Source organism: Lutra lutra, chromosome 10 (assembly GCF_902655055.1).
Source record: "Lutra lutra chromosome 10, mLutLut1.2, whole genome shotgun sequence".
Taxonomy (NCBI): Eukaryota; Metazoa; Chordata; class Mammalia; order Carnivora; family Mustelidae; genus Lutra; species Lutra lutra.
In genome coordinates this window covers 67,523,821-67,812,178 of record NC_062287.1, presented here as the reverse complement: position 1 = coordinate 67,812,178, position 288,358 = coordinate 67,523,821, and the positions used below count along the sequence as shown (strand labels likewise).

At 43.9% G+C, this 288,358-nt stretch overlaps 1 protein-coding gene across 1 annotated transcript; it reads right to left on the bottom strand.

Moving 5' to 3' along the window:
- Positions 1–110,547: 110,547 nt before the first annotated feature.
- On the bottom strand, positions 110,548–283,323 carry PARVA (parvin alpha). The gene is made up of 13 exons (XM_047690596.1): positions 283,066–283,323; positions 181,140–181,229; positions 180,988–181,058; positions 178,624–178,726; positions 140,337–140,477; positions 133,140–133,255; positions 129,790–129,848; positions 127,517–127,536; positions 126,126–126,187; positions 125,346–125,414; positions 122,591–122,692; positions 121,775–121,847; positions 110,548–112,567 (listed from the first exon to the last, which is right to left on the bottom strand). The coding sequence occupies exons 1-13, from the start codon at positions 283,199–283,201 to the stop codon at positions 112,491–112,493; spliced, it is 1,119 nt and encodes a 372-aa protein (XP_047546552.1). The 5' UTR covers positions 283,202–283,323; the 3' UTR covers positions 110,548–112,490.
- Between the last annotated feature and the right edge of the window lie 5,035 nt (positions 283,324–288,358).

The following is a 288,358-nucleotide window of genomic DNA, read 5'->3' as shown; positions in this document are numbered from 1 at the left end:
CAGATTTCTGTATTTTTCTTCATGTGTAAAATTCAGGACCAGTTTTACAATATATCCTTTAGCTTCATGTAAGTTAGTAAGCCCTATTACTGTAAACTCCAAGTTTTAAAAAATATAGCTAAAAACAACCAATGAAAAGTAAAAAATTTACATTTGATTATGACTGAGAATATAGCAAAATTTTTAAAAGATTTTATTTATTTATTTGACAGAGATTGAGTACAAGCAAGGGAAGGTATAGGAGAGGGAAAAGCAGACTCCCCACTTAGCCCAGAGTCTGATGTGGGGTTTGATCCCAGGACCCTGAGATCATGACCTGAGCCAAATCAGGTTCTTACCTGACTGGCCAACCCAGACAACCTGAATGTAGCAAATGTTTAAATAAATTAAGTTTTTAAAGTATTTTATTATTTATTTATTTATTTGACAGAGATCACAAGTAGACAGAAAGGCAGGCAGAGGGTGGGGGAGGAAGCAGGCTCCCCACTGAGCAGAGAGCCCGATGCGGGGCTCGATCCCAGGACCCTGGGATCATGACCTGAGCTGAAGGCAGAGGCTTTAACTCACTGAGCCACCCAGGCGCCCCTAAAGTATTTTAAATCACAATAAAATGTACAGAGAAAAATGTATAGATCTTATATATATAATTAAATAAATTTTATGCTCACATATCTGGTACCCTAATTAAGATTTAAGGTATTTTTATGTCTCCCCAAAACTTTATTTCTCCTGCTTTCAATCACTACACATGTTGCATAGGCAACCATTTTTCTAATTTCTGTCATGGTTTTAGTTTTATAATTTCATACACATGGAATTGTAAAGCATGTATTCTTTTATGCTGGGCTTATTTGCTCAGCAAAATATTTTCACTATGCCACAAATACTATAAATTTTTATTTATTCTCCTATTTGATGAGCACTTAAGCTGTTTCTAGTTTGGGCATATTATAAATAAAGCTGTTATCAGCGTTTCCACACAAGTTCTTTTGTGAAATTAGTTTTAGTTTCTGTTGAGATAATACCTAGTACAGAACTGTTGTAAGTCTATGTTTAAATTTATAAGAAACTTCAAAACAGTTTATCATAGTGGTGGTGCTGTTTTCCATTACCACTAGCAATATATGATTTCCAAATGTTTCATATCCTCAACAACATTTGGTGTCCATCTTTTTAAATTTAGCTTTCTTTTTTTTTCTTTTTCTCTTTCTCCCTTTCTCTCTTTTCCTTCCTTCCTTTCTTCTTCTTCTTCTTTCTTGTAATAACCTCTTCATCTGATTATGGAGGTTCTCTTCTATTTTTGTAAAATTGTATCATTTATAGGTATTAATTTTTTTAAAACACTTTTTATTTTTAATTTTTTTATTATTTTTTTAAAAAGATTTTATTTATTTATTTGACAGAGAGAGAGAGATCACAAGCAGGCAGAGAGGCAGGCAGAGAGAGGGGAGGAAGCAGGCTCCCTGCTGAGCAGAGAGCCCGATGCGGGGCTCGATCCCAGGACCCTGAGATCATGACCTGAGCCGAAGGCAGCGGCTTAACCACTGAGCCACCCAGGCACCCCTAAAACACTTTTAAAAAAATTGGGTATAGTTGACACATAGTGTTGGATTACTTTCAGGGTACAACACAGTGATTCAACAAGTCTACATTATGCTATGCTCACTACAAGCGTAGCTACTGTCTGTCCCATACAGCACCTTTAAAATACTACTGACTACATTCCCTATTCTGTTGTAAATGTTAAATTACTGATTTTGTCTATCTGAGAAAGAGAAGGAGGGAGAGAGTGGGGGAGGGGTAGAGGGGGAAGGAGAGGGACAAGCAGACTTCGCTCAGAGAGCAGAGCTCTACTCAGGCTGATCTCAGGACCCTGAGATACGACCTGAGCAAAAACCAAAAATCCGATGCTCAACCCACTTTGCTACCATAGGTGTTAAATTCTATCAAATACTTTTGCTGCATCTATTGAAACACAGATAATTTTTCTCATTTTTTCGTTAATGTGGCGAATTACATTGCTTGTGTGTTAACAAATTTATCGAAGCCCAATTTACATACCTAAATTCATCAGTTTTGGGGGTGCCTGGGGGGCTCAATGGGTTAAGCATCTGCCTTCCACACAGGTCGTGATCCCAGGGTCCTGGGATCGAGTCCTAGTCGGCTCCCCGCTCAGCCAGGAGCCTGCTTCTCCTTCTCCCTCTGCTGCTCCTGTGCTTGTGCTTGCTCTCTGTCAAATAAATAAATAAATAAATAAACAAATAAATAAATATCTTTTAAAAAATTCATCAATTTTAAAAATTCAGTTTGAGTTCTAAAAAATGTACACCCTTGTGCAACCACTATCACAAACTGTTGCCCAGAAAGTTTCCTTGTTCCCCTTTGCAGTTCATTTTGTTCTGATTCTGGACTCGAGGTAACCTTTGACATACTTTCTGTGTGTACAATTTTGTTATTTCTAGAAATCCTATATAAATGAAATCATAAAACAGCGGCCTTCTGTGTCCTTTCTCACATGGCAAAGAACTGAGGCCTCCTGCCAACAACCATGTAAGTAAATCATATTCAAAACAGATTATCTGGTCTCTGTCCCTTCCAGGTGACTATACCTCAGCTGACATCTTGATTACAACCTCACGAGAGATTCCACAAGAGCCAAATCTATGCATTTGAGCAACTCTCAAACTCCTAATCCAGAGTAACTATGAAATAATAACTATTTTTGTTTCAATCATTAAGTATTGAGGTAATTTGTGGTACAGATAGAACACATTCATTCCTAGAACACGCTCATTATTCTCTTTACATATCCCTGTCCTCAATTTGTTATTATTTTATATAGAATCATTGTGTTTAGTTTCCTGAGAGAGCGTGAACTACAATTTTCCTTTCTTGTAATGTCCTTTTTAGGTTTTGAGATCAAGATTATGCAGACAAGGGGCGCCTGGGTGGCTCAGTGGGTTAAAGCCTCTGCCTTCGGCTCAGGTCATGATCCCAGGGTCCTGGGATCGAGCCCTGCATCGGGCTCTCTGCTCTGCAGGGAGCCTGCTTCCTCCTCTCTCTCTCTCTCTCTCTGCCTGCCTCTCTGCCTACTTGTGGTCTCTGTCTGTCAAATAAATAAATAAAATCTTAAAAAAAAAAAGATTATGCAGACTCAAAATTAGTTGGGAAGTGTGCTCACATTTTCATGATCTCAAAGAGTTTTTTTTTTTTTTACAAAATTGGTAATATTTATGTATATGGAAGGATTTGAGAGTAAAAACACTTAAACCTAGAGCTTCCTCTGGAGAAAGTTTTAAAACTAAAAATAGAATTAAAAAAATTGATATGGAACTATTCAAAATTTCTATTTCTTATTTCAATTTTGCTATTTTTTCTGCAAGAATTTATCCAATTTATTATAATTGTCAAATTAATTTCTGGTATCCTCTTATCTTTGTGTCATAGGATCTGAAGAATTCTTGGAATTCATAATTTGTAGTCCCTTTTGTCTATCAGCTTTTCTGTGGATTTATTGATTTTAATAATCTTTCCAAAGAAACCTAGAACTTGTTATGTCTCTCTATTATGTGCTTACTTCCCGTTTTATTGATTTCTGCTTTTATCTTTATGATTGCCTTCTTTCTACTTTATTTGGGTTGAACTCCTGTTCTTTTCCTAACATCAAATGTTGGAAGCTTTCATAATTTATTTTCAACCTTTCTTTTTTTTGGGTAAATCACACATTTAACATTTTAAATTTCTCTCTAAGCACTGTTTCATTGTTTCCTAAAAGTTCTTTTATGTAGTATTTTGTCGTTATTATTCTGTTTATTTATTTTTTCCTCTCTTTTTTTCCTCATTTTTTAATTAACATATAATGTATTATTTGCCCCAAGGGTACAGGTCTGTGAATCATCAGGCTTACCCATTTCATAGCACTCACCATAGCACATACCATCTCCAATGTCCATAACCCAGTCACCTATCCCTACCCCCCCTACCCCGCAGCAACCCTTAATTTGTTTCATGAGATTATGGTTTGTCTCCCTCCAGATGCCATCTTGTTTCATTTTTTCCCTCCAACCCCCTACAACTCCCCCTACCGCCTCTCAAATTCCTCATATCAGAGAGATCATATGATAATTGTCTTTATCTGATTGACTTATTTCACTTAGCATAATACCCTCTAGTTCCATCCATGTCATTGCAAATGGCAAGATTTCTTTTCTTGATGGCTGCATAGTGTGTGTGTGTGTACACACACACACACACACACACCCACACACCCACCCCACATCTTCTTTATCCATTCATCTGTTGATGGACATCTAGGCTCTTCCCATAGTTTGGCTATTGTGGACATTGCTGCCATAAACATTGGGGTGCACGTGCGCCTTTGGATCACTACATTTGTATCTTGGGGTAAATATCCAGTAATGCAATTGTTGGGTCATAGGGAAGCTCCATTTTCAACTTTTTGAGGAACCTCCATACTGTTTTCCAGAGTGGCTGCACCAGCTTGCATTCCCACCAACACTGTAGGAGGGTTCCCCTTTCTCCGCATCCTCGCCAGCATCTGTCATTTCCTGACTTGTTAATTTTAGCCATTTTGTCTGGTGTGAGGTGCTATCTCACTGTGGTTTTGATTTGTATTTCTGTGATGCTGAGCGATGTTGAGCACTTTTTCACGTGTCTGTCGACTATTTGGATGTCTTCTTTGCAGAAATGTCTATTCATGTCCTCTGCCCATTTCTTGATTGGATTTTTTGTCCTTTGGGTGTTGAGTTTGATAAGTCCTTTATAGATTTCAGATACTAGCCCTTTATCTGATATGTCATTTGCAAATATCTTCTCCCATTCTGTCAGTCGTCTTTTGGTTTTGCTGACTATTTCCTTCGCTGTGCAAAAGCTTTTTATCTTGACGAAGTCCCAATAGTTCATTTTTGCCCTTGCTTCCCTTGCTTTTGGTGATGTTTCTAGGAAGAAGTTGCTGCAGCTGAGGTTGAAGAAGTTGCTGCGGCTGAGGTTGAAGAAGTTGCTACCTGTGTTCTCCTCAAGGATTTTGGTGGATTCCTGTCTCACATTGAGGTCTTTCATCCATTTTGAGTCTATTTTTCTGTGTGGTGTAAGGAAATGTAAGGAATTTTGTGTGTGGTGTAAGGAAATAGTCCAGTTTCATTCTTCTGCATGTGGCTGTCCAGTTTTCCCAACACCATTTGTTGAAGAGACTGTTTTTTTTCCATTGGACATTCTTTCCTGCTTTGTCAAAGATTAGTTGACCATAGAGTTGAGGGTCTATTTCTGGGCTCTCTATTCTCTTCTATTGATCTATATGTCTGTTTTTGTGCCAGTACCATACTGTCTTGATGATGACAGCTTTGAAATAGCGCTTGGAGTCTGGAATTGTGATGCCACCAACTTTGGTTTTCTTTTTCAACATTCCTCTGGCTATTTGGTGTCTTTTCTGAGTCCATATAAATTTTAGGATTTTTTGTTTCATTTTTTTGAAAAAAATTGATGGTATTTTGATAGGGATTGCATTAAATGTGTAGATTGCTTTAGGTAGTATAGACATTTTCACAATATTTGTTCTTCCAATACATGAGCATGGAACATTTTTTCATTTCTTTGAGTCTTCCTCATCTCTTTCATGAGTACCTTATAGTTTTCTAAGTACGGATTCTTTGCCTCTTTGGTTAGGTTTGTTTCTAGATATCTCATGGGTTTGGGTGCAATTGTAAGTGGGATCAACTCCTTAATTTCTCTTTCTTCTGTCTTGCTGTTGGTGTATAGAAACCCAGCTGATTTCTGTGCATTGATTTTATATACTGACACTTTACTGAATTCTGTATGAGTTCTAGCAGTTTTGGAGTGGAGTCTTTTGGGTTTTCCACATAAAGTATCATATCAAATGTGCAAAGAGTAAGAGTTTTACTTCTTCTTTGCTGATCCGGATGCCTTTTATTTCTTTTTGTTCTCTGATTGCTGAAGCTAAGACTTCTAATACTATGTTGAATAGCAGTGGTAATAGTGGACATCCCTGCCATGTTCCTGACCTTAGGGGAAAAGCTCTCAGTTTTTCCCCATTGAGAATGATATTCACTGTGGGTTTTTCATAGATGGCTTTGATGATATTGAGGTATGTACCTTATCCCTACACTGTGAAGAGTTTTGATCAAGAAAGGATGCTGTACTTTGTCAAATGCTTTTTCAGCATCTATTGAAAGTATCATATGGTTCTTGTTCTTTCTTTTATTAATGTATTGTATCACATTGATTGATTTGAGGATGTTGAACCAAACTTACAGCCCAGGAATTAATCCCACTTGGTCATGGTGAATAATCCTTTTAATGTACTGTTGGATCCTATTGGCAAGTATTTTGGTGAGAATTTTTGCATCTGTGTTCATCAAGGATATTGGTCTGTAATTCTCCTTAAGAAATTAAAAATAGAGTTTCCTTATGACCCTGCAATTGCACTACTGGGTATTTACCCCAAAGATACAGATGTAGTGAAAAGAAGGGTCATCTGTACCCGAATGTTTATAGCAGCAATGGCCACGGTCGCCAAACTGTGGAAAGAACCAAGATGCCCTTCAACGGATGAATGGATAAAGAAGATGTGGTCCATATACATTATGGAGTATTATGCCTCCATCAGAAAGGATGAATACCAACTTTTGTATCAACATGGATGGGACTGGAAGAGATCATGCTGAGTGAAATAAGTCAAGCAGAGAGAGTCAATTATCATATGGTTTCACTTATTTGTGGAGCATAACAAATAACATGGAGGACATGTGGAGATGGAGAGGAGAAGGGAGTTGAGGGAAATTGGAAGGGGAGATGAACCATGAGAGACTATGGGCTCTGAAAAACAATCTGAGGGTTTTAAAGGGGCAGGGGGTGGGAGGTTGGGGGAGCCAGGTGATGGGTCTTACGGAGGGTACGTATTTCATGGAGCACTGGGTGTGGTATAAACAATGAATTCTGTTACGCTGAAAAGATATAAAAATAAAATAAAATAAAATAAAATGGAGTCTTTGTCTGGTTTTGGAATCAAGGTAATGCTGGCCTCATAAAATGAGTTTGGAAGTTTTCTTTACATTTCTATTTTTTTGGAACAGTTTCAGGAGAATAGGTATTAATTCTTCTTTAAATGTTTGGTAGAATTCCTCTGGGAAACCATCTGGCCCTGGGCTCTTGTTTGTTGGGACATTTTTGATGACTGCTTCAATCTCCTTACTGGTTATGGTCTGTTTAGGTTTTCTGTTTCTTCCTGGTTCAGTTTTGGTGGTTTATATGTCTCTAGGAATGCATCCATTTCTTCCAGATTGTCAAATTTGCTGGTGTAGAGTTGCTCATAATATGTTCTTATAATTGTTTGCATTTCTTTGGTGTTGATTGTGATCTCTCCTCTTTCATTCATGATTTTATTAATTTGGGTCCTTTCTCTTTTCTTTTTGTTAAGTCTGGCCAGGGGTTTATCAATCTTATTAATTGATATTAATATAAATTGATAAATTATTAAGAACCAGCTCCTAGTTTTATTGATTTGTTCTACTGATCTTTTGGTTTCTATATCATTGATTTCTGCTCAGATCTTTATTATTTCTCTTCTCCTGCTGGGTTTAGGCATTTATTTATTTATTTATTTATTTATTTTGCTGTTCTTTCTCCCTCTCCTTAAGGTGTAGGGTTAGGTTGTGTACTTGAGAGCTTTCTTTTTTCTTGAGAAAGGCTTGTATTGCTATATACTTTCCTCTCAGGACTGCCTTTGCTGTTTCCCAAAGATTTTGAACAGTTGTGTTTTCATTTTCATTTCTTTTCATGAATTTTTAAAATTCTTCTTTAATTTCCTGGGTGACTCATTCATTCTTTAGTAGGATACTCTTTAGCCTTGATGTATTTGAGTTCTTTCCAACACTCCTTTTGTGATTGAGTTCTAGTTTCAAAGCACTGTGGTCTGAGAATAAGCAGGGAATGATCCCAATCTTTTGGTACCAGGTGAGACCTGATTTGTGACCCAGGATGTGATCTATTCTGGAGAATGTCCCATATGCACTAGAGAAGAATGTGTATTCTGTTGCTTTGGGATGGAATGTTCTGAATATATCTGTGAAGTCCATCTGGTCCAGTGTGTCATTTAAAGCCTTTATTTCCTTGTTAATCTTTTGCTTAGATGATCTGTTCATTTCAGTGAGGGGGATGTTAAAGTCCCCTACTATTATTATATTATTGTTGATGTGTTTTTTTGATTTTGTTATTAATTGGTTTAATAATTGGCCGCTCCCATGTTAGGGGCATAGATATTTAAAACTGTTAGATCTTCTTGTTGGACAGACTCTTTAAATATGATATAGTGTCCTTCCTCATCTCTTATTATAGTCTTTGGCTTAAAATCTAATTTACTTGATATAAGGATTGCCACCCAGCTTTCTTTTTGTGTGCATTAGCACGGTAAATTGTTTTCTACCCCCTCACTTTAAATCAGGAGGTGTCTTTGGGTCTAAGATGAGTTTCTTGTAGACAGCATGTCGATGGGTCTTGTTTTTTTTATTCTTGTTTTTATTTTATTCATTCTGATACCCTATGTCTTTTGATTGGGGCAGTTAGCCCATTTACATTCAGGCTTCCTATTGAAAGATATGAATTTAGTGCCATTGTATTGCTTGTAAGGTGACTGTTACTGTATATTGTCTCTGTTGCTTTCTGGTCTGTTACTTTTAGGCTCTCTCTTTGCTTAGAGGACCCCTTTCAATATTTCCTGTAGGGTTGGTTTGGTGTTTTGCAAATTCTTTTAGGTTTTGTTTGTCCTGGAAGCTTTTCATTTCTCCTTCTATTTTCAGTGACAGCCTAGCTGGATATAGTATTCTTGGCTGCATATTTTTCTTGTTTATTGCTCTGAATATATCATGCCAGTCCTTTCACGCCTTCCAGGTCTCTGTGAATAGGTCTGCTGCCAATCTAATACTTCTACTGTTTTATGTTACAGACCTCTTGTCCTGAGCTGCTTTAAGGATTTCCTCTTTGTTACTGAGACTTTTAAGTTTTACTATTAAATGATGGGGTGTGGACCTATTTTTTATTGATTTTGAGGGGGGTTCTCTGTGCCTCCTGGATTTGATGCTTGTTCCCTTCACCAAATTAGGGAAATTCTCTGCTATAATTTGCTCTAATATACCTTCTACCCCCCTCTCTCTTTCTTCTTTTTCTGGGATCCCAATTATTCTAATATTGTTTCTTCTTATGGTATTACCTATCTCTTGAATTCTCCCCTCATGGTCCAGTAGTTGTTTGTCTCTCTTTTGCTCAACTTCTTTATTCTCCATTATTTAGTCTTCTATCTCACTAATTCCCTCCTCTGCTTCATTTATCCTAGCAGTAAGAGCCTCCATTTTTTAAAAAAAGATTTTATTTATTTATTTGACAGAGAAAGATCACAAGTAGGCAGAGAGGCAGGCAGAGAGAGAGGGGGAAGCAGGCTCCCTACTGAGCAGAGAGCCCTATGCGGGGCTCGATCCCAGGACGCTAGGATCATGACCTGAGCTGAAGGCAGAGGCCCAACCCACTGAGCCACCCAGGTGCCCCAAGAGCCTCTGTTTTTATTGTTCCTAATTAATAGCTTTTTAAATTTCATCTTCATTAGATTTTAGTTCTTTTATTTCTCCATAAATGGATTCTCTAGTATTATCCATGCTTTTTTTTTTTTTTTTTTTGGTGCCCAGCTAGCACCCTGATAATCATCATTCTGAACTCTAGTTCTGACATATTACTAATGTCTGTAGTGATTAGGTCCCTAGCCATCAGTATGGCCACTTGTTCTTTTGTATGGTGAGTTTTTCTGCCTTGTCATTTTATCCAGATAAGAATAGATGAATGAGAGAACAAAATACTAAAAGGGTGGAAACGAGCCCAGAAAAATATACACTAACCAAATCAGAAGAGACCTGAAATGGGGGGAGAAGAAAGGGCTAAAAAAGAAAAAAAGAAAAAAATATATATTTGACTGGTGGATACAACAGAGCCACACACTTTATTTTGGGTGCATCTTGATCTGTTAGAAGAAACTACCTCCCAAAATTTTAAAGAAAGGACAACTTTATATATATATATATATATATATATATATATATATATACACACACACACACAAAATTAAGAGTAAGCACAATGAAGGGATGGAATATGATTGTAAAGATGAAAATTTAAAAAGGTTTTAAAAAAGGAACTGATAGGATAAGAAGTTGGTTGAAAAAAGGAAAAAAAGGAGGAAAGAAGGTGATCAGGCTGGAGAGTAGAACAAAGCCATGTACTAGATTTAGGGTGTATTTTGATCTATTAGAAGAAACTGTATCCCAAAATTTTAAAGGAGAAAAAAAAAAAAAACCCTACATGTATGCAAAATATAAGGTTAAATACAACGAAGGGATAAAATATGACTATAATAATGAAAATTAAAGATTTTTAAAAAAGGTATTGATAAGACAAAATAGTTAAAAATCATTAAAATAAAAAAGAGGAAAAATTTAAAAATAGAATAAGAAAACAGTAAAATTTAAAAAATTCAACTTTGAAAGACTAAAGAATCATGGGGAAAAGCCATGAATTCTATGTGTTGCTTTCCCCTCACTCCAGAGTTCCGCAGTCCTCATTGATTCGTGAACTTGGTCTTGCCTGGATGTTCTTGCTACTTTTTGGGGGAAACAGCCTATTGCAGTGATTCTGAAATGTCTTTGCCCAAGGTGGATTTGCACTGCGCTTGCCTGGGGCCAGGCTGAGCAATCTGGGCGGTTTTGTTCTCGGGAGCTTTTGTTCCCTGAACACTTTCTGTAGAGCTTTGGAGGACGAGAATGAAAATGGCAGCCTCCCATTCTCTGGCCTGGAAGAGCTGAGAGCTTGAGGCCTCACTCCTCGGTGCACCCTCAGAGAAAAGCAGTCAATTTCTCCCATCTCCCTAGTCTCTGGCCGTGCTCCAAGCTCACCAGCCTGTGACCCAGCATTTCTATCTGTGGTGCATGGCCCCGTTTGGACCCCAAACCCAGAAGATTCCTGTAGAGCATTCCCGCACTGCTACTCCTGGTGGAGAAAGGTGAGTCTCCCCAGATCTGCCTCTTGTGGGGTCCCTGGCCAAAGAGTAGCAGCCCGATTCTGCCTTGGATCATGATTTAAGGTAACCCCGAGCTGAAAGCACACTCTCCAGCTCTATCTCTGCAGTCGACTTCCCCGCTCTGATACCTGGGAGCTCTTCCGCACTCAGACACCCTGGGTCTTTCTGTGATCCCTCAGGTACTGAGATCACACTGTCCCCACCAGGGTTCCACCCCCACTTAGCCTCTGGAGCAATGTCCCTCAGTGCAGCAGACTTCTAAATGTTCTGATTTTATTCTCTGCTGTTCTCTTACTTTTACTTGCCAAGAACTGGCCCCTCCACTGTGGTCTCTCTTCCCATCGCCTCAGATTCACTTCTCCTCTTATCCTATCTTCTGGGAAGTGGTTGATTTTTTGTTCCTAGAATTGCTACTCTTCTCTTCTCTCTCCTGTTGAGTTTGTAGCTTTTCAGACTGGTTTGATAGATATCTAGCTGAACTCCTGGGACCTGGTGATATTTAGGTCTCCAACTCCTCTGCCATCTTGCTCCTCCCCTATTATTCTGTTTAAAATATTTTCTTATATGCATTATGATCTTTTTTTCTCATCCATGAGCTATTCAAAAGCAAGTGCTTAAATTGAAATCTCTAGGAATTGTCTAATAATCTTCTACAAAATTGATTTGCAGTTTAAATTAACTGTGATCAGATTTTATAGTCTATATTCTTACTAGTCAAAGTTTGATTTATAAGCCTAATAACACCAGTATCATTTGGGAGCTTATTGGAAATCCAAAATCTATATTTGGTCAAAATCGTAACTGATGTCTATTCTGATATCTAAAGTTTGTGAAGCACTACTCCATATTACCTCAATTCTTTGAAATGTGTTGAAATATATTTGATGATATAGTCTTTTTTGGTGTATATTATGCTTGTGATTGAAAATGTACATTGTACAGTTCAGTTTGCTGTTCCATAAATGTCTTTTAAGTCAGGGTGATTAATCATGCATATCAAATCTCTTATATCCTTACCATGTTTTTGTCTGCTTGTTTTATCAATTCTTGAATGAAGCTTGTTAAAATTTCCAACTGTAATTGTAGATTTGTGTAGTTCTGCTTTTAGTTTTATTAACTTTTGCTTTATAGATTTTGAAACTACGCTATTTGATGCACACCTGTTTAGAGTTTTCAATCATTCTGTTTTTCTTTTTATCATATGAAATTTCCTTTTTAAACTTTACTAGTATTTTTCCTTAGAGTCTTATTATATATGTGTGTGTGTGTGTGCGTGTGCGCGCGCGTGTGTGTGTGTATAGGAAAAAAATCTATATCTATATCTATCTATCTATCTATATATATATCTTAGCTTTTTGGGGTTAGGTTGGTACTTGCATCTTATTTCTTTTTTCTTCTTTTTCTCTCACTCTATCTTAACTTTATATTTAAAAGTATTTTGTGTAAATAGCTTGTGATGGGGCATCTGGGTGGCTAAGTCCATTAAACATCTGTCTTTGGTTCAGGTCATGATCCCAGGATCCTGGGATCAAGTCCCACATGGGTTTCCCTGCTCAACAGGAAGTCTGCTTCTCCCTCTGCCTTCTGCCCTTCCCCCTCCTTGTGTTCTCTCTCTCAAATAAATAGATAACATCTTTTTAAAAATAGCTTATGAGGGATGCCTGGGTGGCTCAGTCGGTTAAGCCACTACCTTTGGCTCAGGTCATGATCCCAGGGTCCTGGGATCGAGTCCCACATTGGGCTCCTTGTCCAGCAGGGAGCCTGCTTCTCTCTCTGCCTCTGTCTGCCACTCTGCCTGCTTATGCTCTCTCTCTCTATCTCTGACAGATAAATAAATAAAATCTTAAAAAAAAATAAAAATAAAAAAAGCTTATGATTAGCCTTTTAAATGTCTTTAGTATTTATATTTTAATTGCAGTTTTTTTATCCACTTATAGTTAATGTATATATTTAGTAATATAATTGAGTTTAATACTGATGTCCTTTTATTTTCCATTTGTTCACTCTGCTTATTTGTTTCCTCATTACATTTGGATTAACAAGATATTATCTTGTTCATTATATTTTTGATTAACAAGATATTTTTATTTTTACTTTTCTTCCTCTATTAGCATTTGAGTCATAATTCTTTATTCATTTAGTGTTTACAGGCTCAATGACAATATGTCCCTTGATTTATTAAAGTCTACCTTAAATTAATACTTTTACTACTTCCTGAATAATGAAGCAATTTGCAACAGTTTAATTCCATTTACCTCCTTCTTATCTTTTATGTTGTTATAATATATATTTATAACCACCTATGTTTAAATCCCCACATGACATTATTATTTCTCTAAGCATCAACATTCATTTATATTATCTACATTTTATTCTTTCCAAAGGTATTTATTTATTTATTTATTTTTCAGTTCCATGCATCAACTTGGGGTCATTTTTTATTCAGGCTAAAGAACTCTTTTGGGTCTTTCTTGTAGTACAAGTTCCATGACCTTCTGAGTAAGCCAGCTAGGCACCCCTTTTTATCTTCTTTTAAAGGATTATATAAAAGAAGATTATGTCTCTTTTTTAAAGTTTTCATAAACTTTACTCCCAACATATACTGCTTTCTGTGGGAGAGATATTTGGCCATTAATTCAATTCCTATTGGTCTGTCAGTTTTTTCAGGTTGGCCTTCTTAGGTTTTCTATTTCTTTTGGAGTCAATCTTGGTAGATTGCTAGATTGTTCATTTTATTTGGATTCTATTAGCATAAAACATTTTATTAGCATATTCTTGTTCACTGTATTCTCATATGATTAAAAGAAATATCTACTGAAACAAGCAATCTTCTGGTTATTGTAAGTATCCAATCAGGTTCTAGAGTTCCACAATAATTTATTCAAGCAGCTCTTTTCAGTTCATATATTGCTTTGGTGAAAAAGACCAATTCTTAGAACTTCCTGTTCCACCCTTTTGCATGTCACTCTGATCTGGGCTGGCCTCGCCTTTAAGAAAAGCTGAAGCCAGGAGCAAAACTGATGGTCAGTTTTCTTCTTTTTTACTTTCTCATTAATACTTCTTGTAAGACATATCTACTAATGATGAATATTCTTAACTTTTTTCGTATGAGAATGTTTACCTCACCTTCATTTTTGAAAAACAGTGTTTTTGTTATATTTCATTAACAAGTGCTTTTATTTAGAAAAAGTTTTTTAGGACTCTGAATATGTCATTTCATTGTGTTGTGGCCTTTATTGTTTCTGATACAAAGTCAACAGTTAATCTTATTGGTGTTGCCTAGTACCGTTAACCCTTGAATAACTAGGGGGTTGGGCTGCTGTCTCTCCCCTCCACAGTCCAAAATCCATGTATATATATATCTTCTTTTATTGAAGTATAATTGACATACAATGCTCTATTAGTTTCAGGTATACAACATATTGGTTCAATAATTTGATACATTATTAATTCTCACCATGATAAGTGTAATCACCATGTGTTACCATATGATGTTATGACAATATTATTTACTATATTGCCTATACCATACTTTTCATCCCTGTGACTTATTTTATAACTGGGAGTTTGTATCTCTTAATCTCTTTCTTCCATTTTGCCTGTCTCCCCCCTACTGCATTGCCCCTGCCAACCACCAGTTTGTTCTCTGTATTTAAGAGTCTGTTTGAAAGACAGAAACAGAATTGTGAAAAATATATAAAGCTGTTATTGTGATAACCATAGTTAATGGTGAATATAGTGAATAATATTATATTGTACATTTAAAATTGGCTGAGACAATAGATCTTAAAAGTTCTTTTCACAAGACAAAAACATATACCTGTGTGGTGATGAATGATAACTACATTTAGTGTGGTGATCATTTCACAATATATACACATACCACTGTGTTGTACACCTAATACTGATAGAATGTTATAGGTCAATTATATCTCAATTTTTTTAAAAAAGATTTTATTTATTTATTTATTTGAAGGAGACAGACAGAGATAGCTAGAGAGAGCACTAGTGGAGAGGAGAGGGAGAAGCAGCACCCCACTGAGCAGGGAGCCCAGCACAGGGCTCAATCCCAGCACCCAGGGCTTATGACCTGAGCTGAAGGTGAACACTTAACCAATTGAGCCACCCAGCTACTCCAATTATATCTTAATTAAGTAATTAATTAATTGTTAAAGATTTTATTATTTTGACAGAGGGAGAGAGAGCACAGCAGTGGGAGTGGTAGAGGGAGAGGGAAAAGCAGGCTCCCTGCTGAGCAGGGAGCAGGATGCTGGACTGAATACAGGGCTCTATCCCTGGCCTCTATCCCAAGACCCTGGGATCATGACCCAAGCGAAAGGCAGATGCCACCCAGATGCCCCCTATTTCTCAATTTTTAAAAATAAATGAGTATTTATATGTGTGCGTGTGTTTGTATAAAATAGTTGAACTGAACCTCAGAGGTAAAAAAACAAAAAAGATATTTGAATCACATTGTCAGATGTTTACACCTTGCTATAAATTAAAAAAAAAAATTGTTGCTAACTAGAAATATTTGAGGTCATTTAAGCAGTTAAAAAACACAATTCAGAACTTCATCGCACAAACGATATTCTAAAATTTGTTTTTAATTATGCTAAATCTGTTTGAGATACTACAAAAATAGAGTGAAGGAGAAAGGAACTAAGATTCTAAGTGAAAACTGTGTATTTAGTTCTTTCAATGTCTTTGCCACCTCATTTAATCTTCCCAAGAACTCCAAAGGTCAGTTGAGCTGTCACTTCAAGGATATCAAGCGGCTAGAGACATGGAAGTGATTCAAGTTCAAGTCAATTTGACTCCAAGGCCTCCCATCCAGCCCTTATTTTCTATACCCAGGAAGATGGAGTTTTATTACAAGTTCCTAGAGGATCTGACAGATAAATCTACATTTAGAGATTTCCAAACGCCCCCAAGTAAAGAGTAGCCTTTTCTACGTTCCATTTTCCAAGTATCATGTTGGTACTTTGACATATCTCATTTAAGTCTTTTAATGATCCAATGGGTTAAACATCATTATCATCACCATTGTGTAGATGAAAAGAGGTAGGTTCATAATGAAACAAACTCTGTGTTCATTCTAAACAAGTCACTGCCTACTTTCATAACTGATCCTCAGTAGATATAGGGTCTGTAATTTTCTATTAGAACCAGCAGACAGCGGTTTCTATGACTATGAGTCAAACACTTAAAAAAAAAATAAATGAATAAGCAGAACAAAATACCTGATCTTAAGTTTGTTGTTTGTTTTTTAGATTCTACATATAAGTGAAATGGTATTTGTCTTTCTCTGACTTATTTCACTTAGGATAATATCCTCTAGGTCCACCCATGTTGTCACAAATGTTAAGGTTTCATTCTTTTTAATAACAGAGTAATAATTCATTACAATACACATATATACATACATATATCACCTCTTTATCTAGTCATCTGTCAGTGGACACGGGTTGTTTCCATATATTTGTTACTATATCTAATGCTGCAATAATGTAGAGGGCATATATATATTTTTGAAATAGTGGTTTTGGCTTTTTGGGTAAATACCCAGTAGTAGAGTTACTGATCATGTAGTATTTCTATTTTTAATTTTTTAAGGAGTCTCCATACTGTTTTTCACAATGGCTGCATGAATTTATATCCCCACAAGTAGTGCACAAGGATTTCTTTTCTTCCACATCCACTCCAAAGCTTGTTATCTCTTATCTTTTTTTATTTTAGTCATTCTAACAGGTGTGAGGTGATATCTCATTGTGGTTTTGATTTGCATTTCCCCAGTGATGAATGATGTTAGCATTTTTCATCTGATTATTCATTTTTTTGATGTTGAGTTGTTTAAGTTCTTCATATATTTTGGATAGTAACCCCTTTTTTGATATATCATTTCATCAATATCTTATCATCATATATCTTATCATATATTTTGATATATCATATCATCAATATCTTCTCCCATTCACTGGGTTGTTTTGTTTTGTTAATGGTTTTCTTTGTTATACAAAAGCTTTTCATTTGATGTAGTCCCAATAGTTTGTGTTTTTTTGCCTTGTTTGAGAAGACATTATCTGTAAATATGTGGATGAGGCCAATATCTAAGAGATGGCTGCTTATGTTTTCTTTTGGCAGTTTTATAGTTTCAGGGTTCATGTTTAGGCCTTTAATCCATTTTGAGTTTATTTTTGTGTATGGTGTAGAAAGTGGTTCCATTTTATTTTTTTGTAAGCAACTGTTCTGTTTTCCCAACACCATTTATTGAAGAAGCTGTCTTTTTTCCCACTGTATATTCTTGTCTCCTTTTTTTTGTAGATTAATTGACTATATAGGGGTGGATTAATTTCTGGGCCTTATATTGTTCTGTTGATCTATGTGTCTGTTTTTGTGCCAATACCATACTGTTTTGATTACTATAAGTTTGTAGTATATCTTGAAGTCTGGGGTTATAATACCTCCAGATTTGTTCTTTGAAAGATTGCTTTGGTTATTTGAGGTCTTTTATGGTTCTATATTAATTTTAGTATTATTTGCCATAGTTTTATGAAAAATCCTGTTGGTATTTTGATAGGGATTGTATTAAATCTATAGATTGCTTTAGTTAGGATGGACATTTTAATGACACTGATTTTTCCAATCTACAAGCATGGTATATCTTCTATGTGTGTGTGTGTGTGTGTGTGTGTGTGCGTGTGTGTGAGATCTTCAGTTTTTTTCATCAGTGTCTTATAGTTTTCTGGGTATAGGTCTTTCACCTCCTTAATTAAATTTATTCCTAAGTATTTTACTCTGTTTAGTGTAACTGTAAATGAGATTGTTTTCTTAATTTCTCTTTCTGGTAGTTCATTATTAGTGCTTGGAAATGTAGTGCCTTTAAAAATTTTTTTTTTTAAGATTTATTCATTTGAGAGAGAGAAAGAGAGATGAGTGGGAGAGGGGCAGAAGGAGCAGGAGAAGCAGACTCCCCTCTGACCAGGCGCCCAATGTGGGGCTCAGTTCCAGCACCCCAGGATCATGACCTGAGCCAAAGGCAGATACTTAAAGAACTGAGCCCCAAGGTTCCCCAAAATGCAATGACTTTTTGAATATTGATTTTGTATCCTGCAACTTTACTGAATTCATTAATTAGTCCAAATACGTTTTGGTGGCGTCTTTAGGGTTTTCTATATATAGTACCATGTCATCTGCAAATAGTGACCATTTTACTTCTTCCTTACCAATTTTGTTGCTTTTTACTTATTTTTCTTGTCTGATTGCTGTGGCTGACTTCTAGCACTACGTTGAACAAAAAGGGTGAGAGTAGACATCCTTGTCTTATTCCTGATTTTGAGCTTCTCACCATTGAGTATAATTTTAGCTGTGGGTTTAGTACATAGGCCTTTATTATATTGACATATGCTCTCTTTTTACCAACTTTGTTGAGAGATTTTACCACAAATAGATGTTGAATTTTTCAAATGTATTTTCTGCATCTATGAAGATGATCATATGGTTTTTATCCTTCCCCTTCTTAATGGAATGTATCATAGAGCTTGATTTTCAAATACTGAACTGCACGTGTGTAACTAGAATAAATCCTTCTTGATTGCGGTGAATGATCTTTCTAATACATTGTTGAATTCAGTTTGCTAATATTTTGTTAAGGATTTTTGCATCTCTGTGCATCAAAGATATTGACCTATAGTTTTCTTTTTTTGTAGTATATTTGTCTCATTTTGATATCAGAATAATTCTGGCTTTAGAGAATAAGTTTGGAAGCTTTCCTGTTCTGGAATAGTTTGAGAAGGACAGGTATTAACTCTTATTGGAGTTTTTTGATTACTGACTCAATTTTGTTACTAGTAATTGGTCTGTTCAGATTTTCTATTTCTTCCAGATATAGTTTTGGAAGATTATATGTTTCTATGAACTTATCCATTCTTTCTAGGTTGTCCAATTTGTCAGCATATATAATCTTACAATTCTTTTATTTCTGTGTTGTTGATTATTATTTCTCCTCCTCAATTTTTGATTTTATTTATTTGGGTCCTCTCTCTTTTTTTCTTGGCAAATCTGGCTAAAAGTTATCAACTTTAACTTTTCAAAGAATCATATCTTCACTTCATTGATCTTTTCTATTTTTTTTCTTAGTCTCTCATTTATTTCCACTCTTATCTTTATTATTTCCTTCTTTCTACTAACTTTGGGTTTTGTTTGTTTTTCTCTGTCTAGTTCCTCCTAGATACAAGGTTAGATTGTCCTTTTGAGATTTTTCTTGTTTCTTGAGTTGGGCCCACAGCATCATAAGCACCATAAATTTCCTTCTTAGAACTGCTTTGGCTGCATCCCAAAGATTTGAGACTATTATATTTTCATTTTTGTTTGTCTCCATGTATTTTTTTATTTTTTAATTTCATCTTTGATTTCTCTATTGACCCTTTGGTTATTTAGCCACATGTAACTTTTGAGTCCCACAAAACTTAACAATGAATAGTCCACTGTTGACTGCAAGCCTTACTAATAACACAAATAACACATATGCTTATGTTATATGTATTATGTATTGTATTTTTACAATAAAGTAAGCTGGAGAAAAGAAAATGTTATTAAGAAAATCATAAGGCAGGGACTCCTGGGTGGCTCAGTTGGTTAAGTGGCTGCCTTCCGTTCAGGTCATGATCCTAGTGTCCTGGGATCGAGTCCCACATTGGGCTCTTTGCTCGGCAGGGAGCCTGCTTCTCCCTCTGCCTCTACTGCCACTCTGCCTGCCTGTGCTCTCTCTCTCTCTCTCTCTGACAAATAAATAAATAAAATCTTTAAAAAAAAGACAGAGAAAATACATTTATAGTATGGTACTATATTTACTGAAAAAAAATCTGTGATTATGTAGGCCCATGCAGTTCCAGTTCATGTTGTTTAAGGGTCAACTGTACATGCCCAGTATATTTTCTCTTCCTGATTTCAGGATTTTCTCTTTGTCTTAACCTTTGACTATGATGTTCCTGAATGAGTATCTCTTTGTGTTTATCTTACTGGAGTTTGCTGAGCTTCTTGGATGTGTGGGTTAATTTTTGTCAGCAAAGTTTGGAAAATTTTTTTTTTAAAGATTTTATTTATTTATTTGACAGAGAGATCACAAGCAGGCAGAGAGGCAGGCAGAGAGAGAGGAGGAAGCAGGCTCCCTGCTGAGCAGAGAGCCTGATGCGGGGCTCGATCCCAGGACTCTGAGATCATGACCCGAGCCGAAGGCAGAGGCCCAACCCTCTGAGCCACACAGGCGCCCCAGTTTGGAAAATTTTTGCCATTAATTTTCTGAGTAATTTTTTGGTCCCTTTCTTTCCCTCCTCTCTGATACTTTTATTACATATATGATAGTGCACTTAATGATGTCCCACATTTCTCTGAGACTGTTAATTTTCTTCCCTTTTCTTGTTCTTCAAATTACATAATTTCTTTTTCTATTATTATTATTTTAAAGAGGGAGAAGGGGCAGAGGGAGAAGAAGAGAAAGAATCTCAGAGGGACTCCCTGCTGAGTATGAAGCCTGATGCAGGGCTGGATCTCATGACCCTAAGATCATGACCTGAGCCAGAATCAAGAGTCAGATGCTCAACTGACTGAGCAACCCAGGTGCCCCCAGATTTTATCATTTCTATTAATGTATCTGCCAATTGGTCAATTTTTTCTTCTACCAGTTCAAATCTACTATTGGGGTACTCTAGTGAATTCTTCACTTTTGTTATTGTTACTTAAAGTGTTACTTCTCAACTCCAGAATTCCATTGATTCTTTTTTTTAAGATTTTATTTACTTATTTGACACACACAGAGAGAGACAGAGAGATCACAAGTAGGCAGAGAGGCAGGCAGAGAGAGAGGGGGGAAGCAGGCTCCCCACTGAGCAGAGAGCCCGATGTGGGCCTTAATCCCAGGACCCTGGGATCATGACCTGAGCCCAAAGGCTCAAACCCACTGTGCCACCCAGGCACCCTCCATTGATTCTTTGAATAATTTCTTTATTGATATTCTTTTTTTGATGAGACATTGTCATCATACTTTCCTTTAATTCTTTAATTGTGGTTTCCTTTAGTTCTTGGAACATGTTTGTAATAACTGCTTTGAAGTTTTCTGTGCTAATTCTACCATCTGTTTCTCTTTGAATGACAGATTTTATTGCCAGCACTTTTTCCTATATATGGGGTGACATTTTCCTGTTTCTTTTCACATGTTATAGTTTTTCATTGAAAACTAGACATTTTAGGTACTATATCATAGCAATTTAGGGACTTATTTTCCCCTTCCCAGGGAGTTGTTGTTTATTTTTCTTTGCTTGTTGGTTTATTTCTTTAGTGAGTTGGCTGAACTAATTGTGCAAAATTTATATTTCCCTGTACAGTGCAGCCTCTAATTTACTTACTCAGGTTCCCCCACACCCCCACCCCTGTTTTTATCTTTTAGCCTGGATTTCTAAGAATCACTTCTTGGCCACCATAAGTCACTTACTGGTCAAAGGTTGTGCTTTATTTCTTAGCCACTTAGATTTTTTTAAAAAAGATTTTATTCATTTATTTGACAGAAAAAGATCACAAGTAGGCAGAGAGGCAGGCAGAGAGAGGGGGAAGCAGGCTCCCTGTTGAGCAGAGAGCCCAATGTGGGGTTCAATCCCAGGACTTTGAGATCATGACCTGAGCCAAAGGCAGAGGCTTAACCAACTGAGTCACCCAGGTGCCCCTAGATTTTTTTTTTTTTAATCTTTTTACTAATAGACATGTGTGGTTTGTTATCTGCTATCACAATTTGGGTAGTTTATATTTTTCCACCACATTCATCCAGGGCCAGGGAACTTTGAATTTCCTTCTCTGATCACTCCTGGTGTGGTGTTATGTGCACCACACATTCTTCCAGATTGCCAGGAGTGAGTGTCATTTTATTTTTAAGCTTGGCTTCTTAGGAGTTGTCTCTGGGGTAGAGCAGTTTATTGTTCAGTCAGTGCTTGGTCAAATGTTTTATTCACTCCCCTTGTTCCATGGAAGCTTCACCTTGTGTCGATGGGTCTAAGTGTGGCTTGGGGAATGCTTTCAGGTCTGCCACATGTCTACTTTCAATTGTTCCTGCAGGCGTGTGATGGTGCCCATGCATATAGCCTTCCCAACGCCAGAGTCAATTATGATTCCAGAGGCCTCTTTGTGGCTATCTCTCTCCCTGGCCCTCCCTTTTAAACCTCTGTCTCCTCTGCTTTTTGGCTTGTATAATAGAGCTACCAGCTTCCTCTTCATTTTTCTCCACCTGATCTTCATGATTTTCAACAACCTTCTTAGACATGGCATCCTCCACTCAGTTCCCTTAAGCAGACCTGCGGAGTTCTTCATCTCATAGCCTACCTCTTCCTCTGGGCATAACCCCTGTGCCACTGAGCTGGAATTGGGGATAGAGATGAACATTTATTTTGGTGACACCCTGTTGTACAGGCGATACGAGGGCCGAGGGTGGGGAAGTCTCATTCCCTTGTCTTCATATCTTGACCCTCCAGACATGGAAATTATGCTTATTGAGTACATGTAGTTGGGTGAATGTGAGAAGTGAATGGAGCCCCAGCATTCTCAGCCTTTCATGCTTGGGGTAGAATTTCTATTCTGTGAGTGGGTGCTGGTTAGAAAAAGAGAGTCTGGTCCTCTTGGCTATGCCTGCCTGGAATAGAGCTTCTGAAATGCAGGGTTGGTGGTAGGCAAGAACAGTGTTGGTGGAGGAGAAACTGCAGCAGCATGCCCTTACTAGGTTGAATAAATCCCAGACTGGGAAGTGCAGGGAGAGGGATTCCTCACTTTCCTGACTGCTTCTTGACAGGTGTTTCTGTATGAGTTTGAAAACCAGGAGAAGAGCTTATATATCATGGTGCTGGGAGTGAATAAAAGAGTGAATGGTGACTCACTATTTTTACCAAGATTTAATAGACTTTCTTAAATGAATGTTTCTCCATTTGTGGCATGTATTTAGGACAATTTCCAGAGACTTTAAATTGTTGTTTTCTTAAAATAATTTTCTCCAGTTAAATTGTTGTTTTGTGGGCACCTGGGTGGCTCAGTGGGTTAAAGCCTCTGCCTTTGGCTCAGGTCAAGGTCCCAGGGTCCTGGGATCGAGCCCCACATTGGGCTCTCTGCTAGGCGGGGAGCCTGCTTCCCTTCCTCTCTCTCTGCCTCTCTCTCTGCCTACTTGTGATCTCTCTCTCTCTCTCTCTCTCTCTCTGTCAAATAAATAAACAAAATCTTTTAAAAAAAATTATTGTTTTGCTGGGGAGAGGGTCCACTGAGCTACTTGTCGTTCTAGAAGTTCCACCCCCAAAATGATCTTTTCAAAATGGAAACCTGTCAATGATTTTCCTGCTCTAAAACTACTCCTTCTCTCTAACTTAAAGCAGTTTAATGAGTTTATTGATTTTTTTCATTGCGTTTAGAAAAAAATCTAAAACTCTTAATTTGACCAACCTATGTGATCTAGCCTATCTTTCTAACCTCAGTTTGAGCCAATTCTGTCCCACTGGTCACAAGGTCTCTCCCAGTTCCTCAAATGTGTCAAGGTCTCTTCTGCCTTAAGACCTACCCATATACCTTTCATGTGCTTGGAAATCTGTGTCTGTCTGTCTGTCTTCCTTCCTCCCTCCCTCCCTTCCTTCCTCCCTCTCTTCTTCCTCCCATACCCCTTCCTCCCTCTCTCCTTTCTTTCTTTTTTCCTTTCTTCTTTCCTCCATCTCCCTTCCTTCCTTCCTCCTTTCCTTCTTTTTCCTTCTTTCCTCCCTCTCCCTCCCTCCCTCCTTCCCTTCCCTTCCTTCCTTCATTAAAATTTTAATTCCAGTATAGTTAACATACAGTTTTATTTATCTTTATTTTTCTATTATGTTATGCTAGTCAACATACAGTACATCATTAGTTTTTGATGTAGTTTTCCATGATTCATTGTTTGTGTATAACCAGTGCTCCATGCAATCTGTGCCTTCCTTAATACCTATCACTGGAATAACCCATTCCCCCACCCACCTCCCCTCTAAAACCTTCAGTTTATTTCTTGGAGTCCATAGTCTCTCATGGTTCATCTCCCCCCTCTGATTACCCCCCTTCAGTTTTCCCTTCCTTCTCCTAATGTCCTCCGTGCTATTCCGTATGTTCCACAAATAAGCGAAACCATATGATAATTGACTCTCTGCTTGACTTATTTCATTCACCATAATTCCCTCCAGTCCCATCCATAACATGCAGTTTTTTTTTGTGTTTTTTTTTTTTAAAGATTTTATTTATTTGACACAGAGAGAGATCAGAAGTAGGCAGAGAGGCAGGCAGAGATAGAGGAGGAAGCAGGCTCCCTGCTGAGCAGAGAGCCCGATGCGGGGCTCGATCCCAGGACTCCGAGATCATGACCTGAGCCGAAGGCAGCTGCTTAACCCACTGAGCCACCCAGGCGCCCCCATAACATGCAGTTTTAAAAAGTAGTTTCAGGGGGTGCCTGGGTGGCTCAGTTGGTTAAGGATCCAACTCTTGATTTTGGTTCAGGTTGTGACCTTAGGGTTGTGAGATCAAGGCCCATTCAGGGGTTCTCACTTATCACGGAGTCTACTTGAGATTCTCTCTCTCCCTCTCCCTCTGCCTTACCCCCCAAAATAAATAAACAAAATCCTAAAAAGAAAGTAAAGTAGTTTCAGGTGTACAATACAGTGATTCATCAATTCTATCTATATATTACTCTTTGCTCATCAAGGTAAGTGTACTCTTAATCCCCTTAATTTATTTTACCAATCCCCCCACCATTGCCTCTCTGATAGCCATCAGTTTGTTCTCAAATATATATTTAAGAGTTTTTTCTTTGTCTCTTTTTTTTCCTTTGTTCATTTCTTTTGTTTCTTAAATTCCACCTATGAGTGAAATCATATAGTATTTGTCTTTCTCTGACTTATTTCATGTAGCGTTATACTCTCTAGCTCCATCCATATTGTTGCAAATAGCAGGATTTCACTTTTTATGATTAAATAACATTCCACTATCTCTGTATATAGCATCTTTATCTATTCATCTATCAATGGACATGTAGGCTATTTCCATAATTTGACTATTATAAATAAAGCTGCAATAAACATAGGGATGCATATATCCTTTCAAATTAGTGGGGGTTTTGCGGGGGAGGGGATAAATGCCCAGTAGTGTGACAACTGGATTGTAGGGTAGATGTATTTCTTAATTTTTTTGTGGAACCTCCATACTCTTTTTCACAGTGGGTATACCAGTTTGCATTCCCACCAACAATGTACAAAGTTTGTTTTTCTCCACACCCTTGTCAACACTTGTGTTTTTGATTTTAGCTATTCTGAGAGGTGTGAGGTGGTATTTCATTGTGGTTTTGACTTGTATTTCCCTGATAATAAGTGGTGTTGAGCATCTCTTCATATGTCTGTTGGTCACCTGTATGCCTTCTTTGGAGAAATATCTGTTCAGGTCTTCTGCCTATTTTTATTTTATTTTTTTAAAAGATTTCATTTTTTTATTTACCGGGGGTGGGGGGAAGAGGAAAAAATCTCCAGGAAACTCTGCACTGAGTTCAGAGCCTGATCTTGTGACCCTGAGATCATGACCTGAACTGAAATCAAGAGTCAGGCACTTAACCAACAAGCCACCCATGCACCCTGCTTCTGCCCATTTGTTAATTGGATTATTGTTTTGGGGGTGTTGAGTTGTATAAGTTTTTTTTTTTTTTTAAGATTTTATTTATTTGTTTGACAGAGAGAGAGCACAAGCGAGTGCACAAGCAGGGGGAGCAGCAGACAGAGGGAGAGGGAGAAGCAGGCTCCTTACTGAGTGGGGAGCCTGATGCAGGGCTCAATCCCAGGACCCTGGGACCATGAGCCTAGCCAAACACAGATGTTTAAGTGAGCCACCCGAGCCACCCAGGATGCCCCATTGAGTTGTATAAGTTCTCTATATATTTTGGATACTAACTTTTTATTGGAAATGTTGTCTTCTTCCATTTAGTAGATTGTTTTTTAGATCCTTTGGTTTCCTTCACTGTGAAAAAGTTTTTTATTTTAATGTAGTCCCAATAGTTTATTTTTGCTTTTGTTTCCCTTTTCTCAAGAGACATCTAGAAAATTGTTGTTATAGCTGATGTCAGAGAAATTACTGTCTGTGCCCTCTTCTAGAATTTTTATGGTTTCAGAGCTTTTATTTTGGTCTTTAAAACATTTTGAGTTTATTTTTGTGTACAGTGTAAGAAAGTGAGTCTGTTTCATTCTTTTGCATGTAGCTGTCTAGTTTTCCGAGCACCATTTTCTCAAGAGACGATCTTTTTCCCATTAGATATTGTTTCTTGCTTTGTTGAAGACTAATTCACCATAATAAACCCAATCATGGGTTTATTTCTGGGCTTTCCATTCTGTTCTTTTGCTCTATGTGCCTATTCTTGTGCCACTACCATACTGTTTTGATTACTACAGCTTTGTGCTATAACTTGAAATCTGGGACTGTGATACCTCCAGCACATTGCTTTTCTTCTCCAAGATTGCTTTGGCTTTTTTGTGTGTGTGTTTTTGGTGTGTGTGTGTGTGGTTCCATACACACTTTGGTATTACTTATTCCAGTTCTGTGAAAAATGCTATTGATATTTGAATAGAAATTGCATTAAGTCTATAATTGTTTGGGGTCGTATGGACATTTTATTTTTTTTTAAAGATTTGTAATTATTTATTTATTTGACAGAGATCACACGTAGGCAGAGAGGCTGGCAGAGAGAGAGGAAGGGAAGCAGGCTCCCCGCCGAGCAGAGAGCCTGATGTGGGGCTTGATCCCAGGACCCCAGGATCATGACCTGAGCTGAAGGCAGAGGCTTTAACCCACTGAACCACCCAGGTGCCCCATATGGACATTTTAACAATATTTGTTCTTCCAATCCATGAGCATGGTATACCTTTCCATTTGCTTGTGTTGTCTTCAATTTCTTTTATCAGTGTTTTATACTTTTCAGAGTACAGGTCTTTCACCTCCTTAGTTAAGTTTATTCCCAAATATTGCATTATTTTTGGTGAGATGCCATTGGGATTCTTTTCTTAGTTTCTCTTTCTGTTGCTTCATTATTAGTATATGGAAATGCAATGGATTTCTGTACATTTATTTTGTATCCTGCAACTTTACTGAATTGATCACTTCTAGTAGTTTTTTGGTGGAATCCCCAGGGTTTTCTATATACAGTATCATGTCATCTACAGTTAGTGGAAGTTTCACTACTTTACCAATTTGGATGCCTTTTATTCCTTTTTTCTTGACTGATTGCTGTGGCAGGGTGTATCACCCTTTCTTTACTCAGCTAATTTCTATTCATTGTGGAGAACCCAGCCAAAGCCACCACACTTCAGCAAAGGACTCTCTTTGTGTCGTGACATGAATAAGTCTAATGCTCCACCTGAACCTAGAACTTCCCTTCCCGTACCTGTAATATTTTAATTTGTTGTTATGAGTTGTTTATTATTCAATAACTTTTCCTTCTCTATTTGATTGTTTGTAAACAATTTGAGGAATTGTTTTCTCTTGTGCATTCCCAAAAACCTCAAAAAAGACTTGACTGATAAACTGAGCAATGTACCACAGAGCCTTTTAACATAGAGAACAACGCTAGAGTATCCTGTAGTATGAAGTGGGTGAAGAATACAATGGTTACTAATATTTATTTTTTACTTTTCATCTCTTCACTATTTACGCAGTTATTCTAGGGTAATTATGTTTTGGTCAGGGCACATAGAGTCTTTTGGAGTTTGGGTGCCCAGTTCAGGCACCCTTAAGTCAATGAGGCAGCAATAGGATGCTGCTTCTAGTAACTCCAAGACAAACAGGGAACTTTCCACTTCCCTTTTTTCCTCTGGTCTCTGTCTGAAATCAAACACATCCTGGCTGAGAGAAGCTTGTGGAGGCCAACACAGGGAATATGCTGACTCATGTCTCCTCCCCTCCCCATCTTCCTTTTGTCTCATGTAGAATTATGAAAACATGTCTGCCTTGTTTATTGGCACAAGTAGATACTTAATAAATCTTTTTATTTCTTTTTCAGTACATGGATGATTGTTTTAGTCAGTTACATAGCTGTGGGCAATTAGAGTTCCTCCCATTGTTTTCTAGCTCTTTCCCAGTAATGCCTGGAAAATTCCTCAATAATAATCTTGGTTCTGTTTGACTCACAGCTCCCAAATGGCTATGCCCATGCCAGTCAGTGCCAAATATCATTGGTAGTGTACCTGTATCAAGGAAAAGAGAAACAGTACATTCAGAAGTGAAATTACTCACAACTGAAAGTAGAATAACTCTCTGAGTGCCCTGACAGTGCCCAGAAGTCCCTTTCAGACTCTGTAAACTTGGCAACATGTTTTCCTTAATCCTTTTCTAAATAAACCCCAGTAAATGATGGTTGAATGAATGAATGAATGAATGAATAAACAACACCTGCATTTCCTCAGTGGCTTGCAAAATAAGCAAGGAGAAATTTCTTCTTGAATTTTGTTGCTTTAGTTTTGTTCAACCATCATGTGTGGCCTCTTAACAGTTTTTCGGTAGGAAATGTACAGCATGTTAGTTTCAGTATGTGTTTCTCCCTTCACTAGATTTCCAGGGGTCAGGGGGGTATAACCTCTTTGTGCCATCATTTCTGCCTATGGGAGACAAGATCTGCATTCTAAACAACTGACTTATGAATAAACTTTTGGAATGCAGCTGGCTCTGAATTTCAGAACTCCTTATGTAATGCTAAGATACCAAAACAGAGTAATTTCTATAGGCTTTCTTTACCTGACCTTTTTGTTCTATTTCCATTTAAAATGATTATTTAATAAAATACAGAAGCTGAGTTGGTTAAGCGTCTGACTTGGTTTCCGCTCAGGTCAGGATCTCAGGGTCGTGATCTCAAGAGTTGTGAGATTGAGCCCTGCATCAGGCTCTGTGCTTAGCAGGAAGTCTGCTTGGGTTTCTCCCTCCCTATCTCTCTAGCTCTACTCCCCGCCCAGCATGAGTAAGTAAATCTTAAAAAAAATATAGAAATCAATGCCACTATAACAATTTCTTTTTGTCTGTCCCTCCGTGGTCCATGGTGTAGCTCAGTTGATTGTCACAGTCCTTGGCTCAGAGTAGGCAACTAGCAGATGAATGGAGGGATGGTTGGATTAATGGATGAATGGAAAAACAAATGAGTATCACACGGAGTGTAGTTGATGGAGTTGGAAACTTTAGATTGGAGAACGTTTAGATAAAATGTGATAGTTTCTCCACATATGTGAAGGTCTGAGTTTTGTTTGTTTTTGAAATTCTACAGGTTTATGAGGCAGAACCAAGACCAATGCACAAAGGTTTGTTTCAATCCAACAAGCAATTTCAGTGTTTGACCCACTGCAAATAGAATCACTAAATAGTACAATTGTGCTTTGCTGCTTTGGGGTGAGTAGGGACTTGGGGTAGTGATGAAGTTTCTAGAGAAGAAGCAATTATCATAGGAAGGGGGGACTGGGATATGTCTAGAAACTGAGTTTGCACCATTAGTTCAATTTTTTTTTTAAGATTTTATTTATTTATTTGACACAGAGAGACATCATAAGCAGGCAGAGACAGAGAGGGAAACAGGCTCCCTGTGGAGCAGAGAGCCTGATTTGGGGCTTGATCCCAGGATCCTGAGATCATGACCTGAGCTGAAGGCAGAGGCTTAACCCACTGAGCCATCCAGGCGCCCCCCATTAGTTCAATTTTGACTTAAGCTGTGTTCCTATTTGGAGTGCCCGGGAAAAAGCTGATGATGATGATGATGATGTGTGTGTATGTGTGTGTGTGTGTGTGCACGCTCACACATACGTGCTGGGGGGGTGGAGTAGAGCCACTTGTTGGCACCATCACTTAAGTTAATATTTAATGCTCTATGAATCTGTCCCTTCAAAACCTTTATTTCCCTTTTTTTAAGATTTTATTTTTAAGTCATCTCTACACCCAATGTGGTGCTTAAACTCACAACCCTGATATAAAGAGTCATGTGCTCCATCAACTGAGTTAGATACCCCCAAAACCTTTCCTCTTAAGCTGCATGGATGATTTTGCTTACTAGGAAAAGGTCAGGAAGTTTCTGGAAAGGAAGATAATAATGAGTATTTTAAGGGGCACCTGGGAGGCTCAGTCAATTAGAGCGCCCCTCTTTTGGTTTCAGCTCAGGTCATTATCTCAGGGTCCTGAGATCATACCCCACATTGGGCTCTGAGCTTGGTAGGGAGTCTGTTGGAGTCCTTGCCCTCCCTTTACCTACCTCTCCCCTTGCATATGTGTGTGTATGCATGTGTGCTCTAAGATGAATAAATAAATCTTAAAAAAAAATCAGTATTTTGATAACTTTTTTCCTATCCACATAAAGCAACTTGCTAAATAATTTCTTACCTTTAATAGAATTTCTGAAATAGTACAATCAGAAATAACCCACCTTTAAAAAAAAGAAAAGGAAAAGAAATAACCCTACTCTGTTAGGTGTCCTGACTGATTTTGTGTGGACAGTGTGGTCCCTACATGTATGGGTTTGGAAAGGGCTGGCTTAAGAGCCACTGTCTCAGGAAAGCTGAAACTTTGCTAAGGGGCCTCTGGTATGCCTTGACCCAAAGTAACCGAATTAATCTGAGGAGTGGGAAGCAGGCTGTTTTCCTACTTCTATTAATAGCCCAAGGTCCTGGGGAAGGCCCGTAATCCACCAGTTCCAAATGAGAAATGCAGGCAGGGGAACTGGAAGCTGTCATGCCAGCAAGCAACCGGCCGGCTGTGAGCCGGTGAGAATGTCCAGGACAGCCCTGAAGGGAAACATCAGATAAGAGGACAGGATTGTGGGTGTTCAGCAGTACGAGACAGGCCCTGGTGTCACATGAACTCTCTCCTGGTATGAGCCTTTCTCCAAGTACCTCCTGAGCCCTTGAGAATTCCAAACCTCCATGAAGGGGAAGCTCACAGCTTTCACGACCTGGGATTTCCCTTCAGGAGCCACTTGTCCCTCAGCCAGCAGATAAAGCCAAGGGTTCTGTCACCCTTTCATGCAGAGGAACGTCTTGCTTGTGTCCCGTGGCCTGACCTGCTGTTCCCGGTTTAGGGAGTGGAGGCCAAGGAAAGGCATGTGAAAGAAGATTTGTGTCCACAATTTCCTCACCCCACCTGGGGGCCCAAGGTCTGACAAGCAAGCGTGTGCCTGTGGGATTATGACTGGAACGTGTGCGATCAGGGCTGCCCTGGAAACCTGGCATCCATTGTGGCCAGGGCTTGGGGCAGTGAGATCCCAGCTGCGAGGGTCCTCACCGCCCTCCTGGCTGTCTTTGCTGATGCTGTCATCCACGTCGGTTCATTCTAGGTGACATTCAGATGACAGTGGGAATCTGTGACGATGTCAGAGGCCTTGAGGGGGCCCACCAAATATCATAGGGTTTTCAGTGAGGATGTTTTCTAAATGAGCGTTGGCAGTGGGAGGCCATGTTTGGTCTTTTAGATTAGCTATATATATATATTTTTTTAATTTTAATTTTTATTTTTATTTTCCCCTCCCTAAGTAGGCTCTGTGCTAGGCATGGAGCCTACCATGGGCCTTGAACTCCCAACCCTGACTGAGATCAAAACCTGAGCTGAGATCAAGGGTCACATGCTCAACCGACTGAGCCACAGTCTGGCACTCCAGTAACATAGTTTTTAAATATTTGCCCTTGTGGAAGGTAAGGTTAAGATGGGCATTGCAGGTAGGAGTGTATATTCTTGAAACTTTTATGAAAAGGAGTTTGCCAATTTGTATACAAGGAAGGAGCCTTAAAAAAAATCAGGGCAGATTTCAAGACAGCTCTGTCATACATATTTCATTTCGTGTCGCACTTGGACCCAGTAACCTCCTCTACAACAAGCTCTTCTCAGGAAATGATCAGCTGTAGGGACAAAGATCCGTGATGTTTTTGTCAGTATTGTGATTGCCAAAATATGGAAACTTACTTCAGTGTCTAATTGTAAAGGCATCGTTCAATCAGTCACATTAAACATTAAATTAGTCACATAAACTCACATATTAGGTCTTCACAACAAAACTACCTATCTAGAGAAAATACATAGCTCACAGAGAAAAAAAGTGCTGTTCCTCTTAAAAACATGAAAAGCTTCAATTCAGTGGGGGGGGAGGGAACACTTGGGAACATGAGCATCTGATGAGGAGGATCAAGGCCATCTAGGAGGCCCATGGACTCTGCAAGCAAGAGGGAAAGTTCCGCAGCCTTCTTGCAAGATGACTGGCAATTTCAACCGAATTTTAAATGTGTCAGCTTTTAGACTCAGCAATTCTACTTTTAGGATTTTATCTGCAGATACCTTTGGATTTGTATCTAAGGGTTTGTGTTTATATGACAAGAGCTGGGGGGAACCCAAGCATGTACCAGTAGAGTGTTGGGTAGATAAAGTGTGTCCACTTAGGGTGCACCTTTTAATGAAGATGAGGGAGTTCATTTAGTTCACGATTGCTGCGGAGTTATATTCTAAATATATTCGATGAAAAAAGTATGGCGTGTGTGTGTGTGTGTGTGTGTGTGTGTTTAAATTTATACACTATCTCAAGAATGACATAAAAATTTATTAACGGTTTCTTTGGGGAACAGGAAGGAAAGGAAAACTTATCATTTGTGTTAGGTTCTTTGATATTTTTCAAATTGTGTGCCATGTAGACATAGAAGCCATTTAGAAACGAATAAAAAGTAAAATAAAATTTAAAAGCAAAAAGAAACAGAAATACCTTTAAAAAAATTACTGGTAGAATGCTCATAGAACTAAAAAAAAAAAAAAGCTCATCACATGTAAGGTATAATTTCATTTTTTTTGTTTTGTTTTGTTTTGGTTTTCTTTGGGGTGGGGAGGGGCAGAGGGAGAGAGAGAGAATCCTAAGTGGGCTACGCAGGCGGGGGCTTGATTTCTTGACCCTGAGATCTTGACTTGAGCCAAATCAAGAGTCAGATGCTTAACTGACTGAGCCAATCAGGCACCCCTTGTTTTTAAAATAATGAACATAGAAAAAAGACTGAAAGGAACACACCAAAATGAGGCAGAATGATACATAAAGTTTTTTCCTTAATATTTTTGTTTCTTTTCCAGATTTTATGCAATGACTGCATGTATTATTTCTGTAATCAGAACAAAAAAAGATAGTTTATTTCTGGTTAATGAGATTAAGGGAAACTTATTTTCCCTATCATTCCTTTTGCTATTTTTTCATAATGGTGTTGTACTATTTTAAACAGGAAAAAAAAAACGATGTAAAAACTCTGATTTGGAAGCCTGTTTTCAAACATCATGTTTGGAGCTTCTGAGCAAGCGCCCTGTAAAGCGAGAGGCATCCACCCCCCCCCTTTCTACCCCCCCCCCCCCCCCCACAGTCTCTGGCTAGACTGGGCTTGGCTCCCTGGGGACTACCCACTAGTCTTAGCAGGGGAGAGAGCTCTCCCTTTCTCAGTGCTGGGTACCACTGTTTCCCAAGCAAGGACCTCAAGCAAGCAGCCACATATGCTGCTGCAAAGGGACCCTGGGAGTGAGGAGAAGCGGCATGGAGGGAGGTGGGAGGAGCCAGAAAGGCAGGGGCCAAGGAAGAAAGCCAGGCATAGAGTGGGTTTCAAGTTGCGAACATCTGGGGTGTAGTGTTCTAGGCTGCTTGGAACTCATTCTAACTCATGCTCTTTTGCTTTCCTAAGTTGTTTGAGGTTTCTTGAGTATCTCCCATTCTGGAATTCTTTACCTTCTCCATCTTCCCAGGGTTCTTCTACAGACTATGAGAGTCTACGGATGTGAAATTTCTGGCACAGAAACTTGGCCTGTTGGAATAGCTGTTTTCCTATCAAGTAGCAGCCATTTAAATGTCATGTGCTAAATTCGACAGTGTGAAAACAAAGGGCAGAGGAAAGATAATTCCTGGGTATTGATCTGAGGTGGCTGCCGTGAACTGTTGTCTAGATTGTAGACTGCCACGTCTTCCATTAATAAAGTAGACATAATTTACATATTTAGTACAGCCATTTTTTTGGCTGTAAATTGCTTAACAAAGTCAGTATATTATGACCAATTTCAGGGATATAGAAGAAAAGTGTCTTGAGAAGGGGCACATCTTTCTAGTTGGCTATTTTGGCCAGTAGCTGCCTTGTTAGCAGAGGCAGAATTTTAATTCAGGGGCCACCTCTCACCCTTGTCCACAAACCAGCTCAATCTGCTGTGAAACTCCTGGAGGTGAGCGTGGGTGACTGGACATGAGTAAAAAAGATAGTTTCAGCTGCATATTTACAAATGCTGAGAACGAGGCAGAACCATGGATCTTTTTTTGCATCTTTGAATGTTCATAGGAGAGGCTGTCCGTTCTGCCCTCACACTTGGATTTCTGGCTTCCTCGGTCATGAGAACTGCGTGCTGATGTGTGGATTTCAAAGCACTTATTGAGACCTAAGGGCTCTATGAAACAGAAATTACCCTCTGACTCGGCAAAGCTTCAGTAACTGGGCCGCTGTGGTGTTTAATCCTGACTCACGGACCCACGCGCTCCCTCCCGGACTGCAGAACACAGATTCTGCAATTGGCCACATCTGACTGCTCACATCCTTTGCACCGTGTGTGAGTATGTGTGTTTGTACAAGCATGCGTGCAAGCTCACTCGTGTGAGTATAATGAATGCCCATTGGCTTCCCTCTAAAATTTTCATCAAAACACTGACACAAATTACTTTTGGCCACATTCGGTTTCGAGGTGGGAAGAGCCAGTTTGCTCTGCTGGGATAAATACAGCTGAAACGTGTCAGCAACCTTGGGTTGCCACGTTTGGGAAGGAGTTTTAGTAATGAGGGCTCTAGGTCTGGCCTAGAATGGCCCTACAGTCTGCTACACAAGGCCTCTTTCTCTCTCTTACTTCTATCTTTGCTATCCACCTCCACAGTAAGCTCTTAGCCGAAGGAGCAGGGAGTCACCGAGATGCCTGGTTGCCCTAGTGTCCTTCTATCTCCTTTAAGGAGAGACCTGAAGCTCCTTCTCTCCCAAGCTCTTCCAGGGCTCCCACCCTGATGTTCTACCTGAGCGATCCAAAGCCCGCTTGCTGAATTCTATAGCCCCGTGTATTTTGCTGGTTGCCAAATATCTAAGAGGCAAAGAGGTATCAATTTAGTATTCTCCCAAATTGATCATATTAGCCACCTTCCTCATTTACCTCTGCCTCCTCCTCCTCCCATATTTGCTCTCTTGGTGCAGTGGCTGTGAGAGTGTGCCTAGCAGAACTCCAATCACAGGGGCTGTCATGACCAAAGTTCCAGCCTCTGCACTCTGAAATCCCCTGCCATGTGTGCGCAGTCCCTGTGCTCCCCACGGGCAGCTCCCAGGAATAACTGAGCGCAGCCAAGATATTAGGGCACAACCATTCCTGGTTGCAGAGGGACATCTCTAAGAACTGACCTGGGCTTATGGGCTCCCCAATGGCCTTGCAGAGTCTGCCATGGACTGTGGTAGTTGAGTGCTTTTGTCCAAATTTCACTCCCTCACTCCTACACATGGGAGGGGCCTCTTGCATTTCTGATCTGTTGGCTCTCCCAGGTTTTCACAGTTCCCTGTTTCCTTAAATGAAAATCTTTGCAGATTTCATTCCGTCTTGGTATCTCTTTCTCAAGGACCCAGACTAACAAAGGTAGTACTATCAGTGGGGTCATAGCACTATGGGCCCCTTTTGTCTTGGGAGGACAGGCTTCTCATCCACACAGGGGTAGATGCTTATTCTGCATGTGGATTTGCCTTCCTAGCCTTTGGATGGTGTGGTGAATGAGATGATGTGGGGCCCGCTCTCGCCAGAGGACACAGCAAGGGTCCTAGGAAGTATAGGGCATTAATATTCAAGACCCTCTTTCATCCAAAGTCACCATCAAGAAATTGAAAAAATGAAATCCACACAATGGGGAAAGATATTTATACTACATGCATCTGTATGTATGTGACTTGTGTACAAAATACATGTATGCTTACAAGGCAATAAGAGAAACAGGGATAGCTCATAGGAAAATTGGCATAGGATTTGAATAGGCACTGCACACAAGAATATCAGTGCGTCAGAAAACATTTGAAATGATGTTAAACTCCACTAGTCATTTGGAAAATGGAAATTAAGGCCTTGGTGTGATGCCATTAGAAATGGCTAAAATGAAAACACCAGAAAATACCAAATGTGCACAAGTCACTGGACTCGAGAAACCAGAACCCTCACTCTGCTGGTGGAAGCGTGTACTAGAGTAACTATTTTGGAAAACTGCTTGACAGTAGCTACTAAATTATATATACACATTTCCCATGACCAACAATTCTGTGTGTACATAAGTTCACTAAAAGAGAGTAAGAACATTCTTGGTGGCATTATTCATAATGCCGAAAGTAGTCATGATGCAAATGTATGCTGATAGAAAAATGGATTGATAAACTGTGTTTGTGCAATAGGATACAGCATTGAGGACCGATGAACGACACTGACATGCAACAGGGACCACGTTGAATAAAAGAAAGACACAAAGCGTAAGGGGTGATTCCATTTGTAAAGTGCTTACAATCCAACAAAACTTGTCCAGACTGTTGGAAATCAGGAGCCTGGTTATCCTTGGTGGATGAACAGTGACTGGACTGGCTAAGGGGGTGGCTTCTGGGGTGGTGGCAAGTTACGTTTCATGATCAGAGTGTTAATTACACAGGTGTGTTCACTTTCCCAAAAGTCATCAAGCTGTACTAGGATTGTCAACTTTTTGGTGGAATGTTTTGGTAAATATTTTGGTAAAATCTACCCAAATTTTTACTTTTCTTCTCAATAACTTCATTACTGACAATTCAGAAAAGACAGACTACAAAAAGACCATCCACTTTGAACATTTTAATGATGATTTTGACCTTTTCTGTAGATGCTCAGATGTTCTTTCCCGAGCCTCCTTCGGATAAAAACAGGACCACGTTCTAGATACTAGGTTTTTTTTTTAAGATTTTATTTATTTATTTGACAGAGATCACAAGTAGGCAGAGATACAGGCAGAGAGAGAGAGAGGGAAGCAGACATCCCGCCGAGCAGAGAGCCCGATGGGGAACTTGATCCCAGGACCCTGAGATCTTGACCTGAGCCGAAGGCAGAGGCTTAACCCACTGAGCCACCCAGGTGCCCTAGATACTGTTTTGAAACTGCTTTTTGCAACATCAATTATATGGTCAACTATATACATTGTAGCCAGCGTTCCATGTCATTGACATTCTTCCAAAGCATTTAAAGAGCTGCTAGATGCTCATCCAGTTGGACTTGCATTATCTGCATAAGAATTCATTTTTCAAGTTTAAGGTTTTCCAATCAGTATCACAAACAATAACTTGATGGTCATTCCCGTAGCTACATCTTTGCCCCTCCACGATTATGTCTTTAGACTCAAGTCTAAAAGTTGTGTGTCTGGATACAAAGGGTGAATACACTCTTGAGGTTGAGACATCCCATGGTTAATTTTTTTTTTTTTAACAACCAAGTAATAGTTTGCACAGAGAGCATGTTTTGAAATAGGTCCCTGTCCTTGTGGGATGGCTCTTGGCAACCTTAGGGCAACAACAGTGAATATAGCAACACTGTTAATAACGACCATGGTACCACCTACATCATTTATTTCCCACCCAAAGCCTGGCAAGGCAGGTGTGAACAGCGGGCTTGCACAGATGAGAAGACAGGTTCAAGTGAAGGACCTGCCTCAGGTTCTCAGAAGATCTCTGGGTTCAAAGCCAGGTCTGTCCAACACCGAAGCCCTCTCCTCTCTCAGTGCTGTTTCCCAGGCAATGGTGAGTCCCTTGGCTGAGTTGTACCAGGGAGCCCGACTGGACCCGTAATTACTGTCAGCCATAATATCAATACTTAATAATGATCGGAGTGACAGCTAATGCTCAATGTATGTTACAAGACTGAGCAGGAAAGAAGGCTTGACACTGAAAAAGAGAATGACTCCGGAAGGGTGGGTGCACGTGCGGAGGAATTCGGAGGTTGAGGGAGGTTACCAGAAGATAAAAAGTTGAAATCCTGTGTCAACCCACTTGATGACATGTCACAAGCTTGTACACGCCGCCGCAGCTACCAGAGCACCAGGCTGTTTGGTCTCATTCCCCTGTAAGATTGATAAGCACATTCCACCGAGACCAGATGTAGCTGGGAGAGGCCAGAAGCCAGTTTACGAGAAGACACAGGGAGTGGAGAGGTTTGGGCAAGCTTTTTGATTGTGTCCCACAGGTTTTATGAAAGGTCAAGCAAGTAGAAACCAGAGGGTGTTCCAGTGAAATGTTGGATTAAGCTACATCCATTTTTCCCTGACGGTGTTAGGGCCGGCTACTCAGAAATAGCAAGAAAGCTGGTGTGTGTGTGTGTGTGTGTGTGTGTGCGCGTGCGCGCGCACGTGCATCCATGAAGGATTTACTGTGATTGACACGTTTGGGGGAAATGGGATGTGCACACCTATCGATAGTTCATTCCTCATCCTTCTGTCCGCTGACCTAGGCAAGTTCAGGGAAGAGGCAACACGGAGGAGGAGAGGGGCTGGAATGCCATGTATCTCGCTTCTAATCCAAATTTAGCCCCGGCGTAGCTTCACATAAAACTAACAATAGCTAACACGTATTTCGGGATCTGTGCTAAGTGTGTCTTCTGTATCTCATTTAAATTTCCAAACCACTCCACGACAAAGGTCCTCCTGTTATCCCTGTTGTGTAGATGAGGATACTGAGGCTCGAAGGCTTAGGAAACACCCACGGGCGATCTCCTAAGATTTACTAAGAAGCAGGTTTGAGCTGAGACCCATCTACATCCCACATCCCTGGTCTCCTGAATGGCATGACTTGGAGAGAATATTGTGAGCCAGCCTCAACTTCCTCTCCTCTAAGGTGGAAATAAAAGCACCAAGCCCAGGGCATTGTCTGAGCCCTAAATTAAGTCTGGAATTTTAAAAAATATCATTTTTTAAACATTTGACAGAGAGAGACACAGTGAGAAAGGGAACACAAGCAGGGGGTGTGGGAGAGGGAGAAGCAGGCTACCTGCTGAGCAGGGATTCTGATGTGGGGTTCGATCCCAGGACCCTGGGATCATGACCTGAGCCGAAGGCAGACGCTTAACAACTGCGCCACCCAGGTGCCCCTTAAGTCTGGAATTTGACCAGACTCTGGCACATGATAGGTCCTCATTGACTCTTAGTTTTTCCTCCCTGCTCAGAACTTTGAAAGAGGGGAGAGAGTATATAAAAACCATACCAAACCAAAGCAGCTGAAAACTTCTAATGGGTCGGAAGAGGATATGTTGGCTGGGGAGCAATGTTATAAACAAGAAGAAAGGTTCAGATTCAACTAGGAGTAGGAACAGGAGATCACCGGGCTCAGCTCTGCACATCTAGTGACCTCACCACAATTTGTAGGGATGACGGGACTAATTGTCAAATGGGGGAATGATGTCCGGAAAAACCAAGGATCTCGCCCTAAGTCACGTGTCTGGGATTCCCTCCAAGGAAGGAGCGTGACTTCTAGGTTTTTATTACAATTTTTTATTGAGGAAAAATTCACGTACCATGAATTTCACCTTTTGAAGTGTACAATTCAGTGGTTTATAGTATATTCACAAAGAGGTGCAATCATCCCCACTATATAACCATCGGATTCCCCAAGTGAATAATTGACATATAAAATTATGTCAGTTTCAGATGTACAACGTAATGATTCATTATCTGTATATATTTAGAAATTATCACCATAGTAAGTCTAGTCAGCATCATTACCATACATAATTACAACTTTTTTCTTGTGATGAGAACTTTTAAGATCTACTCTTAGAAACTTCCTAATATATGATACTACGAACTGTAGTCACCATACTGTTCATGGCATCCCCGTGACGGGTTTATTTTATAACTGGAAGTTTGTACCTTTTTTCCCATCTTCACCCATTTCTCCCCTGTCCTTGCTGTATCCCCTGACTCACAGTCACCAATCTGTTTTCTGTATCTATGAGCTTGGCTTTTTTTACATTCCACAGATAAGTGAGATCATATGGTATTTGTCTTTCTCTGACTTATTTTACTTATCTAATGCCCTCAAGGTTCATTCATGTTGTCACGAATGACAAGATTTCATTTGTTTTTTATGGCTGTGTGTAACTGTATATATATATATATATATATATATATATATATATATATATATATATAAAATATTTTCTTTATCCATTTATCGATAGAAATTTTGATTATTTCCGTATCTTGGCTGTTGTAACAATGCTGCAGTGATGATGGGGGGGTACATATATCTTATAGAGTTTGTGTTTTCACTTTCCTCAGATAAATAGCCTGGAGTGAAATTGCCAGACCACAAGGTAGTTCTATTTTTAATTTTTTGAGGAACCTCCATACTGTCTTCCATAGTGGCTGCACCAATTTACCTTACCACCAAGAGTCCATGTGGGTTCCTTTTTCTCCACATCCTCTCCAGTACCTGTTGTTTCTTGTCTCTTTGATAACAGTCATTCTAAGAGGCATAAGGTGATATCTCATTGTGGTTTTAATTTGCTTTCTCTGATGATTAGTGATATTAAGCACCGTTTCATGTATCTATTGGCCATCTGTATGTCTTTGGAAAAATGTCTCTTCAGATCTTATGCCCATTTTTAAATCAGATTTTTTTTTTGCTATTGAGTTGTACATTTTTTGTTTTGTTTTGTTTTTTAAGAGAGGGAAAGAGAGGGAGAATGGGAAGGGCAGAAGGAGTGAGAGAATCCTAAGCAGGCTCCAAGGCCAGCACAGAACCTCACATGGGGCTCAATCTCATGACCCTGAGATCATGACCTGAGCCAAGATCAAGAGCCAGACACTTAACCAACTGAACCATCCAGGCATCATGTATGCATTATTTATATATTTTGGATATTAACTCCTTATCAGGTATATGATTTGCCAATATCTTCTCCCATTCATTTTGCTGTTGGTTTCCTTTGTTGTCCAGAAGCTTTTTAGTTTGATGTAGTCCCCACTTACTTACTTTTTCTTTTGTTGCTTTTGCTTTTGATGTTACATTAAACATCAGGAAGGGAATGTGCTATGGGGAGTGCTGTGAATTGTGTAAGACTGATGAATCACAGCTCTGTACCCCTGAAACAAATAATACATTATATGTTCATTTACATTATATGTTCATGTACATTGACAATAAAACCATTGTCAAGACCAATGTCAGGGAGCTTACTGCCTATATTTTTTCTTCAAGGAGTTTTATGGTTCAGGCCTTATATTCAAGTCTTTAATCCAGCTGAGTTAATTTTTGTGTGTGGTGTAAGATAGTGGTTCAGTTTCATTCTTTTGCATCAGCTTTCCCAGCACCATTTATTGATGAGACTATCCTTTGCCCATTGTATATTCTCAACTCCTTTGTTGTAATTTACCATATATGTGTGGGTTTATTTCTGGGCTCCCTATTCGGTTCCAATATGATGACTTTTCTGGCTTTCTCTTGCCTTGTGCCTTGATAAGCTCCTCTATGACAATGCTGACTGAGTAGGAGAGGTGAGACAGACGTCCTGGTCTTGTTCCTGAACTTAGAGGCAAATAGTCAGTCTTTGTGCATTCGCTATCATGTTAACCGTGAGTTTTTTTTTTGTTTTTTTTTTTTTTAACCGTGAGTTTTTTATAGATGTCTTTAATCAGGTTAAGGAAGTTCCCTCTATTTCTGCTTTGTTCTTATCATGAGATGGTGTTGGATTTTGCTACTGCTTTCCCTGCATCTGTCGAAATGATAATGTGGTTTTGACTAACATCAATATGATGTATTACATTGATTAATTTTCATAGGTTGAACCAACCTTGAATTCCTGGCATTCATTCTGTCATAATGTATGCTGCTGAATTTGGTTTGCTTGTATCTTGTTTGGGATTTTTGCATCTATATTCATGGAGGATATAGTTTTCTTTCTTGTGATTGGTTTGGTTTTGCTATCTGGATAATGCTAGGCTCAAAGAATGAGTTAGGAAGTGCTCCTTCTTCTATTATTGTTGAATTATCTATTTTGACTTTCAAATCTGTCAGTTTTTATTTCATGTATTTTGGGGATCCAGTAATTGATTAAAAATAGAACTTAATTTTAGGCATGACGGGGCAATACATGGAATTTAACTGGCACCCAAGTGTTTATACTTGTAGATCAGGAATCCCAAGTGCCAAAGAAGATGCCATCATAACGTAGAGTAGGCAAACTGAGTACAGAGCTAAGCCCATATAGACAATGTATGTTTAGCCTGGTTTAGACGGAAAACCCATCTTGTCACCATTACTTATAAAGGAATCCCCAAGTATAATTTCTTCCTATCTGCAGACTGTCTTTGAAACTTCCAACTGGAACTATATCTCGTTTCTTGGTTGATCCTGGTGGATTCTCTTGGCTAAGGATCACTGAGCTTGTTTTTCTATTTCTCCCGCTTTGAGTCAACACATACCTTTCTTCTTTGTGATTGTTTCTAGTCTGATTGTCTCTCTTCAACCAAAGCATATGGAAATGGCTCAAGGAACTCACCTTCTAGTTATTTCTTGCCCCACAGATGTCCTCTTTCAGGAAGCTTTTCAGGGAAGTCCACATCTACAATGTCTGTGGAGAGTGCAGATAATTTGATGGGCATTACATAAGAGGAAAGTGAGTTGTGCTGAATCACACTGTGTGATTTCATGGACCAGACACAGAATTGAGTTGAGCCTTGCAGTATAAGGAAGACTCTCCTGCAGAGGAAAGGAGGGGTCATTCCAGCTTCAGGAAACAGGGTAAGAGGTTCCCAGACCTAAGTTTAGATATATATTGCATATGTATAGCATTGAAGAGGTACCCTTAGTGAAGGTGTGTATGGAAAATTTAGGGAACCATGCAGAGCATCTTTAGAACTTGGAATGGGTTTAGGATTCTGTTCCATCATTCCCTGAACTACTTTTCTTAGTACACTTGTATCCCACAACGTCTCCCAATTTAAAAAAATTAAGAACTATGGTCAAATCCACATAATGAATACTGTTCACCAAATCTTTATGGAGGGATTATCTTGAAGTCTTCATTAAGCAAATACGCATTATAAATCTCTGAAGGGAGATGCAGTATCCAATATTTCTCTACCTTATTTGACCACAGAGTCCTGTTTTCAAGAAGATTCAAGCAACATAGTCAAGATAGAAGGTTCCATAAAGTACAGATGGTAAAATGTTGATCTAATCCAACTTTCTTCCTTTTCAAATGTGGCCTGAGGGAAAGAAGTACATCCTTGGAGCACCTGGCTGGCTCAGCTGGTTAAGCATCTGCCTTCGGCTCAGGTCATGATACTGGGCCTTGGGTTCGAGCCCCACATAGGGCTCCTTGAGCCGTGGGGAGTCTGCTTCTCCTTCACCCTCTGCTCCTCCCCTGCTTGTGCTCTCTCTCAAATAAAAAGTAAAATCTTCTTAAAAAAAAAAAAAAAAAGAAGTGCATCCTTAAGATCCTAGATTAAGTCAGAGTCTGTGCTGGTACTAGAATCCAGGTCTCCAGACTCTGGATGAAGATAAATTGTGGTGGGTCTTGTTTACCATATATATTAGTTGGGGAAAACTTTAGGTACTATAACAAACAACACTGAAATTTCAGTGTGTTAGCTCAACAGAAGTACAGCATGGGAGTTTGTGGTCATGGCATAGTTTGCTTCCCTGTGGCTAATCAGGAACTCAGGATCCAAAAAGAAATGGTATGGCTCTATTATCCCCTGGGGTCGCAGACTACACAGAGAAGTCCCACCTGCTTTTTAAAGGCCTAGCCCAAGAGGAAAGATAATGTAGTAGTTAAGAGTATGGACTCTGGAATTAATTTCCAAGGCTGGAATCCCATCTCCGACTTACTGGCAGTTTCCGTTGGTATTATTCAGCTATTCAGACCCTCAGTTTCTTCATCTGTAAAATGGAAACAATAAAAGAACTTACCTTATAGGGTTGTTATGTGCAGTAATGAGTTAGTGTTTGTCAAACATTTATATCTTGCACATGGTATGTGATTATAAGTGTTTTCTTTTCCATTTCTAAAAGAAATCTATTTACTTATTTATTTAGAAAGAGAGAGAGAGCGAGAGAGAGTGAGAATGAGTTGGGGGGGACAGAGGGGAAGAATCTTTCAAGCACACTCCCCACTGAGTGAGAATCCAGATGTAGGGCTCTATCCCGCAACCCTTGAGATCATGACCTAGGCCAAAACCCAGAGTCAGACACTTAACTGACTGAGCCACCCAGGTGCCCCTGCTTATAAGTGTTTTTTAAATAATATAAACAATACCAACAATCATAATATCAAAAAAAAAAAAAAAAACCTCCTGTTCTATACTTGGCTATGAAGAGAGCTAGGCAGATATTTCCTATTGGCGACTCTACACTCCTGAAGGGAAAAGAGGATTTTTAAAATATTTGATAGAGAGCTAGTCACCTTTGCCAATCCAAAGATTAGAATTTATTTATTTATTTATTTATTTTTAAAGATTTTATTTATTTATTTGACAGACAGAGATCACAAGTAGGCAGAGAGAGAAGGGGAAGCAGTCTCCCCGCTGAGCAGAGAGCCCGATTTGGGGCTCCATCCCAAGACCCTGGGATAATGAACTGAGCCGAAGGCAGACGCTTTAACCCACTGAGTCACCCAGGTGCTCCCAAAGATTAGAATTTAAATCTGAACAGACAGGTGATGGAAATTTTAAAGGTTTTGAGTAGACAGGTGAAATAATAAATCACTCCAGATATTTCCTTCCTATCTCAAATATCTACCTTATTTAGTAAAATTTGAGTTGATAAAGATAAAATTATATATATTATTCTAGACTATAAATATGTCTGATTGAGAATATGTGAATCTTCAACTCTTACAAGGAGTTAAAAATAAAACAAGGGGCACCTGGGTGACTCAGTCACTTAAGGGACTAGCTCTTGGTTTCAGCTTAGGTCAAGATCTAGGGATTTGGGATAAAGCCCCCCACCCCCATGCTCAGTGGGGAGTCTGCTTCCCTTCTCCCTCTCCCTTTGCCCCTCCCTCACCAGCTCACAGTCTTTCTATCTCTAAAATAAATAAATAAATCTTAAAAAATAGAAAAAATAAAATAGGACAGCTGGCTGGAATGACAAATAGCAAAAAAACACACACAAAAAACAAAAAAAAACAAAAAAACCTTTGTACATGCATTTTTTGGTGTAATTTATATACTGTATATTTCATATACACTATGTATATATAAATTTTATATTGTATATTTCACATATGATATACTAAGCAAAATGAATATACAGCTGGCACTGAAACCATTGAAGAGAGAAATTTTAAATTTTCCAGAGAGAAAGCCATGATAATAAGGAATTCATTGTACAGAATCTTTATTGCTAATTTAATATGTATTTAAAAGCTAATGCTATTTGGTGCACTGAAATAATTGTAAGTTTAAAATATTTACGAGATATTTCAGTGGTCTTATTCTACTTTTCCTGTAAGGTTGTACTTCTTTTATTTAAATTCTACATGTAGGGGGCCCCTGGGTGGCTCAGTGGGTTAAGCCTCTGCCTTTGGCTCGGGTCACGATCTCAGGGTCCTGGGATCGAGCCCCGCATCGGGCTCTCCGTTCAGTGGGGAGCCTGCTTCCCCCTGTCTCTCTGCCTGCCTCTCTGCCTACTTGTAATCTCTCTCTCTCTCTCTCTCTGTAAAAAAAAAAAAAAAAAAAATTCTCCATGTAGAAACAGCAATTATTTGTTCTGTTCACAGTATTCTATCTCTCTCCACAGGCACATGGTAGGATAGCATTTCCCTGCCTCCTTTTGAAGTTAGACCTGGCTGTGTGACTTGCCTTGGCCAAAGCAACATGAATGGCCATGATGTATGTCACTCCCAGGAAGATTCAAATGTAATTTACCAAATTCCCTTCCTTCCTTCATCTGTGGGGATCATGACCCATTACAGCCTTCCTCCATCTGAGCCCAAGTGTCTACAGAGAATACATCCCCGCTCCCAACCAGCAGTGCACATGCCACATAAGCAAGGAATATACTTTTGTTACATGAAGCCACTAAGACCCACAGGTGTTCCCTGCTGTATAATAACCTAACCAGTCCTAATAGATGCAAGGAATATCAAGTTAGCAAAGGATGGCTCTAGGCATTTTTAGATGATTTGATTGTGGCGTGCAGCATAGATGGGTAGAGGCACAGCCTGGAGATAGGAACATGTTTCTATCACAGATACTCAGTCTGTGTCCCACCCCTCTAATTTACATGTTGAAACCTAGAGCCTAATGTGATGGTATTGGGAGGTGGGGCCTTTGGGAGGTATTTAGGTCATGAGGGTGCTATACTAGGACACATATGTTAAATGGCAAGGACCTGAACTGCACTTACTACAGTGGGAACAAAGGACAGTCAAAAGTAAAAACATTACCTACACTGTGTTCTTAAACATCAAGCTCTCTTTCACACCTCAGTCAGCCTTAGAAACAGAGGTGACTTACAGCTCTGCTTGGCAATCATAACATCTTCCCAGGGGAAGACTTGACTTTGCCTCTGAATATTTTTTAAAAATCTAAAGCTAATTATGTTTAATGTACTGGGACAATTCAGTTATGGGTTTATTGGATATTATCTAATTGATAGGATTTCTTCCGATTTTGTAGACTGAAATCTCTTTAACATGATAATTACTACTGGACAATACAGTATTCAATTTATTCTGCAGGTAATCATGCTGTAATATTAGGCATTGCTTTTTGCAATCAATGGAGACTATTTTTTTCATTATAACAGAAAGATACTAATTTTAGGAGCCACAATAGAAAGATAATGTCCAATGGAGCCATTATTGGTTTAGGCAGCTGATTTCACATCTCTAGCTAGTACTGTTTACCGGGTCACAACAGAGAGAGGTGCCAAGGCCATTTGTGTATATAAAGGTACTGATGTAAAATACACACGTAACCTGGAGGAATTACTGAATGAGCCATGTGCTTTCCATATATCAGCTGAAATACAGAATTGGTCCTGCTGTCTTCTTTTTTTTTTTTTTTTAAGATTTTATTTATTTATTTGACAGAGAGAGATCACAAGTAGATGGGAGAGGCAGGCAGAGAGAGAGAGGGGGAAGCAGGCTCCCTGCTGAGTAGAGAGCCTGATGCGGGACTCGATCCCAGGACCCTGAGATCATGACCTGAGCCGAAGGCAGCGGCTTAACCCACTGAGCCACCCAGGTGCCCCAAGTCCTGCTGTCTTCTTGGTCTATAGAAAACTGGATTGGGAAAAAGTCTTCATAGACTCATCTGATTCCAATATGCGGTATCTAAGTTTACTATACGATCACTTATCATGTCCCCAGATCACTAGTGGACACATATGGGAAGGTGTTAGTCCTTTTTTTGATATGATATTTATTATTTTAACAATTGCAAAGAGAACTGGGTTATGAGAGTCAATTCAGCGAATATTTTCTGAACAGCTACTTTTTCTGCTTATTTTTTTTAATTTTTAAAAATTTATTTTTTTATTTTTAAATTGATTTAATATTTGAAAATCCGATTTTATTATTTATTTTTTTTAATTTTTTATATCCAAATGAAAGAAGTATATTTTTTACTGTGTTTACCAAATTCTGATTTTTCTGCTTATTAATAGCAAAAGTCCTCACTACAATGGATGGGCTTCCCCTGGAAAGTGAGGGGCAGTGAGTGAGAAAGATAGGTATGCCTATCAGGACCCTCCACACGCATTAAAGTTTTAAAAATGCTTCTTTACAATTCAGTTGCATTATGAATGTATTTATATCTTTAGCTTTTAATTGACATCTAGTTGTCTAATTCCTCCAACATTGTTCTTTTTTTTTTCAAGTTTATCTTGGCTCTTCTCAGTTTTTGCTTTTTTCTATACATCTTAGAAATGGCCTCTGTCAGTTCCCCCTAATAAAAACTTGCTGACATCTTGATCAGGATTAGATGCAATTTACAGATCAATTTGGAGAATATCGATGTCATTAAAATGTTATGTTCTCCCTTCATGAAAATGATACAACCTTCCATTTATTTAGATTTATTTTCATCTCTCCCCAAAACATTTTTGTGGTCTTTGGTATAGAGGTCTTACAGACCTTTTATTATATTTATTACTAGATACTTGATGTACTTTGGTAGGTTGAAAAATAGTCTCCCAGGGATGTGAGGTCTTAACCCCTAAAACCTATAGATATGACCTTATTTGGAAAAAAGTCTTCATAGATGTGATTAGGTTAAGGATCTTGAGGTAAGGAGATTGTTCTGGATGGACCAGAAATGCCATCACAGGTATCATTATAGGAGAGGGAGAGGGAGGTTTGATGAGGCACACAGAAAGAGAGGTCATAGGAAGATGGGACTGAGAAAGATCTTAAGATGTGGGCCTTAAACTTGGAAGTCATGTCAACATGCCAAAAATGGCAACGGCCTCCATCAGCTGGAAGGGGGAGGACAGATTCTTTTCTAGAGCCTCTGGAAGGAATGCAGCCCTGCTGACATCTTGATTTTGTCCTAGTGAAATGGAATTCGGACTTCTGGCCCCAGAACTGTGAGAGAATGAACCTTTGTTGTTTTAAGACATTTCTTCTGGAGTTGGTGTCTGTAGGTTAAAGAGGCCCCAAGTTCCTTGTTACCTCTGTGTTTCTGTCCTCTCCTCCATCTTGGTCCAGCAGTTCTTGGTTCTTCACAATCTAAGTAGGTTTAAAATTTTTACAAATCCAGGGGCACCTGGATGGCTCAGTCAGTTAAGTGTCTGAGTCTTGATTTCAGCTAGAGGCTATTATGATCTGAGCGTTGTGAGATCAAGCCCCTCATCAGGCTCATGCTGGCATGGAACCTGTTCAAAGATGTTCTCTCTCCTTCTCCCTCTGCCCCCTCCCCCCACCCTTTCATGCACTCACTCCCCCAAAAAAAAAAAATTTTTTTTTGTTTGCAAATCCAGCTTTTATAGATGTTCTCAGCAGAAGTGTGGTTTTATTATCTAGTCCCACACTGCTTAATTTAACCTCACCTGCCATTTTCTTGGGTGTTTTACAAATTTTAAGAATTTATTCATTTCTTGAATTGTTTCTAACTTCTCTGCATTACTCTCTTTCTCTTCCTTTGTTCTTCCTCCTGTTTCTCTGTTTTATCACAGGCTGTTATGTTAAAACATAAACTTCTTCCAAATATCTGGTGGGCTTTGTTTTTTAAAAAATATGTATTTTTAAAACAAGGCCCTAAATGCAGTGGAGATGTGCATGTGAGAGAGAGAGAGAGAGATTGTTAGTAGACTTTACCACCGATCAGGGGTAACCTGGCCATTTCCTTGCCGGGACATCAGAATGTCAGTCTATGTAGTTCCTTCCCCTTGAGCAGGGGTACACTCTGGCTTCCAATGTCCTGGGAAGTCTCACCATTCAGTTTAATGAATTTTCACTTATTTATTCCATATTCAGTCCAGTGCTTCCCCACTTTCTTGAGTTGTTCCTGAGTTTAGATCATCTGTACCAGGGGGTAGAGTCTGACCAGCTCAATTTTAGGTGTCCATTTCTGGTTCAATCAGCTGTGATGGGGGACCAGGTCACAGATCGTCTAGGGTTGCCACTTTGCACTGAGCCTGCTATACATAAGGCACATCTTTACATCTTGGCTTGCTTTCCTTGGAACCATTTTCTAAAGTTCTGAAATCTTTTGTTTCCAGAGAAACCACTCCTCTTTTTAAAAATTTTTTATTTTCTATTGTATTTATTCTTATTTATTTATTTATTTGGTGTCTAAACCCTTTTTAAAAAATTAACATATAATGTATTATTTGCCCCAGGGGTACAGGTCTGTGAATCATCAGGCTTACACATTTCACAGCACTCACCATAGCACCCACCCTCCCCAACGTCCATAACCCAGCCACCCCATCCCTTCCCCACCAGCACCCAGCAACCCTCAGTTTGTGTCGTGAGATTAAGAGTCTCTTATGGTTTGTCTCCCTCCATATCCTATCTTGTTTCATTTTTCCCTCCCTACCCACCACAACCCCCCACCCTGCCTCTCAAATTCCTCATATCAGAGAGATCATATGATAACTGTCTTCCTCTGACTGACTTATTTTGCTCAGTATAATAGCCTCTAGTTCCATCCACATTGTTGCAAATGGCAAGAATTCCCTTTTTGATGGCTGTATAGTATTCCATTGTATATAAATACCACATCTTCTTTATCCATTCGTCTGTTGATGGACATCTAGGCTCTTTCCATAGTTTGTCTATTGTGGACATTGCTGCTATAAAACTTTGCATGCATGTGCCCCTTTGGATCACTACATTTGTATCTTTAGGGTAAATACCCAGTAGTGCAATTGCTGGTTTGTAGGATAGCTCTATTTTCAACTTTTTGAGGAACCTCCATGCTGTTTTCCAGAGTGGCTGCACCAGCTTGCAGTCCCATCAACAGCGTAGAAGGGTTCCCCTTTCTCCACATCCTCGCCAGCATCTGTCGTTTCCTAACTTGTTAATTTTAGTCATTCTGACTGGTGTGAGGTGGTGTCTCACTGTGGTTTTTTTTTTTTTAAAGATTTTTTTTTTAATTTATTTGACAGATCACAAGTAGGCAGAGAGGCAGGCAGAGAGAGAGGAGGAGGAGGCAGGCTCCCTGCTGAGCAGAGAGCCCGATGTGGGACTCGATCCCAGGACCTTGAGATCATGACCTGAGCCGAAGGCAGAGGATTTAACCACTGAGCCACCCAGGTGCCCCTCACTGTGGTTTTGATTTGTATTTCCCTGGTGCCAAGTGATGCTGAGCACTTAGAAACCACTCCTCTTCACTTGGGAGAGTGAGGAAATAAGCTTTTTTGCATCATCCACTTCTTTTCTTCACAGACTTAAAAGTTTTCATAAGGCCAACCCTGGACACGTTCCAGGTGAGGGGATGTCCATCTGCTCACGGTGGTTGGTACCTGGGCTCTCTCAAAGCAACATCATATGTGGGGTCGGCAGGGGCAATAAGGTTAGGGTAGAAACTTCCTTCATTCTTTGGGTGAATTCTGTTCCAGGTTTCCGGGAGGGGACTTGGGGATAAGCAGGTTCCTGCTCTTTGTGCATACTCTTTGGTAGCAACTTGGTGGAGTTGAATAAGAAGGAATATACTTTGATCCAAGAAACTTCGGTTTGAAATGGAGCCACTCACTGGCTGTTTGACCTTGGAGTTTCAGTTTCTCCCTTTCTTTAAAAGCGGGAATAAGGGACGCCTGGGTGGCTCAGTTGGTTAAGCAGCTGCCTTCGGCTCGGGTCATGATCCCAGCGTCCTGGGATCAAGTCCCACATCAGGCTCCTTGCTTGGCGGGGAGCCTGCTTCTCCCTCTGCCTCTGCCTGCCATTCTGTCTGCCTGTGCTCGCTCGCTCTCCTCTCTCTCTGACAAATAAATAAAATCTTTAAAAAAAAAAAAGCGGGAATAATAAAGAAGCTTCGTTCTGCTCATCTGCTGTGAAGACCGTAGCAGGGTCAAGCACCTGTTATTCCTTACGCTCTCCTCTTACAGAATTCCAGTGACTTGAAGGCATCTTGCACTTTTCACCCTAGCGGGAGACCTGGCTTGGTTCTGCATCCCGTTCTGCCCAGGACATTGCTAAGGGACCCTTGGGCCCTGAAACCTGGGTCAGTGTTGAAGTATCATTCATAAAAGAGCTGAAATGGATGGTCACAGAGGAGGGCTAGAGAGATAGCATCTTACAGGAAAAGCGAATTAAAAGCTAGGCAGCTGATCTGTTAATTCAAAGGAGCTGAGTCAAAGGTAAGAAACTCGGCTGTGTACAAACTCGACTAAAACTTGAAAAATCAACCATGAGTGAAACTTTGAAGTGGCCTGGGGAGGCAGAGTCTGGAGTAATTCCCAGAACTAGGAGATCTGGGTCCTCTGCTCCAAGCAGGGAGCAGTTTAAGGACTGGAAGCCCAGGCCCCGAAAGAAGACAGCCTTGTGATTTTTATTTTTACTATTTATTTTAGTGAAAAATCTAACATCTACATAAGCCTAGGGAGTGAAAGGTAAAAGCCCAGATCTCTTTTCCCCCTTTTGAATCCTATTTCTATGCATTTACACATCTATACAAAATATTTTTTACATGAATGAGATCAACCTCTGCATAGCATTATTTTTGTATTGAATAATATTCAAGAATTCAACAAATATTAATTGTGCAGTATTATAGGTGACAGAGATGTAGACTAAAACAGAAATCCATTTTTCCATATTGATACGTGTCCTTTAACATTAGCAAAATTATTCTACTGTTTAAGGGATATTTATTGTTTTCCTTCAATCTGAGTTTTGCCTTTTCATTTCAAATGGTGTCTTTCAAACAACAGCTTTTAACTTTGATTAAGCTCAAGCTGTGATATTTTTCCTTTTATGATTACTGCTTTTTTTGGTGTTTTAAGGAAACATTTCCCTATTCCAAGGCTGTAAAGATTTTATCATGTTATCTTTTAGAATTGTAATGGTCTAGGCTTTATGTTATATCTTTCTCTGTTTAAGACTTGCCCTAGTCTGAGTCACAGAGATTGGTCCAGAAATGGGCAGCCACAGCTCAAACTATTGCACAAGAGACTCCTTACCTTCTGAGCGAGCTGCTGTTGGCTGTCTTTGCTGCCTGAGAAGGAAGCCTATGTGGAAGAAAGTAGCGACAAGACATGGGAAGAGGCAGGTCCCTGATAACATTGTTTGAATACCTGGATCCCACTGTTCCTGAAGCCATATATCCTTGCATCAGCTACTGGATAAGCCTGTATTTTGACCTCAGGCAGTTTGAGTTGTATTTATTTCAACTACATTTGAATTTCTGGAGACTAGTCTAACAAAGTAAGGATAACTAATCTAATCAGTCCTTTATGGATGGACATTTAGGCTGCTTCACATTTTAGCTATTCTAAGCCTCTCATGTTCTGGGGCCAAGGGGAGAAGGAGAATGGATGAAGAATTTACATAAATGGAAGACCTTTGTTTTGAGGGAGATGTGGTGAATTTCAAAAGAAGAACAAAGTCAGCAATGGGCTACTTTGAGCCTATAGAGCTGAGCCAAGGAGACGGAACTGTTTCATTAGACTCTCCATTACAGGACTTCAGTCCTCTGCCTGGGGTAGAGGAATGGCCTGGAAGAGAAGGGTCCTCCTGCCTCAGCACCAGTGCCATGGGAAGGGAGAAGGCAGGGGCAAATGGCTGCTGTCATTATGAGCGCTCCTGTGCTGGGCTCTGATCCAGCCAACGCCGTACTCGTGATCATAGTCCTGGTTTCCGCCCTCTCCACAGATTAATTCCTATCCACACTGCCCTCTCTGGAGGGGACCGTTAGGCCCTGAAACCTGGGGTCTTTCTGTGACCTTAATACAATCTTAATTTTTTTTTTAAGATTCTATTTTTTAAAGCAATCTCTGCACCCAACATGGGGCTTGAACCCACAACCCTGAGATCAAGAGTTGCATGCTCTACTGACTGAGCCAGCCTGGTGCCCCTCCCTCTATATAATCTTGAATATAAATAATCATTTGAATTACTTTCAAATTTGCAAGGCAAAATATGTGACAAAGGCATCATCATCATTACCAAGGCTTATTTGAAAAGTGAGAATACATCGGAGATAGGAAAATATTCCAGCATAAACTTTTGAGTCAGAATGACCTCAATGACTCTCCTGGATGAAAACCTCGGGCAAGTTGCTTTCTATGCTTCAGTTTCTTAATCTATAAAATGGGGATAGTAAACCATTCCTTCATATACTGTAAGGATTTAATGAGATAATTTTTGGCAGCGTGACACATGGAACAGAGCCAGTGGATGGTAACAGTCATTATTGATAAACAAAGGCTCAGAAAAGTAGAGACATGCCCGAGTTCTCCTATGTAGGGAGAGTCCTGAACAGTCCGGAATCCATGACCTCTACCTCTTGCCTTTCCACTGCACTACACAGCTTCTGAAATGACTCTTAAAAAAAAAAAAAACAAAACAAAACACGGGTAAGACACAGTATAGTTTCTCAGCCAGTGAGGGGAGATTGTGGAGATAACAGGATGTTCCCTAATTCTTTTTACTTCAGCATTGGACAATTTTCCTTTCTCAAACCGCCGGCCACCTCAAGTTTCCCATTGGAAGATGTCTCCGGAGTGGTCCAGCTTCCCGGAGCTCCCGGCCCGGGCTCCCCCTAGCGGCCGCTGCGGGACGGACCCAGTCCTCATTGGGCCAGGAGGCCTTGGGGTCCATGGAGGAGAGGGGTGTTCTCTAAGCTCAACACCCTTCACAGAACATACCCAGCTGTGGTGCAGTGTTTCCCCAGGGGAAGGATACACTCCCCTTCTGCTCTGGGATTCCAAGGCTAAGGGGATGAACAGTGATAGGGGACTGAGCTGAGGTCTTCCTGGAGACACACCGCTGAGGACCGGGGTGAAGGAGGGCAAAGCCTTCATGACCCTTCCAAATCTTACATAGCTCACTCATGTTGTCAGGGTCTCTGTGTCTCACCAATTGGCTTAAGGGATGTTCTCATCCAATCTGGACCTGCTCCAGAGCCCTGTGCTATGCCTGTGGTCAGCATTCAAGCAAACTCCTATCTTTGAGAACCACGTCTCTAATTGATTTGGGGGGAATGTTGTGCTATTTAGTCTCTGAGGACACCTCTGTGAGCTTGATTCTTCCATTATCCTTGTCTTCGAGGTGAGGAGACTGTGATTCAGAAGCCCTCCTTCTCCTGCCAAGGATCATATACCTGGGGAATGGAAAAGCTGGCATTTGAGCCCAGCGCTGAGAACTTCAAAGGCTGTTTTCTTTCCACCAGGCTACCCTGCACTGAACACAGTAATTATTTGTACCTACAGTAATTATTTGTTACCTACAGACACTATCAATCTTAGAACTGAATAAAAAACTTGGAATCGCAGTAGAGGGGAAAAGCCTTATTAGCCACAGTTCTACTTGTATCTCCTTTCCGTCTCCTACCCATCGTCCTCCCTCTCTCTGGTTTGTTCTTTTTGTCTAAGAACTGCTGCCAAGCCACAATTTCCTGTGTTTTGTCTTGTTATCCAGGGAGGAAAGTAGTGTCTGCTGGCCTGATCTGTGACTTGGGGCCATAATTACTTCTAGACTGTTTGGGTCCAAGGGGCTTGCTAAACATCTCAAAGAAATACCACAACCTTCCAGTTCTTTCATCTCTACGGTGGAAGTTAAATAGAAGAGGATTAACATTATTGGAACACTGTTAAGTATCCTATTTTGAGGGGAAAAAAATATATATATATATATTTATTTCTCATCACAGCTATCGGTTCTTCCGCTGGTACAGACGAGAAAACTGAGGATCTTAGAGGTAAAATGGTCTGTCCAAGGTCACATTTCTGGGATATCAAGAGCTGAGATTTGAATCCAATCTGTCTGACTACATCTGTCTATAATCTATCTCTTAGAACCACACCTCCTTCTTGTTAAAATATATTTTTTTTCCTTTTAAGTCAGTTCCAGTTAAATGTAATTAACTTAGGATAAAATGCCCTCATTTTAAGGTATACTTCAGTATACCTTAAAATATCTTATACAGTTTGATGAGTTTTGACAAATGGATACAACTTGTAACTGCTACCATAATCAAAAAACCATAATCATTTTGGCAAATCAATACACCTTGTAACTGCTACCATGATCAAAATATATAATATTCCCATTATCCCAAAACATTCCCTTATGCCCCACTGTGGTCACTTCCACCCCAACACAGGTGACCAAGAGCCTGCTTTCTGTCACCACAGATGAGATTTGTCTTTTCTAGAACTTCATATAAGTGGAATCATATAACATGTACACTTCAACACATGAATTTCAGGAGGGCATAGACTGTTCATAGCAGTGTTTGGTTATCAATTAATTTTTTCAAAAATAGGATATAGGTTTATTCAAAATTTCTATTTCTTCTTGGGTCAGTTTTGGTAAGTTGCTTTCTTTTAGGGAATTTGTCCACTTTATTTAAGTGGTCAAATTTGTTGATATTATGTTGTTCATAATCTTTCCTTATTATCTTTTTGATATTTGCACTATCTGTAGTGATGTTCCCTTCTTTCATTTCTGAATTGGCACTTTGTGTCCACTCTCTTTTACTCTTGGGAAGTCTAGCTAGAGTATTTTCAATTCTATTGATCATTTCAGAGAACCGGTTATTATTTTCATTGGTTTTGTTTGTCGTTTATCTGTTCCACATTTTAGTATTTTCTGATCTTGGTTTTACTGTTTCTTTCCTTATGCATATTTTGGGCTTAATTTACTCTTCTTTTTCTAGCTTCTTAAGGTGGAGGCTTAGATCATTGATCCCATTCTCTGCCTATTGATTCTGAGTTTACATTCGGTCTGCTTGATCTTTCATCTCCAGTACTGTGTAAATATTTTCCCCACTATTGCTCATTCTTCTATTCTTTTGGAACATGTCTGGTTTTGTCTACTCTAATATCTGTTTTGATGGATTTAATAGATGGAACCATACTTTCTTCTTTGCATCCTGCACAAATATTAATGTAATGTTCTGTATGTAGTAGGTACTTAATAAATATTTATCGAAATAAAAAATATTTCAGTGTGTTTCCAAGGACCAGATTTTTAAAAAATGGGTGGAGAACAAGGTACGTAAGAGGATTTGGGCTTAATATTCCTGTTTGGTCATCAAAAGTCAGCTCAGACATCTCTTCTTGGAAGGAGACTCTATTGGTAGAGAGTATCACTCTCTCATTCAGTTTTATCTTGCATATACTCCTATCATTGCACTTGTGTTGTATCATAATATTTAAAAAGTTAGTTTATAGGTCTGTCTCCTATTCTAGTCTTACTTTTTGACAGCAGGGGCCCTGTCTTGTTCCTCAGGGCCTAGCACAATGCCTGAATATAGAAATCATTCAATAAGTGTTTATTGGGTAAATGAGAGAACAAAAGGCCTTCCTCTGCCTCCAGAGTCTGATGAAACATTCAGAACATATGTAACAATCTGTGTATTCTGCTGTGCTCTGTTTCAGAGGATAAGCATGCAGGCTTATTGTATTTTTGAAATGAATTTTATTTATGGTTTTTAAAGATTTTATTTATTTATTTGACAGACAGAGATCACATGTAGGCAGAGAGGCAGGCAGAGAGAGAGAGAGGAGGAAGCAGGCTCTCCACTGAGCAGAGAGCCCGATGCGGGGCTCGATCCCAGGACCCTGAGATCATGACCTGAGCCGAAGGCAGAGGCTTTAACCCACTGAGCCACCCAGGCACCCCGAAATGCATTTTAAATGGAGAAACATTCAGCATGTGTTGTAAGTTACTGCTGTCACTCAGAGCAGGGTCCAGAATCAGTCAATGCTGGGGACCCAACAGCAAGTGGACACCACCACCACCCCCCTTTCGTTTGTCTGGAAGGAAAGTAACTGGCTTACACCAAATGAAGCTCTCTGAGAACTGTTTCATGAAGACAGGAGGGTCTGCATCTTCATTGTCTCAGAAGTACTGAATGCAGAGCGATTGCGTAATAGGAGACGCCCCTCAACTCCAGATCAATGTGCTCCCCTCCTAGGGCAGCTGTCACAGTGCCCTTGCTGAAGCTCTCCACTTCATAATCTCACACGTGCTTAGTTCTTGTTTTCCAAGCTCCTTCCTACCCGTTGCCTTCTCCAGCCATCACAACAGCTGCTCTGTGTTCTGGAGGGCACTGAATAAAGGAAAAAGGTCCAGCAGGAGCCAGACAGTGCTGATTGAGCTTCAGCTCCTCCACTTGCTGGTGGGTGGTGGTGGGTTAATATCTTTATCTCATCAAGCCTCGATTTTCTCACTTGTGAAATGGGGGTGATAACACTTACCTCACAGGCTTCTTGTGGTGCTTGGAGCTAATTTGTACAACCCATATGTTTGGTGCCTGTTAGGTGCTTGGTGGATGGTATTTATTATTTTCCTGTTTGGAAATGTTGTAATTATTTTGGCTTTTTGTGGCAATTCAGGGCGAGATGACACTAAGTGCAGTAAAGCAATGCAAATGGACATCGTATTGTGGCCAGTTTACTGCCTCCCAGAACAACTTCTATGAGCAAGCATAGAAGGAACTTAAACAAACAAAACCAAAAACCTTCCTCCAAATTACATGGAATGGAGGGAGGCCCTGTAACTTAAATAATGCTGGAGGGTACCTCAGTCCATCCTGGAATCCATGTAGACCTTGTATTTAAAGTGATCACTTTGGATAACTTGGTATTAATCTGTTTCTATGATTATTATTTTTTAAAAATATATTATTTATTTATTTGAGAGAGAGCAGAAGCAGTGGAAGCACCAGAGGGAGCAACAGAAAGAGAGGGAGAAGCAGGGAGCCTGATGTGGGTTGATACCAGGACCCTGGGATCATGACCTGAGCTGAAGGTGGACTGACTGGGCCACCCAGGTGCCCTTCTGTGAGTATCATTTAACAAAAATTGAACTGGCACCTCCTCTGTGCTAGATGCTATGGTTAGAGGGATAAATGAATGAATAAATCAGTAACTGAATGAACCTTCACTCTCCAACAGAAGGCCGTCCAAAGAGCACAGAGGATGGACTCACTAACTTTGTCCAGGAGAGTTGGGGAAGGGTCTACAGAAGAGTTTTGAAGGACAGGTGGGTTTTCTTCAGATGATGCTACCACTGAGCCTTAATGGCCTGATGAGATTTAACGAAGGTCAGCTATGGGGAACAATGAAGTCGCAGAGATTAGCTTGGCATGATAGTGGCACGTTTGCCCTGGATTAAACAGAACTGAGTGAGAATGCACGCTCTGTCATGGATGAGCTGGGAAACCTTGGACAAGTTGGCTCAGTGCTTATGTTTACTCAGCTTAAACCAGAGATACTAGTAATATCTACTTTGGGGGATTTTAAGAGATTAATAATTTCCCATCTTTCCCATATAGGGTTGAACTCACTCAAAGGGCAGATATTAGATAGACAAATATCAAATACTGCTTTATACCGATAAAACCGTATTCAAAAACTTGGATGTTTAGAAATGAAGGGCTTCCAAATACTGTGCCCCAACATTAAACATATTCACTAGGCATAGGCAGAAAAAGAAACACCAGCCCCTCTCCTGTGACATATCGGCTCCGCTAAGCTTACTCGGAAGCTTCCCAAGCAGACCCAAATCCATCCTTTCTTTCGGCAGGCAGATCGAAGTGTGGTCTTGAATGTGACCGAACCACGTGTGTCTAGTTCCTTTTTCCCCAACATGCCAACAGGATGAGTGACTCTCCCTAGGGAGAGGAGGGAGTGAGCAAGAGGCCATGAGTTTTATTCTAGTGGAGATCCTTCCACATGAAAACATGAAGCCACAAAAGGGGAGGCTGCCTCCAACACCTGTGGTAAAGAGTTATTGTGAGGATGAACATGACATAATATATACGAAATACTAAGCACGACACCTGACACACAGTAAGCACTCAACAAATGTTAGCCTTTATGATTGTTGTGATAGTAGCAGATTAGCAGGGTCAAATATATTTTCTAATAACCTTCCACTAAAATACCCATGGAGATATGCAAAATGCAAACATTAGAAACTAAAGAGAAGACCATATGCCAATATTTGAGGGGGAATTTTTTCCAGTTGTACTGTTCATAAAGTTACACATCCTGGACTTGACTCTCCTTGAGAAATCATGGAACCCTCTTTTGGGAAGGAGTCTAAGCTATCCCCAAATATCAACAAACCTACGCACCTACATCCATTCTGCATTTGGAGATTATCTTCTGAACTTGATAGACATGGTCCTATTCTCTCATTTCCATAAATTCCACTCCACATATATCTCAAAGCTACAATTCTCAGGATGTGCGATATATTTCTTCCTAGAATGAGTAGTTATCCAAGAAAAAACATTCTGGTAGAAATGGTAGATTTTGGGGAACAGTGCTGTAGGTAGGGATGGGGTAGTAGTGGAGGAAAAGGCAAGAAAAAAGATGTGGTCTCTTATGCTCTGACAAAAGAACTAAACATCAGGGAGAGAGGAGAGCTCACCTCAGTCTTGCTCAGTCAATGAGATGCTCACCTCCCCAGCCCTGGACTGGGGGCTGTGTACATCCATTCCTGTTCTAAGTCTGGATCATGAAGGGGAATACTCTAGCACTCAAGTGTATAGGGAGAGAAACCATGGAGATTCTGTGGTTCCCACCTGTTGGCAAAGTTTAGACATGGTTTAAGGATAAGGCAACAGTAAAAAAGGAATGCTATACAAATTATTATAGCATAAAAGAAATGGAAAATTATTCTTGAGGCACAGACAAAAATCATTACTCTAAAATTACTTACTATAGGAATTAGAAGAGGTTTTGAAAGACATCTCCTTATCATTTTTCAATAAGATCCAAGAAATCATGGTCTCTCTGAAAAGGGATAGTAAGGTTTATCAGCAATGGTTTGAGGTAAAAAGAGAGCTTGCAAGCCAACTCCAAAATGTAAGACTAAGAATAATATCAGTGTTTGGGGCGCCTGGATGGCTCAGTCATTAAGCGTCTGCCGGCTCAGTCATGATCCCTGTGTCTGAGGGATCCTGGGACTGAGCCTGGCATCGGGTTCCCCAATCAGCAGGAGGCCTGCTTCTCCTTGTCCCATTCCCCGTGCTTTTGTTCCCTCTCTCGCTGTATCTCTCTCTGGCAAATAAATAGATAAAATCTTTAAAAGAAAAAAAAAAAGAACAATATCAGTGTTGGACATAATTATAAAATTGAATTGTTTCTGAAGATGAGAACAAATGAAACAAAAATAAGAATCTAACTTTTAATAAAAGAAGCTCTTCTTCAGTGGGAAAAAAGGCATGTGATTGGAGATCGATATGGTTTGGTATGTTCCAAGTGACATTAGTATACATTCCTGGCGATATGTTTTGAATTTTAAGGGAAACAAACAAACAAAAAATCCATAAGAATGCAGGCAAAATAAACAAATAAAACAAAACTCCAGATTATCTACAAAGAAACCAAAATCAGATTTCTCTTTGGTGGCACTGATTAACTTAAGAAAATTGAGCAATGTCTGCATAGTTTTAAAGAGAAAAATGTTAACCACGTTTTTGTCAGAGAAACCAAGTGAGAGACGAATACAAAATAATCCAAGAGTGTTAAATTGTTGGACAGTAGGATAGGTGGTAAGCATTAAAAACAAACTTGAACATAAAACACTGAACATACAAACTTGACTGTGTCAGTTAGGGTCCTGTCAAGAAGTAGTAACCATCTAGGCATTTCAAACAGAGGGAATTTAATACAGGTGATTTGTTTCTTAGGGGATGGTCTTCTTGAAGGCACAAATCGGCCATTATTTCTCAAATTTTAATGTGTATTCAAATCACCGGGGTCTTTTCCAATGTAAATTCAAATTCAGTAGGTTTGGAGTAGAGCCTGAGACACCACATTTTAAAGAAGTTCCCAAACAAAGCCAATACTGGTGATCCATACCATGTTTTGACTAGCAGGGAAACAGAGGAACTTAAGGCAACCAGAGATTAGGACAAGCAGGAAGATGTTATTTTCCTTAGAACTGAAAGAATAAAAGAAGGAGACATTGCTTCCAAAGCCTAGAACTTGGTACCATCAAGGGGTAGCTAGCAACATGGTCAGGCTTTCCTGATGGGAGCTGGGACCAAGGTGGAGGGACTGTCTGGCAGCGTCTGAAGTTACAGTGGAAATGCTGTTGTTGCCAAGACCCAGCTGGAGGCAGAGAGTTAGGGAGTAAATACCCTGTGTTCTGCCTTCCTTCTAGCCTCTGATCTTCTGCAAGCTTTTTCTACTAGCTAGAAATACCTTCCCCAATACAGCATGCAGCCTCACTGGCTCTCAGCTTCTCCCTCTGGGTCACTCTTCAATTTCCTATTCCTTTAATGTGATGAACAATTAAGTTTGATTTCAACTTGGTTCCAAATTCTACCTCCAAACTGTTACAAGTCAAACAAAGCACAAAGGATTCTTTAAGGCATAGAATCTACCATCTTAGAAAGAACTGGAGAGGTGGTGTAGGAAATGAGTGTGGGGGTATAGCAAATACAGTTGTTGTTAATAACAAATGTCATTTTTCTTTTATGTTTCTTTTTTTAATTATTATTTTTTAAAAAAAATTTTAAAAAGATTTTATTTATTTATTTGACAGAGAGAGATCACAAGTAGGCAGAGCAGCAGGCAAAGGGAGAGGGGGAAGCAGGCTCCCCACCGAGCAGAGAACCTGACGCAAGGCTTGAACCCAGGACCCTGAGATCATGACCCAAGCCAAAGGCAGAGGCTCAACCTACTGAGCCACCCAGGCATCCCTCTTTTGTGCTTCTTATACTATGTGGTTCCTATCCTTTAGGGCCTTGAACACACCAAACTCTCTCCCACTTCAGGGTTTATTGTAAAGGCTGATCCCTTACCATGGAATGCTTTTCTCCATCTGTGGCTGGTTAACTCTTGCTCACCATTAGATCTTAGCTCAAAAGTCTCTTATTAACAGAAAGCTCCCTAACACTCCAGACTAGGTAAGATAGTCCTAAAGTAATTCCTCATAACATCTTTTCCTTGCTCTTCAATTTCAGCATGATATTCTAAATTTCTGTGATTATAATCTGTGTCCCTGTCCCACTAGGCCATAAGTTTCACATGGGCAAAACTTGTCAACATTGTTAAATGCTGTATTTTCCATGCCTGGAAAACTAGACTAGATAAATGGATGTACCTTTCCATTGCATTTCTATGAAAAAGCAAGTTTGGTGTTCTGGTGGCTGAAGACCATATTCTTGCTTTTAATATTTGCACATGAATATTGAAATGATGTTAAAAAAAAAGAAACAATGATTTTTGGAAGGCATTTTGCCTTGGTAATGAGCTAGTTAATTAGGAGCTGATATTCTAAACTTTCATGTGTTGCGTCGTAAGTGTACATACCTAAAGCTGGTGGATAATAGCAGTGGATAATTGTGATTTGGATAATGGAGAAAATGGATAATAGCAACTTACCATTGGAACACTTACACAAAGCCACACACTGTGCTGTTTTGTAGACATTATCTCAATTAATCTTCACAGCCTCCTGTGATGTTGTAACTACTCCCATTTCACTAATGAGGATACCGAAACTCAGGAGGTTGAATGATATCCCATAACCTTTAAGTAGCAGAATAAGGATTAAGACCCATGTCTTTTTGTATTAATCAACCAATATAATTAACTTTTACAACTTCTATATAACTAGTTTTAGGCTTAATTTACTAGGCACATTTCTCCCTTTTTCTAACTCAGGGGAAAAAAAGGGAAATGACCTAAGTTGTGAATATAATATAGTCTTCAGGGAATGTTATTGCTTGAATGAGAAAGGTAAGTGATGCAGGCACCTGTTTGGGTGAGTGTGGCAGCCCCCAAGGAATTCAGCGTGGAGCATATAGTTTTCCCACCTGCAAAAAAGTCAAGAGAAATCTTGGGAGGTTAAGTTCAAATTGAAACCATGAAAAAGCTTGGCAGATTGAATTCAATGGTGTGCCAGTATAAGAACTGACTTTTAAATTTTCAGGAATTTCGTGACCTGATTATTAGCTGTAGCCATTATTAGAAATTAAATTTTATAAAGTTATAATTTGAAATTATATTATCAATGAAGAGAATATAAACTTGAAACTCATCACTTCCCAATTATTTTACTACAATTTTCTATTATGTATGCTTTTGAGTTATTTATATCTATTGAAACTGAACAGTAAAAATACACGTAGTGGTGTGCCCCTCTGCATCTCTTCCTAACTCTGTGTTCGGTGATACTATGCAGGTCTCTCGAAGTGGTCCATTGTGGAGTATTTACACAATGGAAGTCAGCAAATGGGACAAAGCTTCTGCACTCTTAGAATCTGGTTGTTAAACATTTATCAGGACACTATTGGTTTAATCCCTGGGAAAAGGGCAAGGTTCAAAGCCAATGTCAAAAGCAAAAGAACAGTAATGATTAAAGCTGCAGTTGCCTGGAAAAAGAAATCAAGAAAGCAATCCCATTTATAATTGCACCAAAAATAACGAAGTACTTAGGAATATACTAAACCAAGAAGGTAAAAGACCTGCTCTGAAAACTATCAAACACTGATGAAAGAAAATGAAGAAGACACAAACAAGTGGAAAGGTAATCTATGCTCATGGATTGGGAGAAAAAAATGTTGTTAAAATGTCCATATTACCATAAACAGTCTACAGATTTAATGCAATTTCTTGTCAAGTTCAATAGCATTTTTCACAGAATTAGAACAAATAATCCTAAAATTTATATGGAACCACAAAAGGCCCCAAAGAGTCAAAACAATCTTGAAAAAGAACAAACCTGCGAGTATCAAAATTACAGATTTCAAGATATACTACAAAGCTGTAGTAATCAAAACAGTATGGTACTGGCACAAAAAAAGATACGTAGATCAAAGGAACAGAATTGAAAGCCCAGAAATAAACCCACAATTATATGGTCAAATAATCTTTGACAAAGGAGGCAAGACTATCCAATGGGAAAAAGGCAGTCTTTTCAACAAACGGTTTTTGGAAAACTGGACAGCTACATGCCAAACAATGAAACTGGACCACTTTCTAACACCATTCACACAAATAAGCTCAAAATGGATTAAAGACCTACATGTGAGGCCTGAAACCATACACATCCTACAAGAGAGCACAGGCAGTAATTTCTCTGACATCGGCCATAGCAACACTTTTCTAGATATGTCTTCTAAGGCAAGGGAAACAGAAACAAAGATAAACTGTTAGGGCCACATAAAAATAAGATCTTTCACAGCAAAGAAAACCACCAACAAAACAAAAAGGCAGCCTACTGAATGGAAGAGGATATTTGCAAATGATATGTTGGTTAAAGGGTTAATACACAAAATACATAAACTTGTATACAACGCAACACCAATAAAACAAATAATCCAATTAAAAATGGACAAAAGACATGAACAGGCATTTCTCCAAAGGAGACATCCAGATGGCCAACAGTCACATGAAAAGATGCTCAACATCACTCATCAGCAGGGAAATGCAAATCAAAAGGACTATATGAGCTATCACCTCACACCTGTCAGAATGGCTAAAATAAAAGATAAGCAACAAGTATCAGCAAAGATGTGCAGAAAAAGGAACCGCCATGCACTCTTGGTCAGTCACTGTGGAAAACAGTTAAAAAATTAAATATAGTATTAAAATGTGATCCAGTAATTCCACTACTGGGTATTTACTCAAATAACACAAAAACACTAATTCAAAAGGATATACGCACCTCTATGTTTATTGTAGCACTGTTTGCAATAGCAAATTATGGAAACAGCCCAAGTGTCCATCAACAGATGAACAGATAAAGAAAGTGGTGTACACACACACACATACACACACGCATGCACACATACACACACGCACACACGCAGTGGAATATGACTCAGCCATAAAAAAAGTATGAAAGCTTGCCATTTTCAACAACATGGATGGATCTAGAGGGTATAATGCTAAGTGAGATAGGTCAGTTAAAGACAAATGTATGATTTCATTCATATGTGGAATTTAAGAAATAAAACAAATGAACAAAGAAAAAAAGAAACAAAAATCCAGATTCTTAACTATAGACAACAGACTGGTGTTTACCAGAGGGGAGATGGTGGGGAGTGGATGGGTGAAACAGGTGAAGGGGTTTAAGAGCACACTTAATCGCTGAATCACTGTACTCTAGTTACAACTCATATGGCACCGTAGGTTCATTATATGGAGTTAAAAAAGAAACAAACAAAACTGCAGTTGCCTGTGGTTGTTCTGTCTGTTATTTGGAATAACTAACCCTCAGGAGGCCGAGGAATGGGTTTTTTAGTATTTTACCAACAGAAATCTTTGGTATAGGTGTCCTGATGAGAATGTAGTTATGAAGTAGAAAGTACACACTATTAATATAAACTCAATTGGTAAAAAAAAAAAAATTTTAGGGGCTAGAGAAATCTCATATTAAGTACTTACAGATGGGATGATGGGGTTCTTTTTTTATGAGACCTGATTCAACTTGGAGGTAACGTGCGATGTTTAATCGGTGTTTATAAATTCTACCCTTGTCACGTCCTGCCACTATCCTGCTACTGTCCTGTCGTCCATGACTGAGAAAGCTCTCAGATGCTCGCGTTTATCCTCCCGCATCTTGTCTTTTACTAGTCAACGTTGACCCCACTGGGAGTTCACTTTCCCTCACTCCTGGGTTGCATTATCAGGCTTTTTGGCTACTGTGGGTAGTCAGATCCCATACCCTGTGGAGCGGCATTTCATCCAAGTCTGCAGGTTGTGGGAAGAGCCATAGACTTCAGGGAAGTGGCTGGCCAGCCTCAAGCCTCAGAACCACAAGGTCTGCATGAAGTTCTTTGGCTGGGGTCATGAGTGAAGCAGAGCAAATGTCTGGTAGCCCAGGAGATAGGTGAGACTGAGATACCATAAAGATGTACAAAAAATAGGTCAGCTTATAGGCTACTACTATTATCTACATCATTACTAGTTGTAAAATGCTTAGCAAAGTGCCTGGTATGAAGTGAGGTCTCAGATTCTATTCGCTGAAATGCGATCTAATTTATCATCTTTCTCTCCATAGACACTGATCTTTGTGAAATGCTCAGAGAAGTCCTCTCCACTCAGCTATGATAAAAATAGCATCCATCTGGATTTTATTTTGGCACATGAAGTGAGGTCAGAATCATGCTTTATGTTTTTCCAAATGACTTGACACCAGTCCAAACACCATGCGTTGAATATTCCGTATTTCTCCCTTTGCTTTGAAATTTGATTTATAATATATTAAACTTGTATATATATTTGTTAATTTCCTAACTTTTTCAATTTTGTCCTATTGATGCATCTATACATTCTGTTGTACTATTTTAAGGATTGTAGCTTTATGATAATGTATTGTAGGATGTGATCTCATTTCTGCTCTTCTTTTTTTAAAAAGGATTTTCCCAGCTATTTTCAGATGTTTATAATTTTAGATGAAGTTAAGAATCATGTTTTCAAATTCCTTCTTCCAAAAAAATCCTGCTGGGATTTTGATTGTGAATACATTGCATTTATGGTTTAAGTTAGGAAAAATTTATGATGATAAAATTTACTTTAAAGAAACCAAAATATTGCTCTCCATGTATCCCAGACATAATGTTTCTTAGTAGAATCTTGTGGTTTCTTATAAATCCCAAATGTTTTTTATTACATTATTCCTGGATAATTTATAATTTTCTGTAGTTGTGAATAGAATGTTTTCTTCTATCATATATTTAACTTGATTAGTGTTTGCATATCAGAAATCTGTTAGCTTTTAGTTATTGGTTTTTAAGCAGACTTGCCAAGCTAAGTTCTATTATGTTGTTGAATTCACCTATTTCAAGTGTGCATTTCATTGCTAAGTGATGTCACTGTCACCATAAATTATATACTTTCCTTTCTCCAATAAGATCTCACCTGCCAATTCACAGTTAATCCCAGCTCCCATCCTTAGTCCCAGGTGAATAGTAATCTACTTTGTGGCTTTATAAGTTTTCTGGATAATTCATGTAAATGGAAATACGTAGTTTCTTGTGTCTGGCTTTCTTTCATTTAGCATAATTTTTTTCAAGTTTCCTTTATGATATTGCCTGTGTTAGTCTTTTTTTTTTTAAACTGCTAAATAGTATTCCATTTTATATTTACATCACATTTTCTCTATCCACCATCAACAATGGATATTTAGGTTGTTTTCAGTTTTGTGCTGTTATGAATAATGCTACTATGAACATTTGCATGAAGTCTTTGTCTGGCCATATGTTTTTATTTATTTTAGGTGGATATGTAGGAGTGGAATTGTTGGGTTATATGGTAATTTCATGTTTAATTTTTTGAAAAACTGCCAAACCGTTTTCCAAAGTGACTACACTATTTTATATTCTCACTAGCAATGTATGAACATTTTCTATTGACTTTAAAATATTTATCTTGTATGTGACTACCTTATTGAATAATCTTTTACTTCCTAATAGTTTTTTCCTTGGTATTTGTATTAATATATACTCTCAATTGCAAGTGACAGCATTCCAACTCAAACTAGCTTAAGGGAAAAAAATGTATTGGTTTATGTAAATAAGGACAAATGAAGTGATCATACACAATTAGAATTCAGAGACTTAAAAGATAATCAAAAGATCTCTCTCTCCCCTCTAAGCTTTTTAATATTTATCAGTCTTGAATATCTTGATGGATGCTGAATGACAATGCAGTTTTCCTCCTTTGATTTCTTTCTAATGGATTATGTTTTTTTTTTTTTTTTTTTTTTTTTAATTATTTTTTTATTTTTTTCAGCATAACAGTATTCATTATTTTTTCTAATGGATTATGTTAATCAAGCTCTTGCTAGCATACTGTCCTTGATTCTCCAGAAGCAACCCTAACTGATCAGATTGTATTATTTTATATATTGCTTCATTTTATTTGCTGATACTTTGTTTAGAATTTTTCTTTTTAAATAAATGGACAATCTTGATCTTCTTTGTTTTCTACTCTCTTTAACTAATTTGGTTATTACAATGCTTCCTAATAAGATGAGTTGGAGAGTTCTCTATATATTTATGTGGCTTGAAATAATTTGAATTAAAACAATTAATAATTTGAATAGAATTGTTGTAACTTGTGCTACAGCTTATATGAAGCTTGGTTCTAAACCCATTTGGACTTAGTGCCATTTTCAATTGATAGATTTCTTGTTATTTTTCAACTGCTTTTAAAATTTATCATTTGAAACTGAATTTACAGTCTGAATCTCACCAGATTTACTGCCAAAATCAATCTTCTACAGGGGATTTTAATAGTACCCAGAGTTTCACAGTACTATATTAAATTGCCCAGGATTTAATCCTAAATTACTCAACGTACAAAGTACCAGATAAATGTGGTCAATTATTAAGAGAAAAGGCAACAACAGATGCTAATCCCAACATGTTTAAGCAGCTATTATAACTATGCTACATTTGGCAAAAGTAAACATTCTTGAATAGAAAGGTAAATCGAATATTCATTCTTTTTTTAAAAAAATATTTTATTTATTTATTGACAGGGAGAGCACAAGCAGAGGGAGCAGCAGTGGGAGAAGCAGGCTCGCCACTGAGCAGGGAGCCTGACATGGGGCAGATCTCAGGACCCTGTGATCATGACCTGAACCGAAGGCAGTCGCTCAAGGGACTGAGCCACCAAGGTGCCTTTTGCATATTCATTCTTGAAATGAACAGAAAGGTAAAAGTCTCAGACAGAAAAAGAAACTGTAAGAAGGACCAGTTGGGAGGTTTAAAACTGAAAAGTATAATATCTAAAATAAAAAATCCACTGGATGAGAAAATGAAAGAGAGAAGAGTGTGAATATGAAGATGGAGCAAAAGAAATGATCCAATTTAAAAAACAGGAAAAAAATTGACAAAAAGCAAAATAGAACTTTGGGCACCTGTGGGAGGATATCAAAAGGTCTAATATTTATGTCATTGGAGTTGTAGAGAGGAGAAACAGTGGGTTCAGAAAAAGTGTTTGCGGAGATAATGATGAAAAACTATGTAGGCTTTATTTTTATATTTCAAGAAGATCATCAAGGGGTGCCTGTGTGGCTCAGTCAGTTAAGCATCTGCCTTTGGCTCAGGTTAAGAGTCCAGGGCCCTGGGATCGAGCCCCTTGTTGGGTTCCCTGCTCAGCCTGGGGTCAGGCACCACTCCCAGCTATAAGTGAGCACTGGCTACTGTCATTTCTAAATCTTTTAAGAAGTTCTTTCCCCAGCCATGGCTAGTTTTGTCGCAAAGGTGTGCTTATCCTCAGCTGAAACCTTGGTGGATCCTGCGGTTCTCTTTCTGTGATGCCCCATTTTCTCTTTACTCCGTCCCACAAATGCAAGTCACCTTCATTTCTCCGGGCTCTCAGCCAAATCTTCTTAACACAAGGATTATTTCTTTTTGATGAACTGACACTTTTAGTCCCCCTTCATCCATGGCAATAGCCTTTGTTCTCAATCTTGATGTCATACTGATATATCGTCAATGCCTTTGAGTTGTGAGGGTCTTCATGCTGACTGGCAGGAAAATGAACTATTCCTGGCTTTCTGTGAGCTTTGGGGATTGATCTCTCTGCTCTTTTTGGTTGATTCTTTCCCCAGTTTTTGGGGTAGGTTCCTCACAAGCACAAATGTACTCAGCTGAAGACCCAAGAGGCTCTGATGATCTCTGGAGCTCACTCTTGGTGTATCTTTCTCTTCTCTGGTTCCTTGTTCTGTATGCTCTAGCCACTCAGCCCTCCCTTTCTCCCAGCTCTTTTCCAACTAACAGAGTCTGCAAACCTCCACCTCAATTCTGCCTTCCTCTGTTGTGGCCTGGAAATTCCCTCCAAGCAGCAATCTCTGGCAACCGTTGGGATCATTTTCTGTGTTCCCCTTCTCTCAGGTGTCACTGCCCAGAGCTAATGTCCAATGTCTGAAAACTATTGTTAAATATATTTTGTCCTTTTTTTGTTGTTGTTGTTTCAAATGTAAGGGCAAATCCATTTTTTTGTTACTCCATATTGTTTCTAAGTGGAAATTTTAACTTTAATAACTTTAGAAGTATCTGTTTTATGGATACACTGTATCTAAGGTTTTTGTATTCTAGGTGGTACATACTGTTGTTCAGTCATAATGATTTATGTTTTTGAGTGTTTAATATTGTTATTTTTTTTATTATTATGAGCTTCATCTTCAGTTGTGTTTCTTCTTTTTCTTTTTTTCCTTTTTTTTTTTTTTTTTTTTGGTCAGAATCTTGAGCAGCCTGCATAGAGAGCTTCTCCCTCCAGGTAGTTTTGTGTTTCCTTCTACCAGATTATGTTACGAGATTATGTTAATTTCTCAGCTGCACAGAGTTCCCACAGATGAAAACCCCTTAAAGATGGACTCACAAAATATGTAAAATAATCATTTTTAGACATTGGACATCACTGGTGTCCTCAGGTCACATGGAGAATGTAAAGTCAAAGTCCAAAGCCATGTACGGTGTGAGCCCACATTTTTGCATTGCCAAGAGAGACTTTTTCTTTTTTCCAATCTAGAGCCTAAGAAAACACAGACAACTTCCTTATGATCTTTGTATGCTGATTTTTTTTTTTTTTTTGCCAGAATGTGGTATTTCATTTCTAACTCCTAGCATTAATGGGGCTTTTCTGTCCTCAGAGAGTGTTAAAAAACCAAATCCCTAGATTACTAAAAATAGCATCTCTTTCCTTCCTTTAAAACCTTTGCATAGTTAGTTCTCATATTTATTATTCTGATTTTCAGTTTCCTAAGCTGTCAAAATTGCTCTTTATTTCTTGTAGTGTTAATTATTTTAAAAATATACATTTTAAAGTATTTGATGGTGTTAACTACACACACACACACACACACACACACACACACACACTTTCTAGATAACTATATATTTTCTTTTGACTGCTAGGTAGTGGCAAAACTTATTGAGGCATCCAGCCTTCAATAATTTGAAGTTAAAAAATAATTATCTAAATTACAGGTAAGAGAAAGGATATTAATAAAGATATTGTCAGTAATTAAGGGAAATGATGGTTGGGTATGGTACCAGAGAATGAAAAAAGCACGAAGAGAAGAATGGGGTCAGGCAGATGAGAATAGGTGTAGTAAACCTAATAATCACCATATTTGGGGTGCTGACTACATGCACGGTACTGTACATGTGGTATCTCACTGGCCCTTCTTTTAGGGAAGGTAATAGTAACCCCAGGGTCCAGAGAAGGGAGTTGGAGCCCAGGGAACCAGAATGTAAGAGAGGTGATTTTAATTGGATCTATCTGCTTTTTCTATTAAACTATGCTTCCTCTCAGGTGTGTAGAGCACCTTGGATTCTTGTGAGAAAGAAGAATAAAGCTAAGATTATTATATTCTCTTTGAATGAATATTTTGTTCCTAATCTTACCATTATTTTGTCATAAGAGTATGCTACTATACATAATACACATACATACACAGTTGACCCTTGAACAGCACAAGTTTAAACTGCGTGGGTCCACTTATATGCAGATTTTTTTTGATAAATACGGTACCATAAATATATTTTTTCTTCCTTAAGATCTTCTTAATAACAGTTTCCTTTTCCTAGCTTACTTCAAGAATACAGTATATAATCCATATACAAAATATGTGTCAACTGATAGTTTATGTTCTTGGTAAGGCTTCAGTCAACAGTAGGCTGTTAATAGTTAAGTTTGGGGGTGTTAAAAGTGACACGCAGATTTTTGACTGTGTGGGGGTCAGCACCCTTAACCCTGGCATTATTCAAGAGTCAACTCTAAATATATATATGTATATACATATTCACATACATATATACTTACAATTCATACAATAATAATGATAATTTTATCTGTATCTATATTTATATATCTCCAAAGCAGGATTTTTCATGGTGATCCGGACAATATTGTGCTAACATGTCTGTCTGATTTTGTTAGTGGGAATCAGCTGGATGCCAGGCCTGAGCACTCTTGATTAGGGCTGAGCAGAATTTTTAAAGCGCTAGACAGTAAATATTTTTGGATTGGTTCACCATGTGTTCTTTTGTCACAGCTACTCAATTCCGTGGTAGCATGGAAGTAGCTATAAACAATAGCTAGATGAATGGGTGTGGTCATCTTCCAATTATATTTTATTTACAAATCAGGCCATGGGCCAGATTTAGGTCTATGGACCCTAGTTTGCTGACCCTTGCTCTCAAGTTTATTCCATGAGGAGATGTCCTAATCACAGAAATGCATTAATAGATCAAGGCTTATGTTGTACATATGAAACTCTCAGAGGCTGAGTCAGGTAGAGAGAATCTGGATGGCAACTCTTGGAACTCCAGGAGAGTTGAGAGAAATGAGATGGAACTCTGGCACACCAGAGTCGTCGTCTTATCACAGCCTGACTGTAGAAAGAAGGTGAACAAGGTTGGTGTTAGCCAGGGAGCTTTTCATAAAGATAATGATATTATTCCATAAACTTTTGAAATCATCCTTGTCAACCCAGAGCCAGGTGGGGCTGGTAGAACGACAAAGTGAGATTATAGTTAATATTTATCATATGTTAGAAAAGTGTGTACATTTTAAAGAAAGTCTTTTTAATAGTTAGACTTAGTTTTAATTTTAATAGTTAGCTTAGTAATTTTGTAAAAAGACAGGATGGCTGGGCCAAATAATGATTTTCTAGTTATGATAAATTCACTCTTGAATGTCACTGATCTTAGTTTCATCAAGGGTGTAACAGGCTGGGCTGAATTCAAATTAGGACATACTGACCTGACTTGGTTGCTCAAGAATCTAGGACTCTGAGAAGAGATGGGTCCAGAATCATCTTATTCTAAGCAACAACATTAAATGGAGTCACTGTGCATACAGTATACCATTTAAAGAGAGCAGTGCGAATTTTAGTTTGCTCCCAGTTTGGACCTGGGCTTTGAACCCACAAATAAAAGATCAGGAATTCTAAAACAATCCCCTTCCCACTTCATTCTCGTATTTGCTCAGTTCCCACAATAGGTAGCTACTTTTATTAGTTTCTTAATAATCCTTTCATTGAATTTTTCTTTGTATGTAAGTTGGAGCACCTAATCATTTTTTTTCCTTTTTCTCTTTTTTACACAAGGGACAACATAAATTTTTCTATATCTTATTCTTCACTTAATAGTATATCTTGGCGATCCTTTTGTGTTAATCCATAAAGAGCTTTATCATGTGTTTTTACAGCTGTAAAGTTTTTCCGTTGTATAAATAATCACGATATATTTAATTCTCATTTTATGACATTTTAATCTTTGGCTAATGCTGACAATGTTGCAGTGAATAGCCCTATTTGTTAGTCATTTTACATGTGCCTAAGCATATGATAAATTCCTAAGAGTGAGTTTCTGGATCAAAGGTTATATCCATTTGAATTAAGTGAGAAATAGTATCTAAGTATAGGTTTAGTATACATTCCTTTTATTACGAATCAAATTGAGCATCCTGTGTTTTGTGAACTGCTTATGTATTTTTTTCTGTGAATTTTTATGTCTCTTAAATTTTTTTTTTTTATTAGAGTTTAGCCTCTTTCTTGTCTATGTCTGGACATTTTATATTCTAGGGAGATTAGCCTTCTGCTCTCATGAATTGCAAATATTTTCCTGATTTGTCATTTATCTTTTTTTAATTAAAATTTGATTAGCCAACATATAGTACATCATTTGTTTCAAATGTAGTGTTCAATAACTTATCAGTTGTGTATAACACCCAGTGCTCATCACATCATGTGTCCTCTTTGATACCCATCATCTAGTTGCCCCATTCCCCCACCCATGTCCCCTTCCACAGCTCTGTTTTTTTCCCAGAGTCTCTCATGATTTGTCTCCCTCTCTGATTTCTTCCCATTCAATTTTCCCTCCCTTACCCTATGATCCTGTGCATTATTTCTTATATTCCACATATGAGTGAAACCGTCTGATAATTGTCTTTCTCTGGTAGACTTATTTCACTAAGCATAATACCCTCCAGTTCCATCCGTGTTGATGTGAATGGTAGGCATTCATCCTTTCTGACAGCTGAGTAATATTTCATTGTATATATAAATTATATGTTCATCCATTCATCTGTTCAAAGACATTTCAGCTCCTTCCACAGTTTGGCTTATTGTGGACATTGCTGCTATTAGGGTGCAGGTGGCCCTTTGTTTCACTACATCTGTATCTTCAGGGTAAATACCCCGTAGTGCAATTGCTGGTTCACAGGATAGCTCTATTTTTAACTTCTTGAGGATCCTCCATACTATTTTCCAGAGTGGCTGTACCAGCTTGCATTCCGACCAACAGTGTAAGAGGGTTCCCCTTCTCCACATCCTCGCCAATATTTGTTGTTTCCTAACTTGTTAATTTTAGTCATTCTAACTAGTGTAAGGTGATAATCTCATTGTGGTTTTGATTTGTATATCCCTGATGCTGAGCACTTTTTCATGTGTCTGAGGTCATTTGTATGTCTTCTTTGGAGAAACGTCTGTTCATCTCTCCTGCCCATTTCTTGACTGGATTGTTTTTTTATGTATTGAATTTGATAAGTTCTTTAAAGATCTTGGATACCAGCCCTTTATCTGATATGTCATTTGAAAATATCTTCTCACATACTATAGGTTGCTTTTTAGTTTTGTTGACTGTTTCCTTTGCTGTGCAGAAGCTTTTATCTTGATGAAGTCCCAATAGTTCATTTTTGCTTTTGTTTCCTTCGCCTTTAGAGACATGTCTTGCAAGAAGTTGCTGTGGCCAATGGGTTCCTGTCTCACATTTAGATCTTTCATCCATTTTGAGTTTATCTTTGTGTTTGGTGTAAGAGAATGGTCCAGTTTCATTCTTCAGCATGTGGCTGTCCAATTTTCCCAGCACCCCGTTTATTGAAGAGACTATCTTTTTTCCACTGGATATTCTTTGCTGCTTTGTTGAAGATTAGTTGACCTTAGAGTTGAGGGTCCATTTCTGGATTCTCTATTCTTTTTTTTTTTTTTTTTAAAGATTTTATTTATTTATTTAACAGAGAGAGATCACAAGCAGACGGAGAGGCAGGCAGAGAGAGAGAGAGAGAGGGAAGCAGGCTCCCTGCTGAGCAGAGAGCCCGATGCGGGCCTCGATCCCAGGACCCTGAGATCATGACCTGAGCCGAAGGCAGCGGCTTAACCCACTGAGCCACCCAGGTGCCCTGGATTCTCTATTCTGTTCCTTTGATCTGTGTGTCTGTTTTTGTGCCAGTACTATGATGTCTTGATGATCATAGCTTTGTAATATAGCTTGAAGTCAGGGATTGTGATGCCCCCAGCTGTGGTTTTCTTTTTCAACATTCCTCTAGCTATTCAGGGTCTTTTCTGGTTCAATATAAATTTTATTTGTTCCAGCTCTGTGAAAAATGTCAATGGTATTCTGGTAGGGATTGCATTGAGTGTGTAGATTGCTCCACGTAGCACAGACATTTTAACAGTATTTATTCTTCCAATCCATGAGCATGGAATGTTTTTCCATCCCTTTGTGTCTTCCTCAATTTCTTTCATAAGTGATCTGTAATTTTTAGAGTACAGATCCTTTACCTCTTTGGTTAGGTTTATTCCTAGGTATCTTCTGGTTTTTGGTACAATTGTAAGTGTGATTGATTCCTTAATTTCTCTTTCTTCCATCACATTGTTAGTGTATAAAAATGCAACTGATTTTTGTGCATTGATTTTATATCCTGCCATGTTGCTGAATTACTGTATGAGTTCTAGCAATTTTGGGGTGGAGTCTTTTGGGTTTTCCACATAAAATATCATGTCATCTACAAAGAGTGAGAGTTTGAGTTCTTCTTTGCTAATTTGAATGCCTTTTATTTTTCTTTGTTGTTTGATTGCTGAGGCTAGGACTTCTAGCACTCTGTTGAACAACAGTCTGCCCACAGAGTGGGCATCTCTGTCATGTTCCTGACCTTTGAATAAAAGCTCTTAGGTTTTCCCCATTGAGACTGATACTTGCTGTGGGATTTTCATAGAAGTTTTTTATGATACTGAGGTATGTATCCTCTATCCCTACCTATGAAGAGTTTTAATCAAGAAAGGGTGCTGTATTTTGTCAAATGCTTTTTCTGCATTAATTGAGAAGATCATATAGTTCTTGTCTTTTCTCTTATTAATGTGATATGTCACATGGATTAATTTGCAAATGTTGAACAACCCTTGCATCCCAGGAATAAATCCCACTTTGTTGTGGTGAATAATCTTTTTAATGTACGGTTGGATCCTGTTGGCTAGGATCTTGGTGAGTATTTTGGCATCCATGTTCATCAGGGTTATTGGTCTGTAATTTTCCTTTTTGATGGAGTCTCTGTCTGGTTTTGGGATCAAGGTAATGGCCTCATAGAACGAGTTTGGAAGTTTCCCTTCCATTTCAATTTTTAAAAACAGCCTCATCAAAATAGGTATTATTTCTTTTTAAATCTTTGTTAGAATTCTCCTGGAAAGCTATCTGGCCCTGGACTCTTGGTTTTTTGGGAGGTTTTTGATTACTACTTCAATTTCCTTGCTGGTTACTGGTCTGTTCAGATTTTCTATTTCTTCCTGTTTCAGTTTTGGTAGTTTCTATGTTTCCAGGAATGGATCCATTTCTTCCAGACTGCCTAATTTGTTGACATATAATTGCTCATAATATGTTAAAATTGTGTGTTATTTCCTTGGTGTTGGTCATGATCTCTCCCTTTTCATTCATGATTTTATTAATTTGGGTCCTTTCTCTTTTCTTTTTTGATAAGTCTGGCTAGAGTCAAAGAACCAGTTTCCAGTTTTTGTTGGATCTGTTCTACTGTTCTTCTGGTTTCTATTTCATTTATTTCTGCTCTCATTTTTACTATTTCTCTTCTCCTCCTTGGTTTTGGCTTTATTTGCTGTTCTTTCTCCAGCTCCTTTAGGTGTAAGATTAGCTTGTGTATTTGAGATTTCTCTAATTTTTTGCAATGTACTTCCCTCTTAGGACTGCCTTTGCTTTATCCCAAAGGTTTTGAACAGATGTGCTTTCATTCTCATTAGTTTCCATGAATTTTAGAAATTCTTCCTTAATTTCCTGGTTGACCCACTCATTCTTTAGTAGGATGCTCTTTAACCTCCAAGTGTTTGAGTTCCTTCCAAATTTCTTCTTTCGATGAGTTTAAGTTTCACAGAATTGTGGTCTAAAAATATGCAAGGAATAGTGGCACTCTTTTGATATTGGTTGAGACATGATTTGTGACCCAGTATGTCATCTACTCTGGAGAAACTTCTATGTGCTCTCAAGAATAATGAGTATTCTGTTGTTTTAGGATGGGATGTTCTGTATATATCTGTGAAGTCCATCTGGTCCAGTGTGTCATTCAAGCCCCTGTTTCTTTGTTGATCTTCTGCTTAGATGATTTGTCCTTTGCTGTGAGTGGGGTGTTGAAGTCCCCTACTGTTAATGTATTATTATCAATGCGTTTCTTGGGTTATTAATTGGTTTGTATAATTGGCTACTCTCGTTGGGGGCATAAATATTTAAAATTGTTAGATCTTCTTGTTGGATAGACCCTTTAAGTATGATATAGTGTCCCTCTTCTTTTCTTACTATAGTCTTTGGTTTAAAATCTAATTTATTTGTTATAAGGATTGCTAACCCAGCTTTCTTTTGAGGTCTATTAGCATGGTAAATTGTTCTCCACTCCCTCACTTTCAGTGTGGAGGTGACCTAACGTCTAAATGTCTAAACGTCTAAAACGAGTCTCTTGTAGACAGCATATGGGTGAGTCTTGCTTTTTTACCCAATCTGATATCCTGTGTCTTTTGATTGGAGCCTTTAGCCCATTTATATTCAGAGTAACTATTGAAAGATAGGAATTCAGTGTCATTGTACTGCCTGTAAACTCTCTGTTTCTGTAGCTTGTACCTGTTTCTTTCTGGTCTATGTTACTCTTGGGCTCTCTCTTCACTTACAAGATTCCCCCTAATATTTCTTGCAGGGCTGACTTGTTGGGGGAGGATCACAAATTCTTTCAGTTTTTTGTCTGTCCTGGAAGCTCTTTACTTCTCCTTCCATTCTTAATGACAGCCTTGTTGGATAAAGTATTTTTGGCCTCATGTTCTTCTCATTTAGTACCCTGAATATATCATGCCAGACTTTTCTAGCCAGCCAGTTTTCTGTGGATAGGTCTGATGTTAGTCTGAAGTTCCTCCATCTGTAGGTTAGATACCACTTGTCTTGAGCTGCTTTCAGGATTTTCTCTTTGTCTCTGAAATTTGCAAGCTTCACTACTATATGTCAGGATGTTGATCTATTTTTATTGATTTTGGCAGGGGTCCTCTCTACCTTTGGATTTGAATGCTTGTTTCCTTCCCTAGATTAGGGATGTTCTCAGCTATGATTTGCTCAAGTACACCTTCCCGCCCTCTCTCTCTTCACCTTCAGGCACCCCAATAATTCTGGTGTTGGTATGTTTCATGGCATCACTGATTTCTTGAAGCCTCTCTTCATGGGCTATTAGTTGTTTTTCTCTCTTTTCTTCAGCTTCCTTCCTTTCCATCAACCTCTCTCTCTTTTGCCTCATTCACCCTAGCTGTTGGAGCATCCAATTTAGACTGCATCTCAGTTATAGCATTTTAAATTTTGGCCTGATTAGATCTCATTTCTGCACTAAGAGATTCTCTAGTACCTTTTATGCTTTTTTTTCAAGCCCAGCTATTATCTTTATAATTGCTATCATGAATTCCATCTCTGACATTTTACTTATGCCCATATTGATTAGATCTGTAGCAGAGAACATTACCTCTGGTTCTTTCTTTTCTTGCGAATTCCTCCTTCTAGTCATTTTGCACAGAGAAGGATGAATGAGTGAGTGAACAGAATAAAAAATATCAGCCACAACCCAAACAAAATACACAGTAGACAAATCCAAAGAAGTCAGAAAACGAAACAGAAAAGCAAACGAAAACAAAACAAAACAAAAATGTGTGTGTGTTAGCGGGAGAGAATATAATCTCAGATCATGGACAAAACAGGGTGATCCACTTGTTCCTGAGTGAATTTTGGTCTCTGTGTTAGAAGATGCTAAATCCCAAAACTGCAAAGAAAGGAAAATTTATATATATATATATATATATATATATATATATATATATATATATATTTGAATAGAGTGAAAGGAGGCCAAAAATGAAGCATATATCTATAAAATGGCAGATGTAAAAAATAAACGTTAAAAGCAACTTAAAAATAAATAGTTGATAAAATAAGAAACTAGTTGAAAAGGGAAAAAAAGAAATGGAAAATTTTAGACTGAAATATAAACAAATCATGAGAAAAAACCTTGAATTCTATATATTACTTTTCCCTAGCCCTGGAGCTTTACAGTTTTGTGGGATCCATAAACTTGTACACGTGTTCTAGTTGGTCTTCTGGGGGAGGGGCCTCCTGTGCTGCTTCTCAAGTGTCTTTGCCTGGGCGGAGTTGCAACACCCCTTGCCAGGGGGCTGGGCTCTGTGTAAATGGTCCTCTCGGTGGCTTTTGTTCCCTGAAGTCTTTCCACACCTCTTTAGAGGATCAAAATTAAAATGGCTGGCCATGTCCCGATCTCCAGCCCCCGAGCTAAAAAATTGCAGTCCCCTATCTTCAGGAAACCCTCTAGGACAAACGGTCTTCACTTTTGTGTGTGCCAAACTCTTTAGACTTCTGTGGTGCATGCCCACAGTGACCCTCCTGAGAAGAGTCCAAGAATCCTGCATTACTACCCTTTCTAGAGCCTTGGCATTGAGAGCAGTTGCGGGGTGGTATGCATATCTGCTCTGCCACTCCCAGGGGATGGGAGACGTTCCTCCCATTCCAGTTTGCTGCTAGATGTTCAGGCAGAGAATGGTCACCAAGATCTGGCCAGGCTCATGGTTTATGGCGACCCAACCTGAGAGCTTCTTGCTGGTATAACCAGTTTCTTCACTCTACTGCTTGGGCACTCTACCAGCTCAGACACCCCTGTTATCCTGTTATATTTATGACTCCTGGGCCCTGAGACCACACTGACCCTCCATTTGTCTGTTCATTTCATTCCCTTTCAGACAGGGATGTCTCTCACTGGAGCAGATTTCTAAGGGTTCTGATTTTACCCTTCAGGGCTATATCACTTTCCAGTGGCCAGCTTATGGAGGATCCCTCCCCCCTCCATTTATCTTCTGATATCTCCCCTCAGATTCACTCCTCTGCACATCCTACCTTGCAAAAAACAATTGCTTTTCTACCTGTAGAGGTCTAGATTTTTTTTTTTTTTTTTTTCACATCTCAGGCTGAATTCAGAGGTGTTCAGAATGGTTTGATAGTTATCTAGCTAAATTTAAGAGACTAAGTGAAATAAGGTCTCCTACTCTTCTGCCATCTTGTCCTTGTCATTTATCTTTTGCTATTTTGATTATTTAGTCAGTTAAATTTGACTTTGGTTATAGTAATTCTTTTTTGCTTTAGAGTAGTTTATTGTTGTTGTTTGTTAGTTTTTACTGGAGTCAAATTTAACAATCTTTATTTGTGGCTTTTAGATTTTATGCTTTAGAGAGGCCTTCCCCATTCCAAGATTCTTAAAAAAAGTCACAATTCTTTCCCACTACTTTATGATTATTTTATTAACTGATCTTTTGGATTTTACTCTAGAATACAGTGTGAGATATTGATCTAAGTATAGTCTATTCTTATTATTCACAGATACAGTATACACAATCACTTCCTTGCTAAAATTCATTTGTAACCCCAAATTAATACTTGCAGTGCCTTTGCTGCCATTTGCTGACACACAAAGATTGTAAACAATCTGAGTTTCCTGACACATACATTTTCCCAGCTGCGACTGAACAAGTTGACACTCTGCCTTCATGTTTCAGCTCTTGAACTATGAACAAGTGTCCTTTTTGTGATCTGTTTAGTGCCACAGAGCTTTGTTCAGGCAAGAGCTACTGTGCTGTTGGCCGTAAGGTCATGAGTAGACACTGTGTACTAACAAAGTGTCTTTGAACAGAGACACCTAAAACAAAGGTGTGTATTGATCAGCTGATGAACATGTTGTGACCAGAGGCTTGCAGAAACCCAACCTTTTATTTCTCCCAGTGAACATGTTTCAGTATTCACTAATTTAGTTTCTGCAGTGTCTTTACGGAATATCACTATTGCTAATGAGAATTAACCATATGTGGATTTTCCAGATGACTACTAACTGCCCCAACACCTCCACTGGACAGTTCACTTTTCCTCACTGGTTTGATATGTCACCTTTATTGTATATCAGAGGTTCATTTCTTGCTCTGTTCTATTGGTCAGCCTGTGAGTTCATTTCCAAGACCACATTAGGCTTTGTTAAAAAGCTAGCATCGTTCCCTCATTTCTTTTCCAGGATATGTTTGTTTCTGTCTTTCACATAAACTTTTAAGGTCTCTTTATCTGATTCTCAAAATCGTATTGGAAGTTTTGTTGGGTTAATTTACAAGTTAACTCAGGGGTGATTGACATCTTTATGATATTGAGTCTTGCCATCCACACGGGCAAATCTTATATTTCCTTCAGGAGATTTGAAAAGCTTTCTTCATACAAGCATTACACATCTCATTATTATTACTTTTATTTTTCCTACTGTTTTTTCCCTGAGGTTGTCGATCTCAGAGACCTATGGAAGATGGGAAAAAATATGTTCTGAGCGTGGTTGCTATATTTAAATATTTTTACATAATAATTTAAAGAGAGAGAAATGTAAATAACAAATCAATTTTGGAATGATGTGGGGAGATTAATGAAAGTGTAGGAAAGACTTTCTAGATTATTTTACTTATTTTAGCAAATACTTCTACATTAGCATTCTTCTGTATTATATATTAGCAAATACAGGCTTTACTATATGCATCAAGTGCTGTTTCTGAGTACTTTAGGATTACTAATTCATGGAGTCTCACAACAGCTCCATAGAACGGGTATATTGTCATTATCACCCTCATTTTCAAATGAGGAAACTAAGGTAGACAGAAGCTTGAGGTTGAGCTGGTTGAGAGGGGCAGCTGGGTTCAGGCACAGCCAACTGACCTGCAGGACCATGCTCTTCAGCAGATGCTTTACTACATTATATGGAGGAACAGCTGGAATGGGGACTGGATTATTATGTCCCCAAATATTGAAATACCAAAGTATAGAGGTAACTTACAGAACAAATTTGATATAATTTTTCAGAACTTGAGAAGGACCTCATGGTATCATTGACATTTTGGAGATTAGAATATGGTGGGAGAAGAGTCACCTTGATTTGATTTCAAGAGACAGCCCTATGAGAAGGGGCTGGGATGGAATGTGGGTCACCTGAGTGACAATCAGTGAACCTGGGGGCTGGTGAGGATACCTGTGGGAATCTGTGGCAGGCCACATGGCCATGGGGAGACATTGAATGACACCATTTGACCCAACCAACAGAAGGGACACAAGTGGCACATGTAGCCTAGATAGTGAGGGAATCACTTTTTTGCATCCTGTCCCAGAACCTCACATTCAGCTGCCAGCAGGATAACTGACAAGAAGATTTGTGAATGATTTCATCTCCAAGAACTCTAAGAAGAAATTCAACTGTTTCTTCTTCTCATCAGTGAGTAGAGATTGGTTGGCTTAATGGGACTGGGAGGAAGCTATGTTATATATAGCTATAAGGCTATAAAAATGATTTGGTCAAACGACCACATTATCTCCCTTCATCAGAGATTAGGGTAGTCACATGTGTACCCTAAAATTCAGGGTCAAAGATTCTAAATAGGTAAAAAGCAGCATAGGCATGAATGTATAAATTGCAACTGTGAAAAAGAAAAAAATTGTGGGGAAGTTAAGAAGAGATGAAGAAGATAGTTGATGTTAATTATGTGCCAACTGTGCCTGTCTGCTTTACACACATGTTGTGGCTTGGGAATAGACCATTAAGACAATGAAGCATAATAGAAAGTCTAGAAACAGATTCTTGTATTTATGGAAATTTAATTTATGACAAACATAGCACATCAGAGAATAGTGATAGGAACACTGGGTCTCCACTTAAAAAGTTAGAGCCCAAGTTACATCCTAAAATAGGTTCCAGATGGACTATAGAGTTAAACATAAAAATAAAATGTTAGGAGAAAAGAATAAGAGTATTTTATCATTGTGAGTAGGAAAGAACACAAAATTCAGAAGCCATATGTAGAAAGAAACGGATGGATTTGATTATATCAAATTTTAAAAACTTTTGAGTAACAAAATATATCCTATCAAAAAAATAGCCTACATGAAACTTTTTGTCACATTTCTAATAATATTTAGTGTTCTAAAAATCAATAACTAAAAGAGAACACAACACAAAACACTGGGCAGAGAAATGGAGCAGGTGATTCATAGAAAAATGCAAATGGCCAGTAATCAATGGATAGAAGTGCAATGTCTCAGTAGACCAGGAAGTATGAATTAAGTGAATGATGAAATATTAATTGTTTAAATGACTTATATGTTTAAATGACTTAAAAACTCTTGGGGAGCAGGTACTTTCAAATGATGATAGAGTGAATTAAATTGATACAAAATTTTTGGGGTGAGATGTTCTTTCTCTCAGACATAACAATTCAACCTTAGAATATTCATCCAAACAGAGAAGCTCAGTGATATGAGTCTGGCTTTGCCTTTGGGAGCAAGATTGCCTGGGGGTTAAATCATTGCCTGTTTGCTAATTCTCTGCTGAGTTTTTTGGCAAGTCACTCAATGTCTTTCTCAGTTTTGTTGTCTGAAAAATGGGAATGATAACAAGAGCACCAACCTCAAATGGCTGTGGTGGATATGACCTCAGTTAATGCATATAAAGTGCTTCTATTAGCATAGTGTGGCCCTAATTGTGGGTAACTATTGCTGTTACATAAACACAATGGAGCCACGATGTTCACAGCACTATTATTTGTAAAGGTTAAAAAAGTTGGAAGTAACCAAAATGGTTGCTTCAACAAGGCAGAATAAATACTAGTGAAGGCCTGTAGGCAATAGAAGAGCAAGGGAAGCTGGTTATTCAGTAGCTGAATCTTTATTGAGTTCTTACTTATGTGACAGGTACCGCTCCAGCATTGGAGATCCAGTAGTGGATGGAACAGAGTCTTTGGCTGGAAAGGAAAATGCTCTGGGAAGGGTTGTTCAGAAGGCAGCTGCAGAACCGTGCGCTTAGAATGGATCTATTCATGATCAAAATTAATAACCATACAAACACTGACAGATATGTGGAATACTCAGAAAATATTTGGAAAGACGCTCAACACACTGCCGTATCTGATTCCATCTTTTCGCATCTCCAAAATGGGGCTGTGTCTTAAAATTGACAGCATTTCAGCGAGCATAAAACACAGCATGAGCAAGGGTTATCCTGGAGGTAGGACCCAAGGCTGGGGGGTTATGAGGAGAGACTTCTGTACTTATTCTATATCCTTTTATATTGTTTGACACCTTCCTGAGAGAGAGTGATTGTGACTTCCTTGCATCAGAAAGCAGCAAGAACAAACCAGTTGGGGTATGAGGAGGGCCGTCCAGACCAGGTGAAGTGGGACAGTCCCATCCTGACGCTCAGGTAAACAGCCTTACTTTGCAAATCTTAACCTGAGCTCCTTCTCTTCCTACCTTGGCCTGGGGAACTTCTTGCGCTTCTGCTCTAGGCAATGTTCTTCTGGTTATAAGTAATACAAACTCACGCATATTAGCTGAACCAAAGAAAACAGGGGAAGGGATTATTAGAAGAATAGGTGGAGAATCCAATCCTTGATGAATTCAAGGATGTGACTTGGCTTGAACAAAGATGGCTTCAGGGTCTTTCGGGGTTCTCTCTCTCTCTCTTTCTGTTCACCTGGTCAGCTCATCCCCCTCCTTCTCTCTTCAGGCTTTTCCATCTGCAGGATAAAAGATGACTTCCCCACTGTGGCCAAATTATATCTCTTCGATTCAAGCGATGAACTGCTACATCTAGCATCTCCGGGCCCCAGATCTAAACTTCTATGAGAGAGAATCTGATTATTCCCTCTGGGTCAGGTGTCCATTTATGATTAGTTATCTCAGGGGTAAGGGGCAAGGCCTATGTTCAGATAATGCTATGGCCAAGGGCTACTTTGTGGCCGAAGGCATGCAGCTTCTCTGGAAGGCAGATTGTGGGCAGAGCAGGACTTCTTCATTCTAGCTCATTGATGTCATTGCCATGCCATGTTATTTTCTTGATTCTTTCTGTTCTGGTCCTAAAAGGCTTGTAAGGTTTTGGTGCCCTGTGGTATCAACAAAGTCAGGATGCACTTTCCCTCCCTAGATACTACTGTTTCTCCCCAAAATGGTCCCTTCCTTGTAAGCTTCTTAGTCTGGCTCCCTGGCTTTGGGAGAGACTGCTAGTTTTGCTTTCAGCGGGCTTCATCAGGTAAGACTTCACCAACCAAGCCAGTGCCCTATTGGTTTATCTCTTAGCCTTTGGATATGGAATGGAATGGAATGGAATGGAATGGAATGGAATGGAAGCAAACAGCTTCCAATGTGTCCATTCCTTCCATATGTCCATTCCTTCCCAGCCTAATGGTGCTGGGATAACAAAAAGTCTTTTCTCAACAGCCCAAGTCACTACACAAAAAGGCTGTTCAAGTGTACCAATGCCACCGAGGAGTGGGGGTAGGGGGTGGAAATCAGGACATAGGGCTCCTTCCTCAGAGTTAGAGAATTTCTCCAGATGACTGGTACCAGAGAGATATTTTGGTGTACACACAGAAGTCTCTAGGCTTGAGCTTCCTTTTTAATGTGCTGTTAAGAAATTTTCTAGTGACCTGCTCTTTGAGGATGACTGAGAACATTCTAGGTTTCTAATTTTAAATGGATAGTTCAGCTTCCATCATCATCATCATCATTGATCAGATGTAGCCTTTCTAAAAGCCTGAGTGAGTTGTAATGTGGAATTTTAGTGACTCGCCTGGTGTCTGGAGTGTGTGTTAAAAGATACCAGGAAGTCCTTGAGGAAAATGAAAATGCATTGGGTTTGAGTCCTTAGGGACAGCTGCAGGGTGGGGCAGGGGAAAGGAGGAGTGGAGGGGGGGGCAGGATGGAGTTGGGCCAATTCCCCTCAAGTCATTTTCTTTGGAAAATAGGAAGTAGAACCGAATCTAAAGATCAGCTGAAGAAGTGAGACTCCTTGATGAGATTCTTTTAATGAACTCATATCCGCAGCAGGGCTGGAAGGGGCCTGTGCCATTCAAGGCCTGGGCAGCTGTAGGAAAGAACTGGACAGGCCAGTTCCTGTCTCTATTTTCAATTGGAGCAAAGGCGGAGACTTTGCTGGTCCTCTGCAAAGCATCCTTGGACCAATGGCGCTCCATGCATTTTTCTGAGACTTTGGATCATTTGCAGTTTGCTCCACAACTCCCACACATTTGCCTCTTCGTGTCCCAAAGCTCTCACTGCTGCAACGTTCCCATAGGAATGTGGCCCCCTGCCAAGCGACCTCATGAACATTCCATTCATCTCCTTGGCTGGGAGGCAGCAAGGAAGCCAAATTGGCTGGTTGTTTAACCGTTTGGGTCCCGAACTCACCCTGAAATGAATGGTCAAGCTTGTTGGCCGTTTCCAATAACCATAAAGAAACACAGAAGATAAAACAAAAGAGATGTATTTATTTATTCATATGATCCCATCCGAAAAAAAACAGCTATTTTTAAAGGTAGCCTAATGAAAACCACATTCTCTGGTTCTCCTTGTTGTGAAATCATCTTCTACCAGAAAGGCATTTTGAAGTAATGAGGCTTTGTGAGGTGTGACTAAAAACAATGTGACTAAATTTTTTTTTTTTTTAAAGCAAACACAGCCGAATAGAGCCATCTAAATAAAGGTTGTTGCCTTCCAAGTAATCTCAATGGGACGTTATCCTGCCATTCCAAGATGCTCAAACATGTATAAAATTCCTTTTAGGGAATTACTGGCTGGGTCTTGCTCTCACTGTTTGGCTTTCTGTTTATCATTTGTTCAGCATGTATTAGATACCTCCTGTGTGCCAAGCACTCTACCAGACCCTGGGCACAGAGTGATGAGATGCACTCTCATTGAGTATTTGATAGGAGAAGGTCCTCAGGGACCAGTGGAAAAGGTTAGCCCCACCTGGGTTTGAATCCCAGGTTAGCCTGGTGCGGGTTGTGTAACCTCAAGCAACTTTCCTAAACTCATTGCATCAGTGTCCTTGTTTCTTTTCTTCTTCCTTTTTAAAAAAAAAAAAAAGATTTTATTTATTTATTTGACAGACAGAGATCACAAGTAGGCAGAGAGGCAGGGAGAGAGAGCAAGAGAAAGAGAGAGGAAGCAGGCTCCCTGCTGAGCAGAAAGCCCAATGCGGGGCTCGATCCCAAGACCCTGAGATCATGACCTGAGCCAAAGGCAGAGGCTTTAACCCACTGAGGCACCCAGGTGCCCCTATTTTTTTTTTTTTTAGTGTCCTTTTTTCTAAAATGAAGATGGATGATAGAATCTACTTCATAGGATTGCTCTGAAGGGAAGATCAGATGAAACGTCTAAGTAGCGATAAAACGAGGCTGATACAGAGTAATTGCTCAGCAAATGAGAGCTCTTGTGATTTTAACTGTTTGAATGATAGAGCTGGTTGGACCATCTTTCTTCAGGCTAGACCCTGAATACAGTTTTTGAAAAACCAACCATTTTATCATCGTGTTTCTGGGTAACACAAGGTATAAATCTCAAGAGTGTACAAAAATGACAAAAACTTCTTCCTCTTGAGCCTCTGTCCCTGGTTCTTCTCCCAGAGATGATCAATATGACCAGGATCTTGTGTATTTCCTGATTTAACTATTAACTATATTTCTTGGGGATTATTTCATAATAACATTTATTAGATTTTCTTGGTGAATCACTTAAAAATTATTTTTATTTTTATTGTTGGGTTTTTTTTTCAATTAATTAACATGTAATGTATTATTGGTTTCAGAGGTAGAGGTCAGTGATTCATCAGTCTTATATAACACACAGTGCTCATTCCATCACATGTTCTTAATGTTAATGTCCATCACCCTATTACCTCATCTCTCCACCCTCTCCCCTCCAGCAACCCTCAGTTTGTTTCCTGATTAAGAGTCTCTTTTGGTTTGTCTCCCTCTCTGATTTCTCATTTTATTTTTTCTTCTCTTCCCCTATGATCCTCTGTTTTGTTTCTTAAATTCCACATATCAGTGAGATCATATGATAATTGTCTTTCTCTGATTGGCTTATTTCATTTAGCATAATACCCTCTAGTTCCAGGGGCGCCTGGGTGGCTCAGTGGGTTAAAGACTCTGCCTTCGACTCAGTTCATGATCCCAGGGTCCTGGGATTGAGCCCCGAATCAGGCTCTCTGCTCGGCAGGGAGCCTGCTTCCCTTCCTCTCTCTCTGCCTGCCTCTCTGCCTACTTGTGATCTCTGTCTGTCAAATAAATAAAATAAAGAATCTTTTTAGGGGCGCCTGGGTGGCTCAGTGGGTTAGAGCCTCTGCCTTCAGTTCAGGTCATGATCCTAGGGTCCTGGGATTGAGCCCCGCATTGGGCTCTCTGCTCAGCAGGGAGCCTGCTTCTCCCTCTCTCTCTGCCTGCCTCTTTACCTACTTGTAATCTGTGTCTGTCAAATAAATAAATAAAATCTTTAAAAAAAATACCTTCTAGTTCCATCCATGTTGTTGCAAATGGCAAGATTTCTTTTTTGATGGCTGTATAATATTCCTGTGTGTGTGTGTGTGTGTGTGTGTGTGTGTGTGTGTGTGTGTATCCACATCTTCTTTATCCATTCCCCTGTTAATGGACATCTGGGTTATTTCCACAGTTTGGCTATTGTGGACATTGCTGCTATAAATATTGGGTTGCAGTTGCCCCTTTGGATCATCACTTTTTTTATTTTAATGATCATATGCCATTTTATTGACTGGACATATCATAATTGATTTAGCCAGTCCCCTATCAATGAACATTTGTTTCTAATCTTTGGCTATGGCCACAATGCAACCAAGACCATCCATGTGCCTACCTTTGACTATCCATGCAATGGATATCTAAGGCAGTATCATCAGAATAAAGTGTCTGGTTAAAGCAGATAGTGCTGATCTGATGGGACACATTCTGAATTGTTTTCTCAAAAAAACTCACAATTTTAATTCCTAGAATATTTATACCACTCCCTAAATGCTACCTGTTTTTGAAAATGAAGAGTCTTCACAATAATATTATTAAGAATGGTGGCATTTTAGTTCAGATGGGATTGTCCTAAAGCCCCACCAAGATACATACTACACAGACAAGGTTTTCGTTGGTTGGCACCAATGGGTCAAGGATACAGAGATTCCAGACAGCCACTCTAGGAGCAGCTGTTAGGAAGATTCACACTCTAAATTTGCTGCTACAGCTTGAGACAGTGAAATGTATTAAAATGTGCCACATCGGTTAACATGGCTTCAGTGGGATGAAGGCTGCCAATTTGGAAGAAGGGCCAGTGTTCTCTGGCGGCCATCTTTGCTGATGCTCAGGCCCACACAGGCTGTGTGTAGAGTTGAATCAGAGAGAACATATATGTGAGGTTCTGGCACAATCCATGCATAAGTAAGACTCAGGGATTAGCTTTCCTGGATGGGTGATTATTTCTGAATCATGAGAGAGGCACATGTGGAAAGGAGGCAGGGAAATGGAAGTCTTTCTAAGAAGTCTCCACCGTCAGAGGCGCGGATCCTCAAATGAGCTCCATGCAAATGAAAACCGGTCCCAGTGGCATCCTGAGCCAAAGAAAATTCTTGGTTGGGGTTGAAAAAAATGTCAGATAAATAGTTTTTCCTTGCTTCTCAGTAGGCCTCAGCTATCACTGCAATCCAGATCTGGCCTCTGAGTGGTTCTGGCAGGTTTATCTTGGACCAGCTGCTGTGATGAAATCGCAGTAATTCCAGGTTTCCCTCAAATCCAGACTGAGCCAAAAGCAATCCAGGCTTCTAGCATCCGGCTTACTTCATTTGCCCTCTTTCCAGTCCCTCCTCCACTTTCGAGCTTCTGATTTTTTTTTTAAATTTTTAATTTCTTAAAAAAAATTTAAAGTAATCTCTACAACCAATGTGGGGCTTGAACCCACAACCCCAAGAACAAGAGTCCATGCTCTACCAGCTGTGCCAGCCAGGTGCCCTGCTTCTAATTTTTTTTTTTTTAAACCAAGATAAGTGTGGTAGGGAAACCCTTCCAGGGCAGCCTGGAAATCTAGAAAATGTTTATTTCAGATTAATTCCAGAAACCACTATGGAGCACTGGTGAGTCTCCTTAGGTGGGTTATGTGGTACGGTGCTGAGCGCTGTGGATTGTGTATCTGACAATACCCCAGGCTTCCTATGTGAAAGATCCCACTTAATCTACTGACAGCACTATGAACTAGGAGCTATTATCCCTATTTTACTAAAGAGAAAATTGGGTCTTAGAAAGGTCGAGTCTCTTCCCTCAGGACTCACAGCTGGTGAATAGAAGTGTCTGAGTTTGAATCTGCCTCTGGCCCGAATAGGCTTCTGCTGATTCTTGCTAGGTTATAGCACTGGCCATGGGCAAGAAGGCCTTATTTAGAGTCCAGGAAAAGAGACTGGGACAAGGAAAAACTAAGGTGAACAAAGGGAGGAAACCAAGACCCAGATGAGAGAAGGCCGAGGTAGATGGATACAGTATGTGGACAAAGTGACAGGCTTAGGGAGGGCTGCTTACTGAATTTCTTTTTCTTTCTTTCTTTCTTTAATTTTCTTTATCTGTTTGAGAGAGATAGCAAGAGAGAGCACAAGCAGGGGGGAGAGGGAGAAGCAGGCTCCCCACTGAGCAGGGAGCCTGACACAGGCCTCAATCCCACGACCTGAGCTGAAGGCAGATGCTTAATTGACTGAGCCACCCAGGTGCCCCTTTATTGAATTTCTTGTAATTTCTTTAAAACAGCCTTCCTGGGCTAGATGGGTGGTTCACTGCCTGACCCCCAAATTCTGGGTTCCCAGGAGAATGGCCACAGATCTGGCTTAGGGCATAAAGCATCCTCAACCCAGACAGGGAAATGGACTCTGACTAGAGCCCACATCACAACATCCAGCAGCTCATGTTGGAGAGAAAGAGGAGGATGGACTCAGAGTGGAGCTGTGGGATCCTGAAGCATGTGATGTTTAAGGAAGAACCCTTCTGAGCAAAGCTGGCTGACAAAAATGTCTTTTATTTTCACCTGTGGTATCTTCAAACATGTTCTTTGGGTCATCCTTAGGTATATCTGGAGGGCTGCTGGTAACAAAGGTCTAACAGTCAAAATGGAGGAAATGCTGGATTCCAGAAATGACTCATCAATGATTCTGACCTGAGGAAAATTCATTATCTAAAAAGTAAAGAGAGAAGCAGTATCCCACTTCCTTGACAGTGGTTTCTTCCTGGCAAACTCTCCAGCCAAGGGAGAGGAGACATTTTAATCTCTTGACTATTTTGTTGGAAACGTAATGTGAGGTATCAGAAGTCAGAAGAAAATAACAAAATTGCCCAATTTTGCATGTCCTAGTAGGGAAAGGGCAATCTCCATGGAGTAGAGCAAAAAAGACAAGGAGAGGGTTGTCTGGGTGGCTCAGTTGGTTAAGCAGCTGCCTTTGGCTCAGGTCATGATATTGAGGTCCTGGGTTTGAGTCCCGCATCAGACCCCTTGCTCAGCGGGGAGCCTGCTTCTCTTTCTGCTTCTGCCTGCCACACTGCCTGCTTGTGCTCTCTTTCTCTGACAAATAAATAAGTAAAATCTTAAAAAAAAAAAAAAAAGGACAAGGACAGACAAACAAAAATTGGTCTTATGATAACTTTGGGGACCTACATATCCATATACTGGCTTAACATTTTTTTGTTGTTGTTTTGTTCTTTTTTGTTTTTTTTTATTGGTAAGCTAGAGCATTTAGTAGGTTGAGAGGCACAGAGAATACAGTTGGCAGAAAGAAGATGGTCTCTGACTTAGGTACACCTGAATTTGTTCTTGGGTCTGACACCCAGGAGCTGTGAGACTTTGGGCAAGTAAATCCTTGTCCCTAAGCATTCCTATCTGCCAAACAGGATACAAAAATTATCCCAAGCCCTGGCATGAATGTTCTATATTTCCAAAATGTCTAGCATATTATATGAGTGGAGTAAATGTTGATTGAAAATAACAAGAGTAGCACTATTTATTTTTTTAAAAGATTTTATTTATTTATTTGATAGACTGAGATCACAAGTAGGCAGAGAGGCAGGCAGAGAGAGAGGAGAAAGCAGGATCCCCGCTGAGCAGACAGCCCGACTCAGGGCTCGATCCCAGGACCCTGAGATCATGACCTGAGCCGAAGGCAGAGGCTTTAACCCACTGAGCCAGCCAGGCGACCCAAGAGTAGCACTGTTTAATAATGATGTTGATGATGATGATGATAACTACAAGGTACCAGATGGTAAGCTCAGGGGTAGAGGCCCTTTGTTGGTCATCTTTGTATCTCCAGCACACTATGCACTGCTAGGCAGGTAGGAGGAACCCCCTATGTGTTTGTTGCATTAAAAGTGAACTGGCTGGCTGAGCACCAACTACACCTTTGGTTTTGGATCCTCTAGGGATTATAGCAGCGAGCGAGATGCAGGGCAAAGCCCAAAAGACAAGCGATCAAGTCTCGGAGTTCTCAGTCTCAGTGGTCTTCACTCGCAAGCTCGAGAGAACAGCATCTCCCAGGGTCAGAGAGAGTTGGTCAGCTCCCCCAAGCCACTTTCTCCCTTTTCCTTGCAGACGGAACCCTGTTTGTACTTAGGGTTCCGGGCCTCCTCTCCATGATTTGGGGAAGGGCAATCCTCACACTTCAAGCCAGGCTTTCTGGTGATCTCATTCCGTTTGCCTGTGAGTGGCTTCTGGGTGGCCATGAGGTTCTGTCCTGGCCAAGGAGACACGAGGAAGGAACGTCACTAAAGGATGCCCACTGGATAAACAAACATCTCCCCCATTCCCCACCCCCCCCAAAAAAACACCAAAAAACCTGTCCGCTGTCCACTGACTATTGCTGAGGCTGCCTCTGAAGCCTGGACCTGAAGCAGCCATCGGAAGCCCGTGTGGAGAAGCCCTGACCCCCCTGACTGGGGCCGAGCTGAACGTGGGAAAGAACCCGGGTCCCCGATGACATCATGGAGCCACTGAATTCACCGGCGCTGGACTTCTTGTCACATAGATGAGTTTTCCTCATGGTTAGTGCAGGCAGGTCAGAACTTGTGCTTTTTTGTGGGTGAATGCTACCTAGATAATACACTCCTTCCTGTCCTTGTTAATGTTGGTTCCCCTCACTTCCTCTTCCGGGAAACAGGACGTGACTCCGCCAGGAATACTGTAGGAGGGGTTCCTGCCTCGTGTGGGAAATGCAGCAGGTCCTTTCCAAGCCTGGAATTCTCTGCTCCTGTGCTCTGCGGAGAGGAGCTCTGCACTGCCGCTGGAGGGGGTTCCTCGGGGCCCTGGCAGGCAGTGAGGGGCAGTAGGAGTGCAGGGCTTGGAGGCAGACAACCCGAGAGGCATCCTGGTGATTCCATTACTGGTCCTGCCACTCTGGCTGCATCACGTCAGCTCTCAGAAACTTAGTTTTCTTACCTGCAAGATGGGAATAAAGGTAGCCTCTACCCCAGGATGAGGATTAAATGAGAAAACCATCCAAGTGCCTTTGCATGTGAACTCCTATTTATAATCACTTTCAAGAAAAATCCAAAGCAAAGAGCAGAAACAAAAGGATTTAGTTACTTTACTGGAAACATAGAAAAGAAATATAAAGTCATTTGTTGGAAATTTGGGGAAAGCGGCGGTCTTCTCCAGGCAAGATTTCATGCTCTTTCCCTCACCAGCTTTTCTAACAAACATCACTCTTTCTAAGTGCGTCTAAAGAGCAGCCCAGCTGGGAGCAGAGGAGAAAGAGGAGTCCCTTGGACTGTGGCCTGCAGCCCCAGTGCCACTAGCTATTAATAGCCTATAAACCCTTGGAGTGGAGCCCCGGCCCCTCCCACTCCCTCACCTCCCCACCCCCAGGACAGCAGAGGGGTCAGAGCACTGCCTGATATGGTCTCAGAATACTGGTGATCCCTAGAATTCTCCCAGTTAGGGAACTTTTCTCCTGCTGGGCTGGGCCTGGCTGGGCTTCCTTGTGCTGAGACCCCAGCCTGAACTGCTCGTCAGGTTCACATTCAGTGAGCATGTATTGACCTCTTTCTGGGTCCCCAGACCACACACTACCTACCTTGAGACACATGATCTCATTGTACCCTCCCAGCAATGAGCACGGCTATCCTACGGAAACGGAACCCAGCTCAGAGAGGGGTCACGGACGGTTCAAGGTCATTCAGAGAGGAAATTTGGGTTCTAAAACCCAAGTCACAGGTTTCCAAGCCAGTGCTCTAACATTTGTATTACATTGTGAAGTCTAGGGGACCTCTGGGTCTCCCACAAGACCACCCAGATCCCCTGGTCATGCTGGCCAGGAGGGTGAGGGCCTGGGGGTAAAGGGGGTCAGAGAGCGAGGGCAAAGCCAGCCTGACCCCTGGACACTGGCCCGGAGAAGCTGACCTGGAGCAGCTCCCCTGGGTAGGGAGCTATGGGCTCCTTTTCGGCACAGGCACCTGATCCTATCCCTTCCTTGCTTAGACAACCTCAGAGACCCTCTCTGGCCCCTGAATGGGGCACCAGGATAGTCCCTTAGCTTGACACTTGGGGTCCTTCATGACCGAACTCCTGCTCCTCTTTCAACATTTACTCTGATTCTGTACCTTCTATTCCCGTCCACACCCACTGACAGGTGCCAGGATAGCATTTTGAGGGCAAGGATCGAATCTTGGGCCTTTTTGGACCCCAGATCCTGGCCCAGCCTCCAGAGCAGGTGTGATGCTCAGGAACTGCAGGGAGAGCTGGGTCCAGAGAGCTGGGCCAGGAGGGGTGTGGCATAGGATGTGGGGCAAGGAGGCCACACACAGAGGAAGGCCCAGACTGCCCCTTCTGACTCCGGGGCTGAGTCCAAGAGATCCTGGGCCTGGGGTGTTTGGTCGTCTCTCCTTTAAGAGTAAGTGCTAGTGTCTGGAACTTTGGGGCTGTCGAGGGGATTAGGTCCAGGCTGCTTCCAGAAGGAGTTCTTCTCCAGAGTTGGGCACAAATATTAGACTGTGAGCATCTGTCTTCCTGGGTGCGGATGCCAGGACATCCTACGGAGAAATGACAGCACAAGCATTTCCTGAGTGCTGACAAGGTGCCAGGAGTTGTTCTGGGAGCGGGTGGCCCGAGAAGCCCACCCAGAGAGGAACCGATCTAACTCAGATGTCATTTTTCCCAACAAAGAGTAGGAAGGGGTGTCTTTTCTTTCCATGACCATAGCTTTCAGAGTCTGGGGCCTGGAGGTTTGTGTTCTCAGTTCCAATCCTGTGTGCTGCCTCCTGTTCCAGGTTGGGCAAGAGTTAGGTCTTCGCTGGGGCCTCTGATAGAAGTGATTTTTTTCCACCGTGGTTTCTCTGCCGCAGTGAGTGCAGCGAGCGAGAGAGGGCGCAGCTGTTGGATCATGCCGCACCCTGGGGGGAGGGGGCATACTCTCTTCCATGTTCCCTGTGCTCTCCCTGAGTCCCCTAGGAGGCTATCATCTCTCTTATTCTGCAGATGAGAGGAGACAGATGGAGACTCAGGGAGAAGCTGGAGCTGAATCTGGAAATGCGGGTTCTGTCCAGAGTTGCTGCTTTGGTACCCACATCCCTCATTCAACTCGTGCGGGGCCGGCCCCTCAGCCAGGGGACAGCACATGCTCCAGGCTTTGCCCTCCGTGTCTGTCCCAACCGCCAGGGTACCAGGAAGCCACAGGATGCCCTTTAAAGGAGCACATGGTCACTGAGACCTGATGAGCCAGCCACCAGGGGACCTGGGGCTTGAGCTGGTACGTGCTTTGGACCACGGACAGTCCTGTCCCACCCCAGGCTGAGTCATCCGTGGACAGGCACATCGGGTCACTCTATAGTCTCGTGTTACTTGTTTTACAGCATTTCTGGGGTTCTTGCAGACCTTTCCAAACCTCCTTTGGGGGACTGGTTTCATAGGCACCCCATATTGAGCTCACGTGCTTTCTCACTTTTATTGCCCCTGCTTCTCATCACAGCTGTGCTGTTTCCTCCCATGGCCTGTGTCCCTAAGAAAGGAAAGAGCTCCTATTTCAGGAAAATACCCCGTATGCCAGGCATGGTGACATATCATCTCTTTGACTTTAATCCTTATAACAAGCCTCTGAGAGTTTATTTCCATTTTTACAGTTCAGAATGCTAAGACGGAAGGGTTTAGTACCTTTCCTTATACGGCTAGTAAAGGGCAAAGCCAGAATTTGAACCTGGCCTTCTAACCACACCTATATTTTCCCATACACCCAGGGTCTCCTAAGGAGCTTGCTGCTACTCTGGTGGCTCCTCAAGGTCAAACTCAAGTTCAACCCCTGCGATGGCTCCCGACTGGCTCTACAGAGCCGCTCTAGACTCTCCTGTCCCAGGTGCTCTGCTCAGTCCTTCTTCTTAGTGATTTTATTTGCTGAGAATCCTAGGCTCTGAGAGCCGAATGGGCCTTCGGAAGTCGCCCAGTTCCCCTCCCCTGGACCCTGAGCCTCCTGCCCGATCCTCACAGCTTTCTTGGAGGTAAGCAGGACGTGTAGTGTTTCCTCTTTTTCTGGATAAGAAAATGTTTTCAGAGAGGGCATGTGGATATTCTCCATTTACCCCTGCAGGCCTGCTTTCGAACTTTCTGTACCCTTCTCTGTGCCCCAGGAGTCTGCAACAGCTGGGCTCCCTTGGCTTCTGGGCAGGAGGCTGGAAGGCTGGAGTAGAAAGGAGGGTGTGAGTGCTCTTCTGCTTCCTCCCTGCCTGGCTGGCCTCAGTTTGGCGGTGGTAAGTAGGTTCCTTTATCGAAAGCCACAGCTCCTGTTCAGCGGTCTCTTCCTTGCAGCTGTAGGTCTTACTGGGTCTCCACAAGACCCCTGTGCCCCTGGCCCTGGCATGGTGCTGGCTGCCCAATACTGCTGGTCTCCAGCATATCACCACCCCTCAGCCCTGCTCCCAACCTTGAAAAATCATTCCTTCATTTAATTTCCATGAACCTTCCCATTGTTAATCTTGCTCACTCCTTTGGAGTGGTCCATCCGTTTCCAGGAGAGACTCACCTGAGACAGAGGGGAAGTGACTCACCTAAGGTCTTTTGGCCACTGAGAGGTGCAGCTGGATTTTGAACATGGGGTTCAGGACTCCTTGTACCTGGGTCAGTCGTGCTCTCCAGTCTTAACCTTCTGCCCAAGACTGAGCACAGGTCTCCTGCGTGCATTCCCGGGGCACCATTGCCTACTCTGGGTTACTTTTGGGGGACTTATTACCCGTGGCTCTTCTCAGGTCAATATTACTAAATGCCTGAATACCCCTGAGTCAAGACCCTTCATTTTTCCCCCTGGCTGCCCCCTCCCTTCTCAAAGGCTATCATTGCTGACCCCAGATGCAGTTCAGTCATTCAGCCTAGGAGTCAGAGCCCCATCCTTGAGGGCCTTTCCTGGCCTGGGGCTCAGCCCTGAACTTTAGGGATTTCCCTGAAGCTTTGAACCAGCCAAGCTCCTGGTCACTAGCTAAGCAGGGGGCCAGAACCGTCCCTCTCTGCCTGATGTTGGGTATTAGCCACCATGACTGCCCACAGGATTGTCTCTTCCCAGGTCCACTCCCCCTGCCCCCGCCAGTCTTGTCTGAACTTTTGAAGCCACAGTGATTGCTGCCTCTGACCACCCTTCATAGTTAGGCTCCTGATCGCAGAGCTCTGCCATCATCCACAGCGGCAAAGTTCTAGGAACTCTCTCTCCTTGAAGAGGACCCCAAGCAATGGCCAGATTTTGGAGCAGAGATACTGACATCCCTTACTCCCGACCCCTAGTGGAGGGAGCCCGGTCTGGGCACGCTGTCAGAATCTGTCAGGCAGCGTGGACTCATCATCAGTAACAATTTCATGGGGAAACAAGAATGCCAGGAAGGGAAACTGAGGCAGAACTTGGTGGTGTGTTGTGATGGGGGAATGGTGATAGGCCACTGCTCAGACCCACAGCCTCTTAGGTGGCGGCCCCTAGGCCTGAGTAAAGTAATGTCACTGGGACACTGAGGGTCCCCCCTGTGGGCCCTGGGGCCCACAGGATGCTGAGCGTGTGGGTGTAGGCCTCCTTGTCCAGGGTGCACACAGTCCAGTGGTGCGTGTGCACACACGGGGGCAGAGCGGGAGCCCACAGGGACTGTTGCGCCCGCCCTCCTGGTTTTCTGCCCATTTCTCTTGTTCACCTATGCAGGGCTAATCCCTCCCTTCTCTCTCCCTGCTGGTCTATCATGAGTCTTTTGAAAAAAATTCATTAAGTTATGTATATAAGTCCCCAACATGGGGCTCAAACTCACGATCCTGAGATCAGGACTGAGCTAAATTCAAGAGTCAGACACTGAACCGACAGAGCCCCTCAGGTGCCCCTAGCAATGGGGTTTTTATGTTCATATCTCCACCACCATATGTTATCTTAGAAGGATCCTACTGTCTCCTCATCAAGCCCCATCTTAAGCTGCAATAATTTTTACTTAGTCTAGTAGATAGAGCATCAGTGTGACCTATTTCTGTCCCCTTTGGGGACATCCCCAACTGGCGAGTATTTGGTTTAAATCCTGACTCTGCAAACCCCCGGCTCCCCGGGGCTGGAATGGCAGCTGGCAGGGGCGAGAACTTGACCTGCAGAAGGAGTGACTCTGTCCATGAACCACATTTGGGCCGGGACCCACGTGAGTCTCGCATGTGTCATGAACGAGCCAATGACTCCACTTTCCTATAAGAGGTAGAAGCAGTGTGGCTTGTGCAAAGCACACGGGCTAGAGAGTGGCGTGGACCTAGGTTTCTACCACTTCTGAGCTGTGAAACCAGGGGCAACTCCTTGCCGACACCTGCCAAATGTGACGCTAATTACCCTCCCTTATGGGCTTGTGAAGATGAGCAGAGATGCTTATAGATAGAGTGGGTGTCAAGCAAATTAGCCACCTGAATACCATCCTGCAAAAGTAGAGGTTTTTTTCTGTGAGGTCGGAGGTCCCTGGGGCTGGCTTAGCCCAGCCACCACGCGGCTCTGTGGCCCTGGGCGGGCTGTCCTCCTGCGAGATGGCAGGGCCGGGTGCCGTGATCTCTTGGTGCCCCAGTGACAGCGGTCCAGGGTCCTGGGTGGTGGGCTTGGAGATTGGGGGTGATTGCATGAGGCCAACGGGGGCGCGATAGCAGGAACACCTGTGAGCAAATGAGATATATACCTGTCGGGAGCACAGATCATAGGACCTACAGCTGTGAGGGACAGCCCCTGTGAGGAGGCAGCTGTGGTGAGCCAGGCGCCAGCTAGGCGGACTCAACTCTCTCACCAGAATACCGAGACACCCTGGATGGATGGAAGCAAGGTACCGGTCCTTGTGTCCCTAGGGTGCGGAGGCTTCCCTGGCTGAGGCCGCTGGTGCAGTGGGAGTGCCTGGGGGAGGTCGGGGAGAAGGGGGAATCAGTGCCAGGTCCTGAGGAGGATCTGCGTGGGTGCCCTAGTACCCCAGCAACAGCCCTTCCCTCCTCTGGACACTTCTAGAGGAGAGATCTGGTGTGTTGGCTCCCTGGTGTCAGGGCTGGCCTGGCCTGGCCTCCCCCAGCAGAGGAGAATCCGTGTCTGTCCGTGAATACTCGCCCTCTGCACGGGGCGGCCAGAAGTTCTGGAGGCAAAAGCTGAGGAATTTGAAGCATTTATGACTTAGCGGGATTGTTCCCAAACTGCAGGCTTCTCTAAAGAGCCTTCTGGATTTCATTGTGGTTGCTTCTCAGCTCTTAGATCCTGGCTGAGGGCGCCCTGGGTCTCAGTATTCACTATAGCCTCTGGCTCTAGGGTCTGGGCCTCTGTGAGGCTGGCTGAGTAAATGCATGGGTGCTTGCAAACCTTGCTGCCTGCCCCAAGGTAAAAAGCACAGAAACTGAAGTTGGCAATTCTAGCCCTTTCTACGGGGTCATCTTGGCCACACCACTTAACATCTCTGGGTTTTTTGCTCATCTCTCACATGGCGTGGTACTGCTGAGAACCTAGGGGTCGTGGCTTTTCTAGGGGAGAAAAATCTGAGTAGAATAATGTGCTTTCTTCTAGTGGCTGTTTCTCTTGAATTTGAATGGTAGCTACTATCTTCTTACAGATTCTGCCTCTTGCCCTTATCCCCAGTTGTAGCTAATTGGCCCAAGGGTGAGCATGTGACCCAAACGGGGCCAGAGATAAGCATTCAGGCACTTATCCGGAGCCCCGCGTTGGTATCCTAAGCTATAAATTTTGTGCACCATGGCCATTAGCTTTCCTTTCTACTTCTGGCTTCCCTCCCCCTCCACTGCAGACATCACTGGCCAGGGAGAGTGCTGGATCTGCTGGATTGATTAGTAATGTCTGTCATAAGTGTGTGAGGAGCATAGTGAGCATGAGGCCATTTGCTGACTCGGGTCCTGTGCTTGGAGCAATAACAAGCAGTAAGAATTCATACCTGACACCACCTCTCAGCTTCACCCAGTGTCCACAGCAACACTCCTGTTCAGTGCCCTCGACAAGCCCTAGGTCATACAATGGTTTTGCTCAGGCTGGAACGGTCACTGTTTGAGTTGGAGCACAGCTTCTAGCCCAGAGAGAGCGACGGGGGGGAAGGAGCCCCAGAGTCAGGCAAGCCCAACCAAGCCCCATACTTAACATGTGACAGCCCCCCCTTAGATCTCACTACAAAGAAAGAGGCTCAGAGAGGTAAAGTGACTTGCCCATTAACACACAGCTAGTAAGTGCTAGGCCATGAGCCCAGGTGCTGTGCTCTGAAGTTCCCAGGGCTTCTGGCTGTACCTAAAATGTGTGCTTGTGCACTCTTGGCCTCATCGTTCCTGGGTCACTTGATTCCCTTATACTTCGGGGAAAATGTCAAAGATGATGGCTGCTTGGTGGCTTTGGTGGCTTTTCCCTGGAATTCCATTTTGAAATATCTCATGGAGTGATCGTAAATATGCGTCATCGTGGCACCTTCAGCTTACAACCAGCATTCATGCAGAGGCCCGTGGGAATAATCCTGATTGTGAGTGGAGGAAGCAGGGACTTTCAGTGGGGGGGGTGGGGTCACAGGCCAGGCCCACAGAACTGTGTGTTTTCTGCAGGGTGGCTGAGCCCATCTGGGACTGGGAACCAGGATGGCTGTCACCATGCTGCTTGGGTTCCCTGCTACGGGGTCCACACACATTCCCTGAAGCAGATGTAGGAGCCACCTCCTGACCACAGGGTGAGGACAGGGAGGGGAGGGTGATTGGAAAGGGTGGAGGGAGGGCTCACGGGAAGCAACTTGGTGGCCCTGGATAGGCTTGGTTGCTAAAGACCCAGAGTCCAGCTGAGCACCTGGGCACTTTGAAGCACCCTCCTCCCGGGCTCTTTTGCCCAGCTCACAGGCTGAGCTCCTGCCTCAGCCTTGCCCTGCATATTCCCCTGCCCCACACCCCCACCACCATGGGGCTCCCAGGCCAGCTGGTCAGTTCCCTCTGTGAATGATGTCCCTTCCTTCTGATCTCAAGCCTTGCTTACTGCCCGGGCTCAGCCCTACCTGCTGTAGTCCTCCTGCCTGAACCCTGTCCAGCCTGTGGGAGCCTCACCCGTGAGACATCAGTGGCTCTGGCTGCTCTCCTGGGCACAGCGGTGCTCAGCTCTCCCATCCCCCAGCCCCCTTCCCTCCCTCCAGACACGAGCCTCATGCTCAGCTTGTCTCCTGCTTTCTGTCCAAGCCTGGGCAGCACCCCAAATCCCCTCTCCCAGGAAAGGCAGGCCACTTCTTTGCTGGAGAGAAAGTGAGGCTCCCCCAGCCACTAACACCTACGCCCCTTCCCAGAGCACCCCAGATAACCAAGTGTTTGGCAAGAAAAGACACAGAACAGACCTTTATTTTTTTTTTTAATTTTTATTTTGTCCCATTTATTTGTCCCATTGTCTAATGGGACAAATAAAACATCATTAGGTTTTGATGTAGTGGTCCATGATTCATTACAGAACGGACCTTCAAAGGAACACCTTCGGAGTTTTAAATCTTTCTTCATTCAGAGTTTCTACAGTTAGTTAAGGAACGCTGCTCCATTACCCCTCTGCCAACCAACTAACTAGATAAATACATAAAACAAAGTCAAGCGGAAACCCAGTATTTGAGATGTGAAAAGTTGGAATCAAACCCCACTGATCTTGCTCTCAACCCTCGGCTCTAGCCTGTGTGGCCCCAGAAATCTAGGGTGCTGGGCATGTGGAGGCAGCAGGGAATTGTGGGAAGAATAAAGACTTCACAGTCAGAACCAGGTTTGAGTCCCAGCTGGTGAACTTCTGTTTTCTCTTCTGTAAAACAGGGATAACAGTTGCCCCTCCCTGAGAGGTTTCTTGCCCAGTTGTCCACCAAAGCCGATGCTGGGCCTGACACAAGGTGGTAACCCAAGAGTTTGTCTCCAGTCTCGGCTTGACCTCTGGAGCCCATCTCTGACTCATGGCCTCCTGGCCACAAGGGGCTGGAGCTGAGCTTTCCTGAGAGGGAGCATCTGTCCCCTGGCAACACCCTCCACTTTGTACATGGCAAGCCAAGGGGGTCTGAACCCCCTAACTCCCTAGCAGGAGCCTAGCAGGGACTGTGGCCAGGCGGGGTCACGTGAAGCAGAAACCTGGGAGGAGATGCAGCCTGGTTCCATGTGGGGTCTGAATCGGGGGTCAGAGGACAGTAGCCAGGCTTGGAAGTCACTCGACTGTAGGCACATGGGGATGAGGCCATGCCTGTTTTGTTCTCTGCACGGTGTCTGGCAGCGCGGGCAATACTTAAATCCTTATTGAACAAGTGAATAAATGAATGACAGCCTTATCAGTCAGAGCCTGGTTGCCTCAGGAATTTCTTCTAAAAACAAGGCAAAGGAGAACAGCTGCTGGCAGGAAACAGAGGTCCTCTGGCAAACAGACGGGTCTGTCTGGATGCAAAGACTTAGTGATTGGTCAGGCAGCATAGAAGTGAATTCTGGAGGCCTTGCGCAGGCAAAGGAACTCTGGTCTACAGATGGGCAAACCGCCAAGGGGACTGAGTTCAAGAGGTTAGAACCTGACTGCTAGAGCCTGGCTGTCTGGGCTCAATGCCCAGCTCCATCACCCGTGAGGCACAGGACCTGTATCCTGGGACTTTGTTTCTTCCCTTGTATGTACCTCACAGTCTTGTAGAGGGGACTCGATGGGATTATTTGTAGAAAGTCCACACTGCAAGTACGCAGCAAGTACCCCTGTTAGTATTAGTGGAGAGGGGGCAGAGATGATCTGAGCTGCGTTTCAAGATGTGGAGAAAGGGAACAGGTGCAGGATGGATTAGCCCAGTGGGAGACCGGTTAAGAGGTCATTGCAATACCCAGGCATGAGGGAATGAGGCCTAAATTAAGGGAATACTTGGGGCATGAAGAGGAGAGCCGTGCAGATCGTGTGGGTCACGAAGAAGTAATCAGGAGAACGGATTGGCTACGGTGGAGGGGAAACAGAAAGTTCAGAACTCCTCTGTGCATCTGAGAGCACCTGGGAAGAGACAAAAGAGCACCTAGGAGAGACAAAAAGCCGGTTTGGGGAGGATAAAATTTAAGGTGGGTGTGCTTGGTTGTGCTAAGGGGAGATGTGAGGCTGGAAATGCCCAACCAGCTGGGTGACGTATCGGGGTGGGGAAGGAGACAGGCCGTAGTGCAAGCCAGGCAGAGAAATAAATATGGAAGACACTTGTAGGCAGCATTCACATATGGGGGCTGGGGTGGTGGAAAAAAGCCCACCTAGGGTCAAAAGCACAGCAGCCAGAGAGCAGGAGAGAAGCAGCAGAGTGTGTGTGTGACCTTTGTAGCAGAGTTTCTGGAAGGAGGTGAAGGACGGTAATGTCAGATCTGCAGAGCCAGGAGAAGATGGGTCGGGGTGTGCCCCCATGCTGACCATGCAGAGAGCCATTTCAGCTGCTGAAAAACTAGTAGCATGCTCTAGGGGTTCATCAAAGAAAGGGGCAAGGGAGGAGGCAGAACCAGCATGGAACTGTATCTTTCCAAGAGAGTGTCCCAGAGAAAAGCAGTAAGTGATGCTTTCAGGGCAGACGGTGGAATTGCCTGGAGAACAGGCTCAAGGGCAAGCTGTTTTTCATCATGGGAGTCTGCGTGGTTTGGCGCGAAAGCCAAGATGCTGGAAGAGAAGGGAGCTGGTCCTGGCGGAGGGGCTGCCTGGGAACGGGGGCGGGAAGATGTGAGAGGCAGTGAGATGTTGGGATGCTATGGGAAACACAGGAAGCGAAGAGCTTCGATGTCTTGGTAAAGGAAGAGGGGAAGACCTAGTGCAGGGAGGAAGTAGGCGGAGGGGTCTGGGGAGAATGCGGGGAGCAGGAGTTTGGGGGAGGTGAAGGGAATCCATGAAAGAGGACAGAGGACTCAGCAAAGGCAAGGAGCACTGAATGGAAATTGAGTAGTCCATGGTACGTGTCTGTTCTGTGATTTCCTGCAGCAATTCCATGCTGGGGAACAAGAATAAAAATGTCCACTAGTGGGGCTGACCAGAGGCTGATTTGGAGAGGCAAGGAAGCTTCGAGTGCAAGGACAGAGTTCAAATGACTGGCAATGGACCGGGTCTGGATTTTGGGGGACTGCCAGGCTGTTTGCCGAATAAAGACCGTGATTTCTCAGCAACAAGTATGACTTTAGACAAATGACCCTAAATCTCCATTTCGCTTTAGGGTTGAATTGTGTGTTTTCTTGGAGAGGCAAATCTGTAAGGAATGTGAAATCACTGGTCCTGGGGGCAGGTATCCCTGAAGATTACATGGCAGCTGGGGCTGGGTCATTTGCTGGGAGAATCTACCTAGGGGTACTCTGGTCCTATCTTGTCATGTCACTGAATTATTTTAAATGAGCTGTATCTGTTGCCCACCTCCCCTGGTGGGAATGGAGGAATCTATGTGGGAGGGGACCCTGTATTTTCTGATCCCATTTTATGCATGGAAAGGGACCGAACTCAGAACAAGAATCCCACAAATCTTCCCTGACTTGATTGCATTCTGATCGTGTACAATTTGGGGCCTGGCCCACGGAGTTGACTGGGATTCCTGTTGTCTTGTAGAGTTTGGTGTCCCACTCATCAATACCAGGGCACACTCATTGTGTGGGGCTGGGAATCCTCGTGAAAAGAACGGGAGAGAAAGTTCTGTATCTTATTGATATAGAGCACCCAAGGCATGCAGGTCAGGAAGCCATTTGATCTGGATGGGTGAATTTTATGAAGGATAGAAATTGGGAAGGTCTCCTGCTCAAGGTGGTTGCTGGTGAGCTTGGTCTCTCACAGGCGATGACTGACCTGGTCATGGGTCTGGACAACAAGTAATTCCAAAGCTTGAGAGAGTGGGGGCATTATGGGGAGAGAACCAAAGTTGCAGGAAGTCAAGTCTCAGGGACGGCACACAGAATGCCACCACCCACGAGCCTACAGTCTGACCACAGACTGCAAGCGTGGACAAGATGAGGGCATCGTGGCCTCAGAAACCAAGCTTAGCGCATGCTCACTGGTCACCATTGTTATTGTCCATTATTTTAAGGCAACCGCCCCTAGTTCCACAAGTGTTTGTATTCTCCAGTATCATGATGAATGAGGAAAGATGGTGTAACCTCTGAAGCTGGAGCAGAAAAAGGCTTCCAGAAGCTGCTTTTCAGAAACACTGGCAAGTGTTTGCCAAAGGCGGACCCTGTGTTTCTGTGGGCAGCTGGCAAGGCCATTGTCAGGGTTTCCGGGAAGACGTGTGAGAGCCTCTGAGTCGTGCGGTCCCAACCCCGTCTCCCATACCAAGCCAATGTGTAACCGATTAAATATCTATCTATTGTCCTGTCTGCCTCAATAAAACATGGCACTCTTTAAAAACGGTGGCCTTCATGACATTTGTGTGTTTTGGAATGTGGCCCTGGGCTAGCAAATCGCATCTGAAGATGTGAAAACATGAAAATCGATAACAAGAAATGAAAAGGCTGTTTCACTGATAAAACCTCATTTATCTTAATCTGAGGGGCTTCTCAGAATTTCCTAAGTGCCCTTTGAAATGCCAGCATCAAAGCCAGGGCCCACGTGCCCTGCGCGCAGAAGGCCCAGGGGAGCTGAGGCGGAGGCCTGGATCGCTCAGGCCTCGAAGCCTCCTGAGAAGCATCCTTCTGGGGCAGGCACCCTTGGAACTGGTTTCCCACCCAACTGCTCCCCAGCAGGGGTTTCTGGGTTTGCTGAGATTTCAAAACTCCCAGTGAAGTTAATGTACCATGGGAGTGAAAGGTATTCCACAAGACCCTAACCGTGAAGCCTAAGTGACCCACTTCTGGTAGGCTTTATACAATGTGGGAGGCGTGCTAACGGTAATTCACGCTGACTAATGTGAACTGGGGAAATGAAATTATCATTCCACCTCCAGAAAGCCTATACCTAGTCCTGTCCCCAGGCTGGATGACCACATTCCTGCCACCGCCCCTCCCCCCACACTTGTCACTGAATCCACACAGGGACCCAAGGGCAACAGTCCTCTGTGATGACAAGTTTGGGAGCACTGGGCCCCAGGGATCAGCTTTCTGGCTGTCCGTCCTTCCCTTGGCTTCATGCACATAACCCCATCCTGTTTTCTGATCCCCTTACCCAAGAGGGTAAGGGACTTGACTTTGATCAAGAGGACCAAAATGCAGGAGGGTCGGAGATGGCTTGGGACCTCCTATCCTGCCAGCAGCCCCAGGGAGATGGAGAATGAGGCTATCCTAAGCACACCCAGGCTTCCAGCTCAGGCTTGAGACCAGCTTGGGGCTGGGCAGGGGCTCCATCTCCTCTCCTGGTCTCCTTTGTTCTCCAGCTGTCACCCTGGTTTGCAGATGGAAGGCCAGTCTCAGAACCCCTTACAGCAGACTGCTTTCTTCAGTTTTCCCACGCAGTGGCCAGAAGGCTTTTATATGTACATGGCTTGCCATTTTTCTGATAAAATCCACAGGCCTCTGCTACCTCCAATCTGGTACCCCTTCTCTCTGCCTCCCTCCTTGTCCTCTGTCCGTCCTGGCTTTCTGCAGTTTCCTCCAGGGAGCCAAGTCTTCTTGTGGCTTGGGATCCTCATCTGAACCGTTCCCTTGAATGGCAAGTTCCTCCCATGAGTAGGTGTCCCTTCGAAACCTCACTTTCTTGGTGACTTCTCTTGACCTCACAGCCTAAGTGAGATTTCTTTCGTAGTTTTTTGTATTTGTCCTCAGCAGCCATCCCCATGATCAGAGAGGATTTTTTGTGTATCTTCCTGAGTGAGCTCTACAGGGAGTCTCCTTCGCCACTGGACAGGGCACAACTAAGACTTCACAGACGCTCAGCATGACTCGTTGACTCTCTAGCCAACTGGCTACATGACCCGATGAGTTCCACAGAGCACTTATTCTGCAAATTTCTCAGGGGAGGAATAGGTCCCTTGGTCAGATGCAACCCGGACACGCCCTAGTCTGTTTCCCTGTAGGGGGTCATCATACACCTCCGTGCAGGAAACTCTGAGATGCACTCATGTTCGGACGCAAAAAAAAAAAAAAAAAAAAAAAAAATTAAATAAATAAAAAAAACCAAAGCTGTAGAATGTATTTGACTGTGACTTTTTTTTTTTTCTTAACATCTACTATCATCCTGCAAATGTACTTTAAGACACCCTAGCAAAGCAAGGGGCAGGAGAACGTTTTGGAGCTAGCCTGGGTTTAGATATTCCAGGAAAAAGAGAAGAAATAACAGTTGAAATTCACTATTTGCAGATATAATTTCGCGTTTGCAGATATAATCTTCGTAGCAGTGAGCAACTTGCACGTACGAACTTGTCTTTTGCTGAGACTTAAATCTGCAGGTGTTGGGAGGCTCGTGGGTGGACACAGGTCCCTTAGTGGCTGAGCAAGTCTACCTCCTAAATGGCATTTCATTTCAATGCAGTTCTTCTGTTCTTAGTATTCTCTTGAATTTTCCAATAGAGCTAAGTTAATTTTATGAGCATGGAGGTGGTGGGGGAGGGGGTTGCATGCCATATTAGCATGAGCTAAGTTCTCAGGACCTATCACTCTTGAATAGCTAGGATATTTTATGTAGGTAGGGTTCCTGAGGTGGAGTTAAGGTAGATGCAGTGGGTCTCAAATTATTTCTGATCAGCCCCTACTTAGGGCAAAACTGCTTGACCTACGGACTCCACCTAGTCTCATTTTGCAGTGGAAAAATAAATTAGTGATAATTTGGGGGAAGTGGATGATGTATACATTTGCTTTAGCGCTGGAGTATGGACAATTCCTATTTGGACCACAATGTATACATGTCTTAGAGTCTGGCTATTGGAAAATTACAGTTCCAGAAGACTTTTGATGCAAATAAACTTCAGAATGCTATGTAGGGTTAACCAAGCAGCCCACAACAAAATAAACTGATAATGATAAAGCTAAGCGAACAGTAATTCGTAATTAGAAAGGACCGACTGTAACCCTTGCAAATTGCAACCAGCTCAAGGCAGCCCTGATGATGGGTTGATAGAGTCTTCTCCTAGATTTTGGGAACGTCCGCTCTGGGCCTGCACGTGGGAAACGGGGGTTTTCTGCTAGAACAGATGAGCATTGCTAGGCTTGTAGCAGAATCCACATGGTACTTAGTAACCATTAGTAACTTCTTAGTAGATTACAAATGAGTAGTCATAGTAATATGAACAAATGAAAACTTAAACTGTACACATTCACCCTAATAAGCTAAGGGAGGCCTTTCAAAAAAAAAAAAAATTTCAGTATAGGTCACCTGAGAAGGTCTCTGGTAACTTACCCCTGACCCCCAAGACACTAGATCTCCGTTTCAGCTTTGGAAATCGCTGTCTAGGCAGCACGCCCTCCTTCCCAGGGAGGGTTTTTACTTCCTAGCTCAGGCAGACCAGAGATGTGCATTTGCATTCATGAAGCATTCATAGTTTCACTTGGAAAAGTTTTAACGTCCAGTGTAAATCTCCAAGATACCACATTAAGTGAAAAAAGCCATGTGCATGGCAGTGTGTATAATACGCTATTGATGTAAAAAAAAAATGATTTTATATGTGTGTTAATGCTTTATATGTCCCGAGAATCTCCGGAAAGGAATATGCAGAACAGATCCAAACAGTTGCTTCTGGGGAAGGTTACTGGCTGCTGGGGGAGGGAAGGAGGCAGACTTGGGTTTTTTCCTAGATACCCATTCATCCTTTTTGAATTTGTACCATTTCTATATGAACTATTAAAAATATCAATGAATGTGAAAAATAATAAAAATACCAATGAATGTAGAAGAAAAAAGGCACAATAACAACAACAAAAAAACCCAGTAAGCCCAAAGAGACTGGATTCTTGGTTTCTTTCTTTTTTCTTTTTCTTTTTCTTAAGAGGTAAATTCCAATTTGATTTATTTATTGTTCTGATACTTTTCTCTACCTTCAAAAAACTGTTGTGTATTAAGCAGGAGATTCTAGAATCTAAAGGAAAACCTCCAGGTGAGGGGAGCTGACAGACCCAGGCCCTAGGCTTCTAGACTGAGGGAGAGACCGCCATCTTGAGAATGGTTCTTTAAAACCTTCCCCATGTTCTGAGGTGTTTCTATTACCACATAAACACAAAACACAAAAAGGGTGCTCTTAACAAGGTCCCTTGTACTTTGTACATTTGCAGCTTGAATATAAAGAAAAAAGGACAACAAAGGAGACAATTTGTACAGCAAAGCATGTTTAAATGAATGCATTCCTCTTATTTCGTCCCACTTTCGGACTGCTCAAGTAGACAAAGCAATGGTTTATCTTGATTTGTTATCAGGAATTTAAATGAGCACAAACAAATATTACACTATTTAGTGTGTCCTAATGAAAAATGCAGTATTTCGTTAATCATGTAAAAAGAATTGTATTCTTTTACATAAATTGGCACCAGAGGATGTATTGCCTTTCTCTCTTAAAAGCTCCTTATGCTGAGTAATAAGTATTTCCTAAAGCAAAATATCCACAGAAGTATGTGGGGTATCTAGCTTTTATGGGTTCTGAGTTATGGCAGGTAGAGAGCAAGAAATGTTTCGAAGCTGGAAGGAAATGTTTTAGACAATATGGGAGGCCTAACTCGGGGCAGGGGGTGGTGATGGAGACCGAGATCAAAATTAATTCCTCAAACTAGAGGTGGGCTTTGGGCAATGAGCTGAAAATAGTGACAAAACAGGCAGAGACTTTGGGTGGGTATCCAGGCTGGGGTCCATCTGGCATAGTTAGGAAAATTCTATAATGAAGACATAACAGTAGAATGAGTTTTTACTTACCCCAAGGTCTTAGTCAATTTAAGGGCAGATGTTAAGTACCATAAGCCCCATCTCTCTACGTGGGGGTATTCCCAGCCTATGTCAAGTATGCAAAGGCTTCCCCACGTTTCCTGTCCTTCTGGTCACTCCCACTTCAGCCCCTTTCCTATGCCTACAGAACGCAGCAGCCTGGGACAAGCAGAGTCCTGTATTTCAAAGTTAGGTTCACGGAGAGGGGACACAACTAATCGCAAACCCACGAGGAAACCCACGCAAGGAGACAGCTCAGCTTGGGTCTAAATGACTTACATTTTTCCTCGCCTGAATTAGCCGGTAACTGCTATGTGGGCAGACTTAGCCAGAAATGGTCTAAATGATCAATTAGAAGGCAAAAAGGAGTTCCTTTCTTTAAAGTTCAAGGGTCCCTGTTGAAGAGCCCTACTTCCTAAGCCCTGCTCACATGGGCCTGCGCCCAGCTCTCTGTGGTGCCTGAGTATATTGTACATTTGCCTAACGATAATGAATTGAGTACTTATTTTGCAGGAAAATATAGGGCACTTCCATTACATGCAATCAAGCAAAAAGGCTGCAGAATGCACCACTCCATTAATTTTAAACAGAATTCTTCCCAAATGTCACCCTGAAACCCGAGTATGGGGTTATTACCAATCTGAAGGAATTAAGAGTAATTTTCATTTGTACAAAGTAGTTGAGGGACATGACTCCTGCCACACACACACACACAATTAATTGAGTTAAATTGGATTAGCCGTTGCCAGTGTGAATCACTGAGCCCTGACCCAGCCTGCCTAGTGGTGAGATGGTGGAGGGAGGCGGGGGCTCTTCCGTCATTGAGCATGCAGGTGCACATCCCCTCCCCCAACTACAGGGCGTGCAGTATACTGTGATGTGCCAATTATTAACAAACACGTTCAAGGAAGAAAAACAAAAGCCAGGCTCTGGCAAGTCACTGAACCTCTCTGAGCCTCAGTTTCCTTGTCTGTCAAAGGGGATGATAATATTTGCTTCAGTGGGAATCATAAGTATGTCGGAGCACTTAGCATGGTGCCCAGCACATAGTTTGCAAATGGTAACTATTACCTTTATCTTCTCTTCTGAGGGGAGTCTCTTGTGCCTAAACTGGTTCCCAAATCACACTGAGGAAATCCAGACCAGGCCCCAGGATGGGGACAATGGCCAGTCAGTCCCCAGGGTCTGAGAGGTGTGAGTCAGCCCACTGAGTTACTGACCCTTTCCTTCCTAACTTCAGCCCTGCTATCCCTGGGTGGGAGCTGGACTAATGGGAGAGCAACGAGCTGGACACGGGAACAAGCAGGCGAAGATGGCTGGAGAGGGGGCCAGCATGCCCCTCACTCCACGTTCCGGTACTTGGTGAAGAGGTTGTACAACACTCGAAGTGTGGATTTCAGGTCACAGTTGACAATGTCTGCGTGGAAAACAAAAACACACGTGGCTTTGGTGGGGCCACAGAGCCCACAGCAGGCATCCTTGTCCCCTTCCTTCTACCACCCACCTTATGTGTCCAGCATGGTCCTGGGGTGCGTCTCCTGCACACACCATCCCCCTCCCCCAGGATACCATCTGGTGCTCCTGAAGAGCTCCCAGTCCTGCTGGGAGAGAAAAAGCCTCCCCACCAGCCAACCAGAGGCGTGATGACGAGGGGCAGAGCTGCTGGGCGTGAGGGTCTCGCCTCTCACTGAAATAAAGCAGACCCCAGAGCCTACAGGTTTTGTTCTGCAAACAACATCACCAGATGAGAGGCCCCTGGCCTGCCTCCCGAGTCTCACTTGTGCCCCGGGCTTCTCTGCCTTTAGCTTCTGTCTCAGAGCCAGCTCGGAGTGGTGGGGAGGAGCGGGGGTCCTGGGGCTATAGTGGGGGGGCCAGGTGGGGAGTTATAACAGAGCTGCCTCTTCCTGAGGGAGGGAGGGTCCCAGAGGGCACAGAAGCCCACCTGGCAGTGAGTACTCAGTAAACAGGTGTCAGGGGGTGACATCAGACTGCTCCTGGTGGAGGACAGAGCAACGCAGCTGGGTTTGAGGCTGGGAGTTTGTGTTTTCAGGAGAGTTCTGCCATGGGCTCCCCAGGTTTTATACAATCATTTCCTCCCTCCCTCCCTCACCTTCTTCTCTAGTTGCCCCCTGAGCTCCCTGCCAGCCCCTCTGCCCCTAGAAGGCCTCCTCCCTGGTCTTGTCTTCTCTGCACTCACTCCCTTGGAGACCCGGCCTTTGAAGAGCTGGAGGTGAGAGAACATAAAAAAAGAATCCTGCCTACTATTTAGAAGGGCATATTTAGGTAAAAATTAAGAAAAAGTGAAAAAAAAAAAAAAAAAAAGCGAAAGCCCAATGACTCTAAGAGCCAGGACAGTGGTTACATTTAGGAAGAAGGCTGAGGATCACATAGCGTGAAGGAGTGCCTGGGACCTGGGTGCTGGTTACACAGTGGCTTCGGGGCTGATGCGTCACAGACCCGTACATTGATGTCTTACCTACCTTTCTGTATATGTGATGTCTTGCACAGTAAGAATGATTTTTAAAAATCTAACTTTGCAGAAGTTCAGATGAAGTAAATGATGTAAATGAAAATAGTAAATGCGGGCACCTGGGTGGCTCAGTGGGTTAAGCCTCTGCCTTTGGCTCATGTCATGATCCCAGGGTCCTGGGATCGAGCCCCGCATCGGGCTCTCTGCTCAGCAGGGAACTTGCTTCCCCCTCTCTCTGCCTGCCTCTCTGCCTACTTGTGATCTCTCTATCAAATAAATAAATAAAAATCTTAAAAAAAAAAAAAGAAAAGAAAAGAAAATAGTAAATGCCCTGGGATTTGAAGCTGGGAAAGCTCCCGCTGAGCCACTGGGAATGAAGGGACTGGGGAAGATGTCGGAAGTCTAGTCACGTCCTGGTCCATAGGAACAGGGACTCTTGGAGATCAGGCAGAGCTGGAGGCTGTGGCTCTGACAGGCTGGGTTGTGGCCCCCAGGTTCAAGCCAGGCACGCTCGGGCCCCGGGGCCCAGGCTCTAAAAGATGGACAATGACTGGGCCACAAGCTGAGGCCCAGGGCCTAGGATTCCTCTGTCTGACCCCCCCCAAGCCTCATTCCAGCTGAAACCTATCCTCTTCTACCCCAGATGGGCTCAGACCCTGCTCCAAGTTCTCCAGCTGATGGATGTGTTCATGGCCTTTCTGGGACCACTTGGGAGGTCTGGAGCTCAGCTTCCTTTCCTACTCCCATGTCGGTTCAGGCGCAATTATATTTTTTTCAGGCACATATTGAGCCTCCGTTGACGCAAGACCCTATTTGTTGGCTCAGCTCTGCCACCTTGCCCTGCCCATCCAACGTACTCTCTGTTGGCAGGAGTCCTATGCCCTGTAGGCTGACTGCTACTTTTTCCTGATTGCTTGCTGTTGAGTAGCTCTTAAATTCCCTCAAGTCAAATGTCGAGAAGTTTGGGAAGGAATTGCTGGAGAGCAGAGAGGGACAGAGCTGAGCTTAGCAAGGGAGTGGGCATGAATGGGAAGGTAGGGTGGCACTGGGACCACAGCAACAGGGTCCTAACTGGGCTCCTCAAAGCCTCTTGCCCTCTCTAATCCACGCAACCCACCGTAGGTAGACTATTTAGTCTCTGGGTATGGTCGTTCAGAATGTACACTGCACAACGTTAGGGTGTATCATTCACATTCCCAGGGCATCATTACCACAGATCATAACATAAATGGTGCCCTTGAAGTTGTACAGCTCACAACTTATATGGCCAAATAACGATTTCACTTAAGGTCCAAAATCCTAAACAATGACTTTGCAAGGCATGATGTGAACCTTGCCCACCTTTCCAGTCTCACGTCTTGCCACACTTTCCCTCGTTCACTCTGCACAGGTCACATGGACTTCCTTTCACTCCTTCCCAATGGCTGCACTCCTCCAACTTCTTGGCCTCTGTACACAGTGACTGCCTAGATTACCTCTTCCAGGTGGCTGACTTCCCATCTTTCCGCAGACCTTCGCTCAAAGCACCACCTCCTGAGGGAAGCCTTCCTGACACGTGGCCTGGTGAAGGTACCCTGCTTTATGGTCTCAAAATCCCCCTGCTCTTCCTTCTTGGCCCTCCAGTGCAAAATCGGTGATTTGTGTGCTCATTTGATTTAGTCTGCCTCTTCCCTGGATGGCGTGGGACTTGACCCCAGACAGTCTTCCTTGCTCTAGCACCTAGCCTAGTAACTGGCGTGCACAGACCTCAAGAGTTATGACTAGATAGCTAGATGAATAAATGATTGCCCTGTGTTGTGAGAGTCAAGGAAGAAAATTCTGGGAAGATGAGATAGCCAATAGGGCTACATGCTCCTAAGAGGGTCAGACTGGAAAGAATCCCAGGGACATGGCTTCCACTGGTGGTATGGGAGGGAGCAAAGCCAAGTGTTGGGGGAGGCAAAGTATTACCGAGATGAGGAATGAAGGCAGTGGGCCTGGGCACAAAGGAGGAACTTGGGGGCCTGATGGAGGACAGACAAGGCTGGAGGCAGGAGGACTTCTTTTCCTCTTTTAAGGCCATGCGAGTTCTGAGGTTTCTGGAGAAGGAAGATGTCCATTTCCTCACTGGTAAAATTGGGTTTTATGAAAAACATCTAGAACACATTAAGGGCTCCCTAAGCGGTCGTTCCCTTCCCCGTCTTTGCCTGTTAATAGAGCTGTGGTGCACACCTGTGCAGTCTGTGTACTGCACAACTCTGGGAGTGGGGTGCCATTCACATAGAGTAGGCCCTAGGAAACGTGACTTCCTTCTTCCTACAGGCGATCGTCTTACTAAGAAAGCCAACTGTCACACAGTTCCAAGCAGGTCAGTAGATGGGCCATCTCAGCCAGGAGAGGGGCTCTGGATTCCTGGGAATGAACTGTGACTCCACGCTGTGTAACAGAGCCTCCTGAAAGCCCTGGCCTAATAAGCTGTGTGAGGAGTAATTCAGTCCTGCCCTGACGGCCTCTGCGGGCTGGACCAGGGCCCCTGTCTGGAAGCAGTCTGGACAGTGGGGCTCCTATTTAGAAGCAACCAGAACAGAGGCTGGCTGGCTCACTGTGAGCAGGGGAGAGACAGATCAGACCCCAGGCTACTCCAGGGAGAAAACAGCCTCCAACCAAGGGGAAAATGCCCCATGTTTGCTCCCCTCTCCTGGTGGCATGAGTGCCTCTTCCTGTTCATTAGATGACCAACCAAAATGAGCTCATGGCTCTCTAACTGATGCAGAAGTCCAGGAAGGGGAAGGCAACTCTTCACCATGGAAACTCACTTTCTACCCAGAAGGACAGGGCCCTCTACGGCCATGTCCTCCATGGACCTGCTTGTGCCCACAGTGTCCCTCATCCCAGTCTGGGGCAGTCGCTGAGCGCCTTTCTCTGAAGCTTCCCTGCTGGGTCCTCAGATCCCTTGAGCAAGGTGGGAAGACAGCTGGTGGCTCAGTGCCACCAGGTGGTGGGGGCTGGAATAAGTTGGGCAGTCACAGGCCCACTCCTGGTGGAGAGTCTGGCCCCATCCCCCTCCCGATGGAGCTGGCTGATCCTGGACTCTGCCTGCTTACTCTGATGCTCCCTATTCCCCACTGGGCTAGGACCCATCCTCTAGAGATGGCTTGTATTGGTGTGGGCCTGCTACTCTATCTGGGGATCTTGATATTTTCTATACATATTAAAAAAAAAAAAAATCAAAAAGAGACAAACATCCAGAAAAGCTCATGGAACATATGTGGGCAGTTTTAAATGCTTGAAAGAGAACCCTGAGGTAACCGGCACCCATGGCAGAAGCACAATGTTGTCAGTACCCTTGAAATGCCCCCTCTCCACATCCTGATCACAAACCTCTCGTACCCCACAAAGATAACAACTATCTGGACTTCTTATTTTATTTTTAAAAGATTTTATTTATTTGACAGAGAAAAGAGAAAGAGCACAAGCAGAGGGAGCAGCAGGCAGAGGGAGAAGCAGGCTTCCCACTGAGCAGGGAGCCTGATATGGGACTTGATCCCAGGACACTGGGATCATGATCCGAGCCAAAAGCAGATGCTTAACCGACTGAGCCACCCAGGCGTCCCAACATAAGTACCTTTGAAGAGCAGATTTTAGTTTTGCCTGTTTTTATGCTTTGCATGAGCGGAATTGTGCTATGTATATACTTTTGTGATTTTCTTTTTCTTAAAATTATGTTTATAGGACTTACCCATGTTGTGTGAGCTGTTCAGTTTTGTGAATAATTTTGAGGTGTCATTGGTTTTATTGAGATAGAACTATAATTATCCAGCCCTAATTATCTAGTTCTGCAGGAAAAGCGTTTCTCCATTTGTTGTGGTTTGCGGTCGTTTTCAGTGCCTTGAAGTGGTCATGTTGGATCCTTGTGTCCAGTTTTATATTCGCTCTTTTTGCAGAGAAGAATCACTGATGTCCTCGTGCTGCAGTACCTAGAAGTCCTTCCCCTGATTTCTCGGTTCATGTTTTGTCCTTGCTGGATATTAATCCATGGTCTGACTATACCCCAGTGCATCTAGTGTGTTAGGACGTGCAGTCCCATCTCAGCTACCATGATGGTCTTGGGCTAGTTTCCTGGTGTATGGACACACATACCTGTAAATGCGGTTACTGCACCAGACGGTGTATTCGTCTCCTATTGCTGCTGTTAACAAATTATCATGGGTTTGGTGGCTTAAAACAACCCCAATCTGTTATCGTACAGTTCTAAAGGTCACAGGCTAAAGTGCGTGGCACTGGGATAAAAAATCAAGGCCTCCGCAGGGCTGCTATCTCTTCTGGAAACTTCAGGGAGCATCAATTCTCTTGCCTTTTCTAGCTGCTAGGGGCTAGCTTCTAGAAGCCTGTTCTTTGGCTTGTAACCCCTTCTGTCCTCAAAGCCAGCGATGGCTGTTTGAGTCCTTCTCGTACTGCATCACGCCAACGCTGAGTCTTGTGCTTCCTTTGTGATTATGCCAGAACTTTCCAGAAGCTCCAAGATCCTCAACTTAATCACACCTGCAAAGTCCCTTTTGCCATGGAGGGTGACATATTATCACACCCTGGGGATGAGGGTGTGAGCATTTTGGGGGCCATCCTTCTGCCTACCATAGAAGGTCATGCAAAACTTCAGCTGTTACATAAAGACAAACTAGTGTTCTAAACGGTTGTGTTTATTTTCACGCGAGCAGTTTCTGTGGATGCCCACCCTTGCTAACACTTGAAATGCTCAGTTTCACATTTTTGCCACTGTCTGGTCTGCATGCTTGTCTCCGGGAATGGGAAGAGAACTAAAACTGGAACTACTTTCCTTATTTCCAGTCACTAACCAAGGCCTTCCCCAAACAAATTGATTCCTTGGAACTCAGCTTCTTATCACCTGCCTGGAATTTTCAGCATTGTTTGAAGTCTGGCCCCAACTTTTCAACTCTTTAAATTGTAGATATTCCATCAGCCTGCTGGCTGACCGACAGCTGTCATTCCTAGCGAGTACTAGATTCCTTCTGTGTCCCCACTTGGCTCTAATGCTAGAGTCTTAACCATATCCAGCGAGGAATCCGCTTGCATAATAATGGGGCAGGCGTGTGCACTGGAAGACAGGTGGTGTGATGTCCTAAATAAAAAGCCACCAGCTTTATGCAGGGATTTCCACTGTGTCCTTGGCTGTGATCCTGGTGCTAACACTTGGGCTACTAAAAGTTGACGAAGGCTGGGCAGCAAAACTTTTCTGGGATGCACACCTAGTTCCCAGGAGATTTCAAGGTTCGACGGAACTTTGAATGTCAAACAGCACGGCAGAGAATGCATTTCCCTGAGCTTAAAACCTTTGGCATAAAAAATGCCTCCACCATAGCCCATGTGATTTCAGAGACACCCTCCAAGAATCTCCCACGTGGGCACCTTTTGTAAAGTCTGCAGCATGTACTCTTGAATCTCACTTTCCAGGTAGAGGGGCAGAAACAGAGGGAATGCTGGAGTAGAGACCTCTTCCAAAGTACAATTTCACAACATGCCGGTTCAATTCTCCTTTACGCACTGGAAATTTTCAGCATGGGCACGATGCCCAGTGTAACAACAAATAAAACAGATGTGTTTTCCCATTGCCATGGGTCAGGAAGTCTCATATTAGGCAGTTCAGTCTGTAATTGTACAAGAAATGTCCTCTAAATGCAGAAATATCCCTATAGGTTAATTGATACTGGGAAAACTAACTGTTTCGAGGGAAATGAACGCCTGACAATGGACGTGTGGGGGTGGGTGGGGGAGTCCTGCTGATCCGTGACCAGGAAGTTTCCTATTAAGCGGCTTAAGAACATGGAAACAGAAATGCTGGCCAGAGCTCTCCCGCCGTCTTTCTCGCTCTGAAGCCGGGTGTTCGTCATCTGGCTGCGGGGCTCAAAGTCCATTCCTAATGGCATCATGACAGCCAGAGGGACCTTGGCCTGAGGGATGCAAGAAGGACACCTACCTTGCTAGAGGCCCTAGGCAGTGACTAGGCACTTAGAACAGGTGACACTAAGTGAGAATAATGGATTGACTTTTGTTGGCTAGAGCTGAGTTTGCGAGGTCTGTGACGAGGCATGACATGGGGACGCAGCCCGTGTCTTCACAGTCCACCTCTCTCCTCTAGTTTCCTGCTTTCCCCTCTGGCTTCAAGTAAAGGCATTCCCACAAGATACTGTCTTGAACCTTTTTCTTTTCTCTGCATGCTTTCCTGCTGTTGAGCTTCCACTAAGTGGAAGACTTCTAATTACATAACCGCAGCCCTGATCTTTTCCCCCAACTCCAGTTCTGCTTGGCTGATGCCTCGGCTTCCTAGAGCTGACATCCTAATGTCCCCTACCAAGCTTGCTTTTCTTCCAGGGCTCCCCAATGCTGCCAACGGTGCCCCACAGCTACACATCTGTTTTTCACACTGCCTTCCGAAGGATCTCCCTGGAACAGAGTTCTGATCACGTCACCTGCCTGCTTAAGAACCTTCCATGTGGGGACGCCTGGGTGGCTCAGTCGTTTAAGCACCGCCTTCGGCTCAGGTCATGATCCCAGAGTCCTGGGATCAAGGCCCACATTGGGCTCCCTGCTCAGCGGGGAGCCTGCTTCTCTCTGCCCTCCGCTCCCTCCCCCCTCCCCCACTCACGCTTTCTCACTCTCTCAAATAAATAAATAAATAAATAACATCTTTAAAAAAAAAAAAAAAAGAAGAAGCTTCCATGTCTCCCACTGCCTACAGAATGAAGTCCAAACCTTCTGCCTTGGCGTCAAGTCCCTCTAGGACCTAACCCAGCTTGCTTCATCTTCACCAACCATCACTCGATTCTACTCTTCCTGTTCCAGCCCAGTAGGTAGCTGCTTACGTTCGCTATCAGGTGCCAGGTGCTCTGCGTCAGACACCATCATGCTGAACCCTGACAGGGGCAAGTCTTACGGAGCTCCATTTTTATGGACGTGAAAAGTAGGCTCAGAGATGGTAGGTGAGTTGCCCAAGGCCACACAGCTGGCATGCTCTGCTCTTTCACAGACAGAGCCCCTCCCCCTTCCCCAGGCAGGACTTGGGCTCACACTGTCCTCCCATCTGGGATGCTGGCTCCTTTCTCCTGTTCTCCAAACACAAAAGCCCTGTCTGATCTTCCCGGGTTATCCCCGCTGCCACCATCTCCATCAAACCGTCCTCTGCCCAGACTGAAGTGATGTCCCCTCCTCCATTCTCTCGCTCTTAGTGGTACCTCTTTCAACAGCAGTTGTCACCATTGTCATTCTGTTGTGGTTACCGGGGGCATCTTTTCCCTCCCCTGAGGACGGCAAGTGCCTTGAGGTCAGGAACAGCCCACCGCTCTGGGCATAGCACCATCGATGGGGCGGTGCGCCCCTAGACAGAGCCTGCCTCCCTTGATGTGGAGGCTTGGGAGGAGGACTGAGTGCGGCAATGGAGAGGGAACGCCCCATCCCTACTTGTCCACTTTCCTTTAAACAGCTAGGAAAGTGCAAGCAAAAGGACCCATGGATAGAAAACAGAAAATTATCTGCAACACAGTGTTGACTCACCAGCACTGATAAAATGGAATATTTCAGTCAGTAAGTCAATAATCATCCGTACCAAGAAGACTCCCAGGAGAGACGAGCCTCCATATGCACAAATGCACACAGCTCCAAGTGTGAGCACGGGAGGGCTGCTAGAGCAGTCTGCTCCTTCTGCATTTTTAATCTGTCTTAGATTTGCAATCCGAACCCAGCAAATCAGGCCTCCTCTCTGGGTGGAGTTGGAGTGAGTCAAGAACAGGGGAGGCAATTCTGCTGCGAGCAGAGGACTCCGGTATCTGCCCCTGCCCGGCCGGGATTAGCTGTGTGACAGGTCAGCACCCCGTCCAGGGACAGAAGAACCTGGAAACTGGCCACAGGGCAGTTCTGGTGGTCCCTCTGCTCAGGCCTTCCTTTGCAGTCCCATGCGTGGGATCTTTATTTGCAGTTCACAAAGGATCTCCAGAACTGAGCAGCTACACCCTGTCCCACCTCCCCTGACACATGGCAAAGAAGACTTCAGAGAAGAACCCGTTTCCCTGATGTCAAATATGAGGCTTGTCCAGTGCCCTGAACACTCATGTGCAGGGACAGGGTCTCTCAGTCCCGTCACCAACCCAGGGAAGAGCTAAGTACCTTCTGGCCGTGGCTTTGGCTTTTCCAATCCTCCGTCTTGCATGAGCTCAAAGGCAAAGGAGACATTCAAGACCTGCAAAGAGAGATGCGGTGTTTGTGTCATTGTGCCCGGATTCCTGGACTGTTGGGGGCTCGGAAGCAAAGGAGCCAGAAGTATAGCCGGAAGGCAGAGGCCAGGTAGAAATGGGGTCCTAATGTGAAGGAGAAATGAAGCTACCAAGATGGGCAGGCTGTGCGGAGTGCAGGCTGGCCGGTCCCAGCTGGCTGTTGGGGAAATGTTCCTGGACAAGTTCAAGCTCTCCTTCCTGTCCTAGTGTGTTCCCGTGTCAATGGCCAGGACTTTGAACTTAGGGATATGAGTGTGAAAGGATCAGATGGCAAGACATGTTTGAGAGGCAGAGAGTGGTTTCTGCTTTGGACCAAATGTCCTCTGTCTAGCAGGCAGGTGGGGCAGCCTGTGGGGGCATCAGAACCAGGCCGACTGTGAGCCTCAGGTCTGGCCAGCCTTACGGCCACCATTCCTGTTCTGTCTGGGGGGAGATGAGTCTGGGCTGTGCACTCAGCAGGGGCGTACAGCTAGGGGGCCAGGGCTAGACCACAAAGGGAAGGGAGAGCTGTTCACGATGTTCAGGGGTCTGCAAAAAGCTCTTTCCCAGCTCAGCTGTTCATCAGAATGGGCCCCACATCCCACTGCCAAAGACTCTGGGCAGATGTGAAGCCGCAGCCTTTTCCTCCACATGGCCCCAGCAGGGGTGCGGGTGGGTGAGTTGGTGGGACACACGAGCTGGGGCCTCCCTTAATGTCCCCTCCCCTTACCTTCTGCTCAAAGCTGTCCGGGGTCAGGAAGAAGCTGTGCAGGGGTACAAAGTAGCCCTCCAGGAGCCCCATGAGCAGCACCAGGTACACCCCATCTGCAAACTGCAGGGAGAAGGCCAGGTGAAGTCACTGAAGCCCTGAGCCCCCCGGCAAGCCCCATCCTAGGGGCTGGTCAGTCGCCATGTCAGCGCCCCAAAGGCTACGTCCCCAGGCAGGCTGCTGGCCGGGGGTGAGGGGCAGCAGACCCGCCCCACGTCTGGCTGGTCCCACATGGGAGCCACCGCCCACAGTCCTGGTTTTCAGCATTTATCGAGCACTGACCATGCACCCAGCCCTGATCTGGTACGGGCACTACAGAGAGAGGTCAGGTGTGGCCCCTGTCCTTGAGGAGCTCTAGTCAAGTGGGGAGACGATGGGGAGGAAAGGCAACAGCTGCTGTGATGGAGGGAAGCACGCTGGCCTGTGTGACAGTGACAGACGTCCTTCACCCCCCACTGAAGATGACAAGGAAGGCTTCTGGAGGTGGCTGTGCCTGAATGGAGAGCTGAGGGATGAGCAGGAGTAGCTGGGGAAGTTGGGGGGGGGAGGGGGGCAGAGGGAGGCAGGAAAGGGGGTCCAAGGGCCACGGCAGGGTGACTTCTCTTTGTCAGTAGGGAAAGATGTCTAGCGTCCTAGAGGCCTGGGCATTCTCCTGTCTCGCCTCGTTCTTGATTACTGTGCGAGAGGCAGCAGGGTGTAGCTGTTGCAAACGTGGGCTCTGGAGCCAGGCCTCCGGCTATCCTCCTTACTAGCTGTGTGACTTGAGAAAGTCATGTAACTTCTCTGTGCCTCATGTTTCTCATCTGTGAAGTGGGGACGATGACAGGGATAATACTTACTTTGTAAGATTATTGGGAGGATGAACCAATGAATATTTGTAGAGTGCTAGAACACTGTTTGGCATGTACTCAACACTTCCTAAATCTCAACTATTGCTATTACTCTCTGGGAAGACAGCAAAGCAATGGGGATCAACTCCCTGGCTCTTGTTGGCAAAGCACGACTGTGTGCTGAGGGCCACAGCGAGAGGCTGAGGGCCTGGTCCCTTCCATCAAGGGCAGTTGGGAACCTGGTCTGAGGGACAGAAGACTCCTGGGCTAAGTGGGAGGTACAGGTCTTCTGCTGACAGGGCGGCAAGGAGAATGTGCACTGGGCAATTGGGGTGGGCTTTGTGGAGGCAGTGGGGACCTGGGCGATGGGGGACATCTGGGATGAGTAGGTATTGCCGCAGGTGGGGGATGGCCTGAACAAAGATCTAGAGATCAGATGCATACTTGAAATTAGAGAATCTTTTAAAGGAGGTGGGCCCCCCAAACCTTTGTGAACATCAATCCCAGTTGGTAAAGAGTTCTTAAGAAGTCAGAGTTCTTGGAATCATCTCAAGGAACTTAAAACTAGACAGAATTGCCTGGAACGTGGGCTGGACCCTCTGTCTGAACTTTGCTGGGTGAGCCGGTGGTGGCTCTGTGACTCAGCCTTCATGATGGGCGTATTGCCTGGCTTTGAACTTGACCTGGGAGCAGCTTCCTCCCTGCATCCATCCAGCTGGCCTTCAATTCCAATGGGGAAGGCCCAAACATGACTCATCCCAGGCCATACCAGGGCAGACAGTGGAAGAGCAGACCCCAGCATCTGTGTCAGAATCAGAGCCCTTCCCCGAAACAAGTTAACTCCCTCTCAAGGGAGCATCACTTTTCTAGAAGGTTCCCTGACTCCCAAAAGAGTAGATAAAGGTCACTTTATTGAATACAGACACCATACAGCCAGGGAGAGCTCAGTGACAGACCTGGGAATTGCCTTAAACATAAGAGGAGGTGCCCACATCCTCAAAAGAAAACCATACTTAAGAAGTTCGTCACAGATGAAAGGGGGTTGGGAAACACGGCGCATTATACAGTCTTAGAGTATCTCCTGATAATGATTCATTTTAAGGGCAGGGGAAGCTTTACAGTGGAGAAATCTGGTAGAGACTAACCAAGTGACCAAAGTTACTGTCACCAGGAATGGGCCTAAATGACATAGTGCCTCAGAAGAGCACAGTGTTACCAGGGTTGGAACCGTTACTGAAAATGCAGAGCCTGAGTCTAATAATGAGGGGAAAAAATTGAGAGATGGTCTATGTATGGATCCAATGGCCTGCATTCTTCAAAAATGTCCATGTCACACCAAAAAACAAAACAAAACAAAACAAAACAAAACCCCCAAACTGAGGATTTGTTCTATATTAAAAAGAGACTAAAGAGATGGCCATTGAAAGCAGCCTGAGAATATCAAGACACCTGTGTTTCTTTGACTCTGATGATATTGTCAAAAGCAGTCAAATACTCACAACTTCACATGGTTCGATGTAAATAGATTAACATCTTGACGTTACAGTTGCTTGAATCGGATAATTGCAATGTGATTATTTAAGAGGATACTTGTTCTTAGAGATGTCTGCTGAAGTATTTAGGGGTAGAGGCAGAGAACTAAACCCTGAATGTGGCCAGATGCGGACAACTGGTGTACATAGGTGAAGAGTATGCGGGTATTCACGAAAATATCCTTGCAACTTTTCAAAAGAAAAATTAGAAAAAAAAATCAGCATTCCATGCAGTTCACCCCTCTGAGCGGAACAGGATGCCCCTCCCTCAGGGGAAGGCTTCAGGATCAGTATGGAAAGCCGTCCCAGCTGGCTGTGCGGGGGTGGGGCACTCGGAACAGGGCTGTCACCCACCTGGGTTTCCAGTTCTGTGACCTCCAGGTTCAGTTTATTCAGGTGCTTGTTCACAAAAGTGATGAGTGTCTAAAAGAGAAGCACACGCCGGTAATGAAGATGGAGACTCCTGCCAGGGTCAGACCCTGGAGGCCACTTCTGTGATTCTACCCTAAGGACAAGGACCAGTGTGATCACACAGGACAAGGCCCAGCTGAGGGTGCCAGCCAGGGATCACTGCTGCCCTGAGTGAGAACGAGCCGCCTATGAGGCTCTTCTGCCAAGCTCCTCAAGTTCACAGGAAAGGACGGCCCCCCGTGTTTGTGGTCCCATGCTCTATGTGATTCAAATAGCCAGTTTCAGGGCTGTGAAAGGGGCAGAAAATCCTGAGGGCAGAATGACAGGTGCAGTCCTAGCCCAGGCTGGGGAGGGGGGCCAGAGAAGAAACCACCTCACTGGGTCCCTCCTTCCAGACCTTCCTTGTGGCAAGTCCCTGTGCCCTGGGGGGTACAGAGGTCTGAGGGAGGAGGCCTGGTTGGCTAAGGGTTCCTTGTGGATGGGAAGGCAGGGCGCTCGTCATCTCAGAACCCCCAGGAGACACTATCCTCCTGAGGGGAGAAAGGAGTGGATAAGGTATCCAGTGGGAACAAGAATGTAAAGCGTACCTCACTTACTCGGGGTGGGGAAGCCAGAGAGCTGGCGAGGACACCAGGGTCGGGCAGCTGGCAAGCTACGGGTGTGGGCTCTAACGTTTGGCTGCAGCTCGTTCCCCTCCCTCCCTCCCAGGCACCTCCAGCTCACCTTTTTCACTACATTGAGTTTGTCTGGTGCGTGGTCAAACAAGGTGTCAAAGGCGTCACGTTCTGGAAAAATAGGAAAAGGTAGAGTGGAGCAAAGACCTGCCTCCTGGTGGGGAAGCCCAGCCAAGATGGCCGTACGGTCAGCGACAGGCAGGAATTCTTTGGTGTGGGACCCAGTGCCAGAACTCTGGAAGCGGGGTGGGGGCAGACATTCTGGGTTGATTCATAGCTTAGGGACTTTCTCTGTGTCCACTTTCTACATCAACCCTCTCTTGGGCTGGGGTTGGGGGGTTCTGTCAGGCCGTCTGAATTGCGACTGGTCATGTCTCTTCTCTATTTATATCTGTTACATCATGATTCAGTCACAGGCCTAAAGAATTTCTGAAGTTTTTTGGAGGCCGAATGTTCTCCAAACATCAAACCACCTCACCCCCTAATTTTCAAAACCAGGATGGCCACGGCAAGCCTCGTGGTGGAGTGCACAGATGGTTGGCACGGGAGCCCCGGGGGCCCGGGATGGAAGGTGTGCTCCTGCTCTTGAAGTCCGTCATTTCAGACCTCGTGCCTCAGTTTCTTCGTCTGTAAAATGGCATTTGAAAACAAAACCTCCCCCAGGAGTGTGATGAGGATGAAAGACAAGAACGTGTGTGCATGTGTTCTGGAAACTTGGAAGTGTCTGCTGATCGGAGTTTATTAGCGTATTTCAAACATCATCCACCATAAATGTGGAATTGTCGAAAGCAGCAAAGCCATGCCCCCTGCCCCCTCCTCCCCGTGCTGGAGCCCTCACGCTCTCTGAATGCAGAGCGGAAACAGTGGGTAGGACTGGAAGCAGGCAATGAGAAGAATGTCCAGGAGGGACCTGGGGTTGGGAAGCTTCACGGTCCTGGGGCCTGCCTTTTCCTGCTCTTGCACCGATGAGTAAATCTGGGACTGCCAGAGGGGTGACTGAGGCCTCGAACATTCGCAGACTATATAAACAAACGCGGAGTTCTGGGAAACAGGAGCAGTATGACGTGTGATAAGGAAAGAGGGACAAGACGGCTTCTAGAAGGCCCGGACTGAGGGGGAGAGTGGACTGTCCCGAGTGTGTACGTCTGCCTCTTTACTTCCACAACACACTTGGAACACAACTGCCCCGCCGATGCCAGGGCCCGTCCCGAGCCCAGCAATGCCAGTGGTCTGGTTACTGATGAGAGGACTGTGCCGCTGTGGCCAGGTTTCCTCTTCCCACCAGTGAGCTGACCCTCCCTACTAAGCCGCCCTGTCACCAGGCTGATGCAGACACACATGCAGGAAGCAGGCCAAGTGCCTGTTCCTCCCAGCTGCTCCAGAATTAACGAGACCCCCGTGGCAGCCACCAGCACCAGAGGGTAAGCCTCTGCAACTCACCATGCCTTCCAGAGAGCGCCCTGCAGGAAAAGGAGAAAGAAAATAGTATGAGTCTTCTGTCTCTGCCCTTCACTGAAGAGCCCACAAAGCTTCCTTCCTTGGCATTTTATTCTGCACTGTCTCCAATTGTCGGTCACCTTTCTCTCATGTCCACCTGTTTCTTCCCTCTGTTCCACAGATACTCTGGTGGTCGCACAAAGCCTGGTGTAAATGACACTTGCACAACTCTTTCTTCCCCCCTAAAATCCCACTGTTGCTTAACAGCTGAGAAGGGATATCGGACTCGAGGTTGCAACATTCCCAGCCACTGCACTGTCCGGGCTGCTGTGGGCATCTGCCAGGGGGCATCGCCTCCGTCTTTCTCCTGGTCATTCTGTGATTCCCGCCAAAACTGCACCTGCCATTGACTCCAAACCAGTCTCTCGAAGAGGGCAGGGATTGGAACCATACTAATCCCGGCGAAGCGGCAAAGTGCTAACAGCACAAGCATTAGAACAGACTACTTAGGTTTAAATCCCACAGAGCCACTTGCTTGCTGTGGGACCTTGGGCAAGCTACAGAACCTCTCTGGGCGCCAGGTCTCTTAGCTCTAAAACAAGGATGATGATGAGAAACACCTCAGCAGGATGTTGTGAGCATTATATAAGCTAATCTGTAGAAAGACTCTACAGTAATTCTCAGTATATAGTGAGTGTTCAATACATTTTTTTCTCTGTATGTTTTTGGTTCTTATCATATTGGTTTATTCCAACTGTGCATCTATCCCCTACTAAATGATGACTTAGGGGTAGTGTACTGGAAAGAATAACAAACTTGGAGTTCACTGTTGGATAGACCAAAGACAACTGCTTCTCCACCTTTGGGATGTGGGGTCTTAGAAGGTATAGGCATTGCTTTGTGTATTTATTATGAATATCAATAGATATAAAAGTGCTTTATAAACTGTTGTGTGCTGCCCTTGTTAGGAGATGACTTCCACCATCATGTCGTGTGGCAAGATGGCAGAGGGAGACCACAGGAAGCATGGCAGGCAGCTGACGGATTACTCTGCAAACCCAAACCTCATGTCCCCTGGTTCAGGAGCTTCTCCAGAATGTGAAACAGGAGGTGTAGACAAGCCCAGCAAAGAGTGAGGGGTGTGGGGGGGGCAGGTCTGAGCCAGAGGACATGAAGGACATGTCACAGGACCCAGGCTAGGGGAGCAGTGTGCCTTGTGGATCAGCCGTTCTCTTGACTTCCAAGAAGAGCCCCCAGAGTGACATGCAGGCTGCCTGACAGGCTCTCCGCGGGCCATGAACTGGGCACCCTGGGAAGGGCCACTGCCCATCTCTGCCCTCCCCTGGTCCTGTTGAAGCCACAAGCACAGTGTGGTTCAGACAGGCAGCACCGGGGCCCTCCCTCAGCCACCACTGGGGAAGCAAGCTGCCTAGAGACTGGGCAAGGCTTGGAAGGCAGGGGTCAGCTGCGGCGGAACAGCCCCGCTCTTACCACAGCGAGTCCTCACCACCTCTCTGGGTAGGCAAATGCTCCCCACTTCAGAGATACAGAAACCAAGGTCCAAGCAAGTGGCAGAGTCTGGATTTGAACTCAAGTCAGCCTGGTTTAGAGGTCCCTGCTCTTTCCATTTCACTCTTGTTCAAGGGAACATAGAGGAAATTTGGCGCAGCAGGGAATGCTGAAAATGGACTTTGCCTGTGGCTCAGGCTTGCCCCGCGATCTTGAGAACCCCTGCCTGCCGCATCCTGCTTTTTCTACCTCAGAATAAACTTCGCTTCCCCCCGGCCAACCTCTTCCATATTCTGAGATTCCAAGTGCTTAACGGAAATGAAAAAACACAAAACACCAGGCTACCACTCTGAGGTAGAAAAGGCCTTTCTGGGTCATGGCACGTGACCAAATACATCAGAGGCAGACAAGGAAGGAAAAACGTCCCTTTGAAGGTTCACACTTTAAATTCGACCCCACGTTTATGGCATGACGATTTCATGCCAGTTGGCTTTTTCGGGGGTACACTTTTTTCCCGGAGTGCCACAAAATTAGAATTTTTCAATCACAGCTAATTCCCTCTCCCCGCGTCCCCACCCAAGTTTGTATCTTAAGCATTGAGAGGCATGTTTTGAATGCACGGAAAAGGCTAAACTATGATCATTGGCTGAAGTCTAATCCCTCCTGCGATCCCAATAAATGAAAACTAAATATCAGCAAATGGATGAATTTCGGAGAAACATCTGTGTTCCATTAGAGGATCGCTGGCAACAATGGTGTTGACATACTCTGTGTTACCAGTTATTTCCTCTTGGATTTGCCGAGACTGGAGGATTCCTTCTCGTTTCTGAAACGGGGGCGGGGGGGGGGAGGAGGGGAGAAAAATATGCTTTAGAAAAATACAAAAAAAAAAAACTGATTAGCATTCCTGATACTGAGAAAGTTACTGGTGTTTAAGAAATGAAACCCAGAGAGGAGATAGTGCCAGAAGCAAAACGAGGCCCCGGATTTCCTGGGACTGGACCATACCATTCATGCTTAGGCGCAATTAGTGTTTATTCCAAACAAGTTGTCTGTTTCTTGGACGGTGAATCTTTTTCTTTCTTTATTGGAAGACATTTTGCTGGAAGCAAACTGTTTGCCTCCTGGAGTAATCCGCATAAACCGAATGGAAATGAAGGCCAGGGTGTGTCTGCCCTCCAGCTGGGGCCACAGAGGGAAGCGAAGAAACACATTCAGCGGCGGGGCTGGGGGGAGAGGACGGAGGCCAACTGGGAGAATTTAAACAGAGGGAGAGTTTTTCGGTTTTGTTTTTGTTTTTAATGGATAAATAGGGGGGTTTTCTGTGAGCTGTACAGCCCTCAGGTAACTGGCATTTTCTCTGAGAAAAGGGTAATAAGCACTCTGGAGGCCCTCAACGCCCACCCACCCACTCATCCGCTCATCCGTCTGTCTGTCCATCTGTCATCTGTCCATCTCCTCCCAGCAATTTATCTTTCCTTTCTTTCTTTCTTTCTTTCTTTTTTTTTCTTTCTTTCTTCCTTCCTTCCTTCCTTCCTTCCTTCTTTCCTTCCCTTTTCCTTTCTTCCTTCCTTCCTCTCTCTCTCTCTCTCTCTCTTTCTTTCATGAGTCAGTGTCTTTCCTGTACAAGAATCTATGTTGGGACTGGGAGCAAATACTATGGAACGTCTGACCTAACTTCTGACCTTGAGGAATTTAGAGTAAAACAGGGTAGATGAAACAGGTATGTGAGAAAGATTTCCAAGAAAGAGTCTGGGTTTATGCCTGATGGCGCAGCTCCATTATTCTAGCAGGATCTCCCTTCACTCTCAAAAGCGTCGTGCGTCAATTACACAGTAGTCCCAGGCAGACAGGAAGGGCTGAATGAGGGACAGGAGCAGGCACTTTTAGTGGGGATGGTCAGGGACCCCTTGCAAGGGGAGGGCATCCTTGAGCTGGAATTTAACAGGATACAGAGGATTTGGCCAGACACGGGAGAGAGCATTCCAACAGAAGGGATGGCCTGAGTGAAAAGGCAGGTCAGGAGAGCATAAATGGGTCTGGGAGGCTGTCTGGAGGGCTGGCGGCTGCCATTACTCGGTGGAGAGTCAACTGCGAGCCGGTCTGGAGTTTAAACCTCATTGTGTGGGGATGGGAGCTAGTGAAAGGAGTGTTGGGGCTCAGGAAGACCCTCTGATAGGTGTGGGGAGGGAGATCCATTTCATCGGGTCTCTAAAGTCGTTCCCAGACACGTAGATGACAGCAGTTTGGGGATGGCAAATGGTTGTCAGGGCAAGTTCATCTACAAAGGCAGAGAACAGTGTCCAGAAGGAGCCTCCAAGTGTTAGCATGTCAGCTGAAACCTGCCTTCTTGCCCTCTTACCCAAACTTCTAGAACCTTCTCTTCTATTCCCACTAGCCACAGAAATGAGTGTCCTTGCAAAATGCTTTTATGGAAGGAAAGGTAGAGCTGGATAAAGGCCAAGAGCATATCCACACTAGGTAGGAAGAACAGATTATCAAAGTAAAACAGGAAGTAAACAAGAAAAATAAGGATATCATTTAAAAGGGATCCAGTAAGGATAAATCAAGACTTTTTCCCAATTCAGCTTCAACGTGTATATGATTTTTACACGGGGCTACTGGTATTTGTGTCCTTGTCTTGTGAGATTCTTTAGAGACATAAAAACTCATCTTCAACTTCATGCAGAATTCACTGCTTTTGTACAGAATGGAAAGGAATAACCCCTCACGCAGCTCCTGGATTCACCTTAACCTATTAATTGTGTCTCGAGAAGTCTCTCTGGGGTTCAGTCAGTGTCTTCTGGCTAATTCTGAGTCCTGCTTTTGTGCCTATTTAGGTCGACAAAGCACGACACCCTATACAAGCTGACACACATGGGTACCATTCTGTGCTACCCTGTCCTCTTATAAGACCAGTTCGATCCTTTTAGCTGCACTTAGCCTTGGAATCACACATTCTCATCTACTCTGACCCTCTGGTCACCCTCTCTCTGCTCCATAGGTATAATCTTGTCTCCTGGCAGACAGGGCCAAAGATGACTGTTTCTATTATATCCCCCTGATGTTTAGCAAGTTAGGTCCTCAGAAGGTGTAGAAGAAATCCTTTATCACCAGGGCATGGCCCAGCAGCTGACCGAGGACAGCTCTCACAACCTCCTTCCTTCTGCTAACTTCTGATCCCTGAAAAAGCTCAGCTTTTGTCCCGGAGACATGGCCTGGCACCGTCAGGCCAAGCCTACCAGCCCTCAGGGCTCTTCCTCACCAAGGGACGTCAGAGCCACCATACTGTTCTCTTCTCCAGAACCCTGGCTAACCAGAGAGCTGCTTATTAAGGGCGTTCTCCCTCGCAGCATGTTTACTTGAAAAGAACAGAAACAAGCAAACAGAATGCTGACCTTTCCTAAATGGCCATAAAGTTGGAAAATGAAATTGAATTTGGGTATGTAATGGGGTTAGGAGCAGAGTGAGAGAGTTACAGGGAAAGAGCACACCCTCATTGTGGAAATTAGACAGCCATATGTGAATGGAAATTCCATCCAACAATCTGGGGAAGATGACCTGAGATCCCAGCCGTGCTTCTGTGGGCAGGTGAAAAGCAGCAGCGCCCTGAATACAGGCAAGGCCAGTCAGGGGCTCTCTCTCAAACACACACACACACACACACACACACACACACACACACACCCCTTCATACACATAGGTGTCTGTCTCTTCCCAATGCCTGTGCCTCATCTGTTTAACCAAAACATGATTCTCCATGGCTTATAGGGTCTAAACACAAGGCATACATCTTTTCTCCTGACCCTACGGCACACACCTCACCCTCTCCAATACACAGTACACGGACACCCTCCTGACAACAACAGGTAAACCCCAGGCACGTGCCCCACACAAGGCTAACCCATACTCAAGCCCAATAGTTATTGCACGATAACTGATCGCTGCCACACACATTGGACACTGCGCTCACATCCCTTCCCGCAGACAGCACAACAAGGACACTCAGCATGCATTCTACTATCCTTGTAATAAGCTCCCCAGGCCGCCTTAGCTCCCACACGAAGTCAGCCTCTATCCCCCTTTAAGGGCGCAGATGTTTGTCGTGCTGTCTTACCTGGACCACGACCACTTGGATGGAGACATGATCTGGGAGTCGGATTGGTGCCCGGAAATACTGGGACAGAGCAACCAGCAGATGCAAGATGGCTACCAGGCTCTTGGCATGAACAGCTGAAATAAAATAGGATTTTAAAATTAGAGAAGCTTCTTCCAGATCCTAGGCAAATATAAGCAGATATTCAAAATGTAGCAGTACCGTACCCAGTGCACCTTCTATCCTCCCATCCCCGCCACGAAGGATCTCACGGGCCTCCCCTTTTAGGCCCCCTCAGTCTTGGCCAAGTCCCATGGAGCTGCTGCTTGGATCATGTTACTTTTGGATTTCCCATATAGTGCCTCTCCACTCTAATCCAAGTTTCCAGTAGGGACCCTGACAACTGCTGAATTTTGAGATCAGATCAGCCCTCTGCCATCCCCATGTTTTTGCTCATTCTATTCTAATAACCACGAGCGTGTCTGCTCTGCCTGCTCTCTCCCTTCCCCCTTGACGGTGAACTCTTTGGGTTATCACTACTCCCCGTGTCTCAGGGTTCTACCCCAAGCACATCCCCAATAAATTGAGCACTGAGTCAGGAACACTGGGGATCCTTTCCTTTGTTCAGGGCTTAGAGTCCCTCGAGGAAGGCACGACACATCTAAAGGGCTTTGTTGGTCTTCTGAACACTGTGTATGGTCTGTGTAGGCAGGGCCCCTTAGGGAAGGGCTGGGAGATGATGTTTATGACCCAAATAGCTTCTGTAGCTACAGAGCAATGGGCTGGATGTGAAACCACTTGTACTAGGGAAGGGTAAGCCACCACTGAATTGTAGTTTTTGCAGCAGCCGAGAGGAGAAAATGTTATGAAAACGCTGTGACATAATGGGTACACACGGGGTCAGTTCTCTAGAGCTTCAGTTCTCGCTTGATAAGCTCTGTATTGTTTTGTTTTTTTTTTTTTTTAAGATTTATTTATTTATTTATTTGACAGAGATCACAGGTAGGCAGAGAGGCAGGCAGAGAGAGAGAGAGAGGAGAAAGCAGGCTCCCTGCCAAGCGGAGAGCCCGATTCGGGGCTCGATCCCAGGACGCTGGGATCATGATCTGAGCTGAAGGCAGAGGCTTTAACCCACTGAGCCACCCAGGCACCCCTCTGTATTGGTTTTCTGCCTGCACAACCATTGGGTAGGCCTCTGGAGCCTCAATCCGCTCATCTTCGCAAATGGGGATAACAGTATCTATGCAGAAATACAAGTTGTAAGAATTTCCAGAGATAATGTAGGCAAAGCTTTCAGCACGTAGCAGGTTGTGCTATGGAATGGTTGGAAGGGCTGATGTGTGTGTGTGTATATATATATATATTTTTTTTTTATTATAACTCAGGAGAAAATACCTGGCACCTAGGCAATTAAGTCATGTCAACGATCTCCTCGTTCTTTCGCCTAAAAGGAAAGATTCACCAGATACCTTACCTGCCTTCACAGTCCTACCAGCCTCGTGGGTTTCTCTTTATAGGGGGGCACTTAAGGGAAGAACCAAACATGCTCATTTTGTGTACTTAGCCCACACTGGATCCATTACCAGGGTGTCATTCTCTCTGCCCTGGGACTGAGGAACCTGCTTCAGCAGAAGTCTTAAGAAATCGCCAAGAAAAGGAAATGACTCAGACATTCCTTGGGCACTCATTAGTGTTGCTTGTTATCACTGCTGTTTCAAAGAAGGCTCTCCACTGAGAGCAGCAGCCCCACACCCACACACAGCAGACAATCTGCTCCTAACTCAGCCCTCCAGAAGACATTTTTCAGTTCTGGGCTTTTGGGCATCGACCACAATTTCATCCACAGTGACAGCCTCAAAAAAGGCTCCCAGTATGGGAGTGGCCTACTGTCAAGGAGGGCTTGCTGCTGGGGTGAGGCATCACCGGGTTTGCCTGTGTGATCAGAACTGTCATATCCCTGGCCCGTCACGGAGGGCTGTAAGGACATTGGCTAACTCTGCTAGAGGAGGTGTGGTCTCAAAGCTGGCTCTTATACACGGGTGACCTGTACTTCATCTTGACCATCTCACTAAGCAGCACAGAGCTGTTTCATAAGCACCATACAGATGTCAGTCTCTTCTGATGAGGGTTCTGTCCCCCGGGGAGTTTTTTCAAAAGAAGTAATTATAGTTTCTCTCTGCCTCTTTCTCCCCTCACCCCTACACACACACTACATGTGCAGATATGTTAATTATTATGTAATATATCATCATTAAAGAATTCTGGAAAACACCAAGTATAATAACCAGAGGATAGTTTAGACCAGTGGTTTTCAAAAAACAATTTTTTTTATTAAGCAGAGAAACCCCTTGTTTAAAAGCCATTAGGCAAAACAGATGAGAAAAAAAAGTACAAATGCTCCCGTCCCCAAGTCCTAACTGCAGCCCACCCATGGCTGGCGCTCTCCTCCCTGATGCCTGAGTTCCTCCTGGCCGATCATGAGGTTGGCCAAGCATGGTTTAATAATCACGGCTTTAACAAATTATGGTATATCCACACAATGGAATAGTTTCCATGCGCTGAAGATCACTGTTGAAACAATGTAACTATAAATATTAATAATGTAATGTTAAACAGGAACAATAGAAATAATGGAAATATACACACTTATGGATATACAGATTTATTTTTTTAAAAAAGATTTTATTTATTTATTTGACAGAGATCACAAGTAGGCAGAGAGGCAGGCAGAGAGAGAGGGAGAAGCAGGCTCCCTGCCGAGCAAAGAGCCTGATGCGGGGCTCGACCCCAGGACCCTGAGATCATGACCTGCACCGAAGGCAGAGGCTTAACCCACTGAGCCACCCAGGCGCCCCTGGATATACAGATTTAAGCACATATACACACACATATGCACACGCATACACATACACGCTTGTGGCCAAGACTTAGAAAGGAATATTAAAAAAATGAAAACATGGTAGTTTCCTATTTCAAAGTTTTCTTTAGGCTAAAGATATGTCATCTTTTTCCATTAGGACAAATCATAACAACCTTTGCATATTTGGGTGCCCGCCTCATTGCCACCTCTGAGCAGGTCTCCTGGTCTCTCCCTGACACTAGACAGAATCTAGAGCCACCGTGATCTGGCGCTCAAGTCAGGAAGGCAATGTACAGATTTAGAGCAGGGCCAAGGCTCTGCTGTATAAACTGGGCACTCAGCCACTGTACCAAGAGCTGAAAAATTTCCAAGAAGCTGCTGAGCTAGAAACAGTCCTTCAAATAGGAGCTGTGGCGGAAATATAAACCCGTGCCATTTTTCGGAAGGCAATTTGACAATACGTATTATGACCTTAGAAATGTACATATAGGGGCGCCTGGGTGGCTCAGTGGGTTGAGCCGCTGCCTTCGGCTCGGGTCATGGTCCCAGGTCCTGGGTTCAAGCCCCGCGTCGGGCTTTCTGCTCAGCAGGGAGCCTGCTTCCTCCTCTCTCTCTGCCTGCCTCTCTGCTTACTTGTGATTTTCTCTGTCAAATAAATAAATAAAATCTAAAAAAAAAAAAAAAAAAGAAATGTACATATACTTTGGCCCTAAAATCCCATTCCAAGCTTTTAGCCTAAAGAAGTAACTGTGGCTATGAGCAGAGAAAACTCATCAGGCTGTTTTTAAGGGTGAAAAAATGAACCTCAAAATCCATCATTAATTAAACTGCTTATGATATACCCATGCAATGTCCTGTTACATAATGTTAAAAGTGACAGAATATTTAATGATTTGTCAAGATTTACATCTTCTAAACATATACAGACTGAGCTCATCTTTATAAAAATAAACTCTATTTACAAAAGTATACATTTATTTTCCTCTTTCTTACGCCACTGTGTAAGACTTGATGGAGCACACCACCGGGATGATGGTCCCTATCTCTGGGTGGGCGGCTTAGAGGAACAGTATGTGCAGGCTTAGTGCGCAGGTGCCAGACTCTCTGGCTCTCATTCCCGGCTCCGCCACTTACCACCCATGTGACCTTGGACGATGATACTCCTTTAGCATATATTACTGTGCTTAGTAATCACCAGTCACTCTTCTAGATTTTGGGGACTCAGTAGTGAACAGACAAAAATCCCTGACCTCATAAAGCTTACATAAATTGTTTCTTAACTTCTCTCTGACTCTATTTTCCCATCTGTAAAATGGGCATAATAGAATTCTTATCTGAGATGAGTGAGGATTACAAGGATCAAAAGATGTAAACTGCGTAGAATAGTATAAAGCATACAGAAAGCACCATAAATATGTTAGATGTTTATATTTAAATGTCTTTTATCTTTGTAAATTTTTAATAACAAAAATTGTTGTAAAAAAAACAGAAAAGGAAGATTTTCCTAAAGCCCTAGATGAAATGCCTTGGTAACTCATAGCTGTCCCTGCCACCTTTATCCTGACGGAAAAGGCGATACAATGTCAAACAGCCAGAGAGGAGAACAGGAGGGACGGAACTTGCCTCTAGGAGTGGGGCCCAGCACATTCCTTACGGAAGAAGCCAGTGCTGCTTGTAAACAGGCATCACAGGGAGCTGGCCACTGAGATAATTATCTCTCTGACCTAGTAATTCAGCTCCCTTTTGGAAATCTATCTGACAGGAATAATTTGAGAGAAGCAAAAAGAGACACAACTTAAGACATTTGACTTGGCCTTATCTGATAGCAGCCATAGGCCAGCAAACATCTTGATAGGATCAACGTCAACACAGGGTTTAAATTTACTATGGGATTATCTACCCCATGAAATAGAAGCAAAAGTAAGTACAAAGACCCCATGGGAATATAGGAAATATGATCTAATATTAAGAGAGAGCAAAGGGGCGCCTGGGTGGCTCAGTGGGTTAAGCCTCTGCCTTCAGCTCAGGTCATGGTCTCAGGGTCCTGGGATCGAGCCCCACATGGGGCTCTCTGCTCAGCAGGGAGCCTGCTTCCCTTCCTCTCTCTCTCTCTGCCTGCCTCTCTGCCTACTTGTGATCTCTGTCCGTCAAATAACTAAATAAAATCTTTAGAGGAAAAAAAAAAAGAGCAAAATATCAGACTGTATGTGACTTCATCAAGGAAAAATAGGCATGGATATGGATTGTAGTGGGCAAAAAAATGGAAATAGCTAGATGAGAATGGTAATACAGGGGACTATTGTACCACACACATCTCCCTGTAAGAAATGAAGGTAAATGCGAACCAAACAAATCATTAAAAGCCACTGAACACAATGGTCTTCTGGGGCACCTGGGTAGCTCAGTCAGTTAAGTGTCCAATTCTTGGTTTCAGCTGAGGTCATGATCTCAGGGTTGTGAGACTGAGCCCCGGGTTAGGCTCTGTGCTCAGCACTGAGTCTGCTGGAAATTCTTTCCCTCTGCCTCTCCCCCCACTCATGCATGTGCTTGCTCGCTCTCTCTCTCTCTCAAATAAATAAATCTCTATTTATTATGAAGGTTTTTAAATTTATTATAAAGATTTATTTATGTGAAAGAGAGCAGAGCGAGAAAGAACACTTGGGGGGGCAGGGGCAGAGGGAGAAGCAGACTCCCCACTGAGCCAGGAGCCTAATGTGGGGCTGGATCCCAGGACCCTGCGATCATGACCTGAGCCGAAGGCAGAGGCTTAACCGACTGAGCCACCCAGGCGCCCATAGATAAAATCTTTAAGACAAAAACAAACAAAAAACCCCATTCTTCTGTCTTTCCCAAACTGGGTTCCCTAGCAAGTTAAGAGGTGTTTTGTTTTGTTTGGAGGGGTACATGGGGATGGTCCATATTCAGGGAGCAGGAAGTAGAATGAGATGAAAGGAAGTGGGGCTTTTTTTTTTTTTTCAAAGATTTTATTTATTTATTTGACAGAGAGAGATCACAAGTAGGCAGAGAGGCAGGCAGAGAGAGAGAGAGGGAAGCAGGCTCCCCGCCGAGCAGAGAGCCCGACGCGGGCCCCGATCCCAAGACCCTGAGATCATGACCCGAGCCGAAGGCAGCGGCTTAACCCACTGAGCCACCCAGGCGCCCGGAAGTGGGGCTCTTCATTGGAAGACTTTTAACGCTCGTGACTGTTGTGGAGTTCCAAAATGTAGCTGCAGCTCCTACACACGTAATCAAGGGCTCTTCCTCTCCCCCCGCACCCCCAACACTATTAGCAGACCCTGGGGCAGCATCCAGGGCCCAGCACTTGGCCTCTCCTCCTGCTCCTGGGTGTTCGTCAGGCAGCGGATGCCCCATTCCAAGCAGCGTGTGCTGTGTGAGCCAAGATGTAATTACACAGCAGGAGACACGCGGCATCTCCCCTCCAGTGTCAGATGCTAGAAACTCGCTGAAGAGGTTGTGTCTGGCAGCTACTGGGTCTCTAAGTTGAGGGGTAAAGATTTCCTTTTGTCTCCCAAGTTGGAAAGGCATGCTTTGTTTTGTTTTCTGGTCTTGGTGGGGAGGGCAGGTGTCCATTCTAAGTTTTTATAAACTGGATACAACAAGGTCTAGTACTTAACCCCTGATACTTAACAGCAGAGAACACCATCTAGATGATTTTATCAATCTGAATTTTTCTTTTCATCTATTGCAAAGAAGAAAACAACTCTGGACTCCCTCCGAGAAAGCTGTTATTGCCACTGGGTTCACCAGATTTGCTGAAGTAACGCTGATTCTGTTACGGACCTCATAGTGTCCGTAGCAGACTGGCGGGCCCTTAAGAAAAGAATAGATCTTTTACATTTTCCCAGGTCCTGGAGCTACACTGACTGTGCAGCCTGAATTTGAAAATCCCGTTCCAGGGCCTGTGATCTCAGCCAGATCTTTGACCCTTCTGGAAGATAGAGGGCTGAGAGGAAGGTCATGGGCTTAAGAACAGAATCAAGTCCTCTCCACCCTACCCTGCTCAAGAAGTAGGGATCCTCACCTCCTCCCCGCCTCTATGAGTTGGAGACACAGCTTTCTCGAAAGGTTGTGCTGGGGCTCAGGGGGAGCTCAGTCAGGAGGAGTCACCTCCTTCTCCCGGTCTCCCATGAGCTTGCTACAAACAGCCTTTCACAGAAGCGCACACCGGACTTGGTTCTTTTCCCGGCAGTGCAGAGAAGTTCTCTGAGGAAGGGCACGTCTGGCTCAATGCTAAATGGGTTTGCAGCCCCCACCGTGGGCCTGCCAGCTCCCTGGATGGCCTCTCAGGGAAACTGAGGGGTGGGGACCACAGCCCCATCCTTCTTTGTGAAACTCACAGTCCACGTTCCACTTGATGCTCCTGGGAGGAAGCTTCAGGGTTTCGTTGATCTTCTCCAGGACAGTCTGCAGCTTTTGCTTCTGAGCTATCTCGGACTGGGTGACTTCGGCAACATTTAGCTTCTCGCTCTCAAGCTTCTCTAGGGTGACAAGGGGGAGAGAGAGCAGCCATTACCTCCAGCCACAGACCACCCCAACTCACGCGTTAGCTCGCTCATTCATTCCCTCCATGTATACCTGCGCTCGCACATCTGTTCGCTCCACCAATGTATACGGAACACCCGCTATGTGAGGGACACTGCCCTCCCCTCAGCCGATGGTGGCACTGACACCAGCATGGTGAGCGCTTGTGACTCTCTTGAATCCCCACATGATAGGCTCCCGGGAACACAGAAGTGGGGCATGTAACCCAGCCTGTCATAATTGAACCCTTCTCGACCATTCTGGATTCTTCCCTCTTTTCAACGCTGCCTTCTCCAAGTGTACTCTGGGCCCCAACTAGAAAGCCTTGTGTGCCTCCCCTGGGCCTTTTGCAAATTTCTGTCCTGTGTGTATAGGTACGTGTCATGCTGAATCACATTTATCTGTTCTAAGCACCTTTTTCCTTATAAACCCACCTGGAATGTAACTTATTTGATGTGTCCTGTTTCATAAATTCTAAAGCATACTTCCCCCCCCACACACATTTTAATGCTCTGTTATGAAATCAGAGCTTCTTCAAATTAATGGCATTCTATGGTTGTGGTCTGCCAGGTGGAAGACAGGAGCTTTCACTGCTTCATGTGGGCGCCTTGGTTCTAGCTCTTCACAGTGTGGCCACTTTCTTGTCTCAATCAGCCTAGAAGAACACTTTCCAAAAGTAGGAAATAAAAATTCTAAGGAAAAAGAAAGCTTTGGGTAATAGCAATTTAAATGATTTTTCTTTCTTTGAGTGGTACTTGTAAAATGGTATATTTTAAAATCAATTGTTCTTGAATGCAATGGCATAACCCCTTAATACTTACAGACAAAACAGTCTAATCATTTCATTGGTCTGAATTTTTATCCATTAAGACAAATTTTGGATTTCCGAACGGGAAGTATTAACTGCTATTGGATTCACCTAATCTCTCCACAACTCCTTCAGGACTGATAGAACCGACACTATGAAAAAGGTTTAAAATGTCTTTTTCCTTCATTTTTAAGGACTACCCTATAAAAGAATTAAACTTTATGCCAATGGGTCCCCCCATTGCTTATATAATATCTTTTATTTTTCAGTAGTTGTAGCTTATCCAGATCAAATATCCCTCGGGTAATTCTTTGAAGATGAGATTGTCCACTGGAGAATTTCCACAGTTTTTGTGGATTTAAGAATTCTTTTGTGCACCTGGATAGAATGGGCTCAAGCTTTTCTCATTTTTGGAGGCCTGAGTGTTCTCCTTCTCTTCTCTTGGGTTGCATACGGCCATCATTCTTTATTTCTAAATGTCAGGGATGTAATAAGCCTATATTTAAATGTCTTCCTCTTGATTGTTCAAATGTGAAGAGACCATGTGTGCCTTTTCTATTTTTAGGCTGTGAATTCTTATCTTGGAATCTCTCCTACTGAAGAAATGACAAGTTGTTTGTATCTTATGTTGCAATCACAATTTTGGTAGTTTGGTAGAGGCTGTCCAAAGTGCTAGGTTAAGGAACCTTCTGAAACCTTCTCTTGGCTAAGAAGAAAAGATCACCAGGTTAGGATAGTGATGAGTGTCTTGGGAGAGCACTTGGGGTGGGGGTGGGTGAGGGTAGGAGTGGGAGCGTCAGAATCACTCTCCAGCTGGCCATGTTGTGGTACATCATGGCCTGTGATTTTTCATATTTATAACCTTCTGCTGGCATTGGACTTCCTAGGTCTCTGAGTCTGTTTTCTAGCTCACTAACTTTTTTTTGCACTGTTGTCCATTCTGTTCTCATTTTTTTAAAAATTGAATTTTAGACATTACCTACTAGAATACTCTTTTTTTCTGTTTTTGCTGTTATTTTTGTCACAATAGTAACATTATGATGCTTTCTTCTTAAAATTAAGAAAAGTTTGATTTTTAACATCTGGCATTATTCAGAAGGAGACTTTTTATGGTTTGCTTATTTCTTTTGCATTACTAATTTTGGAGAAAATGTAATTCTTCTTTACTTTTTTTTCTACTTTAGTTATGCTTTGGGGTTTTTGCTTTTAATTTTTGTGGGATATTTTATTTTAGGCACTGATATTGGTATAATGTGGATTTGAATAGATAGAATATCTTGAAGTAAACTTTGTTAATAGTTTTAGGTATATCTTTTCATGTTCACACACACAGAGTTCTCTCTCTCTCATTCTCTTTTAATGAAAGTGAGATTACAATGTATATATTTTTCTGCTACTTTTTTATTCATTCAAACATTTATTATGAGTATCTAGGTCAACATATATGGATATAATTCATTTTTTGGATACCTTTTGACCACCTTTACCTACTCTGTCCACCCCAACACCTTGCTTCTGGCAACCACCACTCTGTTCTCTTTATCTATGAGCTTTTTTTAAAAAATAAAAATTCAATATATAAGATCATATAGTATTTTACTCAGCATAGTGTTCTCAAAGTCCATCTACATTATTGTAAATAGCAAGATTTCACTCTTTTTTATGACCAAATAATACTCCACCCTATAAATATACATACACCCTGTCTTCTTTATCCATTCATCCATTGATAGACACTTAAGTTGTTTTCATATCTTGGCTCTTATAAATAATGCTCCAGTGAACATAGGGATGCACATATCTTTCAATTAGCATTTTCATTTTCTTCTTCAGACAAATAACCAGAAGTAGAATCAGTGGATCATATGGTATTTTCATTTTTTATTATTTTTTAAAGATTTTATTTATTTACTTGACAGACAGAGATCACAAGCAGGCAGAGAGGCAGGCAGAGAGAGAGTTGGAAGCAGGCTCCCTGCTGAGCAGAGAGCCTGATGCGGGGCTCGATCCCAGGACCCTGGGATTATGACCTGAGCCGAAGGCAGAGGCTTTAACCCACTGAGCCATACAGGCGCCCCAATTCATTTTTAAATTTTTAAAGAACCCCCATACTGTTTTCCACAGTGGCTGCACCAGTTTACATTCTTAGCAACAGTGCATGAAGTTTCCCTTTTCTTCACATCCTTGTCAATATTTATTATTTCTTGTCATTCTGGTACTAGCCATTCTGGTACTAGCCCTTTTGACTCATGTTAGGTATTATTGTGGTTTTGAGTTGCCTTTCTCCGATGATTACTGATGTTGTGCACCTTTTCATGTGTCTGTTAGCCATCTGAGTGTCTTCTTGGGAAAAGTGTCTGTTTAGATCTTCTGTGCATTGTTAATTTCGAATGTCTCCCTCCCCCCACCTTTTTTTTTTTTTTTCTGTTCAGTTCCATGAGTTCTTTAAAATTCGGATATTAAACCCTAGCAAATATTCCCGCCCCCCCACCACTTTGGTAGGTTGCCTTTTCATTGTGTGGATGGTATCCTTTGCTGTGCAGAAGCTTTTAATTTTGATGTGGTCCCACTTATTTTTGTTTATGTTGTCTTTGCTTTTTGTTTCAAATCCAAAAAAATGACCACTGAGACAAATGTCAAGGAGATGACTGCCTAAGTCTTCTCCAAGGAGTATTCCGGTTTCAGGTCTATGTTCAAGCTTAAAGACCCACTCTGAGTTAGTGTTTGTGTATGTTGTAAGACGGTGGTCCATTTTCATTCTTTTGCATGTGGCTGTCCAGTTTTCCCAATACCATTTACTGAAGAAACCATATATTCTTGGCTCCTTTGTCATAAATTAATTGGCCATAAATGTGCGGCTTTATTCCCAGGCTCTCTATTCTGTTCCATTAATGTATGTGTCTGTTTTTATGCCAATACCATATTGTTTTGACCACTGGTGCTTTGTAATACCATTTGAAATCAGGGAGCGTGGTGCCTCCGCTTATTCTTCTTTGTCAAGATTGTTTTGGCTATTAGAGGTCTTCTGTGGTTCCACACAAATTTTAGGATCCTTTGTTCTATTTTTTTTTCTGGACAATGTATCTTTATTTCTATCTATTTATTTATTTTCATTTGCATATAATTGGCACAAAATGTTATAATAGTTTCAGGTGTACAAAAGAGTGATTCAGGGATGCTTGGGTGGCTCAGCTGGTTAAGCGACCACCTTCAGCTCAGGTCATTATCCCAGGGTACTGGGATAGAGTTCCACATCGGGCTCCCCCTGCTCTGCAGAGAGCCTGTTTCTCCCTCTGCCTGCCACTCTGCCACTTGTGCTCTCTCTCTCTCTAATAAATAAATAAATAATAAATAAAATCTCTAAAAAAATAGTGATTCAACAAGTTTACTATGCTATGTTCACAACAAATGTGGCTACCATTTCTCTTGCTACATCTCCATTACAACATCATTGACTATATTCTTTATGCTGTGTCTTTTATTCCCATGACTTATTTCATAACTGGAAGCCAATTTCTCCCTCTCCCCTAATTCTGTGAAAACTACCATTGGAATCTCAATAGGGACAGGATTGAATCTGTAGATTGCTTCGGGTAGTACGGACATTTTAACAATATTAATTCTTCTAATCCATGAACACAGAATATCCTTCCATTTGTGATCTTCAATTTCTTTCAGGAATGTCTTACAGTTTTAAGTGCAAAGGTCTTTCACCTCCTTGGTTAAGTTTATTCCCTGGTATTTTACTCTTTTTTTTTTTTTAAGATTTTATTTATTTATTTGACAGATCACAAGCAGGCAGAGATCAGGCAGAGAGAGAGAGAAGAGGAAGCAGGCTCCCTGCCGAGCAGAGAGCTCGATGTGGGGCTCAATCCCAGGACCCTGGGATCATGACCTGAGCTGAAGGCAGAGGCTTTAACCCACTGAGCCACCCAGGAGCCCGTCTTTTTTGATGTGATTGTACAGGAGATTGTTTTCTTAATTTCTTTCTGACAGTTTCTTGGTATATAGAAATGCAACAAATTTTTATGTATTGATTTTGTATCCTGGAACTTTACTGAATTTATTTGCTAGTTCTAACAGATTTTTTGGTGGAGTCTTTGGGATTTTCTCTATACAGTATCATGTCATTTGCAAATAGTGATAGCTTTACTTCTTCCTTGCCAAATTGGATGCCTTTATTTTTCTTGTCTAACTGTTCTGGCTAGGAATTCCAATACTATTTTGAATAAAAGTGTCTAGGGTGGGCATCCTTGTCTTGTTCCTTATCTTTGAGAAAAAGCTCCAGCTTTTCACCACTGGGTATGTAGACTTGTCATATAGAGTCTTTATTATATAGAGATACATTCTCGCTATACCCACTCTGTTGAGAATTTTTATCATTAATGGATGTAGAATTTTATCAAATGCTTTTTCTACATCTGTTGAGATGATCACATGATTTTTATCCTTCATATTGTTAATGTGGCATATCACACAGATTGATTTGTGGATATGAAACCGTTCTTGCATCCTTGGAATAAATCCCATTTGATCATGTGTATGATCCTTTTAATGTATTATTGAATTCACTTTGTTAATATTTTGTTGAGGATTTTAAAATCTATGTTCATTAGGGATATTGTTGCCATTTTCTTATGGTGTCCTTGTCTGGTTTTAGGTTGGGGTAACACTGGTATTGTAAAATCAGTCTGGAAGTGTTCCCTCCTCTTCTATTTTTGGGAGGAGTTTGAGAAGGATTGGTATTAATTTTTTTTAAACGTTTGATAGAATTCAGTGAAGCCATCTGGTCCTGGATTTTTGTTCATTGGGGACTTTTTAATTACTGATTCAGTTTCCTTACTAATAATCAGTTTGTTCAGATTTTCTATTTCTTCGTGATTTAGTCTTGGTGAGTTGCATATTTCTAGGAATTTATCAATTTCTTCTAGGTTGTACAATTGTTGGTGTATAATTATTCATAGTAGTTTCTTATGATCCTTTGTATTTCTGTAGTATCAACTGTAATATCACCTCTTTCATTTCTGATTTTGCATCCTCTCTCTGTGAGTCTGACTAAATGTTTGTCAGTTCTGTTTATCTCTTAAAAAAAAAAAAAAACCCAGCTCTGGGGCACCTGGGTGGCTCAATGGGTTAAGTCTCTGCCTTCAGCTCAGGTCATGATATCAGGGTCCTGGGATTGAGCCCCGCATCAGGCTCTCTGCTTGGCAGGGAGTCTGTTTCCCCCTCTCTCTCTGCCTGCCTCTCTGCCTACTTGTGATCTCTGTCTCTGTCAAATAAATAAATAAATAAAATCTTAAAAAAAAAAAAAAACCAGCTCTTAGTTTCACTGATCTTTTCTATTATCTTTTTAGTTTCGAAACATGTCCCTATAGGATACATGTCTCATTCAAACATACGAGTATCTCTCTATGCCAGTACGTATTGATAAAACTCATTTTAAAAATCTACCTAATTATTATGGGACATAACTTATTCAACCATTCCTCTGTAGATACATAGGTTATAAGCCACTTTTTCCCCATTTGTATTAAAGTTTTAATAAATGCATGTGTGGGTGGGCATGTGTGTATGTTACCAGCTGATTATTGCTAGTTAAAAGAAAAGCTGTTGCCTTACAGATCTTCTTCCTAGAGTCATCTTACCAAATCTCCTTATTAGTTCTATTATTGTTTGAGTTTTTAGCATTCTCTGGGTATGGAAATAAGATAAAACATAGTTATCTCGATGTTGTAAGCTTATATCATTTATTTCAATTTCATGACATTTTAAAATAAAAGATTTGAGAACCTCTTCCACTATTTCTATCCCCTACTTTATTTTTAAACTTCTCAACCCCCAAAATTTAACAGATCCACTCAAATATCCTTATAGTTAAATAGTAATTGCACTCATTGTTGCTAAGTATTTACAGATAATTTCTTTCTCAAGACTCCTGGTTTTTCTCTTTTGCTCTTTATTAGGCTAATTTCAGCTTGCTACATGAAAATTTTCTACTGTTGAAATTTTATTCTCCCATGAAATTGTTTCTTTCATGTTTCTATAGTTCTGCAAATTGTTCATCATTAGTTTAACTTGTTGTAAAGTAATAGGCATGACTTTGAAGTAGGATGCTATTTAGAAAATTTTCTCAGGATTATTTTGTGAATCTTTCACTTGTTTTTGAATTTAGCATCCCAGTATGCTTTTGGAGAAATTATTTTTAGAAAACAATGAAATAGTATTCAAAAGTTTTGAAGTATCAAGACAGGGCAGAATAAACTCAATTACTCTGAATGGTAGAAGAACTGAGATGTTCCAAGAAACAGAGTTACTATATATAACATACTATATTAATGTAACTATTCTTCAGAGAATCAGAGTACATAAAATACTCTTTCCAGTATGAGTGATTCCTGAGTTATTACATTTGTACTTTCCAAATATACAGAGAGGCTTTGTTAGAAAATTTTTTTTAATTGTATCATGGCCAGAGAATTTGGTCTGTATAATAATATGTTGAGATACACTTTATGGACACATTCAAATTCTGTAAGTGTTCCATATGCAGTTTTCTGAAAAGAAAGAATAATCCAGTTTTGGTATGGCTGGTTAATTGTATTCTCCAAATCTCTATCCTTATGAACTTTTTTCTTAAAGTGTTTATTAGTAGGTATATGTTAAAAATCTAACACTGTGATGGCAATTTATGATGTCCCTATAATTCTGATTGTCATTTTTATACAGTGATACACAAAAAAATAGGTTTAAAGTGTCTGTATTTTAGGTTTAAAGTGTCTGTATTTTCCTAGTAGCTTTATTCTCCTCAATATGTAGAGACTTTCTACAGTAATTCTTTTTGCCCTAAAGTCTGTTTTGTCAGATGTTAAAATAGTTACCTCAGCTTTCTTTTAATTAGTATTAGTCTAGTGTATGCCATTATTTCCACTCTTCAAACCACCCTAATGCGGGGTTTGAACTCACCACCCTGAGATCAAGACCTGAGCTAAGATGAAGAGTCAGGTGCTTAACCTACTGAGCCACCCAGGTACCCCTAATTATTTCCACGCTTTAAACCATTCTTTGTCCTCATAAAGTAAGAGTGTCTTTTGTAAACAGCCTGTAAAAAAATGTTGGGCTATCTAGTCTGACAATCTCTGTCTTTTAAATGGATAAAGTCAGTTTATATTGAAAGGGTTCATCAATATACCTGGATTCACTTCTACCAACTTACTTTCAACTTTCTATTATTCTGCTTTTCTGGTTTTTTATCCACTCTTCCATCCTTGCTTTCTCTTGGACTAAGGTTTCTATTTTCTCATTTCATTTTTTCCCCATTGCTAGTAGGGAGGTTTACACTCTGTTTTATTATTTTAGTGGCCACCCCCCAAAAAATTTATCATGTGTATTTAATTTAATAGAAATAATACAGGCTTTCTCAGTCTGACTTATTGCACTTAGCCTGTGTACTAAATAATACGGGGCTTGAGATACTTTGACTCTAGTCATACTCTTCCTGACCTAAATGCTATTATTGGTATTTTATCTTAATTTTTAAAATCAACAAATTAGACATCATTTTGATCATTTATATTCATTTAATTATTGCTTTCATCTACCCACCATGGTGATCTTTTTTATTGTAGATATAGGTTTTTATTTCATTTTATTAAAAAAATTTTTTGAGTAGAGTTCACACAATGTTACATTAGTTTCAGATGTACAAAACAGTGACTCAACATCTCTGTATATTATGCTATGCTCTCCACAAGTGCAGCTACCATCTGTCACCATACAGCACTATTACAATATCATCAACTATATTTCCTTTACTATATATTTTATTCCCATGATTTACTCATTCCATAACTGGAAACCTGTATTTCCCATTCCCCTTTGTCCATTTTTGCCTATCCGCTACCCCTTCCTTCTGGCAAGCATGAGTTTGTTTTCTGTATTTATGGATAGGATTCTGCTTTCTGTTTATTCATTTGTTGTGTTTTTTTACATTCCACATAAGTGAAATCATATGATATTTGGCTTTCTCAGTCCGACTTATTGCACTTAGCCCAATACCCTCTGGGACCAACCATGCTGTCACAAATGGCAAGATCTCAACATTTTTTCATGGCTAATATTCCACTATATATACATATATACACACAACTTCTTTATCCATTCATCTATCAATGGGCACTTGGGTTCCATATCTTGGTTATTATAAATAATGCTGCAAAAAACACTGGGGTACATAGATCTCCAAATTGGTATTTTTGTTTTCTTTGGATAAATATGTAGTAGTGGAATTATTGGATGGTAGGGTATTTCTATTTTTAATTTTTTTGAGGAAACTCGATACTTTTTTCCACAGGGGCTGCACCAATTTACATTCCCACCAACAGTGCACAAGGGTTCCCTTTCCTTTGTATGCTCACTAACACTTGCTATTTCTTGTCTCTTTGATTTTAGCCATTTTAACTGGTTTAAAGTGATACCTCATTATGGTTTTGATTTACATTTCCCTAATGATTACCGATGTTGAACATTTTCTCATGTATCTGCAGACTGTCTATATGTCATCTTTGGAAAAATGTTCTATTCAGGTCCTCTGCCTATTTTTAATTGGGTTATTTGATTTTCTTGGTGTTAAGTTGTATAAGTTCTTTACATATTGTGTATATTAATCCCTTGAGAGATATGTCATTTTCAAATATCTTTCTCCTTTCAGTAAGTTGCTTTTTTGGACTTTTTTTCTTCACTGTGCATACGCTTTTTGTTTTGATGTAGTCACTCTAGTTTATTTTTATTTCCCATATCTTAGGAAATATATCTAGAAAAATGTTGCTATGGACAATGTCAAAGAAATTACTGCTTATGTTCTCTTTTAAGATTTTTATGGTTTCAGGTCTTACATTTAGGCCTTTAATACATTTTGAGTTTATTTTTGTATGTAGTGTAAGAAAGGGTCCAGCTTCATTCTTTTGCATGTTGCTGTCCAATTTCCCCAACACCATTTGTTGATGAGACCATCTTTTCCCTATTGTATATTCTTGCCTCCTTTGTCACACCTTAATTGACTACATAGGCATGGTTTTATTTCTGAGCTCTTTATTCTACCTACCATGTGACCTTTGCTCATCATTTTTTGTTACTTTTCAGATCTTTGAGTTCATTTTTCTTGTTCTGGAATACATCCTTTAGAGATACCTTTTAGTGAGGGTCTGTTGGAAATAAACCCTCTTAATTTATGTTTGCTTAAAATGTCTTCATTTTCTCATTTAAAAATTTTTCAAAATTAAATTCAATTAACATATAGTGTATTATTAGTTTCAGAGATAGAATTTAGTGATGCATCAGTTTCACAGAACACCCAGTACTCACTATATCAAGTGCCCTCCTTAATGCCCATCACCCAGTTACCTCATCCCCCACTTGCTTCCCCTCCAGCCACCCTCAGTCTGTTTTCTATAGTTCAGTCTCATTTTTAAAAAACAGTTTTTCTGGGTAACTTATAACTTGGCATTTTTTTTCTGAATTTTGAAGATTTCATTTCAATATGTTTTGGCTATTGTTGTTTTTGATGAAAGATAGCTTTCACTCTGTTGTTACTTTATAGGTAATCCATCTTTTCTCTCTGCTTTTAATCATTTCTTTATTTTCAGTATTCCTTACAAAGGTTTCATTATAAAGTGTGCAGGTATAGATTTATTTATCCTCTTTGGGAGTCTATGAGCTTCCTTAATCTGAAAATTCATATTATTGATCAATTCTAGAAAATTCCCATTCATATATCTTTAAATATTGCCTATTCCTCATTTTCCTTACCTTCTCCTGCTAGGATTGTAATTAGCTATATGTTGGATTTTCTTAGAAAATCTGTGTCTTTTAATTCTCTTTCTTATTTTAGGCACTATTGTCTCTCTAAATTGCCTTCTGGGTAATTTCTTCAGTGCCAACTTCCAGTTCACAAATTCTTCCTTTAGCTATGTCTAATCCATTGCATTTTCTAATGACTACTTTTTTGTTTTCATATCTAGAAGGTCTGTTTGGTTCTCTTTCACATTGACTTGTCCAATTTTGATAGCTAGTTTTTTTTTTTTCTTCTTTCAAAGATTTTATTTATTTGACAGACAGAGATCACAAGTAGGCAGAGAGGCAGGCAGAGAGAGAGGGGGAAGCAGGCTCCCTGCTGAGCAGAGAGCCCGATGCGGGGCTCGATCCCAGGACCCTGGGATCACGATCTGAGCCGAAGACAGAGGCTTTAACCCACTGAGCCACCCAGGCGCCCCTTGATAGCTAGTTTTTAAAAAAAGATTTATTTTAGAGAGCAAGTGAGCATGGGGGAGGGGTGGAGGGAGAGGGAGAGAGAGTCTTAAGCAGACTCCATGCTGAACACAGAGCCCAACTCAGGGTTTGACCTCATGATCCTGAGATCACGACCTGAGCTGACACTTTGCTGGCTGCACCACCCAGGTGCCCTTTGATAGCTATTTTTTATTTTATTTTATTTTTTTAAAGATTTTATTTATTTATTTGAGAGCGAGACAGTGAGAGAGAGCATGAGCGAGGAGAAGGTCAGAGAGAGAAGCAGACTCCAGCGGAGCCGGGAGCCCGATGCGGGACTCGATCCCGGGACTCCAGGATCATGACCTGAGCCAAAGGCAGTCGTCCAACCAACTGAGCCACCCAGGCATCCCTGATAGCTATTTTTTAAAAATCATCCTTTCAATAGCCTGTAACATTTTTGTTTTGACATATTTAAATATATTTTATATTCCAGGACTGATCAGTAGCTAACATATAGCATTTGTGGGATGAATTTACAGTTTATTATTCTGTCGGTATTTGTGCAAAGTGGCTTGCTTCATATGTGTTTCATTTCTGATTTTTAGCTTTTTTGGAATTTTTTCTCTGGGAACTCTTTGTGACCTGGGTTTAAAGTTCATTCCTCTGAAAGGACATATGTTTTCTTCTACCTTGGGAAGCATTAATAATCTGGAATAACTTTTAACTATATTTTAATCTTGGTGGTTTTTTGATAATATAGCAAACTTTAATTTTTATTTTAATTATTTTTAATTGAAGTACAGTTGACATATTAGGCTCAATGAACAACGTAGTGATTCAAATAATTATGTAGATTATGAAAAGCTCACCATGATGTGTATCTATCATTGGTCACTATATAAAGTTAGCCCAATATTATTGACTATGTTCCCCATGCTGTACCATTCAACCTCATGATTATGTATTTTATAACTGGAAGTTTGTACCTCTTAATCCCCTTCAACTATTTTTCCCATTCCCCAAGCCCCCTCCCCTTTGGCAAACATCAGTTCTCTGTGTTTGTCATTCTGTGTTTTTGTTTGTTTTATTTTTTAGATTCCACATATAAGTGAACTTGTATGGTATTTGTCTTTCTTTGACTTATTTCACTTAGGATAATACTCTGTGGGTCCATCTATGTTGTCCCAAATGGCAAGATCACATTCTTTATAGCTGAATAATACTCTATTGTGTGTGTGTGTGTGTGTGTGTGTGTGTGTGTGTGTGTGTATCACATTTTATCTTCTTATCCATTGATAGACACTTAAGTTCTTTCCATAACTTGGCTATTGTAAGTAAAGTTCCAGTAAACATAGGGGTGCATATATCTTTTCAAATTAGTGTTTACATTTTCTTTGGGTAAATATCCAGTAGTGGAATTATTGAATAATAGGGCATTTCTGTTTTTAATTTTTTGAGGATCCTCCATATTGCTTTTCACATTGGACGTACCAGTTTGCATTCCCACCAAGAATGCACAATGGTTTCTATTTCCCCATGTCTTCTCCAACACTTGTTGTTTCCTGAGTTATTTTAGCCATTCTGACAGGTGTGAGGCAGTATCTCATTGTCATTTGGATTTGCATTTCCCTGATGATGTGATAATAAGTATGTTTTCATGTGTCTGTTGTCCATCTGTACGTCTTCTATGGAGAAATGTCTATTCATGCCTTCAGCCATTTTTTAATTAGATTATTTGGTTTTGGGTATTAAGTTGCTGAATTCTTTATATATTTTATATATATTTATATATTTTGGATACTAACCCTTTATTAGACACATCATTTGCAAATATGTTCTCCTATTCCATAGGCTGCCTCTGAATTTTCTTCATTGTTTCGTTTTCTGTGCAGAAGATTTTTATTTTGATGTAGAACCAATAGTTTATTTTTTTGTTTCCCTTGCCTCAGGAGATGTATCTAGAAAAGAGTTGTTATGGCAGTGTCAGAGAAATTACTGCCTGTGCGCTCGTCTAGGATTTTTATGTTTTCAGGTCTCCTATTTAGGTCTTTACTTCATTTTGAGTTTATTTTTGTGTATAAGAAAGTCATCCAGTTTTATTCTTTTGCATGTTGCTGTCCCCAACACTGTTTATTGAACAGACTTTTTCCCATTGGATATTCTCACCTGCTTTGCTGAAGACTAACTGACCATGGATTTGTGGGTTCATTTCTGGGTATTCTATTCTGTTCCATTTATCTATGTGCTTATTTTTGTGCCAGTACCATAGTATTTTGATTATTACAGCTTTGTAATATAACTTGAAGTCTGGAATTGTGATACCTCCAGTTTTGTTCTTCTTTTACAAGATTGCTTGAGCTATTTGGGTTCTTTCGTGGTTCCATACAAATTTTAGGATTGTTTGTCCTAGTTCTGTGAAAAATGTTGTGGGTATTTTCATAGGGATTGTATTAAGTCCATAGATTGCTTTAGGCAGTCTAGATATTTTAATAATTACTTGTTCTTCCAACCTATGAGCATGGAATATTTTTCCATTTCTTTGTGTTGTATTCAATTTCTTTTACCAATGTTTTATGGTTTTCAAAGAACAGGGCTTTCATCTCTTTGGTTAAATTTATTCCTAGGTATTTTATTCTTTCTGGTACAATTGTAAATGGGATTACTTTCTTAATTTCTCTTTCTGCTCCTTCATTATTAGTTTATAGAAATGCAAGAGATTTCTGTATTTTGATTCTGTATCCTGTGAATTTACTGAACTCATTGATCAGCTTCAAGAAGTTTTTGGGTGGTCGTTAGGGGTGTTTCCATATAGTATCATGTCATCTGCAAATAGTGGAGGTTTTTTACTTCTTCCTTACCAATCTGGATACATTTTATTTCCTTTTGTTATCTGACTATTGTGGCTAGGATTCCAATACTATATTGAATAAAAGTGGTGAGAGTAAACATCCTTGTCTTGTTCCGACCTTAGGGAAAAAGCTGTTTTTCTCCACTGAGTATAATATTTGTTGTGAGATTTTCATATAAGGTCTTCTATTATGTTGAGGTATGTTCTCTCAAGACCTACTCTGTTGAAGGTTTTTATCATGAATATATATTGTACTTTAGTCAAATGCTTTTTCTGCATTTATTGAAATGATCATATGGTTTTTATCCTTTCTCTTATTGATGGCAGTGTATCACACTGATTTGCAAATACTGAACCACCCTTGCATCCCAGGAATAAATCCCACTTGGTTGTGGTAAATCATTTTTTTCATATATTGTTGGATTCAGTATTTTGTTGTGCATCTATGTTTATCAGAGATATTGGCCTGCAGTTCTCTTTTCCTGTGGTGTTGCTATCTGGTTTTGGTATCAGGGTAATGCTAGTCTCATAGAATGAATTTGGAAATTTTCCATCATCTTTTATTTTTTGGAATAGTTTGAGAAGAATAGGTGTTAACTCTTCTTTAAATGTTTGGTAGAATTTGCCTGTAAAGCTGTCCAGTCCTGGACTTTGGTTTGTTGGAAGTTTTGTGGGGTTTTTTGTTTGTTTTTTAAGATTTTATTTATTTGACAGACAGAGATCACAAGTAGGCAGAGAGGCAGGCAGAGAGAGAGGAGGAAGCAGGCTGCCTGCTGAGCAGAGAGCCCGATGTGGGGCTTGATCCCAGGACCCTGGGATCATGACCCAAGCCGAAGGCAGAGGCTTTAACCCACTGAGCCACCCAGGTGCCCTGTTGGAAGTTTTTTTTTTTTTTTTTTTTAAAGATTTTATTTATTTATTTGACAGACAGAGATCACAAGTAGGCAGAGAGGCAGGCAGAGAGAGAGAGAGGAGGAAGCAGGCTCCCCATGGAGCAGAGAGCCCGATGCGGGGCTCGATCCCAGGACCCTGGGATCATGACCTGAGCCGAAGGCAGAGGCTTTAACCCACTGAGCCACCCAGGCGCCCCTGTTGGAAGTTTTTTGATTGCTGATTCAATTTTATTGCTAGTAATAAGTCTGTTCAAATTTTCTATTTCTTTCTGCTTCAGTTTTGATAGGTTAAATGTTTCCAGGAATTTATCCATTTCTTCTAGATTGTCCAATTTGTTAGCATAAGTTTTCATAATATTCTCTTATAGTCCTTTGTATTTCTGTGGTGTCTATTGTTATTTATCCTCTTTCATTTATGATTTTGTTTTAGTTCTTTCTCCCTCTGTCTCTCTTTTTTGATGAGTCTGGCTAGAGGTTTATTAATTTTGTTCATCTTTTCAAAAATATCAGCTCCTGGTTTCATTCATCTGTTCTATCATGTTTTGTTTGTTTGCTGTTCATTTTTAGTTTCTGTACCATTTATCTCTGCTTTAATCTTCATTATTTTCTTTTTTTCTGCTGGTTTGGATTTTGTTTGTTCTTCTTTTTCTAGGTCCCTTAGGTGTAACCTTAGGTTATTTATTTGAGATTTTTCATGCTTTTGAGGTGGGCCTATATTGCTATAAATTGCCCTCTTAGAACCACTTTTGTTGTGTCTGAAAGATTTTGTACCTTTGTGTTTTCATTGTAATTTTTCCATGTGATTTTTTATTTCTTCTTGATTTCTTGGTTGGTCCATTCATTGTTGGGTAGCATGTTATTTAACCTCCATGTATTTGCACTCTTTCAATCTTCTTGAATTTGTTGAGACTTGTTTTGTGGCCTAATATATGATTTATTCTGGAGAATGTTCCATGTATACTTGAAAAGAATGTATATTCTGCTGTTTTAGGATGGAATGTTCTGAATATATTGCTTAAATCCATCTACTCCAGTGAGTCACTTGAAGCCAGTTTCGTTATTGATTTTCTGTTTGGATGATCTGTCTGTTGATGTAAGTGGGATGTTACAGTCCCCAACTATATTGTATTACCACTGATTACTTCCTTTATGTTCATTATTAACTGTTTTATGTATTTGGGTGCTCCCATGTTGGAGGCATAAATTACAATTTTTATATCTTCTTCTTGGGTTGTATTATTATATAGTGTCTTTATCTCTTGTTATAATCTTTGTTTTAAAGTCTATTTTGTCCAATATTGGTATTGATCCCTGGCTTTCTGTTGACATCCCTTTGCACGATAAATGTTTCTTCAACCCCTCACTTTCAATCTGCAGATGTTTTGGGGTCTGAAATGAGTCTCTTGTAGGCAGCAAATAAATGGGTTTTGTTTTTTATTTTATTTTGTGTGTGTGTGTGTGTGTATGTTATGTTAGTCACCATTCATCATTAGTTTTTGATGTAGTGTTCCAAGATTTATAAATAATGGGTTTCATTTTTTTAAAAGATTTTATTTGTCAGAGAGAGAGAGAGAGAGAGAGAAAGAGCACAAGCAGGCAGAGTGGCAGGCAGAGGCCAAGAGAGAAGCAGGCTCCCCGCTGAGCAAGAAGCCCGATGGGGGCCTCGATCCCAGGACTCTGGGATCATGACCTGAGCCGAAGGCAGCAGTTTAACTGACTGAGCCACCCAGCCATCCTAATGGGTTTTGTTTTTTAATTCACTCCGTCACCCTACATCTTTTGATTGGAACATTCAGTCTATTTACATTCAAATTAATCATTGATAGATATGCTTTTATTGCCATTTTATTATTTTGTGGCATTTCTTCTCACTTTTCTTTGATCTCTTTCATGGTTTATTGTCTTTCTTTGTGACATACTTGAATTCCTTTTTCTTTATTCTTTGCATATCTAGTACTGGTTTTTTGATTTGTGGTTACCATCAGGGTTATATATAACATGTTCTGCATATATCAGTTTATATTAAGTTGATGCTTGCTTAAGTTTGAACCCATTCTTTACTCCTTTCCCCCTCACATTTTACAAATATAGTGTCATATTTTACATCCTTTTGTGAATCCTTTGACTCGTTTTTACAGATATACCTATTTTTACTGCTTTTGTGCTTCCTACTTTTCTTACTCTTACTTATGGTCCTTCCTTTCCATGCAAAGAGTCACTTTAACATTTCTTGTAGGGCTGGTTTAGTGCTCATGAATTCTTTTAGTTTTGTCTGGAAAGCTCTTTATCTCTCCTTCTATTCTGAATGATAGCCTTGCTGGATAGAGTATTCTTTGCTGCAGATTTTTCACTTTCAGCACTTTGAACATATCATGCCACTCTCTTCTGGCTTGTAATGTGTCTGCTAAAAAATCTGCTGATAGCTTTACGGGGTTTCCTTTGTATGTAACAGACTTTCTTCTTGCTACTTCAAAATTTTTTTATCACTATTTTTTTGCATTTTAATACGTGTCTTGGTGTTGGGTTGATTTTGTTGAGGGACTTCTCTGGGCCTCCTGGATTTGGATATCTGTTTTCCTCCCCAGATCAGGGGAGTTTTCAGCTATTATTTCTTCAAATAAATTTTCTATCTCATTTTCTTTCTTCTTCGATACCTATAATGTGACTTTTATTACACTTGCAGTCACTGGGCTCCCTAAATCCAGTCTCATTTTGCATATTTTTTTCCTCTCACTAGCTCAATTTGATTAGTTTCCATTATACTGTCTTCCAGGTTATTAATTTGTTTCTCTACTTCCTCTAGCCTGCTACTCTTTATTCCACCAAGAGTATTTTAAATTTATTGTGTTCTTCATCTCTGGTTGTGTTTTTTTGGTCTCTTTATTAATGGTCTCACTTACATCCTCCACTCTTTTCTCAAGTCTAGTGAGTATCTTTATGATCACTAGTTTAAATTCTCTATCAGGCATATTACTTGTATCTACTTTAGTCTCCTACTATGGTTTTGTCCTATTTTTTCCCTTGGGGCATATTCCTCTGTTTCCTCATTTTGTCTAATTCTGTTTCTCTGTGTTAGGAAAGTCAGCTAAATCTCCTGCTCTTGAAGGTAATGGCCTTATGAAGATAAAGTCCTATAGTGCCCTTCAGTGTAGTCCTCTGTTCCCTAGGACTTGGTGCTTCAGGAAGTGTCTCCTATGTGTGTTGTGCATGCCTTGCTGGTGTGTCCTCTGTTTTTTGTTTTTTTTTTTTTTCCTTCAGTCTTGTCTTCCACAGAGGCTCCTTTTGCCTGTTGTGGGCAGTTTTTGGTCCCCAGTCAGATGGGGCACATTTAACAAGATGTGAGCTGGTCTGCTTTTGAAATAAGACCTGCCACCACTGGTACTCAGCCCTGAAAAATGTGGGTCAGAAGAGGTGGTATTGGCAGAGTTTGTACCAGTTTTCTTGCGAGAGGACTTGCAGGACCAGTACTGAGGCAAGCGTGACTGGGAAGGGTGGATCTGCTGAAATGTGGAGGGGGAAGGGGGCAGGCCTCAGTGTAAGCAAGTTAGGTGGTGAGTGTAGGTGCTGTGCTGTGTGTTTATGCAGGGGGACAGGGGAAGTAAGTGGTGGCTGCCAGCTCTTTTGTTCCTGGAGGGGTCTTCCTATGATCCCTGACTCTCTAGACCATGCTCTGAGATGAGTAAAGAACCTTCCCTCCTGTGTGCTGCAGAGGTTTTTCAAAGTGCAGTATCTCCGTGGGTTATTTGTCCTGCTGTCTCTTCATGGGCTGGTACTCTTCTTCCTAATGCTCTCCCCACTCTCCTGGAACAGAACTTACTGATTTTTTTTTTTTTTAATTCCAGGCTTTAAGTCCCACTAGTTATAAGAACTTAATGAGATTTGGCCCCTTTTGCCTTCAACGCCAAATATGAGGATTTGTCTTCCCTATATGGGCTCCTCAGTGTGATAGTCTGTTTTTTCACGCCCATGGCTCTCTCCCAATTGCCAACAGCCACAGTCTTTTTCACTCCCAGGCTGTGTCTCCTTGTCCTATCTTCTTCGATGTGGCCTCTTCTCTACTTTTAGTGGCGTTCCTTTTGCCAGTCTTCAGGTCCTCTTCTCGGTTATTTTTGCTGATGGGAGTGTTTTCTAGTTGTATTCATAGGATGAGGCGAACTTAGGGTCCTCTTACTCCACCACCATCTTTTCAGCCTCCTACTGTCTATATTTTCTTTGGGGAATTTCATGGTTTAAGGTTTCACATTTAAGGCTTTAACCAATTTTGAACTTATTTTTGTGTTTGATGTTAGAAAGTGGTCCAGTTTCATTCTTTTTCATGTAGCTCTCCAGTTTCCCCAGCACCATTTATTGAAAAGACTATCTTCTCCCCATTGTATATTCTTGCCTCCTTTGTCATAGATTGACCAGATAAGTGTGGGCTTATTTCTGTATTTCCTAATCTGTTGCATTGATCTATGTGGCTATTTTTGTGCCAATACGAGTATGTTTTGATTACTACAGCTTTTTAGTATATCTTGACATACCTTCAGCTTTATTCTTTCTAAAGATTGCTTTGGCAATTTGGGGTCTTTTGTGGTTCCACACACATTTTAGATTTTCTTCTTATAGTTTTGTGAAAAATATTGTTGGTATTTTTTTTTATGATTTTATTTGACACAGAGAGAGAGATCACAAGTAGGCAGAGAGGCAGAGAGAGAGGAGGAAGCAGGCTCCCCACCAAGCAGAGAGCCCGACGTGGGGCTCGATCCCAGGACCCTGAGATCATGACCTGAGCCAAAGGCAGAGGCTTAACCCACTGAGCCACCCAGGTGCCCCTATTGTTGGTATTTTGATAGGGATTGCACTGAATATGTAGATTGCCCTGGGTAATATGGGCATTTTAACAATATTAACTTTTCCAGTCCATGAGTGTGAAATATCTTTCCATTTGTTTATATCATCTTCAAATTTCTTCCATCAGTGTTTTATCATTTTTGGAGTACAGGTCTTTTATCTCCTTGGTTAAGTTTATTCCTAGGTATTTTATTCTTTTAGGTGCAATTGAAAATGGAGTTGTTTTCTTAATTTCTTTTTCTGAGACTTTGTTATTAGTGTATACAAACACAAGAGATTTCTGTATATTGGTTTTGTATCCTGAGACTCTATGGAATTAATTTATTTGAGTAGTTTTTCTGGTGAAGTCTTTAGGATTTTCCAAGTATAATATCATGTCATTTACAAATAGTGATATTCTTCTTACAAATTTGGATGCCTTTTCTATTTCTTCTCTGATTGCAATGTCTAAAACTTCCACTTCTAGAGTGGCAAGAGTGGATATCCTTGTTTTGTTCCTGATTTTAAAGGAAAAGTTTTCAAGTTTTCACCACTGAGTATAATGTTAGCTAAAGTTTTCCATATACGAACTTTATTATGTTGAGGTATGTTCCCTCTAAACCAATTTGTTGAGTTTTTTTTTATTTTAATGAATGGATGTTGAATTTTGTCATATGCTTTTTCTGCTTCTATTGAGATGATTACATTTTTATTATTTAGTTTAATGTTGTGTATTACATCAATTGATTTGTGAATTTTAATCCATTCTTGCATCTCTGGAATAAATCCCATGTAGTTTTCATGAATGATTCTTTTAATATACTGTTGAATGTGGTTTGCTAATGTTCTGAGGAGGATTTTTGCATCTATGTTCATTAGGGATATTGGCTTGAAGTTTTCCCTTTTTGTAGTGTCTTTTTTTGGTGTTGGTACCAGGGTAATGTTGTCCTCCTCAGAATGTAGGGGATGCTTTCCTTCCTCCTCTTTTTGGAATAGTTTGAGAAGAATAGGTATTAAGTCTTTAAATGCTTGGTAGAGTACAGCTGTGAATTATTCTGGTCCTGGCCTTTTTTGGTTACTGATTCAATTTCATTACTGGTAATGGGTCTGCTCTTTTTGTTTCTTCCTCATTCAGTTTTGGAAGATTATATGTTTCCAGAAATTTATCCATTTCTTCTAGGTTGTCAAGTTAGTTGGCATATAAGTTTTCATACACAGTATTTTATAATTCTTTGTATTTCTGTGAGGTTGTTACTTCCATCAATTTTTATTTTATTAATTTGGGTCATCTTTTTTCTTGATGACTCTGGCTAAAGGTTTATCTATGTTGTTTATCTTTTCAAAAAACCAGCTTTTGGTTTTACTGCTCTTTTCTATATATTTTTTAGTCTATTTCATTTATTTCTCCTCTCATCTTTATTATTTCCTTCTACTACTGTTGGGCTTTGTTTGTTCTTTTTCTGTTCCTTTAGGTGCAAGGGTAGGTTGTTTCAAGATTTTTGTTTCTTGAGGTAGGCCTATTTATTGTTATAAATTTCTTAGGACTTCTTTCACGTGTCCAAAAGATTTTGGACTTTTCTATATCCATTTTCATTTTTCTCCATGTATATTTTGATTTCCTCATTGACCCATTGGTTGTTTAATAGCATACTGTTTAGCTTCCATGTGTTTGTGTTTTTTCCAGGTTTTTTTTTTTCCTTGTGATTGATTTCACACTGTTGAGGTCAGAGGAGATGCATAGTATGGTTTCAAATGGACACTTGTGGCCTAACAAGTGATCTCTCCTGGAGAATGTTTCATGTGCACTTGAAAAGGATGTGTATTCTGTTTTTGGATTGAACGGTCTGTATGTGTCTGCTAAGTCCATCTGGTGTAATGTCACTCAAAAATACTATTTTTTAAAAAAAGATTTTATTTATTTATTTGGGAAGAGTAGGGAGGGAGAGGAAGAGGAAAAGAATCTGGTCTGATGTTCAAAAATAGTTTCCTTATTTAAAAAAAAGATTTAATTAATTGATTGATTGATTGGGGGGTGGGTAAAGGAGGAGGGAGAGGAAGGGGGAAAGAATCCCAAGCAGATTCTGCTCTAAGCACAAGAGCCTGGCACAGGGCTTTATCTCATGACTCTGAGAGCATGACCTGAGCCAAAACTAAGAGTTGTTTTTTTTTTTTTTTTTAAAGATTTTATTTATTTATTTGACAGAGAACACAAGTAGGCAGAGAGGCAGGCAGAGAGAGAGGAGGAAGCAGGCTCCCCACTGAGCAGAGAGCCCGATGCGGGGCTCGATCCCAGGACCCTGAGATCATGACCTGAGCCGAAGGCAGTGGCTTTAACCCACTGAGCCACCCAGGTGCCCCTAAGAGTTGGTTCTTAAACAACTGAGACACCTAGGCACCCCAATACTGTTTCTTTATTGATTTGCTGCTTGGGTGATCTACCCATTGACGTGAGTGGGTTGTTAAAATTTCCTACTCTTATTATCACTGCCAAGTTTGCTGTTTATTTGTTAATATTTTCGTTGTGCATTAGGTGCTCCGAAGTTGGGTGCATGGATATTTACAGTTGTTATATCCCCTTGTTGGACTGATCCCTTTATCATTATATAATGGCCTTGTTTGCATCTTATTAAAGTCTGTTTTAGTTTTTAAAAGATCTTATTTATTTATTTGAGACAGAGCGAGCATGCATGCACAAGTGGGGGAGGAGGAGAGACAAAGGGAGAAGGAGAAGTAGACTCCCCGCCAAGCAGGGATCCTGATGTGGGGTTCAATACCAGGACCCTGAGATCATGACCTGAGCTGAAGGCAGACATTTAACTGACTGAGCCACCCAGGTATCCCTTCAAGTCTGTTTTAAAGTCTATTTTGCCTATGTTTATATTGCCACTCTGGCTCCCCCCACACCCCTTCTTTTTTCTTTTGCATAAAATACTTTCTTCCATCCTTTCACTTTTAATCCTTATGCATCTTTAGGTCTGAAGTGAGTCTCTTGTAGGCAGTATATAGATTGGTCTTGTTTTCTTTAAATCCATTCTGCCACCCTATGTCTTTGGAAACATTTAGACCATTTACACTCAAAGTAATTACTGAAAGTACGCACTAATTTTCAGTTTGTTTTGTGTTTTCTGTTCCTTTCTTCTTTTGCTCTCTCTCCTTATGATTGATGGGTTTCAGTAGTGTCATGCTTGGCTTTCTAATTTTTGATGTATATATGTTTCCATGAAGTTCGTATATAATAATCTAAGTATATGACAGTCTGTGTTAAATTGATGGTCACTTAAGTTCAAACACATTAAAAAAGAATTTTTACATTTCCCCCTCTACATTTTATGTTTATGTTGTCACATTTACATTTTCTTATTCATAATTTTCTCCTAATTATGGCCTTTTCTTTTCCACTTAAAGAAGACCCTTCATTTATTCTAAGGCCAATTTTGAGGTGACAAAGTCCTTTAACTTTTATTTGTCAGGGAATCTCTATTCTTCAATTCTGAATGATAATCTTGGCAGGTAGAGTATTCTTGGTTGTAGGTTTTTTTCTTTTCTCACTTTGAATATAGCATCCCATTCCTGGCCTGTACAGGTTCTGCTGTAAAATCAGCACTGAACCACCCAGGCGCCCTCCCCACTCCGCCTTTTTTTTTTTTTTTTTTTTAAAGAAATCTCTACACCCACTGTGGGGCTCGAACTTATAACCCCGAGGTCAAGAGTCACACACTCACCAACTGAGCCAGCCAGGAGCCTCACTCTTGTGGCTTTAAGAATTCTCTTTAGGGGCGCCTGGGTGGCTCAGTGGGTTAAAGCCTCTGCCTTCAGCTCAGGTCATGATCTCAGGGGCCTGGGATCAAGCCCCGCATCGGGCTCTCTGCTCAGCAGGAAGCCTGCTTCCTCCTCTCTCTCTGCCTGCCTCTCTGCCTACTTGTGATCTCTGTCAAATAAATAAAATCTTAAAAAAAAATTAAAAATTCTCTTTAATTATTACATGTCATGGTGAGAAGCTCCTTAGGTTCATCTTGTTTGGGGTTCTCTGTGCTTCCTGAACCTAGAGGTCTTTCCTGACCCAGGTTAGGAATGTTTTCAGCTATTATTTCTTAAAATAAGTTTTCTGTCCCTTCTTCCCTCTCTTTTCTTTCTGGGACCCCTATAATGCAAATTTGTATTGTGCTTGATGTTGTCCAAGAGATCCCTTTACCTACCCTCATTTAAAATTTTTCTTTTTTCTCACTCCCTTCCTCTTTCCCTCCTACCTTTCTTTCTTCCTATTCAGCCTGGGGGTGTTCCATGACAATGTTTGTCAGATCACTGCCATTCTTCTGCATCTACTAATCTGTTCATTCTCTCTAGTGTATTTTTCATTTCAGTTACTGTATTCTTCAACTCTGATGGGTTCTTTTTTATATTTTCTTTCTCCTTATTGAAGTTTTCAGAGTCCTTCTACTTTTCTCTGCATTCCAGTAAGCACCTTTATGATCATTACTCTATACTCTTTATCAGGTACATTGTTTACATCTGTTAATTCATTTAGTTCTTTTCTGAGGTTTGGTTTTCTTCTTTCATTTGGAGCATATTCTGTCTCCTTATTTTGCTTGACTTCATTTGTTTCTATGAATTAGGCAGAGCACTACCTCTCTTAACCTTGAAGGAATGGTCTTGTGTATATTCATTCCCAGTGTAGACTCTGCATGCCTGGTGACTTTGGCTGGCTAGTTGGAGCTGTGCCTGCCATGGGCTGTGAAGTGGGTATGGGCTGGAGTGGTCTTGGGGCTCAGAGTGTGTCCTGACAGGGCAGTTGTAGTGGGCATAAACTGGTACATCCCTGGGGTCTCTGTGCAGTGGGCATCCTGGAAGAACAGTTGAAACTGAAGTGGGTGAAAGCTGGAATGTCCCAGAGGCTGGCCTCTTGGGGCAGCTAGACCCAAGGTAGAGTGCAGAATGGGGTGTCCTGGGGTACTCCATGCATGGGATGCCCTGGCAGGGTGGCTGGAACCAAGGTGAACACAAGCTGGGAGTTCCCAGAATGCTTTGCATATGGGTCATCCTGGAGATTGGCTGGAGTCAAAGTAGGCATAAGTTGGGAGGTCCCAGAGTACTCTGTGCTGGGAGTGCTCTAGCAAGACATCTGAAGCTGAAGTGGTCCAGGCCTGGAGTGTTCTGGGATGCTGTGTGCTTGTGTTACCTTGGCATGACTGAAGCTGTAATGAGATGACCATAATGAGATGTCTGTTGTGTGCTTTGCTGGGGCCATCTTGGTGTGACAGCTGGGGCTGGTATGGGCTGGGGACCCATGGCTTGTTGAAGTGATAAGCCAGCTAAGGCACCCAGACCCTGTTCCCATCCAGGTTATCAAGGTGGAGGGGGGAATGTAAACCATAGTGCTCACCAGCTCTTCCAACCCAGAGAGATTTCCAGTAGCTTTTCAGTGGTTTGGCAGAATTCTAGGTCTGGCTTCTAAATATTGCAGTTGCTCTTCTAAACTGATTTGTTGTCATTGTTTTCTGTGCCCCTGGGTGTTGAGACTGGTGTGGCCTAGCAGCCTGGGGCTCACTGGGGTGGCAGGCTGGCTATGGTGCTCACCAGCTCCTCTGACCCAGAGAGAGTTCCAACAGCTCCCTTGCCATTTGGCAGGGCTCTAGGGCTGCTTCATTTATATTCTAGTTGCTCTTTTAAGTCTGGCTTTTTTTTTTTTTTTTTCCTGTATGCCAGGGAAGATGAATCTGTTAGTACTTAGTACTGTCCCTCCGCAGTGCATTTTACAGCATCAGGGGTGACGTTCCCCTTGCCATGTCTCTGTCTTTTGTTGTGCAGCTGTTCAGTCAGCCCACCATTCTTCAGGAGGAATCGCCCTATAAATAGGTATAGATTTGGTGAGTTGAGGATCTTCCCAAGTTGTCAGCTTGGACCAGAACTTACTGTCTCTGTTTTAAAGTCTACTTTGATGATGTAAACATTGCTTTTTGTTTTCACTTCCACTTGCATGGAATATCTTTTTCTATCCTTTCACTTTCAGTGTGTATGTGGTCTTAGCTCTGAATTGAGTCTCTTGTAGGCACCATATTAATGGGTCTTGTTTTTTGTTTTTGTTTTTTAATCTCTTCCTCCTTGCCATGTCTTGGATTGGAGCAATTAGACTATTTACATTTGAAGTAGTTATTGATAGGTATGTACTTATTACCATTTTGTTAATTATCTTCTGGTTATTTTTGTAGGTTCTCTGTTCCTTTCTTCTTGCTCTCTTGTCACTGATGACTTTATTCAGTGTTACACTTGGATTCCTTTCTCTTTATCTTTTATCTAAGAGAGGTTTTTGGCTTTTTAGGTTACCATGAGGTTTATATATAATAGCCTATGTATATAGTAGCCTCTATTAAGGTGATGGTCATTTAAGCTTCAGTATTTTCTAAAAAACTTCATTTTTACTCCTTTCCCTCCATTTATGTATATGATGTCATATTTTACATCTTTTTGAGTCCCTTAACTATTTCTTAAGATATAATTGGTTTTATAGTTCTTGTCTTTTAGTCTTCATAACAGCTTTACTCCCTTTAGTGTATGTTTGCTTTTACCAGTGAAATTTTTTCTTTTCCTAATTTTAAAAATTCCTAATTATGGCCTTCTCCACTTAAGGAAGTCCCTTTAACATAAGGCCAGTTTAGTGGTGACGAATTCTCCTTTAATGTCTGGAAACTCTTTATTTCTCCTTCTGTTCTGAATGACAACTTTGCTGGGTAGCGTATTCTTGGTTGGAGGTTTTCTCTTTTCATCAATTTGAATATAGCATGCCACTGTCTTTGGGCCTGAAAAGTTTCTGCTGAAAAATTAGCTTGATAGCCTTATGGGTTTTCCTTTGTGTGTAACTGTTCGCCTTTCTCTTGCTGCTTTTAAGATTCTCTCTTTATCATTTTGCCATTTTAATTACTATGTGTTTTGGTGTAGATCGCCTTGGGCACGTTCCTGTTTGGTGTTCTCTTTGTTTCCTGGACCTGGATGTCTGGTTTCTTCCCCAGTTAGGGAAGTTTTCAGCTGTTATTTCTTGAAATAATTTTTGCCCCCATGTCTCTCTTCTCTCCTTTTGGAACCCCTATCATGCAGATGTTGTTATTCTTGATGATGAAGAGTTCTCTTAACATATCCTCATTTTCTACAATTCTTTTTTCCTTTTGTTGTTCATCTTGAGTGCTTTCTACTACCCTGTCTTCCAGATTACTGGTCCATTTTTCTGCATCCTCTACTGTTGATTTCTTCTAAGGTATTTTTCCTTTGTTATTATTCAGCTCTGCTTAGTTATTTTTCATATTTTGTATCTTTTTATTTTTTTTGGAAGTTCTCAATGAGTTCATTCATTCTTTTCTCAAGTCCAGTGAGTAGTTTAAGACCACTACTTTAAACTCTTTATAAGGTAAATTGCTTATCTTCATCTTGCTTAGCTGTTTTTCTGGCAGCTTGTCTTTTTCTTTTGTTTGGATCATATTCCTTTTATTCTGTCTGACTCTCTGTGTTTCTTACTATGTATTAGGTAGGTTAGGTATGTCTCCTGGTCTTAAAAATAGTGGTCTTCTATAGAATGCATCCTGTGGTGTCCAGTAGCAGAATCCCTCCAGTCACCAGAAACAAGTACTCCACATGTGTCCTCCATGTGCACTGTGTATGCCCTCCTGATGCAACTGCTGTGGGCACATTGGTGAGCAACATTTGCCCCTGGCATGGCTGGCTACAACTACTGTGGGTATGATGGTGGGTGGGACTAGCTCCCTTCTCCCTGAGGAGGGAGTTGTTCTAGAAGGGCACCTCTCAGGAATCTGGGGCTGCCACACCCTACGGGCAGGAGCTGCTTTAAAGCTAAAACATGGATGGAGAGTATCAGAACTGGTTTTTACAACTGTCCATCTAGCTAGTGTGAAGGAGGGCAAGAAAAATGATGCCTGCCAGCACCTCCATTCCCAGAGAAAGCTCCTGCAGATATCTACCTCACTCTGGCACACATCTTAAATTAAATAACTCTCCTTGATGTACACCCCAGGCACTTTTCAAACTCCTACTTCTGTGCTGGGTCTTGGTCAAGTGATACAGTGTTTTGGCCATTTAAGAGTAGAGACTTGGCCTCCTATCCTCCCCACCCCAAGTTAAACCCCAGCGATTTTCAAAGCCAGACATTATGGGAACTTCATGGTATAGGCCCCCAAGGCCAGAGGTGCCAGATTTTGGGGCTTGAACTTACTCCTCAGGGAGGACCTCTAGTGCCTATAATATCCCTCCCAAATGTAGGTCACCACTGTTCCAGGGGGTTGGTTCCCTTCCATGTCTCTTCTCCTATCCTTCTCGATGTGGCCTTCTCTTTAAGCTCTTAGTTGTAGAGAGCTGCTCTGCTAGTATCAACGTCGTTTCAGAGTGAGCTGTATTATATATTAGTTGTTGCTTTAGTGTGTCTGTCAGAGGAGGTGAACTCAGGAGTCTTCTACTCTGCCATCTTCCTTTCTCCTTCCCATCTTGGGGCTTTTAGAGCCACATAAGTAGCGTGAATCCTAGCCCTAAATCTGTGTGGGTACAGACATTTGATAAAGAATTATCAAGGGGAGATACTCTGTTGTTCCACACACATTCAAGGCTGAGACATTTATCCTTACTATCTGCGGAACAAGATTTTCTAGTTTACCCACTGAAATTGTTGCCATTCAGAGACCCCTGGCTTTCTTCAAGGGTCTCTGAACCAACTCCTCCAGGCTTTTTTCTCTTGACCCTGTATGAGTGACCTATTAAACCTTAGGCTATAGGCCATTAGGAATTAATACTTATCTTACTGGATTTATATGTCCTTCTTTTTGGCATCAGAAAAATTTCCTTCCCTTCCACACCAATTTAGCCATGCAATACAAAAAAATATTTTTAAATTCTTATGTAGATTTTTAAAGCATGCCAGGAGGATTTGTCTGAACACCCAGTTAGCCAAAATGTTGAACACTAAAATCTATTTTCTTCTCTTATTAAATAGTATATCCAAAACATAACGGTAGTGAGAGCCATCATCTCTGACTTGTTCCTAATACCATATCTTTGATATGTCAAGGATATTCACTGTAAGTTGTATTCAATACATTCACTGTTAGTTCCCATCTTTATATAGTTTCCTTTTCTTACGGTTTCACTTGGTATAGCTGTTAAAATGTATCAAGGATTATTGGACATTTGATAGATTATATAACTCTTGAATTTTTAAAATAAGGTTGATAATATACAAACACGGAAAAAAATTCAAGCTATGAAACTTAAGTCCCTTCTTCCCAGAGTAGTCCCAAGTTCCCTGGTTCCATTCTACAGAGAGTTAATTGTGACTATTACTGAGATGTTCTCTACATACCCAAGCATGAGATGAGCCCCTCAACTCACACACACAGTCAACTATATGCACAGTTCCACACTTTCACTTAATAAGAAACTTTAGAGAGCTCCTCTACTACTTACAAATAAAAGAATAAGAAGAAAAAGACTGCCATCCAGCTTGCAGCCAGAAAATACCTCCTCCAGTTTAAGAATAGCCATACACATTTTCTGCAAGTATCAAGTCCTGCAAGGATCAAGGACTGTTTTAGCAGGAAGACCTTAGAGCATGCTGTCCAAAAGAACTTACTGCTATGAGACAGATATTCATTTCTGCACCATCCAAATAGTCACTAGACACACGTGGCTCTCAAGGACTTGAAGTGTAGCTGGTAGGAGTAAGTAAATACATTTTTACTTTTGATTACTTTTAATAGCTACATGTGGCTAGTGGTACTGTATTAGCTAAGCTGAAAGGTTGTAGAGGCCATCCTCCTGGTTTTACAGAAGTGTGATCTCAGCTGTAGAGAAATGCTGTAGTGGTAGAACCAAGATTGGAACTTAGTTCTCCCATCCTTCTCTTCATTCCTCTTAGCACGGCCTATATACTTTGGGGTATGGGCACGTGACTGTCAAAACCAGTATGATCAGACCCTTCCAGATGTTGCTCCTCCTGGGATTCAAGGGGTCATCCCCATTCAACATCCACCGGTTTCCTTCGGCTGCTTATTCCTTACATCACCAGGTTTTCTGGGAGCCTTTCTCCAACTATACAGCTCCCCCTCTAGTCTGAGATCATCATTACCTCACAAGGAGGTGCTTTGTTGGGACTTCCTCCACTTCCTCTACTGCTCCTAGGTCACTTCCAAAAACCCCATTTCTGATCATGTCACTTAGCTCACAAGCCATCAGCAGTTACCACTGCCTACCCACACAAGGCAGTCTTGAATTCTTTGTTCAAGGTTCTCTATAATGCAGACTCTTCTCCTTTCTCTAAATTTTTTAAAAATTTAAATTAGCCTGGGGCACCTGGGTGGCTCAGTGGGTTAAGCCGCTGCCTTCGGCTCAGGTCATGATCCCAGGTCCTGGGTTCGAGCCCCGCATCGGGCTTTCTGCTCAGCAGGGAGCCTGCTTCCTCCTCTCTCTCTGCCTGCCTCTCTGCTTACTTGTGATTTCTCTCTGTCAAATAAATAAAATCTTTAAATAAAAAAAAATTTAAATTAGCCCACATAGAGTACATCATTAGTTTCCAATATAATGTTCAGTGATTCAACACCCAGTGCTCATCACATCATGTGCCCTCCTTAATGCCCTCATTTTAGAATGGTTTTGGATTTCTAGAAAAGCCGAAATTATAGTTCAGATAGTTCCTGCACATCCTGAGTCCAGTTTCACCCACTAACAACGTCTTACATTACTATGGTAACTTTGTCACAACTCCTGAACTGACAGTTGTATAGGACTATTAACACCGTATGTTGGGTTTCACTAGTTTTTTCCAAAAGCTCTTTTTCTATTCATGCTTACTCATCATTGTCGCCTTTAGCATTTAACTTTTACTTCTTTGAGGGGGTTGTAAATACGTGACTTATTCAGTGAGGAAGAGCTGTCCCTTTCCTCTCATTTATTTAGCTGTTTATAACAATATGAGCTTAAGGATATTGATTTTACACTTTGGACTAGAATCCAATACTACTGTCATTTATTTTTGTGCTCATATTATTCCACCATTAACCCCTGGGCTGTTTTAAGTCAGTCCTGAATACTCCCGGCATGCCACCCACACACACATGTATTTCCTCAGCAACTCTTTTTGGCACTGCAACGTGCTCCAGTCCTCAAGTTTGCCAATTCTCCACATGCCCTGGTTTCCGATATTGGAGAATGGTGCAAGAAATCAAGATCTGGGTCTTGTCTGTGTCAGCCACAGGTCCCACACAACCGATTTTGATGACCACCTACCCATGCACTCCTTGTCTGCACAACCCTCTCCCTCCACTCACACCAAAATCAACAGGGGCTTACCAGCAACATTGGGCTGTGCTGATTAAAATGTTCTATTCCTTCTATACCTCGTTGAAATTCTCCTTCCACAAGACCCCATTCAAAATGCCCCCCTCTTTCATGGCACTTTTCCTCAATGACTCGATATTCTACAGCCCTGTACTACCAGGTACTGTGTCACAGCCTTGGTGACACAGCAACACATGGACTTTTCTATCCTCAAACTCAGCAGTTAGCATGTAGCAAAGGAAATGGTTGTTCCTTAATTACTATTAATTGACAAGAGTAAGGGCAGTGTAAGATGTGTTCTCCAGGGTCTATCAGGGACAAAGACACAAACACACACACACACACACACACACACACACACGCACACTCAAGTGAAACAAAAAATCCTTTTGCATTTTCCCCTTCCTCTATGATCTTCTGTGTGTTTCTCGAATGAAACAAGCTGAAACCAGAAAGGGAGACAAACCATGAGAGACTCTTAATCTCAGGAAACAAACTGAGGGTCACTGGAGTGGAGGGGGGTGGGAGGGATGGCATGTCTGGGTGATGGACACTGGGGAGGGTATGTGCTATGGTGAGCACCGTGAACTGTGTAAGACTGATGAATCACAGACCTGTACCCCTGAAGCAAATAATACATTAGATGTTAATAAGAAATATTAAAAAAAAACAAAACAAAAAACCCTCCTTTAGAACCTTTATGCCCAAGGGACTCTTCTCCATCTCATGCTTGAAGATCTCCTGTTTCCCATCTGCTATTGGGAAAACCAGGAGGGAGAGCCTTATGACTTTCATCCCTCAAAACAGGCAAGGACATGCACATGTTTAAAGATAAGAATCAGTTAAATAAAACATATCCTAAGGAAACTCACAGGGCTCTCTCCCAAGTCAGGAAAGCTTATGTTCACATGAAAGGATTATCTTGCACGGGCATTTTTCTAGGATCCTTCATCTCCTGCCTCTCTCGGTCCTGTCTACCTCCTAGGTGTTGGGGATGCAAATCCAGCAAGCTTCTGTCCTGAGGTGTGGGAAGGGCCGGAGCTGTTGATGTGAGAGATGAGAGAGGGAGGGGGAAGCATCGTAAAGGGGCAGACCCGGGTGACCAGCATCTACGTTCCTGCTGGCAGCCACATCAAGGGTACAGAGAGACAGCCAGGCTCAGGGGGAACAGGCCCTCAGGCAGACATGTACCCTCTCGCCTTCCTGGATGATGTGGACGCCCCTTCCCTGGGCTCCCTTGCTCATCTCCAGATGGTGCCCAGCGCACCGTCCATTTCCATTTCCGACCCTAAAGCTCTCTTGCCCAAGAGCTTCTCCAGCAGGAATACAACCTGGAGCCTTTTAATTCTTACACAGGCAGTCCTCACCCACTGGGGGACAGTGCCTCTGCCTCTCTATCCTGGGAAGGACGACGTGAGGTGTGGCCACCTGGTTTCCCAGAGGGAAAACCATGGGACTGAGAGCTGGGGACAAACGGAGCAGCCGTCCCTATGAATGCACCCTCAAACGGGCCTATCTCTTCCCCTCTTAGGTTGCCAACCTGATTATTTTCTGAGATCACCTCTCATATACACTTCCTCCATCCATGTCCTTGTCCCAGCGTCTGCTTTCAGGAAAACCTAAATAAGGAACTCCTGCCAGGGCAAGACCCAGGGAACAGAGGCTGCTGGCCTAGGCAGCTCAGAAAGAAGGACTGGGCGAAGGTATGTCAGGACAACCTCCCAGACATGCCTGGGGTCTCTGAGAAAGACAAGCAGGACAGACAGTGCTGCGGAGCAGGGAGGATCTGGCTGCACAGGGGAGACCCATGTATGAGCCCCCCTGTCATCTCAGGGATACTCACCTATTCAGGCTTCCAGCAAAACCATAAAATACAGCCTTTTGCCAAAAAATTCTTGCGTCCAGATCGTGGTCATGTTTAGGTTCTGAGTCCTTGCCCTGTGATGTCATCACGCTCGTCTCCTGGATTCCCGATCCATACCTTGCTCCCGAAATGTCACTCGCTCAGCACATCCGGGTTCCTGGAGGTCCCTGTGGCATTTCCACTTTCCTCTACGTGCCAGTGTTCTATAGCTAGTTTCCCAATCCCAACCTCAGCCCCTCCTACTCCCATGCCCATCCCCAGAACAATTTGAAAGTGGATTTCTGGAAATGATCGTACCTGATTCACCTTCGTACTACCAGGTCATGGTTCTGTACCTACATATAGATGTTTATGTGTGCTACAGAGAGCAAGTTAAAAACACTCAGACGCCCAGATCCTGATTTCTAAATACCATTCTCCAGTAAAAGAAATCAGAGCTCTGTGGAGAAATGGCTGATTCAAGGACCAGAGTAAGTAAAACATGAGTCCAGCCATCTCATGATGCCAGAAGGTAAGGAAGTGCTAAGAAAAAAATCACAGGGTGGCACGTTCAAAGGAGCCAGAGGCCAACCTGAATGAGCTCCCAGTGGTCAAAGGCTGGAGGTATGGGAGCCAAAAAAAAGAAAAGTACTATTGGATTATAATCTAAGGTATAAAATAAATATCCTTGTGTCCATACTGATAAATACTGAATAAACAGGAAAAGTTGCCTTTATTCCCCATTTTCTTAACAGAAGGATTCTAATTAATAAATGTAGAAGGAATGGGTACACCTGGGTGGCTCAGTCAGCTAAGCAATTCTTGATTTTGGCTCAGGTTGTGATCTTGGGGTTATGAGATCAAGCCCTGCATCAGGCTCATGGTGGGTATGGAGCCTGCTTAAGATTCTCTCTCTCCCTCTGCCCCTCACTTCCCCACTCTTCCGCACATGCGCTCTAAAAAAATTAAATGAATGAATGTAGAAGGAATGAAGAAAACAGAAAATCTCCACTGGACCAATCACAGTAAGAATCAAGGCAGATAAGATCCACTGCTTAAAATCAGCAGGGAAAATTTAAGGAAAAACAAGATATTTACATAATTTTAAAATCATCTCTCCGCCCCTAAATACATGAATCACTAAGAGAAAATAGTAACTTCGCAATGAAGAGCTCTGACAGACACCTCCTTAGCCAAATGATCAGGGTTAACTCACCAGTAATAAGACAGAAGGCCAACAGCAAGCCCTCCCTGATCCGATACACTTGAGAGGGACTGTCACGTCTGCCGTATTCCCTGAAATACGTAACCTTCCTCTGATCCTCAGAAAACATCAGACCCAGGTTGGGAGCCACTCTACAAAATAATCAGTCCTTTTTCCAAAGTGTCAACGTCATGAGACCTTGGAGGGGACAAAACGAACGAACCCGTGTGCGATCCTGGATCAGATTCTAGAGCTGCAAAAGGACACGGATATAAAAAACTGGTGAAATCCAAATAAATTCTGTAACTTGGTTAAGCAACATGCTGAGGTTGATTTCTGAGTTCTGGCCCTTGTACGGTGGCCTGGTAAGACGTTTGCGTTAGAGGGAGCCAGGCAGGGGGTCGGGAGCTCTGCATTCTCTCTGCAACTCTAAGTCTAAAACTAGTTCAAAATAAAAGTAAAACAAAACAAAACAAGACCAAAAAAACCCCAGTGACAAATGTCCTATGAAGTGTTAAGACAAATAGTAAAATATAAAGAGGATCTGGAAGCCCTTAGAAGGCTACCAGGGCAGGAGGCAGCACGCCACAGATGAAAGGCTTTTGGGAGCCAGAGAAGCCACAGTGGCAGCAGTGGGGCTGCGAAGTCGTGGAGAAAGTTCCACTGACTTAGCACGTAGGGAGCCGGTACTTTCAAGTGCTTCACACATCCAACCTCGCTGAGAAATGGGATGGTTGGACCATTCCACCTGGGAGTTCAGTTGTCACCATTTGTGACTAACAGACTATAAGGGATGAAAGAGAAGGAGCAAGAGAGGCGGACTCCCAGGTTTTTAATCTGAACAACGGGCTATGAGGTCGTGACACCATTCACCCTTCGGGAAAGGAGAATGGCTTTGGGGGGGGGGGGGGGGGGATAAGCAGCTCCGCTGGGGCAGGCTGGTTCCGAGGGGCCTGGGTGACACCCAGGTGGGCATGCCTGGAAGGCAGAGGGGCACCTTCCAGCATCAGAGAGGGATCCTCAGAGAGGTGGCGGCTAGACCAGAGAAGCAGGTCAAACAACCAGGAAGCGGATGTGAGAAAGAGGGGAGGGGCCACGCATGGAAGACTGAGGAGTCCCCACCTTTACGCAGAGATGAAAAGCCTATCAAGAAGCTGGCGGAACTGGGGTGTGTGGGAAGCCACAGAGAACCAGGGGGGCATGAGATCCCAGGAGCCCCCACGCTGGGGGAGGAGGGTGAGGCGTTCTGGAGTGTCAGAGGCCACAGCATAGGAGGTCATCAGAATTGACACTGGGGGCCTCAGAAGGGACGGCCGGGGGAGAGGCTGGGGTGGGATCCAGCTTGTCCCTCAGGGGGGAACGTTCAGTGGTGGGGAAGCAGACACAGTGCCAAATGTTCTTTTGAGAAAGTTGCTAAGAAAGAGGAAGATAGATAGAAAAACAGAGGGGAGGTCGAGGTTGTAGGGTCACCCCTCCCAGGCACTCCCGATGCATGTTTTTACCTGCAAACTGGTTCTCTCCACCTGGGTAGCCTGCCTGGAGCTTTTCAATATGGGTGCCCAGCCATCTGCCTACAAAGGGTCTAAACCTAGGTTGACAAGAGCAGCATGACCTCTTCAACAGGAAGGTCAAGGTCTGAAATAATCCAATGTGACTGCTCCATGCCTGACTCCGGGCTCCACAGACGTGATACCAGGCGGTTCTGGAACCACATTCCATCACTCCGTGGCCATGTTCCCCCCTTGCCTTGAAAGCCCTACACAGAGCATTTCCAGGCACTTCCAGATCCCAACCAGAAATCTGCCAGGGGAGTTAAAAGCAGCAGTCACTGGGGCGCCTGGGTGGCTCAGTGGGTTAAGCCGCTGCCTTCGGCTCAGGTCATGATCTCAGGGTCCTGGGACCGAGTCCCGCATCAGGCTCTCTGCTCAGCGGGGAGCCTGCTTCCCTCTCTCTCTGCCTGCCTCTCCGTCTACTTGTGATCTCTCTCTGTCAAATAAATAAAATCTTAAAAAAAAAAAAAAAAGCAGCAGTCACTGAAAGAGACGCTCAGTTGAGGCTCTCGGCTTTTCCACACGGACACGTGCCAAGCCTTTTCCTTTCTGTATTCAGTTGCATTTACAAGCCTTTAAATATTAACACTCACTGATATGGATGTTTGAGGAACAAATCAGTCTAGCTTCCTAGAAATGACCAGATTTTGTATCATTCATTCATTCAATACACAGCGATTATGTGCCCACTACAAGTCACGGGCACAGTACTAGCCCTAGAGACGCCAGGATTCACACGTACGATGTGGTGTTCCTACCCTTGAGGAGCCCATGGACCTTTCCCTGAATAACACGGAACGTGAGAAAAGAAAGGCAGGTGTATTATGTACACATTGGTATGTGTGCATGTGCATCCCCAGGGGACCACAGAAGGTGCATGACCATCACTTCCAGATGTGACTGTTGGAGGTACCAGAGGCAGGCACGCTCTATGGAGCCCCGAGATTGGAGGATGAACCGTAAAGGTTTGCCCTGCCGGGGAGAGGGAGAAGGGCCCGAGGCGGGAGGAACAGCATGGGCGTGAGCATGGAGATGTGAACAGGTGCGGTTTGCGTAATAATGCAACAATGGTAGTCATGAAAATAATAAAACCAATACTCGTGAAAATGATGAAAGACATTGCTGGGGCACTCACTGCATGTCAGGCACAATCCTAAGCACTTTCTGTTGCACAAGCCACATGTGTGAGCGTGCCCCGATGTGAGGCTGAAAAGACAGCTGGGGGTCAGCCAGAGGAGACATCTGAATGCGGTGCTACAGGGCCCGCCTGGGTCCCCCGGGGGAAGGGGAGAGCAAGAACTGGAAAGACTACCCTTGGGTTTTGAGAAGGCTCCTCCTTGTGTGCCATGGGTATGGGCTGGGGGCAGTGAGCTGGGAGGCACTGAGCTGAGGCCGGAGGCTGTTTCAGGAGCTCAGACAAGTGAAAACGAGTGGGAGAGTAGATGCAGGAGACAATGTGGGCAAGAAGAAACGAGCCCTGGAGGCCCCCCATGTATCTGGGGTTTGCAAGAAAGAGGGCAAGAAACACCAGTGGGGGGCGCCTGGGTGGCTCAGTGGGTTAAGCCGCTGCCTTCGGCTCAGGTCATGATCTCAGGGTCCTGGGATTGAGTCCCACATCGGGCTCTCTGCTCAGCAGGAAGCCTGCTTCCCTCTCTCTCTCTCTCTCTGCCTGCCTCTCCGTCTACTTGTGATCTCTCTCTGTCAAATAAATAAATAAAATCTTAAAAAAAAAAAAAAAAAAGAAACACCAGTGGGAAAATAGATGAGCTCAGTGTGAGGTACGTACAAGGGCGGCAAGGAATGAAAGTCTAGAACTCAAAGCAGAGGTTTGGACGAGAGAGGAACTGGGGAACAGCTGAGGAAAAGTCCAAATTCATTCAGGCTGAATTTGGCCTATCAACACAAAAATCTCCCCTGAATTCGCCTTTCTCCCCCTGGAGGCCTTATATTTCCACAGCAACACTGCGAATGGGCACACACCTCCCCAGAGACAACACACCTGGACATGCAGAGGCCCAGGCTCCCACACACGTGCCCCTGACCTAGAGAGGGGTACACAGAGGCATACACAAACGGGTCCACAGCTCCTGGAAGTATACATACGTGCACACACATACACACACACATACAGGTCTACACATACGCACATGTGCACACGCCCATAGGTGACAGAGGTATATACAAATGTGCTTAACCCCCACACATGTAAACAGACCTACAGAGGCCATCCTGAACAATTTTCTAGAGGGTATAAAGCATGTTTTCTAGGACACAGTGGAGTTTTTTTTTTTTTTTCATCTACCGAGCTCATGGCCTTCAACTGTTAGGGGGAGCAGCCCCATCTGGTCATTGACCTCCCTATGCAATTCATTCCTGCAAAACAGATTCCAGGAGGACACCTCCAGGCTCCACTGGTCTGTCATCCCACACTGTGCACAGTCCTAGCCCATCACCTGGGAGGCGCTGTGAGCTGAGAACGGCTCCTTGGGAGGAGCCGGGGACCGGCCACCTGCCTATCCAAGCTCTCCACCACAACCTTCCACCCCCTTCTCACCAAAGAGCTTCTGCAGGACTTGTCCGTCATATAAATCTTCAGCCAGATCTTTCACAATGATTCTTTCTCCGACGAGTACGTCATTAATCCAGTCAATTAATACCTATGGGGAGGGAGACCGAAAAAGAGAAGAGTCATGGGAATTTTCTCAAAGATCAGCTTTCTTATCCTGGATCATTAAAATCGAAATGAACTTCAGATCTGGAACGCAGCAGAACTGTCCATGTGACGCAGTATGTAGACAGAGTGGTGTGAGCCCTCAGGGCCCAGTTGTTTTTCCGGTGTTAAGCGCTTCCAGTGCTGGTGATTTCAGTGTCCCTGTTGATATCTTTTGGCCCCTTACCATTCCTTACCCCAGTGGAAAGCAACATTCACCTAGTGTTCAGCTGTGTAGCTTACACCAGGCAACGGTATGTGCTTTGGAACATTACACAAACTGGGGTTAGAGACCCACTAACTGACATGTGTACACCCACCATCTACGAATCTAATGCAGGCTAGTTCCTGCTCTGAGCCTCTGATGGCCCATCTCTAAAACGGAGGAGGAAAAGACCTCCCACTTGAGGTAGCAGAAAAAAAATCACCCAGGGCAAGGGCCAAATGTTCAGTAAAGGTACATCTTATGAATAAATAAAGCTCTCACCCATGACGCCATTTGGCCAGGGGTTACTCCCACCCCTACGTTCAGGAGGGGAGATCAGACACAGACGTGAACATAGCTGCCAAGGTCACGTTGCCGACCTGGACACAGACAGCAAGCGAACTCTTGTCTATCCCCCTCCGAGGGACTGTTCTCCTGACCCCAAGCCACCTCTCTGTGAGGCCAGTGCTGTCTCCTCTCTCTCAGCGGCTGTTATCACCCGAGTGCCCTCCACATCAAGCACGGAGAGGAGCCATTCCACGGGCCTCTCGTTTAGTTAATCTGCACAACACCCACGAGAGGGAGGGAGCATTTGTTTCCTTTTTCAGGTAAGGAAATGGAAGCTTGCTCAAGTCCACTACCTTTTACTTTGAGATTCTTCAGCTCATGTGTTTTGTGTTTATTATTTATAGATAGTAAAATTAACTCATTTTAAAGATACAGCGTGGTGCATTTTGGTCATTGTACATAGTTGTGTAACCACCACCACCACCACAAACGAGATGCAGAGCTGTTCGCTCAGCAGAGGAAGGTCAGGCTCTTCGCCCTCAGTCCCCTTCCCTGACGACAGGCCTCAGGCAACCACCATAATTTTGCATAAATGGAATCACACAGAACATCACCTTTTGGGCTTGACATCTTTGACTTAGCAGAAATAGACTGCCTTTATCACAGGGGCTGTAGCTGGGCTGGGCTTCCATACCTGTGGGGAGCCTGGGGCCTTCATAGAACATTGTTCTGTATTGCTCTCCTGTTGGTAGCAGCTTCCCTCCTTACCCTTCCCCCAGCCCTCCCTCCAGCCATCCCCCAACAATCCCCCACCCACACACCCACCCAGCATTTATGAACACCTGCTCCATGTCACAGTCTGTGTTGGATCCTGGGGTACAATGATGCAAAAAGAGGTGGTCTCTAACCTCAAGAAGCTCATCATTTAGAGAAGGAGACAGACAGGTGTCTGAGTAGTAGCAACTACTCATCGCACGGTGACTCTAAGGGGGCAGTCTGAGGTTGAACAGGCAGCTAGAGCATGAGACCCCAAATGCCCGCCCCCAGGAGCAGGGGCTTCAACCTTCAGCTGGTAGGATTCCACACATAGGGTCTGAGCAGGAAAACGACAGACCTGATTCGCGTTTTGCACAAACCACTTTGGCATCCAGTGCCTTTTGTCCTGTTTTGAATGAAGCTTGGAGAAGCTGAAGAAGAAAAGCACAGGATGGGGAAGCCAAAGGGGGAGGCGTGAACATTTTCCAGGGGACTACCACAGGCCAGCGCCGCCCCCCCCACCGCCAGGCACAGTGTACATGATGTAATTCAATTTATTCCCTTCTGTTTGAATCCCATGCCCTCTACTCAGCTGTGACCGTACACAAACCACTGGCTTTTCCAAGACTCACTTTCCTCACCTGTAAGTGGGGATGAAAGGAAGTCCTATTTTGCAGGGTCCTTGGGACAAGCAGTGGAAAGACTGTGTGAACGTGAAGATCGTGGCAAATGTGAGCTCATTTGCACTAACTTCTCTGGCACCTGGGATCGACACCATTCATCGGGCAGCTGCTGTGTGCCATTTCGGTTAAATTGGAGATGTCCACCTATGGGACCACGAGCCGCCCACGACTTCTAGTCACTGTGCAGTGGCTCCCGTGAGTGCCTGCCCAGAGCAGGGGTCTACAGGTGCCTGCCGAGCCCAGGGGTGCGGCTGACGCCTCCTAATTTCTTCTTACCTTCATCAGTTCTTGCAGTTTGGGGTCACTGCGGGAGTTTGGGTCCACCATTGTTCGCACTTCGTTCTCCTCTTTAAAAGGAAAAGACAGTCAGTGGGGGTGGCTTTCTCTGAAGGCATTAGGCTAACCCAGAAAACAGGAGACCCAGTTACCCAGCATGGTGTCCTCCGGGTCCAGCTCGAAGGGGATCGGGCTGAGGGGCAGGTTGATGGCGTTCATGCCTTCCTCCTGAAGTTCCGATACTGCAAGAAGAAGACAGTCGGAGTCACACTGCAGCCCGCTGAGGACAGGGAGGAGCCCCCTTACAAACGTGTTCGGGACGGACATTAATACGACCCCAAAGGTTAGCCTATAGCTGTTACTCAAGCCTGCAACAGAGTCCCTGCTTCTCCTCGTGAAGAGGACCAAGTAGTCCCCTTCAGGTCACCTCTGCCGACGGTCACCTCACTCCCTTTCCTCGGCACAACAGGGAGGCCTCTGCCTGCTTCCAGACATCATCTCAGGATAAACGCAAGTGAGGTGGGCACTCACATCTTTCTGAGGTTTCTGCCTGCCGCCTCCTGCCTGCCCCTCCTCCCAGGGCTTTCTGTCGCTGCAGAGTAGGTGCCCAGTAATTGTCTGGGTGAACAAGGTCACCAAGCCATAAGCCATTTCCACCCTCGGCGCAGCTCTCCTCATGCTCCTCTCCTTATTTGGCTTCCCTAACTATTTTTCTGATTATCTTCCCTTCCTTTTCCCAAGTATTTTTTGGATTATCCTACCTTCTCTTTTCCCTCCACCCCACCCCAGCTGCTGCTCTAGGACGCCTCTGTCTGGCCTCTTTCTAGGCTCTGGTCCTGTCCCTTCAGCTCTAATGAGTAGGTGCCCCTGGTGGCAGGCACCTCCTCGCTTAGGCCCATTTCCTCAGCTGAATGTCAAGAGCCCAACTGGAAGGGTGGCCAGTGAGTCCTTCTCGAAGTTTTCAAACCTTAGAAATCTACAATTCCACTTTCCTCAAGGAAAACAAAAAGAGGCCAATGGCCACTAAAGACTTGTAGCCTACTCTCCTCGCCATGTGCCCACCGCCCCCCACCCCATGAAGCCTCAGTGAAAAACAAATCCCTACCATAAAACCACTGAGGGGCACTTGCTAAGCACTGACCTTGGATCACCTACTAAAATCAGTGACCAAAATCTCCTCACCTCTATTCACTTCCAGTTTGGAGAATTCCTTTTCACCAATGAAGCCCCAAAAGACCATTTTCTCTAATGGTACTGGTCACCAAAGGGTTCTCAAAGAGCTAATATGGCAGCAGCGATCAGCCTTAATAAAAGCAATGTCCCATCTCTCCATTTCATTTCTTTTTTTTTTATGGACTCTGGCCTCCCTGATGGCCAGTTGCAAGAACTCTTAAGCACAAGGCAGCCACTTACAAAGAGTTCTTTCTTTTTCTCACACTCACTGATGTTTGCAGTTGGACTGGGGACGAGATTGCCTAACAAAGACAGTGAAACACACTCTACCCCAAAGAGACACAACTTGCATTATGAAGCTGGTATTTAGTCCCGTTGCTGTGGGCTCTTGACATTCACACAGGAGATCAACCAGTCACGGTCTTGAATCTGCAAATTTGCAAATTCACAAATTCACAGACACCCACCACTCTACAGAATTCCCCTCATCAAACGTAACTGAAAGACATAAGCCACACCTTCAAGGCTAAAATGGTTCTAGTAAGCATCGGTTCACGTTTGCTTTCGAGTGAAAAACAAAACAGACTCCCGCAGTGTCATGAGACTCCTACGATTTCCTCCAATGTTCCTCCTCAGACTGGCAGTGTGCTTTCTTTTCCAGGCTGTTTCTCACAAAGGAGGAAGGTTTCCACTACTGAACAAGCATTACTGTGCAAGCAGAAGTCAAGTTATGCTTAAATGTGGGCACGAGGCTGAGTGTACTGGCAGGTAGAGACACTAGCTCCTGCCCAGGACCTTCTCTACCTACACTACCGACACCCCAGGTCTACACTGTCAGTACAGTAGCTACCAGCCACACGCAGCTGTTCACATTTAAATGAGCTAAAAATTCAGTTTCTTCATTGTACCAACCACACTGCAAGCGCCCAGTGGCCCAAGCACGGCTAGTGGCTACCATCTGGACATCACAGATGTCATGATGTCCTTCATTACAGGAAATTCAGTTGGATGGCATTGCCCTAGTGGCTGATGATGTCCACATTTAATCTCCAGACAAGGCCTGACCCTGAACTCCAGGCTTACCCCATGTCTCCTCTTTTGTCTGTTAATCTCAAATGTATCCACACACAACATGATTGTCAACACCCTCACCCCCACCACAACAACACTACAAGACCCTCACCCCCACCACAACAACACTACAACACCCTCACCCCCACCACAACAACACTACAACACCCTCACCCCCACCACAACAACACAACAAGACCGCTGTTCCCCAGTTCTTCTCTTCTTCAGTAAATGGCACCACCATTTATACAACGGTTTAAGCCAAAATCCAAAAAATCACCCTTAACTTCTCCTTCCTCATGTTTTGCATCTAATATGCTGGAAGTTTTGTGGGCTCCACCTCTAAACCAGGATCCAATGCCAACCACTTCTCACCATCTCCACCACCCCATCCTGGTTCAGGCCACCAGTATCTTTCACCTGGACAACTAGAACCACCTTGCAACTGATCTGCTGCTTTGCGATGCATTTTCCCCACCCCATCTACTTCCCACAGCACAGTCAGAATGATCTATAAGGATGTAAATAGCATCATCCACTCTCCTGCTTTAAGCCCTCCTGTGGCTTCCCCTCATACTCAGAATGAAGCTCCAGCTCCTTCCTAACACCCACAAGGCCGTCTGAGTAGCCCCTGCTCCCTCTCATGTTTTATTTTCTTCAGAGCATTCACCACAACCTGAAATAATCATTATTCATGTGTCTGTTGTCTGTCCCCCTGCAGCCAGAAAATAAACTGTGGGAAAGCTGGCACTTTTTTCTCTTTTGTTCACTATTAGATTCCCCAAAGAGGAGCCAGAGTGCCTACATTCAAATCCATGATCTCCTAGCTCTGATCTTGGGCAAGTTCATTGACTTCTTATACCTTAGTTTCCCCATCTGCAAAATGGGAGTGATAATACTACCTACCTCCTAGGGTTGTTGAGAAGGTTAAATGAGTTCATATAGATCAAGCACTTAGAAGAGTGCCTGGTGTTTGGTAGGAATTGTGTGAATACATTATGGGAGGGGGCTCAGTCAACTGAGATCTGAATTGTGATTTCAGCTCAGGTCATGATCTCCAGGTCGTGAGATGGAGCCTCATGTGGGGCTCTGCTCTCCGTGGGGCGTCTGCTTCTGTCTCTCTCTCTCTCTTTCTCTCTCACTCGCTCTCCCTCTGCCCCTCCCCCTGCTTATAGGTACGTTCTCTCTCTAAAATAAATTTTTCAAACAATTTTTAAAAACCTATTTGTTGAGTAAACGAAAAACCCAAACTGTTAAGACCACCATTTGCACGGGTTATGCCTTGAGCCAGAATTTGCCAGAACAGTGTGGTAGATGCAAAGAAGGATTCTAGCTTGTTCTCTGGGAAAAACAACAACAACAACAACAACACACAAAAAAAACATTTTGGCCTGACCCTGTGTGCGCATGTGTGTGCATATGTGCATGCTTCTATTTAGTGAGGAGAGAAAAGCCGCATCTGTTCCAAGCCTGTTGTATGGCCTGAGCCAACCTGTGAATATAGAGATATTTACACCTCCAAAATGCGACTAGAAATGTACTATCTGCAGCAAGGACTCCTAAAAGGTGGGTCTGAACAGGATCTTTTTTTTTTTTTAATGTGTACATCATTGTTAAAATGTTTTCCGATGAAAAATCCCCAGTCAGAAACACTCCCCTCCGCCCCGCCTCTTTAATTCACTCACAGAGACATAACAAACCCTACAAGAGAGGCTGAGATATGTTTGCAATTGGAATTTTTTTTTTTTTTTTTCAGGAAATGATTCGGTACAGGAACATCATTCCCATCCCATTAACTGCTGACTCGGAGCCAAGTGTTTGTAAAAGTGAGTGTGCAAACTGCCCGGTTCAGGCCTGGCCCCTGCCCCATGGGGCCGCATTAGCCGCCACTTTCCCAAAACAGCCCGCGCCTGCTTTGGAGGCTTCCTTTCTATTAAGCCCAAGCAGGACCCAGCAGAAGCCCCTCGCCCATCCCTGTACTCTGAAAGAGAAAAGAGCTGCAAATGAATTTCCCCGGCACAGACTAGGAATATGATGTTTATCCCTTGAACCTCCTCTAACAACCTAAAACTGGGGCTGAATGTGCGGCCCTCGGTGTCTCGCAGTGCCATTAGTCATAACTTAATAAACAGATTAAGCGCCCAGCTGAAGGTCGAGCTTGGGAGAGCAGGGTGATTGCCTCAACTCCTGCCCGACGTGCTCGCCTTTGGAGAGGGGCTTTGGCCTTTCCGGGGAAGGCAGGCTGGCTCTGCGTCCAGTGGTAATGCAGGGAAAGTACCCGGATGGGCTTTGGAGTCTAACAGCGCTGGATTTGAATCCTACTTCTATTTTTATCAGCGGTGGGATCTTACATAAGTGATCTAACCTCCCTGAAATTCAGAATAAAACAATTCTCTGTAAAACAACGTCGTAGCTGACACTGCTGGTTTCCTCGCTAATATTTTATTTGACTCTATTTCCCTGCTGAGAGAACCCTCATTTTGTTCCAGGGTATACTTCTCCCTCCTAAATTCCAGGGGAGATCCTGACTGGCATAAGCCAATCACGATAATCTTAATCCCCTTGGTAGTGACTGACTCAAGCATGGCCAAATGATACAACGAGTTGAGAGAGAAAATTTCTAGAAGCTTCTGACAGTAGTTTTCATCCATTTTAAAGAGAGGTCCAAAGAAGGGAAGGTATCCTTCTCATCATTATTACATCAGGATGCTATGCCTGGAATTGCTGCAGCCATTCTGTAGTCACGAGGTAAGTTAGCCCAAATCCAAAGAAGAAACTAATATGCTAAGATTGGCAGAGAAGAAAGGGGTTCTTGTTGATACTGTTAAGCCACCATCCCTGGAGCCACTCTAGCTTTATGTGTCTTGTTATAAGAGAGATAATAAGCTCCCTTAGTGTTTAAGCTGGTAGAGTTGGCATTTTCTGGGGCTTGGAGCTCAAACTCCCTAATTAATACACAGGGCACCAGGATTATAAAGTTGATAGATGAATAGCGTAGGTCTACAATGAATGGTAATGTTCCTTTCCTTTTTTCCATGAGAAACAGAAGAGCTGCAGGCATCTCTTGTACTTCAGAATACACACAGGGAGTTAAAGAATACCACAGAGAAAACAACTATGGAGAGAAGAATGGACAGAGGTTTCTAAAATTACAAAAAGGGTCCATTTAGGCAAAGCCAGTAATTTCATTCGCTCAACTAGTAAACATTACTAGGCACCTCTTCTGAAGCCGATCTGGTGCCAGCACTGGGAATACACGCCTGGGAATTGGACAGGGATCTGCCTTAATCTGCTCACAGATGGTGGGAGGAGCAGACACATCAACACAACAAGCGCGATGCCGCCCACAGGGCTAAGCGCCACATGACTGCAGGGCTGCGGGAGCTCTGGATGGAGGACTGGGGAGGATTCCTAGGAAGGGCGAATTTGAGTCGGACTTCGAAAAATAGCAATTTTCATTTGACACAGGGGCCCCAAGAAAGGCACACCTTCTGTAAAAAAAGATCAAGGTGTGGAAAAACAGGGTAGGTGTTGAGAGTGATGATTATGCCTGATCACTGGGAAGGGCGGGGGAATGGAGAGAGGGGAAGGAACCGAGAAGCAAACAGGTAGATGAGCTCCAGAGTGTCAGGGGTCATGAATTCTTCTGTTCCCCAGCACCCCCTGGACTATGCTCCCTGGGTCTACAGACAAAACAGCAACCAAACCAAACCAAACTGAACATACCAAGGGATCGCAAGAGAATAGCTAGAACGTTCTTTCTCCTTCAGTGCAAGTGGGCACCAGTGAGATATTTGGGCTGCTCTAGATCCTTATCAGGACTCTGAGGATTAATATCTGGTCCTTCTGAAAGCTAGTAAAGCTCTCTTAATTCCTAAATGGATCAAGGGCCCCCACAGACGTTCTTGGCAGCAAGACAACTGACTTGATAATGGTCTGGTCAGCAAGCCCCAACAATTTTTGTCTATGTGAAAAATCAGCCTGAAAGAACATCAATCAAAACACTAGAGCTGGGGCACCTGGGTGGTTCAGTGGTTTAAAGGCTCTGCCTTCGGCTCAGGTCATGATCCCAGGGTCCTGTGATTGAGCCCTGCATCAGGCTCTCTGCTTAGCAGGGAGCCTGCTTTTCTTCTCTCTCTGCCTGCCTCTCCGCCTGCTTATGATCTCTGTCAAATAAATAAATAAAATCTTTAAAATAAAATAAAAATAAAAAAACACTAGAGCTAACATCATACTTAATGGGGAGAAAACAAATGCTTTCCCCCTAAGACTGCGAACAAGGCAAAGATGTCTCACCGCGCTTATGCAAAATCATACTAAAAATCCTAGTTCATACCATAACACAAGAAAAGGAAATTAAAGGTATAGTAATTGGGAGCAAAGAAATAAAAATATCTTTGCAGATAACATGGTTATCTATGTAGAAAATCACAACTGACTGATAAAAACAAACAGAACAAAAAACTTCAAACTCTTAGAACTAGTAAGTAATTATAGCAAGGTTGCAGACACAAGGTAAATAAATACACATGTCAATTGCCTTCCCTTGTGCCAGCAATGACTGCTGGAATTTGAAATTCGAAACACAGGGGCACCTGGGTGGCTCAGCGGGTTAAGCCTCTGCCTTCGGCTCAGGTCATGATCTCAGGGTCCTGAGATCGAGCCCCGCATCGGGCTCTCTGCTCAGCAGGGAGCCTGCTTCCTCCTCCCTCTCTGTCTGCCTCTCTGCCTACTTGTGATCTCTGTCTGTCAAATAAATAAATAAAATCTTTAAAAAAAAAAAAAAAAAAAAAAGAAATTCGAAACACAGTATTATTTACAGTAGCACCAAAAGATGCAATACTTAGGTAGAACTCTTACAAAATCCATACAGAATTGATATGCAGAAAATGACAAAATTCTGATATAAGAAATCAAATAAGATTTAGATAAATGAAGAGACATTCAGTATTCATGAATTACAAGACTTGATACTGTTAAGGTGTCAATTCTTCCCAACTTCCTCTATAGATTAAGTGCAATCCCACTCAAAAACCACAAAAGGTATTTTGTGGTTACCAACAAATGGATTCTCATGTTTATACAGAGATGAAAGACCCAGAGTAGCCAACATAATATTGAAGAAAAATGACAAAGTTGGAAGACTGACACGACCAAACCTTAAGACTTACTATAAAGATACAGTAATCAATACAGTGTGGCACTGGCAAAAGAGTAGACACACAGATCACTGGACAGAGTAGAGAACTCAGAAACAGATACACACAAACATATTCAACTGATCTTTGACAAAGCAGCAAAGGCAATTCAATGCAGAAGGGATAGTATTATCAATGTATGGTATGAGAACAACTGGACACCTGTATGTAAATAATGAATCTAGATACAAACCATATACTTTCTGCAAAATTTAACTCAAAATGATCATAGGCCTAAGAATAAAACACGATACTATAAAATTTCTAGAAAAAATTTTAAGAAAACCTGGGTGACATAGGGTTTGGCAATGACTTTTGACGTACAACACAAGGACAATCCATGAAAGAAAAACTGATAAGCTGGATTTCATTAAAATTTGTATTCTGCAAAAGATATTGTTAAGAGAATGAAAAAACAAGCCACAGACTGAGAGAAAATACTTGCAAAACATACACTGGATAAAAGACTTATATGCAAAACATCCCAAAAAAAACCCTTAAAAATGGAATAAGAAAACAAACCAACTACAAAATGGGCAGACCTAAAGAGACATGTCACCAAAGAAGGTACACAAATGGCAAAAAAGAATATGAAAAGAGGTTCAACATCCCTTGTCATCAGGAAATGACAAAGCAATAAAATACCACCGCATTTCTTAGCATGGTTAAAATCCCCCAAACTTAATAACATCAAATGCTGACAAGATGTGAAGCCACAAGAACTCTCATTCATTGCTGGTGGGAATGCAAAATGATACAGCGATCTTGGAAGACCACGTGATAGTTTTCTTACAAAGCTAAAGTTTTACCATATAATTCAGCAATTGTGTTCCTAGTATTCACTTGTATTGAAAACATATACTCGCATAAAACCCTGTATGTGGATGTTTATAGCAGCTTTAGTCATAATTGCCAAAAACTTGAAGCAACCAAGACTTACTTCAACAGGCAAATGGATCAGTTGTGGTATATCCATATGGTGAAATATTACTCGGTGATTTTAAAAAATGAGCACTAAAGCCATGAAGAGACGCAGAAGAACTTTAAATATATAATTCCCGGGTCAAAGAGGCTAGTCTGAAAAGGTGATACAATGTGTGATTCCAATATAGGACATTCAGAAAAGGTAAAAGTATAGAGACAGTAAAAAGATCAGTGGCTTCCAGGGGTTTGAGGGAAGGTTTGAATAGGCAAAGTACCGAATATTTTTAAGAAGGTCAAATTATTCCAGATGATACCATGATGGTATATACATGATTTTATGCATTTATCAAACCCACAGAATTTTATAGCACTGGGAGTAAACCTCAATGTAAGCAAATTCAAAAAATCGTTTAGGTGGCTGGCGGCTGGCTCCAAGGGTGGGAGGTAGACTGTGATGCTAGAACCTAACAGAATCACAAATGTGGGAGACAATCTCACTGGAAGGGGTGAAGGGGATGGTGCTGACCTAAGTATCATTGGAAATGAGTGGTGTCTGTGAAACCCAAGTCAAAAGGAACCGCACATAAGCATGGACTCTAGCTGATAAAGTTATTTGCCATGGGGGTGCCGGGCAAGAATTCTGATACCGTGACACACGGACACTGGAATCAAATAATTACATAAACGAATGGTGGATGGTCAGAGCCAGGTTTCACACTGTTGGAGTGGGAAGTTACAGACAAGCGGGAAAAAGGCTAGGATGATCTATGTGGTGATGGGTTAGAGGCAGAGATAGCAGTAAGCACTCAAGTTTAGCTTTATAGATACAGATGATTACAAACAGAAATATTGCGAAGTGGGAGAACGATTGACCCTGAACAACACAGGTTTGAACTATATGGCTCCACTGTCACGCATTTTGTTTTTGAATTGGCAACAAAAGCCACAAGGCATTTATTTATAAGGACTCAACCCAGTCCCCGCCAAATCAAAGGCGGCATTAAAGAGGTTGCACCTGCTGCCATCTGAATATCTGGAGAGAACCCCCACCCCCACCAAGGTGGTCAGAATCCCCTAGGGGCCCTAGACCTGGGCAGACAGGTCACGCATATGCCACCAGAATAGTTGAGTCTAGCTCCCAGGGCTGGCCAGCAGGAAGCTGAGCTGAAGTGAAGGAACGTGTCTAGAGGGCAGGGGTGGCACTGTGCTCGGAGCCCCATGCACCGAACTGTTCAGGCTCCAGGGCTGCACTGTGTTGGCTGCAGACCTTGGACCCCCTTGGGCTGGGTAGGGACCCCTCTTTTGTGGCAGCACCCCAGCCCCTCGGCCTCCTGGGGGATGGTGTACTCATGGGTAGCCACAGCTGCCAATGGCTGCAGGCCAGTGGTACAACTCCGGGTATATGGAGCAGCTGTAGTGTGCCTCCAGGCTGCTGTCGCACCCACAGGTGTGCCTGGTGGCTGCCACTGCTAAGCTGAGGCCACCAGGCTGCAGAATATAACCATCTTGGAGTGCCAGGCCCACTACCACTTCCCTTTTCCCTCCCTGTCCCAGACCAGCCTAGTGCACCTATATGTGGATTTTTTTTTTCAGTAAACATAGCTAGAGTACTGCATTTCTTCTTTCTGGTTTTCTTAATAACATTTTTTATCCTCTATCTTACTTTACTGTAAGAATATAGTATATAATATATAGAACACAGAATATGTGTTAGTTGACTGTTATTATGAAGGCTACCAGTGGACAGCAGGCTATCAGTAGTTAAGTTTTTGCAAAAGTTATATATAGATTTTCTTAATTATGAAGGGGTCAGTGCCCTTACCCCCTGCCTTGTTCAAGGGTCAACTGTACATACGTGGGTTAGTTTCTGACTCTGTTAGCTGAGAAGTCCTAAAAGTAATGGCACTCCAGTAGCAATGAACATACCTAGCACCAGATCCTGGTTACTAGTGGTTCTCCAATAAAAGGAACCAGAGCTTGTTGGAAAGATGGCTGATTCTAGGATTGGAAAGGGAATCTGCAAGATCAGTCTGAAACCAGAAAGGAAAGAAGCTGGAACAATCCAAGCAGCAAAATAAATAAAATAATATTGGGTTATAACCCAAGGCACAAAATAAATATCCATGAGTCCATACTGATATAAATGACTGGACTAATTAATAAATGGGGGAGAGAAACCTCCTTTGTAGAATTCCAAATAATCTACATGGATCCTGTGTCCTCAGAGAAGGAAAGCATAACCCTTTATCCCTTAAAAGTAGGCCTTCCTTCCAAACAGTACAATAGGGGAAGAAGGAAAGGAGCGACTTTACAGTGTAGAATCCTGACAAACACTAGCTAAGCCAGGTGATCAAGGTCAACATCACAGTCATAACTCATGGCATTTGAGGTGATGTGATGAAAATAGCATTTACCTCTGTGCTCTTCCTTTTCAAACTCATGAGCCCAGGAGGAAACATTAGATTTCAATAGATAGGCTTCCTAAAATATGTTTGACTAGTATTCCCTCAAAACTGTCAAAGTCATCAAAAGCAAGCCTGAGAAACTATCACGGTCAAGAAGAGCTAAGGAGGCACAATGACTTAAATATAAAGTGGTATCCTGGATGGGATTCTAGATCAACAAAGGACAACAGATAAAAACTAAAGTGATTGGAATAAGTTATATACCTTAGTTAATAATAATACATCAACACTGGTTCATGAATTTTAAATGTATCCTACTAAGGCAAGATGTTAATAACAGGGGAAACTGGGTGTAGGCTATAGGGGAATTCTTGGTTCTAGCCTTGTAATTTTTCTGTAAACCTAAAATTACTGTAAAAATGGTTTAAAAAAAATCAACCTGAATTTGCTATTTTTCCAACCAAATATAGTATTCACAGGGGTGGGGGGAATCCATGATATTATGGGACACATAGGTTTCCTTCACTACCAAGGAGACAATGGTAACTTAGCCGACAACAGCTGAGCCCTATAGAAGCATCTGTACAGGAGGCAAAACACAAACACCACTTCGAAGCCCTACAAGTATAAGATGTACTCATTCCCAAGTGGGAACTGAAGTTTCCAGGAAGAAAGGACATAGTTTATGTGTCTCCAGGGCTGAGATGCGAAGACAAAGCTTCCGCATAACTTAAGGATGCCTGGCAAGGCCATTTCTGCTTGCCTACTAGTACAGACATCATTGAAAGTACACTGGTCTCTTTAATGATCTTAATGCTTTTCCCTGGAACTGCTGTGGAAAGTATGTTTATCCATAGGCCCTGACGGGGGTTTTCACACCAAAGGCTTTTGGGTTAGTTTACCGTTGCTGTGGTAACACATGACAAATAGTGGGTGGCTTGAAACAACACAGACTTATCCTTGGAGTTCTATAGGTTGTAAGTCCATCATGCGTCTCTGTGGGCTAAAATCAAGGTGTTGGGAGGGCTGTGTCCCTTTCCAGAAGCTCTAGGGGAGAGGCTATTTTCTTGCCTTCTCAAGCTTCCAGAGGCCACTTTCATCCCTTGGCTTGTGGCCCCCTTCCTCCATTTTCAAAGCTGGCAATGGGGGGCTGGGGGCCACATCTTTCTCTTGTTGCCTTGCTGAACTGCTACTTCTGCCTCCCTCTTCCACTTTCAAGTACGCTGGTAAGTACACCAGGCCCATCTGAACAATCTGGGACAATCTCCCATTTTAGGGTTGACTAGGTACCAAAATCCCACCTGCAACCTTAATTTCCCTTTGCCATGTAATGTAACACATTGACAGATTCCAGAGATTGGGCTATGGTCATCTTTGGGGTGGGGGAGAACCGTTATTCAACAGCTTTCTTGGTTAAGGGGACAAGTTCTGTTCTTAATACTCACCCTTGGGTACGACATATGGGTTCACTTTTCCTCCATGTGAGATTGCCAACAGAAAATGCAAAATTCCAAACCTTTCCATCCCAGCCCTTAAACTAAAGTTTTATTACTTTTAACTAAAAGGATACTTGTTTCAACAGCCATAATATAAAGCATCAGGGAAACATGGGAGCCAGCCCGTGGTGGCCTCAGCAGACTGTCAGGGCCTCAACACACTCCCCTGTACTTGATGCCGTGCTTTAGTCACCAGGGTCTGAAATCCGGCCCGTGGAGCATAGCCAAAAAAAGGAACTTAGAGGCTGGTGTTGTGATGGGGGCTGACAGGGAGATCTATAGTCTTTACGAATCTTATAGTTTCCACCAGAGTCTTTGTTTTGGTCAGTTTTATAGTCTCTACAGAACTGGAAGGCTGCCAAGCAAATGGCCTTTGGACATTTGTTCATTGTTCAGCCAAGCACGTGATTTAGCTGCCCTCCAATTACTAGTAAACAAGGAGGGAGACGGATGCACCATTGGCCGGCTTTGGGCGGTCACAGCAATCTCGACCGAAACATTGGTGGAGCTCTCAAGTAAGTCATGGGAATTCAAACACTGCAATAGCACAGAGGGTCCTGGGGAACAATACATCATTGTTCTTTGTCTTTGGCCATGCTCTGTCCTGTTATCTCTTTACATTGAGAACCAGAACCACTTCCTTGGTCTTAAAGGAGACCGACTCCTACTTAAGCAGAAGGTGGTAGAGGTGCCAGCCTGGGAGTTGATAAACTCGAAGCCATTGTGCATGTGTGTCCTCCTGTGTGCCTCCAAACACCTCCCCCTTACTCAGCCTTGGGGAGACCATAGAACTTGATCTGGCGTATTGCCTAACTGCACGTAAACTATGGGTACAACGAGCAATAGGACAGCCAGGGTGGAACTGGCATGCCAACTATCTCTTTCCCTCCTAAACATGTATGGGCATCTCTCGTGCTGGGGGCTATGGATCCAAAGATAAACAATTACTTCCCTTCTAGGATCAGCAGGTTCCTGAAGGACAGTTCTCTTAGGGGTCCGTAGAGCCCAGCGCAGGGCCAGCCACACAAGAAGCATTCAGTAAGTGCTGGGAGGATGCTTTAGTTGGGGTGGGGGTGGGGGGGAGACACATACACAGACCACAATGCAATATGAATAAGGGCCTCCATGTGGTTCTGACCTAAGTCCTGAGGGCAGAGCGCCTTCCAGCATGGAGGGAGCCACAGAGGAGTGTGTGGGAGACAAGAGGGGCCATGGGAGGGCAGGGGAGCCCCAGGACATGCTTCAGCCCCTGTGCCTCACCTGCTTCCCTCTTTGTGCCCCACCTAAGTGAAGTTTCCTTTCCTCATTACGTTCTCTATGGCTCTTGGACCTTCATGTCAGTATTTTTCTTATTCATCAATTCTGAACAGCCAGTTGTTCATTTTTGCAGCAGCTCAATGCTGCTTAAAAAGCACCACATCAACCACTAGACCCCTTGAATTCCCAAGTGGTGGCCTCCGTGAAAACAAGCCCTGGGGGTGGCTGGCGAGTGACCATGGCACTGCTGTGTCCTGACTGGCTCAGTTCTCTGGTGGACTAACTCTAGATTTGCCTAAAATTAGGGAAATTCTAATTTCCGTCAGGGATTTATCCTTAAGGAGCACAATGTGGGGCACTGTCTCTCAAATGGACAACAATGATGACCAGAAGAGAAGACACACAGTCACACTGCCCTTCCTTTATACCAGACATGGAAACATGGCACTTTTTTTTAAACACATATTAACATATTTAATCTTTCCAGCAATCCAAGGAGTAGGTGCTATTATTATCCCCAGTATATAGATGAGGAAAATGAGACCCAGAGAAGGTGTGTAACCTGACCAAGGCCACACAGCTAGAAAGCAGAACTCAGTGGGTCTTGGGCCACCTGGTTGCAGAGTTCACATCCTTAACACTATGTTATAGGTAGTCCCAGTTTTATGCAATGACATTCATTCATTCATTCATTCATTTATTATGAAAACACCTAGAACATGGTCACCTCCACATTCCCATGTAAAGCTAGGGGAAAGTTTCACGGCGGATCACCTTGCATATACTAAGCCCTACAGGTTGTCTGGTAACCCTACAGAGGCTCAGCCTCTGTGGAAACAGATTAAAAAGGAGGTGATACATGAGCAGTATTTTTGTTTTGTTTTAAATAATAGGGTGATTTATTTCTGGCTATAAAAGAAAAACAGGCTCATTAAAGAGACCTTTGCAAATACAAAAAAATGAGGAGAGGAAATAATCCTACTGCTTAGAGATAAACCCTGTTAACACATTGTATTTTGTTACCAGGTTTTCTGTTTTACACGCGCACACACACACACACACACACACACACGCATGCATGCACATTAGCACATGGCTCTCTAGCCTTTTACTGTATCACAGAATCTTGTCATCTTTCCTTATGCCATCAAAAACATCACTTTAAACATTGTTCTCAATTTCTGTCAAAGGGACACACAACGTTACTTAGCCATTCCGTAACTGCTGGACATTTAGGTGCTTTCCAATCATGGGAGGAGGTGGCAGAATGGGGATAGGTTGAGTCATTCCCCAGCTATGAAGGGTGAGGGGGCTTCCAGTGGAGGGACCAGCAAGGGCAAAATGTGGTGCCCGTGGGGAACTAGATGCACAGCCCGTGAGTCAGGCCACAAGCTATTCTCTTTCAGGGGTAAGGAAGCTCAAGTTCAGAGTTTAAGAGACTTGCCTGAAAGTTTCCTAGAAAATGATTAGAGTGGTTATTCATCCTCTTTCCCCCATGTCTTGGTTTGGAGTCTCCTGAAAGTAGGAAGGGAACCCTAGAGAAAGGGGGCCAGGGGCAAGGGGAACGATGTGAAGACGGGACAGGGAGGACGACGACAAAGGGCACATGTGTGACTGAGCTGAGCCCCACGCCCGTGTGGACTCTCTAGGAGCCTGTAGGCTGTCTCCAGGAGACCTCCCCACCAAGTTGAGGTTCCCCAGTTAAGGGTGCTAGCTTTTCACACTTCAGGCTGTGCTGGCTGCTGCCTGAGGGGCTTCAGAAGCCATAGCCCTGGGGCGCCTGGGTGGCTCAGTGGGTTAAGCCGCTGCCTTCCGCTCAGGTCATGATCTCAGAGTCCTGGGATCGAGCCCCGCATCGGGCTCTCTGCTCAGCAGGGAGCCTGCTTCCTCCTCTCTCTGCCTGCCTCTCTGCCTGCTTGTGATCTGTCAAATAAATAAATAAAATCTTAAAAAAAAAAAAAAAAGAAGCCACAGCCCTGAGGGAGCAGTGAACGGGCCAGGCCGTGGCGGGGTCCGCTGTGTGTACCAGTCATCACAGCCGGGCTGAAACCGGAGGGGTCCTGAGAAGCTCACGGTCACGGACACCCGGAATCTCCGTGGGCCAAGGGCCAACCCAGGTGTGGCTCCAGGCGACAGGGGAGCACCAGGAGGGATCCAGGAGGGCTTCGGGAAGACAGCGGTGCCAGACCCTTTTGTGGACAGACCTCTGTTCTTTCCAGATCACTTCCCATTTGTAATCACACATCCACATGCATATCTGTAGAACACCTGTCTCCTCCATTCTCTTGAGTGCATCGAGAGGATGGAAGCCTTGCCCACCACGGCACTGCCATCAGCTGCCACACAATGAGTGCTGAGCGTGTGTTTGCCACATGAAGGACTAGTACAGGGATGCTGGCCTTGGGGAAGTCTGCCCTTCTAGCAGAGTCCCACGGCCAAATCAGCCTCTTTATAACCTTCTACATCACAGCCAGACATTCATACTGGGTAGGTCTGGGCTTTAAGAAGAGAAGGATACGGAACTAAACACAACAAGGGAGGGAGCAGAGAGGCCATGCGCCGGTTGGTTCTGAGTGTGAGGGTCCGAGATGTGGAGTGGGAGGTGTTTTTGCTTATCACTGAGACCTCCTCAGCATCAGTGACTACATCCCATTCCCAAATGGAAATCCGAGGCTATCACACCAGAAGTGGCAAAAGGCTGCTGGTCGTTGTGTATCACAAGGACCACCGAGGCTTCCTGGTATGGAATTATTTTTTTCCCCCCGAAACCGACAATCCATGTTGACAGCAAATCCTCATAGAGAACCTATTAAAAGAAATTGTAGTAAATCAGAGATGCTTGCCCTGCCTGTCTGGCATTCTGCTGATTGCATGCCTGACACTTCCACGGTAGCTCCCTTTGGTGCAACCCTCCATTTGATTCAATTCTACGGGTAATTATTGAGACTTGACAACGTGCAAGGCAATGTGTTAGGAGCCTCCTTCCAGGGCATCTTCCAGACTGAGAGCATAATTTAACTCACAGACAGAATAAACATGCACGACTGAAGCTCAGAGTGAATGAGGCCACAAGAAACGGTCAAGACCATTCAAAGAAGATAACATTATACCCAGGGGACACAGTGTGGGACAGCAGGTACCACCCACTTGTTCATCGGTTGAAGTATGCATTCAACAGCATTGCTGGCAACTTTCCTGGGCCAGGCACTGTGCGGGGTCCTAGGGTCAGAGGGATGAATAAAACCCAGCCCCAGAGTATAGCCTCGTACTCTGTGGATACAACAGGAGTATCACTTAACTCATTTGGCAGTGTAAATCAGGGAGGGCTTCTCAAAGGAGATGCTTTATTTTATTCTTCAAGGAGAACTAGGGGTTTAGTAGGTGAAGAGGGAGCAAGGCGTATCAAAGAGCAGGAGACAGGAGAGAAAACACATTTTCATGAAGATTGCCAGAGAGTAATGTGTCTGTGGGGTGTTAGAGAGTTAAGCCAAAGGCCAGAACATACAAAATGTAGATTTAATCCTGAAGGCAAAGGGCAACCATGGAAGGAAAAGAAAAGCAGAGTTTTTCAAGTTTGCAGGATGTCTGCGGAAAGTTCCCAAGTGGGTCTATATAAGCATACGCCTTCCTGGGATGTACCACTATCAGGCAGTCTGAGCTGGCCTGGGCTCTGGAGGAAGACAGACCTCAGCTCAACCCCAGCTCTGTCTCTGGTTTAACTTCCCTTCCCCCCTAAAATGGGAATCATAACACTTAGCTCACTGGTTTGTAATGCATGCAGCTTCGATGACATAACATCACACCAAATGCCCAGCATTGAGGAACATGTCTTTGTGCACGTTCGGTGCCTCCCGACCTTCTTCCCAGCGCGCTGGCATTGTGTGTAAGCACAGGAGAGAAGGACTGTTCAGGGATGGCCTGGGGAAATAGAAATGACTTTGGTAGGAGCTCAGAAACATAGCTGGAGGAGATTTTAATCATTCCCTTGTCCTGGGTTTCAAACAGATGAAGAGAGACAGCACAGTGAAAGAGGAACAGAAGAAGTCCTGTTAGTGCTTTACGATACAGAAGGTGCTTTGGAGCAAGGGACAGACTGAAAGTGCCCAGGCATGTTGGAGAAGAAATATCTCAGGGGTTTTATACAGCCTGGAACGTGGACACTTAGGAACAGGGAGGGCTCTCTGGTGATAGCAGTGGGGGTGACAATCATGGTGGTCCTAATGCGCAGTAATGCTGCTGATGACAGTGACTATGGGTTGGATGAATTTTCAGAGGTGGAAAAAAAAAAATAGTCCTCAGTACCCGTAGCATCTGGATTGTGGCCCCTAAATAACAATTCCTTCAAAATCCTTGAAAAGAACACAGGCAACCTCTTCAACCTCAGCCACAGCGACTTCTTCCTAGACACATCACCAAAGGCAAGGGAAGCGAGGGCAAAAATGAACTACTGGAACTTTGTCAAGATAAAAACTTTTCCACAGCAAAGGAAACAGTCAACAAAAGCAAAAGGCAACTGACAGAATGGGAGAAGATATTCGCAAATGACGTATCAGATAACAGCTAGTACTCAAAATCGATAAAGAACTTATCAAACTCAACACCCAAACAACAAATAATCCAATCAAGAAATGGGCAGAAGACATGAACAGACACTTCTGCAAAGAAGACATCCAGATGGCCAACAGACACATGAAAAAGTGCTCACCATCACTCGACATCAGGGAAATACAAATCAAAACCACAGTGGGATACCACCTCACACCAGTCAGAATGGCTAAAATTAACAAGTCAGGAAATGACAGGTATCGGTGAGGATATGGAGAAAGGGGAACCTTCTTACACTGTTGGTAGGAATGCAAGTTGGTGCAGCTGCTCTGGAAAACAGTATGGAGGTTCCTCAAGAAATTGAAAATAGAGCTACCCTATGACCCAGCAATTGCACTACTGGGTAAAGTACAAATGTAGGGATCTAAAGGGGCACTGAATCTGAATGTTTATAGCAGCAATGTCCACAATAGTCAAACTATGGAAAGAGCCTAGATGTCCATCAACAGATGAATGGATAAAGAAGATGTGGTGTGTATACACACACACACACACACACACACACACACACACACACACACTGGAATACTATGCAGCCATAAAAAAAACCCCAAAGTTTTGCCATTTGCAAGAATGTGGATGGAACTAGAGGGTATTATGCTAAGTGAAATAAGTCAATCAGAAAAAGACAATTATCATATGATCTCACTGATATGAGGAATTTGAGAGGCAGGGCAGGGGGGCCATGGGGGAAGGGAGGGAAAAATGAAACAAGATGGAACCGGGAAAGGAGACAAACCATAAGAGACTCTTAATCTCAGGAAACAAACTGAGGGTTGCTGGAAGGGAGGGGGGGTGGGAGGGATGGAGTAGCTGGGTGATGGACACTGGGGAGGGTATATGTTATGGTGAGTGTTGTGAATTGTGTAAGATGGATGAATCACAGATCTGTCCCCCTGAAACAAATAACACATTATACGTTAATTAAAAAAAGAAAAAAATAATAGTAATTCCATTTCCTCCCAGAAGGAATCAGAGCTCCTTGAAGAAATGATTGATTCTAGATCTGAGGCAGAAAATATGTGAGATGAGCCTGGAACATCTTATTGCCAAAAACCCATAAGCTACGAATTTTCACTAGGTAGGGTCCTATCAAAGAGGCTTCCATTGCCTAAAGACAGAAAAAATGGAGTGCCAATAAGGACAATAATGGCAATAGATAGAAATGCATCAAATATATTTAAACCCATAAGTTAATAATAATAAAACTAGAGAAACAAAACACAGCATGATACCTCTTAAGCTGCCTCTGAAGGAAGTAGGAAACCCACTAATTTTTAAAACTGGTAAGTAAAGGGAAAGAAAATTTGACATTAAGTGATGATAGAATAAATGAACTAGAATATAACCATTTGGAAACCTCAAAGGAATTAATGTAATGATGGCCAATGGCTCCCCACAAATGAGACACAACCAGATGTAACATCTCCCCTTCCCCTGACCCCCAAAGAGACACACCACCATCAGTCCTAGATCTACCTGCCAATCTTCAGGAAATACAGGGGTCAGAGGAACATGTTAACTGACACCATTAAGATGCAACAGGAAACTCCATAGGTTTCTACAACACAGAGGAATAAAAGAGATGTGAGAGAATATCACCCAATCGCAACACACGAGTCTTATTTCACTCTTGATTCCAACAAACTGTAAACATAATAAACAAATGAAACAGTCAAAAGTATGGGTCTGGACAGTTGAGGGTGTTAGGGAATTATTAAATTCTCACCTGCTGTAATATAATTCTATTTTTAAAAAGAATCCTTATCTTGAAGATCCACAAATGAGAAATATGTACTGAAATGATCTATCTGGGATTCACTGCAAAGGAACCTTTTGGTGGGGGCTGAGGGTCAGACGGAGGTAGACATGAAACAAGACTGACCGTGGACTAATCATTGTTCAAGCAGGTGATGGGCTCCCTGGAGTGTGCTACACTATTCTTTCTACTTTTGTATATGTATATTAAGAAGTTCTTGTTTGTGTTTCTGCCATGGTACATAAGAACTAGATCCTGGGTGTAGGGAGCAGAAGGAACCCACAGACTTGTTTTGTAAAATAAAGAGGCAGATTGGAGCAAACAACTGAGCAGGAGGTCAGTCTAGGAAAAAAAAGGCAACTAATATAGCAAGCAGAGATTAATACTCTCAACATGATGACCGCATTACAAAAATCCACAATAACAGCCTATCAAAGCCCCCAAGGAAAGTTAATCAATTACATTATATGGCAATTTACATGAAGAAAAAAATATGTAACTATCTAGTAAATATTGGGGCCAACACTCACCCCCATGGCTTGGCCAGAGGAAGTGGGGCAACAATGGAACACCTGTCAGGACCCCCTCTGCACCTTCCTACCCTCGATGTCTGCTCCCTCTACCATCCCAATCAATCAAAGGGCCAACACGAGCTCTTCTTAGGACCCCGGGGGTCAGCTCTAACTTCCAGAGCCCTCAAAAACACATGCTTTCCCCCCCAGAGTTGCTATTCTTTCTGTCAACACAGATACTTCCCAGAGAGTAGAAATTAGTGACTCTAGGGTGTAGACATTCATCAGTTGGGCTGTTAATCCGTGATGAAAGAGCCCAGGGAGGAGCCACATCTTCCCTAGCCATCTTCAGGAGAGCCAAGAAGGCTCACTCACCATGGCCATCTCCCTTGTCCCCATGTGGCCAAAAGGTGTTCATGGCTACTCTTTTCACTCCTTTATTAATTATGGTCTTTCCAGAACCTAGATCAGGGGGCCCACACTGATATTAACCTTTAACCTGTCAAAATCCATGCCGAGGGCGCCTGGGTGGCTCAGTGGGTTAAGCCGCTGTCTTCGGCTCAGGTCATGATCTCAGGGTCCTGGGATCGAGTCCCGCATCGGGCTCTCTGCTCAGCAGGAAGCCTGCTTCCCTCTCTCTCTCTCTCTGCCTGCCTCTCCGTCTACTTGTGATCTCTCTCTCTGTCAAATAAAAAAAAAATAAAATAAAAAAAATCCATGCCGAGGCTTTCCAGCCCAGCCATAAACCCAAACATGTGAATGGTCACACCAAGTCTAATCTGGGCGGAAATGGAGTGGAAAGTCTTGCCAAGAACTTTGCATGCACATCAATCAAACCCATTTCAGTCCTTGTCTTAATAGATTTATCCCAAACTATTTGGGGAATTGGAAAGGCCCACTAGGCATTATTGATTATGAGCTCTTCAAGGAAGATATCTGTCCTATTCATATCGCTGTCATTAATGAGAGTCACAACACCCTCTCCGGTCTAGCTACGGAGCTGGCTTAGGATAAGCATTTAGCAGTCTAATTGCTCGCCCGGGGCCAAAAGCTTCTTTCTCCACATTCACAACACACACTTAGATTTACTTTTAACACAGGAGCAGAGGGCACCAGGCAGCACTGACTAGCACTCCTTTGTTTATTCATTTCTTTGTCCATCCTCCTCTCGTCCCCCCACCCCTAAACATCTCTCTCTCTCTCACACACACATATACACACACCCTCGCCCTCCCTCCATAGTTACCTCTAACAACAGAGCGAGGCTAAGGCCGGGCAGGTGGATATAAACAACCTTCAGAGGCAAAAGGAGGGGACACCTCCCATCTCAGACACCCCAGCGCCAGAGAGGAGCCCGGAGCTGGCCAGAGCACCCCCAGCCGAGAATCACCCCCTGCGGCCACATGTGCAACTTTGTCCAGGCTCTGACGTACCTTTAGGGCAGAGAGCCCCACAGCCCATGGTCCAGGGTGTCAGCCACAAGCATGGTACTTCTGCCCAGAGCTCACCACTCCCTGCGATGGCCCCAGCCCCCGCCGTCAGGCCAGTTTTCAGAGGTCTGGAGGTCTGCGGAGCTATAGGATCTTTCCAACGGTTTCCTGAGGAGAATGCTGCCTGCTGGATGCCACTCTCGGCTCGGTGCATCAGTCGAAAACAAGTGGCTGCCCATATAATTTAATATCATGCCACGGGAGACTCATGGACTTGCTGCAAAGCAAGCAGGATTCTGCCTCTTGCCTCTTGGCAACTGGAAATCCAGACGGCCTGTTTGTTTCAGCTAGGCCTGGCTCTGCACCTCCAGCCACCCATCGGAGCTGCGTGCGGGCGGAGACCAGGCTCCACGTTTTCTTGAGGTCACCACTGTGGAGAAGGGAGCCTTATCTGGGGTGACCTGGAATTTCTTAGTCCGGCCACAGACTCCAGGTGAGACGCCTCTCCTGAGGCAGAGGCAGGCTGGGGGTACAGCTGGGTGAGCCCAGGCCACCCTGGACACAGGGCAGCCATACTGTGCCCTCAGCCTTTTCTCAATGGTTGTGGGGGACCTGTCCTTTCAGGAGAGGGAGCCTAAACTTGTAGTTAGATAAGGAAGGGGGGAGGGTACCTACATATTTCTTCTAAGCATGAACTTAGCATCTTGTGTTGAGAATAAGAAGAAAACTCTTGAATTTGAGTATTGGTCGCGTGGCCCTTTGAGTTGTTGGCTGGTTGGTCTAATGCAAAGAGCTGCTGGGGCAGGGGCAGGCCCCGGTGCTGTGCATGTGTGTCACTTACAGATGAAGCAGGGAGGCGCCCCAGCACTGGCACTGGGCTAAATGGATTCCTCAGATCCCGGGACCAGTTCATCTGTGCCCTGGCGGAGTTCTGCAGAGATAAGGGGCTGGTTCCCCAGATGCTGGATCCTGGGGGACTCGGCAGGGATGCCTATCACTGTGGTCAGTCCTCCAAGACCCTTGCCCCAGGGGGAGGGAAGAGACTCAGCAGGGAGACAGAGAGGGTCTTATGGAGCGTCCAGCCAAGGGAAAAGCCCTGGGCTGGACGGAGGCGCCTCAGCCAGTCAAGCAGGGGATTCTTAACTTCCTGCTCCATCGGACCCTGAAGACCAAGGTATGGATCGTGCTGGGAGACAGTGTTGCAGCTGTGCTCAAGGATGCTCAAAGCTCAGGAGGGCCAGATGCCTGAAAATGGCTGCAGGTGCATTTTCCAAGGCAAGGTGCTTTGTGCTCCTAAATGAAGGGAGGGAAGTTAGGCTTCGAGGAACTTGTCCAGACCCTCTTTTGTGGTCCCCTCTAGCAGACTGGTGGCTCCAGACCGTGGAGGACATGTCGTTTAGGGGTCACAGGGAATAGGAGGCTATCTGGGGTACTTTCCCTCTTGGAAAAGAGTAATCCTCTAAGGTCCTACAGACCCTTTAAAAGCTCTGGAAAGAGAAATCCTGGGATGTAATTACCGTGCTACCCATAATCATTTAAAAAACGGGGACTTTTACAACCACCAGCTTTATGATTATCCTTTAAGAAGCACCATATTCTTCAAAGAGCCCAAACCCAAAAGCCACAAAGTATGCAAATTTAGCTAACATTTTTGGATTCATAACAATCACGTGGCTGGCATTCGACTGACCTCGCACATATTATCTCATTTAGTCTATGGGGTGCAGAATTGGTAAAAGCGAATTTCTGTCATACCTGCTGCCTGACACATCGGAGTATGTAAAGAGAAGTCTAGAAATAGCACTGCAGAACCGGACTAAAAGGTTTTGATTCACAGCAAAGGAAATTTAATTAAAGCATGTAATGTCAATTACTGTCATTCATAATCATGTTATACCTCCCAAGAAATAATACAGATATAAAAGTCTAGAGTTACCTGCCTGTTTGATGTAAATAGGATAAAATTATCTAAGTTCTGAAAATATCCAGATATCAGAAGAGAAAACAACAACAACAAAAAAAGATTTCTACCTAGTGTCATGTGTCATCAAACTTCATTAGGAAGGGACATGAGTATCCAGCCACAAGAGAGCCCATCTCTCCTCTGAGAGCAGGTCATAACAATTTTCCAAGGTGCCTGGAAATCTGGAGTTTAACGTGGTCATGATTTTTTTTGGCTGCTATAAATACATGCTCCTGTTTGTTCTGACAAGGCCAGGAGAGGCCAGAGTGGTTGCTCTGAATCCATCTCCACCACTTTTAGGTCTTAACATGGTGATGAGGACCAGACCCTTTTGTAGGAGTAGCTTTGAATTCCAGTGGAGGCAGGAATCTCAAGAAAGCACCAGGGCAGAGAGCATCTGTGGGGCTCCTAACACGCCACCACTGCGTTCCCTTGTCCTTCGATCACTAGTGGTAGATCCTGGGCTAAAGAGTGGGGTTACTCCAAGGAGCAAGAAAGCAATAAGGTCCCTGCATTCTTAGGGTCACAGTGCCGTGGTGGAGATGGGCACTAATTATAAAAATATGCAAATTCATAGTTACAAGGCAAGCTCCACTGAGCCCCAGTTTCTGCATATCTGAAGGGGGTATAATAGGATATCTATCCCAGGGGGTTGTGGCAAAGATGAAATGGGTCAAGACGTGCAAAGCCCTTGGCTTTATACATATTAAGACAAATTCCACTGCTCCTACTAAGACTATTCTCATTCCTGAGTGGCCTCACCAGTTGCCTAGCTGTGTGACCTTGGGTCAGTTACCTAACGTCCTCATGTTTCACGTCTCCGAGCCGTAAAATGAAGCATCAGTAATTCCTAACAAAAAAGATTAAATGAGTTAATTTGTAGAAAATGTCCGGGAAATGCCTGACATGATAAGAGTTTGATAAATGTTAGTTGTTAGTGGTGACGTCAGCTCCTAACGTGCTTACAGTCTATCGCAGGATTTCTCAATAGAAGCACTACAGACGTTGTGGAACGGATAATTCTTTGTTTTGGGGGGCGGTCCTGTGCATTGTAGGGTGTTTAGAAATATCCCTGGCCTCTACCTGCCAGATGCCAACAGTATCCCCCCCACCCCTGCTCTAGTCGTGACAATCAAAAATGTCTCAAGACATTGCCTAATGACACCGAAGAGGAAAAATCGCCCCCACAAAGAACTACTGGTCCAGCTGGGACGTGTAATGGATCAGGAGGCAGGGAAACACTGAAGATCTAGAGTCTGTGGTCATGAGGAAAAAAGCAACAGGAAGTCAATGAGGGAAGCTGTCCTCAGAAAGTCCGTGAAGGCAGCTTAGAAAAGAGGCCATAAATAGTGCTCCGTGACCATTTTGAATCTATGTTCCTTCTGATAAACACAAAATCACTTTATTGAGATTGGAGATTTCAGAACAAATTAAACATCATGACTACACCCAAGTTAAAGCAACTATAATATACCAAAGATCATTTCCCATTATATACGGTTCCCTTCTTTCACCAAAGTCCTGCTAGAAGCTCTTGGCTAAGTGTCACCCTACACTGATTTAGACAAGCTGGGGAGGGAAGAAAGGAAAGGGGCCAGGGAAATGGAACCTTCAAGGTCACCCCTGAAGAACTTTGGAGCAATGATCTCTGACATCTGTAGAGGGGAGTCCAAATTTTAACCAGTGATCTGCCTCCAAAGAGGTACAATGTCTGGTCCACCTTGACCCCCAGCTGCTGCATCCCATCTCATTCCCATGACTGAGACCACCAGACCCTCCTCGGTAACTCACTCCTGCCTCAGTTTTCAGGCTCCAACTTGACCCGAGGCTGTCCTGGGCTCCACAGCACCGTCCTTTGACCCCAATACAGTGCTTCATTCCAAAACTAAAGGCAGTTGCATTGCATGACCCAAGATCTTATGGTTGACCCCTCGCCTTGATCCTGGTCCCAGAATCTGCTTAGCACACTGCCCCAAGCCCTGCCCAAGTACCCCCACCTAGAGTCAGGCTGCCATCTGCTTTTCCACCCATCTGAGTATCTTCCCTTCAACTCCTGCTGCTGGACTCAGTCTACCCATTGGGAGAGCCTACTGTTTCACTGTGGACCCTTCACTGATGCCGCTATGCTGGGGTGGTGCTCAGAGATCGCTGTACCCCGAGGTGGCCAGACTGTATCTTCACTGTGAGCATGTGGACCAGCAATCCGAATGCAATCCTAGCACCGAGGAAAGAGTCAGATCCACATCCCGTCCCTCCCTGCCTTTCCTGTTCTGTTGCTGGCAGCTGGCTATGCCCCTGTATGCCCAACAGAATCACATTCTCTGTGTCTGGTTATCACTGTCCTGTGGTGGATGAATCAGACGACAGCTCTGCCCAAGTGACTCAGGGAAGATGTGGACACGTGATGAACCGAGCTCCTCCCATTTGCTACGCACCCTATCAGGTGAGGGGAGGAGAGGAAGACGGATACCTTACCCAGGTTTATTCTGCGCTATGCATTCATTTATGTGCTTTACATACAACTACTTAATTTTAACTCCCAAATGTCCTAAGAGGTAGACATTGTCAAGAACGTGTTCAATATGAGGAAGAGGCAGTAAGGCACCTGAAACGCGGTCCTGCTGAATTCAAAACTCTTGCCCGTTCCCTAACAACCAGGCCAGTATGGTCTTTGGGACGCATACCCGGAATCCTACAGGGTTTCTATTTTCTCTTTCTTTCACCTTTTATTTATATATTTACTTATTTTAAAGCTTTTATTTATTGAGAGGGAGAAAGAGATAGCAAGAGAGAGCACGAGTGGCTGGAGAGGGAGAAGCAGGCCCTCCACTGAGCAGGGAGCCTGAGACAGGACTCGATCCCCAGACCCTGGGATCATGACCTGAGCCGAATGGCAGATGCTTAACCGACTGAGCCACCCAGGCACCCCTCTTTCACCTTTTATAAATTTTCTTAATATACATGGGATCCACTCTCAGACACGGCGACTGAACTCAGAGCACTCACACCACCTGTCCTCAGGATCCTTCCTCAGATTTGCTTCTGCTGTGAAAATTCAGGTGCCAACTTTATTCAAGGTCAAGGAGAAAATGAGCTGCGGAATTCCACACTCTCAAGGGGTCTACATATAATTACTTAACATTGACAGAAGTTGCTGACCCAATGACAAGCTACCCGTGGACCTGGATTTCCCAGTGGAAATCAGTGCACCCCAACAGATGCAGACCTTGGAGTTCAGCAGTATGCTCTGGCCTCTCTCTTCCTGCTGGGGACAAGAGGCATGCCAGAGACTGCAGAGTCAGCCGTGCGCCGGCCGCCTGTTCATAGGAGGCACACGGGGTTTGGTATTTGCGAGTTTCACATTTGCGCAATGAACCCTCCCCCTATCCCTCCTCCTTTTAACAGGTTAGCATTTAAGGCGTTTAAAATACCCCCAAAATAGACACTAGAGATGACATTGGCTTTTCCCCTCAGCGGGGGTAACTCGATTGATCTTTATGTGGATGGACTTGGTAAGATTTTATGGTTGAGTATGTACTGCTACATTTAAGGACTTGAGAAACACACAGAAGGAAGCTCACCATCTGTTAGCACCAGGCACCTGGGCATTCATCGGTCACACTCAGGACACAAGGAACAGAAACAGAGGACAGAGGGTTCTGCAGATGAAGGATACAGCACCACACTGGAAGCAGCCCCCCATCCTGAATGGAGATCTATCTAAAGAAGCAGCCAGCATTGACCCCGGAGACCATCTACGGAAGACCGGAGTCAGAGCCCTGTTCGGACTCTTCTTATTTTTGTGGAAAATCTGGCTCCATTTAGACGGTCTATACCCACAATAATGCAGCAATCTGCCAGACACCACAGAATACACTTTTACTATAGGAAACCAAGGACTAGACAATTTAAATTTTTATCGGATCCTTATTATTAGACAAAACTACCTTTCACATGACCACAATCGGTACTGCCATAGTTTCGCTGTATTTTTTTTCACTTAACACCTTAAATACACTTTAAAATTTCAACACTTTAAAATATATCTGTCCTCATCACAAAGTGAACATATTTGGACTTTAATGACAAAATATTTTATTTATCCTAGACTATTATATTTAATCATTTTACAATTATTGGCAATTTAGGATGTTTTGCTATACATACATATATATGTATATATATACATACACACACACACACATATACACACACACACATATACACACACATATATATACACACACACACATATATCACAAAATTGTGGGTGATTTGGGTTGTTCTGGTCTAGCTTAAACATATATATCTATATATTTATATATATTATATATATATTCATTTATTTAACGTATATTAAAATAAATATTTATTTAACTAACTAACCAACATTGTCTCCTTAGGACATAGTTCCAAAAACGGATTTATTGAGTTAGGGTGGGGGACTGTTTTTGTGATCTGTGTTCCATATCATCACACTGTTTTCTAGGAGGACAAAGGAAAGGGAACTTATAATGCCTTCTGCAAAGCATGTCTCCACAAAGCCCTGCCCATGTTCTATTTGATAGCTTTTATTTATTTTTGATAATGTGATAGGTGTGATACGGTAACTCAAAGCTGTGTTAACCTGATTTATTAAAATCCCTCCCTGGGATTTGCTTGCAGTGAAGGTTCCGCTTGTGTGAATCGTCTACTCCTGGCTTTAACCATCTGTCCAGTGACGTCTTGATGGTGCCCTGTAAGCTTAATATAAAACTCCGAAGCACCTGGGTATTAAGTTTTTAGCTGTTATATTTACTGCAACTATTTCCCCAATCTGTTGCTTCACTTCTCATCTCTTAGTTTTGTTGTTTTTTGTTGTACAAAAAAAAAAAAAGGTGTTTTCTTTTTTCAATGTAACTGAACCCATCAAACTTGTCATCGATAATTTCTTCAATTGCTTCAATAGTCAGAAAATTGTCTTTTCCCAACAATTGGGATAAGTATACCATTAAAAAGGAAAAAAGTTCTTAGCTTTTTAAACCATCTGGCATTTGTTGTGGTATAAGGATACAGTGACCATATTTTCTGAATCAGAAATTGGAGCATGTGATCTGAAAAGTGCCAGTATTCTTATGGGCAAAATGGGACAGAATATTTGAAATTGAGACTGTCCTGGAAAATGGAGGACATATGGCCCCCGTATGTATGGATCAACCTGTTACTTTTAAGGTGCTAAGCCAGGCCCTCTCTCCTCAGCTCCTGTCAACTCTAGCAACAGAGATTTTTCACTTGAGGCTCACCTTACCTGAGTCCTGAGCCCAGCCTTACTAGGGGCTGGCAGGATGTCAGTAGGGTCCGTTCCACCAGAAAAAAGGATCCAGAATTAGTTATGTTTCTAACCTCTACTGTTGCCCCTCTAGATCCTTCTCTTCATTCCTCCCCCTGCTTCCTGCCCACGAGGGGCTTCATGAATGGGCACGCTGGCCTTCTGCCTTCAGCTGAAGTCAGATCCATGGGAAGGGCCCCAAGAAGACCAGGAGAGAGAGAGGAACTTGAGGTATTTATTTCCTGATTCCTGATTCTTGCTGTGGAGTCACCACAACCCAAGGACAAATGTTCTTTCTGCTGGGTGGCCCCCCTCATTCCATTTGTTCTGTCTGTGGATTTCGGTACCCACTCAGGCCTGGACAGCTCTGCTGGACCCTTTCATGGTGGAAAGGTTCTCTCAGTTCCCCCCCCACTGACTACAGGATGCCTCCGCCGTGGACAGGCCACCAGCACTGCAGCCCAGCCGCTCACACCATCTTGTAGTCCTAATGCTGCCATTCTGGTTGTACGCGGTCTCAGCTGCTTTCCCTTCCCCCAGGCCAAGGTCTTGGAATGCCTCAAGGTTCACCTATGCTGGCAACAGCCAGTGACTTCTTCCTTCAGGAACAACCCAAATGCCAGAAACTATACAATGTCTTCGGGACACTCCGGACTGAGTGTCATTATACATAAAGATGGGATCAGTCATCTGATGACTGGCTGATCCCATCAGCCAGCATTGGCTGATAATTATTAGCACTTCCTCTTCCTGGTCCCCTACACCTTCAACAGTGGAGTCTCATTTCGTCTTGGCCCTTGAACTTGGCCTCACGGTGCTATCTGGAATACCTTGCCATGCCTCCTTTTTCTGCTCACCCACCTTTAACCACAGCACTGCCTGATGCCCTACTGTGCATTCCCACTGACAACCTGGATTCCACTTCTGCCAAGTCCATAGCACTTGGGAGGCAAGCCCAATACACCCACTTTCCAGGGAAACTACGAACACAGAGAAGTCCAGGAGCAGGAGGGTCAAATGTGCCTCCTGGCAGCTGGCCCACGGGGCTGGAAGTGACAAACCCTGTGTCAGCTTGACGAGCGCCCATGAAGCCAGGCTCGGGACTATCAGACAAGGCTGAAAAGGACGAGGCCAACGGGAATTCGATCAGAGACAGTAACCTGGGGCAGAGACAACAGGCAAATTGGTGATCCACGTGCATGAGAAGATCTGGTAAGGCTCTGAAGGAGACGCAGGGCTCAAGCTACAACTTGAAGGTAGAGGAGAGAAAGCATGTCTGGCAGCAAGATCTTCGGGACAGAAATCAGCAGCCGTGGTGACTGTATTAAATCACTGTTGGCTGAGGGCACGGGTGGCGGGGGGGCGGGGAGGTAAGATTGCACTACACCTGCTCCTCTATGACAGCTGCATCCCTGATTCCCTGGGGCCCAGAATAGGGCTGAGCAAGGGCGGCATCAATACATGCTATTTGAATAAAGAAATGAACAAACGCCCTTAACCCTATTATGGCCAAAAGAAACACGGACCACTTGGATACAACCATCCAATGGCTATGGAAACTACCTTTATTTCATGCAGGGACCATGACACCTCCAAGGTGGGTTCTTGTCCCCTCGGGTCTTCACACTTGAGCTTGGCCTCTGGTTTCTTAGGGAGCCCCGTTAGGAGCTCCGAAGAGCTCAGTTGGCAGGCTGCACCACTGAGAACTCTAACCCGCAACGCTACGCACATCTGAGCCTTGTGGGATTTCTGTCTTGGACCTGAGGCTTCTGCCTGCACAGTGGCCAGCCCCTCCTCCCTTTCTAAGCAGTTTCAAGCTCCTAAAACACTATGTTTTCCCCTGCATTTCCTATACCTGTCTGGGGCTCCATGTACCTTTTCTTCAGACACTGACCATCCGCCATCCCAGGTAAGAGTCTCAACGTCTTCTTATTCATACCACTAATACAGTCCAACAGCTTACGTTTGCCTGATGGTTTACAAAGCTTGCCCACACGTTTTACTGAATTCTATAACCCTGCTAACCAGGTATCATGATCACCAATCCGCACTGAGACTCAATTGTGTCGTGTCCCCTGGCAGCAGCCCCCGGCACTACCCGAGGTCTAGGACTCCTTATCTTCAGTCACGGTTGCTGCCTCTTTATTTCTTCTGACTCACTCTACAGATAGGGCCAAGCAGAGCTGATGCCCTCCTGTCTCTGTCATTGAGCCGGCCCATGCAGCACATGGGGGCACCACTAGCCTACAGGGGTAAGTCTCCTTCCAGCTCTGAGGCTCTCGAGGATTTGATAATCTCACAACCCTTCAACCTGCTGGCAATTTTCACAAAGTAAGCTTCCCCCCCCCCCCCCCGTGACTACCCGCCCCCTCCATTTACCACATGCTGTTTGATGCTCAGCTACTACTCTCCGTTGTTTGAAGTTAGGCAATGAACTGGAGAGCCATTGCCCATCTCCGAGTTCCTACCATGTTCCGGAAAACGTGTGTCACATCGCACAAATGGAGGAGCTAACAGCAGCAGAGGAAAAATCACCAAAATGTAACTGTTTTGTTTCCTCCTGCCTCCCCCAGTGGATTGGGTCAGTGACCTCTCTCTGAGTCACAAAAGGCTTTCAAACTTGTTCTGATTTACATCTACAGGAAACAGAGTTTATGTCTTGTCTTTTTCTTAAAAAATTTTTTTCTCATTCCCAAACCACAATTTATTTCCTTCTATATGGAATTTCTTGATAATACCTCAGGACAAAAATATACATTCATAATAGCTTTTCAGCTTCGTGGTGCAGGATTAACCAAAACCACTCATTTCAACAAGAGGCTGGGGGCTTTCAGCCAATTACCTTCAGAATGCATTCTGTGAGATTTAGCTGGGCGGTCATCTCCTCATCAATTAAGTCATGGGAAAAGGCTCGGGATCACCATGATCTCACTTGGACAGTGAGCTGCAAGGAAAAGCATTTAAAAAAAAAAAGTTTTCTACCAGAGTTTGGAGGCAAGGAGCTATTTTCATTATTTTTGGCATCTGAAGTACGGCAGATGGTCTAATCTTTTACATCTCTATATTCTGAACTCTATTCCAGAGGAAAAAATAAAGAACCACAGTTTAGCAGAGGTCAGGAAGACATGTTTGTAACTGCAACCCCCACCTTTACTCCCCAAGACCAGGCCCCTGTGGACTATGGCCATTGCTCTTTGATTGCAAATTACAGACACCCACCCCCCAACACACACACACATTTTATCCCCTCTTCAAGTTAATTAATTAAAGGAGATTAAAAAAATAAATACGATAGTAGGCAGAAGGCTAAAATGGTCCCTTAAGATTCTCCATCCTAATGCTAGGACTGTAAGTATGAGGAGATGTTATGCTCTGATAATGTTAGATTACACGGCAAAAGGAATTTTGCGGATGTAATTAAGTTCCCGGTTAGTGCTGTTTGAGTCAATCAATAGATTATCCAGGCAAGCCTAGAGCCTAACCTAGTCACACAAACCCTGTAAGATGATGGAATTTTCTCCTGCTGGTAGCAGAAGAGGAAGTCAGAGAGCTGTGGGAGTGATTTGATGTGGAGGGGGCCACACGGCAAGGAGCTGAGAGGGGCCTCTTGGAGCTCAGAGCAGCCCCTGCCAGAAGCCAACAAGGAAATAGGGACTCCGTCCTACAACTGCAAAGAACTGAAGATTGCCAACAAGCTGAAAGGAGTCTGGAAGTGAATTCTTCCCCAGGGCCTCCAGATAAGAGGCGAGTCTGGCCAATACCTTAATTTCAGTCTTGTGAGACCCTGAGCAGAGAACCCAGCCCACCCGGACTTCTGACCTACAGGACCATGAGAGAACAAACGGGTGTGGCCCGAAGCTGTAAAATTTGTGAATTTGTCCTGCAGGAAGAGAAAACCAATACATAGCCTCAGACAAGTCAGTGAGGAAACAAATACAAGTACGGTTGGGACACAACGGGAAAGAGAGAAGCCCCCCAGCCAGCAAAACCTTCTTTTACCCTTTTAAGGACATCTGGGCTCTCTGCCCTTGGCTTCTTTTTTTTTTTTAAAGACTTTATGCATTTATTTTGGGCAGGTGGAGAGAGAGAGAGAGAATGCACACGCACACATACACACACACACACACACACACACACACACGGGTGAGCATGGGGAGGGACAGAGAGAAGGAGAGAGAGAATCTCGAGTAGATTCCCTGCTGACCACACAGCCCAGCTTGGGGTTTGATCTCAGGACTATGAGATCATGACCTGAGCCAAAAAGCAAGAGTCAGATGCTTAAACAACGGAGCCACCCGGGCGCCCCAGCTCAGCTTCTCTCTTGATCTTGACCAGATGCCAGTGCTTACACATGATGAACATGGCTGTCAGCCCCAAGCCTGACTGACCTAACATGGCCAGAACCTATCAGTAACCAGGAAAGTCACTTGTGTCCTTCGTTCAGATTCCTGAGGAAGAAGCTGGTCCCTGGTCATTCATTCATCCAGCAAGTAATAATTGAGCACCTACAACATAGGAAGGATCATTCTAGACGCTGTGGGCACACAACAATGAACCAGATCAATAGCTCACAGAGAGTTCATGTTCTAGTGAAGCGGGGAGACGACGAAAAGGCAAGCTAACACACACGGTATGCCAGCAAGGATAGGTTACGGAGGAAAACAGAGCAGGGCAATGGCATGAAGAGAAAAAGGAAGTGCTGTCTGTAAACAGGTAGTAAGGCCTGGTGGGAAGTGGAGCTGGGGGGGAGGTGGCATTTGAACAGATTTGAGTGAAAGAGCAGGATATGCAAATACACGGTGGAGGAACATTCGGGAAGAGGAAACAGAAAGTGAAAAAAGCTATGGGGTGGAAACGGACTTGCACGCGTAAAGGGCAAGGAAGCCTGCGGATCTGGCATGGAGGAAGCCAGGGGAAATGACAGGAAATGGTGGGAGAGACCGCACGGGCCAGCACAAGGAGGGTCTAGAGTCTGTGAAATGGACCTTGGAAAACCACTAGAGTTGACGGGGACTGGCCACTCTCCGGTCAGGAACCCAAACAATGTCTAAAGCATGGCCTCCCAGGCCCGCCCCTTCAGCTGGGCCTCTGGGTGCCGCCATCCCCAAAGGCGGCAAGTCAGGTAGACTCAGCCTTCATGCCCCCAGTATAGCTAAGACCAACCCTGGTTAATCCAGTCATGTTTCAACCACTTCGTATAGGGGAAGGCTGAGGACCAAATGAAGAAGTCCACAGGCAGTAATGATAAATGCAGTAAAGTCCATGTGAAAGGCTGTTCCCGACAGACAGCTGGGCCCTCCTCCCCTCTCTCCTGCCATGTAATTCTGAAGAAGAATCAGCAGAGTGGCCCATTCCCCATGCATTCTTATGTCCCAGGAGAGGAGAGTGCATTAGGACACATTCAGCTCAGAAATCAGTAGTTACTCTTCATACAGTCTCCCTGGGACCAGAACTAGTGGGGGTCTCTTCTGCCACAGACTCACACCTGTCCACCCTCTGTCCTAAACACAGTCTGACCCATACGGCCCCTCTCTTTCCTTGGTCGTGAGGCTCTCCTGGAGTCATGAGCCACTCGGGCTCCACCATGCCTACCCCAGCTGCGTTCTTCCTCAACTGTCCTGTGAATGGGCTGAGCCAACCCCTAACTTCGAACTGCCACATCTCTCCCTTTTCTTCCCATCCTGGTCCATGTTTTCCTAGAACAGATCCCACAAACATTCATGGAGAACCGGCCTCCTGACACTGTGCAAGGTAGGAAGGATTCAAGCTCTGCGTTCAAAATCTGATTCTGCCACTGACCAGCTGCCATCTTTGGGGCAAATACCTCCATCTTCTCAGCCTCTTCGACAAAATGCAGATACCCACCTCGAAAGGTTATTCAGGGATCAGGGATAATGGAAGTGAAGTCTGTGGAATGAAGCTGGACACAGAGTAGGCACTTAGTGGACACCCGCTGAACAGGTGAATAAATTCATGAATGGGAAAGTCTGAAGTCTATCTGATGACTGGATACCGAGGAAGAAACTAGAAACTAGAATGAATGCTCCAGCAGAAGTACAAGGTCAAAGAGTGAATGGGAAGCAGAGACCATGCTGCTGTCCTCCCCTCTTTTCTTCCCTTTGCCTTCCCAGCAGGGATTTCCTACATAGGCTGCCCCAATTCGCTTCTGGGGTTCAGCTTCCACGTCTTCTCTACACGTTCTACACACAGCAGCTGAATGGTCTCCTCCTTCCCGAAGGATCTTGGATGCCAAGCATGGCTCTGATGCTCCTTTATCTATAAAATACATCTACCATGCTCTAGATCCACCATCCAAGAGTACTCTTTCAATTCCGTTGGATTCATGAGAGCAAACCTTCACTGAGCACCTACTGTATGCAAGGCAATGTGGATATAGAGATGAAAAGGCCATGGTTTCCAAACAGAGCTCAGATTCTAGTGGGGGAACCCACCAAGATGGTCGGTTCCTACAGTAGCCCGATGTCCACGGGGAAGTGGCAGCCTAAGGGCTGATTAGTCTCTGCTGAGGCCTGGGGGTATGGGGGGAGGTTGGGGAGAGAAGGCTTCTTGGAGGGAAGGGCCCAGGAGTTGACCTTTGAGAATGTATAGGCTCTTGCCTGGCAGAGGAGGGGAGAGGACATCCTTCCTCTACCTCACTTCTTCCTTCCCAGGGACCTTTTACCTTTCTTATTCCTCTAGAAGAGGGTTGATCAAGCAATCTGAAGAAAAGGACCAGTTTCTTTCTTTTCTTCTCTTTTTTTAATTTCCACATCATTGGAAGCTGATATTTTGCAATATATGATAAAATAAGTTACCAAAAAATGTTGAAATAACAAAGCACACACAAACACAAGCACATGGACTGCATGCCCAGATGCTGCCACAATGTCAAACTGCCATGGAAGGTTCTACGGTGGGGGCGGCGGCATGATGGTGAGAATATGCTTAATGCCACTAAATGCACTTAAAAATGGCCAAAATGGTAAGATTTAGGTTGCTCTATTTCATGACACAAAAAAGTTTTGCTTTCATTTTCATTACATCCCAGTGGAAACTCTGGAGTTTTAGAGTCTTTTTTTTTTTTTTTTTTTTTTTTTTTTTTTTTGCTTTCAATTGTGTAAAACTACAATTTCTAAGGGGAAATATATATTTGGTCTTCATCATCCCCCATCTCTGGCACAGAGCTCCTAAACCCTTGGAATTTCCTGGGTGATAAGAGCAAAGTTCTGATAGCAAAACAAGCCCCTTTCAACCACACTTGAATTGATGTTAATCAAGGGACTTTTGGAAAGCCCCAGGGATGGGGACTGGGTTCCCTGGGGAACCAACCTTGTTAGAGGTTGACACTTAACCCCACCCCATGACCTCTGGGAGTGTGAAGAAGCTGGAGATGGAATCAATCACCAGTGGTCAATGATTTAATCAATTGTGCCCATGTAATAAAACCTCCAAAAGCCTCCCCCCCAACACACACACACACACACACACACACACACACACACACACACACAGGACAGGGTTCAGAGAGCTCCTGGCTGGTAATCGCAGGGAGGTACTGGGAGAGTGGTGTGCCCAGAGAGGGCATGGAAGCTCTGGGCCCCTTCCCCATAGCTTGCCTTATGCCTCTCTTTCATCTGGCTGGTCCTGGGCTATATGTTCTTTTTTTCTTAAGATTTTATTCATTTGAGAGAGAGAGAGCATAAGCAGGGGGCAGGAGGGGCAGAGGCAGAGGGAGAAGCAGACTCTCCCCTGACCAGGGAGCCTGACACAGGGCTGGATCCTAGGACTCTGGGATCATGACCTGAGCCCGGGGTAGCCGCTCAACTGACTGAGCCACTCAGTGTCCCCTGCCCCACCCCGGTTATATTCTTAATAAACCAGTAATCTAGTAAGTAAACTGCTTTTCCGATTTCTGTGAGCCACCCTAACAATTAACTGAACTTGAAGAAGGGACTGTGGGAGCCTTCAACCTATAGTCGGATAGTCAGAAACACAGGTGGCATCTAAAGGAGGGGCGGAGGGTGGGGAACAGTCTTGTAGGACTTTTCCTTCCCAACCTAGTCCTGTATGTCTTCAAATCAGGTCCCGATTCCTTCAACAGTCTGTCCAATGCCTCCCTGGCTCCATCCTTCCAGTCCAAAATGTCTTCTAAATACGGAAGCTAAACAAATCTTCCGAAAACACAGTTTCATCATATTCTCACTCAAAAATATTCAGCAGCTCCCTGGGGCCTCTGGCATCAATTTTAATTCCCCCACCTAAGTTTAGCAGAAGCCTCTGACTATATCACTCATTACCTGCTTTGCGCGAACATGACATTTCTGTTCCAGGCAGTCAAAGATCCTCCCAGGCCACTTGCCCCATCTGCTCTGGCCCACACTTATCTCTCCATCTTCGGAACTCCTGCCGTCCACCATCAATGAAACCCGGGTGAGAGATGGTTACTGAACACACAGAGGAAGGGAACAGGCTCTAGCCGCACGGTGTGTGGTTTCAATCAGTCTGAGAGCAGGGACCACTTCTGCTCATGCTCTCCACTGACTCCTGAACCTAGTGTCATAAAAGAGGGATTAAGTGATTTTTGAAGGGCTGCCTTGGTTACAGGTTTATGGTTAGCCTAAGAGCATATGCCTCTATCAGCTCAATCAACCCACTGAACTGAGTCTAGCGAATCATAGTATCTTCCTAAGATGTGCGGGATCCCTAACCCCGGGAAGAGGAAGATAAAGCTATCTGCTTTGCCAGTGAAAATGTGGGGGTACAGCCCAGAGAGAAGTCAATTGCCCAAGGTCACACAACTGGTAAGAGGAGAGCACGATCTGAAACATAACGTCTAAGTCCAAACTCCCCGTGTTTCCACTACACACCCCAACTTTTGAAATGGCAACTCCTCTCCAGGTTCCAGGTACATCCCATGCATTGCCCCTGATGGCCTGTGAGATTGTGAACACCCAACGCGGCGCCTCAAACCCTCTGCTAATGCCACGGGCTTGCCTACCTGGAGCCGACGGGCCCTGACATGTGCTCTTACCGCCCAAATGAACACTTTACAGTCCCGGGCCTCATGCCCATGATCTCAGAAGCAGACTACTAGGCACTAGCCAGTCATCTGGGTATTTCGTTTCCCATCTGTGTTTAATGAGAAGGATCTTTCCAGAAGTGGCCTCTGGTAGGGTCCAATCCCTTCATTTCTTCCCATGTTGCAGGATGAGGGTCTTGGCCAGGGGGGCGGGGGGAGCGGCAGAAGACAAGAACTAAGGAAATAACACTTTTCAGGAAGCAGAAAGAAAAGGGAGAGCCAGTGGGGAAAATGGAACAAGGATTCAGAGAGCGGGGAGCTGCGGGAGACACCTATCACAGCTGAGGAAGAAGGGCTCGGACACTCCAAGAAGCAGACGGTTGGAGAGAGACCCTGTGAGATGAAGAAAGAAAAATGGGAAATTGGAGGGTCACAGGTAACCTTCAATGGAGCAATTCTGATGGCAGCAGAAGCCAGACTGCAGTGTGACGCGTTCAGGGAAACAAAAAAGCAGCACTACCGACGAGTGTGTCTGACATTGGATGAAGGAGGGGAGGGGAGCCGACTGACTGCGAAGCAGGGTCGGGGGTGGCATGGAGGGCTGGGGTAATGTTAGAAGCCGGGGGCTTGTCCCTAGTCATTTAGACAGATTAAGTGATTATCCCCAGCAGCTCTTAGCAGGCCCTCGGCAGGCTCAGGATAAAGGCGTGTGAATTGATTGAGGCTGGGGATTGCTCAGTTGGAGCAGAGAAAGAACAAGCCCAGTGGAGGTGGGGGCAGGGGAAAGGGAGGATGCTGGAGAATGTGGCTAGAATCATCCATGACCCACCAGGCTGGGGTGAGAGGGGACCGAGGGTCTGGGAGACCAGACGGTCAGGAGCTAGAAGTCCTTATGTGGACGACACGGCAGTCGAAGCAGAGACATAGAAGGCTCCAGTCGGGGAAGGGAAGTTCAGAGGACAAGTGTTGTGGATTCCAAACAGGAGCCTGGCAGCAAAGCCATGTGCCGGCGTGGACAACACAGTCATGGGAGCGGAGAAGACAGAGGAACGACATGGCTGGGGGACAGACCAGTAGGGCACTACCGAGTTCACCAGGGAGGAAGGAAGGAGTATGTGACAACACCTCGTGCCCAAGTCCTCGGTGAGTGCAACAGAGCCCCCAGGACTTTGTAACCGATGGGGGTGGGCTGATAGGCACCTTTTGGGTTTCCAAGGGGTCCTGGAGGACAGTGAATTGCAAGTGTGCACGGAAAACCAGAGAAGCCTGGGAAGAAAGCTGTGTCCTGGAGACCGGCCAGGGTTTCCAGGGAAAAACAGGTGAGGAATGGGCTAAGGGGTTAGAGGTGTCTGATGTTGGGGGGTTTTCTGACAGTAAAGCCAGGACTCCAGAGGGAGAGCCTGGTGGAAGAGTTCAGTAGAAGGGTCTGGCAGGAAACAGGGGGCGCTGAGCCGGATGGAAATGAGAAGAGAGAAAACACAAATGAGCAGAGGAGTGGGCCCCATCTTGTGCCGGGCTTCACATAAAGGGAACACAAGCCAGTAGATCACTCTGAGAAGTGGTGTCCATTTTCCAGAGGCCCCCCTGCTCCCCGACTGGCTAATTCCGGCCCTCTCTACCTTCAGACTTGCAAGAAATGAACGGGCTGGACCCTACCAAAGGCCACTTCTGGAAAGATCCTTCTCATTAAACACAGATGGGAAATGAAATACCCGGATGCCCCTGTCACCTGACTGGGTTCCAGCAAGTGCTACAGAGAAGGACAACGGGCAAAAGTCAACATGGGCCTGGCAGTGGTACACACACCAGAGGTGCCAGGAGAGCGGGGAGTGAACGAAAACAAAAGGACCTCATTAAACGTAGTTTATTACTTTGGTTGGAGAATATTCCTCTGAGGGTTTAAAAAGGCATAAATGCCTTTATAATCCTAAGAAGCTTGCCGTAAAGGAAAGCGCAGGCCTGTCCCAACAAGCCCCCTCTCTGTGCTGGGTCCATTCTGGGTAGCCAGCTCGTGCGTAAAGCTCACAAATACATTCTGGGGAATAACGAGGGTCTAGTTCTAATTAATCTGGCCCAGCCCACAGCTGAGACAGCAATCGGAGCAACGGGAATGTAGAATTTACCTGCGTTCCTCTGGCCGTACAGCGCCCCTTGCTTCCCTCCTGCAGGGAACGTGGAGCTACAGAAGGGCCCCCTGGCAGCGTGGTGGCCTTGCCCCCTGCCTTTCAAAACAGGATGAGAAAACTGCTTACGTGGCCTGATATTTTCACTGGAGGGCACTTGGAAAAATCAGAATTTGAGAGCGGCCTGCACACGAGTCTTGAGGCCAAGCGTGGCTTTATGGAAACCGCAGAGCAGAAGGCTGACGGTGCTCAGACCTGCGCACCATCGAGGTAAGGCAAGCTAGCTTTCCGCCTGCCTCCCATTTCTCTCTTTATTTTTATCTGTGGGATCAGGAGTGTTGGAGAGAAAAGAGGAGGCCTGGTAACAACAGCTTCCCCATCATTCTTGGTTACTTACATCTGTGGTCAATTTTCCACACTTTATTCCATAAAAGGTAAACGAGGCACGGTGCTTGCAACACGATAATCTAAACAATATGAACCATGTTACTGTTCAAGACCATCTGGTTGATCACGCTCAGCCCCAGACTTTTAACTCCTTGAGGTAAGAAAGATGCCAAGCCCGCAGTGGCCAGGCCCTCCTCCGGTCTTTTCCTCCAGAAATCTTTTCCTCCCTCCTCAAGTCAATTAAAACAAGGATCACTACGGTCTCTGCCAGCCCTAATATTCTAGGCTGGCTGCCGGTGAAACTCTGTGTGCTTTGTGAATGAGCAACTCACAAAAGGCTTCTACCAAATGCCTCTTCTCTTTCTCTTTAAAAGGAAACATTAAAAGCTTTAAAAAAAAAAAAAAAGCCCAACACACAACTCAAACTAAAACACTCTCTCAAGTGCTGAGGTTGTTTCTTTCATTTCTGACTCTGCTACTTAAAGCCGAGGGATCATTTACATAATTTTAATTTTAAAAAGCAACTGACACCAGTGAAGACACAGTAAAGCCCATGCTTTGCTTTTATTTGGGCTTACACATTCTCTGGCCATCTGTTATTCAAGAAAGTTGCAAACTCAAATAAGAGATGGGAAAAAATTGGAAATCAGATGGTGTTTTTCATCCTTTGGGTGGGGAGCTAATGATAAAAGATTCCGGGAAAGTTTCAAATGGGTAAGGTCATCACAAAAATGAGACTTGGCCTCCCTCGTAAGGTGCAGCTTTTCCACCTGCAGAAGGAATTCAGCATTTGACCCAGAGGTTCAAGGGCATTTTAGTCTTCAAGTGGGTCATTAAGAATTCTAGCTTTCCCTAGCAACCTCGAAGCGAATTAAAGCCATCGAAACAATTCCATTTAATACACCTTTTCATATTTTAAACCCTGCCTTGCCGTATTCCAGCAGGGAAGCAACAGAGCCCTCATTTCTGACCGCGATCTCCTTTGTGTGTAGCCACAGATCGGACCTAAGCAGTCAGCTTTCTGGAAAAAGCTCTTCTCAGAGGTCAGGGTAGAAGACAAGCTCAAACACAATGGCTATGCCAGGCTTCAACAATAAGGTCTAAAACAAACAGTGCTAGAACTACTACGAATTCCCTCTTCAAAGAACATTCTGGAAAATCTTGATATGAACAGAAGAAGATGTAAAAGCCCAAGGGATGACCAGTTGGCAAAACATACACAGGAGAGAAGGTGGCTCTTAGTGCGTCAAACTACTTTCCAACTCATGGCCAGGATGAAGCTTTTTTTTTTTTTTTTTTTTTTTGCTTTGTTCTGTGGACCTGTGCAACCATGTGCAACAGCCCTCCTTCCTCCCATCCACCTTGCAGGCTGTCTCTGGACGCAGGGTACTGAGCTGAAGGAGTTAACAGTCACCCAGACAGCGCTTGGGAGACAAGGTTTCATATCCCATGATCATAAATCTCTTTCAAGGCAAGTTGGAATCAGGACTTGATTCTACAACAGCTCCTAAAATTCAGCATTCATCTTCAATTAGATTAAGTGACATTCACATCTATTTATACTCTCTTCATTTCCCCACACATTTATCTCTTGAAATGACAACTGGAAAACACTCCTGTCCTAAACATGCACATTATTTAAAAAAAAAAAAAAAAAGAGTTGCTGAACGAGATTGAATAATTAGTCAATAGGCCTCTTATTGGAATTCACTTCTAATGTAAATTCTTAAACATCTGTGAGCAACGTTTTTAAGGCAACAGGCAAGAAAGAGAATGAGGAGGAAAAAAAAAAAAAAAAAGACCCACGATCTAATTACTTGACTTCAGTAGTAATTCCACAACCCAAAGTAAAGTAGGAAACATTTCATGGCAGCGCAAAAACGATTTTATTATGATTGGATATTGATCACACTACAGTTACTTCACAGAATCCTTTCCCTTCCCACTCTTTTATGATTTTGGTCAAAAGGCAGGAAACTCAGACGGCAGCTAGTCCCCAGACCTCTGTGAGGGTCAGGGCTGTAACCAGAACAGGGTAAGTTGGGAATTCCCAACAACTAATTCCCAACTGGGCTCGGATGAGCACTTGGGTTCGGAACCCACAGCAGAAGAGGAGGAAAAGTCCCCGTGGGTAAGTGAGGCACAGTGACCGAGTGCTGATAGCAGAGACAAAGTCACAAGAGTCAGGGAGGTCACTAGAGGGTTAGGTGGGGCACGGGGTGGCACAGGGTGTGAGGACACAGGCACAGTGAGGCCCAGGGGGACAGAGGGTCTAATGGGTGGAGCTGAGCATGTGCCAGGCAAGTCAGAGCACCCAGGCTTTTAAAGGAACTGGGAAGTGGGGGGACCTAAGTGAAGCTACCTACGAGCCCGTTGTGGACTGGCGTGATCAGAATCACTGGATTCTGGACACACTTGCTCTCCAGAACTGCTAAGTTCTTCTCTAGTAAAAACAAAATGGGTCCCACAGCCAGGAGGTGGGCCTCAGCCTTCTGGCCGAGGTGGGGGCTGAGCACGCAGGGTATCCTGCGGCTCAAACCCTGTGACTGGGAGGATGCAGGCAGGGGCACAGTCCAAATACTTAACAACGGGCAGAATCCCAGCACTGTCCTCTCTGATGCAGACACAGATCTGGAGGCACCTGCTGTCGCTGGACTGGGGGGTGCGGGAGGGGCAGCAGGGCCTGGGGAGGGGTTAGGTCGCCTGCAGGAGGCTGGGGGCCACTGGTGCGGATGGGAGATCAGTTATCTACCAACCAGAACAAAAATAAACTTCTGGGAGCCAGCATGGGGAGTGGGGCAGACAGGTTATTCCCGCCTCCCACTTGGCTGCTTTTCCACATCTGTGTGAAAGGGATGTTGCTTAAGAAAGGGAAATAAGGCCGTGGGCGGAGCCAGGGGGAGCTTGTTTTGTCAAATTTCTCAATAAAAGTTTGTGTCTGTGATAGTAGGAATTGTGCCTCTCTGTTCTTGTGACGCAGCGGCTGAGAGCCGAGAAGGTCGTGAACTTCTCCAACCTGTCAGGCAGGTTCGGGTTTCTTTCGGGAGGCAGGGCCCGAGGGAGCTTTTGAAGAACCCTAGCCCAAGTGCGCTGTTTGTAACTGTCCTCGGTCACAGCCACACAGGCCCTCCCTTCTTGTTTTTGTCTTTAAAGAAAGGTACCCGTGGAGAGAAGCGCAAAATGCGCAGTTCTAGGGAATACATGGGTGGAAGTCACGAGAAGAGGGAGTCCTGAGGCTCGGCTGAGGCCTCAGACTCCGTGCAGCCCGCCTGGGGCCAGACCCGGGCAGGAAAGGAAGCCCCCCCCGCAGTGTGGCGTTCAGCGGGAGGCAGCCTGGGCCAAGGAGCCCGGAGTGTCTGGGAGGGGCAAGGCAAAGAAAGGAGGAGACACTCACCCTCCGTGGGAAGGAAGGCAACGGTATGTTAGAGCCAGATCCTACCAGCTCTCCATTATTAAATTTTTAAGAATTCCTGGGGCCGGTTGTTAAAAACAGCCGTGATTGAAATCTACAAGGTAAACTTATAATTAAATACATTATGCTTAAAAACAGAAGTAATAAATACTCAGACTCATCACTTATTTTATCCGTGCCCTTGAACTTACTTACATGTAGGGTCTCTATATGGGAGAAATGCCACATAAGGGTGTGCTATTGTGTATCTCTCTCCAATTCCACGTTCAAGGGTCTCACAAAATTGGCCACCGTGGGGGTATGTGTGTCTTGGAAATCAGCAAACATTACAAGTCAGGGCTTGATTTCTTGTTTTGCCTATTATCTAGAGTTAAGAAAGTGATGGAAGAAATGTCAATAATGCCGATTAAACTGAAAAGTGAGTCACATCGGTAGTCATTACACTGTGAATAGTGTTCTTTAAAAAAAAAAGAGAGAAAAGTGCTCTCCTAATATTTGAAAACTCTTATCTGATTTAGCAAAGATGTTCATGTCTTTGGTGAATGAGTAAGTTCTGACATACTTAATGCTGAAGGGAAACAGGTTTCAGTTTAATGAACATACACAAGGGTGAAAAAGAGTTTAGCAGATCACATTATCAGATTTAGTAACAATGAGATGGATTGGGAAAGAGTTCATGGATGAGGATGAAATTCTACTGAAACGGTTGAATGGCACCCACAAGTCAGCTGTGGATACAAGAGCTCCACAAAAATCAACAAAAACATTCTGTGGCAACCAACTGGCTCACGGAGTTTACAAGGAAGTATTGGACATATTATTATTTGTGAATCTCGCGCTACAGATCCTTTATATAGAAAAATTTCAATTTATACATGCATTTACGCACACACTTTTTTTCCTGGAGAGCTTTTTAAAGATTTTATTTATTTATTTATTTGTCAGAAAGAGAGAGAGAGAAAGCACACAGGCAGGCAGAGAGGCAGGCAGAGAGGCAGGCAGAGGTGGAGAGAGAGGCAGGCTCCCTGCTGATCAAGGAGCCCGATGCGGGACTCGATTCCAGGACCCTGGGATCATGACCTGAGCCAAAGGCAGCGGCTTAACCCACTGAGCCACCCAAGCATCCCAAGAGTTTTTTTCTAATTTTTTTTTTTTAAAGATTTCACTTTTTTTTTTTTTTTGACACAGAAAGAGGGGGAGAGAGAGAGAGAGAGCAAGAGTGAGAGCACAAGTAGGCAGAGAGGCAGGCAGAGAGAGAGGGGGAAGCAGGCTCCCCGCCAAGCAGAGGGCCCCATGCAGGGCTCAATCCCAAGACCCTAAGATCATGATCTGAGCCCAAGGCAGAGGTGTAACCCACTGAGCCACCCAGGCACCCCTGGAGAGCTGACTTTTAAATATTTCCCAGCACCCAACTGAATGAGGATGTCAGCAAATGCCTCCCCCCGCCCTGGGGAGAGGTTTTATTTTCTCCAATCCCACTGTCACCAGCTTAGAGGGTTAGCACTTTTCCTGAACTCTGAACATGATTCTGAATTAATACATGTCACACTCTCTCTACCAACCCACATAATTTACTCCTCCCCCAAATTCCTGAAGCTTCCTCTGTTTTTTAATTCACATGGCGCTTTGCAAATGCTACCTCCCCACTGGCTTTTCAATTTACAACATTTTTTATTTATGCCGCCTCGTTTTAGGACAAAGGTCAGGCTCAGAGGCCTTTTGCCATGCCTTTTAAAGGTGCCTGCAAGGCCTAGGTGCTCAGAAATGTATTCATTCAATTAGTCAATAGGTCAACATACACTCAGGGACTCTGACCTCTGCACTGGACACTTGGTCAAGCCAGAGATTTGGAAACACGTGACCAACTCGCCTGTCCTCGAGGATCTCACAGCCTTCTGACGATGACGGAAATGGTTATGTGAGGGTGGCCAGGCTTTGCTAAGGACCAAATACGCACCTGGCGCTGTATCTAGGACTTGGCGTTTAATGTCTGGGCCCACCATATTTGTGGACATGTGGCTAACAAGGCAAAGAAGTGAACTTGAGACTGAACCTTGGTCATCACAGCTCCTGGGACCCCGCTCTGTCCTGTCTTAGTAATGCCAAAGGTCCGAGAATGAGTGACTGGCCTAGTATTAGCACCTAGTTATCCAGCCCCTTGGTTTCTTTTGTCCTCCTGCTCACCTTACTAACCTTCCTTCCTTCCCTATGAGGGACTCTCTACGGAAAAGGAAACTGTGGTGACTTGAACCTGGTATACGCAAGCAGGACTGCTTTCCTAAGGTCTGTAACCTGGTCGTGCCTCACGCACACAGCCTGAGACCCCGTCCATCCGTGCTTACGTCTCTGCTCACCTTCCGTGCCGTCTGCAGATTTCCCAATGCTCTCACAGACAGCCCTTGGTACCACTGCAAAGGGTAGCTCACCCGCTAAAGGAGGTCACATAGGCGGGTCATGAGCCCTGTCCTAGATTGTCCATAGCTGGGGAGACCTCTCCCAGGAGGAGGGAGTACAGAAGAAGGCGGCCATGAGATGGGAATGGCAATCACACTTGGCTACTCTCTCTCTTGTCGCTCTTCGAGCTTCTGGGGCACGCACCGAGACTGGACCCAGTCCTGGTCCCTGGAAATGAGCATCAGGCCTCCTCCCATCTCCACTGGGTAACCTGATGGAGTTGTACTTCTCGCCCCTGTCATTCACCCTTTTCTCAAGAGAGTACAGTTCACAACACGGTAGCTATATTTGAGGTTTTCCCCTAAAACCTTCCAAAGCCCAATTCACCCATAAATGTTTCACTCTGACTTCACTCAGCCCCCTAGGTAATCCCCATCAGTTTCTAGAGAATTCTTATGCCTTCGTGCTCCAAGAGTTGCTTGTTGAAAATGTGTCTGGTGGGGAATAAACCATTTCTAAAGCAGATTTAAACCCTTCCCTGCTCTCTTCAACAGAAAAGGCTCCACGGAACGTAACCTTTGCTTCTAGTACTGCAAGGCCGTCTGTCCTACTGGTAATTGTTGATTTGGGCTAAAACAATCATGTGTTCATGGTGACAGTTTTGTTTTTCTATTTTGGGGAGGGATTTGAACAGGGTCAGGAGGGACTGGTCAGACTTCAGCAGACAGGGAGAGGAGGGGAGGAGAGGAAAAAAGTGGACGCCAGATCTCACATCTGATTCCACAACACTAAACTGTGAACTGACTTCATTACCTCTTTACTCACTAGTTACCTATTTCAGCTTGGCAGGCTAATTGAGCAAGGACTTATAAACAATATTCCACACAAATGACACATTACTTTTAGAATAATTGCATTTCCTTTCTCAGTTCTTATTTTCTTTCCACTGTATCCATTAAGGAAAAGCTTGTTTTATTAGTCTGATTTGCATTTCATTTCTGAGCCTATTTTTACTTCCTTTTCATGCTGTGCTTTTGCTGATTACTTTCTTTTCTAAATTCCAAATTCTGTAAAATGAGACTTTACGGCTTTTTAAAAGGGTCTAAATAAATCATACCTATTTATTCCCATGTATCATGTTTCCCTTTCTCCATCCTTGCCCCACCCCCCAAATATCATTTTCTCTCCAGTTACAGAGCACCCCCTGGTCTAAGCTACGACCTCGCACCTGTACTGCTGAAGGAGACCCCGAATTTATCAGCCTGCTCCCACGCTGCCCAACTCCACAAGCCACACTGTGGACAACTGATGTTGTGGCAAAGCCGCCCAGTGGTCAGAGCCTGGGTTCTGGAGCATCAAGACAACCTGGTTATATACTGGCCCCTTTACAAATACAGTGTGACTCCAGGCTAGTGGCTTAACATCTCTGGGCCTTGGTCTCCTCAACTGGAAATTTTTCATATTACAAGTACCTACATCATACAGAGATTCTCTGTATTAAATAACATACATATTTTGCTTGGGGCAATATTAGGCTCATATATTGGCTTAGAAAATTCTCTTAAAATGTACATCAGATTGCTTAAAGCCGGTTAAAAATCCAAATGCCCAATCCAGCACCATAAGGGCACTTTGGATCTGGGCTTGCCTCAACCCATGTCAATTCCCCGCAACTTCTTTACACGCTCTACTCATACATTGGCCTTTGGTTGTTTCTCAAACCCACAGAGCTCTTTGATACCTCAGGGCCTTTGTACATGCTATTCCCTCTACCTGGCTGGATCCCAGCAATTGTCCCTTAAGTTCCTTTGTTTTGTTTTTGTTTTTGTTTTTTTTCTGAGTGATGTTAACCAGTCTCCAAGTTAATGCTGGTCCCCAAGCACAGGGCACTTTCGTATTGGGGTTTTACTTTCTGGTGGCTCCCTCCCCGTTCTGTTTATCCTCCCCTATCAGTCCAAGTGCTCCTAACACCTCTGTACCTCTCCACTGACGATCTTCTGCCCTTGCAGAGATCCAGAAGTGTACAATCTTACATCTCAGACGGATTTCATGGGTGTTCAGAGTGCTCTGGAAGATATTTAGCTCAGTTCAGGGGACTGGTTGAAATAGGATCTCCTAAGACAATTATCATATGCTCGCCCTGATATGAGGAATTTGAAAGGCAGAGTGGGGGGTTTGGGGATAAGGAAGGGAAAAATGAAACAAGATGGGATTGGGAGGGAGAAAACCATAAGAGACTCTTAATCTCACAAAACAAACTGAGGGTTGCTGGGGGTGGAGGGGTAGGGATAGGGTGGCTGGGTTATGGACATTGGGAAAGGTATGTGCTATGGTGAGTGCTGTAAAATGTATAAGCCTGACGATTCACCTGTACCCTGGGGCAAATAATACATTATATTTTAATTAAAAATTTAAAAAACTTTTTTTTAAAAATACCACAAAAACAAATAGGGTCTCCTACTCTTCCTCCATCTTGCCCCCTCCCCCCTTCATTCATATGAACGTAATGTAACACATCCTTCAGCTCTCACCTTAAATGTCACTTCCTTATCTGACTGAGGGCCCGTCCAGCCAGCCAGGCAAACTACATTCGCATCCTTTCCTTTCCTTTGTAGCATTTAGCACAGTTTCTTACGACATCTTTATTTGGTGGTTTACTTATTTAATACCAATCTCCCTTACTGGACAGTGGACACCATGAAGCCAGAGGCCATGTTTATTTTGTTCAACCCTGTATCTCCCACCTGTGGCACATGGGAGGGCGGAACTCAGCAGTTACCTGTTGAGTGAGTGGCAACAAGTGGCTGAATTCAGTCGGGAAGATAACTATGGTCCTTTATGGAAACTCTTTTGCCTGTTTCTCCAAACTAGTTATACTAGCTTACAAAAGTTACTAAAACTTGCCCATGGCCACAGATTTTGCTGGTCTTGCTGGTAATGGAGTAAGAATCACTAATGTATCAAGACACCTATTCAGCAAGTAGCTCTGAAAGTCTGCCACATGCTTTGCGTGATATACTAGCCTGTGTCTGCTGAACAAAAGAAATGAGAGACCTGAAATCTACCGTCACTCCTGTCCCTACAGGGACCTTAGACACAGGAGAGGTACATAATAACACAGAAGATAATTAGATGATATGACAAGGCTGTGAACAGTTATTTGCCAAAAAGAATGACACACTCAAGAAATACATTAAGATGAATGCAGAAAGAAATCACTGGAAAAATCACAAAGACAGGAACTTTGCTGGGGCAGCGGCGGGGTGGGAGGGAGCGGGGTAGGTCCTCAGGGTGAATGAGAGGCGAGGGCGAAAAGGGCATTCTCTGCAGAAGAAACTGGTGGGTGAGATGAGGGAACGTGGTCAATGTACTGGGGCATGTGTGAGAGGACGGATCGGGTGGTTCAAGCTGGGGAGTACAACATGGGGGGACTGAGGGGTGGCAGACAGCTTTGAAGAATCCTGTGAAGAGGGGATATGAAAAGCTGCATTCTTTTCAATGGCCAATATCACGTTTATCTTGTCATACAGCATTCTGCCCTGTGTTTCACAGGAGAGGTTTACATTGGATAGTGCTTACTGAACTAATTATGTTGAGTAAAAAAACCAAAAAGTTCTGTCCCCTCCATACAGTTCTGAAAGACGTCCCTAATGGGTTTTCCAGAGAACATCTAAATTTTCAAATAATATCAGTTACATAAAAGGTTTCAAAATATAGACGAGATTGTATATTATGTAAGTCATAATAGGGAGTAAACAGGATCTTGATCTAAAACACTTGAGGACTACACTGAGTGAGAGAGAATGTAGGACTACCTTATACAAGAATATAGTTTAATAAACCGCAAATAATTTCCTACAGACAAAGGGGAAATGTTTAAAAAATAAACAAGCGTGAGCTATTGTACAAAGACAGAACCAGCACTAGGGGAAATTATTAGGACAATTCAATACTTTTATGTTAAAAAAATCAATTTTTAAATCTAAGAATTATTTTGGTGGATGCTGAGAAGGTCATCATTAACATTCAATGTTAATTTTTTTTTTAAAGATTTTATTTATTTATTTGACAGAGAAAGATCACAAGTAGATGGAGAGGCAGGCAGAGAGAGAGAGAGAGAGGGAAGCAGGATCTCTGCCGAGCAGAGAACCGGATGCGGGACTCGATCCCAGGACGCTGAGATCATGACCTGAGCCGAAGGCAGCGGCTTAACCCACTGAGCCACCCAGGCGCCCCAATGTTAATTATTTTTAAGAAGCCTTCAAAATAGGAAGAGAAGATGGATACCTTAAGACAAGATCACAGATTTAAATCTGAGTTTCAATATTATTCTTAAAAAAAAAAAAAAGATTTATTTGAGAGAGAGAGAGAGAGCATAAGCAGATGGGGCAGAGGGAAAGGGAGAAAGAATCCTCAAGCAGACGCTACACTAAGCACTGAGCCTGATATGGGGCTCGATCTCACGACCTGAGCCAAAACCAAGAGCCAGACACTTAACCAACTGTGCCACCCAGGCACCCCTCAATATTATTCTTCATGTGGAAATCATAGATTAGCACTGTACCTTAACACTTTCTGCAATGATGGATTATTTATTTGTGCTGTCCTATGCAGTCCTAACAAGTCACATTTGTCTACTGCGTACTCAGATGTGGCTAATGTGACAGAGGAACTGAATTTCTTACTTTATTTAACTTTTAATTTATTTAAATTTAAATGGTCATGAGTAGCCAGTAGCTGCAAACACTGCCAGAAGCCTAAGATGCCCTTCTCAGCACTCCCATTGGAGGTAATATTAGAAAATATTGCAAGACAAGCTGGAAAAGAACTGGAGAATAAATATAGGGAAGACAGAATAAGAAATATCACATTTTTGCAGGTGCTACAATAGAGCAAATAGAAAATGCATGATCAACCTAATACATACCATTGATGTAAAGCTAGGAAAGGCAATGAAAAACAGTGGTATGCCCAATACTGAAACAAATGAAATACTTGAGAATTTATGTATCTAGGTGAATAAGGTATCTAGTGAAGTAAAAACGATAAAATCATAGTAGGAAAAATAAAAGAATACCTAAATAAACAAAGTTACATCCATCGCTCCTCACTTAGAAAATTTAGAGTAATGTCAGTAACATTAGTTCATGAAAAAATAGATTAACATGAGAACAATTGAATTCCTGCTAGAATGTTCTAGAATGTAATAAATCACTAGCAAAATTAATAAGGAAAAATAAATACATAATAATACCAAAGAAGATTGGAGGAGGATATAATAATTAAATTTAAGGATATATTATAAAGTGATCTTCATTAAGACTGAATTTTGCTGGATTAAAGCCAGGACAAAGACTAATCAAATAGTGATTCCAGAGATGGATTAAGCACCAGTAAGTCCTTGGGATACAGCAAACAAAACAAAGAATCACGGTAATGGATGAAGGAATCAGTCTTTAATAAATGCTGGTGGAACAATCTGGCATCACTATGAAGAAAAGTGGATTGTATTCATAACTCGCCAAGTATGATAATACTTTCCAAATTGGTCAATGAACTAATTAAACACAGAGAGCATTGAAAAAAAAAGCCTGTGTATTTATGTCAGCTGTAGCAGAGAGAGAAATCCATGCCTACTGAGAAACAAAATAATATCCTAAGACTAGAGAAAGGTGAATTAAAATGTTTTAAAGTCTACTTAAAGTCTCCTTAATAAAAAGTAACAAATACAAAGGAAGCAAAAGAAAGTTCTAAGTTATGACACAGACTCTGAGTAAATATTTAAGATCTAAAATTAGGAATGAAATCTTACATTGTGATATAAACATACATTGCTATCAGCAATGAAAGCCCACTTGACAGAGAGCTAAAGGGACAGAGGGGAAAGAGAGAGAGAAGGAATGTTAGTAAGTTGCAGCCCTGTGCCAGACACTTTCTATGCACTATAGACGCTGGGAACCACACTGGATAAACCAGCACCTAGGAAGGTGTTCAGCCTCACTACTAAAGACAAAGGAATCAAAGTAACTGAAGACCTATTTAAAAACAATACACGATTGGGCAACACTGGCAGAGCTGTCGGGAACACGTGTACTTAGCCACTGTTGGGGCCACTGCAAATGACTCCTGGGTTTCCACAGGCTGTCTGACTATATAGAACAAAAACCATAAGCCTTTGATCCTTAATTTCTCTTGGGGACTACATCCCAAGCAAATAACACAACAGGAAAAGAGAGACAAGAAAGAAGAGTAAGAAAGGTGAAAAAAGTTTCTAACAGCGGATCAATAAGACCAAAGTCAAATTGGTTTAAATATCCAACCCCAGGGGAGCGGGTCAAGTAAATTTGGCATAATTTAAGTCATTGGGGTTCTATGAAGTTATTAAACACTGCAAGTGAATAATAGATCTATCGAAAGAGGAGTAAATGTCGAACAAGCGTAAGACTCCTCAATGGGAAAGCACAGCAAAACATTTCCAATTAGACACAGAATATGACAATTTGACAGCTGTGAGTCAAAGCCCTTCCCCGGCTGGAATACAGGCCAGTGAAGGGAGAAGTCAGGTTAAAGCTGCAGCAGCTGGCTTGCATGGTCACCGGGTAAAGCTTTGAATTCTAGCCATAGATCACAAACCGCTCAATATAGAATGCTCCAGGCCTGACCTGTTCCAGGATTTCTAGAGCATAGAAAGTTTAGCTCCAAAAGAACATAGCCAGAAAAAGATAAGATCAGTCCCAATATTTTTAGAGTGCCTCCTTTTGGTTTTTCCAATTATCTTGAGGATTAAGGAAAGGAGTGTCCAAATTCTATTTGTGCAATTCCAGCTCAAGAATTTCAGCCATTGTTTTCCATTGAAATACATAATTGAGTCAAAACACTGCAATTAGGGCAATGAGAGTTTGACTTATCACTCCCCTTGTAATGATCCCCAGCCTGCCCACGAAGGGTGGCCTTGGCAGTTAGGTGTCAGCAGGTGGTTAGCTGAGATACCCTGGTAGGTATCCTAAGACCACATGAAGTCCATTTCAACAAAGCTGTTCTGTAATTAACACAAAGGTAAGAGATCTTAAAAGGCAGATTAAAGAAAAAAGTATCTGTTGTTAGGTATGGTATTTAGACATGCAGAGAAAGAATCTGACGAATGTATTTGGAGTAACTGCCTCATACATTCTCTCTAGCAAAGTTCATTCATTCTCACGGCTTAATCCTCCAACCCCCACCCTGAAGTCCAGTCCCCTGTCTTTGCCTAAATTTTTCTAATTGGACATAATGTAAACACTTGTATTCAGGGCTCAGATGTCTATAATCCCTGTTACTGTGCTTGGATGTCCTCATTGGGGCCACTGTCTGTCGTTGGGTCTGTCCCATGTCAAGCAATCCATAATGGAAAACCCCTGCATCCAGCAGGCTACAACACGGAGTAAATTCAGAACAGTACCACTTCTCAGAGCTGCTACAGACTGAAAAATACTACAAGTCCTAAACAGGTTGATGTGAGTAGACAGTTGACAGTTGCTTGGGGGACCACTGAAGGAAACAGGAATTTAAGAGTCCTGGCAGTTAACTCCTTCCAACCTTGCTGGGAGGCAGTGGGTGGCGTGAAGAACACAGGCTCTGGACCTGGATGCTAGTTATGCTACTTACTTAGCTGCGTGACCATGAACAAAATGTTTCACTGGGCCTCAGCGGTTTCCCATCTATCAACTGGGAATAACAGATTGAGTGCTTTAAGACCTATAAAGTGCTTAGAACAGTGCCTGGCACATAGTATGCCCTCAATAAATGTTAGCTATTATCATCACTCTCATCATGCACTAAAAACAAGTCTTTGGGCTCTGGATCTGAGCTCACATAACAATCACTGCTACAAGTAGAAAGGATAGGCAAGTAGAAGCAAAGATGGAAAAAATGATCTGGAGTAGACAGACAAGTGTCACTATAGTGGCAGCACACCAGATGGGAGTTCTAGAAACTTTTACCTGCAGAGCCTCTCCTGCTGCCTTGGGTGCTGAGCACTTTCCACATTCCTCCTTCCTTAAGGTCCAGTTGCCATGTGGTGGCTGCTTGGCCTGTAGTCTCTGACTTTTCTGCTTTTTCAGAGTTCTTATCAATGTGCCTCCTTAAAATAAACCCCCATTCCTTGAGCTCATTTGAGTAAGGTGCTTGGCCTCTCTGAAACAAGATCAATTCGCTATGGTCTTTGTTTTCTAGATGAAAAGTATGGTACTGAGAACGTCATAAATAATGCTGCAATACAGCTATGTGGGGGCAGAGGGTAACTATGCTTACCCTGGGGAGCAGGAGTAATGTGGGGAATGGTCGATCCGCTGTGTGGTACACCTGAAACCAACATCCTATGGCAGCAAGATGTCAATTATTTAAAAAGAGAAGAGAGAGAGAGGCTATTTCAACAGAAGAAAAGAAGATGCCAAGAAGCACGGAAGCAGAGGAAATTCACTGCAAAGCCGGTGGCGGCCCCTGGGCTCCTCCCTCCCAGCACAGCGTCCCTGGAGCTGAACTTTCTCCTGGCTCGGAGAACTGACTTCAAGGGCTGCTGCAGCTTTAAGAGCATGGGCCTCTCTCCATCAGATGTGCCCCGCCTCTCAGGGCTTGGCAAGCAACAATTGGCAATAGTGGCCAGAGTTCTTCCTACCACAGTATATTTCTCTCCATTTTAAAACTAAATAATGGAAACCAATGGGCATTGCATGGGCTTCAGATGTGTCTCTGCCTGCTCTCTAGGGCTCCCATTCCGCCTGTCCCCTTGCCTGCTCTGGCTGCGCTGGCTTCACTCTTACTGGAACCCTTACAGGGAAGGCTGAAAGGGACTAAGAATTTAGCTCCACAGTCATTTCCTCGGGTCTCTGAAAAGCCCTCCCTCTCTGTTAATTAGCAGCCTGGGCTTCCTCCTGGTCCTGCTTTCTCCCCCTACACAGTTGCAAAATCCAGTTTAACCCAGTGTGTGGAACCTCCCTTCTCCCCAGCCAAGAGAATTTGTCAACTTCCCTGGTCAAATTTCACCCAGTAATTCCTTCCCGAGTCTGCACCCCTTCTCCACACCTCCACCCCCCCCCTTGGATCCTCAAAGACCTGTCATTTCCCCTATCTTCTCCTAATTTTTTATTCTTATTTGGACTTTTTGGCTCCCAGCCCTTGAGGACCCTTTCTTTTTTCTGCCTCAAAGCGTGTCTGGTAATACGGTATTCAGTATTCTCCTGATTTTGGGCTGAGATCCAATCCCAAATTGCCTTCCCTCAGTTATACTTTATCTTTTTTATTAAGTCTCTCTGTACTGTTCAACACCATGCAGGGTGGTGGTTTCAGTCTTCGTGTCTCACCTTCCTCAGAAACTGGGGAGAATTTGCTCCTTTCAGCTTTCTTCAACTTTAGATCACTCCAAAAGAACCCCTTGGTCAGACAGGACACCAAGAGCTCAGGCAACAGAAGCAAAAGTAGATAAATTGGACAATGTCAGAATTTAAAACTTCTATGCTTCAAAGGACACAACCAAGAAGAGTGAAAAGACAACCCAAGGGATGGGAGAAAATATCTGCAACCTGTATATCCAATAGGGGTTAGTATCCAGAATATATAAAGAACTACCATAATTAAACAACAATAATGAAAAGCCACCTCATCTAACTAAAAAAAAAGGTTAATGGATGTGAATAGATATTTCTCCAAAGATATACAAATGGCCAACAAGCACATGAAAAGATACTGAAGTTACTAGTTATCAGGGAAATGCAAACCAAAACCACAATGACATACCACCCAACACCCGCTGGGATGGCTATTCTCCAACACCCAGAAAACCAGTGTTGATAAGGACATGAAGAAACTGGAACCCCTGTGCACTGCTGGTGGCAATGCATAATGCTACAGCCACTGTGGAAAACAGTATGGCGGTTCCCTAAAAAATTAAAAATAGAACAATCATATGATCAGCTATTCCACTTCTGGGTTTATACCCAACAGAACTGGAAACAGGGACTCAAACATTACAACAGCCAAAAGGTGGGAGCAACACACAAGTCCATATGTTCACTGGCAGATAAATGGATAAACAAAAACATGGTCTATGCATACAAGAGAATATTATTCAGCCTTAAAAAAGAAGTTCTGACACAGGTGACAGCATGAAACACCTCGGGGACATTACGCTAGGTGAAATAAGCCGGTCACAAAAAGACAAATATTGGGTACTGAGAGTCGTCAGAATCACAGGGACAGAAGGTAAGATGGTGGTTTCCAGGGTCTGGGGGTGGCGGGGTTAACGGGAACTTGCTGTTTAATGAGTATCGAGTTTCAGTTTTGCAAGATGAAAGGGGCTGTGGAGATGAGTCGCACAATAATGTGAATGTGCTTGACACGGCTGAACTGTACAATGAAACATGGTTAAGAGGTAAATTTTACGCTATATATATGTTACCACCATTAAAACAACAACAACAACAACAAAAAGAACCTCCTTGGTCACAGCCTGGTTACTTCACTAATTCACTTACTAACTTGGGCAAGTTATTCCATCTCTCCGTGGTTCGATGTCCTTATCTGTGAACGGGATTTGTCATACCTACCTCACCAGTCATTGTGAGGATTAAGTAAATTACCGCACCTGAAGTGTTTGTACGAGTGCCTGGCACAAAGCATTCTTCAATAAATGTCAGTTGTCACAGCAGTAATCATTACCATGATTACAGCGAGTGAGGCGCTCCTGGAAGCATTTTCCTGTTACCACATTTAGCCTTCAGCAACCCCACGTCCACCCCCAAGAAAGCTGCAATGTCACAGCTGAGGAAACTGAGGCTCAGAGAGGTGAAGGGATCTGCCTGGGTCCCACAGCCGGCGGGTGGCAGGATGAAGATTCAGTCAGGGTCCAGTGCGGTACGGTTACCTCACAGGGAAGAGGTGATGCTCCAGTCAGAACAGGAGCTTCCGTCCCAAGCATGAGCTCCGGCTGCGGGAGGCTGTGGCCGGGACGGCTGAGAAGCTCGGCTCTACTCCAGGCCCACAACCCACCAGCTAAAGAATCCAACTGTCTTTGGTCCTCCTCCCACACCCATCCTGCCCCAGGGACGAGACCAGCTGGACCTAACAAAGACACAAGAAGACCGAAGTGGGAAGCTGGTCCCAGAGGTCACCACAGCCCCCAAACACATGGAAGCACAAGATCCAGGGGGAGCCCCCTGAGGCCTGCTGTGGTCAGGGTTTGCCAGGGCAGCCTGGCCAAGCCCACACCGAGGGAGCAATCCCATGCCACCCAGCCAGAGACCTGAGCGTCGTCTGTCCTGAACAAAAGCCCAGGTAGGTGGCCTGTGTTCCACTTTGGCCTCTCACTGGGCCCAGGCCCACTTCCTGAGTCCCGAGAATTTCTGACAATGGGGCAGGAATTCAGCTCCTGATCTTCCTCAGGGCCCGGAGGGGTGTGCCAGCAGGAACTTTAGAATGACTTGCACTTTGTTTTTGTGTTTTTTTCTTTTTCTTTCAAATGAATGTTTTCTCCTCTCCACCTTGACTCAGAGTCTTATAAAACCCCCAAACTGGCCTTGAGTGGCCCACGGTCACTTCCCATCAGAACCTGGTGATGCTGGGGTGCTGAAGCCAGAGGAAGGGATGCCGCCCGGCCAGAGGTGCCCTGCTGCCCCACGCCCCAAGCCGGAAGGGTACCTGCTGCCTCCCACCTTCTGAGGACACTCAGGTCAAGCTATAAGCAAGAAGGAAGCCCAGGCGCCAGGGAGCCCTTGAGGCAAAAAAAGATCCAGAAACAAGATTTTGACATTTGGGAAAGTTTTTTTCCCCTCCCAGCATTGGGAGGGGCTCTGTAAACACAAACTGAACTTGGGCCCTTCTCTGTGGAAAAAAAGCTTATTAAATAAATCCTCTCAGAGGGAAAAATCCTGCTCTCCTATCAACTGTTTTTCATATTAGGCAGGTAATACATACTCACTGTAGAAAATAAATTAGGAAACACAGACAGAAAAATTAAAATCCCTCCAAACCCTCCCTACCTTCCAGATTTAATCCCTGTCAACATTTTAGGTACACATTCCCAGACTTTGCTCAATGCAAATATATATGTATCTATATCCATTTCATGTTAATAATATACAACTACATTGTATTTTTAATGACATTATAGTACATATATGACATTATGGTATATATAGTATATATAGTATATAGTATATATATAGTATATAGTATATTACTATACCATAGGATTGGTGTTCAATCTTATATGATGTCCAATGATTTCTTAAGAATAAACTCATAAAAGTGGAATTGCTGAATCAAAATGTTTTTATAATATGCATATATCTCCCTAATTGGTCTGTTTCATTGATATACAAGTCTCCTTAAAGTGACAGACTTTAGCACTGTACTTATAATCTGAACCAGCCCCTGATTTACTCAAATACAGTTCTCCATTATAAGTAGTTCCAAAATAGAACTCCTTAAACTCCTTGTCTATGAGCTCAGAAATGACTCAGTGGCATTTAAGAAATACACAATTCTATTTGACTTTAGTAATCAGCTAAACAGAGATCCACATGACAGATGTACTATCTGTCACGCAAAATATATTTGTGCAAAATCAAACTTAACTACCCACGGTCTGATCAGCCCTCCTCCTCTGCTCCTCCTTTCTCTTTCCTTTCTCCTTCTTCCTTCTTTCATTCTCTCCCTCCCTTTCTTTCTCCCATCCATCTGTCCATCCATCCGTCCATCATCCATCTTCTTTCTTCTCCCTTCCGAGATTACTTCCCTTCTTTCATTTCCATTCCCTCCCCTCTCTTTCTGTCCTTCCTTTCTCCTTATCTTCTTTTCCTTTCTGAGGCAGCAGGGCACCCCTTCTCAGAGCAGACAGCGCGGGAGCTGGGTGAAGGTCCCAGCTGCACCGAGAGCTGTATAAACCGTCTGTGAAATGCTCAGTTTTTGGTATTCATTATTTAAGTTCTGTGGAAACGAGCGAGCTTTGAAGTGTACTGACTCATCCTCCTCTTTAACTTCTTATTTCCTGTAAATGATCCATTAGTTTTTGGCAAGGTTCATGTCACACAGCATTCCCATCACAAAGGGCTGCCCCACAACCCTGGACAATTTTAAGCCTGCCTTTTGCCATGGGACTGGAAGCAAGATGGGGCTGCGTAGACCCTGCTTCCTTAAAAGTTGCTTCCACCGGCCCTAATGCTGCCTTGAATTAATAATGCGAAGCACATGCTGCATCGGCCTGCTGGAGGGTGACAGAGCCATTTACGTTCCTAAGGGCTGAATCTATTGTACAGATGAAATTTTTTCGAACGCTAGTCACACGGGCTAGTCAATCAGTTTCGCCAGGGGGAAAAACTCCCCCCAGTCACTCCACTTCAGACCCCTTTGCCAAAGCAGCCCCTTCCGCATGGCATTAAGATGTTGAAAGGGGGAAACAAATGGAGATTATAAACAGTTCTCCTAAATTCCCAAACTTTCTGTCCCTACGGAGGCATGCGTAGATTAGCGCCAACCGTGGAGTGCGAGAGGCCGAGAGCCCTTCCGCAAAGATCCAGAAAGCTCCACAGGAGTCTCGTGGATTTCAGAGACCAATCAATCAGAAGCTTCCTCTTTAAAAAAAAAAAAAATATATATATATATATATATATATATATATATATATATATACATAAAATGGGGCGGGTGGAGGGCAAGAAATACTATCCTCCACAAAAGGTTAGATTTCTCACTCTTTTTTTTTGGCTCCCTGGCTGAACAAGAGCAGAAAGATATCCCTTTGATATCAGAGCAAATAAAAGTCTGAATTACTGACTGCTCATGCTAATGCTGAATTTTACTACCAGCATATTTCAAAATGAAATTATTCTAACATCTACGCCTCAAATTGAGATCTGTGATAATATACACCGCAGTCCAGAAAACGTCTTCGGTTCAGATGATGTCAAGGCTGACCCCCACCCCCACCCCTTAGGAGTCAACACTGGCTGTTGCTTCTTATCTGCTAAAACTCTCCTCATCCCTCCCAATAAACTTCAGTATTGGCAACATCAGAGAGCCCTGCCAAGTTAACAGAGCACATCTGGGGTGGGGTGGAGGTGGGGGTGGGGAGGGCAAGACCTCTTAATCCTCAAAGCGGTCGGTGTGTCTTAAAGGGGCAGTATTGTCAAAATGGGGCTCTCTGCTGTGATTCATCAAAGCCAAGGCCAAGGAGAAAGCTGAGCCTAGCACGCACAACTCGGCTCTTCCCACGCTGCTGTGTTGGAAACCTGGTTCCCAGTTTCTCACTCAGTCTCTGCTCCAGGGGCCCCATGGGCCTGGTGGGAGGACTCAGAGATTTCCGGGGCTCCCAGGCCCACCCGCATCAGTGCAGCCAACAGCTCACTTGTCAGAAGCAAACTCTCTCCCCCAAGTGCTGAGGTCCTTGGCACTGCCCTACTGCCCTCCACACTTGACCCCATAAGGGGGCAGGTGGGCGAAAAGCAGGGAGCGGGGCCAGCCCACTAGTGTCCAGGCAGGTTCTGGATCCAGCCCTAAACTCTGAAAAGAACAGGGCCCTTCAATCTGAGTATTTGTTCCTCTGATGGAAGCGGAAGGAATCTTCTCCTCCCAGAGCCTTCATCCCACTGAAGAGAGGCTCCTCCACTGTCCTCAGGGCGGCTAAACTCCCCCGCCGCTGTCCCCACCCCCAGCACTTCTCCGCCCCCTCACAGTGGGCCAGAGACCAAACAACATTAGGGATCCAATTCCATTTCTAAAATTCCTTCTCACAATTCCTTTCACTTCCTATATCTAGATCAAATGTTGGGAAGAACCCGTTTGAATCTCTTTTCACTTTCTAAGCACAAACGAGAGGCGAACAGAAAAAAAGGAGGGGGGGATTCTCTGCAGCCCCAAGACAAAAACCGGCTTTCTCCCCAGCTGCCTACTCAGAGCACTGCACACACGGAAAGGTCACCATGCAACCAAACCCTCTCCGAATGTACTCGAATGGGGCTACGGGCTCTCGTTTCATCCTGCAACTCCTTCAGCTCGACATTTTAATCGCAGTTTCAGAAACTTAAGTTCCTCCAGAGGCACTAAAACACCAAAAAATTTAGAACGTTACGGAAGGCTACCTCGAAGCAAAGGAGCAGGAGCCTCTTAAAATAAAAATTTAACACGTAAACCACTCAAACCCCTTGGAGTCTGCACGAAACACAGCAAACTAACTGCTGAATCTCCGACCCGGGACAGAGGCTGCTGTAAAATGTAAATAATTCTTCACTGGTATCTCTAGCTTTTCTGTTTTAATTTTTAAAACTGGACTATAATTATCTCTTATTTACTAGAGTCTCAAATACTGCCAAAGGGAAAAGAAACCACTACTTTTGGGATGAAGCTGCTGACAAAGGTTTGACAAAGAAAAATAATTAATAGCTCCATGCTGGCAAGGGTGAATCGCGCGCGCACGCGCGAGAAGTAAACTTGGCAGAAGGTGTGCCAGGCAGGGCTGCCAAGCGGCCCGCAGACCCCACGGGGCCCAGCCAAGGGCACTGTGCGCACCCGGTCCTGGGAACCACAGTGGCTTCTACTGGGACTGAGGCTATCGTGGGGGAGAAGAGTCCAAATGTCCAAATGGTTTTTGCACAACCTCCTTCAGTCGTGGCTGTGTGCAGAAATTGCTTTGCTCTCCGGTTACAAATTCTCTTTTGTTTAAGAAAGCTGTCAGTGGACGATTAATGTCTTTCAGCTGGGGGCTCAAGTGTTCTCCAAGTTTGGTTCTGGGCTTTACCATTTAGGATTCTCATCCTCAGAAATGACGGAAGAGCCTTCGGGACAGGGAGCCACCGGTGCCAGTTTCTCTGAGCCTCCTGACGGGCACCGAGGAAGCACAATCGTAACTGAGGGGCAGACAGAGGAGAGCTGCGGGACGATCGCAGCTGGGTCAAAAGCCGGAGGAGAAGGAGGGGGAGTCTGTCTCTTAAAACATGGGAGTTTGGGGACCCCTGGGTGGCTCAGTGGGTTGAAACCTCTGCCTTCGGCTCAGGTCATGGTCTCAGGGTCCTGGGATCGAGCCCCACATCGGGCTCTCTGCTCAGCAGGGAGCCTGCTTCCTCTCTCTCTCTCTCTGCCTGCCTCTCTGCCTACTTGTGATCTCTGTCTGTCAAATAAATAAATAAAAAATCTTTTAAAAAAAATGGGAGTTTGCATGGGTTGGAAGAACACATATTGTTAAAATGTCTATACTACCCAAAGCAATCTACACATTTAAGGCACTCCCCATCAAAATATCAACAGCACTTTCACAGAACTAGAAACCATCCTACAATGTGTATGGAGCCACAGAAGACCCTGAGTAGCCAAAGCAATCTTGAAAGAGAAAAACGAAACTGGAGGCATCGCTATTCCAGACTTCAAGATATACCACAAAGCTGTTGTCATCAGAACAGTATGGTACTGACGCAACAACGGACACACAGATCAACGGAACAGAAGAGAAAAATCCAGAAACAAACCCACAAATATATGGTCAATTGATCTTCAACAAAGTGGTAGAGGATAAACAGTGGGAAAAAGACAGTCTGTTCAAGAATGGTGTTGGGAAAACTGGACAGCAACATGCAAAATAATGAAACTGGACCACTTTCTTATATCACATACAATCATAAACACAAAAATGGATGAGAGACCAAAGTAGGAGACCTGAACATAAAAATCCTAGAAGACAGTACAGGCAGCAATTTCTCTGACGCTGGCTGCGGTAACATTTCTCTAGATAGGTCTCCTGCAGCAAAGGCAAAAACATTCAGGACTATACCAAAATAAAAAGCTTCTGCACAGCAAAGGAAATAACCCACAGAACGAAAAGGCAGCCTACTGAACGGGAGAAGATATCTGCGAATGGCACATCTGATAAAGGGTTAGTATCCAAAATATATAATGAACTGATAGAACTCACCACCTCAAAAACAAATAATCCAATTTAAAAATGGGCAGAAACCATGAACAGACAGACATTTCTCCAAAGAAGACATGCAGATGGCCAACAGACACTGGCAGTAATCACATTACTAGGTATTTGCCCAAAGAACATGAAAATGCTAATTAAAAGGGATACATGTACCCCAAGGCTTTTTTTTGTACCCCAATGTTTACAGCAGTATTTTTTATAGTAGCAGGATATGAAAGGCAATGCAAGTATCCATCGACTGATGAATGATAAAGGAGAGCCAGGAATATATGTACAATGGAATATTATTCTGCCACAAAAAAGAATGAAACCTTGCCATTTGCAATGACATGGATGGATCTAGATAGTATAATGCTAAGTGAAATAAGTCAGAGAAAGACAAATACCATATGCTTTCACTTATGCAGAATTGAAGAAACAAAACAAATGAGCAGAAGGTGTGGGGGAAGAGAGAGAGAGACGAACCAAGAAACAGACTCGTAACTATAGGGAACAAATGGATGGTGACCAGAGGGGAGGTGGGCAGGGGGACGGGCAAACAGATGATGCGGATTAAGGAGGGTCCTTGTCCTGATGAGCACCAGGTGATGAAAATAAAAAGTGTGAGTTTAGAGGTTCCATCATAACTTCTCTTTTTAAAGTAAACTTTTTTGTTCAAGTATAAAAGTCTTTTGAGTACAAACAGTATTACATTCTAACTGTATCCCCCTGTATTCTTATCAAAGGCTAGGAAGTGTATGGCCCCAGAACAGTAAGACATCATTCTTTTTACCATTAATGATGGATTTACTTGTAATGTCTGTATATTTCTGTCTTGTGTAATTATCCCTTTCCTTCCTCTCGTCATGTTTTTGGATTAGCAAATATTTTAGATTCTTTTGGGGTGTGTTTAAGGGACTTATAAGGGGTCAGGTCTTAAAGCCTTGACAAATCAATGTGCTGAGTCTCAATTTCTTCATCTATGAAATGAAGCTGATATCTCTGTGGCAGAATGGGCAGGGATGATGCTGGTCGAATTCCCTTGGATGCCCCAAGAGCCATGCCTGGCACAGGCAGACATCTCCATCCCAACGTTGGCCTGAAGTAGGCAATCAATACGCGAGGCCTATTGTTACTATTACTACTGTTAATAATATCAGCCATGAGAAGGACATAATAGTTGTTACTGACCCCAGAAAGCAATTTCTAATTCAAGCTTCATTGTCTCAAATTAACTCGGCTTTTCTTCCCTCCATCCTCACAGAATTCAAAAAAAGCCTGGAAATTTTGGCTCCAATGTCTCCATGATAATCTCAGCTTTTAGGACTAGCCATTAAGAGTTTCCAATCCAAGGAGAATGATGAACACTGAAGTGGAAGCCGAAATTAGGAAATGTGAATGAAGTCCAGGTCCGTTCATGGCTATAACAAGATCATCTGCTTCTGCAAACATTATTTCTTAGCTATCAGTATCTTTTGTCCCAATTTCTGCAGGCAGGGACCTCTGGGAGAAAGAGCTCAACTGGGGCCCCACACATGTTTTCAGAACAGGCTGGTACACCCTGTCCTTGGTACAGAGCCTGGCACATCAGTAGCAAAACAGACCTCTCTTTTGACACACTTTCTACGTGGATTCTGTCGGACCCATGGCTTGCGGCAGAAAGCCACTCCTAAGCCTTGCTCTTGCTCAGGGCTTAGGAACTGCTTCCCGGAGCCCCCTGCTGGCCCTTTCCATATTCACACTGTGTTCTCACACCCCTCTGGGGCAGGGAGAAAGCAGCTCTCTACCCAAAGGCTCACCATGGGCATCCGTCATCCACTGGGGTGGCCCATATTTTTAGGACAAAAGCAATATGAACTGCATTAAGGCTGGTACAGATACAGCCCTTCTCTCCGATGCCACTCATTGGTTAAGCATCTCTTGAGTACCTACTGTATGCTGGCCCCACAATGGGCATGAGGAAAAAGGATTACGGTTCAGTTGCTGCTCTCAAGAAGCTTCCAGTCTGAAGGAAGAGGCAGAGATGTGATCCAGGAAGGAGAGTCTAAAAAGAGATGTGCCAAGTTTTGGGGAGACCCTGCGGACGGCGCTAGTCGTCTTAGGGAAAGTAGGACAGGCATCTGAGAGGAAGTATGTGTTTAACTGGATCCTAGAGTCTTTTCTTCGAGATCAGCAATTAGTGAGGCTGAGAAGGGAGGGAAGACATTCCAGGTAGAAGGAGGAATGTGCCCCAAAGCCCAGACCTCTTCGGAGAAGCTGGGGTGCTCGCAGCAGGGTGAGGAGACTGGCAAAGTGGGCAGGGAGGACAGAGGGCCAAGAAGGCCACACCCAAGCGCGTGGACTTCCTCTTCCCCATTGTGACTTTCCAAACTGTGCCTGAGGCTTCCCACAGACATTTGATTCTAATTTCATGGATGCTGAGGCTAACAGAACAGAACAGAAAAGTACAGTAGCCATCCATGACCCACTGACTTCAAATTTCTGTGCTCAATCTGTCTAACCGGGAGAAAAATATCAGGTAAATTCCAAGAGAGGGCATCTTGCAGAATACCTACGAGACACCAGGACCCCAGAAAACAGGCCAGGGCATCAATCACAGGGGAAGTCCAAGAACTTGTCAGGAGTGGCCTAAGGAGATGGGACAGTTCAACATAATAACTATCCTGGATAGAATCCTGGGACAGAAAACAGGCATCACTAGGCAAACACGGAAAAAAAATCTGAAAAAGTACAGACCTTAATTAGGGGTTACGTATCAGGATTGGCTCACTACTTGTAACAAATGTGCCACCCTAACGTAAGACGCTAACGGTAGCGGAAAACAGGAGTCGGGCATACGGGAACTCTGCTCTATCCTCACAATTTCCCTGTAATTCTAAAACTGTTCGGGAAAAAAAAAATGTAATTAAAAAAAAATTCTGTGTTCATCCAAACAGCCAAGCTGCTGTCCCTGATGGGCTTTATGATAATGAAGCGTTATAAATCAGAACTTAGAAAATCAGTGTGTAGGCCAGGAACAACAAGAGTACCTAAGCCTAGCCCAGCACTCTGCTGAGTACTTTACGAACCACGTGACACGGGACTTTTGCAACAACCCCACGAGCTAGGGACTCCCAGCGCCCCCATTTTACAGAAGAGGACAATGAGGCCCAGGTGCTCAGACAACCAAGTGGTAGGGCCTGGATTTGAAACTAGTCTGTCTGAGGCCACAGTCCACATGCCTGATGACGACCACACACTTTTCTGCTTCCTGACTTTCAGTTTTATCAACAGTTATTTCATTGACCGAGACGATTCTCTAGTGATTTTACTCATATTATGGCTGTTCCTCTTGAAACATTCGGAACCACAGCTACAGATAGGGTGGTAGGAGGAGGGACTAGGTCAGAGGTAGGGTGTGGAGCGAAAGTTCTGGCAGCTGTAGTGTGAAGGAAGGATTGGGGCAGGCACTGAGCCTCTGTGGCTGTGACCTTTCTAACAAAGTCTCCAAAAGGAAGAGGAGAACCAACTGGAGAGAATGAACTTCCCTAAAAGGATAAAGCAAAAGCCTTGCCTTGGAACCCTTTGTATCCAGCCCCAACCAATCAACCCACAGGCACTGCTCAGCCCCTGCCTGTGTGCCTGGCCCCGGACCTGCCTCCGGGCTCCCTGTGTGCTCCCTGGGCAGACAGGATCTGATGGTGAATAAAGGGAAAATAAGCGCAGCCTGAGCAAAGGAGGGGGCGGGGCCCAGAGCCGGTGCCAGGGGAGGGGCCTGGTCTCAGAGGGAATACTTCTTGTCGGCTATGGGCTGGGGTGCTTCATGGAGGAGGCAGCCTGGGGGCTGGGCCCTGAAGACTGGGAAAAGGCAGATGGAGGGAAGGACTTTAGGCAAGGGGGTGGGGGGTGGTGAGGCCGAGGCCAGAAGGCAAACCCAGCCCTCCTTGCAGCCCCTGTTGTTCCTGTTCCGAGGGTACTGGGGCTGAGAGCCCAATCTCTTCCCCTGAGCACTAGCTACCCCTGCCCTTGCAGATCAATGAAAAGCAGGACTCGTGTCACCAGAGTGCTGGAAGGTTGTAACGTGCCACCTAGAGGCGCATAAGGAATTTGGTACCCCTAGAGGTTACGGAAAACAGCAACAGGTGTCCTAGCTGGTCAGTTGTCCCAGAGTACAGACGCCAAGCAGTAGACAGGGAACACAACAGCGATTTAAACATTCACAGGTCACAGGTCACGTGGGCGTGTACTAACCTGGAGGTTTAGAGTATCTAAATCCTTGTATCCGTTTCCTACTGCTGCTGTACCAAATCACCACTGATTCCGAGGCTAAAAACAACACAGACTTCTTATCTTACAGGTCTGGCAGTCAGAAATCGAAATGGGTCTCACTGGGCCAAAATCAAGATATAGGCAGGGCCACCTTCCCTTCTGGAGGCTTTTGGGGAGAATCCACTGCCTCACCTCTTAGAGCTTGCAGCGGCCTCCAGCATTTCTGGTTCTCAGGCCCCACACCCTCTTCGAAGCCAGTAATGTTGCATCTCTCTGACCTCCCAAGGTCACATCTCCCTCAGACTCTCTTCTGCCTCCCTATTTCACTGTTAAGGACCCACACGATTACACCAGACCCTGAATAATCCAGGATGCTCTCCCTATTGTAGGGTCAGCTGATTAGCATCTTAATTCCACCTGAAACCTCAGTGCTTCCCTCTTTGTAAGCTAACATATGTACAGGTTCCAGAGATCGGACATGGACATTCTGGGGGCGCCATTAGTCAGTCTATCATAAACTTCACCTTTAAGGTCAAACCATAGGAGATAACCATTTTTCTCCACACAGGAAAATAATAATTACTACTTATCAAGCACCTACTGTGTACCAACTACACCACTAGGCACTTTACATACATTATCTCATTTAATTGTAGTTTATGTTCAATGAGGCAGGCTCTGTTATAAATAAATAAACCAGGTTGTGTTGCTCACCTGCTAAAATCCTCTAATGGCTTCCTGTATGTCCTTAGGGAAAACTCGCAGCATTTCCTGATGGCCGTGTGAGGCCCTGGAGAATTCAGCCTGGGCTCAACTCCAAGCCCTATCTCCCTCCAGCCTCCCCGTGACCTCCATGCTTCAGCCATTGCGGGCCTCCTTCTAGTTCCTTGAATCTCTGTGGTTGTTCCTGCTGACATGTCCTGCTGCAGCGTTCACCCGCCAAGGTCTTCACACAGCTGGCCCTCTCGCATTGCCCAGATCTCTATCCTGTTCAGTGCTACACTCTCAACTCCTAAAATAGCACTTGGCACACAGTAGGCACTCAGTATATATTTATTAAACAAACAAATCTGAACTACGTAGATGAGGAAATGAAGTGATGATGCCCGAGATCCCAGAGCTAATCAGCTAGGATCCCAACACGGGCCATAGTCTACACCTAGCCTCTCATGGGACCATCCCCCAAGCTTCCACCAGAAATCCACAGTGTAGAGGGAGGTGCAGGTCTGGAAACCCCAGGACCAGCTCTCAGGCAGTCCCCCACTCAGTGAAAGAGGGCCACAGGCCTGCTGACCAGGTTGCCGTGTCCCAATCAATCAGTGAGCATAACCAAGTATTGTCTGTGTGTTTGGCCAGGAAGGCAACGAGACAAGGAGAGACATGGTCACTGCAAACCAGAAATTCCTAATCAAGTCAAAGAACCCCATCCAAATCATGAAACAATCAGATGCACTAGAAGGCATATGATCCAGGGTTCACTGCTATGACAGGAAGGGCTGCAGGGCCAGACACGGGTCGGCACCATGGGGGCCACAGTGGCTGGCTTTAACTAGCAGGGCCAGGGGCCAGCGGGGGTGGGGGGGGGGGTGGGGGCGTGGGGGCGGTGCACAGGCAAAGGCACAGACCGTCCAGTTGGCTGGAGATGTGTGCAGGCAACCAGCAGAAGCCGCACACGGGGAAGCAGAGGAAAATAAAGTCAGATGCTGGAGGTCTTAAAAGCTGGGCTGTGGAATTTATACTTTATCCTTTAGAAGGATGGGGAGTCCTGGCAGATTCTGGAGTAGGACAGAAGCCTGTGTTTTTAGGCAGACTTATTTTAGCAGTGGAAGGTAGCGCAGACTGGACAGCAGGAAGAACTCTTCTCTACTAGGCGGCTTCTGGGGCTCTGCTCCCGAGGATTAAGCGCTGGCCTCATGCTCAGGGCCTTCCAGGGGGCTAAGAGGTGCACACCCTGAGTGACTATGATGCAGGCAGAAGCCAACACCCCGGGCTATGAGCTTGTCCTGCTGTGGATCATCTGGGCACTGGGAACACCTGGGAAAGGAAGAAAGCACCCAAGAGGGAAGAAAAAGCCCTGGAAACGCTGACCTGTACCCAGAGCCATAGCAATCTCCTCCTCTCCCAAGCCGCGAAGTGAAGAGTTACAGTTTTCTCACTTTAGAAAACAACTTTCGAAGCTGGCTGGAGGGGCAGTTGGGTGGCTCAGTCCATTAAGCCACCCGACTCTTGATTTTGGCTCAGGTTGTGATCTCAGGGTCGTGAGACCGACCCCCCACATTGGGCTCCACGATGAGCATGGGGCCTCCTTAAGATTCTTTCTCTCTCTCTCCCTCTACCCCTGCCCTGCTCACCCTCCTCTCACTTTACCTCTCTCTCCCCCAATCCAAAAAAAAGAAAAGAAAAGAAAAGAAAAGCAGACTGGAAAGAACTTCTGATTCACCAAGCATGTTCTAAATGAAACCTTTAAAAATATCCCTTCAGGACGCCTGGGTGGCTCAGTTGGTTGAGCAACTGCCTTTGGCTCAGGTCATGATCCTGGAGTCCCGGGATCGAGTCCCACATCCGGCTCCCTGCTCGACAGAGAGTCTGCTTCTCCTGCTGACCTCTCTACTCTCATGCTCTCTCTCTCTCAAATAAATAAATAAAATCTTTAAAAAAAAAAAAATATCCCTTCATAGCCCTTAGAAGAGACAAGCGCTGCAACTCCAAAGAATGACAATCCATATTTCCACAGCCTTCTCCTGGCCTCCACCCCACCTGCAACGCCTGCACTAGAGAGCAACAGAGTCACCATTTTTCCTGAAGATGTCCAACACAGAACTGGGGCTTGAGGAATCAGCCTTAAAAAAGACAAAACCTGGTTCCAAGCTCCGAAGGAGTTGATCCTTCCACAGTCTAATCATCTTCTGCATACATTTTTAAAAAATCAGAATTTTCAGTTCACTTTGCTGTCATTTATGAGGAGTCTAAAAGGATGTCATCAGGTTTCTCTGTGGGTGTGACAGCAACAGCAGCTGTGAGCACCATTATTTTAAGGCATGGCAGGGAAGGCCATTGCACCATGGGCTCCAGAGCCTGAAATCCTAACCCAGCTAACCCCACTGAAGAACTCTTTAAAAATTCCTTACAGGGGCCTCTGAGGAACTGAATATGGGGTATCAGCAATGAGCCAGCAAGCCAGCAATAATCAGGAGAGCATTATAATGGCACCAATATCAGAGGACTTCTGTCCCTTCTCAACATATGCCTTCGTACCCCTGCCACTGGCAGGAGCAACAGGAGGAGACAGCCAAGCAGGAGTAAAAGACCCCACCAAGCCCACCGCCCACTCCCCCAAGCCCCCATCACAGGTGCCTGAGTCAGGGGGCAAGCTGAGCGCACAGCAGGGGCAGAGCAAGAAAAGGGATGGGCAGCTGAAGTTTTGATTTCAGCCCTGACTAGACCGCCAAACCTACGTGATGACCTAAATGAGATGCCCTTACAGCTGGAAGAGTCTGGACAGTCATGCAGTCCACCTAAGATGTCACGGAGCATATTTTAAAGCTGTGCTTGCACAAGAAAGAGCTTTTTCCTGATTGAATGCCTCTAGTAGTCCGCCTATTCAATCAATTTGCTATAAAAATCAAAAGAACATTAAAATATCATTTGGGGGAAGCAAATTAACCAAGAGAAAAACACAATGCCCAGTTTCGATGAGAGTGAAGTGAAACAAGTCTCTACATACTTCTGGTATATTTTAAGTCCATTCAGGCTGCTGTAGCAACATACCCCAGACTGGGTGGTTTATATTCAAACAGAATTTTGAATTAAATTAAAATTAAATTAAATTAAACAGAAATTTGGGGCGCCTGGGTGGCTCAGTGGGTTAAGCCACTGCCTTCGGTTCAGGTCATGATCTCAGAGTCCTGGGATTGAGCCCTGCATCGGGCTCTCTGCTCGGCAGGGAGCCTGCTTCCTCCTCTCTCTCTGCCTGCCTCTCTGCCTACTTGTGATCTCTCTGTCAAATAAATAAATAAAATCTTTAAAAAAAAAATTAAACAGAAATTTATAGGTCACAGTTCTGGAGGCCAGAAGTCGAAGATCACGACACCAGCAAGGTCAAGATTGCTGGTGACGACCTTCTTCCCGGTTTATAGCTAGCGCTTCCTTCTCCCTGTGTCCTCACATGGTGGAAGGGGCTAAGGATTATTCTGGACCCCCTTATTAGGCACTAATCCCATTCACAAGGGTTCCACCCCATGGCATAAGCACCTCCCTAAGTTTCCACCTACTAATAACACCACATCAGACATTAGGGGTTCAACAGATGTATGTTCGGAGGACAGCAACATTCAGACCATAGCATGGTACAGATTTTTTTGGGCAGTGCCTCTCAAACTGTGGTGTCCATACAAGTCACATGGGGATCTACTTAAAATCCAGATTCTGACTCAGTAGGTCTAGGGAAAGGCCCAAGAATCTACCTTTCTCAGGAGCTACCCAGCTAGCCTGGTGCAGGAATTCTAGCTTGAAAAGTACTGTCCTAGAGAAAACTTAGCAATGTATATCAAAAGCCTTAAAATCTCCATAACTTTTGAGCTACTAATGCCCCATCAATGACATATTCTAGGAACTAATAAGGAATAAATAGAAATAAAATACACTGGGGCACCTGGGTGACTTGGTTGGTTGACTGTCCGACTCTTGGTTTCAGCTCAGATCATGATCGCAGGGTTATGGGATCGAGCCCTGGGTCAGGCTCTATGCTCAGCAGTCTGCTTGGGATTCTCTCTTTGCCTCTCCCTCTGCTCCTCCCCACTGCCTGCCTCTCTCTCCTAAATAAGTAAGTCCTAAAAAAGAAATAAAATATACCCAAAGATGTCTATCATGAATAAAACCAAAATATTTGACAACAGGGAAGTTCCTAAATAAATCATGGTGAAGTCATTGGGTGGAAAAAACCAGCAAGTATCAACTTCTTATAAAATGTTTCACACTATGGAAAAATATTCATGACAAGCAAAGTGGAAAAAAATCAAAATACAATTGGGGTATACGGTATGTGATGGTCAGTTTTATGTGTCAACAGGGCTAGTTTATAGGACCCAGTTATGGACCCAAACACCAGATGCTGCTATGAAGGTATTCTGTAGATGTGGGCAACATCTACAACTGTCTGACTCTGAGTAAAGCAGATTACCCTCTGACATGTGGGTGGGCCTCATCTAATCAGCTGCAGGCCTTACAAGCAAAAACTAAGGTTCCCCAAAGACAACGGAATTTGGCCTCAAGACCACCCGAGTTCCCAGGTTGCTGCCACAGATTTTAGGCATGCCAGCCTTTACACTCATGTGAACCAAGCCCTTAAAATAAATCTCTTTATATATGTGTTTGTGCTTGTGTGTGTATCTGTGTCTCAGTAAGTATATGCATACGTATATGAGCATATAAGCGTATGTGTTTAAATACATATACATATATATCCCCTATTGGTTCTGTTTCTCTGGAGACCCCTCACTGATACACAGTATGATTCCAATTTTGTAAAAACAAAGCTAAAACCAAATATATGTATAAATTACACTGAAAGAGCCTGGGTCCCCTAACTGAATCTATAGCATGATTCTAATTTTATTAAAAGAGTAGGTATACAAATGATGCAAGAAAAGGAAACATATCCAAATATTAACAGTGAAAATGACTAGGGTTCATTTTAATGTGTCTCTATGCTTAATATTTTTTCCTAAATTTTTTACTCTAAGCATGTGTTCCTTAGGTAATCAGGGAAAACATAATCGCCATATGATTTTCCAAGGACACTGCACAATTTTAAGTGATCCTCTCACCTGCTACTCAAGTTAAACATTTTATTCTTGGCCTTTCCTCCAGGTCTGTCTCAGCCCCACCTTCTTGTGCGTCCCATTCGGCTTCCTGCCCTTTCCTTTACTCTCTTGAAGGGAAAACCCAAGCTTTTGCACAGCAAAGGCAACAGTCAACAAAACCAAGAAAACCTACAGAATGGGAGAAGATATTTGTAAATGACATATCAGATAAAGCGCTAGTATCCAAAATCTAGAAAGAACTTATCAAACTCAACACCCAAACAACAAATAATCCAATCAAGAAATGGGCAGAAGACATGAACAGACACTTCTGCAAAGAAGACATCCAGATGGCCAACAGACACATGAAAAAGTGCTCGACGTCACTCGGCATCAGGGAAATACAAATCAAAACCACAGTGAGATACCGCCTCATCCCAGTCAGAATGGCTAAAATTAACAAGTCAAGAAACAACAGATGTTGGTGAGGATGTGGAGAAAGGGGAACCCTCCTCCTACACTGTTGATGGGAATGCAAGCTGGTGCAGCCACTCTGGAAAACAGTATGGAGGCTCCTCAAAAAGTTGAAATTAGAGCTACCCTATGACCCAGCAATCACACTACTGGGTATTCACCCTAAAGATACAAATGTAGTGATCCAAAGGGGCACGTGCACCCCAATGTTTACAGCAGCAATATCCACAATAGCCAAACTATGGAAAGAGCCTAGATGTCCATCAACAGATGAATGGATAAAGAAGATGTGGTATATATATACAATGGAATACTATGCAACCATCAAAACCCCCCAAATCCTGCCATTTGCAATGACATGGATGGAACTTATTTAGCTAAGCGAAATAAGTCAATCAAAGAAAGACAACTATCATATGATCTCTCTGATATGAGGGAATTGAGAGGCAGTGTGGGGGGTGGTGGGGGGAAGGGAGGGAAAAATGAAACAAGATGGGACCAGGGAGGGAGACAAACCATAAGAGACTTTTTTTTTTTTTTTAAGATTTTTCATTTATTTATTTGACAGAGAGAGATCACAAGCAGGCAGAGAGGCAGTCAGAGAGAGAGGAGGAAGCAGGCTCCCTGCTGAGCAGAAAGCCCGATGCGGGGCTCGATCCCAGGACCCTGAGATCATGACCTGAGCCGAAGGCAGCGGCTTAACCCACTGAGCCACCCAGGCGCCCCGCATAAGAGACTCTTAATCTAAGGAAACAAACTGAATGTTGCTAGAGCAGTGGGGGTGGGAGGGAGAGGGTGGTTGGATGATGGACATTTGGGAGGGTATGTGCTATGGTGAGTGCTGTGAATTGTGTAAGACTGATGAATCACAGACCTGTACCCTGGGGCAAATAATACATTATATGTTAATAAAAATAATTTTTAAATGGGCAAGGGAGTAACTTTTATCATCCCTACTTTGTAAATGAGGAGACTGAGGCTAAGAGGGTCTGAGTGGTTGGTACACAGGTGCCCACTGATAGCTGACCCAACCCTAAGTCTCCCGTTCGTAAAGCAGAAAATGAGACACGGGTGAATAATTCTCATTACTGTCCCACACTGACAGTGTGAGTACCATGCCAGTTACATCATGGGATCTTCTCCCTGGCCTTCCACAGCAGCTTCAGACAACAGAATCATTAAGCTCCAGAGAGGATGAGGACGGCAGGGTCAGACGCCAGGACCGACGTGGCTCTGGGCTCTGCCACATGTCCGAAGCACTTGATGACTCAAACCCCACAGCTGGAAGCAAGCGGGGCCACCCACATGGCCCCAAATGGGGCCAAGTTCAGGGCTCTCCTTCCACTCTCAGCAGCTTGTCCAGTCCCCACCTAATTATAGGCATAAGGCCCTGACCGGCTGCTGTCCCCGTGTCCATGAAGGGATGGCCCCATGGCAAAAGACTCAGGATCCAAGAGCAATTATCTCTGCCGGCAGCTTCAAGTTCTCCGTTTGGCTTCCGGCACTGAGGCTTTCCCTCTTCTCTCCTCCTAGGTCTGCGCAGACGGAGCATGTTCCTTAATCCCCTTCAGGGCTGGACCCTAATGCCCCCCTTGGCATGTCCAGGGAACTGGGCCCTGCTGTAGCAGCATCTTTACAGCAAATGGACTGATCTCCCCAAATTATGAGCTCTGCACCTCCAAGCACAGTGCCCCCGAGTATCCTGCTACAACCTGCAACCCCAAGACCCAGTGGTAATCCAGGCTGGAGTAATACCCAGTGTTTGCTGAAGAAATGAATAAACACAGTGCACAGAGGCCATAACTGAGATCCTGGCAAATCTTCTAAGCATTTTCCCAATTAAATTAAAAAAAAAAAGAGCCATACTAAATGGTGAGCTAGTTGGGCAGCCACCTGGGATACATGTTTATAAGAAATGTTACAACTCCCTGGAATAAATTGGAAACATGGTATCAGTTAAGTCAGGTCTCCCCATTCTGCTTCTTCCACAGCTGGCAAAATAGAAATCGGTCCCACTTCTGTCAAAGAAGATAGCACACTTGGTGGGAGGGGATGATGAAAAAAGTCCGACTGCTCTCCGAAAGCATTGCTGGGTGAACTTCTTTGCAAGCTGCAAGGTGTAATTAGAGGCCACAACAGGCCACCAAGCCCAAAACCAGCCGGCTGACAGCCACCTAAAATCAGCAGGTCCAGGTCAGCTGAAATTTTGCAAACACACTAACCCTAGACATTGGAGCCATTTTGTAGGAATAAATAAAGTGTTTGAGTAACTAAATTTTAACTCCTTTACTGTATTTTCCAAGATCTTGCTTAGTTCAGAAACTTACATGAAATAAACACATGTAATCCCCCAGTTTACATATAAAGAAACAGGCTTACTAGCTTTATTTATATAAATCACAGCTTCTCCCCATCCCAACTGCATAAATGCTGACACTGTACTTCAAGTATTTGGCGGATACTCTCTGGGTCCTACCACATCAGAACCCCTCCCGCACAGCTGGAATGCTCAGAGCACTGGCTGGGCACTGGGGGGGAGGGGGCTCCTATCCCAGCACGTGCAAGCCTCCAGGAATCAGCGGCCACGAAGGTCATGTGGTATCCCACCAATTCAGGGCACCTGCTCCACATCCTGGTGTGGAGCCTCTATAGGTTCATGACAAAGCTGCAAAAGCCAGAGGTTTCCTTCTGCTCCTCCTCCCTCTATTATGATTAACAGAAATAGCAGAGGAGGGGGATGATTTAATGGGCAGAGCTAACTACCAGTTATGGAGAAGGATCAAGAAGTACCTTCTCGGCCACGCCAAGTACATCGCAGAAAGGTTACCATAAGCATCAGAAAAATGTGTTCGGGTTTCTGGGACTGATAGGGGTCCGGAATGGAGACTCAGCTACTGACTCACAAGATCAGAAAGGTATTAAGCTTTCAGACAGAAGGTCAGACTCAGGAGAAAAATGAGTTCCTTCTATGCATACATGTGCATCACCAGCAGCAAAGCAGACCAGAACAGCTCCAAATTCACATGCCTGAAAGCTCAGTGCCAGGCACCAACAGGTACTCATTATCTGACGTCGCAAGAAAGGTACTAGGTAGACTCTCCTCAGCCTCTAGCTGAGGCCCAATGAGGTCAGGTTATTTACAATTTTCCAAAAGTGAGGGACGCCTGGGTGGCTCAGTTGGTTAAGTGTCTGCCTTTGGCTCAGGCAATGATCCCAGGGTCCTGGGATCGAGTCCCGCATTGGGCTGGTCAGTGGGGTACCTGCTTCTTCCTCTGCCTGCCTCTCACTCTGCCAGCTGCTCCCCCTGCTTGCGCTCTCTCTCTCTTTCTGAGAAATAAATAAATAAAATCTTTAAAAGAATTTTTTTTTTCCAAAAGTGACACAGGTAGTAAGTGACCAAGGTCGAAATGGAAATTAATGGCACGGAACCCATCAAAATTAGTCAACATGGACTGAGCTCTTCCCACCTGAGCTATCCATCTGCCAGTCCACATCCCCTCTCTGCCATGGCCGGGTTCAGTCAGGGGATGCAGTAGAATGTCCCCTCCCCAGCCCCTCCCTGTTGGGCAATGAGCTGGCAGGGACTGTGGCCCCAGCAGCTGGTCAGCACCCTGTTCCCTTGTCCCAGAAGGCTTAAGGGTAGTCCGTGTGCCCTGCTGTTGTTGGCCCTGGGGTGCTTCACCCTCACTGGTTCCCTTCATTCCCCCCCAGAACTGCTCCTAAGAGTGTGCCAACCCCCCCCACCCCCTGCAAGGACCTCAGTACTCTGGGTACTTTACACACATTTTTATTCCCGACATCAATCCTAGCAGATGAAATTATTCTTATTTTATAGCTAGGGAATTTAAGGATTATGATGGGTTCACTAAGTGCCCCAAGCCACAGTTCACTCCGTGGCAAGGCTGGATTAGGCACAGGCGGTCATACCCCCATGCCGGTATTCTCCTTAATGACTATGCAATACAGTCCTCTCACCAGAGATGCGTAAAATGTTTCCACTTACAGGGCTGCCTTGACCATGGTCTATTTTAGTAAGAGGAAGAAACACTTCCAGTGCCGTTAAAGACTGACCCTGGGATCACAGTTTCCCAACCCTGTTCCTCCCAATGGTTATTGATCTACCACTGGACATAAAGGAGGGCTGGTAGGCAAAGAGCTACAGTTCAAAAACCAGCCCTTATAAGGTGTGAGCGATAGCTCCCATTTCACAAATGACCGATGGTTCAGGACAATGATCCCCAGCTTCAGGGGTCCCCAAGATTCATGACGAGTGGGACCATCCACGCCACAGAAGCCGGCCTGGCTCCCGCATGTCCCGTGGTCTGTTGTGTGCTGCAAAAAACCATTCTGCAAGGGGTTGCTATGAGCTTCTTGAGAAACAGGATCCCAGAGGCAAAAGAAATTTGGAAAAACTAATTGCTGTCTCTTACTTTGCTGCTGTTTTGGAAAATCAGAGCGTATTAGGCTTTAATAGGAGGAAGTGAAGTTCTTTTAACCTAGCTTTTCTGAACATAGTAAACATAGTTTTCTGAACAAAATTTGAACATAGTGTGTTTTGTGGACACATATTAATAGCTTTCCTACGTATAAAATTAGATAAACCTTCTAAGTTCCATTTATATCCACTTGTTTTAGCTAGTTTAATTATTTTCCTATAAGGTCACTACAGGTTCTAATTATGGTCTTTTGCATTACTTAAAAATTCTACTGAGCCAGGGAGGGGGCCCAAGGCTTGTCAAGCAGAGAATTGGCTGCAGGGGACCCCTTGGTCCCACCATTACTGCCACACTCCATCCTCGGAATAGACTTTGAAAGAGCACACTTTGGGGCATATGGAGATACCCCTGCCTTATTGATAAGTATCTCCTAACGTTATTATAAAGCAAACAAGTCCCTTTGGGAGAAATACAGGTGAGCATTTAGTGCCAGACTCCAGCCCAAACCACCCTCGTCACTCCTCAGGCCTCGCTTGCCCCCGACTGCTAACATACACAGTAATATGGTTAAATATTGAAGGTCAGGCATCTAGAATTTCCAAATCATCCAGATTTCAAAAGGTCTTCCTATTTTTCCCATAATTATAACAAAACTACCTCAGAAATTCCAATGGATCGGTAGTTTCAAAAACTGATTCATTCAAGCTAGCATGCAATACTTCCTAAATAGATTTAAAAAAAAAAAAAAAAGGAGAACGAGAGAAAGAAAATAGAGAAAACATAGCTGTGGACATATTGGCGATACTCAAGAAAAGTCTGTGTTAGTTCACGGGCACTGTGACAACAACACACCCTCGCCTGGGTAGCTTCGAAACAACAGAAATACAGCTCCAGGTTTTGGAGGCTGGGAAGGGCAAGATGGAGGCACCAGCGTGGGTGTGTCTGGTAAGAACCTGCTTCCTGGTTCATAGCCCGCACCCCCTCGCTGAGTCCTCTCCTGGTGGAAGGGCCAAGGGCACGCTCTGGATCCTCTTTTATAAAGGTGCTAATCTCCCCCAAATGATCTCCCGAAGGCCCCAGAGACTAACACCATCACCAGGGGGTTAGGATTTCAACATACAAATTTGGGGCATGGCTGGTACTCAAATATTCAGACCATATACTTGCTACATTATTGGTATACAGTATTAGGTAGGAAATCAGATGGGTTTGTTTTTTTTTTTTTTTTTTAGATTTATTTATATATTTGTCAGAGAGAGAGAGAGCACAAGCAGGCAGAGAGGCAGGCAGAGGCAGAGGGAGAAGCAGACTCCCCGCTGAGCAAGGAGCCCGATGTGGGACTCGATCCCAGGACCCTAGGATCATGACCTGAGCCGAAGGCAGTGGCTTAACCCACTGATCCACCCAGACATCCCAGATGGATTTTTCTAAAGATGAGGACCACCAGCTAGATCATATAAAAGCATCCCCCAATTTTGGCAGCAGAAGAAAGGAGAAGAACCTCAATAATGGAGATACCATACATCAATAGGTACAGACTTTATTTATGGGTTTTGGCTTCCAGTCTAAAGTAGTGTGAAATCTGTGCAAGTCATAACATTTTGTTCTAGTGCTCAACTGAGTATAAAGTCAAAGAGTACATATAAATGGCTACAAGCATGGAAAATGTTCAACCTCATCAGTAATCAAAGAAACTCAAAACAATTAAGATTGTTCCCTTAATTCAACAATAAGAATGAATGCAGAAAAGGACATAGTTAGCAGGCACTCTTGCAGACTACTGTGGGAAGCACGTATCAGCACATCCCTTTTAGAAAGTCATTTGGGGGGCACTGGGTGGTTCAGTCAGTTGGGTGTCTGACTCTTGACTTCCACTCAGGTCACGAACTCAGGGTCGTGGGGTCAAGCCCTGCATTGGGCTCTTCACTCAGCGGGGACTCTGCTGGAGATTCTCCCTCTCCCCCTTCCCCTGCGTTCTCTCTTTCCCTTATAAATAACATCTTTAAAAAAAAAAAAAAGTAATTTGATAATTCTAACAAGAAATTTAAAAGGTTTTATATTGTTTGGCCCAGTCATTCCATTCTAGGGAATCTACCCTACGGAAATGATGTTAAACATGGAGAAGTAATTATACTAAAGCTATTTACCATCATATTTTTATCATGGCAATTAACTGAAAACACACCAAACTCCATGAAAGAGGGACTGGGGTAGTAATCTATGGTACATCTTCCAGATGGATTATTATTATTCTCATTAAAGATTATACTTGAGGGGCACCTGGGTGGCTTGGTCCTTGGGCATCTGCCTTCGGCTCAAGGCATGATCCCAGGGTCCTGGGATTGAGCCCCGCATCAGGCATCCTGCTTGGCAGGAAGCCTGCCTCTCCCTCTCTCACTCCCCCTGCTTGTGTTCCCTCTCTCACTGTGTCAAATAAGTAAATAAAATCTTAAAAAAAAAAAAAGATTATACTCGAATTGGGACACCTGGGTGGCTCAGTCAGTTAAGCGTCTGCTTTGGGCTCAGGTCATGATCCCAGTATCCTGGGATCAAGTCCCACATCAGGTTCCTTGCTCTGAGGGGAGTCTGCTTCTCCCTCTGCCTGCCACCCCCCACTCCCCATCTGTGCTCTCTCTCTCACTGAGACAAATAAGTATATAAAACCTTAAAAAAAAAAGATTATTCTCAAGAATAGTTTACAGTAACATTGTCATGGGAAGTGTAGTGAGCAAAAGAAATGTCTATACAGACTAAAAATAAACAAACAAAAAAACCAGAAAAATACTGGAAAATAAATATGCTAAAATCTAAACAGTGTCCAAGTCAGTGCTGCTTAGAGACCAGCATGAGTCTGTGAACCGTGTGTCACTTCACATGACAAGAAAATAACTGAGAAACTTCTAGTGATCTGCTATTGCTGTGATATCCAAGCACGAGTTCCCAGGAGCTGTGTAGGTCAACAGGGCACAGACCAGCTTGAGGGCTGTCACCCTGAGAGGTACAGGTTACGTGAGCTACGCACCAGTCACACACAGGAGGACCAAAATCCGTAAAGTACAAAAAACAAAAAAAGAACCAGCCTTTATCTGGACCACCAGTCAAGTGATAGTATCATAGACAAAGACTGACCTTCGTCTATTTGCTTTCCGGTGTTACTATTTCCAGTATTACTATGTTGCTATTACAAGAAAAACGAACTTTTTTTTAAATGCAAGCACAAAGCAGAAAAAAATATAACTTAACTGCTGTATCTTCGGAAAATGGTCTTACAGAAACATACAAATGTATACTGAGAAGCCAAATGATACAGTGGTTAAGAAAGCAGTTGTTGGAGCGGACAACCTGGGTCCGAGTCCTGGCTCCGTTACTGACTAACTAGGGGTCAGCTGTCCAACGTCTCTGTGCCTTGGTACCTTCGTGCATAAGATGGGGATGATAACAGAAGCTATCACTTAGCTACTCATGGGGTTTGGCAGGATTAAATGAGTCAACATACGTAAAACCCTACAACACAGTAAGCTCTACCTAAAGTTCACGATTATTATTACAGACCATGGCCAGGGGTGAGAGCCACAGCCAGACCACGTTTCCTAATTTCTTATTTGCAAAACTGTCAAGAGGAGGGTAGCAGGGGTACCAATCACAAGTATCATTAAGGTTTTTGGGGGCGCTGGCTTCCGTGCTAAGCACTGGAATTAAGGAATTACCTCCTTAATTATGAACAACCCTAAAGATTGGTACTGAATTCTTCTTTGCCATTTTGTCAGGGAGAAACTGAGGTTCAGAGAAACGAAGTGACTCGCCCAGGGTCACCACACCATTAGGTCTGGAGGGAGACAGACCAGGGCGCTGGGCTAGGCATAGGAGGACAGGGGTCCCTAGAGGCTAGACCATGAGCCCCTTGAGGGGCAGCCAGGGTCACCAGCCCGTTCAAAAGATCAGGTGCAGAGGAAAAAAAACAAAAAACAAAAAACAGGACTTGCTTCCAGCCAGGGCCCTGGCTGCATCCCCCTCACCCAGTCAGCAAACAAGAGCTGGCCTTCCTCCACGGTCTGGTCGGGGTGTTGCTCTCAAGGGAGTGATTCAAGCCCTGAGGAAGGCAGCTCTTGGAATGTACCAGGAGGATGTAGAGGCTCATGAGTCATTCCTCTCCCCTCCTTGCCCGTGGCCCTGGATGCAATTTATTATCTTCGTCACTGGGTTTTCTGCTCCTGGTTGGCTGGGGGTTGGTGAAGCAGTCATCCCTAAAAGGAAATCAGTCTGTTGAAGGCAGAAGGAAGGGCATCGGCGGCAGCACCCAGCTGTTTTTGGGCCTGGAGGAATTCAAGGAGGCCGAAAGGCCTGGGCCAGGCTGGTGGACGCTTAGCAAGACCCTGGCCTCAGATATTCACTTGAAGATGGGACTTTCTCTGCCAGTGTGAAGTCTGGACCTCTGCAGCAAAGAGAGACCTTTCCAGAAAAGCATAAGGCCAATGTATTCTGAAAGTTAGAGGACAGAAGTCCTTCCCTCAGAGAATGGGGAGCAGGGGGCCCACGTGTGGAGAGACAGTTAAGCACACATAGGATTTTGCCTTAAAATCTAGAACATTCTGTCTGTGCGAAGCACTGAGGACAGAGGCCTGAGAATTTGATGCCTAAAAATGTGTGGCCAAGGAAAAGCACTCCCACTAAAATGAAAGATCAGGTTGACTTTTCACTTCCACCCTTTCTTTCAAAATTCAATTCTCCACAAGAAAGAGGAGTTCTACAAACTGAGGGTTGCTGGGGGGAGGGGGGTTGGGAGAGGGGGGTGGGGTTATGGACATTGGGGAGGGTATGTGTTATGGTGAGTGCTATGAAGTGTGTAAACCTGGCGATTCACACACCTGTACCCCTGGGGATAAAAATACATTATATGTTTATAAAAAAAAAATTTTTTTTTAAAGAAAAAAATGAAAGAGGAGTTTTAAAGCTTGTGTAGCATTTTTCTTCCCCAGCATTTCCTTTTTCGAAAGCAATTTGGTAATATCCAACAAAATCTAGGCCTAACATAAGAAACTTTAAAAAAAAAATTTTTTAAATCTAGACCTAACAAATTTTTGACTCAGCAATTCCATCTCTAAGAACTTACTATACAGACAAACAGATACAGAATGCTTTTGTCTGCAAGCATGCTTAATGTGGCACTGTTTAGAGCAGCGAAACACCACAAAAACCTTAAATGTGCATTGATAGAGAAATGGCTAAATTTAACTATGGCACACCCAGGCAAGGCATAAAATTGTTTTAAAAATGAGGTGAATCCATATGTGAAAGACCTGTGTATACCTTGGAGATAATGCAGGTTTGGTTCCAAACCACCGCAATAAAGCAATTATCACCACAGAGTCAGTAAAATGAATTTTTTGTTTTCCCAGTGCATGTAAAAATGTTTACACTATATTATAATCTATGATTATATGTGCAATAGCATTACGTCTTTAAAAATGTACATACCTAAACTAAAAATATTTTATTGCCAGAAAATGCTAACCATCACCTGAGCTTCTCGCGCATCATAATCACTGATCACCGATTGCCGCAGCAAATGATAAAGTTTGAAATAGTGCAAGGATAACCAAAATGTGACACAGAGACATGAAGTGAGTAAATGTTGTTGCAAAAATGGCACCCACAGACTTGCCTGACGCAGGGTTGCCACAAACCTTCAATTTGGGAAAAAAAAAAAAGGCAACATTCGCAACATGTGATAGAGCAAAGTGTAATAAAAGGAGGTATGCCTATAACCCAAGAGGGATGAATAGGTAAGAGGAAAAGTATAAACTGCCAAACAGCCTTTACCATGGCATTCCAGATGTACAGAAAGAAGACAAGTGTGTATGCTTGCACAACAGCACATTTCTGATGCACAATTATTTCATTATTATATACTATTATTATTATTACTGTTATTATAGGCTACACCAGTCTATCTAAATCCTAACTATAGGAATGCAGAAAGGAGCCCTTCCTTTTCAGTTTATATTTCAGGCCTCTTTGAATTTTTTACTATAAACATGTTTAGCTAGCTTAATGAAAACAGGAGCAAAAATATTAACTGGCTAAACCCGAGAGGTGAGTTCCATGAGCACAAAGATAGAGGTCTTCCTCTAGAGCCTTGACGGTGTCTGCCAGGGGATCGGGATTTCTAGAATACCCACAGAGAGCCAGGCCCTACTTTAAACACTTTGCAAGCACATACTCCTTTCATCTCCATGACAACCCTATGGCAGAGGTGGGGGAGGGTGGTGTGGGAATGGTAGGAGTACCATCCCATTTTACAGATGAGGAAGGCCCAGCTCAGAGAAGATGATGAACTTGTCCCACATCACACAGCCAGCATGTGGTGGGACCAGTCTGGTGCACTCCAGAGCCCAGAAACTTCCTTACCAGGCTGCCCCTCAATAAACATTGGTTGAACAAATGGACAAACCAGAAAAACTGCCAACATCTTTTAAGACTAGAGAAACAAAAGTATTAAAGTTACTCTTGTTATGGTTAATCCATTGTTACTAATCATTATTACTGATGCATGAAGAATCAACACTATGCAGAAAAGCCAGCTGTGTTACCATGAGCAAAGCACTGTACTTGAGCTTGAAGAAAGCACCTCAAATCCTTCCTCTACCACTTAGTGGCGGAGACCTTGGCCAAGTTACTTCACTCGAGCCTCCGTCTGCTCGTCTGTAAAGTGGGGATGACGGACCCTCCCAGGGTTCCTGTAGGGATTAAATGTTTCATCACATCCCAATGCCCTTGTATGCTGACACATGTTGCATATGTGTCCAAGTAGGAAAAGATGCTGAGCATGGAAAAAAGTAGGCTCAGAGCATCACCAGCCCGGCCTCCCTCCTTCTCAACCTGCTGAGTCTGAAAAGGGAATGGACAAATTCTGTTCATATATACGCCAACGATCTGAGGAGGAAATCAGGGGTTTTAATTGTTCTGATCCTGCCTCTAGAATATTGATTTAGGACATTTAATACCATCTCCAAATGCCAAGCTTAATTTGCATCAGGTCCGAAGCTGGGATGCGGAGCCTGGCTGTTGATTTTAGGCAGGGACTTGGGAGGGCCCGCAGCTCACCTTCCTCCTGGCCCGAGGCCAGCCGAGAGCTGGCTTCACCTGGGACTCAGAGGAACTGGCCGACTGAGAAGGCCCAGTCTTTGATGGATTTTCAGTGTTTAATTAAAGTGCAGCTGGGGTCCGGGGCCGTGCAGGGCCTTTCAGCGAGATAGCTGTCGCAGGCTGCACAGCTAGCCTGTGTGGAGGTTGCCAGGCCAGGGCAGAGCCCACCCTCTGCCTGGATCCCCCTCACCCAGGGAGCCCATGCATCTCCCTTTTGGAAGCCCCAGGCTCATCTTCAGGAGCCCAGTTCCCCAGGCCCTCAACACTGCCTTTGGGAGAATCTCAGAATTCAAACACAGGCCAATGGCACCCAAACAGAGCCCCCCCGCCGCAACCGGAAGGCCTGGTTTAGAAACCTTGTGGGTTGCTCAGCTGTTCTTTTTTTTCCTTTAAAGATTTTTATTTTTTTGAGAGAGAAAGAGAGCATGAGAGGGGAGAGGTCAGAGGGAGATGCAAACTCCCCACTGAGCAGGGAACCTGGTGCAGGGCTCAATCCTGGGACTCCAGGATCGTGACCTAAGCCGAAGGCAGACTCCTAACCAACTGAGCCATCCAGGTGCCCCTGCTGCTCAGCTGTTAACAGATGTGCTCTGTGCTCTCAGCCCACCCCCATAACTTCATTAACAAACAAGGGGGCTACAGAAAGCCCACTCATTAAAGTCTTCTTATTATAATTATTACAGAAAATTTCAAATATACACCAAAGTGAGAGGCCAGTACAGCCAACCTCCATGGACTCATCATCGTTCTACAGCAATGAGCAACGTGGGGTCCCTTATTGTCCAATTACACCTCAACCCCTGCACTGCATTACCCAAAACAACCTCCAGACATTTTATCAAGCCACATTTCCGTAGGCACCTGGAAAAGGTCAGGACTCCCTTCTTTTTTAACATGACTATGATGCCATTCTCACACCCCACAAGTTAATAATGATTCCTTTATGCCATCAAATCTCTAGTGAGTGGTTGCTTTTTCCCAGTTGTCCCACAAATCCCTTGTAGAAGCTGATCTTTCTAGAGCAGGATCCAAACAAGGTTCTAGCTGGGGTTTGGTGGCATGGGCTTTCTCACCTTCCCTTCAAACCCCGTCGTGGCCGGTGGTTTCGTGTGAAGGCGCGAGAAGACCAGACATGCCACTTATTTACACCAGGAAGCGCACCCAAGTCGTGGGCATTAGCCTCCTCACCTGGAGAACAGAGAATAGGAATAATCATAATCCCCTATATCTCATGGGGGCATATGTGAGGATTCAATGAAACAGAACATGTAAAATGTAGAGCACAGAGACTGGCACTGAAAGACAATGACTTTGATAGAATTTGATAGAATTCCCAAGCACAGCATCAGAGTGGAAGGACACAGAGTAAAAAGTGGTTTAACTCTCCATACTCTTCTCAGACTTTGAGCTGTTGTTCACCGTAAGGTGGTAGAACATTCTAGTGAAGAGCAAGTCTCCGGAGCCAGACTGCCCAGGTTCAAATCCTACATCTTCCACTTGCCAGCGATGGCAAAATGACGCATGTATTTGCCAGAGTTCATTTCCTTTCCCGCTGGGCAGATAACTATGTTTTTTTTGCCTCTCTTGCACTCATGTGCAGCCACAAAACTGAGCTCTGGCCAGTGCTTAAGTGGGCGGAAGTGATATGCATCAAGCCTATGCTTGCCAGGTCAGAACCTCCCACTGTAGTATTGCTCTTTCTCACCAGGCCCCCTTGATTGGTGAGGACTCAAAGAACCTGGAAGAAAGATGAGCAGTAAGATGAAAGGCGCTTAGATCCCTGAATGACCATGTGGAAGGCAATCCAATCAAGAGGGCTGGAGGTGGGCGCTGCCTGGCTCAGTTAGTAGAGCACACGACGTGTGATCTTGGGCTTGGGAGTTCAAGCCCTGTACTCAGTGTAGAGATGACTTTAAAAAAAAAAAAAAAAGAATGATGCCATGGGATTCTGTTATAAGCAAGAAATAAGCTTTTATTATGTTAAACTTCTGAGAATCTGGGGGCTTATGTCTTATAGCAGCTAATGTTACCTTAACTAGTACATGAGCCTTGACCTTGGGGAAGTTACCGGGCCTCCCTGTCCTTCACTTTCCCCATTTGTAAAGGGACAAATCTGCTAGTAATACCTATTTCATGGGGTTGTTAGGAAAGTCAAACCTTAATGTATCTGAAGCGTGTACTACGTTGTCTGGCCCACACAGCATCATAAGTGCTTGTCCCTGATGCCCTGATGGTATTTTCATTGTTTTTAGTATGATTATTTGAAATGTAATAGTATACCATCAGGAATTTCCCACATTTACAATCTGGGCCTAAAGTCTTATTCCAATCAATTTCCAATTTAATAATGACAGCCAGTGGTATAACAGGATTATGATCATTTGCTTAACAGGAAATATTTCAGGAATACAGTCATTCTGTAAGATGAATTGCACCTCATACAGGATGCGGCAAGTCTCTGGCACTCCCGCCAACATGAAAAAAACAAAACATGGGAGGATGAGACTGTCTTGGCGTGTACCTTTCTGGGTGAGCAGCCAGAGCCCTCTTCATGCTTATGACTGAGGAGATGTGAGCTGAACTCTATGGACCTGAAAACCTGGGCACCCAAGAAGATCTCCAAATGTCCAAAAAGCACATGAAAAGATGATCAACCTCATGCAAACGAGAACCACGGTGAGCTACACTTCAAACCACTGCAATGGTGACCATCAAAAAGGAAAGACAGTGACAAGTGCTGGTGAGATTGTGGGGATGCCGGCCCCCTCCTGCCCTGATGGTGGGAGTGGTCAATGGCACAGCCCCTTTGGAAAAGAACCTGGCAGTTCTTTAAAATGCTAAACATATTCTCTTGTACTTGAGAGAAATGAAAACATATACTCACACAAAAACTTGTACATGAAAATTGATAGCTACAGTTTTCATTCCAGCAAAAAGTGCAAACTATCAAAATGTCCATTAACGGATGAATGGATAAACAAAACATGGTATTAACCCGAACAGACTACTTTTCAGCCATGGAAAGGAATAGAGTATTAATATAGGCTACGTACGACACGGATGAACCTTGAAGATACTACCCTAAGGGGATGCCTGAGGGGCTCAGTCGATCAACAATCTGCCTTAAGGCTCAGGTCAGGATCCCAGGGTCCTGAGATGGAGCCCTGCATCAGACTCCTAGCTCAGCAGGGAGCCTGCTTCTCCCTCTACCTGCCCTTCCCCGACTGTCTGCACGTACGCCTGCTCTCTGACAAATAGACAAATAAAATCCTAAAAAAAAAAAAAAAAAGGAAGAAAATACTACCCTAAGTGAAAAAAGCCAGTTGCAAAAGAACACGTATTGATTATATGATTCCATTTATATGGAACGTCCAAAATAGGCAAGTCTGGTGACAGCATATAGATTAGTGGCTCCTGGAGGGAGGGGGCTTAAGGGAATTGGGATGGAAGGCGGGGTGACTGCTAAAAGGTACAAGGTCTCTTTCTGGGGTGACGAAAATGTGCTAGAATTGCGTCCATGGTTGCACAACTGTGAATATACTAAGAACCAGAGTTACACCATTTTAAATGGGTGAACTCTACCTCAGTAAAGCTGCACCCTCCCCCCAGAAAGGTACCCATTCCTTCATAGAGCTCAAACCACCTCTCCTCCAGACTTGAACTGCCACCAGAAAGCAGAGCACAACCGCCCCCCCCCCCCCCCCCCCCGCCAATCTGAAGCCTTTGAGAACGCCATGGCCTGTGTTAAAATGCAGCTTCACCTCTGTGTGCAGCGACGGATGCCACGACATACCCGTGCTAATGAGCCTAGAGCTTAGGAGATGGGTCACGGCTGCAAACGGGGTGTTGGGGGTTCCCAACACACCCAGACAGGAGGTGAGATGGTCAGCCGCACTCCCACAAACACTGACAGCCCAATGAGGCCAACCCCCCCCCCCAAACACAACCGTCTGACCCCAGAGATACAAGCCGTGTTGGTCCCCCCAGCCCTCCCTCTTGAAGACCGTAAGCTAGACCATGAATCTCAGTCATACTAAATAGGCGAGGGAGCTGGGAGCCCAAAATCACTTAAATTGATGTCATATCATTTGAAAAGCTGACACTCAGGCCTTACAAATTGAACGACAATTGCTATCCATCCAATTCATGGCTCCGGACTCCTGTTTCCCACCTGCTCCAACACCAATTTAAGCAATTCTGAACTTTGATCTCCACAGCAGAATGTCTCAGATTTATTGAAGTGTCAGGTCCCAATTGTGCTAACATCCACCCCTGGCAGGGCCATTACAAGGTGTGAAATCTGGGTGCCCATCACCCCGGCACGGGGAGCACAGCGACAACCACAAGGAACAGATCGATCCGCCGCTCTGTAGTCATCGTGGGAGGCTTGCAATTTACCATAATGACAGGCGTGGAGGAAAAGCAGGCCGAGGGATCGTTCTGTTCCCCAGGCCCTTGGACGTGTGCTGGAGGGGCTACTGAGTCCACCCCCAGAAGCCTTGCCACTGTCAGCCAAGAGGCACCTGCTTCTCCTTGCAAAAGGCTATTTCGGTACTTGCCTGTGTCCTGGGTTGCTTTCAAATGCAACTATGTTACCCTCCTTTCGTGTTCTGCAGACAGCATCACAACTGTGGGTTCCTGCTGCCCCTGCTTCTCCCAGCTGTCACTGGTAACTACCTGTCGCCTACAGGTCAGCCCCACTAGGGCTGGGAGTCAGGGACAGCTCAGGCTTATAGGAAAACCCCTCTCCACTAAAAGGAAAGTAGATCTCCAAACCTGGAGTGTAGGGGAGTGGGGGCAATGAGTGAGGCAAGCCCCAGGGCTCCTGTGTGAGCGCGGGCACCTTCCCCGCCTCCCTCTGCCTGTGGGGCCAGGGATTCCAGAGTCCGCACTGTACCCATAGCCTGCCCCCGCCCCCCACCAACTCAGCTAGGGCCCTGACTTGCCTGCTAAGTTCTGCCAGTGTCTGCCTCCAAGCCCCTGAATCTGAGACCCCACCCTGGACTTGAATAAGCCCTTCAGATTCAGAACTCGGGCGCTGAACAGATGCCAAGAACCTCAGGACCCTGTCACCTCCAACAAACCCGTAATGCCCCGTCCCCTTAACTTGGAGACTGGGACCACAGACCCTCTTCCTGAACCCCTCTCTGTGTCTCTCCACAGGGGCTCCCAGCCCGCCCTACTGCCAAAGCCATGTTGGCTCAGCCAAAATCTGCTTTAGGAAGAATCGCTTCGGGTTGAAAAGTCAAGGTCATACTACAACTGGCAGATGAAGGGTTCTACCGGTGCATATATCCCTGTATCCCTGAAAGAACTAAGCGCAGAGCTTGCCCCGTGGCGCACCCTGGTGTTTTGGGGAGCCCTGCAGCCTGGGTTTGTGTCACTGAGGGAACAGAAACAGGCCTGTGGGGGCACCTGGGTGGCTCAGTGGGTTGGGGCCTCTGCCTTCGGCTCGGTTCATGATCCCAGAGTCCTGGGATCAAGCCCCACATCAGGCTCTCTGCTCGGCGGGGACCCTGCTTCCTCCTCTCTCTCTGCCTGCCTCTGCCCACTTGTGATCTCTCTGTCAAATAAATAAATAAAATGTTTAAAAAAAAAAAAAAGAAACAGGCCTGTGGCCTCATTTTTTTGTAGTCCCACATCAACATTATCCCCAGGGGACCCACTGCGGTTCACGGGTCCTCGGGGTCCGACTGGGTTTGACTGGGTTTTTCGGAGAATAGAGGAGGGGAGGGCCCTCTGGATTTTAAAAGAGATAAGGGAATGAGCAAAGAGAATGGAGTAGAGTTCAAGGCTGAAAGAAAGGCTCTGACACACCACGCCCAGGGAAGGAGTCCGCCTCCACAAGCGACTCCCCAGAAACACTCCCTGGGGTGCTGGGTGTGATCATTACGTGCTCCAACTGGCTCAGATCCACTCTTCGCCGATGAAATGAGACACCTGACTGCTGACTGCTAATGCAGGTTGAGGAAACTGAGCCCTGAAGGCATCGGCCCAGCCCGCTCTTGTCAAAATCCATCGGAAACTCTGAAAGCTCCTGAATCCTATCCCTCCTTTTGTCAGCCTGGGGCGGGGAGGGGTTTCTTCCTCTGGCTTCAAGACCCAGCTTGCAAGCGTCCTGTGTCCTAAGGAGCCCTCAACCCTGGCAATCTTAATTTGTCCCCTGGAGCCCTTAGCTCACAGTCTTGTCATGACTTCCCATTTGTGGTTACCAGGGGTGAGACAAGTCCAGGAATTCAGCAGTTGGGAGGTAGGGAGGGAGAGATGGAGACAAGGAGGGACTTCTTGACTGAGGCTTCCTTGGATCTCAATTGAAGGAGTGAGAACTCAGTGCTGGGGGGCGGGGTGGTGGTGCTGGGACTCTCAGGGCAACTTCAAGGATGACCATTCCCAAGGAACTTTGGGCCTTGTTAGAAGAGCAGACACTTGGGATGATACACTGGGCCACATGTGGATGAAGGATGGCCCCAAGAGAAGGTTCGGAAATAAAGATCTGCCTATCCTAGAGCTCACTGTGGACATGTTACTGACTGGGAGGGAAATTTGTACTCCCCTGACCCATTCCCCCTCCCATCCTACCCCATCCTGCAACTCAGGGACCTGGTCCTGCTGACCAGGAGCGCACGGAAGCTTTCGGCCTAACCCTGTTGGTTTTACTTTCAAACAGCCTAAGGGGAAGACCACCCAGACTCAAAAGCAGGAATCTCTCTTTGGTTATCAGTGATAAACTATCAGGGTTAAGTAAGCCAAAGGTCACCCTTTGACCCTACAACTGTACTTCTGGGGCTCCAAAGAAAATTATTCTTCATTTCTAAAAAAGTTTTAGGTAGGATTATTTCTAGAAAAAAATAAGAGGAGCAAAAGAAATGCGTCAGTGAACAAGAGGACATTCACTCAATGAATATTATGCACCCATAAAAAGTATGTTTAGTAAGATATGCAACACAAAATATATTGATACAATAAATGAAAAATAGAGATACAGAGAGCTATGTAATATACATGGTATACTTACAATTATTAAAAAGAAAAAAGTTATAAGGAAGAAAAAGAATAGACAGAGGTAAATCAAAATTCTAATAGTGATTGTCTTTGGGAGGTAGAACTCACATGGCCGTTTTCTATTTTCCCATAAATCCCCAAAGCATGGGTTAATTTTATAACAGTGGAAAAAAACCACTTTTATTTAAAAATTAGATGCTAAGCAATTTGGTTCCTTCTTCCTTCCCCTAAGAGAGTGTGCGGTAGTGAAGAGTACTTTTGTTTCAACTGATTAAGTTCACTGCTTCTTCCGTCCCTGGTCTAACTTCTCCCTAAGGCTGGTTTGAAGGGAACACAAGGTCTCTAGCCACAAAGAGAGGTAGGTATTCTAAGGCTCTGGCAGGCTGGCGTGTTCCCAACAAACAGAATTACCGCTTAGTAACTGCTAGTGGAACCAGATTTTCCGCAAGTCCTATGGCGATCTGCACCCCCTGCAAACAGCACGCAGAAGCAGCAGCTACAATTCACTGCTTGGGCCTCTAGCTAGTCTCTCCCTTTAGGAGGTCCTTTTTCTGAGTGGGTCAGAGTGGGGAGCACGGCAGGGGTGGAGCTCTCTCATGAGGGTGGCCCTGCTCTGGCTGGCATTTGGATTTCCCTGGTTTGCCAAAGCTGAGAAGGGCAGGAGGGGATGGGGCCGGGGGTGGGGGGGCGGGGGCAGGGGAGGTGGAGCAGCAGGCTCTGGGGAATTACAGGAAGTTTGAATCTCTCGAAGTTTCAGTCTGCACCTTTTTTTGTCTCCCCCAAACCTTGCCCAGAGGCTGTTTCACCTCAGCCCTCCATCATTTAAGCTTCGTCAGATAATCATGCAAGGCCATTTTCACAGAGCAAGCTCTTCTGGATGAAAACAAAGAACACCAGCCTCTACACACTCAGGCGGGTCTCCACCCTTGACCAGCAGGCACCGCCCCCGCTGCCCCATCACTGCCCAGAGATTCTAGGGCCCAAAAGTTCTGGTCTTAAGGGCCTTAGCATGCTTGTCCAAGAGCAGGGCTAAGTGACAATGTCCTTCCACAAAGGATAAAGAGATTCCTGGTGGGAGGAGGCCGTTCTCTCTCTCTCTCTCTCTCTCTCTCTCTCTCTCTCTCTCACACACACACACACACACACACACGTGTGTGTGTGTGTGCGTGCGCAGCCAGAAGTTGAGGCCCGGATGAAAGCAGGGGACCAAAACTGTCATTCGAACTTGGGCAGAGTTTGAAATAAGCTGGGGACACCCTCAGGAGGAATCAGATGCCCACTGACAATTCAGGAAATTAGTTCGCCATTTTGTAGGGCGACTGTTAAGTGAAGCCAGGAAAGACACGTGCCGTGCAAACGTGAGCACGACGGACAGAACTCCTGCCCTCTCAGAGACCACAGGGAAAAGGAGGGAAGGGAGGAGGTCCAGGGCCCAAGCTGGATGAGGTCTCCCTGTCCTGGGGGCTCCAGTGGTCAGACAAAACCTTCATAGGGATTTCTTCCTGATTTCGGGATGCAGAACGCACTGAACACTTAACAGTATATTTTTGCCCTTTTTGAAGTATTTTATTCTTAAAAAGTTTTCTTAATTACTGAAATTGTTGTATACTGACATTGTTGTCTCCCAAACGTGTTCTTTTTTCCATGACAGTGACTAGGGATTTTAGATGCTTACACATGTTTACATGAGGATTTCATCTCTTCTGCACTAATGGCTAAAACATAATTATGAACTGTGCTTGTTAACCAAATAGAGATATTCGATGAGACAACGATTCCTAATATGGAGGTGTCCTTGGGCCAGGGCCCGCTTATCCTCGTTCCCATCTCCTCCTCCCGACACAGAGGTGCCTTCATTAGCAGAGGAAAGAAAGAGGTCTTTGTGATGATGTCATTCCCAGACCACCCTACACAGACAATAAAACTGAATTTGAGAGAAGCCTGGTGAAATAAGAGCTCGGAAATCATAGAATACCAGAGCTGCAACGGCCCTGAGAGGTGACGTAGCCTAATCCGCTGATGTGAGAAGTGGGCAGAGAGGAAGAGGCCTGAGGTTACACAACCCACTAGTGGGGGGACTATTTTCACCAAGGTAAATATGGAGAAACTCATCGCATGGAAACTCCAGTATCATCATGCGTTAAATATTACGCCAGGCAGGGGCCCTACGGGAGGGGGGGCCGGCCCTCTGCATGGCCTGTGACATGCACAACCACAGAGGGCCACAGGGCAACGTGGCCAGTGCCACAAAAGAGCCATAGACAAGGGGGTGTGGGACTACAGAGAAGGAAGCACTCACTTCCCGGGGAAGCGGAGGACAGCATTCGGCAGAAGGGGCTATCTGAACTGGGTTTTAATGACTGAATAGGAGTTTGTTGTATAAGGAAAGGATGAAGGTCATGCCAGAAATATGGAAGAGCACATATAGAGGTGAACACATGTGAAAGGATGTGATGTGTTTGGGGAATAAAGAGTGGTTGGGTGCGGCTAAAAATGGAGGCTTCCTGAAAGGGAAACAGAGGCAAGACCAGAAGGGTGACTAAGGAGCAGCTGGGGAGACCATGAACGTGCTGAGGGGGCGTGATCTTGGTGTTAACAAACAACAACAGTGTACACACACACACACACACACACACACACCAGTATATATACAACAGTATATTTCGGATTGAACCGAAAAGGACCAGAGACAGGGAGACCAATGGAGTGGATACTGCAACATTTCAGGTGGAAACTAAAAATGGTAAAATTTAAAGAAAGAAAGAAAGAAAGAAAGAAGAAAATAAAGAAAGAAAGAATCTCGAAGAAGACAAACAGCACTTCTGGGGCTGGACCCAAGGTGGTAAGTGGGGTGGGGTGGGGGACTACTGGCCGGGGCTATAGCTTCAAGCTTTAAAAGGACTGAAAAAGAACATTTTGTGACACATGAAAATTACATGAAATTCAAATGTCAGAGTCCAGCTGGAGCACAGCCACACATGCTCCTTCACCTCCCGTCTATGGTAATAAGCGCAGAACCCAGGACAGGCTGGGGCGGGGCGGGGGGGCAGTGAGGTCTGCAATATTTGCTATTTGCCCTTTAAGAGGAGGTTGCCAAGAGGAAGGGAGGCCACGGCTTCGGGCACCTGGTGGGATGGTGGAAAGAGAGAAGCAGACTAGGGCAAGTGGCCTGGGTAATAGTGTCCTCGAGGGCGTGTGGAGTTGGAGGGTCCCGTGAGAGACCCAGGAGATGGGGGGAGAGTGGTGTCTGCCCTACGGGTGAGAGATCTGGACTTCAGACATGGATTTGAGAAGCATCAATGGGCAGAGAGTCGTTGAAGCCCTGGGAGTCAGTGAGATAATCCATGGGAGAGGGAAAAAAAGAATACCCCAAAACAGAGAACAAAACTGGGGAAGTCAGAGCCCCAGGAAATGGTGTGAGGGGGTAAACAGGCACAAAAAACTTGAGAAGGACTGAGAAAGACTAGTCAGAGACACAGGGAACAATTTCAGTGAGAATAAGGTCAAGGGAGATGTTTTGAGGAAAAGGGATAAAGAAATGTCAACTGCCACCAAAAGCCCAAGTGGAACAGGGATGGAAAAAGAGACCGTGGGTCCTGGGAGCCCTCAGCCTGTGAAGCTTGCACTGTGAGAACAGGCGGATGCACTCCACTTTCCTCCATCCCAGGGCCACTCCTGCTCAGCCTCTCTCCATGGGTCCTCGACGCTCGAAAGCCTCAGGGCACAGACCCTGGGCCTCTTCTACTTCCTAGCCCAGACACCACCACCCCGACCCCAAGCCCGGCTCCTGGAACCAACTGTGAATTCAACAAGGCCGCTGCGAAGTCCAGCAGGCCCCTCTCTTGAACAGGCCCCACCCTCTTTCTCCCCAAACCAGCTCCCCCTGCAACTGCTCCAGCTCAGTGACGGTCAGCTCTCTCTCTCCACTGTTCAAATCTGGATCCCTGGAGTCATCTCCATTCTCCTCCCATCTTCCGTCCAAACACTCAGTGAATCCTATCCACCACACATCTTCAAACTACACTCGGGATTCAGCGCCCACCCCTCCACTCCAGGCCCCCACTGCTCTCCCCCACCTCCGAGCTCATGTCCCTGCTTCCAGCTTGGCCCCCGTGGTCATGCAGCACCACACCAGAGCAATCCTAATGAAACACAAGTGCAGTCATGTTATTCCTCTATGCAACCCCTCTGAAACTTTCCCATCTCACGGAGTAAAGCCTCCAGGCATACGATGGCCTCCAGGGCCCTACACAACCTGCCCCTACCCTCCATCTAACCTCTGAGACCTCACCACCTTCCACAACTGTCCTCACGTTCTCCTCCAGTCACAGCGACCTCCTCACTGGCCCTCCACATATCAGATCCACTCCTGCCTCAGGACCTTTGCATTTACTATTCCCTCTGCCTGCAGTGCTCTTCTCCGAGACATACACAACTCTCTCCCTCTCCTCCCTCAGATCTTTCGGAAATACCCTTCTCACAGAGGTCTTTTCTAGACATCCCATTTTACAGTGCCAACTGTAAACCCTCAACACTCCGTGTTCCTTTGTCCTGCTTTATTTTGCTCTAAAGCCTCTGTCACTACTCTAATACAATACACACAATCTACCAATTGATCTTGTTTATTATCTGTCCCACTACTAGAATATAAGCTCCATGAGGTCAGAGAATTTTGTGGTTTTTTTGTTTTTGTTTTTTGTTTTTCTGGGCCATATCCTAGCACAATGCCTAGTCCATGGTAGGCACTTAGTAAATGATTACTGAAAGAATGAGGCTACTGGGTCAAGAAGTGACTAGGAGATAAGCCAGGGAAAGCCATTAAGGCAACTCTTTAAAGACCTGCAGTCGAGTAGCTTGAGAAAAAAACAGTGTCAGGAGATCTTCTTCAAATAGGAAAGACTTGAGCGTATTTGCAGAATGTTAGGGGCTAGAGTGGCATGGAAGAGACGGAGGGTATGAGAGCAAAGGAATCCGGCTAAGCCAAGTCTGGGAGGGGGCAGAAATGACTGGCCCCACAAACAAGGGGACAAGGGACCTCTTTGTAAGGGACTAAGGCAGGCAAGGAGCGTGAGAGGAGGTGTAGATCCAGGGGAGCAAAGGGAAAATGAACAAGTTCATACTTGGGCCTCAGTTTTCTATTTCAAGGTGTGGGGAAGAGCTTGGGTGGTGAGGGTTTGAGATGGCACTTTGGAAAATGAGAACGCACACCGATTCAGGGAAAAGAGAATTGCTCAGCAGGGCTCAGGGTTCCCCCCACTCCTGAAACCATTAATATGTTGCAGAGTTTGGGGGATCTTCCCCAGTTACAGTGGAAGGCCAATGAGAACCACGGTGGTAAGTCCCAGTGTTCTTTTAAAATTATTACGTTAAAGCCCTTATTGGATACTTTGGGCACCAGACAAAATGTCAAACTCTAAGGGAGAATAAATGGGTAAGTGATAGGAATAATCATTGCTGCTGACCCAGCTGAGGGCACTTCCAACTGGCAAATACAATTCCAGATGGTGTCCCTGGAAAGAGCAACTCTTGAGGACAGATCTGGAGAAAGATGAAAGGTGACCCTTTGGGGCAAAGGACTCTGAAAGGCTAGTCTCAGGACCTATACCAGAGGGCTGCATATAGCATAAACGAGGGCTGGAACCACAAAAGAGATCCATAGAACAAAAGCCACTTAACTACAACTCCTGACAATGGGCCCAGATACGTTAAAATGCTGAAATAGGGGGTGCCTGGGTGGCTCAGTTGGTTAAGCATCTGACTCCGGATCTCTCCGTGCTGTACCGGCCGCACCTGGGGCTCCATAGTCAGCGCAAGTCTGTGCCAGAGTCTCTCCCTCTGCCCCTCTCCCTGCTTGTGCACAAATGCTCACACTCGTCACTCTAATGGATAAATAAAATCATCTAAATAATGCTGAAATACAACATTATAGAAACAGGAGTATCTGATGTATAAGGAAAAATCCCTAATTTCCAAAGGGACCAAAGCAGGGTTACAAGAGCTTCATAGTCATAAGATCCTAGGCTAGCTATCTGCAGAATCTGTAGAATCTTCCGGAGTCCATAACAAAAAGACTATTTCAAATTTTTTTTTAAGATTTTATTTATTTATTTGACAGAGATCACAAGTTGGCAGAGAGGCAGGCAGAGAGAGAGAGAGGAAGGGAAGCAGGCTCCTTGCTGAGCACAGAGCCCGATGTGGGACTCGATCCCAGGACCCTGGGATCATGACCTGAGCTGAAGGCAGAGGCTTTAACCCACTGAGCCACCCAGGTGCCCCGACTATTTCAAATTTTAAAGACTATGTCAAATTGAGCTAGCGATTTTAATAGCTACCATTTTATTATTCATACCATGCTATGCATATTACATGCTTTATTCCCATTTTATGGATGAAGAAACAGAGGCTTCGGGAGATAAGGAAGTTGTCCTAAGTCATAGCAATAAATAAGGGGTTGGACCAGAAATCAAACCCAAGGATGTCTGGTCCCAAAGACCATGCTTTTAACCTCTATTTTCTCCTTTTTTTAAGATTTTATTTATTTATTTGACAGAGAGAGATCACAAGTAGGCAGAGAGAGGGGGAAGCAGGATCCCTGCTGAGCAGAGAGCCCAATGTGGGCATTTGATCCCAAGACCCTGAGATCATGACCTGAGCCAAAGGCAGAGGCTTTAACCCACTCAGCCACCCAGGCGCCCCTATTTTCTCTTTCTAAAGTTATTATTTTCTTATTGAAAACACAGGAGTGATGACTACTTTTAATGCATTCTAGACTTATAAGTCATTCTATGATGACTTATATCAAAAGTCATTCTATGATGTATGTAGTGGGCATTTTTAAAAAGATACATTTTTATATTACTGACTGAATATTCTTACATGTATTATGTCTTTCCAATCTTGGTATCACAACAGGTGTCAAGTGAATGAATGGCAGTCCCTGGACCCAGGAGAACTCAATGCTCAAGGTCACACTAGTGACCTTGAGGAATCACGTTCTAGAACACTAGTACAGGAGAAGTAGGAGAAAGCTGTTTCTGCAAAGCACAGAGCTGTGAGTTTTTGCAGGATCCAGAGCAAGATCTAGCCTTACTCTTATTGAAGTGATGGGTAGTGGGCCCTTGACAAGGAAAGCACTGATCACTGAGACCTAGCACACACACACGCCAGTCATTTCAGACCAACCCAGCTGCCTTCTTTGAGCTCACAGAACTACCACCCACAGCAGCGAGCAGTTGGGGCTGAGTGGTGGTGAGCCCCTATAGAAGAAGCAAACTCACCATTTATATCACCTGCATTAGTTCATAGGCTGAATGACAAGAGTCAGGACTTAACAGTTAAGGATAGCAAGAGTAAGATCTTGCACCTATTTCAAAAACCCAACAGAGTAAATCTGAGACAGGAAAGGGAACGGTTCAGGAGCCACAAGCATGAAACTGTTTTTAAGTAAGCTGGTAGCCAGCTCAGTGCGAGCTAACAGTGTGAGGTAGGCGACAGAGTAAGGAGAAGCAATACTAGAACCTGGTGTCTGGGCTAGAACAAAGGAGGGGCCAGCCCCGTTCTAACCTGGGTGGGCTGGACTAGACTATGAGGCTACCATGTGGGTTTCTGGGCCGCTTACTTTGGAAGGGTCTGCTGGTTATCTTCGTTTCCCTGCGCTCCCCACTATGATCGCTGCACTGCTCTGTGCCCTGAGGGAGCGGACCCCTACAGGTTGCACTGTCCAGGTTCCTTCGCCCTGGGTCCAGCCAATGGGAAGTACCCACAAGAGATTCAAGGGCAAGAAGAGAGAAGACACATTATCCCTTGTGCCACTGTCTCCCGGTTCCACCTCCCCATCACTGCCGGCCGCTGTGTCTACAGCCACAGGTCCCGTCAGGCACCCTCCCACTTCCATAGTTGCAGCTCTCTGTGGGTTCCCATTGGTTCCTCTTGTCCCTTCCCATCTCGAGGTGGTAAAAGCCTCCACCGGTCTGTCGCTAGGCCTTAGGCTCCTTACCATCCTTTCTGGCTTTGCTTACCCCTGCCCTCACCTCTGAAAATGGAGCCTTCATGACAGTATTTTCCAAATCCCAACTGAGCTGACCTTGTCTCTTGCAGAGCTCCCAAATGAAACTGAAGGGATAGGACGCCAGCAAGCCATAAAATCATGCCTATGAGGACCAACTATAAGAACAGAGGATGTTTGTACTGGTGAAGGAAGACTCCAGGAAGCAGGCTAATCCACTTGGGGGGAAAAAAAAAAGTGAAGGGCTACGATCAGATTCATTCTTCTGGCTCCAGAGATACTCTCTCTCTCTAGGTGGAGACCAACTCTGTATTTTTACAACAAACTTTTCTAAAGAGTTAGCAAAGGTGGGCTGAGCACACCTGGTAGGTCAGGAGCTTCAGAAACTGAGCTGTTTAGTCCTAGCTAGAGAGCCCATACCAGGACTATAGCAGGAAAAAGTTAGAAGGGTAATTAAGGGCTTCCCAAGCCAGGATTTCACGATTTGCTACTAGCTATATACTTCTCAGACAGTGGTTTACCAAAATAACCAAACCAGGAAAAACATTTTGAGGCTGTGTTTCGCTGCTTCTTACTCCTTTGTGTTAGTTGGATTACTCTCAGCACGGAAGTTCTTTTTACACTAGAAAGTAACTCAGAAACACGGAACTCACTTTACATCGCAACATCACAGCCTTCAAAAGCATTATTCCCAAACCACCAAGCAGCCTATGACAAATTTTAACCAAGCAACTTCTATCTACACATCACTAGAACTTCTTCTGAACTGTCACTTCATTTTTCAAACCAAAAACCAAGATGTGAACTCTGCCAATGAGACAAAGTATTTTACATGCAAATGGTCCTGGAAAAAAAACAAGATCACTTCCATTCACCCTGGTGGGGAAAAGAAAATGATTTTTACAAGACCCCTAGACTCCTGAGTTCACAGAAGGGTCACAGCGCGATGCTGAGTGTGTCTAATCCAGGCTTTCCTCTTGAGTAAGAGTTTGCCACTTATTACAGGGCCGGGCCGCTAGGAAAGCCACTCATTCATTCAACAAACATTAATAGCGCCCTGCTGGGCCCCGGGGGGCGGACGCAAGATCCAGAGGCCAACTCTGCTTCTGGGGTTCCGTGGGGCCTGGAAACGAGCTGATCTCAATCTCAAAGGCCAACGAAGGCAACGAGCGAGAGTGCGGCGCCCAGGAAAGTTTCCGCAGGAACTTGGAGAACGCCAGCCTTCAGGCGCCGAGAGGGCGGGGGCGCGGGCCTCCCCGAGGACGCCGCCTCCGCCTGGGGGCCCCGCCGCCTCCCGCGGCCCCGCGGCTGTCGCCCCCAGCCCAGCGCGGGCGTCTCCCGGCCCCGGGTCGTCGCACCCCAGCGCCGCCGGGCCCTGGCGAGCAGCACCCCCCCACCCCCGCCCCCGGCCACCCAGAGCTGGGCGGCGGCGACGAGCCGCGGGGCGCGCTCAGCTCCGGGCCCGCGTTCCGGGCAGCGCGTGCACAGCGCCGCCACGCGCCCCCACCGCGCCGGGCACTCTCGGCGCGCTCCCGCTCGGCCCCGGAGCCCTGGGCCTCGGCCTTCGGCCCCGGCCCGGTCGCGCGCCAGGCCGGGCCGCACTCACCCTCCTTGGCTTTCTTCCTCCGGGCCAGCGTCCCTCCGAGTTTCCCCAAGAAGGAGTCATCTTTCTTCCGGGACGGGGGCGACTTGGGAGTGGGGGACTTGGGGACGGAGGGCGACTTCTGCGGGGACGTGGCCATGGCGGCGGAGCGGGCAGCCGCGCGCGGGCCGGCCGGGACGCGGAGCTGGCGCTGGGCGGGTGCGGCGGGACTGAGGCTGCGGCTTTCCAAACGGAAGCGGAATTATTCCAAGCATTTGAGGCAGCTCACGCTCGCCTTTCCCTTCCCTCTCTCTCTCTCTCTCTCCCTCGCGCCGCCCTCCGCCCTGGAAGGAGCTGCGCGCTCGGGGTCCTCGGCCGTTCGGGCCTGCACCCGCGCCCCTTGACTGCCCGGAGCGGGGAGGGTGCCCCAAATCTGCCCCCTTGCAGCCGTGCGGCCTCGTCTGTGTGTGTATGTGAGACCCTTCAGCCTGGGAGCGCTCCAGCCTGGAAGCCACATTTTCCCCGGGCTCGGCACCCACCACCGGTCCTGGTGCAAATCCGGGCTTCGGGAATGGCTGAAGCGGAGCGACCTGCTGCTCTGTCTCCCAGGGTCCCTGCCGGACTGCTGGCTGGGGACCTCGCTCTTCCCCTGCATTTCTGCCTATACGGTTATTAGGCCATGTCTTGTGTCCACGAAAGAGCATGAGTTCGCTCCGGGAAAGGAGAGTGAACCAAAATGTGTTAAGGCATACATCCATGTTGCTACGCTTACCTATGGCGGTCAGCCTCCTCTTCACCCCCATCCCAGGGTGAGAAGTTTGAAGTTCGTTAGAGCAGGGCTGAGGCTTCTTCTTAGCGGTTTCTGGAAGCCCAATGGCTTATACAAAGGAGGATCACACAAATGGTGGAAATTGAATGGGAAGGTACGACCATGGGCTCCTGTGAAAAAACCCGCACCCCAAACTTATCTTGGCTGCGTGAAAGCAACCGAACAGGAACCAAACTCATTTGGGATAACGGAGTGGCACCAAACACCCTACGGAGGGACTTGCTAGAAAGGATTAAAAGGCACGTTTTCTTGTGCTTGCCCCCCTGAAGTTTGGGGCTCTCGGGGCTGTCTCTCCCCCTCACACAGCCCCCTTGGCAACTGTGTTTCCTCCAAGTAGCTACAGCTGGTTGACCTTGGGTGACCACCTGCCCCAAAGGGAGCAAATGTTTGACTGGAGAGCAGCCAATCAGATGATCTTAGTCAAGAATCAAAACGAAGTTAGAGACTGCTGTCAGAAGTCAGGCACTTAATGATGATCAGAAGACTCCATTACTGGAATGTTCGTTTTTAGCAGTAGGCAGGGGATCAGCAGAGAAACCAACCAAGGGAGCAAGGAAGTGGGTTCAAAAAGCCAGGTGGTCTGAATAACAGAAAGCCACGGAGGAGTAGCTGCCTGGACTTCGAATCTCTTCCTAGTGCCCACTGCAGCTCCCCAGAGGGCCAACCCAGTGCTTCCTTCCTAGGACATGTTCCTAAAGCTTTAAATAACACATCCGCCTTCATTCCAGCTAATCAGCAAACTGACAAGCAGTAATTCCTGAGAACAAAAATTTAACACACAAGACCACCAATAGATTCTCAGTGGAGTGTGTGTTCATTTTATCTTTGTGTAAGAGTCATAATCCTACCTTTCGGGGGTTTTTTGGAAAATTATACTTTTCTTTCTTTCGCTTTATTATTATTATTATTGTTATTATTATTATTATAGTTTAACCAATGCCTCTTAACTAGCAGAAAGCAGGGAGGTCATGCCGACTGCTAAAATTTTCACCTAGGAGCAAGGAAAGATTACGACACCCTCCCAACGCCAACCACCACCTTGATAAATCTTAAAGGGATATGGAGAAGCCAAAATAGACTATGTTTTACATCACTAATAATTCTTGTTCAGGATATTGGATACATAAACATATCTCCAACATCTGATCTCCAACCCTGTGAACTCCTGTCAGGGGATCAGGAGACACACAGCTCAATATCTATGTGATCGCCAGCAACTCTACTCACTTATCTGGGTCTGCATTTTTCCATCTACAAAATGAAGTGGAGGAACAGAACAGTGGTTCTCTAACCTGATTGTGCATCACAACTCCTCAGGGAGTTGGCAATAAACATTCACAGGCCCCATCTCTAGAAGTTCTGATGCAGTACATCTGGGGCGAAACCAAGGAATAGGTCTTTTTTCACCAGTTGCTGGTGTCTGTAAGCCAGGCTTAAGTGCTAAATACGGTGCGATCAAAATTATACATGGAGATCTCTTAAATTTTGCTCCTGTATGCTTTTGCTTTCACAATCCTCTTTGGTAATGTTTATGCATACTAAAGTTTGAAAGCACCTGAGCAAGACTACAAAAGAGGAACAGTCTTGGTTGTTGAAAGTTGGCTCTCAGAAAATACCAGCAAAATAAACTGTGGAGAAGACCAAGCTTGAATTTATTGTACACCATGGTAAGGAGAGCCCTGCCTTGGCCAAGACTGGGTTGCGTCTTGGCCTGGGGAAGGGCAAAGTGGCAGATAGTTATAAGGTTTTGGAATCTGGTTTAAGGGAGGTCTTTCAATGAGGGGGTGCTTGTTTAATTTTGGCTAACGATTGTACTAGTTTAGGATTGGTAGGTAAAAGGCAGCTCTTTTAAAGAGTCTTGAAGACTAAATAATCTTTCTGATGCTATTGCAAAGTTTAAAGGTTTTACATTCATTTCAATAAGGTTTTGGGAGAAGGTCTTGAAAAGCATGATAAAGTTATTTTTTTTTTTTAAGATTGGACTTACTTATTTGAGAGAAAGAGCATGCAAGCAAGCAGGAATGGGAGTGGTGTGGGTGCGAGGCAGAGCGAGAAGCAGGCTCCCCACTAAACAAGGAGCCCAACATGATGCTCAATCCCAGGACCCTGAGATCATGACCTGAGCCAAAGGCAGGTGCTCACAATAAAGTTATTTGTAACTCTTATCTTTCTGTGAAAGATATTTTTGGAATAGTTATGTTGATAAAGACAGTGAAATGGTGAAGTCCCATTAATGTAAGCAGAACCTGTATGGATATGAATGGTTTCCAGGGTCTACATATTTTGCAGATGTCTTGTTGACAAACCTTCCTGCCTGTGAAATAATTATCAATCTCTCTTGAGAGATTTCCGTTGGGGTATAAGCAGTGAGATATAAATCAGTGCCCCTCAAAGTGTGGTCTGAAAACCAGTGTTGATCTGCAAACAGTTATTGGTCCTCAATAATAGAAAGACAGAAATTGAGTGTTTAGAAACTTTTATAGGAATTTAGCCATGCAATTCTATATTTGTTTAGTATAATAAGAAAAATTGAAAGCTGCTATTTGGAATATCTTTTTTTTTTCTGGTAATTCTTTTTCTATTGTATTTTCCAAAAATGTTGGTCTGGGTTGGATTGGTCCTTGGCCATAGATCATTTGGAAAGCACTGTTCCAACTGCTCCAGTGTGCTTACAGAGTTCAGACACTCTTTTCTGATAGTATGTGTTTATAGTCCTTATGGATATGATCTAGTTTCTGCTCAGAAGATTAAATGAGTTAATACAGAAGACATCTTACCCACGGTCTGGCTGGGTAGAATCTAAAAGGTACTTAATCAAGGACCTCATGCTGTTCTTTGATAAGATGCATAGAAGACCCTGCACCAGCCCCCTCACTGTGTATTGGTATCTGTAATAATGGCCCCACAGATGAGCTGCCCCTCTCGTGCTTGGTCATTGGTCTTGTCTTATCCAAGGGTTAATGATAAAAGCAGCTCGAAAATGAAATGTGTGTGAGACTCTACTGAATCTCTAGGTCAGTCTCTCCTTGAAATCTAGACTAGACATCCTGCCCTGGGAGACCGTAAACCCAGGCTCCAGTCCTGGCTCAGTGGCTGAGTGACCCTGGATGAATGGCTGTCCTTTCTCTACTTCCATTTCTGGGAAATGGAATCGCTGGGAAAGTGAGGGCAGTGCTTATTAAAGCTAAAAATGTAACACACCCCTGATGATCCTCAACTTCAATCTAGGTTAGACCCAAGAAGAATGAGTACATTTGTGCACTCTGATACATCTTCTAGAAAGTTCATGGCAGCACCATTCGAATGCTTATAAAGAGTTGAATCCATAAATAAATTGTGATAGTCGCACAACGGAATATTATACAGCAAGGATAATGAACAATTTGCAACCACAAGTAGCAGCAGAAAATGGAGCTCACAATATTGAGTGAAAAAGGATCAGGTGCACCAAAAAGATAACTCTATTCGTATAATCAATTCTATTCATATAAAATTCAAAAACGGACTGATCTCTGGTGTTACAAGTCAGGATAATGATGAGCCTTGAGAGGGGTGGTGAACAGAACGGGGCAGTGTGGGTGGGAGGGCATGAGGGGAGGCTGGGGACTGGTAGTGTTCTTTTTCTTGATCTGGGGGCAGCTTGCACGGGTGTATTCACTTTGGAAATTCATTGAGCGTGCACTTAATACTTTCAACAATTTTCTAATGTAGATGGTTCATCAATATACAATGATGGCACTGCCTGCCCTTTAGGGTCCCTTTCATCTCCATGGTCTCCTTCTCCAACTCCCTGGGGTGGCCCACATCACTCAGAATTCCATTGGTCTTAAACTAGATCTCTTCTGTCCCCAGACCTTCCCTTAGGAGTTTCTAGCGGAACATGTGCTGCTCTCACCCACCCAGCATTGTTCCCATCCTGGTTCCTTCTTCGTCCCTCAGTGATTCCCATGGGGGGGGGGGGGCGGGGAGTGTAATTTACAAGGCAGGAGCAGGTAATGGTGAAGGTTGGGGGTTCGAACTGCCATTCTGCAGTCAAGTAATCTGTGCCATTTTGTGCAAGTGACGTCACATCTCTGCGCCTCAGGTTTCTCATCATAATGAGAACAAATGAGCCCTTGCCTCATAAGGTTGTTGGGAGGATCAAGAGAGTGTAAATACACTACATTGCTCAGTGCCTAGCAGATAACAAGTCCTAGCTCAATGAAGCATTGATTATTACATTTCATTGGAGACTCATAAATGATATCATAACCTCCACTTTACAGGTGAGTAACTTAAAACTCGAAGAGTTTAAATAACTTGCTTCAGAGCACATAGCCAATAACTGAGAGATTAATACCATAGCCTTTAGAATCTCTTCACCCAAATATCTATAGAAACCACAATTTTCAGCTAGGCTGTGGTTCCTCAGAATAAAGACTGTATCTTCCAGCTAGGTGTAGTCGCATGACTAAACTTTGACCAAGGGGATGCGACCAAATGTGTTAT

Bases quoted from the DNA above. Each gene is read 5' to 3' on its own strand.
- PARVA (XM_047690596.1), bottom strand. From the start codon at position 283,201: ATGGCCACGTCCCCGCAGAAGTCGCCCTCCGTCCCCAAGTCCCCCACT. The intron at 125,415-126,125 runs GTGAGCTGGAGG...CTTCTCTTTTAG, and splicing joins AACTCAATGTAGTGAAAAAG to ACACTCATCACTTTTGTGAA. The intron at 122,693-125,345 runs GTGGGTGACAGC...TTCTCCCTGCAG, and splicing joins TCACAGAACTGGAAACCCAG to TTTGCAGATGGGGTGTACCT.